This window comes from Schistocerca cancellata, chromosome 1 (genome assembly GCF_023864275.1).
Source record: "Schistocerca cancellata isolate TAMUIC-IGC-003103 chromosome 1, iqSchCanc2.1, whole genome shotgun sequence".
Lineage (NCBI taxonomy): Eukaryota > Metazoa > Arthropoda > Insecta > Orthoptera > Acrididae > Schistocerca > Schistocerca cancellata.
In genome coordinates this window covers 955,953,096-956,241,453 of record NC_064626.1, presented here as the reverse complement: position 1 = coordinate 956,241,453, position 288,358 = coordinate 955,953,096, and positions in this window count along the sequence as shown.

Genomic DNA, 288,358 nt, shown 5'->3' with positions numbered 1-288,358 from the left:
GGTGGTAGGTCATCAGTGGCACTCAGTAACCTTACACATTTGCGAACATAACGCCATCGCAATATTGATCAATTTGTGATTGCATCATGAAGTTATTCTCCATTTAATATGTCAACTTATGAACCAAATTCTAAATATTTGAGGGAAGTTTAATTTTCTACTTTAACCTGGAGAAACATGCGGCTGAGGTTCAGAAAACTCTGGGTTAGACCTATCGTGAGGTGCCTATTGTAGGGAAGCAGCTTACTCACGCCGTATAAAATTCACATCAGTCTTTCCATTGTGTGCCAGCCTAGTCCGCTGTAACTAGCTCTGACGTCATAAATGTTGCGCAATACTTTAAAAATCAAGTAAATAACCTGAAACGTTTGTAGCATGTCAGGAGTAATACTAAATCAATATGTGTTGAATATCAGTTCAATAACTTTAACCATTTTCGAAATTTGGACGTTTTTCTGTAAAAATCATTGGCGCAACAGAAGAGAGCTAGAAACTTAAAAATTTATATTTAGAGTCTTTTTGCATAATAATTTAGTTGAAACAGTATTCTGGATCTCACAAACTAAAATTTTAGTTGAAATTGATGATTTTCTGGTTTTTGTCTTAGAAATTAAGGAAGCAAGATAGATTAGGTAGGCGAATAAATAAGGCTAGGATGTTTAAATTTAAGTAGAAGGGAGATCCGCTATACTCATAAAGATGTGAGAAGTTTCAATTGAATAACTATACAACTATAGCGATAGCGTATCTCCAAAGGGCAAGTTGAGAGCTCGTCTACTGCGTGTAGTGTGATTAAATTAATTCTCTAGCCCAAAATATTTGACTTAGCCATGTCAGACTTTTATTATGATTACTTACCTGTGTGCTGATTGCACATTTAAATTGAGAGCTTCATCGGCCATCAGCAAAGGAAGCAATGATTTATTCGATAACTTAAAGTGGTGCATTACTAGCCCAGCGGCTAGTCGGGAGCGCGGAATTGATCAAGCGTTCCCTTAGCCGTCCGCACCGCGGCTTTATATATAAGAACGCTGCGCGAGGAAAAAAAGCCCCAGTTCTCTCCAGACGCTGAATAGCACACCACCTGTGCCGGGAGTCGTGTCGCGTCGGTATCATTGCTATAAACAGCCTCGGATGCCGTAATAAGTTACTCGGGATACGCGTAACTATGAATTCGTTTTCGAGTGAAGTGTTAATTCTGGGATGACTTTAATGATCTATCTTCAGTTTGCGTATGTCGTATTTTCACGTGCCGCCGCGGGACAGACATTCTACCATTATTTAGCGTGGCGTTTGATGAACATTATCATCAAATTATGGCGAGCATTCACTTAAACAGTTAATTTGAACAGTTCTAGATGCATCAGCGCATTAGACTCTGAACTGCTCTTTTAGTTGGATTGTGTGGATCCTTTTGGTCTGTGACTTTTAGAATATAGTGAACATTTTAGAGAGAATCGTTTTTGATTGTGAATATGTAGTTACGATTCTTTAATGCAGCTCGTTAATATGTGTAACAGAAAGTGACAAATAATACTCGTAGTTTGGGGCCTCCATGTTGTCAACTTTTATGTAACAAGTGTTGCTTGTCTGTTAGTACTGACTATTGTACGCAAACGCTGCTGCTCTCGGCTGGTAAGTGTACGCCATTGGCCACTGCGTTTGTTCTTGGTGAGAGGTACTGCCTGAAATTTGATACCCTCGGCACACTCTTGAGACTGTGAGCCTAGGAATACTGAATTCGCTAACGATTTCCGAAGTGAAATGTCCCATCCATGTAGCCACAACTAACACTCCGCGTTCAAAGTCTGTTAATTCCTCTCATGCGGTCATAATCACGCCGGAAACCTTTTCACACACATCACTGAGCACAAATATCAGCTCTGCGAATGCACTGCCCGTTCATACCATTTATCGAATCGTGCTGCGAACTAAAAACTAAGAGTTCTGCTCAATGGACAAATGTTGATGTACAGTTCTTTCCCAAAATATCTCGGAATCACTCTAGATACAACCCTGAGCTACAAACAGCACATCACGAAGCTTTCTTATAAAGTTTCCGGAAGGAACAACATAATACATAAGCTCAGTGGTACCACCTGGTAAACCTCCGCTTACTGTCTGCCTTTAACTGGCATCAGTCTTGTGTACTCTGCTGCCGAGTACTGTGCACCTGTGTGGTTCGAAAGTGTACTTGTGAAGAAGATAGACACAAAACTGAACGACACAATGCGCTCCATTACTGGTTGCATGCCACTGGTTACCTGTATTGAGTCACATCCCTCCACCTCACTTAAGGCGGAAACAAGCTCTACTGAGGGAGGCCAAGAAAAATCTCTGCATCACACTCTCTACCACTGCACGAGGAATTCTGTCATCCGCCACAGCAACGATTGCGTTCAAGAAGACCAGCAAGTGTTATTGCAGGACAACTCATCGCAGATGGTTTCGATCTAAATGAAAGCTGGAAGCATGAATGGTCAACAAAAACATTGTGAACAAGAGCCCATCACCTTGATACCACAAAGAAAAGTTTTGACCTACCGAGGAACCTCTGGTGCCGACTCCACAGGTTAAGGACTGGGCATGTTTGTTGTAGCTACTTCAGGTACAAATGGGGTGGATCATTTTACCACTGTGTGAATGTTATCAAGAAGAGCAGGCAATTGAACACCTAGTCCAACGCTGCCAACTTCATTCATACCCTGGAATTCCCGACGACTTGTTCACTCTCACACCCAGCTTAATTAATTGGTTGAAAAAGACGAACTTTAAGGTTTAATCTTGCCTTATATCATGTGTATATTGTATAAAATCACTTGTCTTATACCAACTGTATATTGTATAAAATCACCATACGATTTAATAAATTAAATCGCTATCCCATGACTTTCTTCACCTCAGTGCATAGTTTGGCACAGTAATTTCGGTCGAAATGAGCGGTTTCGGTCATCATCGGCCATCCTCAGATGATACAGGAAAAGCCACCCTGGCCAGCCGGAGTAGCCGAACGGTTCTAGGCGCTACAGTCTGGAACCGCGCGACCGCTACGGTCGCAGGTTCGAATCCTGCCTCGGGCATGGATGTGCGAGTTGTCATTAGGTTAGTTAGGTTTAAGTAGTTCTAAGTTCTGACCTCAGAAGTTAAGTCTCATAGTGCGCAGAGCCATTTGAACCAAGCCAAAAGCCACCCTGAATCCCATGTCTGCGGAAACAACGGCAACATTGTGGTTTCTGCAGTGGAGGGAGTGAAATCCGGGAGAAACGGGTCATTTCGTGCGAAACTGATGTGTTATTGCCCCTCGTCTAAGTAGGATGACAGACGATTATAGAAATAACTCTGAATTTCAAAATGAATAAAATGTCTAGATTCCAGATTCTGTGGGAAGGCAGCTATCCTTTATTAAGCCCCCTCCTGCACACAACGAAATGCGCCTACCGCTTATGAAGAGAATCAGGCAAAACTGATTATTAATTTCCCATTTTAAAAGCAATTAGAAAGCCGTAGAATAGACTCTATGTGTTTTGTATTGAAAAATTTTCTGCACTCGTAAACAGTACGCGATGATACCGGGAGCGACGTGACAGATGACGTGAATCCAGCGCGTATCTCTGCGCTCTGTGGGCGGGCGCACCTGCCGCCGGCGCTGCAGCCGCGTGTGCCGCCGGTGCCGCTCCCGGCCCCTGCCGGGACTTGTTTCAGAGGCGGCCATCCATCATCCGGAGGCGACGGCGACGGCGACGGTGACGCAGCGGCGACGGCCGCCCAGCACAATGGCAGCCTTTTTCCTGCCTGCCGACTGACAGCCCAGCGCAGCTCAGCTCAGCTGCTGAAAGCCGGCTGCCGCGCCGCGCCAAGGATACAGCTATCGGGCAACGGCTCCAAGTCAAGACGTGAAAATTCCAACCGATGGACGCCGTAATTTTTCGTGTATCTCAACTTTTCTTTATGCGGGCTCAGCCATTTCCAGTTCAGATCAACATGTCTTACGGAACACAGAAAGCAAGAGAGTAATGTACTCTTAAGATGAAATTTGACCTCCATGTCCTCCACTCCTCGCTCTGCCCTCCCCTACAATCTATTTTCTCTCCAAATCACCTACCCACGTTTCACCTCCTTTCCGCTTCTTAAGCGACGTTCCTTCCTTCCTCCTCTCCCCTTCGACTTTATTTCTTCGAAATGGGTTCAGGATACGAAACAGCCAATTAAGTTAAACACACACATTTAGTTCTCACAATAACAGCTCAGTATTTACTGTCATAAAAATGAAACTCCCAATTAGACGACTTCCTGCGGCAAGGGTGGGTGGAGAGTGTTGTTCAAAATGGTCCAAATGGCTCTGAGCACTATGGGACATAACATCTGAGCTCATCAGTCCCCTAGAACTTAGAACTATTTAAACCTAACTAACCTAAGGACATCACACACATCCATGCCCGAGGCAGGATTCGAACCTGCGACCGTAGCGGTCGCGCGGTTCCAGACTGAAGCGCCTACAACCTCTGGGCCAAACCGGCCGGCGGAGAATGTTGTCATTCCATGTAGTGGTGATGGCTGTTATAAGGCAGTTGCATATATCTGCACTTGTCTGAATACTTTTCCTCGGACTGTCCACCACGCAGAGTGGATCTGACGCTCTTCGCTTGTACGCATACAGCCAAGACTTTATAACATGTGGAACGCACTCACTTACAAACATTGCCGTTTTGCGAAAGCTATCACGTTATATGCACTGAGGTGACAAAGTCATGCAACAGCGATATGCACATACACAAATTGCGGTAATATCGTGTACACAAGGTATAAAAGGGCGGTGTGTTGGTGGAGCTGTCATTTGTCCTCAGGCGGCTCATGTGAAAATGGATCCGACGTGATTATGGCGCACGACCGGAATTAACAGACTATGAACACGGAATTATCGTTGGAGCTACACACATAGGACATTCCATTTCGGAAACAGTCACGAAATTCAATTTTCGAGATCCACAGTTGTGTGTCGAGAACAACAAATTTCAGGCATTTCCTCTCACCACAGAAGACAGCGCAGTGGCCGTCGACCCTCCAAATATGTAACAAATGTTCCTGAAAAGCATTACGGTAAATGACAACATCATTAGGATCATTTTATACACTCTTATACTTAAGGACTTCCAGTACAAAATCCAACAAATGGCTGCTCCAGAGGCAAGACCAAACGGGACACGATTATATTCGAATAAATTCCAGTCCATTGTAAAATCTGTGACTGCATTAGATTCTTCGGCCAGCGGTATTTGGTGGAATGCTAGGTTACGATCGAGAATGGAAAAATACTTCGCACAGGAAAACCAGGCACAGCAACTGTGGAGGTCAAATAGCTGCACGGCTTCAAGAACTAACTTTTCGTTAAGTGACAGGTAATCTACCACTGGTCGATACCCCGTCCTTCCAGTTTCGCCACCGAATATATCTGGAAGGCGTAGGGCGAAACCGATGGCATAATTATCACCTCAGTAAGTGTTTTATCAAACCATTTTATTAATTCTTTCTTTTTTTTCTGGGGATAGACGATAAGGGGACTGACCCACCGGCACATTATCGGTTAACTGCATGGCACACTGAATTTTACCAGTCACTCCTAAATGGTCAGTAAGCACTTTTGGGAACAAGGTCCTGCTCTGCCCGGTTTCAGGCGTGAAAAATCAATCCGGGAACAACTAGACTGAATAGCACTTGCTTAGGTCCGACACCGGTACTGGCTCAAGGGATACTTTATTTGTAACTGGAATTTAAACCCAATGACCTTATATACATAAACAAAAATAGAACCGGATTTTTCAAGACAATCGCATCTGAGAACCACTTTCATAGCCAACAAATTTACTACCGTAAGTCCCACAGGCCAAGATATTTCCTGAATCTTTAGACACCAGTGCCTCTTCCCGCCACTTGGATAACTCCACTGTTAACATAATGGCAAACTAAGTCGGCTTCTTGTACCTCCAAAGTCTTAGAAAGACGAGAAAGGTGCTGGTACCAATACTCTTCAATGATTGAAAAATCACTCTCGGAATCTAGTAGAGAACGAATGAGGTTCACCATGGAGGCTGGCGCAAATAAATGCTAGAGTGGTGCGCGCGACTCTTTCACTTTCTGTATCTTCTTAAGTAACCTGTTCACATTGCTACAACACCGCACGTTCTTCTGACATCAGCTCTGCCTCACTCCAATCCGATCTTTACCACGATCACGGGTCAAAGCTCCCTTTTCATTGCAAAAGAAGCAAAAAAACTTTAACAGAATTGAAACTGAGACGAGCCTGCCCGCTTTCCATCCCTACTATCTGCTTACTGTTAGTGCCACCTTCGCTTGCCTTGCCCCGGAAGTTCTCGACGTCGGAGAAGAGCTGATCTAGTCCTTCAAATGTCTGAAGTTTCATGAAAAACGACACCCGCGGCCTGTCTTCAAGCCGAATCCCTTCCATTATATCTGTCACTACATCAACTTAGGAGGTCTCTAATCACAGAGCTACACGTACGTCTTCAATATATTGAGCTACTATCTTCGAAACCCCTTGTGCACAGTAAACGTAGCGGTTCACAAGTTCGTACGGAGATTGGTCAGACAAATCCCCTTTCAGAAACATTTTCTGAAAATCACTCAGAGATAAATTCTCACAGAGAAACTCCATGATTATTCTTCTCAGTTTCCCGATGCCTAGATGGTACACAACTTTGAAATACAGCTGTGTCCAAAACCCGTAAAACGGCACTCTGATTTTGCAACCGCACTGTCAAGCACAATAAGTCAACCATTTGTCGATTGGTGTCTATTTCTAAACTGGAAACATCTTACAATAGTGACAGACAAGAGGATTAGGTAACTTGTTATACATCTCCCGACCTTCTACATAACTTGTACCAATTCTCTGCCTTTTTAGACTGCTCAGAGATCTGAAGGGGATATGATGTGCTTCGTGGATGTTATGGAGGGCCTCCTTTGTGGTGGTAAGGCGTGGTCGGCCGGAACCTTGACGACTGCCCTCACATTTCCCAACAGTCCAACATCAAGCTACAGGCACATCTGTGTAGCTCACGAAGATGGATATTGCTCTGTTCGACCAGTCGGCCAAAGCAAAGATGACCCACAATGAGACCCTTTTCGAAATCTGCCAAGTGCAGCTAACTCTGTTTCCCACGAGTACGCAGCATCTCTGTGTTCTTCGCAATGATTATTTGGCTGTTCTACAAGTCACAGAGAATTGTAACTTAAATCATACCCGCCTACGTTGTGCGCGACTACGGAATTACATTGACATCCGAGCGCATCCTCTGGGTACTTCACTTTTTTGTCTAGCACTGTATTTAAATATCCAGTTGCTACAAATCTACGCACGCAAAAAGGTTTTATGCATCTTCTTGGCTTCATTAATAGAAAGTGGGGTGAAGCTGGAAGTAGTACGGACTGCATCACTTCCTGGGCAAATATTAACTGTGTTGGTAAAAGTATTTGCAGACTAGTTTTAATCTTAGGTTATAAATGAAATTCATAATACTACAGCATATTGTGTCGTGACGTCTTAAATACATAGGGTCGCGTGGGACGACTCGTCTTGTTGCGACAAACGTGGACGCATTGTATGATATCCAACGTTCTCAACGCTGAAATATATCATTACTGTGTAGTTCGTTAGAGACAATGTGAAAAAAAAAAAAAAAAACGGGGCAAGCAGTCAAATAGCTGAGCCTGGTCGTTGTGGAATCTGACGTCTCTACGAGGCAGCAAATATGACACAAACCACCGGCGAATGCAGCCAATGCCTTGAAACGTCCCCTCTTGAAAAATTATACACGACTGTGCTTAAACTGACACACAATATTTTTAGCGCTACGCAATCTGACTTTCAAAAATCCCTACAAAAGAATGGCCCTGACTAACATTAACCTATACCTTTCACAAATCACTTACCTCACAAAAATCTTCATTACTCGAACTACTGCAATACAGCGAGCGCCACTACTGCCAGCTAAATAAAAGGTTCAAACTACGGAAGGCACTAACTACTGATAGGCATAGTTAGCAATTGAAAGATTTTAATAGAGAACAAACAATGTATTTACCTTAATAGTCATAATATATATAGCAGTTCATGACATCCAGTCTTACAAATTTCAAAACTCCGCCATTTCTCTCCCCACATCCACCACTGCTGGCGGCTCACCTCCAACTGCGCAACGCTACGCGCTGTTAACAGCCAACAGCCCAACACTACAATGGCAGACAACAATGTAAACTAGCCACAGACTGCACACAGCACAGCCAGTGATTTTCATACAGAGCTCTACGTAACGTTGCCAATAAAAAAAACCTATACAGTCTACTTACATAGCCCCCATGCTCCCCACAAAAAATTTTACAAATTGATTTGGGCAGTGGCCAATAATGATTTGATAAAATTTTTCATAATTACGATAACAAAGATATCAAATGCACACAGTTATTGATACAATGTTGGTCTAAAGCTAAAATTTTCTCACAGTCCATAAAGACAGTCCTGGTCATTCATCACAGCAAAATTGCAGTGTTTTTCTCAAAGTCTGAGCAGTAAAAGAAAATGCACACAGAAGTAGCAGATTTCCATGCAGTCTTGAAGAAGTGGTGTTGTCCTTCCAACAGAAAGACAGTGCTAACTCTCGACATGCAGACAGGTAATGGGCCACAACAGAGGAAACCCACAGCAGAGTCATTCGACGTTTTGAAGAATATTGGTAGGTAGGTCATCACAGAGTAGACCCACTGTCGTCCTGGTAGAGATTACGGTATTGGTGGGCCACCAGAGGTGCAGACCCACGCCAGTCCTTGTAGAAATAATGGTATTGGTGGGCCATCAAAGCTGCAGATCCACTGTAGTCTATGTAGAGATAATGGTATTGGTGGATCATCAAAGATGCAGACACACTGTAGTCCTTGTAGAGATGGCCAGCAGCCATCTGTTTGACAGTGCAGGTGCACAATCACCATTGAAGAGTCTTGCGGATAATATAGCAAGTCCATAAACCACCACTTGCGCACTCACGAAGTTTTTTTTCTAATTGTCCTTAGAACCAGCAATGCTGTTAACCAGTCCCTTGCTGAATTATTAACACACGTGCAAACACTATCAGTCCCTACTTCTCAAATGTTGTCCATATACTATGACCAACAGAAACGTGTGCAGTGAAATGTAACTTACAAGTTACTTAATTTGATGAACTGGTGTCAATTACAATTTTATAACATAAGAATACAATAATAATGGTACAAAACACATCATTAAAAACATAACAGTACAGATAACATTTGCAGTAACATGGACTTTACAAAAAAAATAGAAATAAATATATACATCAGCGTTACAAGAATTATAACATAAGTAAATAAATGAAATAATGAGAATAGTTTTCGAAACATTAATTTCACACATGAGAATTGAAACAGAACAGAATTAATAATGTGTAAACATCTTTACAAAGAAAATGACATATTATAAATGCAAATTATATTTGAGGATAACAGTATTCCTCGTCATTAGTGAATGTAGCTTAGTACCAGAAAAATTCTACAACATAAATCATATTAGCTAAACATATAAAGACAGGAAGAACATAAATACACAAGAGTACACAAACATATAGCGGAATAATACAAGGAAAGGACAGGGTTTGTTTTACTGCAGTATTTTGCAAACAAAACTTTCTTTACTTCTCAGAGATCTCCCTTCGTTCTTCATTATTTCCAAAAGTCCTATCTATACCTGCTTTATGTACTTTTCTCGTATAGCCTCTCAGTGCATTTCTTCAAATTCATCGCAACTCATTCTCTTATAGGCTACCCCCTCTTAAGCTAACTTAAATCTACTGAGCTCAGATGCTAAACTAAGGGACGAGGCAATGCAGCAGCACAAAACAATTAACACAAACAGCAATGACCAAAAAAATGGAAAATTGCAAAGCAAGCTACAGTAAATCTAAATTACCAAGCAATGCAACATTACAACTAATATGAGCCAATGTGCAGCAACAAGAAAAATAAATCAGTAGTAAAACTAGCTTAACAGAGTAACACAAAGTGAAATTTAGTAGCACTATACCTGGCAAACAGCAGCAGCAAATGCAATAACTTATATCTGAACATGACATAGCTCAAGCAGAAAAAATATTACATTAAAGACAACAATGCAGACAAGGGAAATGTATATTCACATCTTAATGTCTATGTAATTAAAGTGGTGCACCACAAGAAGTTATTCTACCAAAAAAATTACCAAGTGGTTGAAAAGAAAATTCCGTATGCAATTCCTGTGAAGGGAAATGTCTTTTTATGCTCCTTCGTTTTTTTCAATCGATCATAAAATTATTTACTGGATCTGTAGGCATAAAATATTTATATTAGTACATCTATTAAATTTTACTTTAACCAATGCTGCTGCAGCTAGAAACTCGATATTAAACAAAATGAGTAAATAAATACATAAAGCAAGCCATATGGCATTTCTCTCAACTAGCAAGACAATAGCCGTGAAATGTTTCTCATCGTTTCATTAGGCATTTTAGTAAACATCCTAAATTAAGAGCTCCACAGTATAATCATACGTTTTCAAGTTTGAGCGTGTTGTATTTGCGATGCTTTCTACAAAGGAATGTCAATAGCGAGGATAATGGCCTCCCTTTTTTTTTCTACCTGTGCCTCGGAAAAGGCACACACTAATGGCTTTTTCTCCAGGCATCTGACACAGCTGGGTGCCCACGATGCATTACGTGCAGTTGGTCACTTAACTTTCTAACAGAAATATTTACGACAGCAGTTTCCGCTACAGTGACAGTCTCATATAAAAATATTTCACAGGTCAAGAATTTGCGTTACAAATCTGTAGAAACAAAATCCTATTGATATAACAGTGTACACAAAATTTTCGTCGGAATTGTGATACATTCAAGCATTTACATACATTTCATAACTCTTAAAGTACGATTCTTGGTTTCCAGCAACCTTTTTCACAAATCAGCGTCCCTAACCACTACTCATTATTCCTTACCTTATTACACATATACATATTTGTAGACATTCTTGAATATTTCATCATAATAAATATGTAGCATAATCAAATTCCTCATATAGCATCATCTCATTGATCATAAACATACCTCAACAGCATAATACACATCGTCATCATAATAATAACATCATAACAGATCAATCACATCTCAAAATCGTCGTAGCTTTCTGAATATTTAAAACCTACAAAAAATTCTCTGCTCGTTTCAAAAGTGTCATCTACCTCAGACATACTTTAAAAATCATGATCCCATACCAAATACATTATTCAAAGCTCTCATAGTATCACAATGGTTCGAAAAAATATGAACAGTTCACAAAGTACAGACAAAATACAGTTTCATAAATGTGAAGTTATCCAACTGTGTAATTGTGTAAACATATGTCACTGACATAGTAAAAAATGTTTGTGTCTCTCAGTTAAATGATCAGATAGCTGTGTATTTTATGTGTTAGAGAAATATGGTACCGATGTGTAAAGTTGTATAAGCAAATACCATGTTGGCTAGGGCTCCCTGTGCTCGCCAAACACATGGTACACAAAGTAAGCGTGTACCCTCCTGAGGATTCATGTAATTGTACCCTCAGGTGTTACAGATTATAGCAATGGAATGAAATGTATCACAGAAAACCTTTGTATCATTGTACTTCAAATATCTTTAAAAATAAATGATTGAAGTACAAAATTAATCACTCAAATGCGTGTCCTGTAGCGCTAAATGTGCGTCTTGCTGTAAGATAATTCTGTGGAAGTGTAGTTATCGTCCTCTGTAAGCAAAGTTCTGCTGAAGTCAATGTACTTACCTCATCATAAACGAAAGTGAAATGCTTTGCGAATAGATATCGTAGTTATTACATACCTTACCGTGATCAAGAAAGTACTATAATGTAAAGTTTTGTTGTGCTACGAAAGAGGCTGTCTCATTGTAGCTATACCACAAAAGTTACTACTAAAACATGTTTTACTTTCCAGAATAATTCAGAAAAACTGTGCAGATATAAAACAGAAACACCGCAAAAGCAACATTGTAAATTGTCACTCATTAGTAGCATCGTGATAAAATCGTGTAGCTGTCACATAAACTAACCACTGTGTCATCTGGTATCTCACAGAAAGTACTTTAAATCCAGAATGTATTTTCAAGTAAACCAAAATGTTGCATTAAAATCTCATTAGCAGTACTGGTAAATGTTCTAAGTATGTGAGCCTTATAGTCATTACGTAATCGTGCAACTAACAAGTAAGAATGCACACACACAATAACACTGTGATATCTGTTCACTATAACAATGCATTCGTAATTTCTGTTTAAATAAGTTCTCTTGGTTCTTGATTGGATATATAACTTCAAACATTGTTGTATGTTAACAGATTCTAAGTCTGACAAAGCATACTAGCGATGTAAAGTGAAAAGTTATATGGCAAAGACAAAGTTAAAAAGCAGATTATCTTCCAATAAACGGTTTTACATGTCCAATGTGGTGTAAACCTTTACTCTTGCTAATACGCAGAGTTTCAACTTCAGCGCAATTATCATGTGGTATACGTCGGATTCTGTAAGGTCCATTGTAAACTAGAAAGAATTTGTGACTCAAGTGTTTCTTCTTATGTGATAATGAATGAGCTTTAATGAGAACTTTCTGACCAATGTATAATTTCTTTGCATTTGCTTTACCGTGTAGTTTTCTCCTTTTGTTTGCTGCAGACTTTATATTTTTAATAGCCAAATCAATTATGTCCTTGTGTCGAAGTTAACGTGTATTCGGGAAAGGTACAAGCTCTCTGATTCTGTTCGGTGGTTCTTCATTCTTCAGTACAAGAGTAGGTGGTAAAGCAGTGGAATCATGAGGCATTTCATTCAGCACATTTTGAAATAAGTGTAAATATCTGCCCCAATGCTGATGCTTTCTGTGACAATAAAGTCTGCAAAGCTTATTGATTTCTTTCATAATCCTTTCAGACGGGTTACAATGTGGTGAGTACACTGAAATAAAAACAGGTTTGATTTTATGATTCAGATGCATGCGTGACCAAACAGCAGATCTGAATTGCGGTCCGTTATTTGAAATGACTTTACTAACGTGTCCAACTTCACGTAAGAAATTTTTAATAAAGGCGTTGGATACAGACCGTCCAGTGGCTTTACGTAATGGAGTGAAAGAAACAAATTTTGAAGTAAGTTCAGCAGCGACTAGAACGTACGAAAATACATTCGATGTTCTGACAAGGGGTCCCAAGAGATCAACAACAGCAAATTCTTTTAATTTAGAAGGAATAATAGGAAACAACGGAGCACGATGTGAGATAGTAGATGGTTTCGCCTTTTGACAAAGTTTACAAATAGACAAGACTCTTCGAATACTCTTTACCGTATTGTTAAAATAACAAGTCGTCCGAAGAATATGATAACAAATTCGTGGACCAAAATGTGCGTAGCTGAGATGAATGTACCAAATAAGCTTATTAACAAAATCGTCTGGAATACAAAGTACCCATAGCTTGTCATCAACAGTGCAGCGTTTGAACAGTATGTTGTTTCTAACCAGATAATAATGCCGAATCTGAGTGTGCGGCTTTTCATGCCATTTACTTTTGATGTCTTTCCAAATCGGATCTTTATCTTGTTCATGAGCAATGTCCTTTAAAGATGTGGTGATGAAGTTTTCAAAGGCGACTTTCTGAATGTAAAGAATACTGAAATTTTTCTCGAGGTTGCCTCCTGTGTTACTTTTCTCAAGCCCAGCCGGTGCGCGTGACAGTGCGTCCGCGACAATGTTCTCCTTGCCGGGAATGTAGACTATTTTGAAGTGGAATTCTTGCAGAAACAATGCCCAACGTTTTAACCTGTCATGATTTAATTTTGAAGACATAAGAAATTGTAATGCACGATGATCACTGTATACTTTTTCGTGCTTACCAGAAAGAAAGAAACGGAATTTGTTAAATGCCCAAACGGTAGCTAAAGCTTCTATTTCAGTAACGGAATAATTTTTTTCAGATTTTGTTAGCACTCGGCTAGCAAAAGCAATGGTTTTCTGAACAGTAGTGTCATTTTCTGTGGCTTCTTGAAATAAATGGGCACCAAGACCGACTTTAGAAGAATCCGTGCTAAGGCAGAAATCTTGTGACAGATGTGGATGATCTAGTATTGGCGCGTTAAGTAGCGATTCTTTCAAAGAATTGAATTCCAACTGTGCTTGTTCGTCCCAGTTCCAAATAGTATTTTTTTCCAGTGAGAGAACAAAGTTTTGGTGTAACTAGAATTTGCATACTCAGAAAACGATGGTAAAAATTTACGAGACCTAGAAAACTGCGGACTTGTCTTTTTGTGGATGCAACTGGAATGGCTCTGATTGCTTCTAACTTTTCAGGATCCGGCTGAATGTCTTCAGAACAAATAATGTCCCAAAAACCTCACCTTTGACCTACCGAATTCAGACTTTTCCAAGTTAACTGTAATTCCAGATTCTGCAAAAATACGTAACAAACTGTTGAGGATGCGATCATGTTGTTCCCATGAAGCTTCTGCTATTAGAATATCGTCCACATATAAGGTGATGTGACGTTTTAACAACTCAGGTAATATGGAATTTAGCCTGCGAATGAATGCTGCCGAAGAAATGTTCAAACCAAAAGGAAGTTTCCGAAACTGATAACAAACGCCGAAACAAAGGAAAGCTGTGTATTTTCTACATTCTGGATTAAGTTCGATCTGATAAAAGCTGGATCTGAGATCAATGGAAGACAACACTTTTACACCATTAAAATTTTGAAGAAGTTCTTCCAACGTTTGCGGCCTGTCTGTTTCAAGAATGATGGTAGTATTGATTTGTCTCGAATCTAAGACAAGCCTGATCGATCCATTTTTCCTCTCAACAACATGTAATGGATTGTTGTATGAGCTTACTGCAGGCTCAATAATGCCCTTGTCAAGCATAGATTGTACTTCTGTTCTAACACGGTCCCTATAATGCGCCGGAATTACGTATGGTCTAACACAAAATTTAGTATGCTCACGAACACGAAATTGGTAATGAAATCCCTAGATTGTTCCTGTTTTGTGAGTAAAAACTGTGGAATGTGCTTGTAAAATCTCAAAAAGGTCCTCCCTATCAGTGTCATTACAATTCTCAGTTGTTTGAATTTTATTCTGAATTAACCCATTAGTATCAAATGCGCCGTCGATATCATCCCTGTCAGTACTTGCAGAGTGATTGTTAGTGTCATGTTCCGTTGAAAATTCCGAACTGTTGTCTAACAGGAGGTAGAGCCGATTAATTTCTTCGTCATGGTTTGAGAGCCAATCTTCAAATTTCAAAGCTACTGACTTACCTTCTTTTTCTAAACTTATTTCAGCATCGTAAAAGCTTAAGATTGCTTTGTATTCATTCAAGAAGTCTACTCCCAGTATAATTTCCGTCGACAATACTGGAACAATAAGAAAGTTCATAGAGAAGCTGTGGCTTTGACAAAAGAATTCTAGGTTGGTTTGTTGGCGTACATCTACACGTTTTTCCAAAGATTGCACCTTGTAATTTAATCTTACGTAACGGAAGTGTGGGGCAATTGTTCGATTTGTTGCATTTTCTAAAGGCTGTTTCACAAATTACTGAAATGGGACTGCCAGAGTCAAGTACTGCCGTAAATTTTACGTCATTTACTGTAATATGAATCACAGGATATGCAATGTTTTACGTCGTGTTCTTGGAGTAAGATGTCCCTAATGTCTTCCATTTTTACGTAATTACTAGCTACGGCAGCTGCATCGTTAGTTTCATACGTACGTTTTGTGGCTGCCAGCGGTATGAGTCACTGCCTATTGTCTCTTTGTTGGCGCGCGTCGTTATTGGGGTTTGGAGACCTAACTTCTACAAATTCACCTTGTCGAGAGGGCCCTGCCCTGTTTAAATCCCGCCAGTTCTGATGCAGTTCAGGTCTGTCGTTACGATCATATCGTCTGTCGTCATGTCGGTAGTTCCTGTAGTTTGTTTCTTGTCGGTTAAGTGGTGGAGAATTTCTCCCTGAATCGTAACTGCGCGCTGGACCGTTGCATCTAAAGTTATTCTGTCTCCCGTAGTAATAATTGTTTTGGTTTCTATATTGTCTGTTTCTCTGATTGTCTCTGTGATAGTCATTACCGCGGAGCGGTGATCTTTCCCTGTAATTATTACTACTCTGCCAACGGTTGTCATACGGATGGTATCTGTTTTGGTCACGATTTGTGTTGTGAGAATAGCCTTGTCGCGTCCAGTTATTATTTCTGTCATCGCGGAATTGTGACGGATGTGACCTGTAATTGTTGTGCTTCTGTTTTCGCGTTCCGCGATTGTCAGTGTCAATTTCTAGTTCTTGTAAGAGCCCCTGAAAAGGTTCAATGTCGTCTTTGCAACGTCCTGCCAAAATAATATGTCATAAATGTTCAGGTAATTTGATTAAGCAAATGCAGATGAGTTCTGAGGGGCTGTATGGGTTTGACAGGTACTGATTCTTGTGCAACATGTCTTCAAAATACAGTATTTGACAAGACTGGAAAATTCAGATTGTTCAAAGTGTTTTATCATCATGATGCTATGTTTTACTCGGTCTTGTGTAGCTTGAGACCAATATGCTGAGAGGAAGGCATGGTAAAATTCTCCTTCACTGTGACAATCGTGAATGACCGATCGCATTCTTTCAGCTGGTTCATTCTCTAAGTAGCCACACATAAATTCTAATCTGTGCTCTAATGACCAGTTGGGAGGAAAACAATGAGAGAATTGATGGAGCCATGCTTGTAGATGAATGTCGTTGCCAGAATTCTTAAATGTTTTGAATTTACGTGTAGTAATGAACAGCTTATAGTCAAAATCATCATGTCGGCGAGTCACATGTCGGTCATTGTTACGTCGTTTCTGCGGTTCCATCTCAAAATTCGGTGTGCCTTGCCAATTTCTTTCATAATTTCCGAAGTGTCCTGTGTTATTATTTTGTGGTTGTTCCGTATTTCTAAGTCTCTCTTCCCCGTGATGGAGCGCGAGTGTCCTGTGAAATATGTAATTTTTGTATTACTTGTGCCAACTGATCTTGTACTTCCCGGATTTCTCTTTTGTGTTGCGTATTAATTTGATTCTGATTTTGTTTGAATTTCTTAATTTGTTCATACTCTTGTGTGTCAGTGATGGCTACAGGTCTTGTGTCATTCAGATCATCATCTACCTTTGTAGATAAGTTAGTGAACTGATCTGAAAGTTCGGCTACTTTATCCGTTAGTGAAATTATTTCCTCTGTGTGTTTTTCTGAACCAAGTTTCAGAGTGTCCATTTGTATTGAAATCGTATCTACTGGGTCCTTTAAGTTTTCCTGAGATTTTGCAAGTTGTATAACCGAATCGGTAGATGCAACTGAGTCAATTTTAGCTTGCAAGGTGTCGTGATTTTCATGAACAATAGTTTGCAGTTCTTTTATGGCTGCTTCGTGATTCTGTAATGCATTTTCATGACGCGAAAAAATAGGTTGGAAATGCTCACAAATTTGTGTTTTTACGTCATTACAGACTTTTTGACATTTCGATTCGATTTTATGTAACTCTGTAGTTAAATCTTCCCATGTTTGTTCAAGTGTGGTATCTAACTTTTGAAGATTTTGTTCCATTGCGTCTAACTGTTGCTGTGTTTGTCTCTGGTGTTGTTCCATTGTGTCTAACTTTTGAAGATTTTGTTCCTTTGTGTCTAACTTTTGAAGCTTTTGCTGTGTTTGTCTCTGGTGTTGTTCCATTGTGTCTAACTTTTGAAGCTTTTGCTGTGTTTGTCTCTGATTTTGTTCCATTTGTTGCATTAGCTGTAATAACAATGCATTAGTGTCTGGAATCTGTTCCTCTGCGCTTTTCGGCAAGCAGAAAATGTGTCTTGACTTATTTGAGAAAACGGTGAGGACGCAAAACCTGCATCTACAGTATTTGCAAAAGTGTGTCCTGTCATTTCTGATTCCTGAGGCGAGCTGTTGCCGAGCGATCGATCGATAATGCTTCCCTGTTCACTAATTGTTTCACTGCCTACGCCATTGTTTGCCACCTGCTCCATTTCCCTATGCACAATTACCAAATTACTATGTTGAACATTAGTTAATTCATTACACGGTGGCGCTAACACACTGCTTTCGACTTCACTGTCATTTCTCAGTTTACTTTGGAGCCTAGTATTACGTTTTTCACACGCCGTTATTGTCACAATATTTCACACGACAACACAGAAAAACACAATTTGAAGAACAAAAATAAGGGAACACATTAACATAGCACTGAAAATAATATCTAGTTAATTGCAAGCGCAGCTGCGAAATACTTTCTGCAAATCTACATGCATGCCACAACTGTTTTACTGTACAACAATGAAAAACTACAACTAAAAAGGAAATTCTCTCTATAATTACGCGCTAGCAATAAACAAATGCTACACTAATTACACAAACTACAAGAAAAAATCAGTAGATTCCAGTGAGGTATCCTCGGCTAAGGGTCGACACATGAAACGTCCCCTTTAGAAAAATTATACACGATTGTGCTTAAACTGACACGCAATATTTTTAGCGCAACGCAATCTGACTTTCAAAAATTCCTACAAAAGAATGGCCCTGACTAACATTAACATATACCTTTCACAAATCACTTACCTCACAAAAATCTTCATTACTCGAACTACTGCAATACAGCGAGCGCCACTACTGCCAGCTAAATAAAAGGTTCAAACTACGGAAGGCACTAACTACTGATAGGCATAGTTAGCAATTGAAAGATTTTAATAGAGAACAAACAATGTATTTACCTTAATAGTCATAATATATATAGCAGTTCATGACATCCAGTCTTACAAATTTCAAAACTCCGCCATTTCTCTCCCCACATCCACCATTGCTGGCGGCTCACCTCCAACTGCGCAACGCTACGCGCTGTTCACGTCCAGCTGCCCAAGACTACAATGGCTGACAACAATGCAAACTAGCCACAGACTGCACACAGCACAGCCAATGATTTTCATACAGAGCTCTACGTAACGTTGCCAATAAAAAAAACCTATACAGTCTACTTACAGCCTACCTCGTAACCACATTGGTGATGGATGGTGTCGTAGTACAAGCTTCCGTAGCGCCGAACAGCTCCTCGGTGTGCTGCTACGTTTTTCTCTCCCTCTCACTGTGTGTGTGTGTGTGTGTGTGTTTTAGTGTAAGGGGAGAGGCGTAAACGAGCGAGAAAAATACGTAGAGGACAGGGGAGTTGATGCAGTGAATGGGGAGAGAGATAAGGCACCATCCTCCTAACAGCAATCCGAGTACATTATTACACATATCTCCCATTTCGTCGTTGTAGCTCCCATCCCAGAAAGATCAGGTGGGACTGAGATGTACTAATGTGCCTGCACACATCCCCTGCTCTCCGAAGCACTTCTTTATGGCTAACATGTTAGTATTAGTGTATAAAGGTCAAACTTAAAAAATTATTGCTTAAAAACTTGTTCAAAGAGGGCTAACTGTAGTTGCCTCAGCTTCTTTAAAAGGGATTCAATTGGCTGTAATTACTTTCAATTTAGACTTGTTCTATTCATCAGAACCTTTCGCGCTCTAGAGTTTAACTTACATCTCCCTACTTCGACACAGTTCCAATCACAGCTAACAAAATTACTAGTTTCAGCTTATTTTAGCCACTTGTTAGTCGTGCAGCAGTGAATAATTAACTGTAACAGTGAGGAATGTACGATGATTAACTGAATATACTGACGGAGTTATGAGCGGAAATGAATAGAGCGCAACTGGTAAACCCAGAAAGTTACTGATACCGAGAGTGTGTAAAAAATGTTGTGAACGGTCCTATCACTGACATTGGGAAAAATGTGTGTTCATCCGCGACTCTCCAGTTTCTTTCAGTTTCGTACGTCGAAAGAATGCATCCTGTGCGTTAGCTAAACTGACTCACGACCAATCGGAACTGTGGAACTGTAACAATCCCTGCACTCTTCTGCCCATCTGGTACAGTATTTAACCCTGAATTAAATGACCAACTCCCTGACTGACGGGTCGTCAGTAGGCATTTCACTGCCTGCGCAAGCGCGATCACCGGCAGCTTTGGCTTAACTTATATCACAGTATGTGCTGCAACGAAACGTCGAAGTTGTTAAGCAATTACCGGAAGGCAAGCATTTAGAAACGAGGTAGTTAGTCGAGCCGTGTCTTTCTAATGGAAATTAACGTGAATAGTAAAACTATTGCAGTAAATAATGTTTGAAGTTCTACAACTTAAAAGACAAACAGAAACACTAATACAGTCAAGTACAATTAAACAGCAAAATAATATCCATGGGAAAATATTATACGTATGTAATTAGTGTAGATTTACGCTTACAATATTATTATGTGGCCAGTTTATTACATTAAAAACTTTTGTTGCACGCAGGGCTGAATTAACCATAGAAAAAGTAACGAACAGAATGTTTTTAATTTATAACTTTTTCATAGTCATTGAAATAAAAACTAGCTCGTGTATCAGAGTTCTAGATAAATTTCTGCATATCTTCATATGTATGCCCTGTGCTAGCTGATATCGACACCAAGAGATGCGGCATGTATACGGTACGCATTGCTGGAGTCTAAATTCACGCATGGATTCTGCAGTTAAGTAGCGAAAGAGCTGGTGTTATTCAGAAACAAAATACTAATCAGATTCATAAACAATAACTATTTTCACCTATTATGTAGGTAGTCTCTGAAGGAACTCACGATTTTATTCTTCGTAACTTTGTTCGAGATCTATCATGTATTAGTGGTTACTTTCCACTACATATCTAATAAAGTTATTTTATTGTTAGAAAACGCAACCATTAATATTAGTTGTGTATCCTGTGTACTTCCTACTCTTTCTTCTTTACGTATCATCAATCCTATATTTTTAGTTCCACTTTTAATGAGGCATTTTTGAAGATTGCATGTTAGTTACTCACACAAAGCAGGCATCAGGCAATACATGTCGTCAGTGCATTAGTGGTATATCACAAAGTGAATGAGAACTATCACTAGTGTCGTACTATGTTTTATGATTATAGCTACTTGATGCCCAGTACAAAATACGTTCTCGAATGCTAAATAGTATATTAAAAGGAGACGAAATCTTTAGAGGAAGAACAAAACGCATTGATTAAAGGAAGATCAACAACAAATACTGCTCTATCAAATGAAACTATATGGTTCCATACGCATTTTCAAGTTTCAAACATCTCTAGTGCATGTATGTGAATGTATGCAGAATAAAGTGAAGAATGAAACTTTGAATCAAGGCCAAGATTCAAAGCCATGTCTGCTGCTCACTAGGCAGATGGGCTAACAACAATGTCAGCATGACACAGTTGCTTTACGTATACACCCAGTGATGAGTAGATCTGAGTTCCATTCCAGACCTTGGTACAAAATTTTATTCATCGTTTCAATCTGCATAAATACGCCATAGACATTTGACACTTGAAAAGATCTCTGGATCTGCACGGTTTTTTTTTTTTTTTTTTTTTTTGATTAAAGCACCTTTGCCTGTGTTTCAGGAAGGAAACCCCATTTAATTTTGCAGATTCCTGCGTTACAAAATTTGTCCTGTGTCATATCTAGACTATGACATAGTAGCTTCCCTAGTTTGTTATTTGTTCTAAAACCAACCTGAATCTTATTTTTTAAAGGCATCTACTATTTTTTCTGAAACAGGTTCCATATAAATCATTGAAATATGTTAGCAAAAGGTTTTGCAGAAATATTAATAAGGAACTTAGGGAAAAAATATTTTAAAAAGTAGAAAGAAAAACAGATGAATATCAAATAGCCTTCAAACATATGTCACTACCGTATACTGGCCTTGTTTACGAAAAATTAGAGGACGCCTTTAAAAAATTTAAGATTTAGGTTGTTTTCGAACAAATAACAAACTAGGAAAGCTAGTATGTCATAGTCTAGATGTGCCACAGGACAAATTTTGTAACGCTGGAGTCTACAAAATTAAATGCGGATCTTGCGATAACTTCTACTTTGGGCAAACTTGGAGACAGTTTAAGACAAGATTCAAAGAACAAGGCTTTGAGAGTGACCGCAGTGCGTTGGCCTGTCATTTGAAAGAGCTGAACCATTAACTCACGTCTATTGAAAATAACCTTTCCATATTACATTCTGAACAACAAGAGAATATTTTCGATATTCTGTAGGGACTTGAAATCTATACCAACAGACAGCTAGCACCCAACTTTATAGTGAATGAGAAACCTCTAGTAGTCCGAAGTGGTTTTTTAGAATATTTCACGAACTGCTTGTGAATAAAAGAGAAATAGATATACAAACTGCGTTATTGAGCATCTACTGCTCTAATTCTCCATGAATTCGTCCGCTAAACAAAAGAAAACAAATATTTGTACCTGCCTAACCTACGTATTTCATTATTTTGGTCTTATGGGATTGTAAGCGTCCATAATTATAGAGAAATACTTGTCCAGCTATTTTGTATTAATCATTTTGCATGTAGTTTTCTTCGGCTATCCATTTCATATAAAAATTATGCTGTATATATAAAAAATAATTTCCTACTATACACTGTTTCTTGCCTAATAATTTGGCATGAATAACTCTTAAGATTTGTAAATACGTATTTTAGTTCACATAACATTTTAACACTAATTTTTGTTGTAGACAAATATGTGACTAATGAGACAAAGTCCTTGCCACAGCGGTAACACCGGTTCCTTTCAGATCACAGAAGTTAAGCACTGCCATGCTGGGCTAGTACTAGAATGGGCGACCAACCGGTCTGCCGAGCGCTGTTGGCAAGCAGGGTGCACTCTGGCAAACTGAGGAGCTACTTGATTGAGAAGTAGCGGCTCTGGTCTCCTACACTGATATATGGCCAGGAGAGCGGTGTGCTGGCCATATCCGCATCCAGTGACACCTGTCGGCTGAGGATGAGACGACGGCTGGTCGGTACTGTTGGGCCTTCATGGCTTGTCCGGGCAGAGTTTAATTTTTATGTAACTAATGATAATGATGAAATGATGTTGTAAGGCAGCGCCGCTATAGTCTTGCCATCTGTTGGTTGATTGTTTACCTAGAAGGCTCAGAAGACTGTTCCTATCATTCCACTGTAAATTTTGTCCTGTGTTAGCTTATCGTATCAATTAATGCTACTGTTTTGTTTAACTTCATGGTTTTCCTGGCGAATTTTGACTTACACATCAAAGTTATATTTAACACTTATTAAAAATGGTATGCATTCGTCTATCAAAAACAATTGTTGTACAAACACATTACAATGACGGTACTTTTTAAGACACCATACTTTATGTACACCATATAACTTTATGTATGTTAATATAATTTTATCAGGTCATCTGAATGTGGGCTGACACAGAAACGTGATGGGAGGAATAAAATAAACGAGTATAAAAATCAGCTCGTATCTGTTTAGTGTGATCATCCAGCTTTTTAAAATTCCTTTTAATTTTTGTGATTAAAAGATCGGTGATACAGTTTCATAAAATAATGAAAGTGTGCAAATGGAAAACATAATTCGAACTAGTGATAGTAATAGTAACTAAATACATATACCATATTAAATACAATTTTCGGAAGAAACTAAAAGAAGTGCATTACGAGAAGGAGTAGTGGCATACTATCTACCAAAATTTAAAGGAGATGAAAACCAGTATATCAGAAAATCAATGACCATATTCATTACCTAGGGAAGATGATAGAGATCATGCACTTCGGACATTAAACGAATTACAATTGTGATGACTGAAGTAAGTGCTCACTTTGAAAAGCATTTAGATATGCATCAAAATTTCCAATTTAGAAAATTATTAATTAACTGGCGAAGGTTCATGTACCATTATTAATTAAACAGTCTCAAAAATTGCGTTGTAAAAAGACATTGTTACACTGATATACTCATCTGATATTGATCCCAAATCAAATTAGCACTCTTTTCGTGGAAAAGGCGGCACAGTTTAAAGTCTTTTCAATGATAATACCCATTTGTTGTTGTTTATGTTCGTTTAATAGTATGTATGATCGTATTTTTAGAATAAATAATACATAATACAGAATTTCTGCGTGGTATACATATGTTCACTTTTGCTGAACAAAGTGGGGATGAATTCCAAAGGCAAACTGAGATCTCTCTGCTGCTCGAACAAAAATGTACTTCATCTGGTAGTACTACATTATTTCCATCAAGAAACCATTGCTGTTACGAGACTGTATTCTTACCAAGAGTGGCTAAGATTGTTATATGTAGCACTAGCTATGATTTATCGTCTACAAAACATGTTGCGTTTATAAATGCGGAATTACTGCTGAGAGGTTGCCTTATTGCATATTCATGAAGCAAAGCTTGTTTTCACTGTAAATACACCGCATTTTCATTTAGTCGTAGAGTGTGTATGATTGGTGATAGGAGGATTAAAAAGAAAAGAGTATAAACGACCACTGCACTGGAGATAGCATGTTTGAATGTGTGACACCCGACAGCTGCAATTTTCAGTTTAAAATCAGAGGCTTACGGCTTTCAGGCATTGAATGAATCAATGTTTGTTAGGTAGGTGGAAAATACCATGTCATACACGATTTAACGTAAGTTATCAGAGAAAACCATAACTGCCTAGAAAAATGATAAACTGTTACAATATTAAAACATGATAGCACATTGGCGCAAGGACAAAATATATTTCACAGCAATACAAGTCAAAAACTTCAAAGTCAAAGATGACAGCCTTAACAGAATCCACAGAAGTTGCCATTAAATACTTCTGTGATAACCAGATAACAAAATGAAGTACAAGGTATCAACAGTTGTACACTTGTTTGATGTTACTCGTACATAAAAATGTCAATAAAATAAAATATAAAGTATCAGATAAATAGGACTGATGAATGTAAGAATACACAGTCTTTCATAATCAAGTCAAAAATATAAGTATGTAAAAAATGAGCTACACAGCAGTCCATGAAATTAAAATCAGTCAAGCTATATCTGACAGAAATACACATTAAATTAAATTAATACGAAGAAAATACAATTTTAGGAGTCAAGGAAAATACAAAAGGAATGTAGGATATGTAGCTGCACAACATCTAAAATTTTATGCATATGCCACAATCCAACCAATCTTTTTTTTAAGGAACATGGTACAAATCTAAAATGTTACACATTGGTTAGAAAAATATGTCATCTAAGTGTCTACACAATCCAAAATGAAATTGAAATTCCATTTCTCCTACACATAAAAACTGATAAAGAGATATGATATGTACCTGCACTTTAACACACTGGTTAAAAATATTGCATCAGCATTACTACGTTGTCATAAGGCAAAATAAAAGAGGGAAATTAACATACAGACAAAAATCAATAAACAGAAAACAATACTCAGTTGTAAAACCAAAATACAGAGAAATAATCATATCATATGACAATTTGTTTTTCTTTTTTCAGTGTCAAAACCAGGGATACAATCGGAAATAAAATGATTGGCCTTTTAACCCTGACCTTAAACATATTGTGAATATAATAAAATGTTGTAGGGCTGTGGGGGTTTTTATACCAAGGGGTAAGGGAAAGGAATTAAATGTCTGATATAACTTACAGTCATGATACCAAAAATTAATAGTCATAAAAAGTTATAAAAGTACAGAACTGAGGGACATTGCCCATATGAAGCTACAGAAATGGCAGAAATGTGAAAAACAGAAACCACAATAATTATAGCCAGGCATTTCTTCGCCCCTCTTCCTTCCTCTTCAACCCTCCTGCCTGAAGAAGGAGCCACTGGCTCCGAAAGATTGCCTAATTACAACCATCATTTACACAGGTGTTCTGCCACCACTTGGTGAATAGATTTTTTTATCTCTCCAATTAAATTATTTCATTAATTTTTGTTATACTTAATGGGGTTAATAATGTGTGAATTGGTTTACATGTAATTCATGTATACACTGTCAGTTTTTACATTTCTATTACACTTCTCATCACTGCAAACCAAAAATTATGGTTGTTTAATCCACAGCCTGTGACGCACAAATATTACATTTTCCTTTTAACTCTTCACTCCTTTATTCAACACCCACATCTCCTTAATTTTGTTTTCATTGTTACACTTCACTTCTATTCACCGAATTTCTAAACTGATATATTATTAATATTGTCCTTCTTTGTAATTGACCTTTATTAACCATATTCCCAACTTGTGGTAGTATCGTGATTGAATGTAAATTGCTTTTTGATATGAAATACCATGTTTCTTACGAGCTATAATTATTATGGTATCTGTTGTAAACATTTCTGCAAGTTCCATGGCTTCATAGGGGCAATGTCTCCCAGTTCTGTACGTTCGTAACTTTTGGTGAATAGTTTTTTCATCTCATTATTTCACATCATGACTCTGTAAATGCAACAACATTTTCTTATTTTCACAATTTTTTTAAGGTCAGGGTTAAAAGCCTCCTTTTTTTCACATTGTATCCCTGGTTTTGTGACTGAAAAAATAAAAACAAAACTATTGTCAAATGTTATCCTTGTGTCAGTGTGTCATTATGTTTTAATCTTGTAACAGTTTATGACTTTTCTCAGCAGTCATGGTTTCCTGTGATAACTTACGTTAAAGTATGTATGAGAAGTTATATATCTGTGATAATTTTCGTGAGTATTCTGATCGATTTAACGGTTTTCCCATTTTTTTCTTATTTCGTTTTGTATTGTCACTTTGTCCACTTTCGTATGTTGTACAGCGGTTATTGTTGATAGTTCAGAACCGAAACAAGGAAAAAAATAAAAAATAACATTATTACAGACAGCACAGTGTTATACTTTTTTAATTTGTACATGTTATTGACCACTGTCTAAGTAGATGCTCAATTTATTGGTTATGAACTATAGATTAAAATTGAAGAAATTGCAGAAAGGTAGGAAATTAAGGAGGTGGGACCTGGATAAACTGAAAGAATCAGAGGTTGTTGAGAGTTTCAGAGGGATCGTTAGGGAAAGATTGACAAGAACAGAGGAAAGAAATACAATAGAAGAAGAGTGCGTAGCTCTGAGAGATGAAATAGTGAAGGCAGCAGAGAATAAAATAGGTAAAAAGACAAGGCTTGGTGGAAATCCTTAGATAACACAAGAGATAATGAATTTAATTGATAAAAGGAGAAAATATAAAAATGCAGCAAATGAAGCAGGCGAAATTAAATACAAACGTCTAAAAAATGAGACTGACAGGAAGTGCAGAATGGCTGAGCAGGAATGGCTAGAGGCCAAATGTAAGCATATATCACTAGAGGAAAGATAGATACAGCCTATAGGAAAGTGAAAGAGACCTTTGACGAATATCAAGAGCTCAGATGGAAAATCAGTCCTAACCAAAGAAGTGAGAGCTGAAAGATGGAAGGAGTACATAGGCAGTCTATGCAAGGAAGATGTATTTGAGGACAGTATTATACAAATGGAAGAGATCTTAGATGAACAAATGGGAGATACGATACTGCGTGAAGAAATTGTCAGAGCACTGAAAGACCTAAGTCGAAACAAAGCCCAGGGAGTAGATGACATTCCGTTACAACTACTGACAGACTCAGCCATGACCAAACTCTTCCATCTCGTCAGCAAGATGTATGGAAGAGGCGAAATATTCTCAGATTTCAAAAAGAATACAATAACTCCAATTCCACAAAGAAGCAGATGATGGCAGGTGTGAATATTATCGAGCAATCAGTTTAATAAGTCATGATTGCAAAATACTAACACGAATTCTTTACAGGAGAACGGAGAAACCGGTAGAAACAGACCTCGGGGAAGATCCGTTTGGATTCTGGAGAAATGTAACAACACGTGAGGAAATACTGACACTACGACTTTTCATTGAATATTCTTTAAGGAAAGGCAAACCTACGTCTGTAGTATTAGTAAACGTAGAGAAAACTTTTGACAATGTTGACTGGAATACTCTCTTTGAAATTCTGAAGGTAGCAGCAGGAAAATACAGGGAGCGAACGGTCATTTACAACTTTTAGAGAAACAAGTCGGTGGTTATGAGTCGAGTGGCATGAAAGGCAAGCAGAGGTTGAGAGGGAAGTAGAACAGGGTTGTAGCCTATCTTCGACTTTATCCGTCTGTACACTGCACAAGCAGTAAACGAAGCAAAAGAAAAATCTGGAGTAGGAATTAAAGTCCAGGGAGAAGAAACAAAATCTTTGATGTTTGAGGATGACAGTGAAGGATTTGGAAGAGCAGTTGAACGGAATGGACGGAGTCTTGAAGGGACGATGTAAGATGAACATCAACAAAAGTAAAACGAGGATAATGGAACGAAGTCGAATTAAATCAGCTGATGCTGAGGGAATTAAACTAGGAAACGAGGCACTTAAAGTAGTACATGTTTTTTTTTATTTGGCCAGCAAAATCACTGACGTTGGCAGAAGTGGAGAGGATGTAAACTGTAGACTGGCAATGGAAGGAAAGCGTTTTTGAATAAAAAAGTTTGTTAACATCGAATATAGATTTTAGTGTTATAAAGTCTTTTCCGAATGTATTTGTGTGGAGTGGAGCCACGTATGGAAGCGAAGCACCTCTTATTTTCAATGAAACGTTATAATCTAGAGCTGAAATCATTCTTGGAAAATTCCACAGATCTTTGGAAGATACTTAGAGCCTTATGCCTCTTCGGATACCACTGTTATTGCTCATATTGAAAAGTCGTATTATGATTTTCACGCGAAGGGAAGATTACGTATACTTTCCCAAGACAATAACGACCATCAGCCACGGTGGTGTTAGTATTCCAACAGAAATGTTATCAGAATGATACACAGTACACATACAGGGGCCACAGCTATTTATGCTGTGAAGCTTATTTAGCTACTGTCGCCACTGGTGCCTATTTGCTGTGACACAACCGTAATTAAGACCTCAGAAAACTGGGTTCAGATACCAATCGAACCTGTTCACGTCGTTAATACGTTTATGAGGCGTCGTACTGTAGGTTATGTTGCTTTTAGGATATTCCTTATTCCAAGTGGTCTTTGACTGCAATATTATTATTATTCTAGTATCCCAAAGAATATCTTTTCTTTCATAATATTATTTGATTTTTGTCAGTTAATTCTACAAGTCCTGAAACGTCCCATTGCTTTAACATTAATAATATGTTTTATTATGTGTTGATTTTATTTATTGTGCTTGTTAACGCAATTGGGTCAACTTCATCTTTTCAATTTCTCTGCCCAAATTACAGTTGAGAAGTAGGAGTTCATATGCCATGCCAGCAGAGCTGAAGCTCCTGCGTCCACGCTAAAACCCCAAGCTCGTTCTATCTGCCTTGGAATCGATCATGAAAATTTTCCTTGTAGCCTCCCTGGAAGGATAGTCACTCCATCTGTTCTTAGTCATTTTCCGTGACATATCAGCTCCCTCCAAAACGTCTTCTGTAGCACCTTCCGGTCATATGTATTTAGAAACTAAAAAAAATTTACTCCAGAGAGTGTGAAATTCTTTTGTAGTGCCTCCATCTACCTAGGCCCTTTATAACTAAATTAATGCCCTTATTTGTTGAAATGTTCCTGTCTGGGCTCCCAGTTCACAGCTTTGCTGCTCTGTACAAATCCTCACAATGAAAAAGATGAGAGAAAACACTGGAAAATTGAAATCACAAATTAGATATCATAAGGCACTACTTACAAGAGCGTATAAAGGAAATACGTACTAACTCCTGTAATAAGCTGCAGGTGACGCTTTCCAAATTGTCTTTAAGGTAATGTTCGCTCTATGTGGCGGCTGGATGTGCTTCAGGTTCCTGGCAACTACTAAGGCTTACAGTTATCGTTTAATGTGGCGCTCTGTTGATAGGCGTCGGCTGTATCATGTTGGAAAGGATAATGATTTTTACCTTCCTTATTAAATACTGTCGTTTATGTGTACTTAAGGTAATTTGGTGTAAAAGTTTAAATGCTGACTTTGTGTTTCTAACTCCTCAGATCCTTCTGGCTTCAATTAGTTTGATAATTTGCCTCGTTGCTGGTATTATTTTTAGCCCCACACAAATAGGTAGATGATAGTCTTAACGTAAGCATCTGTTTCATGTGGTTTTATTTGCCGTACTAATATGAGCCACTGGAGTCATTCTATTTTACAGTACATGTGGGCTAAAACATTTTTTTCAAAAAAAGGTTTTATGAACTTGACTTATGTCACGAGTAATTGATTCCGCTTACGTAATTCGTTTGAATGAGTTCTGCCAGCATGCTTAGGTCATATGTATTAGGTTATGTGTATAAATTTGCATTGGTAGTTTTATATTTTTACTTATAAACTTAATTCGGACTCTAAGCACGTGCAGATGAAATTCCAGAATTTGTGACCAGTCATATTTGGTAGTTGTATTTCTAAAGTGTTACACTAATACAATTCAGCATTCCAGTTCAAGCTAAAAAATAATTATTAGAAACTGAGCTGTAATTTACTAGTTAATAACACTGACTAAATTATACTGGAGTGACGCAGTACTAAACAACCACAGTTAGTTCCTTGAAGGTAGTGTGAACTGATGTCTGTTTCGATAACAGTAATTGATTCAACGTATTTTAACGCTTCTAGAGTTCTCCTTTATGCATGAGTGTAATTACACAGGTTTTCGAGTAAAGTTTGGAGTAATGGGACCGTGCTGTGAGAGTCAGAGGCTGTGTACTGCGCATGAGGCCGATCTTGAATTTTCTGTAAGATTGTTGAGGTTGATGCTTTATTTTGAGGCTGTTTACGGAATTAAGAATCCACGTAAACTCAGTTTTCTGTTAGTACTGTACTTATATCCTTGAGACAGATTGTATGTAAACTTTGAATTTCTGCTTTAGTGGTGAGTGTTATCCCGTTTAAGCCAAAACAAAAAACATACCGGGTGGCTATAATTAAACTTTCCTTGTTTATAACACGGAAACAAGATACATATTGTACAGCAGCTTGCACCACAAGACGCACAACGACTTGTTGACTTTCTCGCAAGGACCTATGCAAGGACGAAGCTCATTTCTCTCTGACGGGTGAGGTGAACACACAGAATTGCCGATTGTGGGGATCTTCACTTCCAGTCATTGTGCATGAAGTTCGTCATTATGGTGAACGTGTCACCGTATGGTGTGGCTTCACGGCTACGTTCATCATTGGCCCATTCTTTTCTGAACAGGTTAGCGCTCAAGGACCAAAGACTTGCAGTGTGACTGGCCAGCGTTACTGCGATATGCTTCGCCAGCATGTCATACCGGCACTGTAGGAGAGAGACACATTAAACCCCACAGTTTCCATGCAAGATGGGGCCCAATCGCACATAGTTCGTGAAGTTCCCCTGCTTCTCCGAAACACATTAAGAAACGACCGAATTATCGGCCGATCGTTTCCATATGCCTGGCCGGCACAATTACCTGATCTCACTCCCTGTGGTTTCTGGTTGTGGGCTACCTGAAGGGTAGGGTTTACCAGGGAAACATTCACACATGTGCTTATCTGAAGTGCAGCATATCAAGAGAGGTAGCCAGCATACCTATGGACATGCTTCATTCTGCTGTGCAGAATGCAAGCCTGCGCTTTCGTAGTATTCTGGACACTGATGGGCGCCGTACTACCAAAGGGTAGCAGTAATGGTACCGGTAAGTAATTGTATGATGTAGCGTAGTAGCACATTAAAATCGATACCGTATATATATATATATATATATATGTGTGTGTGTGTGTGTGTGTGTGTGTGTGTGTGTGTGTGTGTGTGTGTGTGTGTGTGTGCACTGTACTTTCTAATTGATAGTTTCTAATTATGAGTAAGTTTGTAACAAAGAAGACGAGGAAAATCGATTTTGATTTCACCAGCTAGCGTTATGTTAAATTAAAATTATGCTCGCACTGCTAACAAATCCTAATTACCCACCTGTAGCAGTTGAATGTTAGCACTTGATTCGTTATTTAGTGGCTGGTAGAAATTTGAGGTCGCAATATTTAAGTATTTCACAAGGGAGTGGAGCGATAAATATAACTACAAATAACACAAATTAAAATCAATGCACAAAAAAACACTTGGATTTGTCTGTGTCGCACAAAAATAGCGTTGATCAACAAAAACATCTCTCAAACAATGATCGTTGCATTTCTTTAAAAAATTTGTCCCGTATCCTTTCATTAGTATCCCAAATGGTAACATATCGCCTGATCAGGTCACCTGGTCGCTACTTTGTTATGAAAACAATATCCGGTACGGGACGAAGGTCAGGGTAGAGTGGAAGGGGTACGGGATGAGAGCATATTCTGTAGTTCGTTCGTTTCTAAAAGATATTTTCGTCGGACTACTTGAATTCGCCCGAGTCGGCTATGGTTTGCATCCCTCTCTCCCCCTTGCATCGGTAATCTATTTACGCACTTATAATACTGTAATAACTGAAGCTAGCAATTCCATGCACAATTAAATCTTAAAATATACATGCATTCATGGAGTATCAAACTACTAATCATGCACAATTAAAGGAAAATCATGCTATCTCAGAATTCAATCTTTTGTTGTGATACATTTTATTTTATTTTTAAAAACATGGACAACAACCAGTTTTTCCAAATTCTCCACTGACTTGGGATAGCTCTGCGTGTTGGGCCGCTGAGCTAGCAATCCCTGGATTTGGCAGGTGGGTGGTTTGAATCCACCCACCAGCAACCTTAAACGTGCTTTTCTGTGGTTTCCCATTTTCTGTTATAGGCCACACCCAATTCCTTCAGAACATCTTTCTTTCCTGAAAATGCCGATTCTCTTAAAGACACAGCCTCTCTGATTAAATGAATAGAGCTACTTTGAAGGCAAGCCGAGCGTCTCATTGGAAACTCCCAGCACTAAAAGCCATATGATAAATACTAAATCCAAAATTATCCTCATTTAGGCTCAAGCATTTGTCTCCCGGAACATTCATTAACGCAGAAAATTATCTTACTTACATTGCAAGAAGTGAGATATGCATACTTAAATGAGAAAATTTGGGAAAGTGTAATATTGAATAATTCCGTGTACTTTGCATTTACGCCACCAAAAATTGTTCTAGCTTCTGTGTGGAACATAGACCTCTTTATTGCAAAAGTCCTGTCGGTTATTATCACGGTGTCCCAAAAAATCAACGATCGTTCCTTCCTGATCACTCCCTGAGTTCACATCCAGATTAAAAGAATAAGAGTGCAAAATAACCTTCAAGAGTGAAGGAAGATTAGAGTATGACTGCTTCCTAGTGGTTTACAGAGTCCTCCTAAGTACGAAGATTATATCTCCGGTTGGTGAAAAGTCCGAGATCATTGTCGAGTAAAATGTGTTATCATTCTTCATGGAAATTTTAAGACTAAATGATAAACATATGTCTTTTTAAGGTCCTCTTTAACAAAGCGAACCTCCTCTTTGACAAAATCCTGGTTACATCTTTGTGTATACTTTGAAGCATTGTCGTTGACGTTGCACTGCTAGCGTTTCTTATGATAGCAACAATATCACTGTACTGTTTCTGGTAACTCAATCTCTGTTCTATATTCATATTCGTAACAAATCGTGTATCTGTTACACAGTTTTCTGCTGCTGTTGACATGACCTTACACGTGTCTGACCACAAATCATTATCTTCTTTCCATATAGCTTGACTGACCGTCTCTGTATGTAGATGGAGCCATTACATCGAGGTGAAAAAAGTCACAGAATACCTCCTAATATCGCGTCGGAGCTCCTTTTGCGTGGTGTAGGGCAGCAACACGGCGTCGCATGGACTCATTAAGTCGTTGGAAGCCCCCTGCAGAAATATTAAGACATGCTTCGTCAACAGCAGTCCACAATTGGAATGTGATACAGGTACAGGATTTTGTACACCCAAATGGCCTCTCGATTATGTCTCATAAATGTTCCATGGGTTTCATGTCGGGCGATCTGGGTGGCCAAATCATTGGCTCGAATTGTCCAGAATGTTCTTCAAACCAAACGTGAATAACTGTAGCCCGGTGGCATGGCGCATTGTCACCCATAAAAATTCCATCGCTATTTGGGAACATTATGAATGGCTGCAAATGGTCTCCAAGTAGCCGATTCCAGTCAACGATCGGTTCAGTTTGCTCAGAGGACGCAATACATTCTATGCAAACACGGTCCACACTATTGTGGATCCATCACCAGCTTGCACAGTGCCTTGTTGACAACTTGGGTCCATGGCTTCGTAGGTTCTGCGCCACACTAGAAAAATACCATCGGCTCTTACGAACTGAAATTAGGATTAACCTTACCAGACCATGGCTTTTCCAGTCATCTACCGTCCAACCGATATGGTCAGGAGCCCAGGAAAGACGCTGCAGGCGAGGTCATGCTGTTAGCAACCCCACCCGCGTGGGTCGTCTGCTGCTACAGCACAATAACGCCAAATTTTGCCTCTCTGTCCTAACGGATACGTTCGTCGTATGTCCCACATTTACTTCTGCTGTTATTTCACGCAGTGCTGCTTGTCTATTAGCACTGACAACCTTACGAAAACGCCGCTGCTGTGGGTCATTAAGTGAAGGCTGTCGGCCACTGCATTGTGCGTGGTGAGAGGTAATGCCTTAGATTTGGTAGTGTCGGCACACTCTTGACATTGTGGATCTCTGAATTCTGAATTCCCTAACGATTCGGGAGGACAACGTTCCAAATCGCATCCGGCCATCTAGATTTACGTTTTCAGTTATTTCCCTAAATCGCTCCAATCAAATGCCGGGATGGTTCCTTTGAAAGGGTACGGCTCATTTCCTTCAACATCCTTGACACAATCTGAATTGTGCTCCGTCTCTAATGACTTCGATGGCCATGGGAAACCAAACATAATCTTCCTTCCTTCCTTCCTTCCCTAACGATTGCTGAAACGATGTCCCATGCGTCTAGCTCCAACTACTATTTCGTGTTCAAAGCTTGTTAATTCCCATGCTACAACAATAACCACGTCGGGAACCTTTTCATGTGAATCGCCTGAGTACGAATGACAGCTCCGGCAATGCACTGCCCTTTCATACCTTGAGTACGCAATACTACTGCCATCTGTTTATGTACATATTCCTCAGCGTACATTTCCCGTTTCCGATTTTCTAGCGTCCCTACCATGTTCAAACTTCTAACATTTCACGCTCCGACTCGTCGACTGCTACATTTGCGTCGGGTATTCAGTCTTTTTCTACATGTTATCTTCGCACTGGCAGTGCCTTCCCACAGATCCTAATGGAGACATCTTAAAGACACCTTTTCAGTTAAAGGTCATATACCCTGTGGATACATGTGTATCTTAAATTTTGCAGCCCACATTGCTTCCTGCTACCTTATGCCATTGACCACTGCTTTTTTTCCGCCTTTTAGGGATATTTCTTACACAAGGGTAAGAGTGTATCCTGAACCACTGTTCGCTCCTTGGCACTTTTTGACAATACCGTTGGCAGTACGAGGGTCACTTCTTATTCTCGAAGTCTTCGGTTGCCATTGTTTGATGATTTTGAGTTAAAACTTAAGCAGTGGGTGACTTGAAACTTGGGCCCAGGATGATTAGTTTACTAAGCAAACATAATAGCCCTACATCACTGTTTCCAGAACTTAAATAACCATTACAAGATGACCTTTTCTCTATAACATGATACAAAAATTTAAAGAATTTGACTTAACTTCATTCCTCTCTTAGTTAAAAGATTCTATTGCAATGACAGTGTGAATCGACGAAAATTTTGAAATATTTTGTTGTACTTATGTTTAAGCTTAATTCTTATCTTCCTTTGCTGCTGCAGAAGGTAGTCCTAAAAGCCTTGTTCGTCTGGTTTGGGTGTGCATAATACATGTGTTACCGATGAATCAGATGTAGCTGTTTGGTTTAGATTTCAGAAACTGTTTCCAGTATGGTAGCAAAACCTCTGTTATAGAAATCGATACAAATGATGTCCTATTTATCATTGTCATCCTTTTGCGAGTCCAGTTCCAGATGCGGAAGGAGTTTCTGCATAAGAACCGGTGGGCTATGGAAGCTATGACTTGGTACAGAATGTATTATGCATAGTGCCAGTCGTAATTATGATCAGCATTGCTTTTATCCCCGTACCGTATTGGTTATTTTTAGAATCTGCAGATAAAATATTTCTTTCAAATTCCTTAAAAGATTCTCTCATTGTTCTTCCGACAGCTGCTTTCATTTCGCATAGTTTCTGTTTGTCAGCGGAGCAGTGACTACGTCTAAAACGACTGTGCAAAATTCTCTGCTTTCTCAGCAACTTCCTATTACGTTTGTTGTACCAAAAAATGGTAAAAATGGCTCTGACCACTATGGGACCTAACATCTGATGTCATGGGTCCCTTAGAACTTAGAACTACTTACACCTAAGTAACCTAAGGACATCACACACATCCATGCCGGAGGCAGGATTCGAACCTGCGACCGTAGCAGTCGCGCGGTCCCAGACTTCGCGCCTGGAACCACTCGGCCACCGCGGTCGGCTGTTGTACCAAGGTGGATACTTCCCTCCCCTATATTTTTACTAGGCACATGCTTCTCTAGCACATGGTGGAAAACACCTTTAAATTCCGACCAAAGGTGCTCAATATCTTTGTGTTCCGCGGTGAATGCTTGGAGCTGACTCTGAAGATATTCATTAATGACACTTATTTGCTTTCCCAAACAAGAAAACTCTGCACTGTTTCTTTGTTTTTTCTGCACCTTCCACTGACATAGAAGCCACAACGACATTATGATCGCTAATACCTTCTTCTAGATTAACTTCCTCAAAAAGATCAGGTCTGTTTGTCGCCAAGATATCTAATATGTTCCCATCTCGAGTTGGTTTTCTAACCAATTGCTCAAGGTTGTACCTTGAGAGCGCTCCTAGAATAACTTCACACGAATCTTTGCTTCTGCTCCCTGTGATAAACGTGTCATTTTCCCAGTCAATGGATTCCAGATTAAAGTCTCCACCTTATAATTTGGATATTTATTTCCTATGTACTCAAGACGTTTGTTGCTGATGCTGGTGGTCTATAAAAACTTTCTAATACAATGGGCAATCCTCGTCTGAGTGACAGCTTTATCCAAACTCCTTCACAGTCCGACCCAGTATCGATCTCAACTGCGTTTAAACAGCTTTTAACTGCAATGAACTAACCACCACCCATATCATCATTCCTATCATTCCTAAGCATTGTCCAATACGAGTTCAAAATTTCACTGCCTTTTATGTCTAAGCTCCAAATTAACAAAGCTGCTGCTGCTAAGATTTGCACTGCACATGGTTAAAATAGCATTTAGGTTGTGTAAGTTGACCAGACTGTAGGTGTTAAGGTAGTGCCTTTTGGACACGGCCTAAATTACTTAATTATTGTTCTCGTAGGACTGTCTGCGTTACTCAGGTCTGGTGGTACCACTTTTGGGAAACCATTTCCTAGGAAATAAATGTTTTACACACTCCTAAATGTGTCTTATTGGTGTCATTAGGTAACCAGGTTCGACGAAAGTTACATCCATCCGCTCCCTGAGTTTGGTTACCCTATTTAGTTTTACTTAATTTTGCTCCAACGTCCCACTGTGTTTCATATACGCGGACTAAAGCTCCTGCTAATTCTGCATCTTATTCATTGGATATTACCTCACTTATATCATGTGCGTGGGCGAGTACCACTGTTTTGATGTTGAATACATTGATGTAATGTCGCCTTCAACGTAACCGTCATACCAGGGGCTTCGTTACAATAAAGTGGGCGACAGTGGCCAACCATGATCGAACGCCTATTGAAAGTGGATGTAAGCTATTAACGGGATATTTATTTTTATCGTGGTCCGAGTGTCTTGCATGTATTGTCTTAGAATATCTACAAACTTGGTGTCGAAACCAAGGTTCGTCATTGTTGTAAAGACATATCCGTACTCTATTCTATCAAAAGACTTCTCAAAATCTAAAAGGGATATAGAGAGGTGTTTGAACTAAAATATGAGTCATAGAACGCCCCTGTGTAATACTCACCTTACAGGGACCTAGAATAAAGGATAATACAGGCTTTATTCGTGCATTGATGGATGAAAACCACTTTAGCAGGATAGACTGAAGCAGAACTTGGAGCCGAGAACAGCACGCCAGGAAACGGACATCGGCTGCCACCGGCGGTCATCCTTGCTTGATCAGCTTTCCTCAGCGGCGCAACGTGTGACACCACTCCAGGTGTCAGTGCCCTGGACCCACCCGTCTCAAAAGCTAGATTCGATTGCCTGACTTCCGTGTCATCGACATGCACTGCCCATTGCGACACACTTGGGGGGGCCTTCCCGCTGGAGGTTTGAGTCCTCCATCGGGTATGACTGTGTGTGATGTTCTTAGCATAAGTTAGTTTAAGCTAGTTTAACTAGTGTGTAAGTCTAGGGACCGATGACCTCAGCAGTTTGGTCCCTTAGGAACTCACACGCATTTGAACATACACTCATGCTCATAAATTAAGGATAATGCTGATACATGGTGAAACAACGCTCTGGTGGGAGGTTTGCGGGTTTAAATCACCTCAGGATATGACCGTGCAGTGCATTTGACCTGCGGTCGTCGCAAGGTGGCGCTGGCAGCAGTCCACATACGCAGAGGTGTGTTGGTGCATGTCACAGTATAGTGCAGCGAGTAAGTGTGCAGACGTTTTCAGACGTGCTAATGGTGAAAATGGCTCAAAGAACACATATTGAAGACGTTATGAGGGCTAGAATACTAGGACGACTGGTAAAACACAGCAGGTCGTAGCATGGGCACTCCGTTTACCACAAAGTGTGATCTGACGATTATGGCAACGATTCCAGCAGACAGGAAACGTGTCCAGGCGCTACAGTACTCGACGTCCACAGCGTACAACACCACAAGAAGACTGATATCTCATCATCAGTGCCCGCAGACGGCCACGGAGTATTGCCATTGGAACAGTTGTCTCCAGACACACAGTCTACAGACGACTGAACAGACATGTAAACGTATGCTTCCGCGGCCGTTGTCACAGTCAATAAAATTCTTCTGGGTTTAAGGCCGCATTGTCATCTGTAAATTAGCGAAGTTTCGGCGACTGTTGCAAGGCGTATTGTTAGCAATACACCCTGAGGAAGGCGTCTTGCAACAGTCACCGAAACGTTGGAATTTTACAGATGACAATGCGACCTCAAGCTCAGAAGACTTTTATTGACTAAACAGGCATGGTTTATTCGCCTGGAGACCTGCAAGGCGCATTTCACTGACCCCTGGTCACAGGAGAACCCATAAAGCCTGATGTCAAGAAGACAGTACATGGTCATTGCAATAGTTTTCCCAGGTTATGTTCACGGACAAGTCCAGGTATAGTCTGAACAGTGATTCTCGCCAGGTTTCATCTGGCGGGATTATGATGGGTGCACATACACCCCTGCATGTCTTTGACAGAGGAACTGTAACAGGTCAGGTGTATCGGGACATCATTTTGCACCAGTATATCCGCCTTTTCAGGGGTGCAGTGGGTCCCACCTTCCCTCTGTGGATGATAACGCACGGCCACAACGAGCTGCCATCGTGGAGGAGTACCTTGAAATAGAAGATATCAGGCGAATGGAGTGGCCTGCCTGTTCTCTAGACCTAAACCCCATCGAGCACGTCTGGGATGCTCTCGGTCAACGTACCGCTGCCGTCTTCAAACCCCTACGACACTTCAGGAGCTTGACAGGCACTGGTGCAAGAAATGGAGGCTATACCCCAGCAGATGCTCGACCACCTGATCCAGAGTATGCCAACCCGTTGTGCGGCCTGTGTACGTGTGCATGGTGATCGTATCTCATATTGACGTCGGGTTACATGCGCAGGAAACAGTGGCGTTTTAAAGCACATGTGTTTCGGAACGGTTTTCTCAACTTACCAATACCGTGGACTTACAGATCTCTGTCGTGTGTGTTCCAAATGCGCCTATGCTATTAAAGCCAGTTTTGTGTAGTGCCACGTTGTGTGGCACCACATTCTGCAATTATCCTTAATTTATGAGCATGAGTGTAGAAAGACGCTTTTGCGTAGTCAGCAAGGAGCTGCAGCATTTAAACCCGACCGAACCATCTCGTCATCATCAAATAGCTGGGGCATTTATGTGACATCTGGCATGTGACAGTGTGTTACACAGCAGTAAGTACAGCTGATGGGCCTCTTATCTCTGCCAACCGCCTGAGCACTTAAACGCTCGAGCAATTCAGCATGTTGCCGCCATCTCGGTAGTATGACACAAGGGCATCATTTTTACAACATTTAGTACGGGGGGATATTGGCCTTCGATTGTTTGCTGACATTTTCTTACTTATGTTGTGCACTAGCACTGTGATTGTCTCCATGCATCTGGATGTCTGTTGAGTGCCTTGTTAGAGTTTGTCGTAAATATGCACGAATTGTTTTCCTAATATGTGCCAATATTTCACGTAAAATTCAGCTGACAAGCCATGTGATTCTACTGATGTCTTTCGCAGCATATATTTGTTTTCAACTCATCGATTGTTATGGATGTTAACAAATTCTGGTTCCGCTCCCGCCGAAATTTCATTCACGGTTTCAGAAATGGCATTTGAAGGAGTCTTATCAATTGGCCCAATACGTGTGCTTGCATAAAATGAAGTGAAATGCTTCTTTAATGCTTATTTTATTTCTATCTGGATTTTATGTCGGGCCCCATTTGTGTCTTGAAAATAACATATTATGTGAAGTCTCGTTGTGCATTGCTCCTGTGTTATGTGATGTACTCAAGTTTTTTGTTGCATTGCGTTTGTAAAATCATGAGCTCGAATTTTGTATTTTTCAGAGTATTTTCTATTTATGTTAGTGATTGTAGTCTTGATCATTTTACAGTTAATTTTCATTTAAATGGGTTTGGTCTAAGTGTAGCTGTCTTAAAAACTGTGAAACAAAATTCATGAGTCTGTAACTGACAAAATGCAGTCTCTATCACATAACTTTTGATATATAAAATTAATTTATGATTGGCTTATTTAGTAAACCATTTAACTCTGTGCACATTGTGCGTGTAATAAGAGCCTTTTGCCACACCAATAGGATATCTTTTTCTAGCTGTTAGTCGTGTAGCAAGGAGCAGTTTAGAATGCACGTACAACGTCCTCTGTATACGTGTTACGATGTATTTTTGAAAGCATTGTGAGAGGCTGTGTGATCCGAAAAGTTCACAGGTCACATTTCACACGTACGCACGTTGTCTTGGAAGACTATCTGGGCTTAAGTTCTATCTTATCTGCTAGCTGATGTACCAGTCACATAGATATCAGTGATGGTATTCCGATGGCTGTTTCCATATATCCGTCAGTTATAATTCGATAATTAAGGTTCGCAATTCGCTAAATTGTTGAACTTTATGTATGACGCATATGAAGTCTCCATCAAATACAGTGAGTTGTGCAGACCTATTAAATGCTCAGATATTTTTTCTGAGTGAAATTTTCGCAGCTCGATGTTACCACTGGTGCCTGAACATGCGTAGATGTTAACAAACTGGACACCTGCAAATCTCATATCTATACTTCGCCTCAAAACTAGGATGTGCTGCGGTTCGCATTTCATTCCTGCTTCATATAATGTTACGATACCCCTTTCTCCTATGTTTACGGTAGCATTATGGCCTGCATTTTTTGCTAAATGAGTCGAAACTACATCTTTAATAGTATATCTCTCGAAGAACTAGAGCAGTTTGACCTTCAAATGAGTGGCTAAGGTCATGAAGATGATCGTGCGCACAGCACATGCTCCACACCCAAGACCTCACAAGCCACACTCTCCTTATCTACCACATCACAAGCCACAGCCCCATTCGTTTTACCCCTCCCCCTCCTACTCCCCAGTTTTCTCTTCCCCATTTCCCCCTCTCTAGTTAATCTTAGTATCGCATTAAAAGAAGGCAGATAATTACCTGAAACGAATAAAAGTTTTGCCAGATTCGAATATATGCAGTATTTCTGAAAAATAGTTACGTAAGCGTCCCCTGAATTGGCGTAATGTTCAAACATATTTGCACCTAATGGTGTCACTTTTAAAGACATTAGCATCTGAAATACGTTCACACATAAACATATACTCTCTCTTCCTCACACACACACACACATACATGCACACGGACACCTACCCGCGTAGAATGCTTTATTTCCTTGCCTTTTCTTTATTCTCTCTCTCTCTCTCTCTCTCTCTCTCTCTCTCTCTCACACACACACACACACACATACACTGTGCATGATATTTCACCTCTGTAAATACTGTACCATCTCGTAATTAAATTTCGTCTTATACGTTTACACAAAATATTTCCACATGTGTCTCATAATAATATCTTACAGAGGGAGAGAAAGGAAAACTCGCCGCACACAAAATACTAAACATACAAATTTTATTACAAAAATTTTTCATACAAAAGTCTCACAGAACTTTGGCTTCTTCAAGAAATCGTTTGATATTTTATGCTATCACACCTAGTGGAAACATAAGAATTTGATACATAAAGGACAATCAAGAAGTTTCCATTTGAGGGCGTTGCTACAGCGTATATGCAACGTAGCGTTACTCTTATGTGAGTATATAGCATCAACATGTACGCAAGCAATTAGTGTGGCATTTGTGTCTTTCTGACTAGCGTGCAGTAAATACAGAAACACGAACTATGGCGATATCATTACCAAATGCATCCAAACAGGACCGATGTTCTGTTATTCTCTTCTTGGCTGCCGAGGTGACAACGTCGGTAGACATCCAATGGAGAATGAAGGATGTGTATGAGGCAGCATGTTTGTCAAAGTCCACCACTGTGAAATGCTATGCAAAGTTCCATTCTAGTCACGACTCAACACGAGATGCTGGTCGATCTGGGAAGCAGAACACTCGACGATGGAACGCGCTCGCAAGCGCCTTATTAATCCTAATCTCTCTTCATGTGATTATCAAGCCTTTGGTCGGTTTAAGAAAGCACTTGAAGAGTCGATGAATTCTGTCGGATGAGGATATGCTGCAGGCAGTTACAGACTCATTCACGCAGCAGGACATGGTGTTTTACTAAAAGGGTATCTTCAGCCTGTTCCACAAGTGGCGATATTGCCTGGTTAGCATACCGATTCTGTACAGCCTTCGAACAGAAACTATTTGATTGTCCTTTATTCATTTTACGTCATACTTTTTTAAGTATCATCTATGCTGTACAGTACGCGGTTAAAATTTGAATAAATATTTGTGACATCTCTATTAGATAGCCACGTTTTGACTGCTGTATCTGCCTTAATAAAATCGAAATTTATAGGCAGACTTTATACCCTATGAATAATGTACTTTTAATGTATCAATCAACCAGTATGTTATACTGAAACAGTTCAGTGTAATAAATATATTCACACCTATTTTACACTTCAAACACAGGAAGTTGTGCAGATTCAGTAAGCCTCTCTCTTTGAAAGGATGTATTACTTTCTCATTTAGTTCTGAAAAAGACACTCTTCCTAATTAAACAAGGAGTCACACCAATCATCTTCTAGAGTTCCAATGTTAACTGCCTGAATGTTCGTGAAATGGAACTAATACTTTTATACACATTGTTTTTTTTTTCTACTAGGCACATATTGGAGCTGTAGAGAGTATAAACTGTAGAGCAAGATGGAGAATGGATTGTTGTTGTTGGTTGTTGTTATTATTTCTGTTGTGATCTTCAGTCCGAAGAATGGTTTGATGCAACTTTCCATACTATTCTGTCCGGTGCAAGCATCTTCATCTTCGAATGACTGCAGGAACTTACATCCCTCTGAATTTGCTTACTCTATTCATCTCTTGGTCTTCCTCTATGATTTTTACCCCCCTTCCCCTCCACACTTCCCTCCAATACTAAACTGGTGATCCCTTAATGTTCCAGAACGTGTGCCATCAACCGATCCCTTCTTCTAGTCAAGTTATGTCAGCAATTTCTCTTCTCTTCGGTTCTATTGATTAACTGCTCATTAGTTACGTGGTGTACCCATCTAATCTTCATCATTCTTCTGTAGCAGCACATTCCAAAAGCTTCTGTTCTTTTCCTATCTGAACTTTTTATTATCCACGATTTACTTAAAAAAATGGTTCAAATGGCTCTGAGCACTATGGGACTTAACTTCTGAGGTCATCAGTCCCCTAGAACTTACACCTACTTAAACCTAACTAACCTAAGGACATCACACACATCCATGCCCGAGACAGGCTTGGAACCTGCGACCGTAGCGGTCACGCGGTTCCAGACTGAAGTGCCTAGAACCGCACGGCCACACCGGCCGGCCGATTTACTTCCATACAGAACTACACTCCATACAAATACCTTCAGAAAAGATTTTCTAACACTTAAATCTATATTCGTTGTTAACAAATTTCTCTTCTTTTCTACAGAAACGCTTTTCTTGCCATCGCCACCCTACATTTTACATCGTCTCCACTTCGTCCATCGTCAGTTAGTTTGCTGGCTAAATAAAAAGAAACTCATCTGCTATTTTAAGTGTCTCATTTCCTAATCTAACTCCCTCAGCATTACCTGATTTAATTCGACTACATTCCATTACCCTCATTTTGCTTTTGTTGATGTTCATCTTATATCCTCATTTCTATACTTCGTCCATTTCTTTGAACTGCTCTTCCAAGTCCTTTGCTTCTTTGATAGATTTACAACGACATCTTCAAAGTTTTTATTTCTTCTCTAGAACTTAAATTCCGACCCGAAATTTTTCTTTGGTTTCGTTTACTACTTGCACAATGTAGAGATTGAATAGCATTATGGATCGGCTACAACCGTCTTACGCCCTTCCCCACTGCTTCCCTTTCACGACCATCGACTCATAACTGCCGTCTACTCTTTGTCGAGTTATAAATAGCCTTTCGCTCCCTGTATTTTCCCCCTACTACCTTCAGACCTCAAAGAAAGTAAATATTGTCAAAAGCCTAATCCGGGTCTTTAGGTTTGCCTTTCCTTAACCTATCTTCTAAGACAAGTCATAGGGTCAGAACTGCATCGCATGTTGCTACATTTCTCCGGAATCCAAACTGATCTTCCCCAAGGTCGGCTTTTACCAGTTTTTCCATTCTTCTGTAAAGAATTCGTGTTAGTGTTTTGCAGCCATAACTTATTAAACTGATAATTCAGTAATATTCACACCTGTCAGCATCGACTTTCTTTGAAATTGGAAATATTGTATTATTGTTGAGGTCTGAGGGTAATTCGCCTGTCTCATACATATTGCACGCCAGATGGAATACTTTTGTCGTGGCAGGCTCTCCCGGGGCTATCAGCAGTTCCGACGGAATGCCGTCTACTCCAGAGACCTTGTTTCGACGAAGATCTGTCAGTGCTCTGTCAAATTCTTCTCGCAGTATCGTATCTCCCACGTCATTTTCGTCTGTCCTCTTTCATTTCTACAATACTGCCTTCAAGTTCATCTCTCTTGTATAGGCCCTCTATATATTCTATTCACCTTCAGCTCATGATATTCATATAGCTGCTTCTCTTTCCTGCAAAGATCTCTTTCATTTTCCTATAGGCGGTATCCATCTTGCCCTAGTAAAATATGGTTCTGAATCCTTACATTTCTCCTCTAGTCATTCCTTCTTTGCCATTTTGGACTTCCTGTCAGTCTCATGTTTTGGGTGTTTGTATTCCCTTTTGCCTGCTTCATTTGCTGCCTTTTTATATTTTCTCCTTTCTTCAATTAAATTAAATATCTCCTGTGATGTCCAAGGATTTCTACCAGGCCTTGTCCTTTTACATATTTAATCCTCTGCTGCATTCACCATTTCATCTCTATAAGCTACCCACTAGTCTTTTTCTGTATTCTTTTCCTCTATTCTTGTCAATCGTTTCATAACGCTACCGTCCGAAACTTCCAACAACCTCGGGTTTTTCAACGTATCCAGGTCCCATCCCTTTAATTCCCCACTTTTTTGCAATTTCTTGTTTTGATCTACAGTTTATAACTATTAAATTGTGGTCAGTGTTCACATCTGCCCCGAAAATGTCTTACTATTTAAAATCTGGCAATGCTGTTTTACCTTTATGTAACGAATCTGAAACTTTCCGGTGGTTCAGGTCTCTCCCACATACTGATTCTTAAATCAAGGTTTTTTTTTTTTGAAAACGTTGTAAAAGTCCATAATGCTATTCTGCCTAGAATTTTTGTATGTTTCCTCTAATCGTCTTTCGTCATATTTTCGTTTCCCTGTTCGAATAGGCGCTTCAGTCTGGAACCGCGTGACCGCTACGGTCGCAGGTTCGAATCCTGCCTCGGGCATGGATGTGTGTGATGTCCTTAGGTCATTTAGGTTTAAGTAGTTCTAAGTTCTAGGGGACTGATGACCACAGATGTTAAGTCCCATAGCGCTCAGAGCCATTTGAACCAACCCTGTTCGAATAACTTTTGCTATCTGCTTTTTGGTCTCAGTGAATGTGTTGCAGACTCTTTCGTCTTTTCCGGAGGTCCACTTTTTCCAGGCTGTAAGTCTGTGCTTTATAGCTTCGTCACACATCGGACAAACAAACCGTGAGTTTAAATTCATCCACAATTTGAGATTACTGGTATTTGACTAATGTCATTTATGGGTTGTTAAGGAATTTGAGACTTTTCAAGAGAGAGATTCGGGCTGTATATTGAAAGAAATGGTTCAAGTGCATGTTAATGTAAATGAAAATAAGGGACTTTATACAGGACTTTACACGAAACTGACGAAAGTGGCACCAATCAAAATGTTAAATCAAATGACAGTGCATGTCTAAGTGGTCAGTTGTAACTGGATTGTATACTTAAAAAAGGCTGCACAGGTACTGAGAATATAGAAACAAAATAAATCTTTCCAACATGCCCTTTCCTGATTAGCTCAAAAATGTTCACATTTTCGAAAAACAGAACAAAAGGAATGGCATCCCATACGATCACTCTTGTTGTCGGGCCGTACGCCGTGCGACAGTAAGGTTCCTACCCTACCGCTGTCTGGGGCGTCGCCAGACTCGTCTTCGGCCTGGAATCTCATTGGCTGGACTAGAGCTTTCTGTAGTGATGAGTCCCGCTTTGAACGGAGCCCCAATGACCAGAAAAGACGTATCTGGAGACGCCCTAGATAGAGGTGGGATACCAACCGAACTGTCGCCTGCCACATGCCCTGACAACCAGGAGTGATGGTCGTTTCATTGCAGGACCCCTTTGATTGTCCTTCATCGGGCAACCTTACAGCACAGCGGATCGTCAGCGATATTCTACGCCCCGTCTTTTTTTTTTCTTTTTTTTCCCCTTCATGGCAAGCCATCCTGAGTTTCCATTTCAGGGAGATAATATCTGTTCGCACACAACGAGAGTTTTCTTCGTGCTAAACAAACCCTACGTTTGCCAGCAGGGTTACCGGATCTCTCCCCAGTTGAGAAGCTTTGGAGCACTATCGGCAGGGCACTCCAATCTGCTCGCGATTCTGATAATCTAAAGCACCAATTGGACAGAATTTGACACGATATCTCTCAGGAGGACACACAACAACTATGTGAACCAATACCAAGGCGAATAACTGCTTGCGTAAGGGCCACAGGCGGACGAAAGCATTATTGACCTGCTCAATTTGTGAAGCTCTTTCTCTTGAATATATATCCAATTTTTCTGGAATTGTACTCATTTGTTTGTCTGTACACGTACATCACATCTACTGTTTTCCGTCCCATTCGGACAATTCTTTTGTGGTGCGTTATGTTTTGGGCCGCGGAGCTGTTTCAAATGAAAGAAAAATTTAATTTTTATTTCACGTAAAACCCCCGAAAGAGTATTCCATCAAGCAAGCATCTTTCGTATCATATCCAATAACAATAGGAATATCTCAATTCACTGATTCAACTATCGTTAGATTTTATTATGTATTCCTGTTTGAAAAAACTCACTGTCCTGGATTTATTCTCAAAAGCCTGCGCACCATCTTAATGAAAAAATAGTTCGCCTTAGCGATATGCAAACAACAATCAGCGATAGTATGGATTTCGCAACTGGATACGTTTGTTGCGCTGCGCGAGTGAGATGAGTGCCAGACATAGCCAATACATTCCATACTTAATTTTACTGCAAACTCACAGCACTATCGGCCGTAAATTTGGGGCTCTTCATGTGTATACGTGGTGCACATTTGATGGCGGTAGACCTATCATCATTTCGTGTACGTAAAGACAGCTTTTATCTTTTTACAATTAATATGAGACGCATGTCCTTAATTTTAGTAAGATTGCATTTATTTTAGGCGTTCAGCTATGGTGAGAAGGTACATCAGTCCACATTAGCAATGGTTTCTGCCTCAATAACTTCTTTTAATTTTAATAGTACAAAACAAATAAATACTTAATTGTAATAATGTGGTTTTACTAATGGCGTTTAAAGTTTCCGCAATACAAAAATAAAAAAGGGACCCTCCTAGTGCAACTTCATCCACCTGTCATTCTCTCTTATTTACAGCAACTAATAATGCTATCGACTTGAAATCTAGAATAGTTTTAAGAAACAATCGTAACAAAAGAAGTCGAAATGGAGGTCGAAATTTTAAAGTAAGACTGCTAGGTTAGATGAAGCATATGTAATGTTTTATATTTACGATACATGACGTTGAGAACTAAAACATCAGTTTCCTAAAGCAGTTGAATACTACTCTAAAAATTCTCGAACAAACTATGAAGTTTTCGAAGTGCGTATAATACATCTGTGGGTACCGCCAGTGTTCGATTCCCAGGGGGGTTGAATTTTTAAACATAGGTGCATAGTTGATATATAGTGTGAAACACAGTCACATGTTCTGCAAGCATTGGTAATTACTTGATTTCTGGTTCGAGTCTAGTTTCGGTCATTACTTTTTTAATTTTTCTGTTCAGTTCGAATACCTACGTCATATAAATACATGCTGATTAGCACCTATTTGTCATTTTTATGAGAAATGCACGTCTTCCTATTTCTGTTTACATATCCCACACAAAAATCCAGTTTTCATTTCAGGCATAAATCCCTAATCACCTATCCTTTGCATATATGGTTGTTTTAAAAAAAGAAAAACACTTTAAATCCATTTTTTTTCTTCTTCAAGTACCCTACGCTTCACGGAAATGCCCGTGGAACATGAACCTTTGTTTAAAAAATTTACCACAACTGGATAACGAAGGCCACTCATGTAGGATTTGGGCATCCTACCATAGAGCCACACAGCCCATCAAAACGATCAGCTTGCTTTACGGTGCGATGTTGGACAACTTCGGGGAATTTTCAAATAGATTTTGTAGGGAATTTTTAAGAGTTGCAACGAACTACCTCAGGTAACTGATATTTTATAAAGAACTTTATGTATATATATACTCCGGTTACCTTGTGGTCATTTTGTCAGTTTTCCGACTTAGTACGGTAAAAAAGAAGTCTGTTTCTGTTCAAGAAGTAAATTTGGTATGGCGTCAACTAGTAAACAAATAGCACCTAAGAAGAGGAAAGTTACAGAAGAGTTGAGAGCTTTTCAAGATAAGTGGACTGTGAACTACTTTTTGGGGAATATAAAACAAAACCCACATGTCTGATACGCAATGAACGTGTCTCGGCTCCAAAAGAATATAACATTAAACGGTATTACGAGACTAAACGTGCAATCATGTTTGATAAGTGTAAGGTACAGATTGGACCAGACCAGGTAAACGACTTCAAAAAGGAAACTTTCTGTTCAACAGCAGATATTTACAAGGGTGAATTCAGAGTCAACATGCTACGTGAAAGCGAGTTACGCAGTATCTCCGATACCTGAGAAAAAATCAAAGCCATTTTCAGATGGAAAAATGGTTAAGAAAAGATTAGAGACCGTCGTTGAAATTGTGTGTCCAAAAAAGAGAAAGGATTTCTCAACAATAAATCTGTCTTTTCAAACTATTACTAGACGTGTGGACGACATTGGAAGACAAACTGAAGATAACTCAGAAAATCGTGCATCTGAGTTTATATTTTATTCTCTATCTTCAGATGAATGCACAGACATGGAGGATACAGCCCAAGTGTCGATTTATGTCGCAGGTGTTGATGCACATTTTAATAAAGCAGAAGAATTAGCGGCACTGTATCCACTTAAGGACACCACGAACTCACGAGATTTGTTGGAAGCAGTTATGTCGCTTTTCGGTAAAACTTAACAACCTATCTGTACTAACGACGGATGGTGGTCCAGCAATAGCTGGGAAACACAAAGGTTTAGTTCAGCTTATTGAAAACGAGGCCCGCAAAGTCGTCAATATCTCGAAAATAAACTTTCATTGCATTATCCATCAAGACAATTAATCAGTGAACTTCATTACGTCGAAAGGACTGAGTCACCATCAGTTCCAAGAATTTCTGATGACTTTAGATTCAGAGTATGATAACATTTCGTGTTATACAGAAGTGAGATGGCTAACGTGTGCGATGATGTTGAAAAGGGTGTTTGATTTGCAGCAATAAATACAGTCATTCTTTGAAAGCAAGTAAAAGGGACTCCTAGAGTTCGAAAATAAAGAATGGTTTTCCGACTTTCCGTTCTTTATCAATATAATTAGCGACCTAAATGATGTTAACTGTCGACTCCAAGGAAAAGATCAGCTGATTAATGTCATGCATTATCTTATTTCCGCTTCCAAATGAAACTTGGGCTTTGGAAACAACAGTTACGAACAAAACACTGCACGCGTTTTCCTACACTGTCTAAGCAATCGGACGTCACACAGGCGGCAGCGATTAAATACGCTTCTTTGATATCTGACTTGAAATACGAATTCGAAAACCGCTTTCAGGATTTTAAGAGACATCATGTGCTTTTTTTATGTATATGCTACGCCGTTCTCCGTGGACGTGAGTTCACTACCGGGACATTTACAAACGAAATGCTGCTAAGCGCAATGTAAAGCACAGTTGAACGAAAAATTTAATCAGGATGATTTGGAAGAGTTGTATAAAACGTATTTGGACAAGAGGAAATATCCAACGTTTTACAAACATGCTTTGAAAAATGATTTTATTATTTGGAAACACGTGGGTGAACAGCTTTTTAGGCGTATAAATTACGTAGAATCACAAATGAGAACACAAATTATTGCTGTTCGTCTGGAAAACTCTGCGTGTAACAAAAACTTCAGTTGACATCAACATTGACTCACTTAGTTCAGTCTAACAAACCCAGAGATCCCACTAACATTGTATTTCATTAAATTGTATAATATTCATTCTCTCCTCAGAGTTGTTTTTTTTTCTTTGAAAAAATAAATTAATATATCATGTTTTGGTTCAAAAAACATAAATTTGTGAGTCGGCCCACTGTAAAAAATTTGGCCCGCTTGTCGAAAATATTGGCCACGCCCGTTTTAGAGTGTAATTCGCTTTTTTGACTATCTTGTTGATTTCACTAACAAAAGGAATACTTCCAGTAGGATAAATATGGTAAAGAGACACCATAGACAGTGGACTGTACGTATGAAGACCGAATGGTGTTGGAGGGTGTAAGAGACGGTATAGATGGCACTCGAAGACGATCTAGGAAGAGGAATTTTGAAGGTGTTTCCAGTGGTCTTTAAACCGCCTGCTGCGCTGCTCCCCCAGTCAGGCGGCGCTGGCGAGCTAGGAAGAGGGCGCTGCCTGTTCCTTGAGGAGAGAACAGCGATGCGCTGGCCAGACGACCGGTGTGTTTCTGGTTGGAGCAACAACATTTTGAGGTGGACGTCTCACTTGGTCTGGGCCAAGTAAGCAGCTACGACGCAGTGGACGCTTGGGGCACGCTGTGCGCCTGCAAGTGGGCGGCCGTGCGGAGTAAATTTGAGAGGTTCCCAGTCCTGACAGTGTATTCGGATCGTCGCTTATAGTAAATTTCTGTGGTGGCCGTATAGTGTGACTGATACTGGCCGATATTCGCGCAGTGCTGCTGTAATTGATTTTGACGTCTTTTTATTGCTCAGTTTGCGGTGTTCTTTCAAGATCCTTTCTGGCGCCAGTTAACTTTATCGCCACTCCAAGTGTTCCAAAGCTCAAAATTTGGCAGAGATTGACACACATTCATTTAAAAATACGTCACGTTTGATTTATTAGTTTTCATGAAGTCAGTTTTAAATTGTTTGGTTTTCTAAATTGTTGCCATTCTGTTTGTAAGGTTTGTCTTGTAAAAAAAAAAAGTCTAATGTTTCACCAAATACGCTTGGTCACAACCGAGACAACCTTCCACTCCCCATCCAACTGATTACCCCGGTAAATACTGTCAGATATTCTGATACTCGTGTGGGTCTGTTACAATAGTCATACGTTGCGAACGTTGCCAGGTGACTATGTAAGTAATAATGTTCTTCAACATTCACTATTCGTTAAGTGTGCGAAAATCTAACACATACGAAGTTTTTAGTTTCATTTTCCGATTCTATGGAAAAAATCAATTCCGACACCACCTCGCATAGTGCGATAATCATTTACTCTCCGGAAAAGGAATGCAACAGACTAAGATCAAAGGTTCTATGGCCGTATGGAGGATCTGACAGTTAATGTCAAACACTCATCGCCTGATAGCAGAAAGTTTGGAAGGTAGGAGAGGTAGTGCTAGCGGAAGTAAAGCTGTGACGGCGGGTTGTAAGACATGCTTGGATAGCGCATTCGGCAGAGTACTTACCTGCAAAAGACAAAGTTCTCAGGCTCGAGTCCCTGTCCAACACACAGTTTTAGCCACCCAGGAAGGTTAAAAGATAATTAGGATTTAACGTCTCGTCGAAAACGTCATTATATATATCGTCACATGATTGAACTGTGAAGTTCTGAGCAGTTGTAAGTAGGCTGTTTAGGTTTTCTTATTGGCAACGTTACGTAGCGCTCTGTATGAAAATCACTGGCTGTGCTGTGTGCAGTCTGTGGCTAGTTTGCATTGTTGTCTGCCATTGTAGTGTTGGGCAGCTGGATGTGAACAGAGCGTAGCGTTGCGCAGTTGGAGGTGAGCCGCCAGCAGTGGTGGATGTGAGGAGAGAGATGACGGAGTTTTGAAATTTGTAATACTGGATATCATGAACTGCTATATACATTATGACTTTTGAACACTATTAAGGTAAATACATTGTTTATTCTCTATTAAAATCTTTCAATTGCTAACTATGCCTATCAGTAGCTAGTGCCTTCCGTAGTTTGAATCTCTTATTTAGCTGGCAGTAGTGGCGCTCGCTGTATTGCAGTAGTTCGAGTAACGAAGCTTTTTGTGAGGTAAGTGATTTCTGAAAGGTATAGTTTAATGTTACTCAGGGCCATTCTTTTGCAGGGATCTTTGATAGTCAAATTGCGTTGCGCTAAGAATATTGTGTGTCAGGTTCAAGCACAGTCATGTATAATTTGTTCTAAGGAGACGTTTCACAGTGTATATAAATGATTCCGCCACCAAGGGGAGCTTCAAAATTTCTCTGACTGGTAGGTCCCATACTGTTGCAACATAATAGATAAAATACAGTGGGAGGCGGAAGGAAGCTGCGGCAACGAGATCATTATAGGCGGAACGTAAGTTCGAATTGGGAAAGAACTGGGAAGTAAACTGGTCTTCGGTGTTTAATGGAACTCTCACAGCATTCGCATATAGCGATGTAGCGAAATCAATGAAAATTTTGATTTGGATGGTCTAAAGGGTATTTGAACCGCCATTCTCCTGCATAGGAGTCCAGTGTCCTGTCAGTCTTCCCCTTCGCCCTCTGGGAGAGGTCCATAGCGCTACATACGCTGTTGCCAGTCTCATTAGAAACACAGTGCCTATAGTATTTTTTTTTCTTTTGAACTCAAAATGAATTCGGGGACGAAGCTGCAGGAAATTGCTTGAAGTGCAGTACGCTATTTACGCAGAAGGTAGCGTTTCAGTATAGTGGAACTTACTGATATACAGTGATTATGCTTTACATTTGTAGCTTATAGGAGCCAGCTCTGCACGTCTCTGCACGAAGTCGAAATCGACAGTAACATGTTATGGTGTGATAAAATTGAAAAAAAAAGTTGATCGTCGATTGTCTCCAACAAATATTATGTCATGGTTCGTCACAGTTTCTACTTTTAGTCAAGTATTAAAAATCTGTTTTTTTAATCGTAACCGAGCGAGGTGGCACCGCCGTTAGCACGTTTGAGTGGCATTCGACAGGACGACGATTCAAATCCTAATGCGACCATCCTGATCGAGGCTTTCTGTAATTTTCCTAAATCGCACCGGGCGAAAGCTAGAATCTTTCCTTTGAAACTGGAACGGTTGATTTCCTTCCTCCTACTTTCGTAATCCGAACTTGTATTCCGTCTCCACACTGTTGATTGGACGTTATCTCTGATCTTCACTCCTCCTTTTTTGTATTCGTGATACCGGTTACAGAAGATAGTGTAGCCTTATTTTGCATACACTGAGGTGATAAAAGTCATGGGATAGTGATATGCACATATACATATAGCGGCAATATCGCGTACACACGGTACAAAAGGGCAGTACATTGGCGGAGCTGTCATTTGTACTCAGGAGAGTCATGTGATGCGGTGTCCGAAGTAATTACGACCGCAAGATGGGAATTATAAAACTTTGAACGCAGAATGGAATTCGGAGCTAGACACACGAGACGTTTCTTTTCGGAAATTGTTAGGGAATTCAGCATTCCAAGATCCACAGTGTCAAGAGCGTGTCGATAATATCAAATTACCACGGACAACACAGCGACCTGGGCGCTGATGACCACTGTAGTTGTGCGCCCTAAAACCACAAAAAAAAAAAAAGAAACAGTGGCCGACGGTCTCCTCTTAACGACTGACAGCGGTGAAGTCTGCGTAGTGTTGTCAGTGCTAACAGTCATGCTACACTGCAATAAAAAAACTGCAGAAATCAATGTGGGACGTACGACAAACAAATCCGTTAGGATAGAGAGGGGAAATTTGGCGTTAATAGTCTATGGCAGCAGTCTATCGAAGCGAGTGCCGTTGCTAATAGCACGACATCGCCTGCAGAGCCTCTCCTGGGCTCGTGACCATAGCAGTTGGATCCTAGACGATTGAAAAACCGTGGCCTACTAAGATGAGGTCCGATTTCAGTTAGTAAGAACTGACTGTAGGGTTCGAGAGTGCCGCAGACTCCAAGAAGCCATGGACTCAAGTTGTCAAAAAGCCACTGTGCAAGTTGGTGATGGCTCCTTAATGGTGAGGGCCGGGTTTTCATGGAATGGACTGGGTTCTCTGGTCTAACGGAACCGATTATTGACTGGAAATTGTTATCTTCGGCTACTCGGAGATCATTTGCAGCCATTCATAGGCTTCATGTCGCCAAACAACGATCGAATTGTCACCTGGCCACAGTTGTTTGCAGTTGGTTTGAAGAAAATTCTGCACAACTCTAACGAACGATTTGGCCATCCAGATAGTCCAGCATGAATCCCATCCAACATTTATGACACATAATCGAGAGGTCAGTTGTGCACAAAATCTTCACCGGCAATACTTTCGCAATTATGGGCTGCTATAGAGTTAGCATGGCTCAGTAATTCTGCAGCGGACTTCCATCAACTTGTTGAGTCCACCCTACGTCGAGTTGCTATATTACACCGGGAAAAACGAGGCTCGACACGATATTATGAGGATTCCATGACTTGCAATCACGGTGTAAATTAATCTCATCACAACAAGAGCCTTGTATGTCTTCTCTGCTCTTGGAATCACCCCAGTGAAGTTGAAATTAAGCGAGGTAAAATAAGATATTAATTAATTCTTTCAGGCCACTGAGCTCACAACTCCTAACAGATAAATGCTGTTGATTAACAATTTGCGTCTTTCCCACTCCGAAAAGAAAATAGATCGAATTTGATGCGATTATATAATATTGGAATCGATGAAATGGCTAATTTACATCGATAGAAAATTTCTCTAAAGTCGAAAATAGGTGAAGTGCTTATCGATGATGGAAGGACAATTTTTGGAAATCGAAGTCATAAGGCTGGAATTATGGACACTGGATACGTTTTCAAAACAGCGATATCATTGTTACGTATGGGACACAGAGCTACATTACAAATCGCTGATAATGAGGGCACACAAAGGTATCTGGCAGATGTAACAGTGCACAATCTTTCCGTCGCGGCGTGTTTGATGTTGCCAGTGCTTGGGGAAGATAGGCGCCGCGTTGGCCGGTTTAATTAAATGTCCTTTGCAGCGCGGGCTTTATTTTCGCGCTGCGAGCCCCGGCGCGCTGCGCATAGGGCGTCCCCGCGGGGCCCGGGCTCGGCCCTCCCTACAGGGCCGCTGAAAGGGCGGTAATTAATTAGGGCCGGCCACCTTGTGTACCGGCAATCAGCGGGGCGGCCAGCCCCCATCAGCCGTGAGATTACCGCCGCGATCGGCATTCCGCGCTCACACCGGCCGACCGCTTTTTCCCCACTAAAACGTTCCCCGCGCTCCAAGTTTAACTGCTGCAAATGGCCGTCTAAAACGAGCGTTTGTTCTGCGCTTGCCTTAACTAGTTTCATGGTAATCAATTGGAGGTGCGATAATGGCGGAGGCGCCCCCGATAATTGTGCCATTCAGAGTCGGCACGATGTCCTGCACCATTTATATTTCTGTTACTCTCCAATCCTTCTAAGCCAATGTCCATCCGAGTGACTGCCATTATTTTTTCCCTCTGCATCTAAAACTGAACTTCGTGAAGATTTACTTCCATATTCGACAAACGACTATGAATGGCATAAAGACTTCCATTGCACTGTCCTGTTAATCGTTTTCTCCAAGAGCTTGTGAGGTGCCTCATTGATTGGAAGGATAGCTGCTCGTTACCCTCCCTTCTTTCTCTAATTCATTCATGGTGTCGTTCCGAATCAATATCTGTGAAGTATTAAGATGAGATCAGGATACTTGTGCCATTCAGAGTCGACACGATGTTCTGCACCATTTATATTTCTGTTACTCTCCAATCCTTCTAAGCCAATGTCCATCCGAGTGACTGCCATTATTTTTTCCCTCTGCATCTAAAACTGAACTTCGTGAAGATTTACTTCCATATTCGACAAACGACTATGAATGGCATAAAGACTTCCATTGCACTGTCCTGTTAATCGTTTTCTCCAAGAGCTTGTGAGGTGCCTCATTGATTGGAAGGATAGCTGCTCGTTACCCTCCCTTCTTTCTCTAATTCATTCATGGTGTCGTTCCGAATCAATATCTGTGAAGTATTAAGATGAGATCAGGATACTTACGCATTCATTTTCTGACACTTTTGATAGATTAATAGTGAAGTCTTTTTTTTTACGAGTACGATGAATCCCATTTTTCGACATTTATAAGGTTTATTTTCGACATTTATAAGGTTTATTCGGAATGTAACATCCTCTTGGCTGCGAGAAGGAAACCACAGTGAATATCAAAACTGTTCTATTTACAGTATTTAGCTACACCTCTCAGCTACTTCTCTACACAGTCGCCGCTCCGACTTTGACATTTCTCGTAGCGTGGTACCAACTTTCCAATACCCTCGTCACAGCGGGTGTCGCCTGTGCTTTCCGCCAGTTCTCAATGCTGTCCTGTAGCTCACTGTCTGTGCCAAAAGTGTTGTCTTAATAGCGAGAGGTTCATCTAAGCACAGAGGGAAATCAGAGGGAGCAAGTCCGGGCTGTATGGTAGTGGGGGAGGGGGGGGGGTGATCAAACACTTCCCATCTCAAACATTGCAGAAAAATCTACAATGCTCCTGAAGTGTGCGACCGAGAATTTTCATGAAGAAGGAACTACATGACCAATACGTTATGTGGGGTTGCAGGAAGTCAGGAAAAATCTTTCAGGAGGCACCCTTACTTGGTGGGAGGCATTGTTTTCTTCGCATTTAACGTGCTCACCATTCGCTCAGAACTGAAAGGAACGACGTGATGCGATCGGCGGGCATGCTGGAGACACTGCCCAGCTTCTTCGGATTTTCTCTGTGGTTTCGGTTTCGCGACCGATCGGTCCTTATTTGCCGAATAACCCGCGTACATAAAGGGTGTCCCACGTAACTCTTCCTCCTAGTATATTTACGAAACGAAACAAAATGTGGCCAGGTATGCATCTACGTCAGGAGCTCACATAACGGGCAGGACTGCACTATCCATAAATATAAACAAACATCGCTTTCCAAACAAAATTACGCTCTTTAAAATAGCACATGTATGTTTTTTATGGGAATGAAAATTCAGGCAATCCGCATTACGGCATTACAGTAAAAAGCAAGTATTCCGGAGCGTATAAGGTTTAGAGCAGTGAAGCCAAGTCTGCCATCACTAATTGTACCAGTAGTTTCCATTTCAGCAGCACAAACACAAATGTGCATTTTAAAAAAACGTTGTGTTGAAAGTGACTTTTGTTTACTTAAAGGGATTATGCATTCCTGCCCATTGTGTGAGCCGCTAACATAGGTGCATCTCTATTCAATTGCAATTTTCACATTTTGGTTCATTTCGGAATTATATGAAGTGAATTAGGTTTGCGTATGGGGAGGGGGGAGGGGAGATGATGGTGGGGTACATACAGACTAACAGTAAATCAGTAGCCACCCTCGAGTTGCACTATTATAGTCATTCCCAAATGTGTAGGTTATGATGGACGTCTTGTCATCCGGGCCAACACCGACGAAGTTGTATAAGGGGAGCGAGGGGCTCTGTTGTTGTAGCCACTATCATTACTACGTTTATTGGAAATTTGTGGTAAGATCTTATGGGACCAGACTGCTGAGGTCATCGGTCCCTAAGCTTACACACTATTTAATCTAACTTAAACTGACTTCCGCTAAGGACGACACACACACCCAGGCCCGAGGGAAGACTAGAACCTCCGACTCTCCGACGGGGGGAGCCCCACGGACCGTGACAAGACGCCTGAGACCGCGCGGCACTCCGTGTATGTTTTAGTGGCGAATTGTCCGCACGAAACAATATTGTCGGTAATGCTCCATATGGTCATCGTGCAAGAGATATATGTGACGAAATAATACGTGTGGAGTGTTCTAGTAACGCAAGAGCTCACAGATCTAAGAATTTCCCCGCACTGCATTCAATAACTATTTGTGATCGTTCAACTTTAATCCGCTCCTGTACCATTCTCGAAGTTATTTAACGATTGCTGATGGTCCTAATTACTGATCGTCAATCATGTGATCATACGAAGATGGGTCATTCCTCCGACGAATCTACTGGACTTTTCACACGATCATAGTTGAAGCCAACTGCCAGACTGTAAACCTATCGTCGATCCTCTTCAACTTTTTTTCTCTTCAACTTTTTTTTACACTTCTCTACAGTTTTCTGGTGTTGTGTGTTCTTTATAAAAGAAGATCGTCTACGAACAGCCTACGGACTTTTCCATGTTATTCATCGCGTCATAAGTGTGTATTCTGAACAGCAACGAACCTGTAATACTTCCTTGAAGTAAGCCTAAAGGTACTTTAATTCTGACGATTTCTTGTAGTTAAAAACAACGTACCGACGTCTGTCTATCAGGAAGTCCTTGGTCCAACAAGAAAACAGGTCCAATATTCCGTAAACTTGTATTTTGTTTACTCGGCGACAGTGCAGAACTGTATCCAAAACGTTCCGGAAATAAATGAACAGGATCAATTTGGGTACCTTATTCAATGCTTCTGGATCATATGGAAAACCAGAGTTATCTGATTCCCACAAGTTCCAATGTGAGCGAAGCTGATTGAAAGAAAATTGCACAAAACATGTTCCATAATGCTACAATACCATTTTGTTAGCGATGTGGGTGCTTAGTTACATAACTGGATATAAACTGACGACCCTATTGTTGAAAAACAGCGAACTGCCCCGTTTCGCATTCAGTTGGAAAGCTTAGATGTTCTGATGAACTACGTTAACCGTCTGCTAGAAAGAGAACCATTTCTTTTGCATAACCTAAATAAAATTGTACATGGATCCCATCAAATCCAGATGTTTTTCATATGTTAAGAAATTTGTATTGCTCGATGCGTAATTTCTACGGTCATGAAATGATTGAAAGGAGAAACTGTAGTGTAGTTTTACTCAGCGAAATAATTTCGGAAGATATACTGTACGAAGAGAAAAGTTATCTTGCGTATCGAATACGAAAAGAGGAAGATCGTCGAATAGAAATCGAAACGAGCGCACAAGGCAACAGATTCTCCTCTAAAACCTAGTTCCGTGTACACATTAAGTGTAACAGACTAACATTACCTAATGACAGAGTATTACATGATAATAAAATATCTGTCCGAATATTTAGACGCTATAAACTCCAACCAGGAGAAAGTGAGATGTGGAAAAGGCGCGGAATTTCTGACAGAGAATAAAATACAAGAATTATACCACAGATGCGACCAATCAGACGGCGGTACATCATCCACAGGTGAGCTAGTTAAAAAACATCTACACGAACTGGAAAAGCACCTCACATCTTTACAAAGCGAACAGTTACGCTGGACCGGAAGAGGATATTATAATTCAGTATAACGAGCTCAACAGTTAAAGACAGACCACGCAACAAAGTTCAGACCCGGTGTACCAAACGACCAGTAAAGGAAGAACCATACGGAAGTGGATTAAACAAGCTCTGCAGAAGAGATGGAGATGCGCGGCAACCTTACGAGTAATCACATCAGGAGCTCGTAAAGGAAATAGTTAGAGAAGAAATACAGCACTATACATCCCTAAGAGCCAGTACAACGAACATGGTCGAGAGCATGCAGAACTTCTAAGTAATAGGAGGTGAATATAGCTAGGGAAAAGTAAAAATCCACAGAAAATCAGTGAACGATGTGAAGATGCACTCCAGCTGCGCACCGCATGCTAACGGTACTGAGATATATAGTATGATCGTGAACAAAACAGCTTAATAGGAAATCCATGACGTTTCTTCTACCTGAGTTTTCGACAGTAATTAAATGGTACCGAAAAAATTGGTTAATCAACTTTAGCTTCTCGAGAACCTATTGCTTAAAATTTTCAACAGAACGACACATTGTTACATCGCATGGTAGAATAGCAGCGACAACCAAGCTACTACATTCACATATATTATCCATAGATCAACACTATGAGGAAAAATAGCCTAATTAAAATGTTTGACTACATATGAAGCCATGCGTCGAATTTGCAAATTGACATTGGAAATGAAGATCGACATTACAGATTCCGTGCAGAAAATCCCCCAAAAACCGTGGCATGAGAACTGTAGCGAAGGTCGTCGCCAATGATAATAAACCGATGAGCCGAATATTCATAATTAAGACGACCATGTATTCTATAAAAACAGTACAGTACTATAATTGTCACGTAACTTGTGTGAAGCTTCAAGAGTCATGGAAATTTGGATTCTCATCCAAACAAATTTCCAGTTCTGCAACAAGATAGAACGGGAACTACAGCGATTTCAGGCCATTAATTATTTTTTCCCAAATGAAGACATTCGTCTGTAACGTGAGTGCGAATGATACGTCATCAGCGTGTCACATTTCATTGCAAGGTTGATGAGGAGGTTTATATTACCAGAATCGCTACCGAAGCAGGCAATGATTTATCATGATTCTCAGTTACGGGTGTCCTAAGTGCCAAATCTTGTGCATTATCAAAAACAGTAATGGAACAAGATATAGAAGTAATAAACAAAAACAGAATGCCTCGTACGTGTGAAGAGATGTCCAGTGCAGAGTCACTGACAAACAAGCGAAGCAGCCAGAAGACGTTGTTTGATGTTAATGACTCTTCGTGTACATAAACGCCGTCGCCAAGTAGAGCCGCAATTATCTGTGACAGGTAGAGCAGTCACCAGAGAGTGAATTAATTTTGTTCGTGTTTAGGATAGGGTATGTAAGGGTCGTGAAAAGCTTTAGCTGTTGAGTGATCCCTGTGAAAAAATGGAGATACCACATACTCATGTGGGACAGCGTTATCAACACCTGATACAGACTGATCGGGGCCTCATTGTGGGTCTCCATTTGGCCGGCTGTTCAAATCGTGTAACATACACTTTTTTGAGGCGTTCGAATGTGACAGTGGCCGATGACCACCTACGTGGGAACGTTGTCAGATGGAGGTAAATCATTCACTACGCCGACCACCTTAAGTGAGGACTGAAATATTGTGCACCAATAACATCGTAACCCCTACACACCCACGTCTGCCACTCGAGAACAAGACGTAATGGACTCCGTGTAACATTCTGTCGTCCCGCACCAATGGTCAGAGACCAACAGCAGCCAGACTAGAAAATTAGTGTCCCGTGCGGGGGCTGCCGTTAACACCGCAACACAAACGCCAGCGTTTCAAGCCGTGACTGTGAAGCATGGGCTGCAGGTTAATGGCGATGATTATGCTCAGCGATGAATTTCTGCTCTGTTCTACCCTGGATGACGATCCTCGGCGAGTATTGAGGCGACCTGGTGTGAGGTCCCAGTCTTCCAATGTCTGGAGACGCACATCACTGTTATTTGTGGCTTCATTGTATGGGAGCGCCATCGGGTATGACGGCAGGTCACAGCTGGTAGTGATTTAAGGAACTCTGGCGGCAGAACGGTACGGACGGACGTCCTGCGTCCTCATGTGTTACTTCTAATCCGACAGTCTCATGGTGAAATTTTTCAAAAGGGCTCTTTTCTTTTGTCAGGCAGTGTAGACGCTTCTCATAGTTAAATTGCAATAAAAGACGTACAGAGTGATTTCCTCATGATGTTACAAATTTTCAGGGAGGATAGGTAATTGTATCAGTTTGAGGTAAGGGACCCTGGTCAGGAAACGACCAGGTCGAAGTCTGCCTTAGCCTCGCGAAACGCTAAGTGCCCCAACTGCAGCTCTGATCATGAAGTACAAAATTCCCGCTGTATACTCGCCAACACCCTCAGATAATTGCCCCTCTTGGTGAAACAGTAACGACGCGCGTAACTTATTGTCAGACAGACCGAAAATCCTAAGTCTACGGTACATGTACAAGTTTCACAATCTGCTACCTTTACAACATTTCTTCAAAATGGCGTTTCCCAGTGTCAGTGCAGGCATGGCATCGTCGCACAAAGTTCTGTCGAACCCGTTATAATGTCTCCAGTATCGTTTGAACAGAGCAACAGACAGCGAGAATTCTTGCAACGAGATTTTCTTCAGTCTCAACATGATCAAGGGGGGTCAGATCAGGTGAAGGTGCGGGCAACGAAACAGTAAGTCGTATCTGTCCACTTTTCAGGAATGTCTGATCCACTTGTTCAAGAACCCCTCAGTCCAATGTGAGGTGGGGCTCCATCATGCTGGAACCACATCCGCTGACGAATAACAAGTTGCGTCTGTTCCAAAAACCCAGGTAGTATGTATCTGATAAGTCCTATCTGTCCACTTTTCAGGAATGTCTGATCCACGTGTTCAAGAACCCCTCAGTCCAATGTGAGGTGGGGCTCCATCATGCTGGAACCACATCTGCTGACGAATAACAAGTTGCGTCTGTTCCAAAAACCCAGATAGTATGTATCTGATAAGTCCTATCTGTCCACTTTTCAGGAATGTCTGATCCACGTGTTCAAGAACCCCTCAGTCCAATGTGAGGTGGGGCTCCATCAAGCTGGAACCACATCCGCTGACGAATAACAAGTTGGGTCTGTTCCAAAAACCCTGGTAGTATGTATCTGATAATCACTGTGTACGCAGGTACATTTAGGAGGGGAGGAAGAAGAAACGGACATAGTGCATAATCAGTGACTATGCCTGCCCACACGTGTAGCGTGGACACTCCTATCGGCCCAAACATGACTACAGCGAATATTTAGTTTCCCGTCTCTGTGAAACAAGCTTCATCCGTGAAACGTACATACACAGAAAATATCAGCTGTAAAGCGCTGCAACAACCATTGTATGAAGGCGACATTAGTCAAAGTATGCACTTTCTATGAGTGGTAGGAGTGTAGCTGAATTTCCTGCAGTGCTTCGCACACAGTACACTGCGAAACATTCATTTCACTTGCAACTGATAGAGTGCTGATCGCAGGCGCCTCATCCTCTCGAGCAAGAGCTGCACATTCTAACTCGGGAGTCCATGTAGTTAGTCGTCCTCCTCGGTCCCTGTTCTGTGGTACCAATTCCCCATATCACTTAATCGTTGGAACAATCTTCGAAACATGTTGTGAGCTGGATGTCTTTCTGTACAACCTTCGTGCTTCCGCTGCAAATACGTCACAGGGTGCAAATTCATTTGGTTAGGGTTGATAGACTTCCGTACTCCAAGTTGTAAACACAGACTGCAGTCTATTACAGTACAGAAATTATACACTATGACTGCTCATGTCTGTACAAAGTATAAGCCCTCTCCATTGGATTAGTAAAGTTATTATCCCAACCTCTACACCAAACTGCTTGTCAGATTGCTTACCTTCCAATATTACCAACAACCGTATCGGTACCTATACCCCACTCTCAGAAGTATCAGATGATTTTCACTTATAAGTTTTGACTCGGTTGTTTCCGAACCAGGATTGCTTACCTCAAAATCGATGTTACTACTCTTTTCCATTATTCCTGAATTTTGTAACATCATCACAGAATCGTACTGAATATTTGTCTTGATAACATACTGATTTGGGTTTTGGGGCCGGGTCTCGCTCGGAAAAGTACAGCAACCAGGGTTGAGTCTGCAACTTGTTGTATGAACAGGATTTCTAGATTCTTTTCTGCTATTTCCCTCAGGATGTCCGTTACTCACTTAACGTAGTAACTCCTAATTATCCCTCCTTTTATTTATAGTTCCTGTGCTGGCACACATATAAACATAGCAATTATCAGTACCTCGTATCAATGTTAAGATGTAAATGGACATTTTAACCAAAATCGAAACCAAGATAACGGCATCAACTATAATTTAGCTAAAAATGCCATCACAAGCCTAAAAAATGGCTCTGAGCACTATGGGACTTAACTTCTAAGGTCATCAGTCCCCTCGAACTTAGAACTACTTAAACCTAACTAACCTAAGGACATCACACACATCCATGCCCGAGGTAGGATTCGAACCTGCGACCGTAGCGGCCACGCGGTTCCAGACTGTAGCGCCTTTAACCGCTTGGCCACACCGGCCGGCTCGAAAGCCTAAAATGGAGAAACCGAATATATAAGGGATTTTTAGGAATAACACCGCTTGCAACGGGAGATGGAAATCTAATAACTATAGAGATTGCAACGCTGTAGTAGAGTTAACTACAGGAGGTAAAATTATGCGAGAATACGGAGTGCAAAAAGGAGTGACAGAACGACTAATTGAGCGCTGCAATAAATTTCAACTAGTAATTACAAATACATCTTTCAAATATCACAAGAGCATTAGATACTTGGAATCGGCCAAGAAGCACAGGTGAAGATCAACCGGTTCATAATATGTTGAGTCAGAGATTTAGAAATCGTACATCGATTTTAGGGCATACCCAGGAGCAGATACAGATTCAGATTACAGCGTAGTAAAGATGAGAAATAGATTGAAGTTTAAGAGAATCCTTAGGAAGGTAAAGAAGTGGAATACCTAAGTACCGAGGAATGATGAGGTGCATTTGAAATTTTTTGAGGTAGTGGAAAAGAAGAAAATCGAAGCATCTGAGATACGGTGCTACAGAAGGTTGTTGAAAATATCTGTATTGTTAACATAAGAAATTAGGAGGTTCTCCACGGAGTCGGTGAGGAGAAAAACGTATCTGCAAAACACTGACAGCAAGAAGGAACATAAACATGCAACGTGTTCTAAGACCTAGGGAAATAGTTTCCATGGTACTAGAGGAAGCCGCAGGTAAGACAGAGACCGTAGTATTCTCCAAACATACTTCCCATGTAAATGTTTTGTTAAACATGCTGGGCAAATGTACCGTCCGAAATATGTTAGCTAATTTCACATTAGGATGCGGGGGTGAGGGGTGAATGTGTGTGTCTGCGAATGTTTGTGTGTGTGTTTTCGTAATGTTTTGTTTGTTTTGTATGTGGGTGTGTGATTTTTGTTGATGTCTTTCTAGGCAAGCTTCGGTTCTTTTAAGAAGTTCCCGTGTGATAAGTTCAGTTTCCCATTTTCTTCTTTTACTGCGTTTGACTATTTTGACGTATTTCATTGTTCTATTACACCATTGCGTATGTTTTCGTGTACTCCAGTACGTAATAGAAATTTCGCAGCTGTCGTTCTTCTTTCGTTTCCCAGCACTAGTATCAGTGCGATTTTTTCGAATCTGTACTAGCAATATTAAAGGTGAAACGCTCGACACAACTAAAATTTGTATCCCGTCCTTCAGTTGACCTTCACGCTGACACTACCTATTCGAAAACAACGACATATGTAACATTGATGAGACCTGCCTATATATGTCAACTGGAGAGCAGGATACAAATGTTGTGTATAGCCATACAGCTCAACTAAAGAATGAGATACTATTGTCACTGCTGTGATCAAAACTATAACTTTCAGTCGATACTATTAGCATTGAAGGCAAAAAAAACTGTACCCATAGTGAAGTACGGGATACAAATTGTATATGTGTCGTCTTATTGCCTCTTCGCGTAGTTCAATTGAGGTACAGGTTGCAAATGTAACGTACGACCATTTCCACGTTTTCGTTAGCAGTGTACATATATATAGGTCAACGGAAGTATGGGATACAAATATTATGTACGTAGCTCCTTCTGTCATCGGTAGTAGCCTACTACTGTCTACGTACGAACAGACTATTAGTGGTAGCGGAGGCGAAAGAAACAACACATGTAAAATTTGTATCCCGTGCTTTAGTTGACCTATATAGTTCAGCTGAACAACAGGATATTAATGCTTACGAAAACGAAGAAATCGACATACGCTAAACTTTTATCCCGTACTGCAGTTAACCAATACAATTCGAATGAGGTTCGAGATACAACCCACATACATGTGACGTGAGGTATTCTATACTACCAATATTTCCATCTATTTTTCCTCTTCATTTTCCACAGAAATAATATGATACAAACACGCGTTATCCTTAACGTGGAAATACTACTTGCCTTGATATATGTCAACTGAATTTTTCGTCTCTAGTATTCCTTTGTTTCTGAAGTCGTGTCAGCTCTTTCATCTGTGTAATAAATTCTCTCTGGCCAATTCTGACGTCATTGGTCAAAGCCGACGGTTTGTATCCTTTGCTTCACTGGACCTCATTAATGAGCCACTTACTGGTAAAAACCCTAAGTAGTTCTCAATTGAATACAGTATTCAAGAATAAATCCACAATTCTGCCTTGGCGCTGCATTGATTAGTACGTGACGAAGTCCAACATAGCACAGCGTTTTTAAATGTTATTTTATATTTTATGTTAGTGCAATCTTCGGTCGTCGAGATTATTTGCTCTTTGATACCTGCCACGATCTCACCTGGCCGTCGGATATCAGCTGTTGGTGGCGAGTTGCCGGTTGCAGGACTGTGAGCGTACCCAGTGATTCACGTCGTGACCTTCGCAACGATTAAATACACAATTTTCCAAATTTTAGACCATGGTTGTACCCTCGCAGAGATCCGCCGCAAGAGCGAACTATAGCTTCACTGATTGGGGAAATCACAGTGGTTGGTCCCTGATAGCTGGTCGCATTGAAATCCCAGGCAATCTGATGGATCGCATGCGATTCGTGCACGCAATATGGCTGCCTGGCTGGTTAGCAGCGGCCTGCGGCAATACGACTGTGACTCGATTCTCCAGTTTTGATTTATATTTCGATTAATATAAAATACACCCTCCAATTTTGCGCCAATTAGCATTTTAAAGCTTGTGCTATAGAAGTAAAATTGATGGGAAGTCCATAGTAATAGTTGTGATACAATGGGCTCCCTCTTATGATTTTGAGTTGTGTTTGAAATAATTGTACACATTATTTAAGTTTTTAACTTTTAAACGGAATGGCATAACGGTACGTATCCACCTGCAACGCGAACAGCACATTTTAATTTAAATGTTCAGCGCAAATCTATTATAAAGTTATATACTGCCGTCCCTTGTCATTTCATATCTAACTCGCTTTCGTATAAAGTTACAACAATAGTTACAGTAACGAATAGGGCTGCTATTGACAACATCTATATAGATTCATCGACTAAATTGTGTAAATACATGAAGTGAAATTACAAGAATAATGAATAAGAAAGGAACTGAGGACTAATAAACGTGAAACGAATTGTAATGGCACACAGAAAAGATGCAAACAACCCTTTTGGCTTCAGTGAAAAATGTAATATATTCTGTAAAATACCACAACACACAGTTCCCACGAAAAGCTTTCGAAAACAAGTTTAATAAATTATAATTCCGATTTATTTTCAATGTATGTTTTGCAAATACTCCTGAGCAGTTCATCCTCCACAGCATAACTTTGCGGCACAGTGTCGCTCATAATATTGACTGAAATTACTTGGCAAATCGCTCATGTTGGCGAGCGATCTATTGCTCGTGTGTGCGACCCGTTTATGCAGGTCCTTTAAAGTCGCTGGCGCACATGGCGACAGCCCGAAGGCTGGCGACTGGAGCCAACTTAGCGTGTAGCTGTTTCCGGTCAGCGGCTAATTTCTTTGATACTGTGCATAACAAGCACAATTTCCACTTTGTCCACCATGTGTAGCACAAGAGAATACGCTAACTTTAACTGAAAACTTCAGAGAGATAAGAACAACAAGATATTAAAATACATAACTGTGGCGCTGCAAGTAACAAGAAACCTATACCACTAAAATTTACGAGTATCAAAGAATGAAAAAAGGAATTGAAGAAGAAATCTAGTGTCTTTTCGTCAGTGACAATACTGAACTTTTTCATGAAAACAGCCGGCCGCGGTGACCGAGCGGTTCTAGCCTCTTCAGTCCGGAACCGCGCGACTGCTTCGCAGGTTCGAATCCTCCCTTGGGCATGGATGTGTGTGATGTCCTTAGGTTAATTATGTTTAAGCAGTTTCAAGTTCTAGGGGACTAATGACCTCAGATGTTAAATCCCCTGGTGCTCAGAGCCATTTGAACCATTTTTTTTTTCATGAAAACAGAAACGCAAGCTGCTGGATAAGAAATTCATTGGACGCTATGGCACACAGATTGAAATCTACCCCGACATTCGTTCAAAATAGTGAGTGAAGTAACCTATAGAACACGCCTATTTCGCCTGAATACATGAACGGTAGTTGAGGAGAATTGTATCCACGACCCGCTCAGGTACCAGTCTTGCAAGCTATCCTCCTGCACGCTCTGCTCTGCGAAAATTTGATATTTGGTACATGAAACACTGAGTTTGCGTTCTAACTCAACAAAAGGGCTGTCACTCTGTGTATCACAGGAAAGCAAGCATAAAGAAAACGTAGAACGTTCTCCTGTACGCCGCAGAGGCTTAAAAATGCTAACACGGCAGACAAGCAGAGAGCCATTCAGAAAGGTTCTGACAGGAAAACGTTTTCGCAGAAGACCACATCTCTCGTCACGCGCTGAGTTCTGTATGAGATCAACGTAGCTGGCACGGCGTCCTTGTCGGTACTCCGCTCTCGTGACTACACACACATGCTCACTCAGCTGGCTACTTTACAGTAAGCTGCAGAGGGCAACGTATACCTTTCCTATTCTGTTGCAAAAAGTGATGGGTGAAACTAAAAGCTTCGCATTCTGTGACGTCCTTCCTTTCGGAAAAATATGCTGGAGATACGTAAATTTTTTAGGGTGTGTAAATCTGCAGGCTCTCGAAATTCTGTCATTCCACTTTTTATGAGAAGTATGCAGTCCCTTTCCCAGTGTATCCTGTTTGAGGTTTCCAAATTAAGATATACCTCAAAACTAATAAAACTATCCCATTACAAATTTACGAATACTTTCTTTAACGCTAGATTCTCGATAAATTATGACCAGATATTTGAGAGATGTAGCTATGAGTTACAAATATTGTTACTGATGCTGCAACTTCAGTTCTCGTATATGTAAAGCAAAGAAGTAACATATTACAGATATCAAATATAGAAGATAGGAAGGAAGGAAAATTAATGTCCCTTGGACGAGGAGTACACACTCGAATTTGGGATGCAGGAGGAAGTCTGCTGTGTACTTTTTAAAAGGACCATCCGGGCATTTGTCTTGAGTGATTAAGAAAGCAATTTAAAACATAAATTTAGATTGCTGCGAGGGTATTTGAACCATTCGTCCTCCAAAACGCGAGTCCAAAGTTTTACCAGTGCGCCACCTCGTTCGTTTCCGAGTATAGAATATTTGCCATGGTTTATGTTTCCAACAACTTCAGATTACTCCACTTGAATATTTCCACTTTTCCTTCAACAAGTCTCATTCAGACTCTTTTCTCCATTTAATACTTCTTCTACAATGGTAAAATTACTCAAAGAGGAACAACTTAATCCTTGCTTTTCTACCTCTAAAATCGAGTAAATGAATGTTAGCGGAAGTGCGTTGGAATTTTTATACCATTAGTACTTCTGCACCGACGACAAGTTTGATGCTGTTCCTTCTACTTTCAGATCGTTAAAATCTATCTACGTGCTGATCTAGTCTATACTTTCTGTCCCATCTAATCTCCTTAGAAACAAGTATATGCCTTCTCATGACCTGAGAGAATTAGATGTTCGAATTTATTCCATAGGTGTTTTATTGGCTTGAGGTTGGGACTCTCGGAAGGCCGACCCATTTCAGGAATGTTATTGCCCATAGGCCATTACCTCACAGCTGTTTTATAACAGACACTTATACTGACACATTGACGAGTACTAACTTTGGAATATCAGTTTATCTCTGCCTGGAGCGGACAAATCCAGAGTAGCTTTACCGTAATGATAATTTAGGATTTCGTGCTATTATCAACTCCACTCACTGGTTATCACGAAGTAATAAAATATGCTACCACACCTATCTACCACTTATTCTTACTCTGTCGTTGGTATGTGACGTATGCTGATTTCATGAAGAGAAACGTATGCCATGTAGCTAATGTAATAGAGTGTTCGTCGACAGTATTCATTGTGTTATATTACTTAGTTCCTTAATCTTGATCGATGAAATGCTTAAGAGACTTTATACAAAGAGTCAATACCTAACATTGACTTACAAAGTTAATATTTATAGTGTGATGTCTATTGGTATCACACGTATAGTTAGCTAGCTTTCTCGATCCTTAAGTATTCTTTCATTTAGTGGCAGCTGAACCTGCACTTCGGATTCTGGTCCAATACAAAGATTAAAGCGAATTTCAGCATCATTAAAATTCAGATCTATTAATGTTTAGTTACAATAGATCGGACGAACAGCATATACCACAACATATATTCTGTTGGTTTAATACATGGTTTTTACATCTGGTCCCTTCCCAGAACGCTTTAAAAGTTATGTGTCGCTATTTCATGTATATTAACACAACTGTGCTCTGTTTGGTGTGAATGACTCAATATTAAACTGGGTGGCGAGAAAAACAACATAGAAGCTCGAGAAGTCCACACGCTTGTCAAATGAGAATCCCGTTGGTGGGGTGGTTAATGCAAGTAGATTTATACTTTTTTGGCAAAGCTTGCTTGTGTTTAGTTTACTAGCATCTCTCACAATTATATAGCGTAATACAGGAAATTTTGTTCATAGACATGCTCTGGATGTTTACATTTCTGTCGTAGCATAGGGCAACAATCACTCAAGCGCTCATGCATAGTTTTTATTACAAAACGAACTGTGGCGTATTTATTATTGCTTGAATACGATGGATAACACTCTCAGTGTAGTAATAAACTGTTTAACTGAAATTGAGTGGGGATATTGAGAATTTTAACATAATTTGGTAATGGCTGAGACCTGATCGCAGATGGGTAATACAGATCCGAGTGCTGATCGAATAGAGGAGTTAAAGCTTGAGACAGAAGGAAATATATACCATTGGCAAGTCGCCATGCAATCCCCTAGCTGCTTTATTTCAAAGATTAGAATCAGTATTCGCAATCCTGTCCCTTGTGCTCAGTGGCCTGGGGAATTTACTATGAAACACGGTAACTTAGCAGCAAAATTCGCTAGTGAACATAATGAAATATCAGGTAAACAAGTCGCTATTGCATCTGAAGTCAATGAAATTTCAATTGAGTACGATGCACTAGCGAAAGAACTATCTGATGTGTAGCTGCTACGAAGCTCGCATAAGCTGGTATCCCCGAAACAGCGGCAAAACTGTCCACCAAAGTAGATAACGTCTGGCAGTCACAGACCGCGGTGTCGTAAACCGTTCAGAATTTGACATCAACTGTAGTGTTGCGGCAGAGCGATAACAGATGATCTGCAACTAATTACCAATTGGGGAGGGGGGAGGGAGACAGTGCCATATATTTGACTAGTATGATAAGGGAAGAAAACCTGACAGGACACCGACATTTTCAATTTTTCACGCGAGATAGAAAAGGTATGAGTCACCTAACGTTACCGCTGGATATATTTCGTAAACCACATCAAATACTGACGAACCGATTCCACAGACCTAACGTGAGGAGAGGGGCTAGTGTAATTGTTTAATACAAACCATACAAAAATGCACGGAAGTATGTTTTTTTTTAACACAAACCTACGTTTTTTTAAATGGAATCACGTTAGTATTGTTAGCACATCTGAACATATAAACAAATAGGTAATCAGTGCCGTTTGTTGCATTGTAAAATATTAATTACATCCGGAGATTTTGTAACCTAAAGTTGACGCTTGAGTACCACTCCTCCGCTGTTCGATCGTGTGTATCGGAGAGCACTGCAACATACATCGCGTTTCTACAGAATGATCTGCCAACGTTGCTCGAAAATGTCCCACTGGAAACGCGTCGACGTATGTGGTATCAGCATGATGGTGCACCTGCACATTCCGCAATTAACACTAGGTTGACCCTTGACAGGATGTTCGACGGGCGTTTCATAGGACGTGGAGGACGCATAAATTGACCAGCCCGTTCTCCTGATCTTACACCTCTGGACTTCTTTCTGTGGGGTACGTTAAAGGAGAATGTGTACCGTGATGTGCCTACAACCCCAGAGGATATGAAAAAACGTATTGTGGCAGCCTGCGTTGACATTACACCAGATGTACTGCGGCGTGTACGACATTCATTACGCCAGAGATTGCAATTGTGTGCAGCAAATGATGGCCACCACATTGAACATCTATTGGCCTGACATGTCGGGACACACTCTATTCCAATCCGTAATTGAAAACGGAAACCACGTGTGTACGTGTACCTCACCCCTCATGGTTATGTACATGTGCGTCAGTGAAAAAGACCAATAAAAAGGTGTTAGCATGTGGACGTAATGTGCTGTTCCAGTCTCTTCTGTACCTAAGGTCCATCACCATTCCCTTTGGATCCCTACGTAGTTCGGTGCTCTCCGATACACACGATCGAACAGCGGAGGAGTGGTACTCAAGCGTCAACTTTAGGTTACAATATCTCCGGATGTAATTAACATTTTATAATGCAACAAACGACACTGATTACGTATTTGTTTATATGTTCAGATGTGCTAACAAAACTAATGGGGTTCCATTTAGAAAAAACGTAGGTTTAGGTTAAAAAACACACTTCCGTGCTTTTTGTATGGTTTGTATTAAACAATTACACTAGCCCCTCTCCTCACGTTCGGTCTGTGGAATCGGTTCGTCAGTATTTGATGTGGTTTACGAAATATATCCAGCGGTAACGTTAGGTGACTCACCCTATATATATATATTTCGTCGAGCGAAGCCATATTCTTGGTCAGACACACTATGACTTGCTGTTGTGACACCATTTCTTCATGGTCATGCTGCCTTGTGGACGACGGACGTTGCTGAGTGCTGTCGAACCTATGATGAATTTTAATGGGCGTTCTTGGCCAAGTACTCTTTAACGGCCCACGAGAAAGCTTGCGAGCTCTTCCAAAGCCAAAAAGGGAGCCTGCGGTAATACTTTTAAAAATAATTGAATAAGACCAGATAATCCGCTTCCATAGCATGATGTTGTGAGGATATTAAACGCAAAACTACCCATTCACATTCAGGGGAAATTAGTTAATGTACCCAAATCTAACGTAGAAGAATTTATGTCCTCGATTTAATAAACAAAGGTGCAAAACTATCTTCCTAGGAGGGCAAATACACTAATAATAATCATCATAATCACAATGGAACGTATGGAAAGCGTGCAAAAATTAATGGCCAACAGAATATGAATGGTGAAAATAATTTCAAAAATAACAATAATAACAATGCTAACGGGAATACTAATCGTAATTAATGCAATCGTAAGAAATCAAAGGAGACAGGATTACAGTCAATTATGGTTATCCGAAGGCAGAGCAATTCGCAGTGGCACAACCAACCAGCCACAACAGAAAACCTAACTGCCGTAGAGCGAATTCGGATGAAAACAGTACGAACGAAGGTAACTTGTAATGCCGGCAATGCATATCCTCCTGTTTCCATCTATTGTACTATAAATTGTTTCCTTCTTTTGTTACCTAAAGATCTGACATTTCTGTGTCTTTATATATTGTAATTGTTTTACTATTTGTATATGTATATATATGCTTTTATGTCCATGTATAATTGGTTTGTTTTGTAAATATTATTTGTAATTTTACGCTGGGTCTTGCCTAGGGAAAACTATGCTATCGAACGACTACATCGATAGGTCGTGTGGAGAACCAAAGTGATTAGGATATCTCTGGTAGTGTTAACTCTGCCGCGTGGAGCGCGGGCAGAGGGAGTCTGGCTGGAGTAGCGCGGTTGAGCAGGTGTGTTTTGTGACGCTCCCGCGAGTTGCCGCGCTTTCGGGGTTTGGCAGCATGTAATTGCGCTCGACTTGCTATAATAGTTTCTGACACGGTGTCGCGGACGGGAAGCATTAGCTGGCGCACATCAAGAGCCCGTTTCGCCTGGTGACAGTGTCGAGAAGAAGGCGCGCCAACATCCAGCTTCTGCAACAGCGACGGCCGACAATGAGTGACTGTCGCCACCTCCTCGATCGACGGCTTCAAACCTTCAATCAACCAACAAGGAAGACTGGAAGCACGTAAAGTTTTAGAACTGTATGGCAGACCTCAGCTTTTCAAACTGTTCCATTTCCGTAACTGTAATTACAGCAACTTAGCATGAACATTTGTTGCTCATTGTCCCAATTGCATTACCAAGCAGGGTCACTTCCTTTTCCGGAATGAACCCGAGTGTCGTTGAAATTCAAACGCCAGCATTAAAGTAATATTATTCCATTTCACTGCTTTAATTTCAAAGTTCAGTTAAAGTATTCATAACTGGCTACAATATTTACATTACACAAGCACAAATTAAGAGTGCGAGTTTTGTTAGCATATTTTAGCTAACCTGTGACTGCAGCTCAGCTTGGTACGTACTAAATGTTACTATTGTTAATTGTCCAGAATCATTTAATTCAAGTTCAAATTTAAATCTCTTATTTCTAAATTGCGTAGATTCAAGTAGCTTTTGAAATGATTGTTAAGGTAGCCCAAGACTAACCTTATTTTACTGAATTTCGTAGTGCTTCAGAAACAAATCTCACTATTAATTTCAGTCACTAAATTAACTTTCAATTTTCCGGTTTTATTAATTCTTTTGCTAAATTAAGTCAGAGAGTAGCGAAATTTATTACTTCTGACAGACATTCAATCTTCACACAACACGTGTCAACCTTCAATTGCCACGCTTTTACTGCTAAATATAAGTGCATTAATCTTTCATTTTCAGCTATTATAGTAGTTGTCCATGGGACTGGCGACCGTAATTTTTCCCAGATCTCAAATATCAATTAACGCCAATTAATTGTTAACGTGACGATCGCACATTTACTTCCGTTATTAACTTTACCCCTTTTCAAAATTAATTTCCACCAATTTCATTTGCATTTTTCCTTTCATTTAGATGTAACCCTTTCCTCCCTCTTTACCGACAAATTAACTTTGGTGACGATTGCTTTTCCCAAATTTCCATTAGGTGCACGTGGTTTAATTTTTCACTGTCATTAAGGTCGATAAGTGAGGGGGAGGTTACAAACTGACTGTCCGTTTCTGAGCCAATAAATTGGCTTTGACTACTAGAAGCCCCGAACTATTAGTCGAAGAATGGGGTAGGAGCAACTAGAAAGAAATTAAGCATATAAAGTACGACAGTGTTGGTGATATGTTAGAGGAATTACTCGTATGCGCTAATACCTTAAATTGTAAGACTCAGTCAAATATTGTCACATCTCTCTACGTGTATGTAGGAAGTATTCGGACGGTAGTGATTTTGACTGCTGGTGCTGCAGCAAGCGTGATTCCCCACAGCCTTTATGAAAAACTGTGCAAACTGACAGACGAACCCACCTTGCTGATTAGTAATTGCAGGACTGCGGGTCTGCTGGCACCTGTAACGTGGCCGGAGAAAAAATGTGGTATGTATGTTCTGCACAAATACTCCCTAAACATAAACAAGGGGGCTGGATATTTAACGACCGCGTGCCTCAAACCGACGTTCCTAGTTTTTCCGCGGCGGCTACTTTCTCTCCTTGCACTTCCTCCTACGATGAGTCCAGTAATACTTATTATCTAACAGGATTCGAAGGTACTCACACGAACAGTGCCAAGAACTCAATATAATCTGTTAGACACACACATAGGGTAGGGGTGCACTGTTTACAATTTACATTATTCCACAATTGACGTAGTCGCTATTTGCATTCCGACCGCGTAATCCGTTGTATGTACTAAGGCTATTATTGAAGTAATATTCTCTAATTCATGAACTTGCAACACAGAACATACATGAATTTTACTTTTCAAATAAGAAAACCACAGTTCTTCCAGTCATTACTAATCAGTTCCTTCTTTATTACCGAGCGTGCGCCGTAACCAAACCGTGACGCGGATGTTTCAAAATGTCGGTGTGCGATATCCGAAATAAGCTAGTATCTACGCTCGTGATATTCAAACAGTCCAACAATACATGTTTCTTTCATTTGGAACGTGTAATTAGAGTCAACCTAGACCACGTTATCTCCCCGTAACCGTTCCGATGCGGTTTATTACGGATGTCCCGACACGCCAGGCGAGACGCGCGAGTTTTGTGCTCTCGTTCAGATCAGTGGTTTAGACTGAAATAAAATTTAGTTTAATACTGAAAATTAATCAAATACGTGTATTAGTATGTCTTCAAGCTTATCCTGAAAATTTTGGCATTACGGTGGATGTAATTAAAGAAAACTCGGAAAGATCGTAAAGTAGGGATACACATACATTTCTGTTTACGTTGTGGCGAAGTGAGCTTATATAATAACATTTAATTGTTCTTTTTTTCTGCAAGTTAATTACAGCATACCCCATCATTTTTAAAATTCTTATCTGCGAAATTCAGGGTAAATTTTAATTTATTTAATCTAGAAACTTCGCATATAGTAACTCTGCTTACGTAAAGTTGCGAGTATGCCTAATTTTCATAAACATGTTATGTTGTTTTTCAGTAATTTAATTCACTTATTCCCACTAAAGTAATATTTTTACTATGAGTGAAAACTGTCTGACTTTGTGTAGAACTGTTAGTGTAGAATTATAAGCACCAGTGTTTGGTTTGATGGATGCAGTATTTTTTTTAATTGGTTGACTATAGTGACGTGGGAATTCAGGAAGTGAATCTGACTCATCAGTGGTTATGTAGGATATGTAGTAGAGATAGAAAGATAGTTGAACAAGAGGGGAAAATCGCTGCCTTTCAAGCTGAGTTAGATCAGGCTAGGAAAGATTTGGTCAGGTTAAGAAGGAAGAAAGGTAAAGAGAGGTGGGAAGTGACAACAGGTACCAACAGGAACAGACTTACAGCTTCGTCAGTTAGAAACTGATGACGTTCAGGCGCAAGAAGGTGTAGACAGGGCAGAGAAAACTTTCAGTAGAAAAGTCAGCAAAGAGAAAGCACGTTTTATTGTTGGGTAGTTCTCATGCCAGAGGTGTAGGCCAACTTCTGTAGGATGAATTAGGATTGAAACACCAGATCATCAATTTTTTTAAACCTATTGCTGGTCTAGATCGTGTGACAGAGGATTTAGGTTCACTCTATAAAGACTTTACCAAGGAAGACACCGTGGTTATTGTGGGTGGGTCGGGCAACGGTACTGACAGAGATCCCGGGTGCAATATAGTGTGATTTAGTGAAGATTGCGTCACCATCGAGACATACCAGTGGGGAGTTTGTGTCTGTTCTGAGACGCCATGGCCAACCTCATATGAACTCTTCCATAAGGAGAGTTAATTTTTAGTTGGAACAACTGCTTGGGTTAGATGGGAATCACATATTTGTTACGTTCCTGATGATTCTATCAGTAAATGCGGCTGTACTAGGCCCGGCCTACAGCTCAACAGGAAAGGAAGAGTAAATTGGCTGGCCTAATAGCAGGAATTTTAGGGGTGAGGGGGCAGGCACTGCCATTAATGGTAAAATACGAATGGTTGCAGGGGTTGGAGCAGCACATTTTTTTGGGAGAGGAAGGCCCAGGGTCAGGACTGAAACGAACCTTAAGCTTGAGAAAGAAATTAGAAACATACTTCTGGCACATTGGACCAGCAAACACAGCTGTTGGTTAAAAATTTTCACCAATCATTGGAAATTTTATTTCCACCCAGTTTTATCTCAGTCAAGGGAAGTGTCAACTATCTTTAGTGCATCAAAATATTCGAGGGCAAGTAGTAAAATTAAGGTATTACTTATCTCATTGATGAACTAGAACCCATCTGACATAATTTGCCTCCCTTAACATCATGTGACCAATGGTATATATGTGTTAAGTGTTGCAGGATTTAGGTTAGCTTCTCACTTTTGTAAGGCAGAAATGGAGGATGAAGGAGTTGCCACATTAGTCAGGATCTGTCATAAATTTAATAACATAGACTGTCATAAATTTTGGCCACAGTTGCATATGGAACCAAGTGCAACGAAGTAGAATTTCATAATAAATCACTCATAATAGTAAGTGTAGATGTAAAACTGTCCATAAATCCCTTTGAACCTCTACTGGCGCATATAACAAAAAAAAAAAGGAATTAGTGATTGCTATTGATTTTCATGTAGATTTTCTTGAAAACTCTTCCAGTAAGAACTTGTTATGTTCATCACCTATCAAATATCCACGTGCCAACTGACTGTACAGTTGTGAATCCTGCAGTGTTAGAACATATGGGCATTCTCATTCAAGGTGATTAGTAGAGATGGGGGATCCGCTCTTGAACTGATTCATAGAGTTGAATCTTTCAAAGGAGTGAAGAATCAGTGATTCAGAAAAAAAGAACGGTAGCTCCAAACGTTTCCCACAGCAGAGAGAGAGAGAGAGAGAGAGAGAGAGAGACGGAGCATATCAGCAGTGCCTCTGCTGGTCACAGCACAGTGCACGCCACACAACACAGCCAGCGCCGGCCTCTGCCCTGCTTCTACCTCGGCTGCCTGCATTGTGCAGTGCCCCATTGGATTTTGTGTTTCACATATGCCGTGCCGTCTCTGTGCGTCGTCTGCCGCGTGCATTGTCTGGCGCAGCTTAACTTCGCATCGCACTCTGTCGGCGATCATTTCAGTCGCACGTCCTGCCCTCTGGGCAGTTGATGCAAGCAACAGGACAGAGAGCCACCTAGCGGATAACATAGGAACTACTTGCAACAACCTGCTCGCAAGGGAACGGACAATTTGTCTCGGAGCGGGTGAGTTCACCGCTCCCCCCACCCTCGGAACTCGCCCGCTCAACGCTCACCCCACCGTTCTCGACTCTAGCCAGAGCGTTGAGCAAAGCAACTCAGGTGTCACTCTGGTCTCTGCGGTCTTAGCTCACGCAGTAATACAGCTCGTGGCTCGACCTGCTCGACTCAGTGCTTCTGCTTCGGAGTTCGTCTCTACTGGATATTGTTCTTCGTAGTAATACCGCTATGTATATTACATTATTATGTTATGTATACATCATTTGTTTTTATTTTATTTTTATTTGTTTAAATTGATCAGATTAGGTTCCTGACGACTCCTCTTACTATAGGATTTTTATTATGGGCACTCGAATTTACGCTTTAATTACGAGCGAACCGATAAACGTATCGCAAAATGTGATACACCAATATTTTCCTTGTTTTATTCTGCATAAGGCTATATGCAGCACTTTCGTTTTACAGTCAAATTTATATTTTTTTTCTTATTCTGGTACGGATTTTGCGATTTTAGGCGTCTTCGGAAGGAAACGTTCACTTTAAAAATATATGGCTTGCGATGTATTTGTATGAGGGTAATGAAATTTTAATACATTATAGCCAAATATATTGTTAATGTAAATCTCAAGTTACAACATTTTCCGATCACCCAAAAAACCACGATAGTGCAAAATAAATCAATAATCAAAAACTTTGTCATATCGTGGAAATTTCAATAAACAATACAAAATTCTTACTCATTATCTGTGTTACTTCAAAATAGGATCAAATAAGATCAAAATACAGGTATAGTACTGGAATAAACCAAGTTTAAAGGGCAATGTGCCTTCCATTTATTTTCTATTGTAAATGAGTGGTGAGTCATGAAAAAGAGCTAATTCATTTCAGGGAGTGAACAGTTCTGATCCGATCTCTGAAAAGAACAGTTTTGCCCATCTCTAGTGATTAGTGGTTCACAGTCGAATACCTCGCTGCTCAATTGGGCATCTATGTTGGTAGTGCTGACACACCATCGAGCAGTTGGGGTACTCAAAGGCTAATGCCCATTAGATTCCTCGCCGCCAAACGGAAGGCCATAAAAAGCAGTGAAGGACCACCTGTGCAGAGTTGCTTGGCATTACAAGGCTGACTAACAATTTTTTGTCGAAAATCGTCACAGACGATGAAACATGAGTTCATCACTTCTCGCTGGAAACAAAACGGCAATTCATGGAGTGCCACCACACCATGTGTCCTCTAAAGGAAAAGTTCAAAGCCGCAACCTCAGCTGATAAGGTCATGGCGACGATTTTCTGGGATTCTGAAGAGGTTATTCTCTCTGATCTCCTCCCTAATAGTGCAGTTATCAAGTCCGAAGTGTGTTGTGTCACATTCAAGACATTTAAGACATGACTTCAGCAGCCACAAAAACGCTAGCAAGTTTTTCCCTCTCCACAACAATGCAAGGCCTCACAGAAGTTTGCGCACCCAAAAGTAGCCCACAAAGCTTCATTTGACTGTCCTTTCTCATCCACCCTGCAGCCTGAATCTCGCCCCTTCCGACTTCCATCTGTCTGTCCCAATGAAGGATGCGCTCTATAGTATATGGGTGAGGGAAGAACCTATTACTGCGTCAAGATGTTGGCTCTGATGTAGACAAGTAGAGTGGTTGCATAAGGGCATACAAGCCCTCTCAATAACACCTCGTAAGGCCTTCATGTTGAATGGAGACTATCTTGAAAAATAGGGTTTTGTAGCGAAAAGAGTCGGAAGTAATATGATGTATCAGGAACCTGACTAAAGCCAATGTGCTTTCAGAAAAAAGTGTTACATTATTTATTGAACGTCCCTTGTTTATGTTATTTTATATGTCTTTTTTTCTATTTATTACAACTACCATCTGTTATGTTATTCGAGTTGCTTACAGTTCCTCTGCTCTCTCATAACTCATGAAACAAATCTACCAGAATAGATAGGATTCATTACTGACACTAATTTGCTTCACTCAAAATTTAGTAGACGTTTCCTTTCAGTTCAGGCATTTGTCTCTGTCATTTTGGCACTACAATTTCCACAATCTGCTGATATTAATGATGGATTCTTTAATATCTCAATTGCTACTTTAACATTGACGTCATATTACAAGGGGCGATCAAAAAGTTTCCATTTGAGAATGTTGTGCAGCGTATATGTTACGTAGCGCGACTCCAATGCGAGTGTGTAATTACTAACATGTTGGGAACGGATTAGTGTAGCATTCGCATCTTTCCGACGTACACATGGTAAATGTGGAAGTGTGAATTTTTACCAAATTCATCCAAACAGGACCAATGTGCTGCTGTCTTTCTCTTGGCTGCCGAAGGACAAACACTGTAGACATCCATCGGAGAATGAAGAATGTGTATGGAGCAGTATGTCCGCCGAAAACCAGTGTTATTGAATGGTGCGCCCAGCTCTGTGCTCATCGACGTGCAACACAAGTCGTCAGCTGATCTGGGAGGCTAGCCTCACCCATTACGGTTTCTCCGTCACTGGAGGACGGCACTGCACAATCCTTGCAGAAATTTCAGTGCGGGACAGCTTTGATCAGGGGTGCTGCTGCTTTATGATCTTGAACGTCCGCATTGCAAATGCCATAACACAGAAGTTACGTTACGCAAGTGGCAGACACTCGATTACCTGTACTATAGTCCTAATCTTACCCCATATCACATCTTAGGTCCCTAAAAAAAGGCCTTGGAAGGTTCACGATTACAGTCGGACGAGGATGCGTAGCAGGCAGTTACGGACTTCTGGACACAAGAACATGGTGTTTTACCAAACAGGTATCTTCAATCTGTTGCATAAGTGAGATGATTTCCTCAATGTTTATGTCGAGTCTGACTGATTTGCATACTGATTGAGGACTGTACACCAATCAGAAACCTTTTGATCATCCCTTATACGCTAAAGCGCTGAAGAAACTGGTATAGGCATGTGTATTCAAATACAGACATATGTAAACAGGAAGAATACGGCGCTGCGGTTGGCAACGATTATATAAAACAAGTGTCTGACGCAGTTGTTAGATTTGTTATTACTGCTACAATGGCTGGTTGTCGAGATTAATGAGAGTTTGAACGTGGTATTACAGTCGACGCACGAGCGATGGGACATAGCATCTCCAAGGTAGCGATGAAGTGTGGATTTTCCCGTATGACCACTGTACGTGTGTACCGTGAATATCGGGAATCCAGTAAATCATCAAATCTCCGTCATTACTGCGGCTGGAAAATATAATGCAGGAACAGGACCAACGACAACTGAAGAAAATCGTTCAAAGTGACAAAAGTGCAACTCCTCTGCAAATTGCTGCAGATTTGAATGCTGGACCTTCAACAAGTGTCAACGTTCGAACCATTCAACGAAACATTATCGATATGGGCTTTACGAGCCTAAGGTCCACTCACGTACCCTTGATAACTGCATGACTCAAAAATTTATGCCTCGCCTGGGCCCATCAACACCAACATTGGACTGTTGGTGACCGGAAACATGTTGTCTGGTCGGACGAGCCTCATTTCGAATTGTTTTGAGCGGATAGATGTATACGGTTATGGAGACAACCTCGTGAATCCACGTCAGCAGTGGACTGTTTAAAATGGCGGAGGTTCTAAAATGGTGTAGGGCTTGTGCAGTTGGAGTGATATGGGTCCCCTGATACGTCTAGATACGACTCTGACAGGTGGCACGTACATAAGCATCCTGTCTGATGGCCTGCACCCATTCATGTCCATTGTGCATTCTGACGGGCTTGGGAAATTTCAACAGGACAATACGACAACCCACACGACCAGAATTGCTACATAGTGTCACCAGGAACACTGTTCTTAGTTTAAAAACTTCCGATGGCCACCAAACTCTCCAGACGTGAACATTATTGATCATATCTGGGATGATTTGCAACATGCTGTTCAGAAAAGATCTCCACACCTTCTCTTACGGATTTATGGACAGCCCTGCAGGATTCATGGTGTCAGTTCCCTTCAGCACTACTTCAGACATAAGTGGAGCCCATGCCACGTAGTGCTGCGACACTTCTGTGTTCTCACAGGATCGCTACATGATATTAAGCAGAAGTACCAGTTTCTTTGGTTCTTCAGTGTATTATTACGAATATATCACAGTTATTGTACTCTTCACATTTTGAACTGCTCAGGCAACTGCTGCTTAAACTAGTTAATAATTTCTACAGTTCTTTCAGTCTATGCATAAGGAAGATGGGATAGGAAGGAAACTTAAAACAGGAAGTAAATTCTTACTCAGCTGGGAGCATACCAGTCGCCAGTTGGTATAGTAGCAACAGGGCTGCTAGTATTCTTTATTTCTTTTCTATCATCTAGATTATCCCTACATATATTAAGAAATCTGCATTGTAGTAAATTGTCTATTGTTGCATCTTGATAACTCTTTGGCCAGCATTTCTTTAGAAATTTGATTTCAAATTGATTGTGATCACTACAACCTTCTTTCGTCGTGACTCACCAGGTGAAAACTTCATTTTTGTCTACTGAAAATATATTATAATGGGCCAGCCGCTGTGGCCAAGCGGTTCTAGGCGCTTGAGTCCGGAATCGCACTGCTGCTACAGTCGCAGGTTCGAATCCTGCCTCGGGCATAGATATGTGTGCTGTCCTTAGGTTAGTTAGGTTTAAGTAGTTCTAAGTCTAGGGGACTGATGACCTCAGATGTTAAGTCCCATAGTGCTTAGAGCCATTTGACCATTTTGTCTACTGCGAATTCGATTTTGCCTGCATTTTTAAAATATATAGCGAAAACTCCTATTAACCATTCAGTAAACATCACATGGTGCACTTCTCATTCAGATTTATACATCTTCTCTGTATTAGCCTGTATGTACTTATTTTCACTACTCATTACTGTAATAACACTGTCTTCCCTTACTGTCAAAGTTTCATTACTAATTTCCTCAGTTTTATTTTCGTGTTCTTATATCTCTTCTTGCAAATAGTTGATCCTTACCTGATTTACTGTTTATCACCTAGTCTCTGTATTGCTATTTCTTCTTTTTAAATTCACAGTTATTTCAGAGTCCCCAATTTCCAGGGACATCTGTTATATTTGTAATATGTTGGTCACAACATGTCTCATCTTCTTGAAACTTCTCTCGTAGCTCGATTTCAACTTCTGTAACATCTTCCTCAGTTTTTCCTGCCTGTTATCTCCACACTCGTCTTTCCAGGTTTTGCTGCAGTTTAGTATCCTCTTGTCGGAGTCTGACTTCATTCCTTGAGCTCCTGTAACTCTGTCTTCAAGTGTTCCTTATTTTCTCTGTTTAATATCTCCAAGCTTTCTTGGAATGTCTCCTTCATACTCTCTTGTGTTTTTTGAGATCTTTCTTCGTTTTCTTGGGATATTCTTACGTTTTCTTGGAATATGTAGTCTAGTCTATCTTTGTAGTCTGGCCTATCTTTCACTGTTTTTACTAGTGTCCAGGCTATCTGGCTGAATGACCTAAAGGGCTCTCAGCTGACATTCCACAGTCACGGACTCTGAATCACTGACTGAATCATCTTTATCTTCCTGCACTGTCTTCATGTTTTTTAGATACTTTACCCGCCACCCCCTCCCAAGACATCTTACCTATTCACAATCCACTGGCTATTACTAGTAAACAACCCATTGGTAACTCAAACACTTCTCCTAATTAACTAATAATTAAGATTCACAGTTCCACTTCTATTAACCCTAATCAACAAAATATCTATCACCACTGAACACAGTAATGCTCACGAGTCCACCAATATCAAACACTAACATCAACATTCACAATGTTGTAGAAAACATTTCAATGAGGTATACATTAAAATTAATAAACATATTAACCTGTAATGCATAATAAATAGCGCATCTGAATTTCTGTTGCTTGCTACAGTCACTGCTTGGTTGTGTAACACTTAGCACACAACATGTCAGAGCAAAATTTCGAAAAATATTCGGGAACACTGTTTATAGTCCTCTGTATTATTACGAAATACCATTTGAAGCTATATATATCCTCTGAAGACTGGATTACATTGTTTTCTATAGTGTCAGTAGATCGTTTTCACTTACCCATGGATGGTAGGGTAAGTCACGATATTCGATGTCTGTGCGGACGCTAGTTACACTGCTTGTTTTGGCTGTCTGCATTATGCTGAAGGGCCATCTTGTCAGTGTGCTGACATTGTCGTTGTCCAGCATGGTGGTCGTAGTCTGCTAGTCGGCCACTTGGTAGAGCTATGATCGCTAGTAGTTAGCAGGTCTGCTGCCAGTTGTCGTTGCTGCTGTATTAATTTGGAGTTTCACCACTAGATGTCGAGGTCGGCGCTTAGTGTTAACAATTTCTCTACTTGAAGTAGCTACTATCGCAAGGAGCAGTTTATTTTGTCTATATGTCCAAAATTCTTGATCAGGTATTACCCCTATTTTTTTGGATCGACTTCTCCGAACATGTGCGAACTATGTGATATCATTCAACAATCGTTGTTGGAACTCGCGTACACATTTCAGTTTATGTTTCCACGTAAAATCAACTGATGTTAGCCATTCAGGCATAAAATCACACAACAACATTTCTCTAATATGTTCGTGACAAACATTTGGCCCGTTTAGATGCGGTTATGTCCACGTCTGTCTTTCTTCAGCACTTTTCACAGCTTCTCATGCAACTTAACATCTGCATGTTTAACATTCTGGTCATTAACACTGCTTCTGTTGTGTGATGTTGCGAAGACAGTCATTACTCACGATATACATTATTACACTGTATAGTCTAAACGATACTATTTCTTCTTGCAATTTTTGACTTTGAAAATTATGTTAAATTGCTCTCTATAGTTCCATACTCGTTATGGTTCGATCCTAAGAACAGGTCCTAGGCCTGGGAGCTAAGATGAAATCCTACCGTCCCTGTCTCGGCTACAAGATACAACGCCCCTGATTAGATTTGTAGTATTGTTAGCGGTCGAATAATGAAGCAGTCTGCCCCTTTTATTTAACTGACCATAAACTAATGGATAAGTGCTAATCGGGTTCGACCATAATAGGAGCTGTTTCATTGGGGATTTTACTGCTCAATGGTGCTATATTCAGAGAATAGAAGCTTTGCGTTAATTAAGGTCGCGAAACGTTTGCACAAGATAAAGTTGTATGTTCTTATTAAACACAAATGGAGACAATCATTACTATTACGAAACAAACATCCATTCATGTTTAATCTCGACACAGGTCGAATGCATCGATATATTGTTACACAATGTTGTAACAATCGGCACACGTTAACCTTCACTGTAATCCATTGGCTGACGTGGTAGACTCTGATACATGATATTGGCACTTTGTATTTGTGATCATTTCTTGGTGAAAACACTTGTCACAATTTGTTACATTTTTTTATGTTTGAACTCACTCTCAGACGGTACGATATTCCTCCTCCCGTTACGTCGTTACAGCACCATGCTCTCACTAACTCAGTCGGCTACATATCACAGCTCTATCATTCGCTGGGCGCACTCGGCGCTGGACTATCGATTCTTTGGCTACCCTCAACCTGTACGAGTAAAATATACTTATCTTTGAGTAAGTGACAGTGGATCCCTTACAGATGTAACGGGAATTTTAGTTCCGTTTTGGTAGGAAGCGAGTTCATAAATTTTGAGAGCATCTTGTGAGGTACCGGCGCAGATCAACGGCGTCAGATAAACAGATAAAGAAGGACTCGATCACTTTAGCCTCTAGTTCCCGAGTAGGCTGCGCCGTTTATGTCACTCACATTTTGTTGCGCTTACCAGTGTTTTGGGTATCGCTAAATGTGGCGAGTACAGGATGACCTTGCTGATAACAATACGGTCAGCAACCACTATACTGACTTTCTCCCACAAGGATGAAACAACTCGAGTTTGCCATTGATGAAGTGCTTAAGGATGGAATCATCAGACTCCCCACTCTCCTCAGTTTTCACCCACATTTTCGTTTCACCCACATTTTCAGTTCCAAAAGAAGATGGAGGATTTCGGCCTGCCATAGATTATCGTGCATTGAATAAAACGATAATTTCACAGTTCATTCAATTGACCTATCTACATTTCTGCTTCTCCTGGTTTTGTAAGGCTAAATTCTTCACTACTCTGGATCTCAACTACGCCTACGGTCAGATTTCACTGTCTGAAAATTCGAAGCCGATCAGTCTTAGTAACCAATTGGAACTTAACTGTGTTCCATTCGGGTTCTTAACTGGAGCAGCGTTACTGATCCGGCTGCTTAATAATATTTTTTCAGGTATCAAATTTAGTCTATCGTTACCTGATTCGCCGAGCGGTTTAACCACTGAAACGTGTTAAGCTGCAGCCATTTTCAAGTGTCATCACATATAACTCCTTTATATGATAGGCACAATTAATTAATAAAATCAGATGAATGCCCAAAAGTGCGTTATTATCCGTGAGAGTGCCTGATGATTATAGAGGATTTCCTGTAATTTCCTTTTCCTTTAATTTCCTTGTAACCTCCCAACAGATTTAATCCCGTAACCTCGCAATAAAAATGGTGACTAACCTCTCAATAGCCCGCATCTCGTGGTCGTGCGGTAGCGTTCTCGCTTCCCACGCCCGGGTTCCCGGGTTCGATTCCCGGCGGGGTCAGGGATTTTCCCTGCCTCGTGATGGCTGGGTGTTGTGTGCTGTCCTTAGGTTAGTTAGGTTTAAGTAGTTCTGAGTTCTAGGGGACTGATGACCATAGATGTTAAGTCCCATAGTGCTCAGAGCCATTTTTTGAACCTCTCAATAAAATTGTGACTCATATATACCTGCCAATAATTAACTGACTGTGAATCTAAACTGGTAAATCTAGACGTCAGAAATGCTGCGTCATGGACCTGAAAAGTCATACCTTAATGAAGTCGCCAGAGAACGCGTATATATCTGCTGTTATAAGACATTTTTCTGGCGCAGCCCAGTGCAATGCTGGCCACTAGATTTTGTAATATATGAAAAAAAAACTGATTTTATTTACGATAGTTGGCTTGACTATGGATAGGGCAAATTAGTAAAAACTTTAAGTTCAGAAGTTATCTTTCTTATAAAGATAATTACTGAATAATTATTGAAAAATATTTACACGTGATTTTGATATAACAATAGTACAAAATGAGTTGTTGCAACTTATATATGCACGCGGGAAATAAATAAAACTAATTTTTGCTTTTACCTTATACTACATCGCTCAGGCACCGCCATCGTTCTCCACGACCGGCCTTGGTAATTCCATATAGGACATAAGTGCTCTCTGTGAGCTATACAACTAGACAACTGCTCTCTAAGAGCGACCTGACCCAACCGCCCGACTGCGAGCTACTACTACTGCTGCTGCTGCCGACACTGCTCTCTGGTCTGCTATTCTATTGTAGCATACATATCGCAGGCAGCGTGTGAGTAATCCATCGAAGCTACATCTGCTCGAGTTTGCTAGCAATAAATTCCTTAGTCATGGACCTCTTACATCCTTTTAATTCTAAAATACACCTTGAATTCATTCTTCTGGATTTTCAGTATCCACTCACTTCGCCTTACCTTCAGTGAGTGAGGCAAGTGACGAGAAGCACGTGCTGGGAAGTAAACACCGCCCGCCCGGGTACTTTGGAGCAGCCGCCCGCTGTCGCATTCGCTGTGGCAGAGGGTAGCGTGAGTCTTTGATGGGATTAGCAACACTCGACGGAAGGAAACACTTGTGTACTGAGTTGAGTAAACTCACACAGCCCTCGCCAGTGGCGGAAGCTGCAGACTACCCAGCAAACGGCGTGTTCTCTACGATAATATCCCACAGTTATGAAGTAGCTAAGGGACAACTCCTAACGCGTGTTTTTTGTCCCGTGCTGACGGGCCACCGGTGTATAGAGCACAAACACTGAGAGGGTAAGGTTACAGAAAGTTCTAGTGGACCACCGCATGACATGTCGGAGCTCGCAATATTTGGAAGCAGCGATTTGCCATAGGGCGGCACTCGCTAGTTTTTGGAATGAGGAGTTGTGTTAGATTGCCGTTCACCATCTTCCTAAAAATGCCGCCGAACCTTCCGAAACGAAGTTTTCAGATTGGTGAAATAAAGTACGCAGTCTCGGGTCGGTCAAAATGGCAACTTTGGCGAGCTCATACCATGAATTTCAATGAGAACGAAGTACAAGGCACACTTCTTCGCCGGCAGGCATAAGAGCACTTCTTTACCGGGTGGAACAGAGACGGGGTACTTCTTCGCCGCCGGGAGTAGAGTATAAGTCTGCACTTGGAGAGAAACAGTCAACTCACGAGCAGATGGACTACGCCGTGTCAGCGTCCGTCTCTGCCTCTAACGTCAACATGAGTGTAGGTACTCATTCTCCCGTAATGAGTGTTTGATCACCGTTTGTTCTGAACACTCATTAAATTCGTAACCATTAAATGTACGTAACTTCTAACCATTATTTCATTACAGTAGTTGGTAGTCCCTATCACTAATTAGTAACTGATGAATGTAATCATGGCACACAAATACGGTACACCAGTTAGGGCTAACCCTTCCCTTCCGTTCCCTCGCACACAATTCCTTAACATATAGCTGAACTGTAATAGCGGATTTGCACTTTGAGGAGGGATAGTCTACGCATGTCAGTGGAAAATTAGATTGATTAGAGCCTTAACCCGAGTGGCGCCTTGCACCGCAATTAGCGCTTTGCCCTCGTAGCCTATCCTCCACAGCCGAGATCATTCTAGGCAGGACCACTCTGTCATTGGTTAGCTTTTGCCTCTAACCACACGGTACATGAAACTCACAACTAACATCTACATCTACATTTATACTCCGCAAGCCACCGAACGGTGTATGGCGGAGGGCACTTTACGTGCTACTGTCATTGCCTCCCTTTCCTGTTCCAGTCGCGTATGGTTCGCGGGAAGAACCGTGCGCGGCTCTAATCTCTCTAATTTTACATTCCTGATCTCCGCGGGAGGTATAGGTAGGGGGAAGCAATATATTCGATACCTCATCCAGAAACGCACCCTCTCGAAACCTGGACAGCAAGCTAGACCGCGGTGCAGAGCGCCTCTCTTGCAGAGTCTGCCACTTGAGTTTGCTAAATATCTCCGTAACGCTATTACGCTTACCAAATAACCCTGTGACGAAACGCTCGGCTCTTCTTTGGATCTTCTCTATCTCCTCTGTCAACCCGACCCGGTACGGGTCCCACACTGATGAGCAATACTCAAGTATAGGTCGAACGAGTGTTTTGTAAGCCACCTCCTTTGTTGATGGACTACATTTTCTAGAACTCTCGCAATGAATCTCAACCTGGCACCCACCTTACCAACAATTTTATATGATCATTACACTTCAAATCGTTGCATACGTATACTCCCAGATATTTTACGGAAGTAACTGCTACCAGTGTTTGTTCCGCTATCATATAATCATACAATAAAGGATCCTTCTTTCTATGTACTCACAATACATTACATTTGTCTGTTAAGGGTCAGTTGCCACACCCTGCACCAAGTGCCTATCCGCTCCCACTAGCCTTATGTTTGCATATAAACCCAACTCGCGCTAGCGAATCTGTGGTCGATGAACTAATTGTTGCCCGAAAAAAATTGACGCAAAGCAAATTCGCTACAACTGGATATTGGCGAGAGCTAATCCGAAGTGTAGTTTTGACAGAAAAGCCCAAAGGTATAACAGGGGGAGGCATTGGACCTAAACCTGGGTGACAGGATCTGGCTGTGGAACATGCGGCCTGCAAGGAGAAAGGTAAAACGATGGGACGCTGCTGCCCAGTTTGTGGAGCCTATACAATTTCTTCAATCACCTCACTGGTCAAAAACACACAGAGCAGAAAAAATTCCGTGTTTACCTAACCACAAATTAAATCTTGCATTATTTGTGTGAGAGAATCTAGGAATTAATTTACACTGATTTTAAGGTTAAGTAAGAAAAAAAAAATTCGATAACCTTATAGTGTGCCTAGTTGACCTGGCGCAAATTTATGGACACATATGAGTTGTTGCTTTAACGTTATTTATTTATTCAAGTTAGAAGCAAATACAACACACTACTCTAACTATTAAAAACAGAAAAGATAAATAATTTTAAGCTACACTATCGTTTCCCAAATTAATGAGCATCAGTGGCGCTCGAAGTCGTAAGCAGACGTACTGTGGAGGACGCAGAGCGTAGTTGACAGACCAGTAAATGTTCCATGGTGTGCTCTCCTCCGCAGTCATAGCTGGGATAGCCACAGACTTTCGCTATGCCCCCCGTGCATCAACTCACCGTCGTAGTGAATCTCGGATCCGCTAATCCGCTGATGTACCCCTGGAGTAGTGCGTGTGGTTTCGCAGCCTTCCATAATACAGACACGGAGACTCGGAACATCTTGTACTGGGGTCCCATACACAAGAGCTTTCAAATGCTCCCTCCCCCCCCCCCCCCCCCACAAATAGAAGTCCAATAGGTTTAGGTCCATAGAGCGTGGAGGCCAGGCAACTGGTCCATCGCTACTGATCCAACCGCCACCGAATCTGTTATTTAGAAGCCGACGGACATTAACAATAAAGTGAGGTGTTCCATCGTGTTTTGTCGCACAGCTAAAGGCACATCTGCCGACAGATCAGGCAGCACACTCTCTACGAAATTATGATGAGATCGTCCGTTAAACCTAGGAGGAAGAAAGTGTGGCCCTATCATTCACCAACAATGCAAGCCCAAACATTGACAGAAAATCAATGTTAAATGACTTGCTTCAGCAGTTGCGTGAGAACTGATGTCTAACGATTCATGACGATTGTGAAAATTTGCAATCTGATCTCGTTGAAACGACGCCTCATCTGTGAACAGCACCGTTGCACTAAAATTAGGATTGATACATTGTTGAATAAATCACTCGCGAAGAGTACCAGTGCAGGAAAATCAACTGATGATCGTGCCTGCACACGCTGTTAACGGTATGGATACAGGTGGTCCTGGTGTAACACTCGCCAGACAATCATGTGGTCAACATTCAGTGTTGAAGTTACCTGTTTTATACTGAAGAATGAAGAATCGCCACCTCCCGTTATAGCGTCCTCGTCCTTCTAGGCCTCCCCCGCTCGCGAGTATCAGGCTTAAATTCCCAATGTTCCCTAAGACTGCGCATCTTTGTCCTGAAAATCTCTGCCGGTACAAACGTTGCGTGCGTGCGTCTTTGCCGTCAACTAATCCATACGTGAAATGGGCATCTGCCATCTTGGCATCTGAGTACACTGCCATTGCACGAGCCAAGTCTGTGATCAGCTCTACGTAGTAACCAGTGTGCTTGCAACGGTCGTACTGATCGCTGGAACAGTTATTACGTGTAAATAAGCAAGGACCTACGTCGCATGGCAACATGGACATGTCAAACAGAACACTGGCGGTGCACAACATAACCAGACGTCACTGTAATATCACCGTAGAGTAATGACGCTGATATTGTTTTTCTAAATTTCTCTACCCGGGAAGTTCCTACACGTGGAGATGTTTTGGGGGCTGAAGGATGTGCCCTGACGGACACGGCACTGTTCTGCCGATGGCCGCTGGGCAAGTTTGCATTTCGCGGCGACCTCGGGCCGTGGAGCAGGCGGGCACTCCTGCGCCGGTGACTGATGCTTGACAGGGCAATAGCTTCACCTTGGGTGGGACATTTGCAAGTTACGCCGAGAGTGGCGGATGTCCTTCTACACGGTCACCTCAACGGATATCCGGATACAGCTTCCAGTTACTCATGACGAACCTTAAGAAGAGTTTCTTTAATCAAATCAAATGCTGAAGGTAACCTCTGAGTTCGTATAAAGGCAAATAAAATATTTTTGTTTCACTTATTGTGATACTGATGCCATGGCAGCTTCAGTGTGGCTCTCAAATTTTGGCCATCATGCCTAACCAGCGGTATTGTCTGTTAGTGTTATAGTTGGTGACAACGTCGATGCTTCTAATTTCTTGCTATTTACTTCGGCCGTTGCGCCTAACAATCTTTCTTTTTACAAGTGTGCCAACTTGAGGCAACATCTGTGCTGATTGTATGAAAATTATTGTTAAGTATTAAGTACTGTGGTAAGCTGTGAAGAGTAAGCCACTTCCATTCTCCTGTCACTCCGTTAGTGTTCTAAGTGTCTGAGGATGTGTGGAAATTTTTAGGACCTTGTACCAGATGTGAGTGGCAGAAAGTAGCCCGTATAAAGCCATCAGCGATTTGGAGGCAGTGATAAAACCTGGAAGAAGTGGAAACATATCACCCTACATACACTATGTATAATACCCCAAATTCAAACTGCATGTGAGCAAGAACGGCGTCACTACAAAGAACAGAAAGAAAATTACAACCGATGAGGCAGCTGCGTCCATTGACATAAATAACATAATTACTTGACTCATCTAGTTCTTATGCAAGCTGAAATATAAATGCGACTCTACAAAGCAAAGTCACAATACAATATTAAATGACAGGGACGTCTGTACTTCTCGGATTAACTGATAATCGTAACATTATCGATATACCGAGCGAGGTGGCGCAGTGTTTAGTACACTGATTCGCATTCTGGGGAATGATGGTTCAAACCCGCGTACGGCCATCCTGATTTGGATTCTCTGTAATTTCCCTAAATATCTTCAGGTGAATGCCGGGATGGTTCCTTTGGAACAGCACGACAGGCTTCCTTCCCCATCCTTCCCTATTCCGATGGGACCGATGACCTCGCTGCTTGGTCCCCTCCCCCAAATCAACCAAACAGCCAACAGTATCGATATTCAAACTGTGTAAATCACATTTTTGAATAGCGACATATATGAAATGTAGGTGGCTTAAGGAGCACGCATCTTGCTTTCCTAGAATAAACGATGTTTCAAAGTCTTTGCATCAAACGTCTAAGGGTAACAGATTGCGCCCTGGGGAATAACTTCGTTTGAGAGAAAACTTTCACAGTTGTTTTCCGGCGGTATTAGATGTCCTTTGCTATTTGTCTACCCTAGCAGTGCCTCCTACCTAGGTCTATTAATCTATCTGCCCCAGTAAATACACTCCTGGAAATTGAAATAAGAACACCGTGAATTCATTGTCCCAGGAAGGGGAAACTTTATTGACACATTCCTGGGGTCAGATACATCACATGATCACACTGACAGAACCACAGGCACATAGACACAGGCAACAGAGCATGCACAATGCCGGCACTAGTACAGTGTATATCCACCTTTCGCAGCAATGCAGGCTGCTATTCTCCCATGGAGACGATCGTAGAGATGCTGGATGTAGTCCTGTGGAACGGCTTGCCATGCCATTTCCACCTGGCGCCTCAGTTGGACCAGCGTTCGTGCTGGACGTGCAGACCGCGTGAGACGACGCTTCATCCAGTCCCAAACATGCTCAATGGTGGACAGATCCGGAGATCTTGCTGGCCAGGGTAGTTGACTTACACCTTCTAGAGCACGTTGGGTGGCACGGGATACATGCGGACGTGCATTGTCCTGTTGGAACAGCAAGTTCCCTTGCCGGTCTAGGAATGGTAGAACGATGGGTTCGATGACGGTTTGGATGTACCGTGCACTATTCAGTGTCCCCTCGACGATCACCAGTGGTGTACGGCCAGTGTAGGAGATCGCTCCCCACACCATGATGCCGGGTGTTGGCCCTGTGTGCCTCGGTCGTATGCAGTCCTGATTGTGGCGCTCACCTGCACGGCGCCAAACACGCATACGACCATCATTGGCACCAAGGCAGAAGCGACTCTCATCGCTGAAGACGACACGTCTCCATTCGTCCCTCCATTCACGCCTGTCGCGACACCACTGGAGGCGGGCTGCACGATGTTGGGGCGTGAGCGGAAGACGGCCTAACGGTGTGCGGGACCGTAGCCCAGCTTCATGGAGACGGTTGCGAATGGTCCTCGCCGATACCCCAGGAGCAACAGTGTCCCTAATTTGCTGGGAAGTGGCGGTGCGGTCCCCTACGGCACTGCGTAGGATCCTACGGTCTTGGCGTGCATCCGTGCGTCGCTGCGGTCCGGTCCCAGGTCGACGGGCACGTGCACCTTCCGCCGACCACTGGCGACAACATCGATGTACTGTGGAGACCTCACGCCCCACGTGTTGAGCAATTCGGCGGTACGTCCACCCGGCCTCCCGCATGCCCACTATACGCCCTCGCTCAAAGTCCGTCAGCTGCACATACGGTTCACGTCCACGCTGTCGCGGCATGCTACCAGTGTTAAAGACTGCGATGGAGCTCCGTATGCCACGGCAAACTGGCTGACACTGACGGCGGCGGTGTACAAATGCTGCGCAGCTAGCGCCATTCGACGGCCAACACCGTGGTTCCTGGTGTGTCCGCTGTGCCGTGCGTGTGATCATTGCTTTTACAGCCCTCTCGCAGTGTCCGGAGCAAGTATGGTGGTCTGACACACCGGTGTCAATGTGTTCTTTTTTCCATTTCCAGGAGTGTAGATAGAGGGGTTTTCGACTTGAAAACCTTAAAAATGAGCGTCTCTAAGCGGAGAAATGTATTGTAGAAGCGAATCAGGAACTTTAATTGGCGCAGCCTACTCCCTTTGACACCGAGCATACGGCTGGATTCTAGGCAACACACACTGCATATATACGTCAGAGAGAGCTTACACCCAGTTGACTCTCGGAGTTTAACCCATACAAAAGCTCAAACAGCCTCGTGATCACAGTTCTGAATGTTGTTGTCGCCCCATCATGTCTTCCTGATAGATTTGTATATGTATAGATGCTGAACAGTGACGTAACGCTGAAACTATAATAGCAAAAATAAAATCCTTGACAGCCATAAGACGTCCCTTCAACAAATTTTTGAAGCTGGTGTTATGTCTTACATCAACTTTACGTCAGAGGGGAAGAAATGAATTATTGGCACGACACATAATTCTGTCTTTATGGATATCTGAAGACATGAAAATTGACATCAACTGCACCAGACGTCACCGCATGCTCAACAAGCGGACATCTGCACCACGATGTCACGTAGGCGAATCTGTACCCATCTCTATCACGATGCTGTGAGCAGTGAGCACTACACATACTCTGCGCTATGAGTTTTAAACATTTTACCTGAAGTCCAGCTACTGTGACTATCTGCTATCAAGGATTTCATGATCGGGTGATTTTGGACGGGTTATGGCCCGCCCGGGTTTTAATTCATATTCACCTTTATCTTGTGGATGCATCTTAAAAATGCTTCTTACAGAACTCACCCTTATGCTGTTCCTGGATTGTGAAAAGAACGTAAATGACGTGTTGCTGAAATTTTTAAATAAACTTACTACATGTGACATATAGCGCTGTTTTTCAATTATGTTCAAATGGTTCAAATGGCTCTGAGCATTATGAGACTTAACATCTGAGGTCATGAGTCCCTTAGAAGTTAGAACTACTTAAACCTAACTAACCTAACGACATCACACACATCCACGCCCGAGGCAGGATTCGAACCTGCGTCCGTAGCGGTCACGCGGTTCCAGACTGAAGCACCTAGAACTGCTCGGCCACAGCGGCCGGCTTTTAGTTATGTGATTAGCATGATGGAGTCATTTTTTCATGTTCCTTACATTACTCTTTGAACTCGCTGTAAAATACGTTTTTTGAATTTGAGCAGTCTATCAGTTGCTTGCGAAACTGGTGCAGTCAACAGCGATGATTGGATAGCACTAAGAAAGGAACAGCTCCACTGTTGTCACACAGAAAGTCATTAGCTACTTAGCGTTGTATTTAAAGATGTGTGATCAAAGGTTCAGTTTATTACCAGCGCACTTTTCACTGGAAGAAAATCGTCCCACCTCAAAACGTATGTGTAGCAACAGAGACAGTCACGATATGGTAAAAACTCCGTATGAAAAGCAGCAAGGAGCCATCTATGTTGTTTTTAGTGAGCACGGCTATATCTACGTTCGTTTTATGGTTCCTACCTATACTTTCTGTTTAAAAGTACGACGGCGTCCCCGCGTGCTGCAAAATAAACCACTAGGTATTAACGTGAAGCGGACCCGCCGGTATAAAACGCGGCGGGGAGTCCTGCCAGAAGGAAAGCAGTGACAACAGAATTGGTCTGTCAGGAGTGCTCAGTGACTACAACGTGACTCCACATTGGATGTTACCTGACTAGCAAAACCATAAAGGACATTTCAACCCGCGTTAATCTGCCCAAGTAGACTGTTGGCGACATAATTGTGAAGTGGAAATGCGAAGTTATAAGCATACATAAACCAAAACCAGGCTCATGTGCCTTCCTGACGGACAAAGATCGTCGAGCATTGCGGAAAATGACTGTAGGAAATCGTGTGACATCAGCGAAAGGAATCGCTCGCGAATTACACATTGCTACCAGCGTTTCATGTACCACAATGACTGTGCTTTAGGAGTTAAAAAGATTAGGGTACGACGGTTGAGCAGCTCCTCGTTAGCCACATATTTCTATAGCCCATGCTGAGCGACGCTTCAGTGAACTAAAGAGCGACACCAATGGACACTGGATGAGTGCAAATGAGTGATTTGGAATGATGAATCACACCACATCGTGTGGCAATTCGATGGATTTGTTTGCGTTTGGGTAATGTGTTTACAACTTTACCTGCCATCAAATGTTGCGCAAACAGTGACGTATGGAGGAGGTGGTGTTACGGCATGGGGCTCCTTTTGGTGAGGTATACTTATTGAGCCTAAGAACTGCTAAATGGTTACATACATGAAAGTACCTACCTGCCGTAGGGGAACGGTTCGGAGACGATGATTGCATCAGAAAGACAATGCAAAAAAAAAAAAAAAAAAGAATGGTTCAAATGGCTCTGAGCACTATGGGACTTAACATCTGAGGTCATCAGTCCCCTAGAACTTAGAACTAGGTAAACCTAACTAACCTAAGGACATCACACACATCCATGCCCGAGGCAGGATTCGAACCTGCGACCGTAGCGGTCGCGCGGTTCCAGACTGAAGCGCCTAGAACCGCTCGGCCACACCTACCGGCAAAGACAATGCACCTTGTCATAAAACTGCGTCTCTGAGGCAACGGTTTATGAACAACATTACTGAAATGGACAGGCCTGCCCCAGAGTTCCGACCTGAACCCAATGGAGCAGCTCTGAGATAAGTTAGAACGTCTACCTCGCTTCAGACGACAGCTTCCAACATTGCCACCGTCTTTGGTTTCGTCTCTTGAGGAAGAATGGTCTGCCATTCCTCCACAATCATTCAGACACCTCACTGAAAGTGCCTGCAGCAGAGTTCAAGCCGTCATAAAGGGTAAGGGTGGAAACACCCCACATTAATGACCCCTAATAGGTGTCGCGTATTTTTGATCGCGTAATGCATGTCGCCTTGAGAAAGGCCATATTCGGTTTGTAGTCACGCGCTACACTCAGTGACTGTGCAGTACATCCGTAGTTTGCAAGGACTGGCCACTTCAGTCTCTTCAGCCGCGCCAGTGATTTCATAACAGCATCGTGGTTAGTCATCGACATAAATGTGCAGAATACTCTCCAATGACACACACGTACACACTGAACACAAACAAGCAAACCCTTAACAATCATATGAGACCTATGATTTATTTGCTCATACCAGCTCACACAAAACTTCACCAAAATCTGTTGATGATCGTTTATTGCCTACTAAAATTGCCGAAAGGCAACTACACTATCTCACTGTCGGCAGTCTTATATATGGTCCTAACACACACACTACACGCAGAAAATAGCACAGCGGTTCATTATTTACGTACACTGTGTTCATTGTAATTGGCAGTTTTCCCAGTCAGCTCTTGCTGCAGTGTATTATCTGATCGACAGTAATGTTAATAATGACGACAATTTTTAAAGAAGTTTTGAAATTTGGTAATACACTGATCACACTGATCCTGTAGTTCACTGTTTCAAATTCTTTCACACAGAAGACAGTCATCTCGCTTTCATTATTAACGGGCTACAGTTTATTTCTGTTGATATACATGAAATGAGCAAAGCTCGTCGTCTTGGAGTTGTTCTTGATACTGTTTAGAGTATGAGCTCTGCATAGGGATCATTAGAGTGGCGGATAAACACCCTCTCTGCTATGTCCTATTGTGTTACAGACGTTTGGATACAGTGAACATCTAAGTAATACACACTCATTTTTAATTATTTCTTTTATTTCTTTCACTTTAAGCAGCAGAAGCGGCATACACTATGTTTGCTAGGTAAAAACTTCCCAGACCTTTAAAAGACACCACTCTAGTTATCAGACGCATTTTGCCGGTTTTTACGTGACAGTCGGAAGAATTTTACTCGGTATTATCCCGAACCACTATCATCATGCCTGCACGCAATTAACTGGATCACATAAATTAACGTGATATGTGATGCTTGAAATATTGCAATGGTCCAAATCTGTTAGGGCAAAATGGTCCATAAATGAAATTAAAAAGAAACGAACTCATTGTTAACTTCAGAAGTCACACAGGCTGAGTTTACTGGCTATAGTATCTGCAGTTTCTTCAAGCGATAATCCAATACATTATGTCGCGTATTTTTGTAACAAACCGTGAATGGTTTTCTCTACGGCCGCTACGTTTCGGAATACTGTAGCAGTCACGTAGATATTGTGCTTGGACTAGCACATCGACTAAGAAAGAGATGCCATGTGAAGCTTGACTTACCGTAGTAAGCACATCAATTCTGTCTCTAGAAAAATTTGACCGCGAATTTACTAGTTTTAGCTAAGTGCCCAACGAGCCATTCGAGTCAGGCTGGAACGTTATTTTTGCCAATCCCTGAAATATAATTCAAGCTAGGGACACGCAGAAGTTTTCTTCCTCTTGTCCTCTTTTCGGCGTGCCCAGCGACTCCGCTGTACGAGCATAGGATTAAAGCCGGCAAGTTGCCGGAATCTGCTTCCGGGAAACAATAAGGCGCCGTCCCTTGCCCCTGCCCCTGCCGTGCCCGCTACCCCGCACAGCGCCGCCAGCACAGACTGCGAACTTCCGCCGCCTCTCCTCGACTGCTCAGACCCTACCGCACGTGCACTTCTTTTTGTCGACCAGCTTCTCAATATTTTCACTTCTTCATCTGACGACTTTCAGCCAGTGTCATTGGCTTTTGTGAGTGCTGCACGTCAAACAACTTGGAAATTTTACTACTCATTCCTCAGAGACAAAGCTATTTCTTGTTGTTGTCGTTTGTGGTTCTCTGTAAGACACTCGTAGCTCGATTCATTAACGCTCGCAATACCAGTGGGCTGTCGGGAGTTGGGGTTAGGTGTACTTCATACCCATCTTTTGAAAATATCTTAATCCAGAGATGGATTGTACAGGAGGAGGGTGGGTGGGGTGGAAAGGGCATTGAACCGCCCTCTACAGCTCTAACATTCCCAAATCAAATCCGTACTAACATACCGACCCTTCAAAATACGGGATAAAGGCCACCATAAAAATAAGAACCAAGGTCTGGAATACAGGTGCTCTGTGTTTGCACTACAGGTCTTCATGAGAACCATATCTTCTTTCTTTCAAAAATTACAGTGTCAGTTCCCGAGTATTCCTGTTCTACTTTATTGTGGGATAAACCCACTTGTCACCATTCTAGCAATGCTAGTCTATTGGTGCTACAAGGAGCGCTACAATCTGCCTCCATTGTGAATTGTCCTGACGGCGATGCCGTGCTATGCGGGTAGCCTGCTTCACGCCCTTTAGGCGCTAGTTTCCTGCTGTTGCTCATTGCCCGTACTGAAGTTGCTGTTATTCAATGGCAGGCGTTTGTACACTTTCTGCTAAAATTTAACAACCTTCATTCCCCCGACCCCCCGCCCTCCACCCTTGTCCAACAACTAGAGATGTGAACGAAGTTCGGAAATGACGATAATTTATCGGATTGGGGTGAGGTTGCTCAAGTCGTATACTTTAAGAAGAATTGCAGTATTTGATGAACAACCAGCTTCAGCGCAAATACAAAATAATTTTCTCAAAATGAGTATGCAGAATTTTTGAAATCTGTCCCTCGCCACGATTAAGGCACGTGGTTTCCTAATACGTACTCCTATAGCCCGTTTGGTACTTGGTGTAAGAAGTCAGCGACTACATAATAAACCTCTGGAATAATCGAACAAAACGTCACGATACTTATGACAAACTATAATCCTAACGGCACTTCCATAGTTACATTTAGTGAAAATACACATAGGAAACACAATATAAATTCTTAAGAAATTAAATTCCTTAAATTGACATATCGGAAATCAGTTGGTTTACACGCAGATATCACAGAAATATTTATTAGTTTTACTTTCCACTCCAGGGCATAGGTCACGTACCCAACCTTTTCGTTTCATACACTGAATCAAGTCTGACATAACCAGTTCACTCGGTCCTTTATTATTTTATTCTTGTTAAGGTTTTCATCTGTCTGTCTCGTTTTTTATACGTTTGTGCACAGGCTTAGTCTTTTTATTTGTCTTTTCTTTGGCTTCTATTTCCTTGCTGTAAGGACTTGATGTTAATTCCATTGTTGACTTTCGTTGTTTCGTATTTCGGTCGATAACTGTTTTTATACACAGGATACGAGATAAAGCGTTCAAGTAATACTTTTTTTGTTGGCTGTTAATTTCGGCAATTGCTCCAGTATTGTTTCGGATCCATATTCTTGAAACATTGTAGCGGACAATATTCGTAACACTGACGCGAAATTGACCACTGTTAATGGACTGTAGAACTGTCCATAACGAAAAATGCTGGAAACCAAGAATTAGATACATCAATCGATTGCTGTCTCGTTCTGTGCGCGCGTATCTTCCACATGCTCTGTCCGAGTACTTCGCTGCGTCATTACCTGTGACCAAGTGAGAGGAGCAGTCGAGTTTAGTGACGAGTTGAATGCAACACAAAATGCTGCTTACGGTAAAATGATCTCATATCAGATTCCGCAATAGTGCTAAATTTTTCAATGAAACTTAACCCAAAAATTTAAGTTTTAGTAGCAAATGTGACTTTTTACAACGAATGAAATATTCATATTTTCAGGTTCAGGACACTTTTTACCAACCTATATATCTTTCAATGACAGTTGATGGAACTCGAATTTTTTTTTAAATTTTGTTGTGGTGGTCATAAAATACACCTCCCCCAGTATACACATTATGCAAAACGCTTTGATACTGCTGAGACTTTACTAAAAGATATTTTCATGGTTTGGACTCTACTTACAGATCAGCAATTAGCACCTATTTAAAAGCTATGTTGTTAACAAAGTTAACTACAATTAAAGGATTTTTTTAATTTTTGTCGTTGGCCTAAAGTAGCCTTCCCCTCCTTGGTAATTTGTCACGGAAAATACGGTATTGCTAAGGTTAAACCTTCTGTTCGACTTTACTAGTCAAATATTGTTATGTCCAGGAGAAACTACTTTCGTCCTACCACAACTGTGGGTTCGTTAACAGCTCTGTAAGGTGACACATTAAATTAGAACACATGAAATATTAGTATACTTTACTACATAAATGAACAAAAGGTTTACTTATCTTTGACATACTTCTTTACCACAGAATTACAGGGTAATTTACAACTGTCATGGACTAGCAATGAATCAACTGATGCACAAATTAACAGAGTGTTATCTTGAGGTACAGTGTACATCATGAACAACACTGTGACTTCATATGAAACATCAACTGTTAGTGTTCTGCTCGATAATATTGACTGCTGTCGCTGAGGTCTCGATCTGCAGCTGAGCTCTTCCTAGATCGACACTATATTGACATCAGTGTGAGGGCGCTGCTATGTTGAGAGGAGAGGTGTGGTCATCGGGAGCGTCTCTCACATGTCGTTGTGGCCTGCAGCTAGCCCTCTCTAATTTCTGTGGTATTGACTCGCATTGACAACTTTCGTGTGGTCATGCGATCACTGTAAGATACCAGAAATATGTTCTTCCAGTCAATGTGAGTCAGTCCTTTATAGTTGGGCACAAACTGAAATAAAAATCCTAAACATTCAGTAAATGAAGTATAGGAGAATCAGTAATCTTTGTGTTCAGCGACACAATTTTTTTTTGATAGTAAAGTGTCATTATTATTATTATTATTATTATTATTATTATTATTATTATTTATAGGGTTTTGAAATGCCTTTGTATTGAAATACAGGACAATGATACAGACATACATGTATATAAGTTCTAACACTATTTTTCAATTCATTGCTTACAGCTTCGACAGTAGTAGGTGACGAACATTTACCTGCTACAGCGTCCACATGACAATTTCGTTGTACTGAGTGTCTAAATAACACAGTCACATCAGAAGTTTCATTATATTTACGATAACCAGTTCCATCGAGTATATGCCATTTTCAAATCTACAAATGAATGTTAGGAGATCAAAATTAGCTATGTGTAATACAAAACAGCTATACGAGGCCTATTCGGAAGTAAGGCCCGATCGGTCGTGATAGATCATAAACTTTGTATAGATGTGTTGGGCAGTGTCCCTAGTATGCTCGTTAATCATGTCAAGTTCCTCTTTCCAGTTCCGAGTTTATGGTGAGCACGTGAAGATAGTTAGAAAATAGTGCCTCCCACCAAGTATGGGTGCCTACCGAGAGATTTGGACTGATTTCATGTAACCCCACCTAACGTGTCACATATTTCCTTCTTCATGAAAGTTCTCACCCGCACACTGCAGGGGCAATGAAGACACACTTGCAGCGTTTTCCATGGGAAGTGTTTGATCGCCACCACACAATCCAGACTTGGCTTCCTCTAATATTCAACTTTGCCCGCATGAACTGTTGCTATAAAGAAAACATATTGGCACAGACAACGAACTGCAGACTCACGTAGAGTAGAGGCGGAACGCACAGGGGCTGCCTTCTATGAAGAGGATATTGGAAAGTTGGTAGAACGCTACGACAAATGTCTAAGTCGGACCAACGACTATGTAGAGACGTAGCTGTGAAAGGTATAGCAAACTGTTGCAAACGAAACATTTTTGATTTTTACTGTGGTTTCCATTCTGCGACCGATTGGGCCTTACTTTCCTTATAGCCTTCATATTAGATAGAAAAACAAATATATAGTTTATTAGTGAATGTGTATGGTTACCTAAATATATATATATTTTGTGTGTGTCTTTACTGAAAAGTACTTCTTTGTCCCAGGCACTTTCATTAAAATATAAAACTACGACACACATGACCTAAAAACTCTCAAATTTGTACACATGCAAAAAAAGTTATAGTACTTGGGATGATATGTATTGTCACCTATAATCTTCAAATTATTAACCCTCGCGATACCAAGGGGGGGGGAGGGGTAGTACTTTGTGCCCACCTTTTGAAAACACTGTAAACCAGTCAGTTACTTTATATTTTATATTTTTTAAAATATTTACTGTTGATAATGAAGGCTTCTACCTGATTCCATAAATGTTATAAACTTGTCAGTTAAAAGTAACCCAAAAATTTAAGTCTCAGTAGTAAATGTCACTTCCCCAGTGAATGTCGTATCGAATATTTCCGGGTTCAAAACCTTTCTTACACATGAAAATATCTTTAAAAGGTATGTTGCGAGTAAAAGTCAACAATAGTTAATGAAATTTGCAGGTTTTAAATTTTTAGGATGGGCGCAAAGTACACCCCATGACCTTGGTGTACAGGTTACTAAAATGCTACCGATGTCGATAAGAGTGTGCTTAAAGATACTTCATGTTCTAGACTGTACTAACACATCAGCACCGTCTTAAAAAGCACAGGGTGATAAGTATGCAAGATAATGTCGTCATAACTTATGACCGGTATGCATTAGGACGTTCAAACTGCTTGGTTGGCCGCGGGGCATGATGGGAATTAGGATGCGCATCCATAGTTTGGTTTTGCGACGAAGCCCACTTTCATTTGGATGGGTTCGTCAGTAAGCAAAACTGGCGCATTTGGGGGACTAATAGTCCGCATTTCCTGATCGAGATGTCTCTTAACCCTCACAGGAACGAAGACTCTTTGCCTCTTGTACCGGTGTTCCGCACACAAGAGCTGTCAAATGTCCAGAAAAAGATGAGTTTAGTAGGTTTAGATCCCGAGAGAGTGGAAGCCAAGGAATTGTTCCACAGCTACCTGTCAATCTGTCACAGGATCTGTTATTTAGAATTCATATATGCCGTACACACATACGATGAAATGAAATAAATTCTGAAATCGGCTGCAATTGGCCACTGAAACAAATCCAGCGGTGAAAAGTGAAAATCTGTGCCGGACTAGGACTCAAACCCTGATTTCCCGCTTTACACTAGTGGTCGCCTTGAATGCTTCAGCTATCAGAGCACGCCTTCCGGCGACACAAATTCCCACTTTGCTACACGATACTTACGTGGCCCCCACTGCAAACCATAAAGTGCCTAACTGCGACACATGTCAAAATATATTTCATTTCATTACGTATACGTACGGCTTTGGAATCGAGAAAATATAAGCATAGATGATGTCATTATTATCATTTCTGTGTGGATGCACTCTCTTTCCTGAACTCTTGCTGGAATCCAGCGAATTGCGGCGAGAAGTGAGTGCCCAATTGTGGTCGCTGTCAGAATTTACTTCATTTCGTCGCGTCATTCAGAATCCTACAACTTTAAAACTGTTTTCTGGAAGAGCTCCATAGCCCAAAAAGTACATGTTTTGTCGCACTTGTAAAGGCACATGATCTAGCAAAACAGGTGAAGTACTCTCTACCAAAGCATGCCAAATTTCTCCGTTGAGCCTGGGTGGAAGAACATGAGGCCATAACAGTCACCAACAATGCCCGCCCATAATTAGACAGAAAATCTTCACTGGTGACGTGACTGCACAGTTTTGTAAAGATTTTTGAAATCACGCACGTGCTCAGTCTGAAAATTTTCAGCCTGATCACGTTGAAACGCAATCTCTTCCGTGAGCAGCACATTTGCATTGAACTGATGGGTTGACACATTGTTGAATGAACCATTTTCAGAAGTGTGCCCTTGCAGGAATATTAGCTGCTGGTAGTGCAACCACACGGTGTACATGGTACGGATACAGCAGGTTCTCATTTAGCACTCTCCAGTCATGTGGTCAACATAACTAGTTGGCCACTGTCGTTCAGGAAATCTCTCCCGATACAAACGTTATGCACCACGGCCATTACCATCTGCTAATCCGTACAGGAAATTGGCATCTGCATACTCTGCATTTGAGAACGCTTCCATTGCACTGCCTTGGAGAAGGCCGTGTTGAACACTAAACAGCTGATTCCCGCACGGTCGGTGATCTACACTTAACCGTCGATGCTACGTGCTTGATACTAGTAGAGCAATGTGTTTAGTCGTCTGTCAACACAAGCAGTGAAGTGAGTTACATCTTAACATTACGTTCGTTCCATTGACACAACAAACACAGGTGGTGAGCCTAAGAATTACAACTTATTCTAATGTATTTTAACATTTCACGTAAGAACACGTTACATGTAATGCTCTTTCTGTTTCGGTGTATTTGTCATGATTAATTTGATTGTGAAGAGAAGTAGCAAATGAGTTCTAACACGGAAATTAGGCGTTTCTGGACTCATGTTCATGTAATACATATTTCTATGTATGAGGAACGTTCGATTAAAGTTTGACCATACCTTTTTTTCATACCTTGTGATACCTGCTGATACACTGCCTGGCAAAAATGTGAAACACGGGCTGCCTTCGTGTTTTGTGTGACACAACGAGTTAGGTTACAGATCCCGACCATCGTGATTGTTACTTACGTCACATAACTGGAGTTCATTCTCGTCACTGTAGATAAGAAGGCTTCCATAAGATCTGCGACCATGCTTGGCTCTAATGATTATACTTGTCTTGGTCGACAATATATATATATATATATATATATATATATATATATATATATATATATATATATATTATTTTTCGTTTCTCGTGACGCGCTTTGACAATACCATCATCAGGTCTTACTTCGATATATAGTATCGTGTCATTTTATAAACATTCCTTCATAACGTCAGCACGCAATCTGAGTTTGTTATCCATAGTGACGGCAGACGCTCAGTCGGATACCAAACCTACTGCTGCCGCATTGCTTGAGGAAAGTGTATCGCTTACCACTCTAGGGCAGTGCATGAGTTGTACTGGACGGAACTTCCTACTTGCACTCCTTGTAAACCACTCTGTCGTTTCCAGAAACAAAACTACAGACTACAAATGATGCACACTAAATATAAGGCATGTGTTTAATTCTCTGTTGAAAGTAAGCAATAGCAATCTATCTTCAAATTCTTCAAAAGAGATTTACCACCACGTTTGTGAAGTGATGTAATATGCAAATATTTCTTTAAAATTAAATTATCACAGACCCGAAACTCTTATTACAGTAGTTCTGGAGGAATTTGTGTTATTTCGCCTATTTTCGAAAGATCCATATTTAATAGACTGTATCAGTTCCGAAACAATGAAAAGACATTCGACACAAATGTCATACCATAGAATTACAAAATGTCTCACAATATTTACAAATGTTACAATTACTTGAGACGGTTTTTCTGATCGAAGTGTACGTCGTCTGTGTGATCCACAAACGGCGACAAACATAACGCGATGGTACATTAGTTCCCAAGGTACAGCAGTAACCAACGAACAGCGAGTTTTCAGAGTCAATGCCTACCGTGTACCTCTGGATTGCGTGAGTAGTTCTTTCTCTTTATAGTTTTTTCCTTTCTGCACACGGGGCGAGATTTTCAATATAGATGGCAGCGCTTAAACATCTGATTTTCGTCATAACTGCAATGACACCTTGACTGGATTGTAGAACGAAACTTCCTGACTTGCAAATAAAGTATGCAATATTCATTCAAACGCCGTGTCAACGATACTACCATTAGTTCAGTGATCAATTATGGAAAGCGAAGAACTCAACCTACCGTGCAGTATTGCTGCTACCCAGACGATCCGTGACAGAACGAGAACGGTAAATCATTCCTCGAGGAAATAAATGACATCCATACAGAAGCTGTCCAGGAAGCCAATATTTTAAGAAGGCACCAGAGTCCTAATACTATCGTCCATCCTAAGGGATGCTTACGATCGATGGCTGGTTGATCATACTCCTCTCTGTCTCTATGAACTGTGTAAGATATAACAGGGTTACATGACGACGTAGTAGTCACAGATTGTTAGACCAAATAAGAAAAATAATTTCTCACTTTTGAGTGGGACAAAGTGACGCTAAGGCGTTAATCATTGGCACGCCACTCTAGCGCGTCACAAACCAAACTGTGTTTCTCATGTTTTTATCAAGTTTTTTTTTTTTGTACAGGAGTCACGAAAATCAAATATCCAATACTTTAACAATTTATTTAATTAAAATTGCGATATATTTTATGAAGGCGGTGCCCCACAGCTTATAAGTTCTTAAAAGCGCCACAGTTCCACCACGAGAGCTGTTAATAAATACTTCATTATTCACAATCTATTCCAATTTCTATAAATTATCACGTATCTTAAAGTCATTTATAATACGTACTCTACACAGCAATATTAAAATTATGACATCAAATAGCATAAAATTCATCACGTCACTGTTATCAAGAAGTAAAATATATTACATTGTCACTTTAAAATAAACCAACACTCTTAACCTTCCTCTACATGTTACAATTGGGTTCCAACATTTCGTTTGGTCCACTATATTATCTTTGGTTCCATATGTAACCATAAATCACTTGTTTAGTGCCAGTATGCAGAATGCTCCCACATAAAGTGTTGGAACCCGACTGTAACACGTAGATAAAGATTGCTTGTTTAGTAAAATTTGTTATTGTCAGTTTAATGTATTTTACTACAATCACGGACCATGAAGATCGTGGGTCGACGTTACAATGTTTCTCCGCAGAGGGCGATCTTGTGTACTTTGGATCCAGTTCTCGTGGACACCCATCGGCCGAAAATCTTCCTGAGCTCAAGGTTCCATCGCTTCCCTGTTCTGCCAACTGGACGAGTTCCGTCAGGTTTTCATGTGGGTCACATGTCTGGTCTCCTGGCAATATGCCCTACCAGGTTTATTCTCCACGCATTCATTTTCTGCACTATCATCAGTTGTTTCATCAGGTCGGACAATTCCTGGTTCTTTGTACGCCTCCAGACGTCCTCTTCACGGATTGGCCCAAAGATCTTTTTATACTTTTCCGTTCGAAGATCAATATGTTCTCTTGGCCTTTTTCGTGCTGCTTAAGGTTTCTGTCCCATGTAACAACACCGGTACTGTCATTGCATTATAGGCTTTAAATTTTTTCTCAACTGATAGGTTGTTTGATGGTATTATCTGCTTCGTACTGAAATATGTTTTAGAATAATTGACAATACGTTGATCAGTTTCTTGTTTTAGGTTATTATGCCTGTTGAACCAGGTGCAAAGGTATTTAAAATTTTCCGCTCTGGGCATTTTCCTACTTGCAATGGGGCATTATTAGGGTCTTCTCTGGATGCTTCTACAACGGAGATCAGGATTTTTTCTCATTTTCTATCGCCTTTCTCCAAGTGCAAGACTATGCCAAACACAATATAATTGTGACCTTGGGAATTTCATGTATGTGAATACAAGAATACAATATGCATTGCATGTCCTACAAGAACGGAAATAGTGGTTTCGGGCGAGCGATACCCAAGTAACGTAATGCGACAAGCTACAGCTTTCTACCTCAAATATATCCTCCTCATCACAAACGATTGACCCGAAAACTAGCTCCATCTCACATGTAGAAGTAGTGTGATAATGGCAGCTCTGGGAGGTTTGCAGAGAGGATGTGGGGCCGGTGGAGTGTCACAGCTCTTTAAAAACGAGATGGAGTCGGCGCCAGTGCAACATTCTTTTTCCACTGGATAACCAGCATCGTTCGCATCGCGTTGAAAGAAAAGAAAAATTAGGAGCTCCAATAAGTGATCGGTCATTCTGTCCAATGAGAACTGATGATACCATTTGGAGAAATGCCAGAAACGAATTACGAAAGGTGCCATTATGTATTTGGCGACTCATTCAAAAAACTGAAGACTGTCACGCTACTCACTAAGAACTCAGGCTGCAGTGGATTGCAGTTTCTGATCTGCAGCTGAACAAAGAGTACCTATTGCTTCTCCTCTTTAGAAATTTCCTCCTTCCACATTGGTTCCTTTTGACAGTGAATTAAGAAACATAGGGACCTTTCTAAAACTCGTAGAACGGTTGTTGGTCTCCATCAGGAGATTGTAATGCGCGTAAGTTTATCACTTCAGTTTCTCTGGTGCTTGGCAAAGCTGATGGAGATCAGCATTTTACATAGCTATTCGACGAAGTACCTCAATGTGCACCACCTAGAACTTAGTGACACTACGTCATAAAGGTGTTTGACTTTCCATTGACTACATTTGAGAAACTTTTTATCGTCGGTCCCATAGAGTGAGCTATTAACACTGCACAGTGAATAAAATGTCTTTTTGTTTTGCTTATTTCCAAACACTTCAAAAATTAGGCACAGTTTTCGAGAACAGTTTCTCTAAATCTCTTGATCAAGAAAGCACATGATCGGAGAAGAACTGGAACGTCACGATCATTTCTTTGAGAAAGACACAAATAATTTCCACCCACCTTAAGTGATCCATTAAAATCACAGTAAACGTAAATCTACATATCCGGAAGGAGGTACTGAACAAGCAATTTCACGAATAAAGATATATCCCGACCAGTTCGTTAATACAGCTTACAGAGTAATTCTGTGCTGCAGGCAGTAGGCTGATTGCTACAGCGCCGATAGCGGCGAACCTGCATTTGAACCCCATGACGGACACTAGCGCCGCCGTCCGGTCCAGGTGACTTGCAATAGCGGCCTATGTGACTAGCTCCACGTAGCTTACAGGGCAGCAACGAGAGATTATTTCAGGAGAACCAAATGTGGTGCGAATCACGTGCTGACTGCATAACCAGTCAGTTCCCAGTGCATTATCATCGAACCTTCCAGAAGTGTCCGTGGGAAAAAGACGCAGCATAAATAGAGCTCTCTTACCCTAGAGAAGGGGAGTGCAATGCCAGCAGTGAGCGGGTGATGCCGTCTCCACGACACTCGTCTGTAGGATCCTGACTTAGTAATTTTCACTAGCCTCGGCCAACGTAGGACACTTAGCAGACATTGTTTGTATTCTGGTAACACAAGAAGCTGAGGTTTTGTCTCATTCACGTGTTGGTCTTTTCAAAGCAACTGAAGAAGATTGTCAGAAAAAGAACTTTAGTATCTTATACATTCAGAAGGTTGCATCTGATAATTACAATTCACTAACACTTCTTGACATCGCCAAGGAACCAGATAAGGATCCTCTATCCAAGGAAATCAAAGAGACATGGTATGACAGGGACAATATAGCTGTGGGACAATTTTGTCTGATACAGAACAATATTCTTTTCAAATTTAGGAGTCCTAATAGTGAACTATAGGTGGTATATATTCCTGATGACTCGTGAACAAACATGTGCGGTACATACATCTTAGTTATGCCCACTTCTGCGCCCAAAAATGTTTTTACTGGTTTTTTGACAGATGTTGTTTTCACAATACAGAAATAAGAACTCGCATGGTGCTTTAAAACCGTAAACTATATCAAAAGGCAAAACCTCCTACTATATCTAACTCTGCTCCACTGTTTCCCATAATCCGTACTAAATGAAGACAACTCACAGCTGTTCATATATTTGGACCCCTTCCCAGAATGAACAACAGTTACTGTTTTTTTGCAGTACAACTTAAGTCGAAATTTGTGTCATTTACGTAGAGCAACAGAAAAATCTTTTTGAAAGAAGTTGGTCACATAGACAAAGTAATATCTGACAACGGACCTCCGTTCCGAGCCCAACATTGGTTGTATACATTATGTTATAGGAAAATGAAACCTGTCTTCATCTCCTAGTATCATGCATCTTCAAACCCTTGTGAACGACTAATGGAAGAGCTTGGGAACCATGCAGATTGTATTGTCACCACAAACACACCACTTGGGATAGATATCTTCCTTTGTTTCAGAATGTATTGAACGAATTACCAAATGACTCTACATCCTCACTCCCCCCCCCCCTCCTTCTTCTGGTGTTAAAGAATAAACAGTCACCTGACCAAGTCAGAGAAACTGTAGCATTACCGAACAGAGACACCTATGCCATCATGAAGTCACTGATTTAGCCTTACCCAACATTAAGAGCTGATGAAAACAGGAAGGAGTTGCAATGATATATATATATATATATATATAGGCCAATAGGTCTTGGTGAAATCTCGCCATCTTTCTCACAAGGGAAAATCACTCAATCATAAATTCTTTCTTCTATACAATGGACGATTTTACAAATATCACAGTGTTCATGAAAATGCTTTGGAAGTGGAAACATTGAGCGCACATATATCGCAAGATGTTTATTATATAACTGATGTCAAGGTTTTTAATGAGTTAAGTAGGTGGAGGATCCACCTCTCTATGATGGATACACCTGCTGGCGACTGATGCCTGCTCGAGCAGGGTCTTACTATTTCTTCTCATATTTCATGGTGTACACCACTTGTTTTACTGTCTTGTTCTGCTAATAAGAGTAAAAAGCTCTCTCCTACTATCCTAATGTAACCCAATGAAGTAACTGGTGATAAATATAACTTGCTATGAACTTCTGGTAATTTGTGAATAATGTTTCAGAAGTCTGCTGTATTGACGTCATTTTTGAGATGTTTGAAAATAGCTACTGACTACTGGTGAAACACAGATGTGAATTGCAAATTCCAGCTGAATATGTATACTGTAAGAAACTGGACACAATGTAAAGAATGACAGAAAAAATGACATTTATGTAAAAAAAGGATACTGAGAACAAAAGGTACGAAATGATGTAGCTGTATTTGTGTGGTGAAATATGTTGATATTCTGCAATAATGTAAATGGTACTTACGCTAAGCAGTAATGAAGGAATAATGTATTGAATTATTATACGTATAAAGATGAAGAGATGTTTTTAAAAACATTTCAGGCATCCAATGAGGAGTCAAAGATGTCCTTTCAGTAGTGATAATGTATGTGGATGTTTTATGGATTATTATTTTAGATAGCCTGTGAGGGGCAGGGAAGGTTTCTTTTGTCTCAGTAACGATATTGTATGTGGTTTAATAGTAACAGTACAGGTACGCTGTGCAGCACTGGAAATAAGAAACAAAATAGATTTAACATTAACATTTGTTGTTCATTCACTCAGCGATAGGGCTACTTTGTATTTGACACCTGATCTTTGAATTTTCGTGGACTTTTAATTAACATGTTACTCTCTTATCACCATGAGTGACAACAGTTTTGTTGTCATAATGATACCAGTGAATTTGGCTAATGCTAAATTGATGTTACACCTAAGATTTTTGTTCCAATAGTAACTGACTAACATGCGACTGACATTAATAGAACATTAATAAGGTTTTGTATTCCAAGAGTGTGTACATAAAAACTATCTATTTTAATTATAACCATACTTACTCCTGATGTAATTGTACATGAGACATATGGTAGTTGCCATTCAGGCCAGATAGATAAATGTATGTAATTTAAAAAACTGAATCCAAGTCTTTTCATTTATATGAGGTACTTTAAAAATGGATGTACATATTCAATTTTGACAATTGATACCAAAATGATGATCAGCTGTGTGCTTGTTTATGCAATGTGGTTAAAATTACATAAAAATTTTACTGACATGTCTTATATACAATTCATATAATACCCAAGGTATAGGATAATCACACTTATTGTACATGTTACATGAGGATTTTGATAACACACTTATGCATAGAATTATATATTTTTCAGGACAATTAGATATGACATTAAGATGGATGTAACTAGTTATCTAATTCCTCTGAAAATTTGTTTCATGTATTCTGGACATGCGCAGGAGCTGATTTTGGTTAACACACACACGTGCACACACACACACACACACACACACACACACACACACACACACACACACGAAGCATTATGGAAACATTATGCTGAACTGCTTCATACAATTTACTGTGGCACTAAGTTGAGTGTCACTGTCTCAGATTATGAGATCAATGTTAACCCTGCTCATTATGATAATTCTTTACCAATGACTGTAGCTCTTCAAATTCTCCATTGTCACTGGAGGTTATGACAAGACACCTCATCTTCCCTGAGCTGCCTAGATAACACACTTATTTGAAGCCCTTTGGTTTCTCAGTGGGAAAACAGAAGGCAAAATACTATGCTCCCTGAGGCTGCCTCAGGAATATGCTAATGGTACTATTTTGGTGTAGCTACGATAGATGTGTGTGTGTGTGTGTGTGTGTGTGTGTGTGTGACAAAACACTAATGCCTGTGACATTTTGCTGTGATATTCCTTTCCTCCCACTGCATGACATTGTCCTCATAGGTTTTCTCCATAATTCTAAACAGACAATTCAAAGCAGTTTTGTACCATGCTGTATATGTGTGTATCTTTCTTGGTTTATCTGAATAGACATGGATATTCACATACCTTCACAGGATTTATTTAAATATTTGAACAGACAAATGCAGGTACTTTATAAAGTTTTGAACCATAGTGCAAAGGTTGCAACTTTTATTACTTTGTTCAGACTGACTAGTATACTCACTTGCCTTCATAAGATTTTCTTAAACATTTCAAAGAACTGTTGTAACTGCTTTGAAAAGTTTTGTGCCATGTTGCATAAAACATATGTATCTTTCTTACTTTATTTCAATTGACAGGAATTCTTATCTGTCGTTATAGATTCCTTTTAAACATTTGTACAGCTAATTGTAGAGACTATATAATGCTTTGTCTTTTATTGTAAAAACTGTATATATTTATGCCACTGTATCTGACTGAACTAGATTACTGATTTACTAAACCAAGCATCTTGTTATGTCATGTCATGTTTATCATGACAAAATATGTAAAATTACTTATTACTGGATGATTGTACACTTGTTTGCATGTATGTTCTGTTATTTGCATTAAAATTATGTACTGTATTAGTATCACTTTGTACCTCAAAAATGGTTCAAATGGCTCTGAGCACTATGGGACTCAACTGCTGTGGTCATAAGTCCCCTAGAACTTAGAACTACTTAAACCTAACTAATCTAAGGACAGCACACAACACCCAGCCATCACGAGGCAGAGAAAATCCCTGACCCCGCCGGGAGTCGAACCCGGGAACCCGGGTGTGGGAAGCGAGAACGCTACCGCACGACCACGAGATGCGGGCTCACTTTGTACCTCCCCAATGATATTTTACATACATTGTCATCCAACACAGGTATTTGTAACCACGCGTCATGTACCTTGTTTTTGTGACTATTTCTTTTGTGAGAATTTTTTGAGTGCTTCCTGCTATTGTATCACCAGAAACCACTCTGCAAAATTCTTGTTTAATGGGGAAGGAGTGATGAAAGTGCGCTGTTTTGTTTACTGTGAAAATTTTCATGTACTTTTGGCCATAAATGTGAATAAAACAGTGATTCTGATGTACTCATTTTGTGTAATATAGATATAACTATAATCTTTGTCAGTCTGTTCTTGATATCACAGATGTTGTTGAGGAAATAAAATGAAATTATATTAATGGAAGAATGTCAAAAGGCTCATTTTTAAGGTAATTCAGTTTTTTAAAAAAATTTTGTTACTGTACAAAAAAATGGCTCTGAGTACTATGGGACTCAACATCTTAGGTCATAAGTCCCCTAGAACTTAGAACTACCGGCCGGCTTGTTACTGTACAGTTTCATATTGTTAGAACATTGTGTATGGCTGAAGTTTGCAGTAGAAGTTTTGTTTTATAGTTGAAACAAGTGTCAAGTAATTGTTCACAGGAAAGTAATGAAGAAATATTTTGCTAACTTGTCTAGGTACGTGAATTTTATGAAAATGTGTATTATTGTCGTGGCTTACTTACGCATAGTTCAACTTTGAGTCTTGTTGTCATTTATCAGTCGTTAAGGTTAGTTCCCTTTTTCATTTACTTTCATGCCTGTGTTTTCTTGCTCGCATTGTACATCACGAATTGTTTACTGAGAAGCATTTTGTGAAAACTGGAAAGATGCCGTCTTGCTGTGCTCATCACAAGTACGGTAAATGAAATATTCCTAATAGTAACAGCTTGGAGAACAAACAAGCGTTCCGTGCGCACAGGTAGGCCAGTAAAATTGCCATCAAAATTTGTGTCCATTGTAAGGCACAGTGACTGCCAGAGTGTGTTTGTGAAAATATCAGTATCAGTTCAGCAGCTTAATACTAATAAAAGATCTCAGTAAAGTGCTATCTTGTGAGTTTCAAGCAGTTCGATCAGAAAGGCATATTGGTTACCACTGTTAGCATTCAACCGCGGTTCTTATACATAACGACAACTGCTACCTCGACTCCATAATGGATTATATTAAACAGAAAGGCATATGCTTTAGATTTTACGTTCATTTGCTGTATAATTATGATTTAAGGTGAAGATTAGCAATAATCAGGGCCAACATTTTGATCTGAATTGTGTTGTGTTGCAGTTAGATGGCGTAAGTAAATTTCATTGAAAACGGCTTGCTCTCTCGCACGAATTGCTTGAGGTACCAGCTAGACTGGCTTCCCATATTTCCGCTCAAAATTAAATTTCGCTTAGTTCTGTTGCCCTGCACCGACGTTTACTCATTTCGATATCAAAATAAGTTTTGTACAATTCTCAGATACAACTTGACACTTAAACACGAGTTTAGAATTAAAATATGTTAATTTCAAGTGTTGTATAATGAAATTTAAACATTCGGTATACAGGTCACGTGCAGAAGGATAACACACACACACTGCAAATAATCAGCTCCCCCACACAACGAAAAATGACCATAGTCAGAAGCTATCGGTAGTCAATATTAATTACCAAAGGATGAAAAAGTAGGCTGAACACTATTATTCTGTTGTTGACCAAGGAGATAGCAGGATTCCAAGCTGATTTAAGCAGAAACATCCGTCTGTATCTAATATGGAGCCGCTTGCTAATTTAATCTCAGCAGATTCCTTAATAAGAAAATTCCAACAGCGCACCAGAATCTCAGTGCAGTGTCTTACACCGGATGACTGATGATGATGATGATGATGATGATGATGTTTGGTTTGTGGGGCGCGCAACTGCGTGGTTATCAGCGCCCGTACAATTACCCAATCTTTGCTCAGCCCAATTTCGCCACTTTCCTGGATGATGATGAAATGATGAGGACAACACAAACACCCAGTCATCTCGAGGCAGGTGAAAATCCCTGACCCCGCCGGGAATCGAACCCGGGACCCCGTGCTCGGCGGATGACTGATGCCCAGGCAGGGGGCTTATATGCTCGGCTGTTATAAGCATGGGTGATGCTTACGATCAATACACCACACCTCTGAGGTTCTGATGGTCTGACCAATGTATAACATGCCACAACTGCAATACATTTGGTAGACCCTCGCCTTACACAAACCAAGAAAATCCTTTACCGACCCTAAAAGGGCTCTGAAGTTAGACGGTTCTCAAAAATCACGATCACGCCTTGTTTGCAACGAACAAGACCAATCCTAATGCAAATGCTTCCTCTACCAGGCAAAAACTCCGACGAAATAGGGCAACATTCACCCGATGCATGATTTGTCGATAGCACAACACGGGTCTGTTCTGTTTCTAACCATTTTGCCAAATGGTGACTTCAATTTGACCTAACTCAGCTGACAAATGTTTTGGGTCTGAGCTGACGAGTGCCTTGAATTTAACTCTCTCAAAAGCTGCCAAAATTTCACTATCATGAGACTAAGCAATAAACGTTGTGAAATATCGGTTGAGTAATTTAGTGCTAGTGAATCTACAGCTAGTGAGTTATCGTCATAGGTAACTTCCCTAAGATTATGTGAATTAAAAGAAATTTAGGTCGCACAAAGAATAATGACTTGTCTGATTAAAATATCAAGGGTGGCCTAATAAGCACGAATATATTGGTACCACACCTCACACTGATATATTGATAATAGGATCCATCAAACTATGAAAAGAAACTGTATGTCACTATAAAAATTGTGGCCGAGTGGTTCTAGGCGCTACAGTCTGGAACCGCGCGACCGCTAAGGGTCGCAGGTTCGAATCCTGCCTGGGGCATGGATGTGTGTGATGTCCTTAGGTTAAGTAGGTTTAAGTAGTTCTAAGTTCTAGGGGACTGATGACCTCAGCAGTTAAGTCCCATAGTGCTCAAAGCAATTTGAACCATTTTGAACTATAATAATTTGATGTCTTGATAAAGGAAATCGAAAATGTTTTATCCACTGAATCAAGAATATCACCAATTATCAGTGGAAGAAGGGACTGGAAACGTGTACGATAACCTTTTCGCAGTTGGATGCATTCGTAATAGAAACAATGTAAAACCATGTTCGCAAAAATCACTAATGAGTTAACGAAAAGTCCCAGAAAACGATGAACAACCACTATTACCCTCACCTAGGTGCACAGTTGGTGCAGCTAGCTGGCTGCGAAAATTAGCTCAGCAGAATGCAACTACAATGCAAGTTAAATGACTTCACGCTTGTCTCATCTTGGTGAAAGAAAATATGGCCCATGTCTACCACTCTCATTATGTATGAGAGCACAAGACTGCTGTAGTAATCGCTAAGAATTCTAAGTTCAGCCCAGTCATCTGAGTTCTGCTCCAAATTACGGGCGTCTCGGTGTTTAGCTCTGACGAAGTATACTGTACTCGGTGATGCCTCTGATGCAATTCCTTGCTACAATGCCCCCATAGCAAATGCTTTCTTCTACCAAACTTAGCTGGCTCTGCCAGGATCGGACTCTTGCTAAACGACGGAAACAGATCTAGTGAGTTCTGGCTAATCATAATTTAATATGCATCCGAACAGATTCCCTGCTCTCGTGGATTCTGCTGTGGTTAACCAATGAAGTGTATTTCTCCCCTGGAGTGGTACACAAGGAAGAAATCTCCCCCACAGATTTGTAGTAGCATCCAATGAGAAGGTATCCACACACAAACTAATGGGAACTCTTCCTCACTACCAAAATAATTGCTATGAGCCAGTCAGAGACATGCCTACTAAATTTTGAATACAAATACCAGCCAGCGTCCTTTGCGCCTAACAGCTGGGCCCCACACAAAGAGGATCATGTTTTCTCCATCCTTCAGATCTTATCTTTGCTGAAAGGGATTCTGTTTGCTTCGTGCACAATGAAGGTTTATAATGTGACAGGCTACACTCGCTAGTCACTCCTGCTGTATTTGGTCTGCAGAGTGCTCTTTCCTGCATCTACATAGTCGACATTTTGGTGTTCAGCAGAGAAACGTTTATGGTCCATGTGGTTTTCCTAACTACTCTTACCTTTCACCAGAAAGCTAAAAGCCCCCAGGCTGCAGCACATTACAAGACCCTTTCATCATACCAAAAGGAAAAGAATTAATCACAATTATAGCCACTGACATTTGTTATTATTGCTACCAGGTTGCAGACCCACTAATGATTTCATTTTATTTACTGATCAGATTTGACTATTAGATTATGAAACAGGTTATGGGACGTTTTTTGGAAAAAACTGACATAAAAGAATGTCCTCTACCTGTCTAAAATAAAATGCAGGTCTCAATGACGTCGACTCTAGGGCATGTTCCGCGAAATCTTTACATGAACAGCTTGACAACGACAGGTGACAAAGGTTTCCCCATAGTAATCCCATCTGTTCATTCATAAAGCTGATCATTTAATAAGAAGTAAATGGATGTCAACACATGTAGGAAAATGTTCGTTAGTTCAGCAGCAGATCCTAACCTCAGTTAACTGTAATGTATCAGGCAGAGGAATGCAAGTGAAGAGAGAGACAACATCAAAACTTAGTAACATTTTAGTCATTAATACTTAATCCCTCAAATCGTCATAAGAAATTCTGAGTTTCTTAATGTGACGTCCACACCGAATTACTAGTGGGCTCAACAGTAGCAAGGTGTCAGGGTGTTTTGCTACGTGGTATGTCCTAGCATCAAAGTTACTGACAGAGGCCTAAGTGGAACACATACTTTGTAGATCTTCGGAGGGACGTGTAATCTAGGGGGATAGCACAATAAGAGTTCCTCTTGATAATCGCTTGTGACAAGCAACATTTCTTCGAGAAGTTGTTAGTCTTCTTCCCAACCCTTTTCGTTGGACCAGCAATGATTCTGGTATACGCTGGATCATATAGCTGTGGATAGATGGATGATGTACAGCTAGTAATTACGTTTGCTCAGAGTAATGGGATCTCGTCTACGCAAAGTGTTATGAAGGTTATTAATATATCTGTATCGATGTTTTAATTAATAAATAGTAATTTAAATGTCTTCTTTTAAGTGAAACTACTTTTCTGAAGCGGTGTATATTGATCCCCCGCTTTAACTGAAATTCATCAATTGCTTCAAAAAGACGTTTTCAAAAAAGTGTCAACGGTAAGATGAACAGTTTTCTTATGTCGGGCTTTGATAGAAGCTATCCCCCAGAAACGCTACTACGTCCCGCAGGAAAAGAGGTGCTTCAGATAGTGTAGCTGGAGATAATTTCTAACAGAAAAACCACACACAAAAGCTTTAATCACACAAAAAAGCTGATAAAGTAATTATAAGTACCAGGATCAACATTGAGAGGACTGTAGGATTTCAAGTAATTTTGTGTAATGACCAGTACTGTCTGTTATATTACATCAGTACCCACCTTTATTTCGCACAAATTAGGATATAACGAACAAAGCAGTTTCCATCTGAAGCAATCAATTTGGAATAGACCGATTGGTCGCTATCGAGCACAGATTTATGAAATGTGAGTTGAATAGAGTTATATCATAATCTGCTTTCAGGTTTGTCGTTTATAGTATCCCCTTTCCTTATCGGAAATGACAATTCAGCATATGTATGAGGTTTTGTCAATTGTGATAATTATGTGTATTGGCCGAAAGTAGTCAACCAACGATTGTTTACCTGTTGTAAATATACTAGGCGCTCTGTGCACTTGGGTTACTCCATGAATGTTGTGTCGGACTGTGTACTTGTATGGAATGTGGCCGATACTAAATAATGAAGAGAAAGAGCAATAAAATTATAAGATGTCACCACGAATCACTTGTGGGACTCCGATTCAATTACATCATCTACTCATTTTATTAATCACGATGTCAATTTTCAGATGGTATGGATTCTGTAGGAAGCTGGATGCTTCGGACGAGCCTGCAGCATGGTCAACGCTGTTTCACACCTCCACTAGTCAGCTATCCAGATTCACTATTTACAACCGCAATGCACATTGCGGATTCCCTCCGACCATAAATTAGTCTTTGTTTACGTGTTCTGCTGACGTACGTGGAAATTCTGTGCGGTGTTGTTGACTGGATTAGAAGCTAAAACTAATATCCACAATAACAGGCAACATACTAAGAGATAATTCATTCTGACGACACAAAGAAGGTAAGACGTGCTGTGAAACTGGAACATATGGAATTAATATTAGACATTTACTCCACTACATTTAATGTTCTTTTCTTTTTAATATAGTATGCTAATAGTAGTGTTTTAGTGGGTCTTGTACAGTCTGACTGAAATGAGATCGTTGATTTGTTTCTTATAAGAATATAATTTGGACTTGAAAGGAACGATATCAGGAGCTTTGGACAAATGATAGCAAGGGCTGCTTTGCAGGACGACTTCAGTAAGTGTGCACAGTCAGTCCCTTTCACGCTTCACTTGTATTAGAATTATTTAAGGGTATGAAACAGTCTGTAAATCGGCTATTTCGATTTATGTAGTTAGTTTTACTTAATTTTATTAAAGAGTGTAGCGCGTGATTGCCATTGAGTTAGTGTTGAATCGTTTGTTTTTGAAGATACACGGGTCCACAGCAATAAACTTTACAGGAGAGACGAAAAACTGAATACACTTCGCATACAATTATTTTTATATTTTATTTTATTTTTTCTGTTTAGTTTGTGGTACAGAATTTTGTTCACAGTATTATGTATATAGATATAAATCTGTTCTTCCAAATAAGAGGCGTTTAAGTCCGCAGACATGTGTCCTTTTAAAAATAAACGAAGTTATTTTTCTATATAGAATAATAAAGAGCTGCTACTTAGGAGGATCAATATTCATCATGTTCACAATCAGTTGTTGGCCATGCCAGAATGTACTAAAATTTTTCATTCTTGTGAGGTATATATTGCATCATCTTGATGATGCCTTGCAATTTCTCTGGATTGACAAATATTTTTTGAGTGTAAACTTTCGAAGTTGGTTAATTAATCTTATCAGTACCTCGTTCAGAGGTTTTTAGCAGTTTTAATGTGTTCCTTAGAAGTCCATCAATGTATATGTATGACACTACAGTTCCTGATGCTTTCTGGCTGTAGATGAAGTGTGAAAATTGACTGACTGCAAAAGATTGTTTTTGTTCTTTAGGAGTATTTTTTCCGAAAGACTCTACAGAAATTGCACCTTTTTTTATAATATTTTGTCCACCAGCATTTATAATTTTTGATGTCTTTAGTTTTCATCAATGTTACCATGAATTAAGCAGATTTATTTGATTCCGCAATCTTTCTAGCATACTCGACTGATTTTTCGCTATTCTCTTTTTATAACCCCAAAATCTCAATCATATTGAAGAAAAATGTGTCCCCTAATATAAAAAAACTGATTCACAGATTCGAATCTGCCAATAATTGTTTGAACAGAAAAGAAACGATTGATGTCCTAATTATGGTTTGGGTCAGAACTCCCATCTAAAAACGTAGATATGTCTTATTCTGTCGGAATATAATCGTTTATGTACTGTTGAACGAAGGTACATACTTCACTTGGGTCTATGTTACACAAATACTGCAGTCTTTCCTGCCTTTAGGTTATGTAATCCAAATACATTCACCCACAGCTGCTGATAATAAAATAATTGTTGAATTGGAATATATGATAATGGCAAGTTTTGCCTATAAGCCACAACTATTTCACACACATCATCAGTATTAGAACAAAGTTCCTTAACTTCTTTGGTTTTGACATGGAACTTTTGAAAATGCTGAATATGAACTTGTTCAGCCGTAATAGTCACCCTAGCCTTTCCATTTAGTGAAGTATTTCTCAGTCTTACACTTGTTTCTTCACATTTCAAACAAACGTCGACATTGACATTTGCGATCAAGGGAGTCACAATTACACTCAACCTGCTGGCATATAAATACATCCATGGGATATACTGTCAAGGATTGGTCATTAAATGGTTTAGTCAAGTAACTGCAGATAGGTCTAAACCAATGCCTGTGGCTGTAGAGCCATTGTCAATACATGAGCAGATGAAAGCCAGTATTGATGATTGAACAGTTTTATTACCTTCCAAGCAGGGAGAATTACTAGAACTTTTACAGAACTATGCCCAATCCTTTGAGAAGCAAGGCATGGTTAGTGGATATGTTTGCCATCTAAATGTGAATCCTCAGCGTATACTACAGACTCTATGAAATTTCATGAGCATTGAGACCGACCACTGACCACAAGATCAGATGATGCTAGATTGGGGAATTACTGGGCTGTCAGATATTCCATATTGTAGTCCTCTGCTGGTTGTGCCCAAAGCAGGAGGCAGTGTTTGCTTAGTATTGGACACATGGGAAATCAACAAAATAATTGTACCCATATACACACCACCACACAGCATTGAGGCACTGATACAAAACTTCCATAGTGTTAAGTACCCACCCAGTGCAGATCTTAGGCCCACTTAGGTACCAATAGATATTCAACCTCGCAGATGTACTACAGCCATATAATCTGGAAGAAGTCATTAATTTTCTGTCTTACCATGCTGACTGAATGTGATCTCTGGGATGTTCATATCAGCTTTGGATACTGTATGAGGCCCAGAAGTGCATGAACAAGTTACCTTACTTCTTTATGACTTGTTAACAGTATCATGAACCTGGGAAGAACATGTTACCATTTTGCGTAAAGTTTTGGACAAGTTCTATCATTCTGGTATACTGCTAGCCTTAAGAAGCAAAACTATGGCTTGCTGTAAGGAAAATTTTTAGGTCACTTAACTTCTTCTGCCAGTACATTACATGATACTAAGAAGATTGGAAAGATTAGTGGAATTCAGACTGCACCTGTACCGAATAATTGTAAACAATTATAGGTTTCTTAGGACTGGCCTCATTTTATCGTTGTTTTCTCTCATATCAAGTTATGAATGTGGAACCCCTGTAGAATTTGCTCAGAAAGAATGGCACACGGCAGTGGACAAGTGAGTGTCTACCAGCGTTTGAGAGGGTCAAAACAGCTTTACTCAACTCACCATTATTGCACCATCTGAACATTAATATCGACTTTGGACAAATGACAGCTGCTTTGTCCTATAGAATAGGTTCCTATCTATTTCAGGCACAAAAAGTAAATGGAATTCCAATCCTCTGTGAAACTGCCTTTGCTAATTGCTTTTTAACTGGTTGTGTATAGACTTGTTCCATTACTGAATCAGAGGCTCTAGCAGTTGTCAAGTCATTTAGAAAGTTCCATTACTATCTCGCTAGTACTCATACAATTGTGTATTGTGATCACCAGGCAGTAAGCTTTTTACAAACATGTCAATTACTTTATTCTTCTCCAGCTAGGTGGCTGATAATTCCTCAAGAATATGAACTGGTGATTTTTCATGTGAAAGTTCGTGACAATCTAGCTGCTGATGCACTTTCTCATTTACCAGAAGGTTTAAGTGAGAACAAAGAGGTAGATGAGCATACATCTGAGTTTTGGATTCTTCTAACGGAAGATCCAACCTACAGGATGTACGACTTAGAATTGTGTGGCAATACGTCTGCTCTACAGAAACAAGATGCATGTTGGCTCTGAGTGATGGATGAGCTGGAATCAGAGCAGAATGCCAGGATTAATTCCTTGTACAATATTTATAATGGAATATTATATCATAGATGACATAACGAATCAATAAATTGATGTGTGTGTATTCCTGCAATGTATGAAGATGAATTAATTTTATATACACACCATACTTTACATCATTGTGGAGTCATTAGATGTGCTGCGAATATAGGAGGATGTTGTCATGTTTCCAATCTTAGAACTAAAGTTCAGAAGATGTTAAAGCTAAGTATCACAAAATCTGTTACATTCTGTAGTAACTGAAAACCAATTGGAGATTTTCTGTGTGGATTTGATGGGACCACTACCTCAAGCGAGGCTTTTATGACTTATTTTCAAACTGCACCAAGCTCTATGACTTAAAAATGGCAACTTGTCAGCCAATAATTAAAAGACTCACTGGAGGCTGCAGTCTGAACATAGGCAAATCTGAGAAATTGTTGTCTGGTCATGCAACCAGTTTCACGTTATATTGTTGACAAAATTTCCTATGGGGTATTGGGATCAAGTAAATCATCACATCATGTTACCATACCGAATCGAATCCAATTTCCCCCTTTTTCATGAATTGAACCATTTTATGAGAACCTACTGTCATCATCTTCAAACAGTTTGACTCGACTACTTTCGATCCTTTGAAGCGATATAAAGTAGTTTGGTACACACTTCTACCAATGCAGATCTGTCTGAGTTGTTTTGAGAAGGTTGGAGAAAATTAACAGATTGCTAATAAGTCATAGGAAGAAAAATTCAGAGAGACAACAATCACTCTGACCTCCAGAATACGTCATAGAAGGCTAATATGTGACAAAGGTATCCAAAAAATACAACAATATGAAGTTGGTATGAAAGTACTTAACCAGAATCATCCCAAGTCTTCGTTCCTAAAAAAGCAGAACAAGAAATTGTAATTACTTTATATTGCACCATTCAAAATAATACCCATGCCACATCCTGGTGCTTATCGTTTGGAATACCTGATGAGTGACCGAATTAAAGGACATTGGCCCCACAAGGACTTAAAGGTACTGCACTAGAGCATTGGCTCGTGATCTTCTCTAAGATAAATGTATTTAGTAATCAGGTTTAGCTTAAGTCGTCAGATTCAGTTTTCTCTCCAAGTATAAAGAGTCTATTCCCTCAGTATATGTCTAACTATGTATAGGTGCAAGTTCCCAATTAATTTTTTGGAGTAAGACACAGAAATGAAATGAGCAATTTAAAGGAGAAAAATATTCTGTGTTACCTTGCCAGGTTCATGCAGTATACTACCCATAATGAAGTTTTATTAATTAATCTCTAAATGTTTTAGTGACTAGAAACTGTTTTCAAGCAGTTACCTCACCAGTGATCTCTGTATCAATTGAAACAGTTACAATGATGAATTACTGGCTACAACATTAGAAATATGAGGGTGTTAACAGGGATTTCTGGTTGTATAGTTATGAATTTTTCGTAATTAGGCTTCAGAACCCAACCTTTGGTAATAGTGAACACTCATGACCTGTGTGTGTACATATGTTTGTCTTTGCACTCTAGCAATAAAGCATGTATTGCTTAGGTTATCAACCAGTTCTTAAATATATATACCCTTAATATCGAGAAGATGAATGAATGGTTGTGAACTGAGTTGTAAACAACTTCAGAATGAGAATATGATGTGATTTGCAATTATCTGGATCATTAGTATGATATATCCATGGATTCATTTTTTAAGTATTTAGATGTGACATTTGATTGAACAGTCATCTGAAAATTTGCTGAGTTGAGTGATTAACATTAGATGAGCAAGGCAAAGTATATATCGAATATCAAATGTATCGAAGACTCATCATGAATGCTGTTTGTTATAGTGTCTTGTGACGAATAAACACCTGAATCCTCGGACAGATAACTGCCTTCATGGTGGACGGAAGACGTTTCATAGCAATTGTACAAGTACCTGATGAAGCTACACCAATGCGTATGGACCTCTGTCATATCCTGGGTACTATATTATCTATGCTCATAAAATAGTTGTATAACAATGACTATAACATGGTAGGATGGGAAAATGGCTACAGGGATGATTAAATGCCAGATCCTTCAAGGCACACTTTAAATTCTTATAATTTGTGATGTAAACTTCCGCTCTGTATGTAAACTTTCTGCCATACCAAGCTTACTGAACTAACTGTTATGATCAGCAACAAATGGAGACATAACATTTCATGCTTCATGGGTATATTCCCATTGGGGGAGGGGGAGGGCTGTTTAGTATCCCGTCTTGCTATTGAATATAACCATTGTATTGTAGACTGGATTAGAAACAAAATCTAATATTCATAATAAAAGGCAACATACTAAGAGATAATTCACGTGGATTCCCTAAATGGATTAGAGGAAACGCTGGTCGATTAAGATTTAAAGGTTTTTGTACTGAGCACCAACAGGTAAGGGATATAATCAAATTTGTGTGTAGGTCAGTCTCACAGAGCATAAAAATGCCCGATTTCGAATGCTTTGACATCTCAGTGTCTCCTTGTGCTTTAGAAGAAGGTTCACTCGATGGGAAGTAATACGATTCGGAGAGTTACAGCGGGCGCAGTAAAGCAAACAGCAGGCGTGTAATATGAGCCCGTTAGCACTGCGAAATGGGGCCGCCGTCCTGAATTTTTACAACCCTCCGAGGGCCTCTTATCGAGGCAACGGTTCTAATTCCTCTTTTTCTAATTTATATTCTCATTTTCCGTAACTGCTCCCATTTCGCTCAGGCAGTTTCACAAACATCATTCTGTATGCTGATAGGTACAAGGCAGGAGTGGTCCATCAAGCGCTTCTATCAAAGTTTGTCACATTTTAAGTTGACAGTTTCTTTGTTTTCAGTTTTAACAGTGAGCAGCGTTTATCTTAATTCCTTTGGAGAACTGTGTTGTAGAGTCAGGGTGTCCAATATTACAGTTATGACTATCCCTCGTGCAAGATTAACATTCTGCATACCAAGCGAAGTACTGCAGCATCACAACATAACTATTTTATTATTTGTAGCCCTTTTAAATACTTTATATTTTTCAGACTATGTGTCATTATTAAATCAACCTGACTAAACACTATCATTGTTGAATTTTTTAAGTAAATTCATTTATATAATAAATAATAATTGAAATAAGTTCGTAGGCGTCCACAGCCAGTGTCATCTTGGATAAAGTAATTTTGGGTATTGTGCCACGTCATTTTAAACTATTAAAACAGCTAAATTGATGCGATCCTCTTCAGCAGTGAACCTCCGTGCAGACAACCGCAGAAATTTTGTCGAAACATCGGCAGTTTAGCTGTTTTAGTGGTTTACAACGACACGGCCCAATATCCAAAATTATTTTATCCAAAATAATTGAAATGTTTATTGGAGTCATTTGGAGCCTCACTTGGGATTCAGTGTGACAAGAAGGCACACGTGTATAAATGTACATTGTAGCAAACCATGTTGACTCAAGTGTGAGCAAGATGTTTTAATTTTGAAACAATGTTAGACATTTTTCTCTGTTAGTCATTTACTTGAGTTCTGTTGCTACTATACTTTTATGTTGTGAAACGAACGTACCGAAATGGCTAAAGTTACAGAAAAAAAATTGTATACGCAATGAAGGAGATCTAGAAGAGGCAATGCAGATACCAGAAGCAGAATCAGAATCAAGAAATAGCTATGTGGAGTCTATGTATTCAGAAACAGAAGGCAATGTGGAAACAATGGACGTGGTTGAAGATGTTACTGAATAAAGCTATTGATGAGGGTTAAATGCCGGAGAGACCTACATATGCCACTAAAAATGGAATGATATGGCAATCAATGTGCAAACACCAAGCTGGCGTCAGAAACAGAAAATTTTATCTAAATCTGGCGGTCTCACGATGACTTCTAGGAGTGTGTCTTCGATTATGAAGATTCTGATATTGTTGGTTACTCCTAAAATAGTGAATAAAGTTTTAAAATAAATAAACAAAAAAGTAGATACAGTTTATAATGTATGTAATACGACCCATCCTTCTAACAAACGTAAGTGGATCCAGACAAGTACAACAGAAATGTTCGGTTTCATAGGGTTCCTTTAACGATGGGAGCGCTAAAACATAAAAGAGAGTCACTTCCTGTGTTATGTTTCACAGACTCCATGTACCAAAGGAAAATGTTCCCGGTTTCATTTTCGAGATATAGGTTTTCTGATTTTCTTTCCTATATCAGATTCGACGACATGACCGCTAGAGAGGAACGAGGACAAATTATGTGCATTTAGAAAAATATTTACAACTTTTACACAGGAATTCTGCGTACATTGTTATTCAAGCAGTCATTTGACAGTGGTTGGACAATTAGTAGATTTCATTGGGAAGGCCCGTTTAGGATTTACACTAAGTCCGAACTAGCTAAATACGACATAAAAATTTTGGTCCTCTGCGATGTTGAATCTTCCTATGTTTTCAACTTACATGTATACAGAGGGAAAGAAGAATCCATGGAAAAGAATCAAGGTGGTAGAGTTGTAAAGGACCTCACATCTTCTTTAGGAAATGGACATACTGTTACAAAGGTCAACTTTTTACGAGTATTCTATTGCACAGGAGCTCTTGAAACAAATGCTAACTTTGTCCTGAAACCCCACCTGAATTTACACCACTGCCATTGAAACCATACTTCTCATCTACGTTTGGATTCAATAAAATTCTAAGCCTAATATGATGCGTGCGTAACAAGAAAAGGGTTGTAATCCTTCTGAGTTGTGAACATCGTGACGACAACTGCGCCAGAGAAAAGGAGTGCAAACCCGATATTATTCTATACGACTATAACACCAAAGGTTTTGGTGATGAAATGGACAAAATGATAAATGAGTATTCTTGCAAAAGGACTACGAAGTGGCGGCCATTTGTGCTGATCTTGAACGTAATTGATACAGCAGCCATAAATCCCTACGTTAATTGGAAGACAAAAACTCCTACCTGGAAGGCTCTTGCACACGACAGAAGGAGAAAAGTTTTGTTACATCTAGGACTAGAACTCCTGAAGCCTCACGTGAAGCAAACAATGTAGGAGCTGAGTGCAATGCCCGCAGACACGAGAACAGCAATGAAGGAATTATTGTTTGATGCGGATGCCAGCCGAGTGACACAGTAGCAAAGTGCAGTGGAGCCTCTGCGAGGGCCTGCTAGTGTTGGAAGTTGCAAACTTCGTCCTAGGAGAAAAGGCCGGAAATGAAAAACAAAATGTGGTAAGTGTTGTTCTTTTGTGTGTAGTGAACATGCAGCTACGAAAACAGATAAAGTATGCAAAAATTGCATTGATTCGAACTGAAATTTGTTTAATTACCCGAAAACATTACATCTGAAGCAAAAAAGTATCCACACAATGTGTTACCAACACATTTGAAGTAAGATATTTTTTCATTGCAGTATTATTGTAAACGAGTATTCTTTTTCCGTTACTATATTATTGTTGGATTACTTTTATAGGCGTACACGTATCATGTCCAACAATACATTTTGCTTGAAAGTCTCTTCGGGTTTGCTGCCGGATCCTAAAACCAACTTGACTCGATATTTCGGCGATCCAACTGTTAGCCATCTTCAGGAAATGCTGCTTCTGCTGATGAGTCCCGCTGAGAACTGACGCAAGATTGCAATTCGACGTCCTATATACGCCACCGTTCAGTACACGGCGCATGCGCCGCCCATCACGGTTTCTGGCTTCCAAAACAGGGAGGTGGCGCCGCCCTTAGTGAAACACTGCTGGCAACGATATATCGCAATCAAGGCCGCATCGAAGAACGTTCAGTTTTGATGCGAGATAATACAGGATTCCACGTTTTGCTAAGAGGAAACCCATTGTCCCTGTTGATTAAATTATCAGCCAATCTAATTTCAATCGCCTCTTTATACACACTATTCCAAAAACCGGAAATGTTGGCAATTACAACAGTTTCCTCAAATTTCATTTTGCGTCCCTCATTTAGGCAGTGTTCTGCTACGGCCGATTTTTCCGGCTGTTGTAGCCTCGTGTGACGGCGATGTTCCACACACCTGTCATTCACTGTGCGAATAGAACGGCCAATGTAAGCTTTCCCACATTGACACGGGACTTTGTACAGCCCGGGTTTCCTAAGTTCCAAATCATCCTTCACAGAGCCGAGCAGAGCCCTAATCTTAGAGGGTGGACGGAACACACTCTTGATGTTAAAACTCCTTAAAATTCGTCCAATCTTAAACGATAAGCCTCCATCATAAGGAAGAAAGGCCACAGATCTATGTTCCTCTTCGAACACCTCAAGAGACGGTCCAAATTCCATAGCCCGACGAATCTGTTTCTCGGTGTATCCATTTTCCTTAAAAACAGTCATCAAATACTCAAGTTCTTGGGTTAAGCTGTCTGCGTCGGAAATGGCATATGCTCTCCGTACCAAAGTCCTAAGGACTTATCTGATAACATAGCCGGAATTCGAACTTCATCACAGAATCAAAAGGTCATCAGCGCGGGCCGAAGCTAAGCAACATTGAAAAATATAAATACGAAACAATGGATTAATAGGTCTTACGTATTGTCGGTATGGCGGTTATTAGAGGCGGAGCACAAGCTCGAGCTGTTTCAGTGGGGTGGAAGGAAATTAGCCCTGATCTTTCAAAGGAACCATCTCGGAATTCGACTGGAACTATTTAGATAAATCACGAGATACTTCAGTGTGGATGGTCGAACGCGGATTTGAACCGTCGTCCTCGTGAATGCGAGTCCACTGTGCTAACAACTACGCCGCCCCGCTCGGTAAATACAAAGCTATCATTTACCCATCTCTCACTACCTGCATCGCGACTGTAGAACAGAAACAGCCATCGTTTTGAATATTGGCGGATTAAAAATTATACTTCTTTATCACACAAAAGTCACCGCCTGAAGGGTGTATATGCGGGTCTAAATCCTGATAATCCGAACCGGTTCGGAACGCAGCATGGCGTCAAAAGTTCATTCGTCTGCATACTATGTAATCTCACCATCGAGTGCCGACTGCCTGAGTGAGCCAAAAACTTCAGTAGCCGTTCCTACTCCCGTAAAGATGCACGTAGACTTATCCAATTCGACCTCTTTATAGCCTCTGTGCCGCAGACTGCTCTGCCGAGGTCCAATTGGTAGGCCAATCACGTGCCTCCGGAAGAGAAGACACGGCCGGTGCGGTGCGGGGCGGTGGATGGAGTTCGGCGTCGAGTCCTGGTGCTGCCTGTCTACTCCGTCCGCTACCTCCGCAGCTGTCACATCACAGCGCTCGTATTTTTCCTGACGCCACATCCCAGGCGGAGCTCAGTGGCAAATTGCAATCCCAGTCGATAATATCAAGCGGCTCTTTAATGATAGAGTCCCACACACGAGTCATAGCATCCTTCTCTATTCAAAAAAAGAAAAAGAAAAAAAAGAAATCACGTGTCTCGTGCTCTTTCACTACAGACTTGTTGGCCAAGACGAACGTTCCTCACATGCTTCAAACAGCGCTATGAGATGCACCGCTGCGTCTGGCCTATGTACTTCACGCCACACTTGCAACTAATGCTGTAGATGCCAGGTGCCTGTAGCCTTAGTTAGCCTCTGACTGAACCAAGATATTCTTTATTTCAACCGTTTAGCGGAAAATGGTTTTTGTTTTGTTGTTTTGTGTTTTTCCATTATCCAGAATACCTTGACTGTGGGCGGCCCTACGTACAGAAGGAACAGCAGGAACTTGGTTTCTTCTTCTGGACCATCTATTTTCTTCTCCTACTTGTTCGGCTGGATGGCTCCTCTTCTTTGCGTAGCCATTCTTGCCAGAGGTGTCGCGCAGCCACTGCAGCAAACTTTTCTTGTCGCGTGTGGGTCGCGCAGTATGTACCAAGGTGAAGAGCACCGATTGCGTTGCGTTGTATGGTGGCGCCTATTGGCGTTTAGCTATAGGTGCGTGTGTGTTGTCTTCCTGTAGATGATACGCCCAGCGCGTCATCATGGTTTTTCTTTCTCACAATATCCAGGAACAGTAGGCCTCTCTATTCTCTAGCCTTCGTGCTGAAACTGACGTTGTCGTACGCCTTTGATTTCAGGTACGTACATTCAAGGGCTCCTTCATCAGAATACTTTGTAACCTCCCCCCAAAAATATAATAAATAATATGAGTATGATTATAATTTAGTGTAACCTCCCCACAAAATTCTTTCTCATTTGTAACCTTCCTACAAAATTCTTTCTCATTTAATCTAAGCTCAAACTTCATTCACATTTAGCGTAACCTCAAAACAGAAAAATTCCTAAAACTCTCAACAGTAAAAATTATAATTATGTCGTTCACATTCAGTATAACATCCCAACAAAAAAATAAATTCAGTAACCTGGTAATAAAACAATGTAACTAACCTCTCAATTAAATTGTCGCTCACTTATGACTTTTCAATAATTCACTGTGAATTTAACCTGGTAAATTTTGGACGACAGCAGTGCTGCGTCATGGCCCTGAAAGATCATTCCGAATAAAAAAAGGAAAAATTCTTACCTCAATGAAGTCGCCGGATATATCTGCTCTTACAATAAATTTTTCCGGCACAGCTCTGTGCAATGCTGGCCGACCTATCTGTCATTTATGAAAGGAAGCAACTGATTTTTCTATTGCAATAATCGGGATGATCATGGATGGCAGAAATTAGTAAATTCTTTAAATTGAAATGAATGGTTGTTAAAAGTTACTTTTTATGAGGAACATTATTATTACGAGAGTTTTAAAACATTTACATGGGACTTGAGATAACATTCCTACATATGCGCGAGGCTGCTTTTTTTTAGCTTATACATTAATACTCAGGCCCCGACATCGCTGCACCGCGACCGGGCCAGCCAACACGATACACCAGACCAGACAGGGCACACTCCAGACTAGCAACAACTTACTGCTACAGCTACACAGTTCCTACTGTAGTCAACACTGCTCTCTGGTCAGAGACCTTGCATATCGCAGGCAGCGCATGAGCAATATATCGAAATTAATCGAAATTACATCTGCTCGGACCTCTTACAACTTCACATTTAGTTGTCTGTTGCGAAGCCACCGAACGACTGTTTCTCGAATCAATACAGAGAACGTTACGCAAAGTTATCAAACGTGTGGAATATTAATCACATGTTTCGGAACTACGTTTCCACCTCGAATTCTTCATACACTCTAAGTATATCGTCAAAATATCTTCTGCAAGTATGTATTTTCTCATAGTACTTAACACTTCCCTTTCAAAATGAATGTAAAGAACAATTTAACGAATAGAAAATTGATAAGCCGTCACCAACTTAATCCAATTAGCGACGTTATTTGTTATGTTTTGTGTTGGTTATCCTATATGAGAGCACACTTTGCAATATAGGTGTGGTATTGATTAAGAATTTTCCAGGAGTCGATATAGAGCGTTAAAAAATTGTACGACAGACAGTAGTATCGTTGAGGACTGTGATACATATTATTTAGAATAGTACTATTTTAGGTGGGCGAAGGTAGCTGCTTTTAGTTGACAGCTGAGACTTCTGAGCGTATCATACCCCACATGAGAAGTGTTAGGAAAAGTTTTATGATTAACAGTGTATGTTCTATGCTGGCTTTCTACTTTCGACGGTTCCTAGTGGTACAGAAGTACTAAGGTATGTTATACTACAGGATGATATAAATATTTACATAGTCGCCAGTTGTGTATTATTATGATGTTTTGAGTTATTTCCTTGTTTTGTGGCGTTTGAGAATGGGATAACGTAGCCCGAACAATGTCATTATAAATGTTTCACACGTTTGACAACACGTACGTAACATTCATTGTACTACTTCAGATATTGGTTAGCAGTTAGTGGCGCTCAGGTGGTCCGTAAGCTCTGGTTCGTTTCGGTATTTGCCAACGATGTACACTCTTTGACATAAAACTCGACCGGCGGTCGGCCGCTGCAGAGGCTAAGTCCGCGCCGATCGCGACATGGGACAAATAAATTGGCCAACTCGATAATTCTCTAAGTCCGGCTATCAGCATAATCTAGCAACACTGTAGACTGCGGCACTTCCTGGCGGACATCTTGTCCCATATAAGATAAACCGTACACTGTTTACGCCCGTGGTATAGCGGTATCGTGCGTTGTTTCTGTCTACAATGTCTGTGGATCGAAACTAGCTGGCGCAAAAAAATTTTATAGCCTCTTCCAAATGAATGCTGAAGACGTGAATGTAATGGTAATGCAGATTCAATCTATTTCACTTTCTATCACACCGATAACAAACTTTTATCCAGTAGCCATTTTGCGGCAGATTTCTTGCAGTGTGTCCTCCTCTGGACGCCGCATGCGGTAAAGCTCCGAGATCCACTTGCTGGCTACTGGCAGCGGCCGTGGCGACAGCAGCGGCGCTGCACTCCCCCGTTCTTTATCGAAAGCGCCTGCTACAGCTCATCGCTTTTGATAATTTAAAACGCTTTATTATTATTAAATGTTGCTCCATAGAAGATTTCTACGATTTCCATTCTCGCTCGAAAGCAACCGAGACTGACGCCCTGATTAGTAGATGGGTACTGTATTACATTAATCGGCAAGGGGTGCGTATGGTCAGAAATTAATTTTATAGACTTAGACGAAATTAAACCACCTCGCTACATTCGATGAATTTATAAATGCTTCACACCTCTTTCTTTTCCTTTCAAAGTCAATTATTTGTGCAACTTTTGGTCAATATTCGGATGTTTTCGTCAAGCCAGAGTGAGCGTCTGTGGTGTAAAGTGTATTATAGTTTTTGTTTCATTCCTTATGGTAAGTCTGTGCGATAGATTGTGTGAATACCTTCCAATGCATGCTGTGTAGATGTGCAGGAACGCTGCACATTTGGAGTTCCATGTATGGATTCATGAAGTACACTCCTGGAAATGGAAAAAAGAACACATTGACACCGGTGTGTCAGACCCACCATACTTGCTCCGGACACTGCGAGAGGGCTGTACAGGCAATGATCACACGCACGGCACAGCGGACACACCAGGATCCGCGGTGTTGGCCGTGGAATGGCGCTAGCTGCGCAGCATTTGTGCACCGCCGCCGTCAGTGTCAGCCAGTTTGCCGTGGCATACGGAGCTCCATCGCAGTCTTTAACACTGGTAGCATGCCGCGACAGCGTGGACGTGAACCGTATGTGCAGCTGACGGACTTTGAGCGAGGGCGTATAGTGGGCATGCGGGAGGCCGGGTGGACGTACCGCCGAATTGCTCAACACGTGGGACGTGAGGTCTCCACAGTACATCGATGTTGTCGCCAGTGGTCGGCGGAAGGTGCACGTGCCCGTCGACCTGGGACCGAACCGCAGCGACGCACGGATGCACGCCAAGGCCGTAGGATAATACGCAGTGCCGTAGGGGGCCGCACCGCCACTTCCCAGCAAATTAGGGACACTGTTGCTCCTGGGGTATCGGCGAGGACCATTCGCAACCGTCTCCATGAAGCTGGGCTACGGTCCCGCACACCGTTAGGCCGTCTTCCGCTCACGCGCCAACATCGTGCAGCCCGCCTCCAGTGGTGTCGCGACAGGCGTGAATGGAGGGACGAATGGAGACGTGTCGTCTTCAGCGATGAGAGTCGCTTCTGCCTTGGTGCCAATGATGGTCGTATGCGTGTTTGGCGCCGTGCAGGTGAGCGCCACAATCAGGACTGCATACGACCGAGGCACACAGGGCCAACACCCGGCATCATGGTGTGGGGAGCGATCTCCTACACTGGCCGTACACCACTGGTGATCGTCGAGGGGACACTGAATAGTGCACGGTACATCCAAACCGTCATCGAACCCATCGTTCTACCATTCCTAGACCGGCAAGGGAACTTGCTGTTCCAACAGGACAATGCACGTCCGCATGTATCTCGTGCTACCCAACGTGCTCTAGAAGGTGTAAGTCAACTACCCTGGCCAGCAAGATCTCCGGATCTGTCCACCATTGAGCATGTTTGGGACTGGATGAAGCGTCGTCTCACGCGTCTGCACGTCCAGCACGAACGCTGGTCCAACTGAGGCGCCAGGTGGAAATGGCATGGCAAGCCGTTCCACAGGACTACATCCAGCATCTCTACGATCGTCTCCATGGGAGAATAGCAGCCTGCATTGCTGCGAAAGGTGGATATACACTGTACTAGTGCCGACATTGTGCATGCTCTGTTGCCTGTGTCTATGTGCCTGTGGTTCTGTCAGTGTGATCATGTGATGTATCTGACCCCAGGAATGTGTCAATAAAGTTTCCCCTTCCTGAGACAATGAATTCACGGTGTTCTTATTTCAATTTCCAGGAGTGTATTTAACGTTGGTCGGAAGTGATAGTTAAGGTCATCAGATTTAAACCAGAAAAAGTTATCGATTTTGAGGTTTCATAGAATGGAAAGGAACTGCTAACGCCGGTGTCAGCAAACGTCTACAGTTAAATGCTATTGCAAAATTTAGAAGAGAGGAACTATATTTATCAACATGTTCACTTCATGAACAACCTCCTGAAATGTTAGACCTATATGACGAACAAAGCTCAAATTCGAATCGTTGGCAGTAGGTTTGAATCTTTTCAGAAACTATTTTGCAGTGAAGCACCTTGGCATTTGCAAAGCAGACATCCATGATATCAACATAATTTACTAAGTCGAAATTGTAAGAAGATCTTTGTGTAAAGGCATTCTTCAGATTTAGCCGTTTGCAACCCCATTAGTTAAAATGGAAAATAAAACGTTGTGTTCAGCGGCCTTCACCGAGATTGGAACTGCCATTTCATATAGCACCAGCATCGCAACGCATAAGGGAATCGCTGAGCTAACGACACACTGGCGGCAACAGGCGGTCTATAGTCATTGCGATATTGCCTGAGCCTCAAAACGCAACATTAAACACACAAACAGGTGTTACTTATGTGAAGAATGCCGCTCTTGGAGTCCAGAAATTAAATATACTGTCTAAGTGTGTCATCTTACAGTGGGTTATATCGTATGAGTCTTCGATGTGAAAAACGAATTCCAAGTGAATTCAGCGACGTAATGCCGGGCTACAACCGGAAGTAAATGCGCTCTCACAGTGTTGACAAATAATTGCTACGACGCTGCCAATTCTCAGCTCTCCTACGAGACAGCTCTTTCGCGAAATGCTTGTCGTGATTGTCCGATACAGTTCTTCAGAGGGGAGACGCGCGCGCACGTTTGTTTTTTATGCGGCGTTCTCCCCTGATAGTTTCTGAGGTCACCTTGTGGGCTATGTATACATTTGAGGCATTCAATTATCATTAATCCAGAATGAATTAAGTTCCAGCTTCCGGCGTGGAAGAAGGCTGTTGACGCTGACATTATATCATTACAACGCAGGGAATGCAAAACGGATGATTCAGTGTTTCTTACTCAGCACAAAGCATGTGAGATAATTCTCCGTAACGTTCATAATCATCTCAAAATACAAACGAAGTAAAAATACATCGAAAGCTTGTTTTAATTGAATATAATGGAAGATATCAAACACTTTGCACCTCGATGTCGAATGTGTCCACGTGCAATCTTTTGCAGCATACATGCAGAATGTCATGATTACCACGAGAATGAAGAAATATGTTATTATGGATCGAAGCAAGAAGATAAGCAATCAACAAATATTCGATTCCACATGGCATTCATTTCATTTGAGATTTAAGAAGAGGTAAAGCGCGATATTACTTTCGTTAACACGAAAGATATGCCGCACATACGGACAACGAGGAAGTCTGTGTCTTCATAAGTTTCCTCCTTGAAATGTGTATGCTCTATTATATACTAAGTAGCCTGATCATTGTTTCCGTGATGTTATCCTCTCGTTTGGCCCCTAAACGATGAACAGATTCCAAATGCATGAAAGTAGTTGTTCGAACCCTTCTTGAGTTATTTTTTGTGTATTTGCTTGGAATTCATGATGCAGACCGCTGTACCCCCACTCCCCTCTCTCGAGGGTTAGGTCTCCAAACTAAACCGTGTTTTATCCACTGGCATAATTTATTCAGACAGCATCAGCACAAAACTATCAAACAAAGCATTCGTTTAATATCTTGCCTAATGACTGGCGTTTCTTTCTTAATAGTGATCCGTGAGAAAGCATTTTAACGAAGTTTATATTTGTGTGTGACAGATAACTGAAAAAAGATATTCTTTTATTTTGTCAGTCTTCGCTTCTCCACTGAGTTGTAAATGGCTCTCTTTATAAAACGCGTACTAGCGTCACAAGGGCAACTGTCGCAATGCAGTCGCAGTGGAATCGAGAGAGTAGGGTGCATGTGTTTGTACTGATTGAGCATGGCAGCTACTCGGCATCAGAACCTGGAGAAAAGTGTGCAGTACCGGCAAGAACAGCTAGACGCTGGTGGAAAGGATACAAGGAAAAGAGGGCGGAAAAGAGGAAGTGGACGGCTCCGTCTGTCTACCGCAGCAGGTGATCAACGTGTTTTGGCGAATATACGTGCTAATCCATTCCTCAGTAGTGTGCCCTGAAAGAGCTATCTCAGTTTCCCGGCAGCGGAAAGACTGTTACGAGGAGACTGAAAGACGCAGGATTATATTGTCGGAGAGCTGCTATAAAGCAGCAATTAACCAATTATCAGAGGGCTGACCGCAAGGCTTTTTCAGCAGAATATATCGACGTTGACTGGAGTAGAGTAATCTTTTCGCATGATAAAACATTTTCTTCATGTAGCGACGCCCCTGTCCAAGTGAGACACGAAATTTTCTCCATAAAGTTATCAGTTTATGCTGTTAGTGGCTTTACATTTGTAGTAGGCAGAAAATAATAAATACAAACAGTTCCCTATATCAAGATTTTAATAGTTCATCCCTCATCTGATAAATAAATGTGTCCCTTGATTTTGTGAATATTTGCATTAACACGCAAATGTTTTTAGCGTTTGGTATACCGCCCCGAGGACAATGATTACAGCCATTACATTTTCTCTTCTTAGTCTTCTCTCCACAGTTAATTCTTATACGACTCTGCGATTCATTTCTATCTCCTTCTACCTTGTTTTGGTCATTTTCCGCTACATTCAGTATCCTGTGACCTGTGGGTGGACTATGTTTTTTCAGATCCCATCTTTCAAAGAAAAGAGTACTCCACATCATACATTTTGCAGTGTGTTTCTATATTTCTGTCACTTGTATGTTTACTTCAAAGAATATTATTCGTAGACATAAATGGTTTGCTATCGCTGTTCTTCGCTTTACTGTTGTTAAGCATCTATTTCTCTCTCATTGTGGTCCTGAAGTGCTGTACTTTTAATGCCATCAGTTTTTATTGCTGTGTTCATATGTTTATTACTTTTTCTCATTGCCATTACCATTTGTTGTTGTTCTCACATTCCAGTGTTATTCTTTTCTCGATTTTCGGATAATACCTGCAAAATGTTGTTCATTCTGTTTCTAAATCTGGAACTATTAGGAAATTGTTAACAAATGTGATGCAGCGTATCTTTTCACAATTGAATTTAAGTGTTAATGTTTCCTGTTCCGTTGCTTGTATTGCTTCCGTAATTATTATTATTATTGGTGTTTTGCCCTTAAAGAGCGCATTTGGACTAAACTACATGGCCAGTTCCTTTTACTGCCTTCCTTGCTGCCCAAACTTCCCTCATTCGCTCGCTGTGTTTCTGTTTCCGGTCCTCTGTCCATGCTTCTTGTCGGCTTTGTGTCTTCGGCTTCATCTTGATTGCCTTTTTGGTTGCCCATATTTCTTTCATCTTCTGGCTGTGATCTTGCTTGCGTTCTTCGGTCCATTTTATGCCTGTTAGTTTGTCACATTGTATCTCATGTAGTTTACTTTTCTTAATGATGTTTCTGAATTTTATTCTGTCGTTTATTGTGTCTGCTGTTATGTTGAGTTGGTTCAGGTCGTTTTCTACCTCTGCCACCCATTTGTTGTTTCTAGTGGTTACCCAGTCAAAGATCTGTTTGGTCAGCTTGTGGCATTCTGTATAGGTGTCCATAGAATTGTAGTCTGCGTTTTCTAATCTTTTCTGTGATTGTCTCCGTATGTTTGTACAGTTCCTCTGTAGGTTTCTTGATCCATATTCCATTTTTGTTAGTTGCGCCAAATATTTTCCTATATATTTTCCGTTCTACTTTTTCTAATTGTCTGATACGTGTATGCCCTAGGATTAGTGTGGTCTCTGCTGCATATAGTGCCTCGGGGAGCACCACCGTGTCGTAATGGCGTAATTTGGCTTTTTGTGAGATAGACTTCTTGTTGTAATGATTCCACACTACTTTGTATGCCTTGTCCAGTTTAGTCTTTCTTTCTTCGTTTGAGTCTTTGTTATGTCCACTCATTTGTAGTGTTTCACCGAGGTATTTGAAGTTTGTCGTTTTGTAAATCGTGCCATACTTTGTGTTCAGAGATGAGAGTTTCTTTGTGCTCATAAACTGTGTCTTTTCGTAAGAGATCTGTAGTCCAGTTTTGGAAGCGATTTCGTGCAGTTTTTCAATAGCGTCTTTTGTTTCCTTTATACCTTTCGTGACAATCGCCAAATCGTCTGCAAAAGTCAGGCATTTAATCTGTAGGTTTCCTAAGGTTATCCCCTGTTGTGATGTTTCCCATTCTTTTATGACCTTATCTAACACCAGATTGAAAAGGAGAGGTGAGAGGCCATCGCCTTGTCGGACACCTGTGCGAATTTCAAAGGGCTCTGATAGTTCCCCACAGAACTTTACTTTGGATGTCATGTTGGTTAAAGTTTTCTCTATGATAGCCCGTGTTTTGTTGTCTACTTTGTATTCTGCTAGAATTTTGAAGAGAGTTTTCCGGTCGATAGAGTCGTACGCCTTTTTGAAGTCAACAAAGGTAATGATCAGGTTCTGTTTGTGTTGTAAAATCATTTTCAGGTTCCAAATTTGTTCCGCACAAGACCACCCTTTACGGAAGCCTGCTTGGTATTCCCCAGTCAAGTGGTCGGTCTGGCATTCTAGTCTGTTCAGTAAAGCTTTGGAGAGGATCTTGTATGTGACCGGTAGTAGGGATATTCCTCTGTAGTTGTTCGGGTCAGTCTTGTCACCTTTTTTGTGTAGTGGGTGTATTAGGGCAGTTTTCCAGTCGTCAGGTATTTTCATGGTCTTCCAGATGTCTTCCAAGATCCTGTGGATGTCTTTGGTGAGTTCTGGGTCTTGTAACTTCCAGATTTCCGCGATGATGCCATCTTCTCCTGGTGGTCTACGATTCTTGAGTGACTTGATTATTTCTTTAACTTCTTCTAAAGTTGGAGGTTCACTATCTGAATTGTATGTGCTCGTTTCTGTCATCATTTCTTCCATAGGGGGGTCCGTGTTGAGCAGTTTTTCAAAGTACTTTGCCAGAATGTCACAATTGTTTTTGGTATTGGTTTCTAGGGTTCCATCCGGTCTTCTGAAGTACAAGTTGGGTGGTTGATATCCAGTCATATTTTCTCTGAACGTTCTGTAGAAGTTTCTTGTATTGTTCTTCATGATGTCCGATTCGATCTCTGTCAGTCGCCGTTTGTCATACAGTCGTTTTTCACTGCGAATGATTTTGCTTGATTGCTTCTGTGTTTTCAAGAAGTTCATCCAATTCTCTTGGGATTTATGGCTACTAAATTTTTTCCATGCACTGATTCGTTGGTCAATAGCTTGGTCACATGTGTGGTTCCACCAACGGTGTTTCCGTGCGCGTGGTGCTTGTGCTAGTTTCATGGCCTCTCGGATTCTTCGTGAAAGTTGTGTCCAGTCTGTCGTTTTCTCCATTAATTTTGTGTAATATTTGTGTCTGGTTTAAAGTAACGTATTCTGTATCTGGTCTTACAATTTTGTTCTTCTGGAGCTTTTTCTTGGGCAAAAGACAAATCCTGATCTGTAGTAGGTGGTGGTCTGAGTAGAAGTAGCCTTTACGGGTGTCTATGTTCAAAATTTCTTTTTGTGAGTCTTTCTGGACTACTACGTGGTCGATTTGTAGTTCATGCTTTCCGCTGGGGAATTTCTATGTGATAAGTTTTCGTGTTGGTTTCTTGAATTTTGTTGACATAATGGCGAGGTCGTGGCTTTTGCAAAAGTCTATCAGATGTTTTCCGTTTTTGTTGGTGTCCTTGTGTGGAGTATGTTTTCCTGTGATATGTCTGTATATCTTTTCTTTTCCGAGTTTAGCGTTGAAGTCTCCCAGTATTATTTTGACTCTATGTGTAGGAATTTTTCTGATAGTTTCTTCCATTGTCGTCCAGAAGTCATCAATTTCGTCCGGGTTTTTCCTGTTGTAGTCATTAGTCGGTGCATGTGCGTTGATTATTGTGTAGGATTTATTGGCTGATTTCACTGTGATGGTGCTGATTCTTTCGTTTGGTGACTAAAAGTCGATTATGCTGTCCGTGATGGACCTGTGTCTTCTGTAATATATATATATATATATATATATATATATATATATATATGTATGTATATATTTACGGTGTTAAGGAAAGTGGTATTCCATACTTTGCGAGTCGGTAGTATGGACTAGAAGAAAACAACCTGCATATTGTAAGAGCTACACGCACTTCTTCAGTACAAGAGAAGTGTTTTAAGTAGAACAACAAATGTGTTTCACAGTAGTAAAGGTGAAGAAGTGCTCAATGTTCTTAAGATATTGATTCCAGACTTACTTCTCTTGTTTAGTGGATATGTTTGTCTTGTTTCTGTCCATCCTATCAGCTCTCGAAATGTTGATTACTTGTTTTTAATACCCTGTATCCGAAGCAGATATGTAGACAAAGGACGTCCATACTCATTTCCAGACTTTATATCCCTATTTTATTCCATTTGTATTTGTTATTGGGCTCTAATGTATTCAAAAATTGGAACCAACCAACTCAGTCCAGGACAATTTTTTATAATAGTAAAATTATACCTTCGATTTCAGCCGGCCGCGGTGGTCTCGCGGTTCTAGGCGCTCAGTCCGGAACCGCGCGACTGCTACGGTCGCAGGTTCGAATCCTGCCTCGGGCATGGATGTGTGTGATGTCCTTAGGTTAGTTAGGTTTAAATAGTTCTTAAGTTCTATAAGTTCTAGGGGACTGATGACCTAAGATGTTAAGTCCCATAGTGCTCAGAACCATTTGAACCTTCCATTTCGAACCATTCCTATATCAATGAAGGAATTATTTCTTTATCGGTTCATTTCTTCTCTTTTACCTAGCAGCACATACAAACCGGTAACTGATTTAGTTATTCTTATTTTGTTCCCGAATAGGCCTGCCCCAGTAAACCGAGCTATATTTCCTTTTATTAAAATTGTACGATATTCATATGTTTCTTGGAGGCATGCTGTACTTTTCACTGTTGAATGCCTTGGCTGATTTTCTTTTAAAGTTAAGCATAAGATAAAATATACTTTACAGTACTTTACTAACATTACAGTCGTGATCTATAACATATCCCCCAAGGTATACACTCTTTTTCTCCAGATCACTTCTCGCAACTTAGAATATAATGTAAAATTGAAATGTGTTCAACGTTTTGTAAGTGTTATTTCCTCGCCTCCTGGCATGGGTGAATGATAACACATCTGTCAAACAAGAGAGGCGAGGTCTGTATCACCTAATCCCAGGTCGTTCGCGCTCGTTTATGCCAGCCACTTTGACATGGGAAGGGCCTGATGACGGTGTTAGGAATCGGAGAGTGAACGTACTGGTGACGTAGTTTGTGGTTGCTGGTGTCTCAACCTAAAGCCGTTCACCCTATTGTGCTTTCTGTCAGGAAATATCGTCCTCGGAAAGTGGAAAGGATGGTTTTTCTCTTTCTTTGAAATTGTGAGATAGCCGCATCAGCACGTTTCCAAGATAGTACACAGTTGTTCACGAGATTTGTTTTCCGTAAAACTTTTTCTTTGTTCCTCCTTTAGATTCAATTTTGATATCAGCTAACAACTGCCTGCATTGCCTTGATTAAAAATTATATGACAAAGAAACAAATTGTTTTCATGTTTAATATTCCGTAGGCGCCTTCAAATATATGAATTGTGTTACGATTTACAGATTTTATGATCTTAGTCATAACAGCAACGCTGCATACATGAATTGTTTTTGAGCAATGAGCATTACATAAAGTTATGTACTCGTAGTGGTATTTAGTTCTCACTAATATGAAGGGATGACTTATGTCACTAACATTCATGAAATCAGCTGAGCCAGCCGTGGTGGCCGAGCGGTCCTAGGCGCTACAGTCTGGAACGGCGCGACCGCTACGGTCGCAGGTTGGAATCGTGCTTCGGGCATGGATGTGTGTGATGTCCTTAGGTTAGTTAGGTTTAATTAGTTCTAAGTTCTAAGGGACTGATGACCTTAGAAGTTAAGTCCCATAGTGCTCAGAGCCAGAGCCAAATCAGCTGTTTATCTCAACTGTAGGCGTTTACTCCTAGCGCAGGCCGCGTTCACACGAGATGTGAACAGGCGACGTCAGCGGCCACGGTCTCCTTCAGTAAATGCAACAAATTGAGCGAACGAGCACGTGTAAAGTCCGTAGAGAATATCTCGCTATAAAACAGATTTCTTTCTTCTATATATCTTTCTTAGTGGAATGATAGAAAAAAGGATTGTATAGTGAAGGCTAGCAATCGTTTTGAATAAGCGAAGCAGATTAGCTTGACAATCAACAGAGTCCAACAGTTAAACAAACTGCTGCACTGTATTGAACAACTTACACCCCACCTCATCATTATCAAATCATAGGAGGACGGCATATTCTGAAAGAAGTCCTACCTGCGTCTTATAACTGACGCCTTAAACTATATTCTGATCCCCGTCCCAGCACACTCCCCTTGCCAATGTAGGTTTTTGTCAACAGCTATCAGCAAAGGATTTTTCAATGTGGAATCCTCCGAATAATTTATAAACCTGCAGCTTAGACTGCACAGCCAATACAGTTGTCGATTTTTTTCACAGTATGGAAATTCATAGTATTAGTCAGAAGTATTTAATTTGTAAGTTAATGGATGATCATTTCTTTACAGGACCATAGCCCGATTCATAATAGCAGAGCTGTCCAGAACTGGTTCCAAGGTCAGCAGAGAATAAAACTTCTTTCTTTCGTGCCAGAATCACCAGACCTCAACCCCAATGAAAATATGTGGTTCAAAAATGGCTCTGAGCACTATGGGGCTTAACATCTGAGGGCATCAATCCCCTAGAACTTAGAACTACTTAAATCTAACTAACCTAAGGACATCACAAACATCCATGCCCGAGGCAGGATTTGAACCTGCGACCGTAGCGGTTGTGCGGTTCCAGACTGAAGTGCCTCGAACCGCTCGGCCACAACGGCCGGCGGAAATATGTGGGCGGAGGTTACGAGGTCGTTACCACCTGGGACAAGGAATTCAGAACTCTGTGGGAAAATATAGAGAATACATGGTGGGAGATAAACGATCATCACAATCTCTCGATGAATTTAGCCTTATCATTTCCCCGACGCCTTCGAGCAATCATAGACAACGAGGGAGGATGGGTAGCGTACTGAAAGAAAAATAAAAGCCAAACCAGTTGCGAGGTCCTAACGTGTTCCGGAAACCTACTAATGCTAAATGGTCCATGTGTATTCTCATTAAATGTGTCACTGCGTGATTCTTACACATAACAACTACTAATTAAATTCTTTACTCAAAGAAATGAATAAACAAATGTGCGCGCAACGGATAAATGGTTAATTTTTTGTATTTACCCCAAATTTGGTACACTGCTAATCACCCGACTGTGTTTAAAGAAAATACGTAAGTAACAGGAATCGTAAGTGGGCCTGCATAATAACTCCTCTGTTCTGTAAGCTATTTCTTTTCATTCTGTCTTACTTTCATCTCTCAAAACATAATAACGGTATTACCAGTAACATACAGGATAAAATTTCCTAACAGCTGATCTTGTAAAAGCACATATAAAGATATTTCACTTGCTATGGTTCCTCACCCACGGGAAGGAATGGAGGATAGCCCAGAATGCTTGATTCATAACGTCACAGCAACACACTATCACTCTTATTACCATTGGGCAAAGCAATGGTCGTATCTCCACGCGGACCAGTACTAGAAAAATTCTAACTTCTTCAATCACACCTCTCATTTATTGACGTGCCTCGATGTTAACTAAGTCTTGCGTGGCTGGAAAGTTCACGCGGTCGCGATTCCGAAATTTACGTTCCCCTCATATTCGTGCGCGGCACGTTATTTCAACTGAAAAAATGCCCTCCACAAGTTACCTAGACAGATTTCCTAATTATAAGTCGGCACCATTAAATAATATACCATCCAAAGCCTCCCCTCCAAAAGATACATAAAAAAACATACAGAACTTTTCACAGTACTTACAGTTCGTGTATAGCGTGGATAACATGGCAACACGAATTACTATTATGCTGTTTCCCCATTTTTTAATTCAGGAAAGCTATCTAAGTGATTCCTACGTATCTTTCAAATCCCGTGGTTCTAAAAATCAGCTTCACACGTAAATTTCTACTGACTTATTCCACAGAAGGTGATTTCTTATTCTTTCATATTAAATTAGCAATCTTGCCTTTATCCATGAATTTCAGAAACTGCTCAAATTACAAATTAAAACACACACAAGCTACAAATGGCTTCTTTGAAAACTAATTCTTTCAGATTAAAATTAAGAACATTAGTTTTTACCATGAATTTCTGTTAGCAGGTTGATCAGTTAAAGCCACGAGATAATATTTTCCTACACTTGCAGATCAGATTTTGAAACAAACTAACCAGAATCATCAATTTAAATTGACCATTACTAATAAGAATTATGGTAAGTGAACACATTCCTACTTATAAACTAATGGTTCCCAGCACTCAGTCATCCACTCTTCATTATTTTCTTCATCAGCCCCATGTGGTGAGTGCCAGGTCTTTAGACTATAATAACTCGTCACATGTATCCTATTTGTGTCGTACCTGCTTCACAATTGAATTCTAACACTTTACTGTTCACCGAATTGCTCAATCTAAATATCAAATTCCATTAACTTTCAAGTTATTCTTCGCGGTCGCGACATAGTATTCTCACATTTGCCTATCTTTTACCTGTCTATCACAATTTGGTTCACTCAAAAATATTATATTAAATTACATATACTCCAAAAGAGAATGTTACCACGTAAGGTGGAACATTAGAGCCTTAAATAACTCATTTCCTTTCCCTTTGCGGAGAGCATTTTGCTCCGCCACTTCCTCAGTCCATCCGGCTGCTTCAGTCGTCCCCAGGCAAGTGCCTTTCTCTTAGCACGCTACCGCTCTCTCCCTGCCTACGGCGAGGGTGGTGTGCACCCTGGCCAATCAAGGCTCCAGAATTTCAAGCATTTGAAACTCCCCGCTGTCTTCTTCCCAGCACACAATGAAATCTGTCCGCGCTTTTCTACTCAATGAGCTTAACGTAAGAATACAGAGAAACCTAGCCCCTTCTCTCCAATGTCAGAGACAGACCTTTACTTCAGAAAACTCCCATGTCACTGCATATCGATACATCATTGCCTTCTCATAATTCTAATAATTTCGTTTCAATATTCACTCCCATTCTATCCACAATGCATACTATTTACCTTGCTCTCAACCCAATCGTGGACTATTTAGGATAAGATAAGTGGAAGAAGTGGGTTTTCATACATTATACCAAAATAACAAACTCATCCAGTTGGTCTGATCAATTTCCTAAACACAGCAGGTTGGTTCAATAAAAATCAACAGCTCAGATCGAGCGTCTGATAATAGATACCTGATACCTGACGTAGCAAGATATTCTAGCAATTCCCGTGCGAATAGGCTGATATTTTTGAAGTACAGCGCCTTTGGGCTATCAGGAAGTAAATTCGGACGAATATGACCAAATTCACGGCGCTGCGTTGACGGTGCCCACGCTCGATATGATGATCCTTCTGCTCTTACTGTTATTTTGTTTCTTTCGTTCTGAGGTGTACCACGAAATAAAGTTCTCATCCGCTAAACGATTTTCGCTTCTATTCGAAAAGCTTCTTGAGTAGTCCCGCAGTGAACATTACCTAGAGATGCTACTTGTAGGTTTTGAAGCAAAGGCATATGTTTAAGGATAACGAACTGTAGTCGAAGTTAAACCAGATGGTACTGAAGAAATTAGGTTATGACATGCGACAGTGAGAGTGGTAGCCATTGTTTGCTATGTAGGAAGCAAGAAACCTGAGGCCTTCAGTAGTAAAATGTATGTAAAATTCAATAACAAGAAATCCTGTTTGATGGGGTAAGGATGCTAATATCATATATATCTGACGCTCAGGAAACCTTATCTGAAAGTATATGACAGGCTTCCTGCTATTATGTTATGTCGCTTGCTTTCAGTAGTCATATAGATAACCCATGGTAGAGCTTTCTCGTCATCCGAATCACATAAATGAGAATAACAGTCAGAGGGTTACTACTAAATTGTAGGCACATGGCCACACCACATATCTAAAATTTGGAGAGCAGACTCTCTCGCGATAGATTGGATGTCTGGATCCTATCATGAAATATTTAGGCTACGAAAACACGTTCTTCTTGCTGTCAGCGTGGTCCAGACTGCAATGTTTTAGGAATCCTTTGGCAACGCTGTTGGCATAACAATGATTTGCAGCTGTGGGAATGATTTATCCAGCTAAATTCGCCTGACATTTTCTTGTCATCTGTATGAAATACTGTGAATATTCCCTCTGGTGATATCTTATTGAGTTAGTAATATTTTGTGAGCACAAGGTCATTTCATGCAGAAGCTATCCCTTGTCTCATCCTTCACGTTGTGAATTATCAGTTATCTACTGCAGCCGCGATTACGGCAATGAAAGAGTTTATGCAGGAATTCCTTGGCATCATAGTTGCAAAGTAGTGACTTTATAAAACGGTAGTTGCCTCATAAAGTAGTTCCAGGTTTGCTGCAAAAGATGTGTCTTATCAATTCCTTTCTGTAAGTTTTAAATCAGGTGCTACCTGTCACATGTAAGTGTGCCCTAGCAAACTGGCAGGAGTTGCCATGATCGTAGACCTCGCTAATCTTAAGTCACATCAAAATTACTGTTAAAATTACTGAACAGATTCGTAGCATCTATAAGAGTCACGAATTTTACTATGTTCATCAACTCGGTCTGAAATAAGATTGCAAAAAATTACAGGGGCAATGGCGAAGTTTGTTAGTATGCATTATCTATGGTAGATCTGGAGGTGAAACCTTACGAATATGCACAACTGCACTTTTGCGAACTTGTATTTTATTTTTGCATCAATATTGTTGTGAACCCACCATCTGGTATCCGCGCTTTACATTAGCATCCATGATATCTAATCATTTTGATAGTACACCTGATAATACAGATGAGTAGGACACAAGACAGAACGTAGATAATGTCCGTTTGACGTCAACAGTGTAACATTTTACTTTTTTTGAATAGGACAATCATTTGAGGTATAGTTAAAATAAACATACGCTGCAAGAGAATTCTCTTGTATTTTTCAATGTGTGGCCTGTTGTCGGTTTGAAGGTCTTCAATTACATCGGCAACTTAGTGCAGCTCCACCGAAGGCTGTCTGGAGTGGGGTGGAGATAGCAATGTGAAATTGGCGAGCTGTCGAAGACTATCTTCAAATGATTAGTGTGATTGGGACTTCGTATATTCTTGACGACGTTTAGCACCTTCGCGGTCAGTCACCCAATTTCAGAATTCATGTTAAGTAATCCTGCTAAATTGTCATAATATTGTCTTTTTATATTGATGAGTCATCTGGTTAGTCGCCACATTCAAGTGCCATCTACAATGCAAATTTAATATTTCGATCGTAGAAACGAATCTGCAATATGTTTTGTATTTCATAATCAGAACTATCTACATTAACCATCATCAGAACAATGTCAGGGAGCAGAAAGCAGCAGTACCTTGGTAACTACTTGGGGACCTGCTTGAGTCGTGTTCTAAGGAGAGGGTAGTTGCTGGTTCACATAATATTACACTTGCGAGAAGTAGCGAATTTTCCTTTTTCTCTGCTAACATCCAGAACTAAATTCAGTAACAGAATCCTACGAAGATATTTGTATTGTGCCAGCTCAACGATCATCCTATTTTTATAGATTTTTATTTTACAGCTATTCTCGTTCTGCATTGAAATAAACTTCATTCATTACTTGCTTGTTCTTGTTACGATTACTATTGTCATTCTCTCATTCGCAAGAGTTTTCACATCCCTATTTGGTATCGATGCACATCGAGAGTGGCTATGAGAGAAGGGAATAATGAATGTTACGTCATTCAGGATACACTCATTTACTTCGACGTCTCGTGATCAACGCTTCAGGAGAAGTGAGAAACGTGAAGATGTCAATAGGAGGTCAGATACGCTGGCGCAACTCTGCAAATACTCCTGTTGATTTAACAGTGCTACAAGATAAACGGGTGCTGCGAAATCAAAAATGTAGTACAGACTATGCCACAGTAGCAGAGAGCTGCTAATTTCGAACCATGACCGTGAATTGCCCTTGGGTCAGCTGCTTGTTAGAGTGTTGCATCTGCAAATGGAAGGCTTCGTTTGATGTCTTGTGCTGATGCTGTCTGAATAAATTGTGCCAGTGGATAAAAAACCGTTTAGTTTCGAGACCTAACCCTCGAAGGGGGAGGGGAGGGGGGAGGGAAAACAGCGGTCTGCATCATGAATTCCAAGCAAATACACAAAAAAATAACTCAGGAAGGGTTCGAACAACTACTTTCATGCATTTTGAATCTGTTCATCGTTTAGGGGCCAAACAAGAGGATAACATCACGGAAACAGTGATCAGGCTACTTAGTGTATAATAGAGCATACACATTTCAAGGAGGAAACTTATGAAGACACAGACTTCCTCGTTGTCCGAATGTGCGGCATATCTTTCGTGTTAACGAAAGTAATATCCCGCTTTACCTCTTCTTAAATCTCAAATGAAATGAATGCCATGTGGAATCGAATATTTGTTGATTGCTTATCTTCTTGCTTCGATCCATACTAACATATTTCTTCATTCTCGTGGTAATCATGACATTCTGCATGCATGCTGCAAAAGATTGCATGTGGACACATTCGACATCGAGGTGCAAAGTGTTTGATATCTTACATTATATTCCATTAAAACAAGCTTTCGATGTATTTTTACTTCGTTCGTATTTTGAGATGATTATGAAAGTTACGGAGAATTATCTCACATGCTTTATGCTGAATGAGAAACACTGAATCATCCGTTTTGCATTCCCTGCGTTGTAATGATATAATATCGGCGTCAACAGCCTTCTTCCACGCCGGAAACTGAAACTTAATTAATTCTGGATTAATGATAACTGAATGCCTCAAATGTATACATAGCCCCAAGGCGACGTCAGAAACTATCAGGGGAGAACGCCGCATAAAAACCAATCGTGCGCGCGCGTCTCCCCTCTGAAGAACTGTATCGGACAATCACGACAAGCATTTTGCGAAAGAGCTGTCTCGTAAGAGAGCTGAGAATCGGCACCGTCGTAGCAATTATTTGTCAACACCGTGAGAGCGCATTTACTTCCGGTTGTAGCCCGGCATTACGTCGCTGAATTCACTTGGAATTCGTTTTTCACATCGAAGACTCATACGATATAACCCCTGTAAGATGACACACTTAGATAGTATATTTAATTTCTGGACTCCAAGAGCGGCATTCTTCACATAAGTAACACCTGTTTGTGTGTTTAATGTTGCGTTTTGAGGCTCAGGCAATATCGCAATGACTATAGTCCGCCTGTTGCCGCCAGTGTGTCGTTAGCTCAGCGATTCCCTTATGCGTTGCGATGCTGGTGCTATATGAAATGGCAGTTCCAATCTCGGTGAAGGCCGCTGAACACAACGTTTTATTTTCCATTTTAACTAATGGGGTTGCAAACGGCTAAATCTGAAGAATGCCTTTACACAAAGATCTTCTTACAATTTCGACTTAGTAAATTATGTTGATATCATGGATGTCTGCTTTGCAAATGGGTTCGTGCTTACGCCGACGACGTCGGAGTGTTACTGCGCAACGACGGAGACGTATCAACCCTCAAGACCGCGGTAGACGAGTACTGTCGTGCTTCCGGTGCTAAAATCAACGCCGGTAAATGCACCTTTGTCAACATTCGAGGATTCGACGCAGTTATTATACCTTGGGCGAAGCGTGTCGAAAACCACACCACTCTGGGGATGATTATCGACAAATGCCCGCTAAAAATGAATGCAAAAAATTGGAAGCAGGTCACCAATAAAATGCAAGGTGCCATCTATGAAAACAATTGGCGGTCCGTTAACATTCTCCAACGCATACGACTCCTCAGCAGTTATATATTCAGTAAAGCGTACTATATGGCCCAACTATTTCCAGTCCCCAACCCGAGCACGGGGTCCCGGGTTCGATTCCCGGCGGGGTCAGGGATTTTCACCTGCCTCGAGATGACTGGGTGTTTGTGTTGTCCTCATCATTTCATCATCATCCCGGAAAGTGGCGAAATTGGACTGAGCAAAGATTGGGTAATTGCACGGGCGCTGATAACCACGCAGTTGAGCGCCCCACAAACCAAACATCATCATCATCATCATCCAGTCCCCAAGATGCAGGCCAAACACGTGATGAAACTCTCTAATAGATTTATCTGGCAAGGGCATCTGTTCAAAGAGAAATACACCACGCTGACGTCTCCCAGACAGGCCGGCGGACTAAACATGCCTGACATTAACCGAAAGTGTACTGCGTTATATATTAAACGAATCACCCATTTGTTGGACAAGGAACCTCTCAGAGTAACCAGTTGGCTCTTCCGAACCTTACAACTCACCGATACGCATCCACCCATTGATGTAGGTAAAATACATTACAAACTACGACATGTCAAGCAGTTTTTTCTTGAAGTAAGCTATATTGATGGACATTATTTCACACAGGATTTACCGACGACGCACCTGTTATTAAAAAGATGGACATCTCCAATAGTCCGAAATCCTATTGAACTTAAATACCCGAGTGTTCATTGGAAGGCAGTTTGGGACAACATAAGTTTAACCGTCCACACTGCTGAAGTGGCGTCCACATGGTATAAAGTGGTAAACGATGTTATACCCACAAATGAAAGGTTGCATAGAATCGGTTTAAGTGACAGTGATAAATGCATCCGCTGTGGCCTGGTCGACACCTTACGCCATCGCTTCACTTGTGGCGGTCATCTCATTAACTGGAAATGGGTGCAGCAGAGGCTGGGCCTGATTACCCGCAGCAGCCCAGCCAGCCACTGCACCGACATCCTGCTCTGGCCGGGCGCGAAACATTTTCCCGCTACCAAGAACAACACCGTGATGTGGATGTTAGAACAGTTTGTGACATATATCATCATCCACAATAGTGAAGATAATCTCATTAGTTTCGAGGCTTACATGAGAACGGCACGCTGGAAGATGAAACGTTACCCAATTTTCAGGAAGATGTTTGCTAACATGTTGGACATAATTTTTGAAAAACAAGGCGTAGGGTAATTCTCGATGCCGGTAATGGCACAAATCACATGCAAGACTATGTAGCGAACAAAATACACAACGAGTAAGGGGTTATACCAGTTCCTAGGACTACTCCCGACTTCTCAATGGTGTAATTAACTTCATTATGACGTTTTCATTAATTTATGTACCTGTGCATCTCTTGTTATCCGTTTGTGTGCTCCAAATGACTTTGAGTTTGGACGGTTATGAATCAAATGACAGAACTATCATTCCAGTTAAGACAATCAATTATATATATGTTTGCGTTTCGGATCTATGTCTCTGTCTGGACTGAAGAGGCTACTATTTATGTTCTATTTTGTAAGCTTACAAATGGCACTATATTGGAATGTGTTCTTCAGTCTATTGTAGGATACAATTCGTGTTGAATCAGTTCCAGCACTTCAATATTTTGTTTTTGTACTTATGTACATATATGGTTATTTTAATAAAGAAAAAAAAAGTGGTTAAAAAAAAAAAGCGTGTTCGGTCGGAGGGTTATGTGCCCTCTGTAATAAAAAAAACTGAGTTAATCGATCAACAACGAACTTCAATGGATGTCTTACGACGTCCGCCCCGAGCAGATGCAACGAACAAAAGCGAACAAAATGAGATCCGAGGAAAAAAAAAAAAAAAAAAAAAGCGATTCCCTTACGCGTTGCGATGCAGCTGCTATATGAAATGGCAGTTCCAATCTCGGTGAAGGCAGCTGAACACAACGTTTTATTTTCCATTTTAACTAATGGGTTTGCAAACTGCTAAATCTGAAGAATGCCTTTACACAAAGATCTTCTTACAATTTCGACTTAGTAAATTATGTTGATATCATGGATGTCTGCTTTGCAAATGGCAAGGTGCTTCACTGCAAAATAGTTTCTGAAAAGATTCAAACCTACTGTCAACGATTCGAATTTGAGCTTTGTTCGTCATATGGGTCTAACATTTCAGGAGGTTGTTCATGAAGTGAACATGTTGATAAATATAGTTCCTCTCTTCTAAATTTTGCAATAGCATTTAACTGTAGACGTTTGTTGACACCGTCGTTAGCAGTTCCTTTCCATTCTATAAAACCTCAAAATCGATAACTTTTTCTGGTTTAAATCTGATGACCTTAACTATCACTTCCGACCAACGTTAAATACTTCATGAATCCATACATGGAACTCCAAATGTGCAGCGTTCCTGCACATCTACACAGTATGCATTGGAAGGTATTCACACAGTCTATCGCACAGACTTACCATAAGGAATGAAACAAAAACTATAATACACTTTACACCACAGACGCTCACTCTGGCTTGACGAAAACATCCGAATATTGACCAAAAGTGGCACATATAATTGATTTTGAAAGGAAAACAAAGAGGTATGAAGCATTTATAAATTCATCGAATGTAGTGAGGTGGTTTAATTTCGTCTAAGTCTATAAAATTAATTTCGGACCATACGCACCCCTTGCCGATTAATGTAATACAGTACCCATCTACTATAGCTCAATTCTTTTATCTTGGCGGCTCTCGCATTCCCGCCCAGACGCGGGAGATTGCTGCGTTGCCAGTTGCACACGACGCACGCGCCAATAGAAGCAGCGCCATAGTATAGCATAGTTCGCAACCTTACGTTAGGGGGGAGCGCGCAGTTCATGAAGTAAAGGAACCACGGCCGCATTAACCCTTTCGCTGCTACAAAGACGTGCTCCCTGCATTCCGCGCTGTGCGCGATTTTGTCACTGCGCTGCTCGCCTGTGCAGACACATCGTGTTCCGACTGCTTTGACACTCTTATCAATCGATTCCACAAAAACTATTTGGCCCAAAAATTAGATTTTCACACATCTTCTTGACTGATACCTTCCCCCCCATAAATGACTTAATTTTGTTTCGATGTTCAACGCAGTTATTATGCAGCATTAAATATAGTAAACCATTGCACGAAATTTTGAAGAGTCTGCAGAGGTACAAGTACATAGAGTATACTTTCCGTATGGTCGACTTTAGTTGCCACAATGTTGAGAATGAAATGTGGACAAGATACCTAAATGTCATATAAAATTTACTGTATAACAATAGCTCATTTAAGTACCACATAGGTGTCGTTTGTAATATTGAGAAATATTCCGTCTTTCGCGACTGTAACAAAAGTTTTATTTACACTGAGCACGTTTGGCTTTATTTTAAAGCACTTCAATCAATCAAAAGGAAGTAGACAAAATGCATTTAACAAAACTGTGGACTTACAAAAACATTAGGACTTGAATATACCGCCTACCAGTGAAGTGCTCTGAGCTATGTCCAATATAATTTTTGTGTGTGGCACACACAAACATTATTTATTTGCTAAAACACTGATCTGCCAACACAAACGTTGAATATTGTGTTACCGTAGCACAAAACTACGAAAGGTGATTTGGCAATGGAGGAGACGAAATACTGTCCACTGAAGATGCTTCAAAAGAGAGAAACACGTCTGGTCTAAATAAGCCCCTTATTACAGTTGCAGAAGAGGAATATATTTCAGTACCATTGGTAAAACTGCGACTGTGGAACAAAAACAAGAAAGAGAACATGAGTACCATTGTGTATGTGCCATACCTTTCCTTGATTGAAGTGCTTTAAAATGAAGCTGAACGCGTCTGGTGTAAATAATACTTTTATTACAGTCGCGAAAGACGGAATATTTCTCAATATTACATACGACACCTATGTCGTACTTAAATTAAATGAGATATTGTTATACAGTAAATTTTATATGAAATTTAGGTATCTTGTCCACATTTCATTCTCAACATTGTGGCAACTAAAATCGACCATACGGAAAGTATACGCTATGGACTTCTACCTCTGCAAACTCTTCGAAATTTCGTGCAATGGTTTACTACATTTAATGCTGCATAATAACTGCGTTGAACATCGAAACAAAATTAAGTCATTTATGGGGGGAAGGTATCAGTCAAGAAGACGTGTAAAAATCAAATTTTTGAGCCAAACAGTTTTTGTGAAATCGAATGATAAGTGTGTCAAAGCAGTGGGAACACCATGTGTCTGCACAGGCGAGCAGTGCAGTGATGACAAAATCGCACACAGCGCGGAATGCAGCGAGCACGTGTCTGCAGCAGCGAAAGGGTTAATGAAGAGACAAAGCACTAGAAATTTCAAAAAATTGCATTCAAACAAATATAATTCGTGAAGTAAGGCACTTCGATATTGTTTTTAAATAAGGAACCACACAAGGTTTGAACTCATAACCTTTCGCGTAGCAGCACAACACTTTAACCGTTACGCTAACGCACCTCGTCTGATTACATGACGCCATGAGAAGTATAACACGTCACGCAAAATACTGACAAACACTGTTGGTATGACTATGAATTACTCACGCTTCGTTGAAGTACAATAGGAAATAAACAGTTACCGCTGTTCTTTATTGCTTGTTTGGTTTAATTAATTAATAGAATATGAAGCAATTGGTATAAAGAATGCTTTTTCCAAACTTTCTATAAAAGAAAGTCTGCTATCAAGACATTGCTTTTGTTCTATTACTTTATTTATGACTGAACGTTTCTAAAACTGAAGATACTCGTCCATGCTCTGCTCTGCAGTCGAGATGTGGCAACGTTGTTCTCTGTTCATTGGCTGACTGTGTTTTGTGACGTCAGATGCGCAGGACGAACCTAAACTCGGCCGCCAACATAAATGACGCGCACTTTAATCAGGGCGTCAGTCTCTGTTGCTTTCGAGCGAGAATGGATATCGTAGAAATCTTCTATGGAGCAACATTTAATAAATTATCAAAAGCGATGAGCTGTAGCAGGCGATTTCGATAAAGAACGGGGGAGTGCAGCGCCGCTGCTGTCGCCACGGCCGCTGCCAGTAGCCAGCAAGTGGATCTCGGAGCTTTACCGCATGCGGCGTCCAGAGGAGGACACTCTGCAAGAAATCTGCCGCAAAATGGCTACTGGATAAAAGTTTGTTATCGGTGTGATAGAAAGTGAAATAGATTGAATCTGCATTACCATTACATTCACGTCTTCAGCATTCATTTGGAAGAGGCTATAAAATTTTTTGCGCCAGCTAGTTTCGATCCACAGGCATTGTAGACAGAAACAACGCACGGTACCGCTATACCACGGGTGTAAACAGTGTATGGTTTATCTTATATGGGACAAGATGTCCTCCAGGAAGTGCCGCAGTCTACAGTGTTGCCAGATTGTGCAGATAGCCGGACTTGGAGAATTAGCGAGTTGGCCAATTTATTTGTCCCATGTCGCGATCGGCGCGGACTTAGCCTCTGCAGCGGCCGGCCGCCGGTCGAGTTTTATGTCAAAGAGTGTACATAGATCAGGCATCGATTGATTCTCAGGGCCTCGCGGTGCCATTTATTTGATTAGTACCGTTTTAAAAATTTCCTTAATTTATTTGTTTGCTTGATTCGCGAGTATGGTTTACTCTAGTCAATCTTTTCGCGAGATCCCTAATTGCAGTGCCAAGTTGGGAACATTAGCTCCCTTGGATGTCTGATTAGTACCGCCTGTCACAGAATGTCCCATGCAATTATCTCTGCTGGCGGTAAAAGTACTCGTAGATTCGAACGCAATCTATCGAGATAGTCTCTTTCGTTTCGTTTCCCTATGGTCCACGTCTAGGTGACTAACGTACGATCGGTGTAACGTAATATTTCCACATATATTGACAATCCTGGTAGGAGGCTGTAATTCCCGCTTCGTTAAGTACACCTGACTGCCGCGTGCTTGTGAGCACGAGCGAACTTGGCCAAAGTCTGATTGCGCCAATACATGAAATCTCAAAAAGTCAACGAAAATACTAAAATCAGTTCGAGACTAGCTACAGAAAATCCTATTACAGCTTAAAATTCGTTGTAAATAAACGATTATAATAAAATTATCAACACATTTGTACCACCAGTATCAGCAATGTTACTAACGTTTATACGTAAAATCGTTGATAACAAAAGCAACAAATTCTCCAGTTACGTACATATAAATATGATACGCCATTTAAAATAGCATGAAATCAGCTATAAAATTAACATTTTTAAGACACCAATAAACGAAATAGACAGTATTTGTAAGTAAAGTACTGTGTGTTGTCTATACAAACGAAACAACGAGTTCTCCACAGTAACAGGTTAGATTAGATTAGATTAGATTAGATTAATCCTAGTTCCATGGATCATGAATACGATATTTCGTAATGATGTGGAACGAGTCGAATTTTCCAATACATGACATAATTAGGTTAATTTAACAACATACTTAAGTTAATATAACAACTTTATTCTTTTGTGTGTTTTTTTATTTTTCTTTATTTTTTATTTTTATTTTTTTATTTTTATTTTTATTTTTTTTATTTATTTTTTTTATTTTTTAATATTTTTTTCTTAATTTATATCTAAAAATTCCTCTATGGAGTAGAAGGAGTTGTCATTCAGAAATTCTTTTAATTTCTTCTTAAATACTTGTTGGTTATCTGTCAGACTTTTGATACTATTTGGTAAGTGACCGAAGACTTTGGTGCCAGTATAATTCACCCCTTTCTGTGCCAAAGTTAGATTTAATCTTGAATAGTGAAGATCGTCCTTTCTCCTAGTATTGTAGTTATGCACACTGCTATTACTTTTGAATTGGGTTTGGTTGTTAATCACAAATTTCATAAGAGAGTATATATACTGAGAAGCCACTGTGAATATCCCTAGATCCTTAAATAAATGTCTGCAGGATGATCTTGGGTGGACTCCAGCTATTATTCTGATTACACGCTTTTGTGCAATAAATACTTTATTCCTCAGTGATGAATTACCCCAAAATATGATGCCATATGAAAGCAATGAGTGAAAATAGGCGTAGTAAGCTAATTTACTAAGATGTTTATCACCAAAATTTGCAATGACCCTTATTGCATAAGTAGCTGAACTCAAACGTTTCAGCAGATCATCAATGTGTTTCTTCCAGTTTAATCTCTCATCAATGGACATACCTAAAAATTTGGAATATTCTACCTTAGCTATATGCTTCTGATTAAGGTCTATATTTATTAATGGCGTCATACCATTCACTGTACGGAACTGTATGTACTGTGTCTTATCAAAATTCAGTGAGAGTCCGTTTACAAGGAACCACTTAGTAATTTTCTGAAAGACAGTATTGACAATTTCATCAGATAATTCTTGTTTCTCAGGTGTGATTACTATACTTGTATCATCAGCAAAGAGAACTAACTTTGCCTCTTCATGAATATAGAATGGCAAGTCATTAATATATAATAAGAACAATAAAGGACCCAAGACTGACCCTTGTGGAACCCCATTCTTGATAGTTCCCCAGTTTGAGGAATGTGCTGATCTTTGCATGTTACGAGAACTACTTATTTCAACTTTCTGCACTCTTCCAGTTAGGTACGAATTAAACCATTTGTGCACTGTCCCACTCATGCCACAATACTTGAGCTTGTCTAGCAGAATTTCATGATTTACACAATCAAAAGCCTTTGAGAGATCACAAAAAATCCCAATGGGTGGTTTTCGGTTATTCAGATCATTCAAAATTTGACTGGTGAAAGCATATATGGCATTTTCTGTTGAAAAACCTTTCTGGAAACCAAACTGACATTTTGTTAGTACTTCATTTTTACAGATATGTGAAGCTACTCTTGAATACATTACTTTCTCAAAAATTTTGGATAAAGCTGTTAGAAGGGAGATTGGACGGTAATTGTTGACATCAGATCTATCCCCCTTTTTATGCAAAGGTATAACAATAGCATATTTCAGTCTATCAGGGAAAATGCCCTGTTCCAGAGAGCTATTACACAGGTGGCTGAGAATCTTACTTATCTGTTGAGAACAAGCTTTTAGTATTTTGCTGGAAATGCCATCAATTCCATGTGAGTTTTTGCTTTTAAGCAAGTTTATTATTTTCTTAATTTCAGAGGGAGAAGTGGGTGAGATTTCAATTGTATCAAATTGCATAGGTATGGCCTCTTCCATTAACAGCCTAGCATCTTCTAATGAACACCTGGATCCTACTATATCCACAACATTTAGAAAATGATTATTAAAAATATTTTCAACTTCTGACTTTTTGTTCGTAAAGCTTTCATTCAATTTGATGGTAATACTGTCTTCCTCTGCTCTTGGTTGACCTGTTTCTCTTTTAATAATATTCCAAATTGTTTTAATTTTATTATCAGAGTTGCTGATTTCAGACATGATACACATACTCCTGGATTTTTTAATAACTTTTCTTAATATAACACAGTAGTTTTTATAATTTTTGATAGTTTCTGGGTCACTACTCTTTCTTGCTGTCAGATACATTTCCCTTTTCCGGTTACAAGATATTTTTATACCCTTAGTAAGCCATGGTTTGTTACAAGGTTTCTTACGAGTATATTTAACTATTTTCTTGGGGAAGCAGTTTTCAAATGCATTTACAAAAATGTCATGAAATAAATTATATTTTAAATTGGCATCAGGTTCATGGTACACCTCATCCCAGTCTAACTGCTGTAGGCTTTCCCTGAAATTTGCAATTGTTAAATCGTTGACTGAACGTACTACTTTGGAGGACTGTTTAGTATTGCTGAATGGAGCTATGTCATATATTGTAACTAGCTGTGCACCATGATCAGAAAGACCATTCTCAACAGGCTGAGCATTTATCTGGTTAAACTTATCTTGGTCTACAAAGAAGTTATCTATCAGTGAGCTGCTATCCTTTACCACCCGAGTAGGAAAATCAATAACGGGTGTCAAATTGAAAGAACCGAGTAATACTTCAAGGTCATTTTTCCTATTACCCTCTTTCAGAGAATCTACATTGAAGTCCCCACAAATAATAATTTGCTTCCCCCTGTCTGACAGATAGCACAACAAGGAGTCCAAATTTTTCAGAAATAGATGAAAATTTCCTGATGGGGACCTATATACAGTTACAATTATAAATGTGCCTTTATTTAATTTAAGCTCACAGGCACATGCTTCTATATGTTTCTCTACACAAAACTTTTTTGTTTCTATACTTTTCGCACAATGATAACTTTTGACATATATGGCAACTCCTCCTTTCTCCATATTTTCTCTCATTACATGTGCAGAGAGCTTATAACCACTTACATCTACCTTATCTATATCAGTAACAATGTGATGCTCAGACAGGCATAGTATATCTATTTCATTCTCAGCTTCTAAATCTTCTAAACAAACCAGAAGCTCATCTACTTTATTCTTTAAACTCCCAATATTTTGATGAAATATACTTACATTATTTTTAATTATACTTTTATGAGACCCTTTCCTTATTCTAACATTTGCAGTACTCTCCTGTCTGAGTTTCTCATTGTGCTTAGGCCTAGTTCCTATACCAGTGGTCACATGGTGTTCAGAGAGGCAGATTATGTCAACTGGGTTGGGTGACTTTAATTCATCAATGCAATTACCTAGGACTGAGATACAACTTGGTGGAGATAAAATTTCTGGTGATTGGTGAAAATTTATAATTGGTAGCTGTGATTGGTGATCTAATGTGCTAGAATTGTGCTGTTTAATTTCTTTCCTAAACTGAAGATTTGTTTCAATCCTGACCTCTCGTAGAACTTGACATCTTTCTGTCTTACCTATCCTAAAAAAGGTGCTGCTCCAACACCTGTAACCACTGGTATTTTACCATTCATGGCAGTGCCTCCCCCCCTTAAATTTCCTGCTATTACCCCAGCCAGTTTCCCCTTCCCTTTCCTGTTGAGATGTAGGCCGTGCCTGGTATAGTCCCACCTACTGAGATAATCAACAGGAACCACACCAATATGAGCCCCCGCACCTGACCCAAGCAGCCGTTCCAACTCCAAATTAACTCTCCCAACAGAAGAGTCCAAATGAGGCCGGTCATGGCGTCTCAGGACAGATACAAATTCAACATTGGTGTGTCTCGATGCCGACGCAATCTTTACCAGGTCGCACTCTATACTGTATCCAGGATCTCTGTCGATGCTGTTCCCTGGCCCTCCCACAATAACCACGGTGTCTTCCCTGGTAAATCCTTTACAGAGTGAACCTAAATCCTCTGTCACCTGATCCAGACTAGCACTTGGTTTGAAAAAATTTGTGACCTGGTATTCTGGTCCTAATTCCTCCTGCAGAAGTTGGCCTACACCTCTGGCATGAGAACTGCCTAACAACAAAACTTTCTTCCTTTTCGATGACTTTCCTACATTCTTTTTCAATTTCCTATTGAAAGTTTGTTGTGTCCTGTCTACACCTACCTCTGCTTGAGGCTCATTAGTTTCTAACTGAAGCAAAAGGAAAAGATTAACTTCTGGATGGAAGATTTATACTACTATTTCTAATTGTTTACATATATTTAGCAAGAACTTTGTGAATCAGTGTTAGTAAACTATCAACTTCGCTGACGTAGTGGGGGACCGGCGAAAAGAATGAAGATCCTAATTTGACTTGCAGTTGCAGTTCCGGTTTGTGCAAATTATAAAAACATAATTCAAAGTTAGTTATTTGCCCATGTGTAACTAAACAGAAATGATACTGAGTTGCAGTTGTCGAAATGTATATATCGTGCATATTTTGAAAATTTAAAACTTGTAAACAGTTATATTCACGAAATGGTGTTCAGGCTTGCAGTTACTCTTTTGACTAAAGCTGTCAGTCACATGACAGAGGTTTTGAATAAGCGGACAGAGCATTTATGACGGTACTTTCTTTTCATCTGCTCGTTTCATTAGGTAAGGAGGTAACGTCTAGTGCAGCAGTGAGCATTGTATGCTTAAATGATAGCGTGATGTACAGTTAGTTCGGACTTCATTCATTTGTCAGTGCAACAGACTGCAATTTCGGGAGCGGGTTATGACCAAGTGCCAGTAGAGACATTTGTTACTTGATGTATGTTAAAGAGTGGGTTTTCCAAACGTAGTTGAGTGAACTAGTTGAATTAGGAAATTTTTCAGTTTAACTACTTGGAGCTCTGCACAATGCCTTTGGCACTAATTAATCCTCGCCTGTGTTCGCCTTGCTTACTCTACAAGGTCAGCGTTTTCAGATCTTATTTGTTTCACTATGTACAATATTAGTCTGTGTAAGGCCGCCTTTCAGTATAACTTGTTTTCTTATGCTGCCTTTCAGTATAACTTGTTTTCTTATGCTAAATAAAACTGAGAGTGGCCCTTATACTTTTGTAGGGGTACGTTCTTGTCCGGGCAGACTTTTCCTATATCATCTTGTTTAATATTACACTTGCACTTTCTCATTGATTGTTCGTTTGACTGCAGATGCACATTGTCAGAAATAAGTAATTCCGACAGCAGACTTAAGCCTATTACTCCAGTCAACGAAGGAAAATTAGGGGTACAAATCATGTAGTCACAAATTTCTGTTCAGTACTAGGAGGGAGTGGCATGTACAATAATACTAAAACTCCCCAACGGTGGGGATGTGGCGGGGGACGTTTGAATGTCAAAATGGTTCAAATGGCTCTAAGCACTACGGGACTTAACATCTAGGGTCATCAGTCCCCTAGACTTAGAACTACTTAGACCTAACTAACCTAAGGACATCACACACATCCATGCCCGAGGCAGGATTCGAACCTGTGACCGTAGAAGCAGCGCAGTTCCGGACTGAAGCACCTAGAACCACTCGGCTACAGCGGCCGGCGTTTGAATGTCATTTCTTTCTATTTTCTTGAATAACTCGAAAATCGCGACTTATAGCGAAAGTGTTTCCCAGTACAAAATTAAACTGCATTACATTTCATACAATATAGATCCTATTTTTTTCTCTATGAGTAATAGTTTCTGTGTTGCGGGGTACGAATATGTAATTATCAATAGTTTTATAATAGTACTGGTTTACTGCCACATTAAGCAGGTTAAAAACAAATATTAAAGCTACCAAGCGTGGTAATAGCGTACTAAGGGATAAACTGTGTTCAGGGGGTGTAATAGGTTGAGTGGATGGGGGTGGAGGAGAGGGGCGCGAAGGAAGGTAGGTCGCCGGATTGTGGTCATGCAGTTCCCTCCCTCATTCGTCTGCAAACTCAACAGCGAGAATGTGATTCCCCACACAGTTTACCCACCACGTCAGAAGGAGCAACTGTAGGTTGTTTCATAAAATTATGAATCACTGGTGCAGACATGAACAGGAGATGTTTATTTTCCACAAAATGTATTAACACTACATGGAATACAGATACAAGTTACAAATATTACTAGTGCATGAAAAGTATATGGGCAGAATCCACGTAAAGCTTTGCACACTATTCTACAGTTCTTGTCATCCCGTACGACATCTGTAGCATTCTTCCAGGAAAGGCAACTTCCTCCACCACGAGCTTTGCATATTGCAGACAGTCTACTCCTCCTCACCACTTCCTGTTCAGTTCTCTCATGTGAGTAGAGAAAATAATTTCACTGAGCTGATGTTTATACATGGTGTTTCCGCAAGAGAGTACAGATATTTAACAGGACATAAGGAATACTCCACTGAACAGTTTGAGGTAAGGAACCTCGGGTCGGAGAAGCCGGTTTAACGAGATAATAAGAATAAAATCACGTTACTGTGTACTTTATTGTTTACATTAGTTAACTGCAAATATCATCACTGACACAATGAAAGTACAAATTGTACTGTACCTTACAAAATGTGCTGAAACTGACGGCCGTCAGCCTCAATGCAAACATGACATCGGCGAACAAGATTCTGACGCACCCAAACAAACATCCCTGGTATGTTCCGAATCACATCACATGCAGCTACAGTTCTGCCAAACTAATTCTATCCACGTATCCACTGGTGTCTCATACACAACTGGCTTTAGATCTACCCATAGAAAATAATCAAGGAGATTCGGGACAGAACCGCGCGACTGCTACGGTCGCAGGTTCGAATCCTGCCTCGGGCATGGATGTGTGTGATGTCCTTAGGTTAGTTAGGTTTAAGTAGTTCTAAGTTCTAGGGGACTGATGACCACAGCTGTTAAGTCCCATAGTGCTCAGAGCCATTTGAACCTTCCCTAAATCACTCCAGGCAAATGCCGGGATGGTTCCTCTGAAAGGGCACGGCCGACTTCCTTCCCCATCCTTCCCTAATTCGATGAGACCGATGACCACGCTGTCTGGTCTCCTTCCCCAAACAACCAACCAACCAACCATTTGAGCCATTATTTTGATTCGGGACAGGTGACCTCGCAGGCCATGGAATAGAACCTCCCCTTCCAACTCAGCGACCGGAAATATTGTACCGGTACTGCTCCGTCGTATTGTACTGTACGTCTCTGGATAGCACTGAGTAATCAATGGGTCTGTCGTTGTATCGTGAGACAATGTAAATTTGATACAACATATCCACCTTACGGACAAGAAAAGTACACAAAACCTACATCATGACTTCCTGGTAATCAGGCTCGACCTCCTTGTTTCCTTGCAGAAAATAAAGTATGTACATGTAAATAACAGCACAGTACGTGTAAACGTGTTCGCATGTTAGTAGTAAGTAAAGCGGGAAACTGTAATGTTAGATAAACCGGTAGACAAGTTTACTTCCATATCTCCTTACGCTGGCTTCTCCGACCCCAGACTCCCTATCTCAAATTGTTCAATGGGGCATCTCTATGACCTATTACATTTTTGCACGTTCTTACGGGAACACCCTGTATAGTGGAGAGAAGCAAAAGCTAGCGTCCATTGTCATAAGTGTCTGCTGTGATATGTTCGTGCCTTTCCGCTAAGACGCTTCTGGTAAGCCACCGATGAAGACTATATTATGGACGAATTCTAGACCTGCAACAAAGTAACAGACTTCTGCGAGTAACTGTCGTCCCTGCTTTACATTTGAATAATTTGAACGTTTCACTCTGGAGCAAGGTGTACACTGTTTTGAAGCTGTGTAATGAACCAGGACTCGAAGTTTTGGAAGTAAGAGAAATGGCAGAACTGAAGCTATGAGGCAGTGCTGTGAATCCTACCTGGATAGCTCTGTCGATATGTTTATTGCTGACGCAATGCGATGTTGTGACTTCCAGTCCAGGGCTGCCAAATAGTATCGACCTGCTTATAAGAATCAGTAATAACAGCAATTGTTCGGGTGCCGGCTTCAACAAAGCACTCCATTTCTCCCCGATCCGTTGCTGTATTGTACCAGTGCAAAGTGGGGAAAATTGTAGTGGAGTACTCTGTTGTCCACTGACTCCCTGGTAGCACAGAACGCCCCCCCCCCTTTTTTTCTGTTCCGGGATAACGCTGTTGTAGCGGATGAAGGGGATGGGGGTAGGCACCCCTGTGTAAATTCGAGGGAAGTTAGGGTGGCTTTTCCACGTCATACTGAAAGTTAATTTCGTTACACTTCATCCATGTTGCATAAGTCAGCAACAATACGCGAGGGCAAACATCCATGGAGGCCTCTGATTGGTCAGACCCCAAAACAGACGTTAAACAGAAATACTGGTAATAATAAATGACTAAATATTAAGAAATTTTTGATGATATATGTTTTACGTTTTACAGTCGTCAGCCTATGTTTACTGGTATGTCCTTTATGTTGTCGACTTTACAGTTATATAACTACATTTTAAGTCTTTCAGATGGCTGTTCAACAAATCGATCGTCATATACAGTAAGTAAATCGGTTGCACGTAAAAACAACAAAAATGAAGCATCTGAATGTAACATGCCAGTATGCGTTATTAATATACACAGATGAACGGCCGAAAAATCCGTTTGACGAAATGGATAACAAAAAAGACAAAACAAATTTTTGTCCATTACTTTAGTGGAGAAACAAATGTACAAAATATTTTACAACTTAGAGTTGTAATTATAATAATTTTTCAGTCCAGTAGCACCGTAGGGAATTCATAAATTTAAAAATAGTTACGCACAGTGAGACCCAACAGAAATGCCAGCTGTTGACTCTGTTCTTCTTACCAAACAAGGAACCTTCGCATAGTCGGAGAAGAAACCACCACAACAGAGAGTACCAGCAAGGATCTCGTGATGCATCGTCGAGGCGCTGAATGGAGATGGCGAAGACTACTGTAACGGCTCTGTCCTAGATGTGTTGGTCCAGTTGTGTAGGTGCTAGAGATTCGTGCCCAGCAAGTGCAACTCAGAGTTATAAAACGTACTCTTTATTATTACAACATCGGCATTAGTCGTTGCAACCAACAAAAAGATGATGATGACGTCGCCATATTACGTCACGTTGACATCTTTTGCTTGATAGTATGGGCAACAGGGATTTCGAGCTGAGTAAAAGGTTTATCTTCAGTGGTTCTTGGACTATCGTGTATCCATTGGCAAAATGAAGTAATACAGCCAAATTCTTTCTTTGAAATCAGTTTTTACATGAAGTAACTATCTCCTTCGATTCCAACAGATTATGGCTGTGAAATCCTGTGTCTCCTGGTTTCACCTATCTATACCACAGCTGAGACTTTTCCTAGATGTTTCAACACCTATAGAGAGGCCTTAACGAACGAAGTATTTCAACTCATATAAAATACACTCAGAACTGTACAAAATGCTAAAATGCAAATCCAGTGATCGCAATAACGGGTCTATTGTGTACATATTATATGAGTAGAAAACCTTAACATGCATATTTCTCATATAAAATTAATTTTGCCCTGGATTCTGGACCCATCGATGTTTTGCTGAGGTATAGAACTATCAGATGATAAGAACAGAAGCTACACTTCAGAATGGACAACCAAAGAAAGTGGAAGTCGCCCCTATCTGGTAACATAAAAAACAGCATGGAAGGTCAGAGAACCTCCCCTGCAACGTAGGTTGGCGGGGAATATGTTTCCCTGGTGGAGGCACATCGTTTGGGCAATACAAAACACTAAAGGAGACACACTCTCTGACCCATACTGACGCAGGCTCTCGTCGATGCCCTTTGGTTTTGGATCGTTCGTGAAAATTGAGGTAGAACTCTAGGACCATCTTAGCCAGATGCATGTTCTGACCTCCATCTCCTTGGAGTCTGATATGCATGGATATTGATTTTCCTACTCAGGTGGTAGGAAAGCAGCACATGATAAATAATGTTTTTATAGACCAAGATAAATTTAATCAAGTAATAACTTTTCCTGTTAAGAATGGTCGCCTGGTCATGATAAGCACTAGTTGAGGTATATGACATAGCTCCATACATTAATGCTAAATAGTGCACTCAGTTAACGATTTAACAACTGCAAATTTTATGGAAAGCTTGCAACCGTTAGACTGGGATAAGTTGTACAGGGACCTGATGCTAATGTAAGATTTAACTTATTTGATGATACCTTTGTGAGTATATCTGAAAACAGTTTCCCTAACAAAAATGTGAAACATAGTTGTAAGAAACCATTTCAAATCATGGCTTACTAAAGGGATAAAAATTACTTGTAAGCAAAAAAGGGAAATGTATCTTATAGCTAGAAGGAGTAATGATCCAGACATAGTCAAACATTATAAAAACTACTGCAGTGTATTAAGAAAAGTTTGTAAAAAGTTCAGGAGTATGTGCATTATATCTAAGATTAGCACCTCTGATAATTAAATTTTAAACAATTTGGAATATTTTTAAAAGGAAACAGAGCAACTGAGAGCACAGGAAGACAGCATTTCTATCAAGCTCAATGAAAAGCTTGTTAACAAATATTCAGAAGTAGAAAATACTTTTAATAATTATTTTTAATTGTTGTAGAGGAAATAGGATCCAGCTATTCATTACAACATGCAAGGCTGTATGTGGAAAGGCAATAATTCTGAAGTTTGATAAAATTCAACCCACCTCTTTTACTGAAATTAGGAAAATAATAAATTCACTGAAAAGTACAAAAAAAATGGTTCAAATGGCTCTGAGCGCTATGGGACTTAACTTCTGAGGTCATCAGTCCCCTAGAACTTAGAACTACTTAAACCTAACTAACCTAAGGACATCATACACATCCATGCCCGAGGCAGGATTCGAACCTGCGACCGTAGCGGTCGCGCAGTTCCAGACTGTAGCGCCTAGAACCGCTCGGCCACTCCGGCCGGCTTGAAAAGTACAAGTTCACATAGAATTGCGGATATTTCCATCAGATTACTAAAAGCTTATTCACAACAGATAGGTAGGATTGTCAGCCACATATGTAGTAGCTCACAGAATCAGGGTATTTTTCCAGATAGACTGAAATATGCTATTGTTAAACCACTGCACAAAAAGGGGAATAGGTCTGATGCTAACAACTACCACCCAATCTCACTTCTGACAGTCTGATCCAAAACTCTTAAAAAAGTAGTTAATGTAATAGCTTCACATATTTGTAAAAATTAAGTATTAACAAAATGTCAGTTCAGTTTTCAGAAAGGCTTTTTAACAGAAAATGCTATATATGCTTTAACTGATCAAATTTGAAATGCTCTGAATAACTGAACATGACCAAAGGGATTTTGTGATCTTTCAAACGTTTTTGACTGTGTGAATCATAAAATTCTTCTAGGTAAGTTTAAGTATTGTTGTATGAGTGGGACAGTGCACAAATGGTTTATTTCACATTGAACTAGAAGAATGAAGAAATTGAAATTAACACAACAGATAGTCTGTAAAAATCAGCAGGGTCCTTTAACTTGGGAAATATCAAGAATGGTGTCCCACTGGGTTCAGTCCCTTTCAGTCCCTTATTGTTCTTCATATGTATTAATGAGTTGTCACTCTATATTCATAGAGATGCAGAGCTAGTTCGTTTTGCTGATGGTACACATTTAGTAATCACACCCAATAAACAAGAATTTACTAAGGAAATTGTCTTTGACAAAATTATTAAATGGCTCTCTGCAAGTGGACACTCACTATTTTTTTATAAAACACAGTATATACCATTCTGTACAGTAAATGGCATAGCAACATTGATAAATGTGTAAACTTTAAACAGAATTCTGTTGCTAAGGCAGCATATTCAAACTTTCTGGGTGTGTGCATTGATGGGAAACTGAATTGGAAGAAACACATTGATGATCCGCTGAAATGGTTAGATTCAGCTACTTATGCTACTAGGGTTATTGAAAATTTTGGTGATAAACATATCAGTTAATTAGCCTACTATTCCTATTTTCATTCACTGTCTTCATATGGCATCATATTTTGAGCTAATTCATCATTAAAAGAAAAAAGTATTCATTCCACAAAAGCGTGTAATCAGAATAATAGCTGTAGCCCACCTAAAATCACATTGCAGACATTTATTTAAGGAACTCGGAATATTCACAGTACCTTCGCAATACATATTTTCACTTATGAAATTTTATTATTAAAAACCCATTCCAGTTCAAAAATAATAGCGAAGTGCATAGCTATAAACTGGAAGGCGATCTTCACTATTCTGGGTTAATTCTGACTTGGTACAGAAGGTGGTAAATAATGCTTTCGCAGAAATCTTTGGTCCTTTACCAAATAGCATTAAACACCTGCCAGATAGCCAACCAACATTTAAAAACAAATTAAAAGAATTTTTGAATGACAACTCCTTCTACTGAATAGATGAATTTTCATCTTTACGAAATGTCATATTCATGATCTATGGAACAAGTATTGATGCAATGTAATGTAATGTTAGATAAAGTTTTTGACAGTTTCGACTGGACTACACCCTTGGAAACTTTAAGGGTTGAAAGGTTATTTATAAGTTGTACAGAAACGAGGTTGCATTCATAAGAGTTAAAGAGCATGAAAGGGAATCGATAGCAGAGAAGGGAGTGTGAGAGAGTTGTAGCCTATTCCCATTTTATTCCGTCTGTACACGGAACGAGCTTTGAAGGAAACCAAGGAGAAATTTGATTCAAATGGTTCAAATGGCTCTGAGCACTATGGGACTCAACTGCTGTGGTCATAAGTCCCCTAGAACTTAGAACTACTTAAACCTAACTAACCTAAGGACAGCACACAACACCCAGCCATCACGAGGCAGAGAAAATCCCTGACCCCGCCGGGAATCGAACCCGGGAACCCGGGCGTGGGAAGCGAGAACGCTACCGCACGACCACGAGATGCGGGCGGAGAAATTTGAAAATGGAATTAAAGTTAAGGGAGAAGAAGAAAAAACTTTGCAGTTTGTGAGTGATATTGTTATTCTGTCATTAACGATAAAAGATGTGGAAGATTTGTTGAGCGGAATAAATAATGTCGGGAAAAGAGGGTATAAACGAACATTAACACAATTAGAACAAGGGTAATGGAATAAGGGTGAGTTTTTGTATTTAAGCAACAAAATAGGTGAAAATGGCCAGAATGGGAATGAAACGGAGAGTGGCAATAGCAAGAGACGTTGGTGAAATAAATAAACTTGCTAAGATCTAATATAAATTTAGGAGTTATAAAGTCCTTTCGGAAGTATTTATTTTTAGTGTAGCCTTGTATGGAAGTGAAACGTGGACGATTAGCAGTTCAGACGGAAAGAGAATAGAAGCTTTTGAAATGTCATGCAGCAGATGAACGTTGAAGATCTGATGGATAGGTCGGGTTTACTGAATCTAACTGGAAAGAGAATGAATTTATTTCACAAGTAACAAAAAGAAGTGATCGTTTGAAAGGATATATACTATGTGATCAAAGTATCCGGACACCTGGCTGAAAATTATTATAACTTAGTGACGCCCTCCATTGCTAATGTTGGAATTCAATATGGTGTTGGCCCAGCCTTAGTCTTTATGACAGCTTCCACTTTCGCAGGCATACGTTCAGCACCTGTGCTGGAAGGTTTCTTGGGGTATGGCAGCCCATCCTACACGGAGTTCTGCACTGAAGAGAGGTATCGATGTCGATCGATGAGGCCTACCACGAAGTCGGCGTTCCAAAACATCCCAAAGGTGCTCTATAGGATTCCGGTCAGGACTGTGTACAGGCCAGTCCATTACAGGGGTGTTATTGTCGTGTAAACACTCTACCACAGGCCGTGCTTTATGAACAGATGCTCAATCGTGTTGAAAGATGCAATCGCCATCCCCGAATTGCTCTTCAACAGTGGGAAGCAAGCAGGTGCTTAAAACTTCATTGTAGGGCTGTGCTGTGGCAGCGCCACCAGAACAACAAGGGGTGCATGAAAACCACGACCACACCATAACACTACCGCCTCCGAATTTTACTCTTGGCAGTACACACGTTGGCAGATGACGTTCACCGGGCATTCGCCATACCCACACCCTGCCATCGGATCGCCTCATTGTGTACCGTGATTCGGTACTCCACACAACGTTTTTCCACTGTTCAATCGTTCAATGCTTACGCTCCTTACACCAAGCGAGGCATCGGTTGGCATTTACCGGCTTGATGTGTGGCTTATGAGCAGCCGTTCGACCACGAAATCCACATTTTTTCACCTCCCGCCTAACCTACATAGTATTTGCAGTGAATCCTGATGCAGTTTGGAATTCCTGTGTGATGGTCTGGCTAGATGTCTACCTTTTACACATTTCGACCCTCTTCAACTGTCGCCGGTCTCTGTCAGTCAACAGACGAGGTCAGCCTGTGTGCTTTTGCGCTGTACATGTCCCTTCACGTTTCCACTTCACTATAACATCGGAAACAATGGACCTACCTAGGAATGTTTAGGAGTGTGGAAATCTCGCATTCAGACTTATGACACAAGTGACACCCAATCATTTGACCTCAGCAGAAGTGCGTAAGTTCCGCGGAGCGCCCCATTCTGCTCTGTCCCGATGTCTAATGACTAATGAGGTCGCTGATAGGGAGTACCTGGCAATAGGTGGCAGCACACTGCACCTAATATGTTTTTGGTGGTGTCCGGTTAATTTTGATCACATAGTGTATCATGAGGCAACAAATAAACACAGATCTGGTAACGTAAGAATATGTTGGTCTAAAAACAGATGAAGAAGACCGACGGCTGAATATGGTAAGCAGGTCCAAATGGATGCAGTAGTTATGTAGAAAAGAGAATGGACAGGGTGCACTAGAGTGGAGAGCTGCATCAGACGAGTTGTAGGACTGATGACCACAACAACAGCACTATATGCACGATTTTGTAATAAAGGTTTGACTTCTACTCCAGTCTTTTGACTGATTTGATGCAGCAGCCCGTCGCGTCTTCTTCTACTGTGCCATCTCCTTCGTCATATACAGGGTTATTACAAATGATTGAAGCGATTTCACAGCTCTACAATAACTTTAATATTTGAGATATTTTCACAATGCTTTGCACACACATACAAAAACTCAAAAAGTTTTTTTAGGCATTCACAAATGTTCGATATGTGCCCCCTTAGTGATTCGGCAGACATCAAGCCGATAATCAAGTTCCTCCCACACTCGGCGCAGCATGTCCCCATCAATGAGTTCGAAAGCATCGTTGATGCGAGCTCGCAGTTCTGGCACGTTTCTTGGTAGAGGAGGTTTAAACACTGAATCTCTCACATAATCCCACAGAAAGACATCGCATGGGGTTAAGTCGGGAGAGCGTGGAGGCCATGTAAAGCCTTACACCCCATTGTGCTATTCTTGCTTTGACTCCTGACAGGTAGATCTTGTCTTCTCCCACTTCCTGGCCTGGCGGCAGAAACCTGAAGTGTGGCTTCAGCCGAACAAAACTTTATGAGTTTTTCTACGTATCTGTAGTGTGTCGTGATCATATGTCAATGAATGGAGCTATAGTGAATTTATGAAATCGCTTCAATCATTTGTAATAGCCCTGTACTAATCCTACACTCAAAGTCTTCGATTATTTGCTATAGATATTACAGTCTCTGTCTTCTCCAACAGTTTTGGCCCTCTATGACTCCCTCTATAATCGCTGAAGTTATTTCCTAATGTCTTAACACGTGTCCTGTCGTCCTGCATCTTTATCTAATTAACATTTTCCACGTACTTCTATCGCCACAGTTTCTGCAAATAACTTTCTGATTTCTTATCTTTTCAGTCACTTAAGTTCTTTCGGAATTTTTTCCTGAGATATTTAAATCGTCCAAGTCTTTCATACCGTTCCGAGTTTTCCAAATTAATTATTCTAAATACTGCTGGAACAAACTTGGTCCGCAGGATAATCCGAATGGTAAGCTTTTGTAAACGTATAGACTAACTGGAGTATCTATCACCATAAATCTCTGGTGTCATCCTCAAAATGACTTTGTAAATAAGCCTCTTTAAGATCCAGTTTGGTGAAGAACACAACAACGTTAATTTTGACTTAAGTTCTACCATCTTGGGAATTGAATGAGAATCAATAATGGATTGAGCATTAACCATAACATTCGTTTTCTGTACAACTGCAACTGGCGTTGCCCGCTGGCTACTATGACTGCTGTAACCTCATTGTGTTCAAAACAGTCGACCTCCTGTTTCACTGTGTCTTTCAAGGCAAAGGGAATTTGCGTGCTTTGCATTATATTGGTATCACATTCAACTTCAGCGTAATGTGGGCCTTGTAGTTTTCAGTATTACTTGTTGCCTCTGAAGAAATATCTTTTTTGAAACATTTTTGGAAGGTGGCTGTTAGGAGCCGTCAAATAACGCATGAAATGCATATGTGACCATCAGCTGCATTTTATTTAAAACCCAAATATCGACCGGTTTCAGTCACAGGTCATCTTCATGGATTACGTTTAAAACAATTTAAACCACAACATCACATCTGTCATTACTTCAATAATGGCCACGTCTCATATGTAGGGCATGTCATGAATTCTAGTATCGTATCATAGTATTTTTGCAACTGTTGGGTTAACGCTCAAATCGGAACCTGAGTCTGAATCTGATTTGCTACTCCGTGAATTGTGAAGCCTAAACCGTGGGAAAGATTCAATACCACGAAATTTTTTGCTGTAATTGAATTGACAATTACCAAGCTGACCTGTTTATAAAACTCTTTATACGCAATAACCGTTGAAAATAGACTCTGTTTTTTAAGATTTTATCATTTTATTGGGATCTGCTGGTTGCTGTAACTGAACAGCGAACTTTGACTGTCTTAGCTTCGGTAGTCCTAAATCTCCTTACGCCTATAGATTAATATCTGAAATTGACGCCCCCGGTGTCAATTTGAAACTTCAGTGACACTTTTTTTTAATCTTAAGAGCTACAAATAAATTTATTAATAGACAACATTGCATTCGTGTGATGTTGTGTCCATTGAAGTCTGTTAATTTGTGCATGTGCGTTTTGAACACCACTTGAACTTTTATTATTAACCACTTGAGATTATCTGAGTGTCTGATTTGGTCTGACGAGCGCGTGATGAGTATAACTCGGAGAATTTGTATAATACATTGTACACTGGTCATTTTCGCAATGAAATTTATACTATCTAGTTACGTCCTATAATTCTGAAATCTATTCTTTAAAGCTCTGATTGGGTATTTTGAATCATCAAAAACATCTTTGAGTGTCAGAAATAACATGAAGTCGTAACTCGAAATACCTCTCCACCTTATCTTTAACGACAGAAGAGAAGTGAGTCACTGATTCGATCAGGGCAGAGTTTTTTGGTTAACCTATAAACTTCAGTCCCTGAATATGCACACAGGAAAGCTTTGCGTCCAACATTCCAGGCGTCAAGTTATCAGAAAAGATGGTGGTGATACCTTAAAATTTTGTTGTTGCTGGCAATGTTCTCTGCTTCCTTCAATTCTTGTCAAGCGCACCACCATCACCTGCAGAGTTGTTGATAGTTGCTGCGACAAATGCGCAGTGGGCAGTAGAACTGTGTGTTCCGTTTCTCTCAAAGATAAACTCAGAACGGTTTACAAAATCTTATGAGTACTTCATGGAAAGGAAACGGATTAGCAGTCCTATAATCTACGACGCACTTTATGCTAAGTACAAGCCACGTGAGAGAGAGTGGTTGCCAGAAGTCATAGAAAATAAACACTCCTATCAGACTGTAATTAAGAATGCGAGCTTATGTTCCCTGATGTTGGGGCCTTTCCTGTATCCAGTGTTGACTCTTTTTTGCTTCGTTCCAGTGTTGCGACTGGCCAAATTTTTCATAAATCTTTACTTTCTTTCGTCGTCATTGTTGGTAGCTTTCTGTAACCTCGTCGCCAATGCTGTACCTGGTGAAACTTTACCTTAAACTTGCCTTGTTCCTCGTCGCCACTGTTGGGATATTGTAACTAAATGTTTCTGTTAATCTAGCCTGAGAATCACGATGGCAGGGAGCAGACTTTCTGCTCTATACAGTGGCAATGTACGCCCGCTTAGAAATACGTATACATACACGTTCTCACAGGGCGGCACTAGGAGTAATGTGGCAACACAATATAAAACAGTAAATCGTTTAATTTTACGCAACATTCAATGAATGTGTTTAACTGTTGTGGTATCTTGATGTGTGTTACTTGAAGTACTATACCTAACGTAATTGATAAGAACTGGCTAAAGTGTGGTATAGACTACTCTGTCTCTGGAATTTTATAATTAAGTCACGATAACTGTAGCCGGACTTCTCACTTGACATCTAATTGTTCCACTGCCACTCCGTAAATGTCGGCTATTACGACAGTAATTATTTACGGGCGTCAGCGGCTGTGTCTGGTGTAGGCGACGAGCGCACGATCTTGGAAGACTGCACGCACCTGTAGAAACAGAGGGACTCATGCTGCAGGAATTGCTGGGTCTGACGGAACTGCGACAGAACTGGACGGCTGTCGGGGATGCGTCTGCTTACATCTGCGACTGGCGGAAAGATTTCAAACTTAGCCCTACTTTGCGGAAGCGATGTAGTCCCGGTTGACAGCGTCCCCGTGGCAGCTGATACCACTATCGGCGGAGGGATATGACGTGTTAATAGGCTCTTGACAGAAGCAGAATGTAGTTGGGTAACAGTTCACAAGACTTCATGCACATGTGACGCCATTTTGACGGCACGCTGTATCGAAGCCCACACAAATTGCTGATCAATTTCGTTAGCGTTCGTTGCTGGTTACTTGGGAAACACTATACTGGATTTCGTAGTTGAAAATTTTCGTATCATAACTTGCGTCGTATGAAAGTATACCTTCTCAAGGCAAGCTCTATAACGAAGACTTATGAAAACACGAAGTTCTTTGTACCATTTGTTATAATTAAACGTCACATAGTGGCATATCGAGGAGTTAAAGCCTTCATTAGATCTAAGATGCAGCACAAGCGCTGAAATAGAGAAAGATCATAGTGGTATAGTGGTATAGTGGTTATAGGTTAATTTAACAGAAGTAATGTTCTGCGAATACATTGAAAGACAGATCCCTTATCATTTAGCTACAAAATAGCAGGTTAGCAACTGCAAGTAGTTAATTCCATAAATTAACTGGGAGTACGTATTAGGAGTGATTTAAAATGGAATGATCATTTAAAGTTGGTCGTCGGTAAAGCGACGCCAGACTGAGATTCATCGGAAGAATCCTAAGGAAATGCAATCCGAAAACAAAGGAAGTAGGTTACAGTACGCTTGTTCGCCCACTGCTTGAATACTGCTCAGCAGTATGGGATCCGTACCTGATAGGGTTGATAGATAACATAGAGAACATCCAACGCAGAGCAGCGCGCTTCGTTACAGGATCATTTAGTAATCGCGAAAGCGTTACGGAGATGATAAACTCCAGTGGCAGACTGCAAGAGAGACGCCCAGTAGCTCGGTACGGGCTTTTGTTAAAGTTTCGAGAACATACCTTCACCGAAGAGTCAAGCAGTATATTGCTCCCTCCTACGTATATCTCGCGAAGAGACCATGAGGATAAAATCAGAGAGATTAGAGCCCACACAGAAGCATACCGACAATCCTTCTTTCCACGAACAATACGAGACTGGAATAGAAGGGAGAACCGATAGAGGTACTCAGGGTACCCTCCGCCACACACCGTCAGGTGGCTTGCGGAGTATGGATGTAGATGTAGATGTAGATGTAGATGTAGATGTAGATGTACGTTCTGTAATATTAGGCGTTATGTGCACGTAAGAGTGCTCTGTCTCTCTCAGGAATGAGTTGTCAATGTCAATAACTTACAAATTAAGTGTGAAACACGCAAATGTAAATAACTATTCAAAGTCTGCCGTCTAACGCACTGCTTTCCGGGCGGGAAGGCGTGCCGGTCCCCGGCACGAATCCGCCCGGGGAATTAGTGTCGAGGTCCGGTATGCTGGCCAGTCTGTGGATGGTTTCGAAGGCGGTTTTCCATCTGCCTCGGCGAATGCGGGCTGGTTCTCCTTATTCCACCTCAGTTACACTATGTCGGCGATTGATGAGCAAACACTTTCTCCATGTACGTGTACCACACAAACATTGTCGTTAGACTCGTTGTCTGGTTCGAGAAGTTCCCTGGTTCACGAGAGGTGGGGGGTGGGGGGGACCGGGGGCGGGAGGAGGGGGGGCACTGGGGGCCGTACCGCACAATAACGCTGGGTTCTGTGTGGGGCGGCGGTGGGGTGATTGGACTGCTGTTGCCTATTGTGGGGTTGTGAACCACTAAGGGTTACGGTGGGGAGGACGCCTCTCCGTCGTTTCTAGGTCTCCAGTTCCATACGGTACAATACAACTATTCAAAACAAGTTCATGTGGTAAAGCGAACTACCATTTAGAATAAAATGCATAGAATACATTGATATATATGCAAAAGAATTAAAAGTTAACGTAGTCTCAGCGATCTTTTAAGTAGAAAATACAATTTACGAGCTAGTCCTATCAGGACATTTGCATTCCAAACAAGAACTTCTTCAGTTAAAGTACATCTTCAACAACCAGTACGACGTTTTTCGTCATTTTATGAGAACTAATTTTACCAATACAGTCGTGTATTCGAGAGATCCTCAAGGTCTTGGTGTCTTGAAACGTCATTTATTCATTGGACATAAGAAAAATGAGCTGTTGCTTTATTAAGTTCGTCTGCTACTCGAAGAATGAATGCACAGCCTTTACAATTCAGACCAACTCTTTAAATTAGTTTTCGGACTTCTAAAAACGAACTTTTGTAGCTGAGACACTTTTATGAACACTGTTGAATATATACGTTATTGTATTCACTGCTGGCTGGCTTCGAATTTTTTTTGCTTCTAAATCAGTGATTTGTCTTAATTTCGGGGTTGATGGTGGCGCTAAAGAAAAAAAGTAGTATGTAAATTTTCCAGCTAATCTCTCCATTATCCAAAGCCCGGACCACGTGAATGCTGAACTTTACATTTTCATAAAAACGTAAAGTCGACGTTACAGCACCCTGCAGTAAAAAGAAATAAAAAAGAAAAAGCGTGACGTCCAGTTGACTCAACTAGAGGCGAATTTTATTTTTTTGAACGTCATGTTCGCCTCATCTGTTGGCAGCTCTTTTCATCTTCGGGACAGCGTGTCAAAATGACGTCACATGTCCATAAATTCTTGAGTACAAAATGTTACCCAATTGAGATCCGTAATTTAAGCGTGAACTGAAGGCACCTGGTGTGCAGTGAGCATGGACGGAGTTCCCTCGTCATGTTGCTGTGTACACTGGCTACGTAAACAGCGATATTAGAACTAAAACTAAAATACGTAAAAAAATACGCTGTCCAGGATCCACATCACGACATGGTTCCTCATGACCACTATGGAGTTTTACACACACACACACACACAGAGAGAGAGAGAGAGAGAGAGACGGACGTATGCACGCACACTCACACATTTGTCTGAAAGGAAATAGTTCTGTAACTTACTAACAACTCTATTTTAATTTTACTCTTTACTTCAGAAGCAATAGCATAATTTCATCTCCTTTGTCTACTGGATATCCCTTTGGCTTACAGTGATAGTAATTACATTTCAGAATGCACAGGATATATTATTTTTCATTCAGCTGTGTTCGTCGTCTACGTTTTTCGTAATAGGTATCGAAGCCTATTATGGCTTCAGCTTCAAGCACGCAAGAACAGTTATCGAAATGAAATACGCACGTAAGTATACCTTGGTGCTCTGTCAGAGCGTCTTATAATGTAGTAAATGTAAGAGTATTAAACGCACTACACTGAATGATACTGTATTTCAGTAAGGAGATATACTTTCATTTCTATAACTTTGGCGTTGTGCCCGAATATTCAACCACAAAAGGCTTCGAAATCGACTACAAATAAAGTAAACGACAAACACAGCTGAGAAAACGCAGATATCGTTTGCTGGAGCCACAGCGACCGTTGTACACTGCTGGAAAAAAATTATACACCATTTTAGAAGTTCCCAATTCACTCAAGATTCATTGTTGCAACAGTGCACATGCAGTATATGAAAGTTTACAGACCAACAGCACAAGCATTTCTGAGGTACCAGGTATTGAGTCATGCTGAAATACTCGTATTAGTACGTGGTGTGGCCTCCACGGGCGGCAATGCAGGCGCTGAATGTGGCTTCTACTCGATCGTACAGATGGCGAATACTGTCCTCGAAACCGTTATGCCACGCCTGTTCGACATGTTCACGTCGTTTTGTAAGAGATGCTGGTTGACGAGTCGCACGAGTCACTCCTCTTTCCCTCACATCTCACAGGTGCTCCATTGGAGACAAGTCCGGAGACTGTGCTGGCCAGGGAAGTTGCTGATCGTCTTTCAGAGCACACTGAGATTCACGGGCAGTTTCACTGGCAATGTGTGGGCGAACATTGTCCTGTTGGAACAACACATCACCTTCCTATTGCAAGACGGTAAAACAACTGGTCTAACAACACTGTGCACGTACCGAGCGCTGGTCAGCGTTCCCTCCAGAAGCGCCGTAGGTGAACGAGAGTTGTAGCTTATCGCACCCCAGACTACAAGGCCTGGGTGGGACAAGTGTGTCTTGAAAGAATGCTCTCTACGAGACAGCGCTCACCAGGTCTGCGCCGTACGCACAGACGACCGTCACTTGCCTGCAGGCAGTATCTGCTTTCATCGCTGAAGACCACGTTGCACCATTCCTTCTTCCAGGTGATCCTCTGACGGCACCAGTCGAGCCGTGCACGTCGATACTGTGACGTGGTTGGAAGACAGGCTAGAGATGTACATGCCCGTAGTCCCAATGCTAATAACAGGTTCACAACATTTCACGTTGACGTGTCTCAGCTCAAAAACCTTATTCTTTATGGTGTGGCAACCGTACGATCTGCCCTTACAATACGACAATCCTAGCGGACTACTGTGCTACGTGGACGTCCAGAATCTTATCTACTGGTGTGAGAACGCTCACGCGACCACCTATACAAGCAACGTTGCACAGCTGAAGCAGCACATCCAACTTCTGTGGCAGTTCTCTGAAAAGACCATCCAGTCACTGGGAAGTCCTTTCAAACACGCTCAGTTGGCTGTAGGAAGCACAAGTGCGACTCCATGGGACATGGTTGCCTGATTGCTCCTCACATTGGCACCACACTGAGCCTTCTGACCATTAGCATCCCCTATTAAAGGGTAGAAACAGATGGCGCTCTGATAGCTATACTACTGTACTACACTCCTGAAAATTGAAATAAGAACACCGTGAATTCATTGTCCCAGGAAGGGGAAACTTTATTGACACATTCCTGGGGTCAGATACATCACATGATCACACTGACAGAACCACAGGCACATAGACACAGGCAACAGAGCATGCACAATGTCGGCACTAGTACAGTGTATATCCACCTTTCGCAGCAATGCAGGCTGCTATTCTCCCATGGAGACGATCGTAGAGATGCTGGATGTAGTCCTGTGGAACGGCTTGCCATGCCATTTCCACCTGGCGCCTCAGTTGGACCAGAGTTCGTGCTGGACGTGCAGACCGCGTGAGACGACGCTTCATCCAGTCCCAAACATGCTCAATGGTGGACAGATCCGGAGATCTTGCTGGCCAGGGTAGTTGACTTACACCTTCTAGAGCACGTTGGGTGGCACGGGATACATGCGGACGTGCATTGTCCAGTTGGAACAGCAAGTTCCCTTGCCGGTCTAGGAATGGTAGAACGATGGGTTCAATGACGGTTTGGATGTACCGTGCACTATTCAGTGTCCCCTCGACGATCACCAGTGGTGTACGGCCAGTGTAGGAGATCGCTCCCCACACCATGATGCCGGGTGTTGGCCCTGTGTGCCTCGGTCGTATGCAGTCCTGATTGTGGCGCTCACCTGCACGGCGCCAAACACGCATACGACCATCAGTGGCACCAAGGCAGAAGCGACTCTCATCGCTGAAGACGACACGTCTCCATTCGTCCCTCCATTCACGCCTGTCGCGACACCACTGGAGGCGGGCTGCACGATGTTGGGGCGTGAGCGGAAGACGGCCTAACGGTGTGCGGGACCGTAGCCCAGCTTCATGGAGACGGTTGCGAATGGTCCTCGCCGATACCCCAGGAGCAACAGTGTCCCTAATTTGCTGGGAAGTGGCGGCACTGCGTAGGATCCTACGGTCTTGGCATGCATCCGTGCGTCGCTGCGGTCCGGTCCCAGGTCGACGGGCACGTGCACCTTCCGCCGACCACTGGCGACAACATTGATGTACTGTGGAGACCTCACGCCCCACGTGTTGAGCAATTTGGCGGTACGTCCACCCGGCCTCCCGCATGCCCACTATACGCCCTCGCTCAAAGTCCGTCAACTGCACATACGGTTCACGTCCACGCTGTCGCGGCATGCTACCAGTGTTAAAGACTGCGATGGAGCTCCGTATGCCACGGCAAACTGGCTGACACTGACGGCGGCGGTGCACAAATGCTGCGCAGCTAGCGCCATTCGACGGCCAACACCGCGGTTCCTGGTGTGTCCGCTGTGCCGTGCGTGTGATCATTGCTTGTACAGCCCTCTCGCAGTGTCCGGAGCAAGTATGGTGGGTCTGACACACCGGTGTCAATGTGTTCTTTTTTCCATTTCCAGGAGTGTATATGACGATGAAAACATTAACAGTACATCTACAATCCCCCAGGTGGCACACACTGTCAGCGGATCAGATGTACTACTTTTCTTTCCGGCCGTGAAATTGATATTCAGACGATACAGCCACAGTTCGCCTACCATCTGATTCAGTATCGATTCCACTCGTCAGGTGCGAGTATTGTGAAATAATCATCGCCCCGGTTGCAACACGCTCGGTATCACAGTAAAACACGAAACGAGCATCTGGTGATTCTCGCGTCCAACGAGTGAAATCGCTTATAATAAAATCAATTCCAGGAACCTATGGATGTTTCATCTGAATATTAAACACAACCGAAAACAAAATTAGTATGTAAATAGCTCCAAAACATAATAAACTTCTAGATTAAGTCATCATATCCTGTGTCGCGGAAGCATCAAGAGTGAGAGTTTCGTGCTTGGAAACGCTGTGATACGAGCTTTGAAGCAGTTTCAATGAAGTAACGAACAGTTTTGGGTGAAGTGTGTTCCTAGGATATCGCTTTAACGGGAGCACCCTCACCGCTCTCATGCTGAGCCCTGTGGCGGATAGTGTGCTCATGTGCCGGATCCTGGCTGGCGGAAGCGCGGCGGTCTGCCATTGGAGCAGGGAGTCACTTCCTGTGGGCCGTGGCAGGTCAGATATAAGCCGACCGCATTGTTCTCGCCGCCCATTGTCAGCTCTGCGCCGTCCTGCAGAGCCGCTAATAATGACGGCGACGCCTGCGCCCACGCTGGGGAGTTAACGCAGCGGGCTGCTGACAGTTTCCTCGAAATTCTTACATCCGCTACAAAACACGCTGTGTTTTTCAGGTCCTGTCACAAAAGGAATTTAATTTAGTTTCTCAGCTACCTCTTTTCTCGACCGCTACTGATCGATGAGCTGCACCGTGAATGCTTCTGTTTTGCAACGTAATGCAGGGGCTGATGGCAGGAGGAGATTATCCACGGAAAAAAGCAAGCATTATAAAGTTATTTCTATTTCGTGATGTAGATAGTTCGAAATGCGCTATGCCGCTGCTTAACATGTAATTTTTCGCCCTTGGCGTAACTTTATGACCACTTGTGCGCACACAATTTAGCACTGTTTAGGAGTTACTGATTAGACGATCCTCACAGCCGCGCTCTGCCACCACAAGCTGTCCACCATCTTCATGTATTCAATCGTTTATATCACTCCTTCCTCTGGACTTATGGCTGCAATACACTCACACGCCACAGGCCAGTACAGCCACACATCGGAAATTTACTCAATGCCAAAAAACTTCGGGACTGGTGCCAGACATGCACCAACGTCAGTGCTACACTCATCCGAGTACTGGAAAGCATTCCATCGACTTACTGGCATACATACCCTCCCTCACAAGCCGATCCTTTACAACAACCTTCACTTACTGGAGGATCAGAGCAAAGCCAGTCACTTTACATCTTGTCTCTCCAACATCTTCTCTATCCCTGACGAGCCCCACTTTGACTACTCCCAATTTCCTACTGTCCATGAATGCACAGATATCACATTCCCACTCCTGGCTCCCAGCATCCACTACTTGAACAACATACCAGAAACAGAATACGACACTCCAATCACAGCATAAGACAAAAATCATGTAGTGTACAGAAATGCAACAAATCTCCTGGTCACGACTGTATTACCTATCCCCTTTTTCAACACCCTTGCAACTGTGTATAACACTATCCTCTCCACTGGCTACCTTCCCAGCCTGTGGAAAACCTCCAAAACCCCGCTTTTCCTCAAACCTAACAAACTTCCCACTGATACCACATCGTACTGCCCCATCTGCCTCATCTCTGTGTTTATCAAGGTCTTTGAATCCATCCTCTCATTCATCATCCACCGCCATCTGCACCACCATCATCTGCTTCCTATTACCAAGTGTGCCTTCTGTTCCTCCTTCTCTACTGACGATCAACTCCTGAACTTCCCAACAGCTCAACAACCATAAACCCACCAACTTTGTCTCCCTTGACCTAGAGAAAGTATACAACATTTTATGGCATTCTGGTCCCCTTTTCAAACTACAGACGTATGCACTTCCTGTCAACTACGTCCATCTTATTTCGTTCTTCCTCTCCAATTTCCTGTCCTATGTAACTGCTAACAACACCAGATCCTGTCCCTTCCACCCTACTGAAGAAGTGCCTCAAGATTCCATTCTCTCGCGCCTCCTTTACCTCTTGTACACTAATAATATGCCCAAACCAACTCCTCCGATCCACCTCCTGTATGCTGATGACACCACTTTCCTTGCCCCCTATCTCTCCAAATCTATCTCAATCAGTTAACCTCCTGGTGTAACCACTGACGTCTTAAGATTAACCCCCCCCCCCAAAAAATCCAGGCAATAATTACACGATGCACTGCCCACACCTTCTGTCTCCATGACTTCTATATCACAATTTATGACCATCCCATTCAGCAAACTAACCCACTAAAATACCCTGGGCATCTAACGTGGAAACCTCACCTATTAACCGTCCAACAGAAAGCCCACAATAGACTAAAACTACTAACTGGTCAAATGTGGAGACTATGCCCCTCCACTGCCCTTCACACATACACACCCTGATATGCCGCAACCTTTGCTATGCAAATGATGCATGGATCTCCACCCCTCCTAAGTTCTAGAAGTCCCTCCAGATCCTTGGACACCTTTCTGCATCCGCTTACCTTCCCTCACAAGAATCCTTTACCAACTCAGCAAATCCCCAGCTCTCCTTACTCACACTGAACACCTTTGAATAGCCAACACCATTCATAAACTCGACTCCGACTATCCTAAAGTGTCCCCTCTCCTTCCCAATCCTAATATGCTGCCACACCTCTGCCTATACATCCACCAACCCTTCACCTGCAACCCTCCACTTCCACTCCGAAAGAAATTTCAGCTGTCTTCCTCACGTGGACCACGAACTCCTCCCCGACATATACTTGTTCTACGAACTCTACACACACCCTATTCTACCCACCCGAGAGCGTTCCCTTTTCCTCCTCTTTCTCTGCCATACTTCACCCTTTTCCCCTTCCCTACCGCTCCCAACCCCTCTTACTCTCCAATCTACAGCTCCCAGTACCAGTTGCCCCCTCTGTTTGTCCCTCACAGCCACCCCAGGCTATATCGCCACCTTTTCCCAGTTCACCATCCTTATCACCACGACTCCCCTATCTCCTTCGATCACTCCCCCATTCTTTTCCTCTACAATCCACCGTCTCAGAGCAAGTCCTTTTCCAGTTATAGTGAAAGCGCATGTTGCTCCGTTTTTAACGGTCAGTGTCTCTTCTGTCATCTTCAGTGTTTTTTCAATTGTTTTCGTGTTCAAGTGTTTTGTTTTTATCTGTACTATTGTCCACAATTTTTTCATTGTTTTAAAAACGATTCTCAAAGAAATCATTTTATTATTTATATTTTCTCCCAGTCATGTCACGTCTTCAATTATTTTTGAATAGACAGTACATGTGTCTTTTCGTTTTTCGGTTTTTAACATTTATGTTAGTACATATTACCTTCCACTGGCTGAAAAGGCGGGTTATCTACACCGCTGCCAGCCCCTCCCCTCCCCCCCCCCTCACCTGCCTAAATCGGGTGAGGGGGGAATGAAAAAATAAAAAAGAAAAAAATCCACATCTTTAATGTAAAACAAAGCATTCACAATTACAGCACGTGACAAACATGGAGAAACGACGTTAGCAATTAGTTGTCTTGGCCGAGTGGTTCTAGGCGCTACAGTCTGGAACCGGTCGCAGGTTCGAATCCTACCTCGGACATGGATGTGTGTGTGATGTCCTTAGGTTACTTAGGTTTAAGTAGTTCTAAGTTCTAGGGGACTGATGACCTCAGAGGTTAAGTCCCATGGTGCTCAGAGCCATTTGAATTAGTTGTGGGGAAAACAAACGTGTTAGGTGTCACAAATAACCGTGCCCATACAGAGAATAATGAAGGTAAAATAGTAACAGTATATGTAAGGTATAGACGAATAATATTAAAATGCCGGTCTGTATACTACGTCATTCATGAAATACGCCTTTTACTGCACAGCGTACGTCAATGGACTTGTGTGCAACCGAGCGAGGTGGCGCAGTGGTTAGACACTGGACTCGCATTCGGGAGGACGCCGGTTCAATCCCGCGTCCGGCCATCCTGATTTAGGTTTTCCGTGATTTTCCTAAATCGCTCCAGGCAAATTCCGGGATGGTTCCTTTCAAAGGGCACGGCCGACTTCCTTCCCCGTCCTTCCCTAATCCGATGAGACCGATGACCTCGCTGTCTGGTCTCCTTCCCCGAACCAACCAACCAACCAACTTGTGTGCAATTGTCACAGTTACTGATGGCACACCACAGCCGTCTCTTATAGTATAGCCATTATTTAAAAAAATGAAGCAGCTGAGGTAATTGACAGAGATAATTGAGATAATTAACAGAGGTAATCCTTACCATAACATGAACTTATACATTTTTTAAGAAATTCACTCAACTGGCAAATACATTTTATATGAGACAAACGAAATTTGTAGCGTACAGTGTTGTAAAATTGTTCTGATATAAAAATGAAACTGTAAAATAACATACTGTTACAGCGTAGTAAGATAGTATTTGCATAAAATGGAAGGATAAAATGAAACACTATGGCAGGATAGAACTTAAAAGACGTAAGTAACGCTGCTTACGCATATTGACTCCGAACATATTATTAGTATAGGGTATGATGGATCAAAATAAAATACTGTATTATGACATCACAGAGTGAATATAAAATACAGTCCTTGAGCAACAGGTCAAGTTCAGAGAAACTGTTCAAAGATTTCTGTTTGCTCACTGAACTCCCGTCAGGATGCTTATGTAACTGTCTATATATCTTTCATAAGTATATTCATTACTCTGCCCTTACTTTGTGTAAAAGCTCAAGTGTGCTGTCAGTGTCCAGAGAAGCACTATTTTCAGTGCGTAAATAAACGATGAAAGCAGATGTGTTGTCCTCACAAGGCAAAGTGTGTTCCTTATATCGTACCTCGAGGTCTTGTCCCGTTTGTCCTATGTAGAACTTATTACAGTCACTGCAATGAATTTAGTACCTCCCTGACTGCGATTGGCGAACAAGTATTAGTAGTGTGTGTGATATTTTTCTGCAGATGATTATTGGCCATAGGGCTTATCTGAACCCTTGTGTTCTTAAATATTTTCGCTACTCTGTCTGACATTGGTCCTATAAAAAAATTAAAAGAATAAACAAATTTGTACACAGTCATTCTTGAAGTTTTTTGACACATTTTGGTAACTACACTCTTGGAATTTTGTGACTGTCTTTCTTATAGCATACCCCACGACAGTTCGTTCAGCATTTCAGTAACGCTATCACTCTGACAATATCACTCTGACCAAACCCCTCAGGAGTCACAAACCACTTGTCTGAAAACTTTCTACCTCTTTCGCTCATTCAACTTGGAAAGAATTACAGATTGACGAATGATACCAAGAATATTCTAAACTACCAATTTTGTGCATGAATTAAAGCTATTCCTTTTTCAAACTGAAACGTCTTATTCCTGCTGCAATCTATTTTTTCCACCTTTTACAGTAAGGCATCTGGAACAATGCAGTTTTGTTTTTATCTGGTAGACTTGCAGATATTGAAACAATTTACGCCATAATACATTAAGAAATTATTATTACAGTAATTCATTCTGTGGCCGAAATCTACGCTTACTTTCATCTCTTCACACGTTAGACGTCTCACTGCCACTTCACTTAAAAACACAGACACATTTTCACTCCACAATCTTTCGATTTTGTACTTTTCACATTTCGATAGCTATGTTCTGTAGAACAGCACCATTGGTCTGCTACTAGTTGCAAATTTTTCTTAGGGTAACTGTGAGCTACTTCTGTCGTGAATCGTTTCTTATTTTTTTACTCTAGTGTTGCCAACCCAATGGTTGTTTCCATACTGTTCTCTCTCTCTCTCTCTCTCTCTCTCTCTCTCCCTCTCTCTCTCTCTCTCTCTCTCTCTCTCTCTCTCTGTGTGTGTGTGTGTGTGTGTGTGTTCTTTCAACAAACATGAAAATCAGTCGTCAGCTGCACACAAATTTTGTTAGATGCGCTTTACATACTGATGGTCAGCATGTTGGTTGATGTACATCGCATATATTACTTACGGGTTGAGATTTGGCAGCCAAGAGGCTACTTATCGCACATATTATACATTCTTTTGCGATTTGACTCTTTTTGTCGATTCTGTAATAAAGGACACTATCACACGATCTTTATTTGACGTCGTCTTATCTGTGATTTGAGCCTATTTCAAAATTCTGAAGATGACAGTTTAAACTATTGAAACTGGTAAAGTGAATCTAATAATATTTTCGTGCAGCTGATGACTATAGCTACCAACAAAATCCTGTATATTTGTGTTGATGTGTTTCTTCATATCTACTTATCATTGATACTGGCATTAATTCGAGTCCCATTAATAATCGAAATTCCCAGCCCCACAACTTCTGTGAATGTACTTAGTCTGCAGTCGTTTGTTGTCTGGGCTGCAGGTCCACGGCTTCATATGTATGTCTGAGGCGAGTAATAAACAAACACTTACAATAAGCTTAATTTTTTACAGTTCTGCCCATAGACGACATGACACTGATGCACTGAACGACTGAAGTACCATATATTATTGCCCCTGTGAGGCAGTTTTGTCACCTTCGTCCTAGACAAAAACGATACAGCGCCATCTTCTGAACGAACCCCCATCTGTCGTCTGCAAGATAAGCCAAGGTCCTCACCACAACAACCGCCCATGCAAATGCTGTTGCCAAAAAACACCTCGCTTCATCTGAGGCTGATACTTTTATTCTAGCGGCTAGTGACGTCATTTCCATCACGTCAGACGAACCATTCGCGAGGATTAAAATGTGTCTACTCATGAAAATTAAATGTTGTCTTAGTGGGTAACAATGCAAATAGTTCTGTGCATCCAAATGATATTGAGATGAGACTTGCCATAACAAAAAGAAAAAAAAAACATGTCGGGATAACTATGTCACAATGGGAGTCAAGATAATACAGACAATTGTAGCTGCTATAAATCAAAATAACAGAAAACAACTATAATGCGAAAAATGCTGAAAATAAAAGATACAGGAATTATGTTCAGTTTTAGAGTGCCCGTGAAATTAACAAAATGTTTGCGTCACAAGGAACACAAAGAGGTTTCACTATACTTAGCTCCCACTGAGCACGTTTTCAATCCATATATTCGCGCAGACACGTTGTGTGACGTATATTTTTCAGCATATGAAACAGAGGAATGCACCCACAGAATATTAACAACAGTAAGGTGAGTTGCGGATGTATTGTGGCATACAAGAAACGTGATAAATGGATTTAGGAGCGTGCAAGCAATAGAACGCTCGTACGAGGCTTTGAGGAGGTTGATATTTTAAATGTAAAGCTCCAACAAATCAGAAGTTAGCGGGATATGAGAACAGATATGTAAAACGGATTTTTTTTTATCTCATGGCTGTCCAGTGAAATAGTATCTTAAAGAAACTTATTAATTTCGGTGAGTCAGTAATCTGGGACTGCGTGTGTTTATTTTGTTTACCTTTAATGTACAGACTGTGTGTATCCTAATAAATACTTGAGTTTGGTGCGCCGTAAGAAAGAGTTGTTTTGAAGAGGCCGTCTGGGAAGATAGACTCTAAGCCGTTGGTAGGTCATTTGGTAAGAATTGGAAGAGTAGACTGCTAACTATAGGCATCACATCTGTACAATGCAAATGAGTTGTATTTATTTATACGGATTCGAGAACAGAATGTGATAGTGCAGGATTGTAGAAATTGGACGTGTAAATTCCTGCATTCATTCATCCATTTTAACATGAACACTTAGGTACAAATAGTTTAAAATTTCTCTTGTCTTTCGTCTGTTATGTTGCTGAATTATTGTCATTCTCTTTTATTTCATAATAAACTTATTTGCTATTGCAATAATTATCTCAAGTGTAAACAGTTGATTTATAGTAGGTATCGTATAGCAAACTTTTTAACTCATGGAGTGATGTAATCAATCTAAGTGCCACACATCAGGAGCGCCTTTTGAAGTCCTTTAAAATGCCTGCTCTAACAACATTACTTCTCTGTGTCAGGCCTAACTTTCAGTGTATAAGTACCTTCGTAATTACTAATATTACCTTTTGTTTTGTTTAGGAGTGTGTTGAATGAATGTACTGAAAAGACATGTGTCTCTTGCAACATTCTTGTCTTGCAGGTTACTCCAAGTTAAATTGACGTCTTTTCTTTTTTTGCGTTGAACGCTGCTGTAAGTCGATCTATGAGGAAAACGTGCATACTATAAAAATGAACGGATGTATGTGTGTATGTTCCACATCTTCTCCTTAACCACTGAACAGCAGTCAACCAAACTTGGTACTCATATTCCTTACTGTTAGGTTACGTATCATAGTTCAAGGATATGACGTCATAAACTATAAAATATGTGAAACATTGCCGTAACACGCATTATGTTTAAATTTATTACCTCCATGCTATTAACTCAATACGCTATAAGTTTTACGGACAATATCCAAATACGCCGTTAAATACACCTGCAAAATACTACCATGGTGCGACAAATAACTAGCAGATATGATGTCATAAACACTGAGATGTGTGAAAAACTGCAGCATTGTGCAGGACATTTAAATTTGTTACTTCTTTGCTTCTAACTCTGTTCGTCGTAGTTCCAGGACATGTGAAACTTCCCCTTTAAAAATTAAGAATCACAGTGCTAGAAAAACTCTTACGTTATCTGATTTTCAAACAGCTGAGCAAAACTGAACGTACTCATTTCTCTCTTTACTCATTCTAATCATCACTAAACTGATACACAATATTTTTTTTAGCGCAACGCAATCTGATTTTCAATAATCCCTTCAAAAGGATGGCCCTGACTAACAATAACTTATACCTTTCATGAATATCTTACCTCACAAAAATCTTCGTTACTCGAACTACTGCAATACAGCGAGCGCCAATACTGCCAGCTAAATAAAAGATTCTATCTACTGAAGTCTCTAACTACTGATAGGCATAGTTAGAAAATGAAAGATTTTGATACAGAACAAGCAATGTATTTACCTTAATAATGTTCAGTTCATGACATCCAGTCTTACAAATTTCCTTTTTCTGACGAACATGCGACCAGATCGTCCGCTCTCAAAACTCTCCCCACATCCACCACTGGTGGCGGTTCACCTCCAACTGACCAACGCTACGCGTTGTTCACATCCAACCGCCCATCACTACACTAGCGAATATTCCAACAATGAGACCAACCAACCACAGGCTGCACACAGCGCAGTCAACGATTATCATACAGAGCACTACGTGGCGTTACCAACATAAAACCTAAACACCCTCCTTACATAGCCCCCATGCTCCCCTAAAAAAATTTTACATATTGTTTTGGACAGTGGCCAATACTCATTTGCTAAAATTTTTTATATTAACGCTAATAAATATATCAAATGCACACAATTATTGACGCACTGTTGGTCAGACGCAAAAATTGTTCACACAGTCCATAAAGACAGTCCTGATCATTCACCACAGTAGTAATTACAGTTTTTGCACAAAGTCTGAGCAGTAAAAGAAAAAGCACACGGAAGTAGTGGCTTTCCATGCAGTCTTCAAGGAATAGTGTTGTCCTTCCAACAAAAGATTGTGCTGACTCTTGACATGCAGACAGGTAATGGGCCACAATAGAGCGAACCCACAGTGGAGTCAGTCGAAGTTTTGAATAATATTGGTAGGTAGGTCATCACAGAGCAGACCCACTGTAGTCCTGGTAGAGATTATGGTATATGTGGGCCGCCAAAGGTGCAGATCCACTGTAGTCCTTGTAGAGATGGCCAGCAGCCATCTGTTGCGACTGTGCAGGTGCACAATCACCATTGAAGAGTCTAGCAGACAATACAGAAAGTCCATAAACCACCACTTGAGCACTCGAAAACGCCTTGGAATGTCCTAGGAACCATCAGTGCTGTTAATCAGTGCATTGCTGAATTATCAAACATGTGTGACCTCTAACAGTCCCTTTCTTTTAACTTCTCACATATTGTGCGTATACTATGACCAACAGAAACGTGTGCAGTGAAATGAAACCCTACTATACACATATTTTGAAGAACTGGTGTCTAAACAATTACAAATTTACAGCAGAAGAATACAGTTATAAAGGTACAGAAAACATCATTAAAGAACATAACATACAGATAACATTTGTAGTAATACAGGCTTTACAAAAGAATAGAAATAAACATACACATCAGTGTTACAGGAATTATGACATAAGTAAATAAATAAAAGACGAGAATATCTTTTGAAACATTAACTTCACACATGAGCATTGAAAACAGAAGAGAATAAATAATGTTTAAACATCTTTACAGTAAAGAACATATTATTAATGCAAATTGTATTTGAGGATAATAGTATTCCTCATCATAGTGAATGTTGCTTAGTATTAGAAAATTCTACCACATAACACTTATCAGCTAAACACATAATGACAGGAAGAATATAGACACACAAGGATACACATAAACACATAGCGAAATCACACAAAAGCAAAGGACAGGGTTTGTTTTCAGTATAGCATTTGCTACTGCAGTACTTATATTATTTGATTTGCAAACAAAACTTTCTTTACTTCTCGGATATCACCCATTAGTTCATCATTATTCCCAAAAAGTCCTGTCTATGCCTGCTTTCTGTATTCTGTTCATATCCTCTTTCAAAGTAATTATTCTTCATTGTACACTGCAGTTTTTTTGGCCAAACTTTTTCATATAACTTCCAATGCATTCTTTTCCTGTTCTTCATACTTAGTTTTTATATAGTATCCCCCCCTTAAGCTAACTTAAGTCTACTGAGCTCAGATACAAAATATAAGGGATGAGGCAATGTCGCAGCACAAACATTAACAGAAACAAAAATGAGAAAAAATGCAAAGTGGCACAGCAAGCAGCACTAAATATAAGTTAGAAAAGCAAATGCGACATTACAGCTAATATGAGCCAATGTGCAGCAACAAGAAAAATAAATAGGCAGTAAAAGTGGGTTAGCAGAGTAATACAAAGTGAAAATCAGTAGGACTTTTGAAACGTCCCCTTACAAAAATTATACATGACTGTGTTTAAACTGACACACAATATGTTTTAGCGCAACGCAATCTGACTTTCAATAATCGCTACAAAAGAATGGCCCTGACTAACATTAACCTATACCTTTCACAGATCACTTACCTCACAAAAATCTTCGTTACTCGAACTACTGCAATACAGCGAGCGCCACTACTGCCAGCTAAATAAAAGATACAAACTACTGAAGGCACTAACTACTGATAGGCATAGTTAACAAATGAAAGATTTTGATAGAGAACAAACAATGTATTTACCTTAATAGTGTTCCAAAGTCATAATATATATCAATTCATGATATCCAGTCTTACAAATTTACTGTCTCTCTTGGACACACGTCCAGATCGTCCACTCTCAAAATTCCACCATCTCTCTCCCCACATCTACCACTGCTGGCGGCTCACCTCCAACTGCGCAACGCTACATGCTGTTAACATCCAGCTGCCCAACACTACAATAGCAAACAACAATGCAAACCAGCCACAGACTTCACACAGCACAGCCAGTGATTTTCATACAGAGCGCTATGTGGCGTTACCAATAAAAAAACCTGAACAGCCTACTTACATAGCCCCCATGCTCCCCACAAAAGTTTTACAAATTGTTTTGGGCACTGGCCAATACATATTTGTTAAAATTTTTTCACAGTTACAATAACAAAGAAGTCAAATGCACACACTTATCGATACAGTGTTGGTCAAAAGCTGAAATTTTCTCACAGTCCATAAAGCCAGTCCTTATCATTCATCACAGTAAAATTGCAGTGTTTTTCTCAAAGTCTGAGCAGTAAAAGAAAATGCACACGGAAGTAGTGGATTTCCATGCAGTCTTGAAGAAGTAGTGTTGTCCTTCCAACGGAAAGACAGTGCTGACTCTTGACATGCAGACAGGTAATGGGCCACAACAGAGCATACCCACAGCAGAGTCAGTCAGAGTTGAAGAATATTGGTAGGTAGGTCATCACAGAGTAGACCCACTGTAGTCCTGGTAGAGAGTTTGGTATTGATGGGCCACCAGAGGTGCAGACCCACTGCAGTCCTCGTATAAATAATGGTATTGGTGAGAGGTGCAGACCCACTGCAGTCCTTGTATAAATAATGGTATTGGTGAGTCATCAAAGGTGTAGACCCACTGTAGTCCTTGTAGAGATGAGCTCAGATGCTAAACTAAGAGATGAGGCAATGCAGCACCACAAAACAATTAACACAAACAGCAATGACAAAAAAATGTAAATTGGCAAAGCAAGCAGCAGTATATCTAAATTAGCAGAGCAAATGCAACATTACAACGAATATGAGCCAATTTGCAGCAACAAGAAAGATGAATCAATAGTAAAACTGGCTTAACAGAGTAATACAAAGTGAAATTCAGTAGCACTATGCCTGGCACACAGCAGCAGCAAATGCAATAACTTATACCTAAACATGACAAAGCTCAAGCAGAAAAAATATTACAGTAAAAATGGCCATGCTTAATACCTATGTCACTTCTTAATACTAGAGTGATGCATCACAATTTATTCTACAAAAGAAATTACCAAGTACTTGAAAAGAAAATTATGTATGCAGTTACTGTTACTAGTCCCTTCATATTGTTCTTTCCTTTCCAAGTGCTCCTTTTTTGGAAGAATGTGAATCATAACATTATTATCTAACAGATCTGTTGACAGAAAGTGTTCACATTAGTAAATGCATTTAATTTTATTTTATAAAACCAATGATGCAACACACCTGGAAAACAGATATCAAATAAAATAAGTAACTATGTACAAAGTAAAGCATAAAAATATCGTTCAGTAGTCATGAGGCATTTCATAAGTTAGTAGAAATTCTCTCAATTCTCATAAAAAGACACTTGTCATAATCAGGTGCGCAGATGTACGAATATTTCCCATCAATTCATAAGCATTTCAGTAAGTAGCACAAAGTACATGCTCCACAGTATAATCATATGTTTCCAAGTAATAGCGTGTCATATTTGTGATGCTTTCTACAAAGGAATGTCAATAGCGAGGTTAATGGCCTCTTTTTTCTCCACCTGTGCCTCTGAAAGGCAGACACTAATGGCTTTTTTCCAGGTGACTGTCGCAGAGTTGGGTTCTTACAGTGAATTACGTCAAGGTGACCTACCTTCCTTACCGAAATATTTGCGACATCAGTTTCCGCTACAGTGACAGTTTCATACAAATAAAATTTCACAGGTCGAAATATTTGCGTTACAAATCTGTAGAAACGAAATCCTATAAATATAACAGTGTCCAAAAAATTTTCACCAGCATTGTGATACATTCACACATGTACATACATTTCATAACTCTTAAAGTACGATTCTTGGTTTCCAACATCCTTTTTCACAAGTCAGAGTCCCTAACCACTACTCATTATTCCATACCTTTTTACACATATACATATTCGTCGACACTTCTTCAATATTTCATCGTAATAAATATGTAGCATAATCAAATTCTTCATATATCATCAGCTTACTGATCATAAACATACCTCAACAGCATAATACACATCGTCGTCGTAATAATATCATAACATCTCAGTCAATTCTCAAAATCGTTGTAGCTTCCTCCAATAATTTCAAAACCTAAAAAATATTTTCTGCTCATTTCAATAGTGTCATCTACCTCAAACGTACTTTAAAAATCATGATCCCATACCAAATACATCATTCAGAGCTCTCATAGTATCACAATGGTTCTGAAAAAGTGTGAACAGTTCACTCAGTACAGACAAAATACAATTTCATAAGTGTGAAGTTATCCAACTGTATAATTGCATATACATGTGTCACTGACATAGTAAAAAAGTTTTTGTTTCTCTGTTAAATAATCAGATAGCTGTGTAATTCAGTGTCAGAGAAATATGGTACCGATGCCATATGAAACGTCCCCTTAGAAAAATTATACATAACTGTGTTTAAACTGACACACAATATTTTTTAGCGCAATGCAATCTGACTTTCAATAATCCCTACAAAAGAATGGCCCTGACTAACATTAACCTATACCTTTCACAAATCACTTACCTCACAAAAATCTTTGTTACTTGAATTACTGCAATACAGCGAGCGCCACTACTGCCAGCTAAATAAAAGATACAAACTACTCAAGGCACTAACTACTGGTAGGCATAGTTAACAAATGAAAGATTTTGATAGAGAACAAACAATGTATTTACCTTAATAGTGTTCAAAAGTCATAATATATATCAGTTCATGATATCCAGTCTTACAAATTTACTGTCTCTCTTGGACACACGTCCAGATGGTCCGCTCTCAAAATTCCGCCATCTCTCTCCCCACGTCCACCACTGCTGGCGGCTCACCTCCAACTGCGCAACGCTATGCACTGTTAACATCCAGCTGCCCAACACTACAATAGCAAGCAACAATTCAAACCAGCCACAGACTGCACACAGCACAGCCAGTGATTTTTATACAGCGCACTACGTGGCATTACCAATAAAAAAACCTAAACAGCCTACTTACACTATGCCTGGCAAACAGTAGCAGCAAAAGCAATAACTTATACCTAAACATGACAAAGCTCAAGCAGAAAAAATGTTACAGTAAAGATAGGAAATGTCTAATACCTATGTCACATCTTAACACTAGAGTGATGCATCACAATAACCTACTCTACCAAACAACTTACCAAATCTTTGAAAAATTTATGTGCACAATTCCTGTGAAGGGAAATGTCTATTTACATCCTAATGTTTATATCAGTTCTCTTCCTGTAGTTCTTTCGCTTCCCAGTGCTCCTTTTTTTTAAGAAAGTAGATCATAAAATTATTATTTAATGGATCTGCAGGCCGAAAATATTTACATTAATACATCTACTAAATTTTATTTTAATCAATGCTGCAGCACAGCTAGAAGCTAGATATTAAACAAAATGAGCAAATATATACATAAAGAAAGGCATTAAATGTCATTTAGTAGCAATATGGCATCTCCTAAGGCAGTAAAAAATCTGTCAACTAGAAAGACAGTAGTCACAATCAGGTGTGTAGACGTAAAATATTTCTCATTTCATTAGGCATTTCAGAAAATATCAGAAAATACAAACTCCAATGTGGTATCATATGTCTTCAAGTATGGATGTGTCGTATTTGCGATACTTCCTACAAGGAAATGTCAACAGCGAGGCTAATGGCCTCTTCTCTCCAACTGTACCTCTGAAAGGCACACACTAATGGCTTTTTTCCAGGCGACTGTCGTGCAGCTGGGCACCCACAGTGCATTATGTCAAGGTCACCTACCTTCCTTACTGAAATATTTATGACAGCATTTTCTACTACAGTGATGGTCTCATATACATAAAAAAATTAACAGGTTGAAAATTTACATTACAAATGTGTAGAAACAAAATCCCATAAGCATAAGTGTTCAAAAATTACTGTCAGCGTAGTAGTACTCACATTCACGCATGTCCACACATTTCATAACTCTTAAAGTACGATTCTTGGTATCCAACATCTTGTTTCACAAACCAGAGTCCCTAACTCCTACTCATCATTTATATACATATAAACAAGTAATCACATTCCTCATATAGCATCATCTTATTGATAATAAACATACCCCAACAGCATAATACAAATCGTCATCGTAATAACATCATCATAACAGATCAATCATATCTCAAAATTGTCGCAGCTTCTTGCAATAATTTAAAAACCTAAAAATAATTCTCTGCTCGTGTAATGTACCTCAAACGTACTTCAAAGATGATGATCCCATACAAAATACATCATTCAAAGCTCACATAGTATCACAAGGGTTCTGAAAAAATATGAACAGTTCACAAAGTACAGACAAAATACAATTTTGTAAGTGTGAATTCACTGACGTAGTAAAAAAAAAAATGATCTTTTCTCTTAAATGATCAGATAGCTGTGTAATTCTGTGTTAGAGAAACATGGTAGCGATGTGTAAAGTTGTATAAGCAAATACCATATTAGCCAGGGCTTCTAGCGCTTGCCACACGCTTAGTACACAAAGCAGGCGTGTACGCCCTGAGGATTAATGTAATTATAATCTCGGGTGTTAGAGATTATAGCAACTGAATGAAATGTCTCACCGACAACCTTGTAAGTCAAGAATCTTTCTAAAAATGTTCCAAGTACAAAAATTAATCACTCAAATGCGTTTCCTGTGGTTCTAAACTGTGCATCTTGCTGTAAGATAATTTCTGTCATCACTTAACGGTAAAAATGTGCCAAGTGTCGTAGTTATCATCGTCCATAAGCAAAGTTCTCCAGAAGTCAATGAACTCACCTCGTCATAAACAAAAGCAAAATGCTATGTGTATAGCTGTCGTAATTATTACTCTCATTGCCGTGATCAAGAAAATACTGTACTGTAATGTATTGTTGTGTTATGAAAAATCTCTCTCTCATTGTAGCTATGCCACAAAGGTTACTACTAAAACATGTTTTACATTCCAGAAGAATGTAGAAAAACTGTGCAGACACAAAACAAATACAGTGCAAAAGCAATAATGTAAATTGTGTTACTCATTAGTAACATAATGATATAATCGTGTAGCTGTCAAATAAACTAACCACTGTGTCATCTTAGAAAGTACTTTAAATCCAGAATGTCTTTTCAAGTAAACCAAAATATTGCATTGAAATCTCATTAGCAGAATATATTGCAAGTATGTAATCATTAAAGTCGTTACATATTCGTGCAACCAACAAACAAGAATGTACACATAATAACACTGTGTCGTCTGTTCCTATATAAATGCACTCGTAATTACTGTCTAAATAAGTTCCCTAGGATCTTGACTGGATAGTTAACTTCAAAACATTGTTGCATGTTAACAGTTTCTAAGTGCGACAAAGTATACTAGTAACATGAAGCAGAAATCTTATAGCAACGACTAATTCAGAAATCAAATTATCTCTAAATAAATGGTTTTACATGAGAAATGTGGTGTAGTTCTTTACTTTTCTTAGTACACAGAGTGTCATCTTCAAAGCTATTATCATGCCGTATAAGTCGGTAAAGAATACTGGAATTTTTCTCAAGGTTAGCTTATGTTATTTTTCACAAGCCCAGCTGGTGGACGAGACAGTGTGTCCACAAGAATGTACTCCTTGCCGGGAATAAAGACTATTCTGAAGTGGAATTCTTGTAGAACAATGCCCAATGTTTTAACCTGTCATGATTTAATTTTGAAGACATAAGAAATTGTAATGCACGATGATCATTGTATACTTTTACATGTATACCAGAAAGAAAGAAACTGAATTTGTTAAATTCCCAAATGTTAGCTAAAGCTTCCAATTCAGCGACGGAATAATTCTTTTCAGATTTTGATAGCACGTGGCTAGCAAATGCAATGGTTTTCTGAACAGTAGTGTCATTTTTTGTGGCTTCTTGAAATAAGTGGGCACCAAGACCAACTTTAGAAGAATTCGTGCTAAGACAGAAATCTTGTGACAGATTTGAGTCAGCTAGTATTGGCGCATTAAATAGTGCTTCTATCAAAGAATTGAATTCCAACTGTGCCTGTTCGTCCCAGTTCCAAATAGTATTTCTTCCAGTGAGAGAACAAAGTTTTGATGTTACTACTAGAATTTACATTTTCAGAAAACGATGGTAAAAATTTACAAGACCTAGAAAACTGTAGACTTGTTTTTTTGTAGATGGAACTGGAATGGCTCTGATTTCTTCTAAATTTTCAGGATCCGGTTGAATGCCTTCAGAAGAAATTATGTGTCACAAAAACTTCACATTTCTCCTACCGAATTCAGACTTTTCCAACTTAACTGTAATTCCAGATTCTGAAAAAATGCGTAACACACTGTTGAGGATGCGATTATGGTGTTCCCATGAGGCTTCTGCTATTAGAATATCGTCCACATATAAGGTGATATGACGTTTTAAGAACTCAGGTAATACGGAATTTAGTCCATGAATGAATGCTGCCAAAGAAATGTTCAAACCAAAAAGAAGTTTCCGAAATTGATAAGAAACACCGAAACAAAGAAAAGCTATGTATTTTCTACATTCTGGATGAAGTTCGATCTGAGTGAAGCTGGATCTGAGCTCAATAGAAGACAACACTTTTACACCATTAAAATTTTGAAGTTCTTCCAACATTTGCGGTCTGTCTGTTTCAGGAATGATGATAGTATTTATTTGTCTCGAATCTAAGACAAGCCTGATCGATCCATTTTTCTTCTCAACAACATGTAAAGGACTGTTGTATGAGCTTACTGCATACTCAATAATGCCCTTGTTGAGCATAGATTGTATTTCCGTTCTGACACGGTCCCTATAATGTGCTGCAATTACGTATGGTCTGACGAAAAATTTAACATGCTCACTAACACGAGACTGGTATTGAAACCCCTTGATTGTTCCTGTTTTGTGAGTAAAAACTGTGGAATGTGCTTGTAAAATGTCAAAAAGGTCCTGCCTATCAGTGTTATTACAGTTCTCAATTGTTTGAATTTTATTCTGAATTAAGTCATTAGTATCAAATACATCATCGATATCATCCCTGTCAATACTTGCAGAGTGATTATTAGTGTCAAGTTCCGTCGAAAGTTCCGAACTGTTGTCTAACAAGAGGTAAAGCCAACTAATTTCCTCGTCATGGTTTGAGAGCCAAACTTCAAATTTCAAAGCTATTGACTCACCTTCTTTCTCTAAACTTATTTCAGCATCGTGAAAGCCCAAGACTGCTTTGTATTCATTCAAAAAGTCTACTCCCAATATAATTTCCGTCGACAATAATGGAACAATAAGAAAGTTCATAAAGAATCTCTGGCTTTGACAAAAAATTTCTCAGCTAGTTTGCTGGCGTACATCTACACTTTTTCCAAAATGTGCACCTTCTAATTTAATCTTACGTAATGGAAATGTGGGGCAATTGTGCGATTTGTTGTATTTGTTAAAAGCTGTTTCACTAATTAATGAAATGGGACTGCCGTAGTGCCGTAAATTTTACGTCATTTATTATAATGTGAATTACAGGATATGCAATGTTGTTCTGTTTTACGTCGTGTTCGTGGAGTAAGATGTCCCCAATGTCTTCCATTTTTACGTAATTAATAGCTACGGCAGCTACGTCGTCAGTTTCATAAGTACATTTTGTGGCTGCCAACAGTGTGAGTCATTGTCTACTGTATCTTTGTTGTCGCACGTCGTTATTGGGATTTGGAGATCTAACCTCTACAATTTCAACTTATCGAGAGGGCCGTGCTCTGTTTGAATCACGTTAATTTTGGTTAAATTCTGGTCTATTGTTAAGATTATATCGTCTGTCGTCTTGTCGATAGTTTCCATAGTTTCTTTCTTGTTGGTCACGTGGTGGAGAATTTCTCCCAGAATCGTAAATGCGCGGTGGACCGTTGCGTCTGAAGTTATTCTGTCTCCCTCGATAATAATTATTTTGGTTCCCATATTGTCTCCTTCTCTGACTGTCTGTCATAGTCATTCCCACGGAGAGGTGATCTTTTTCTGTAATTATTATTACTCTGCCAATTGTTGTTATACGGGTGGTGTCTGTTTTGATCACGATTTGCACTGTAAGAATAGCCTTGACGTGTCACGTTATTATTTCTGTCGTCACGAAATTGTGACAGATGTGACCTGTGATTGTTGTTTTCCTGGTTTCGCGGCCCGCGATTGTCAGTGTCAATTTCCAATTCTTGTAACAGTCCATGAAAAGCTTCGATGTCGTCTTTGCAACGTCCTGCCAAAATAATATGTCTCAAATGTTCGGGTAATTTGATTAAGCAAATGCGGATTAGTTTGAGAGGCTGTATGGGTTTGACAGGTACTGATGCTTGTGCAACAACTCTTCAAAATGTTTGATGAGTCTGGAAAATTCAGATTGTTCAAAGTGTTTCATCACTATAATTCTACGTTTTACTTGGTCTTGAGTAGCTTGAGACCAGTATGCTGAGAGGAAGGCATGATAAAATTCTCCTTCACTGTGACAGTGGCGAGTGATCGAACGCATTCTTAGAGCAGGTTCATTTTCCAAATAGCCACACATAAATTCCAGTCTGTGCTCTAATGACCAGTTGGGAGGAAAACAATGAGAGAATTGATGAAGCCACGCTTGTGGATGAATATCGTTGCCAGAATTCTTAAATGTTTTGAATTTACATGTAGTAATACACAGCTTATAGTCAAAATCATCATATCGGCGAGTCGCATATCGGTCATTGTTACATCGTGTCGGCGGTTCCATCTCAAAATTCGGTGCACCTTACCAATTTCTTTCATAATTTCCGAAATGCCCTGTGTTATTATTTTGTGGCTTTTCCATATCTCTTAAGTCCCTCTTCCCGTATTGGAGCGCGAGTGTGCTCTGAAATATGTAATTCTTGTATTATTTGTGCCAACTGATCTTGTACTTCCCAGATTTCACTTTTGTGTTGCGTATTAATTTTGTTTGAATTTTCTAATTTGTTCGTACACTTCTGTGTCAGTAAAGGCTACTGGTTTTGTGTCATCCAGATCATCATCTACCTTTGTAGATAACTTAGTGACCTGATCCGAAAGTTCGGCTGCTTTCTCCGATAATGAACTGATTTCCTCAGTGTGTTTTTATGAACCAAGGTCCGGAGTGTCCATTTGTGTTGAAAGCGTATCTACTACGTCCTTTAAGTTTCCTTGAGCTTTTGCAAGATGCGTAACCGAATCGGTAGATACAACTGCGTCAATTTTAGCTTACAAGGTGTCGTGATTTTCACGAAGAGTAGTTCGCAAATCTATTATGGCTGCTTCGTGATTCCGTAATGCATTTTCATGACGCGAAAAAATAGGTTGAAAATGCTCACAAATTTGTGTTTTTACGTCATTACAGACCTTTTGACATTTAGATTCGGTTTTAAGTAAATCTGCAGTTAAATCCTCACGTGCTTGTTCAAGCATTTGTTCCATTGAGTCTAACTTTTGAAGCTGTTACTGTGTTTGTCTCTGATTTTGTTCCATTGTGTCTAGGTTTTGAAGCTGTTGCTGTGCCTGTCTCGGATTTTGTTCCATTGTGTCTAACTTTCAAAGCTGTTGTCTCATTTGTTGCATTAATTGTAATAACAATGCACTGAATGCACTGAAACATGTTCCTCTGTGCTTTTTGGCAGTGCATTTGCACCGGAAACATTCGCATTTTGAAAAGCAGAAAATGTGTCTTGACTTAATTGAGGAAAGGGTAATGACGCAAAACCTGAATCTACAGTATTTGCAAGATTGCGTCCTGTTATTTCGGATTCCTGAGAGGAGCTGTTGCCGACCGATCGATCGACAGTACATCACTCTTCACTGATTGTTTCACTGTCTACGCCATTATTTATTTCCTGGTCCATTTCCCTATGCACAATTACCAAATTACTATTCTGAGCCGGCCGCGGTGGCCGAGCGGTTCTAGGCGCTTCAGTCTGGGACCGCGCTGCTGCAACGGTCACAGGTTCGAATCCTGCCTCGGGCATGGATGTGTGTGATGTCCTTGGGTTAGTTGGGTTTAATTAGTTCTAAGTCTAGGGGACTGATGACCTCAGATGTTAAGTCCCATAGTGCTCAGAGTCATTTGAACTATTCAGAATATTTGTTAATTAATTACACGGTGGCGCTAACAAACTATTCTCGTCTTCACTGTCATTTCTCAGTTTACTTTGGAGCCAAGTATTACGTTTTTCACACGCCATAATTGTCACAATATTTCACACGACAACACAGAAAAGCACAATTTGAAGATCGAAAATAAGAAAACACATTAACGTAGCACTGAAAATAATAGCTAATTAATTGCAAGCACGGTGGCGAAATGCTTGGTGCAGATCTACTTGCATGCCACAACTGTTTTACTGTACAACAATGAAAAACTACAGCTACAAAGAAATTTTGAATACAATTACGCTCTAGCAATAAACAATAACTACACTCATTACACAAACTACAAGAAAAAATTAGAAGATTCCAGGTTCAAGTCCTGGCAGGGTCACACTACGTGGCGTTACCAACATAAAACCTAAACAGCCTACTATTGTTTATAATCAAGTTCTGATTTAGATAAACATTTCAGAGAATTTGTATTTCATGTACTGTGTTTCTTAATTTGGCTACTGCCTTATACATTTGTACGTTGTGCATATTTCTTTCTACGACTGTTTCATAATTTCAAAGGTGTTTTCACGAATACATGGAAAAGAAATCTTTTGTTTAGTACAATACAAACATGTTTCATTTTTTTGTTTCTGTAGTACCCACCACTGTTAAATCTCCGCACGGAGCAGCAGCACGCTCCATTACGCGAGACAGAGAAACGCTCGTTGGCCGCACTTCGGGTGCGCGGCTCGCTGCTAACATCACAGACCGCCTTCGCGGGCGCGCTCTTCCGAACACGGCGATTGGCCGTCCATAAAACTCAGCGACTGGCCGTCCAAAACATACAGCGACCACAGCCGCCGGCTCCATCAACTATGGAGACTTATTTATTGCCGCTCCTGACATCTACAAGCCAGTTCCTATCGTGCTATGTTCTTTACTCCACAACTCGAAGTGCTACGCTGCAGTGGACCTGCTGTTCGATGTTGATTTCCGCCGAAACTGTGCTTTTCACTTGCACTTCCTGGACATTAGTAAACCACCATTAATCTATATAATTTTCCATAAAGCGTTGATCTACAACTTGTTGCTTACTAACGGAATTATTTGTATCAGTTTTTTGTCAATAAACCGTAGAACGGTGATATATTTACTGTGTTATTCCTAGTTATAACACAATAAAAATGGCGACGAGTCAGCAACCATATACATTGGAAGCTCTACTCACACATCTTATTCATTAGCAGGACGAGAACCAGAAGCTGTTACGGAACATCCTCCAACCGCTTCTTGAAAGCTTAATGCAGACGCAAGCAACACAGCAAGTTCCGGATTTCCTTTCCTTTGATGAGGCTTTAGAGGACTGGAAAGCCTACGAATCAAGATTATTGGAGCATTTCCAAGCATTCACGATAACTGTCGCCAGCCTCACGAAATCTTTGTTTTTGTCATGGTCAAAACCTGAGATTTACCGGCTACTGTGCAAATTGGACCCCTACTCTAAGCCTTCAGAGCTCACCTTTACAAGTGTTCGTTCGTTGTTGACTAAATATTACCAGCTTCATACCGATGTTATTTCCTCCTGGGTAGTATTTTTCCAATGCAAAAAACGGCCAAACCAGACTCATAAAGACTGGGCACAGAGTTGCAAGGTTTAGGGCGAAAATATAATTTTGTTACCCCTAAAAGTAAGGTGTGATATGCAGAAGACATGATCAGCGACATGATCATCCAGGCTACTCCAGACAGGGATTTCCAGCACGAGGCACTTCAGCTCGAAGACCCATCATTAAACAAAGTTTTGGACTTAATACAAAGTTTCGAAGCTTGCCGAACAGCAGGCAACAAACTGGAGTCGTTGATCAACATAACAGCCGTTGATGTAAACATATCCGAGCCAGCAGTCAATGGTCACAGTAATGGCGATTTGGACATAGCAACTATACAGGCGGGACGCCGTACCATTAACCAACAACGTCCTCCACCCCACAAAAAAATGGCTCTGAGCACTATGGGACTTAACATCTGAGGTCATCAGTCCCCTAGAACTTAGAACTACTTAAACCTAACTAACCTAAGGACATCACACACATCCATGCCCGAGGCAGGATTCGAACCTGCGACCGTAGCAGTCACGCGGTTCCGGACTGAAGTGCCTAGAACCGCACGGCCACCGCGGCCGGCTCTCCACCCCACTCAAGCCGATCAAACTGGTCTAGGATATCGAAACGTTGCTGTCATGTTCAGATAGTTTTAAAAACATCAGCATGTAAACTGCTCTGACAGATGGTATTCTTGCCCAAACTGTTCTGCCAACAGCCATTTAACTTCTGTATGTCTTAAGTCCCGTCAGGCAAGACAGCCTCCTGCCCAACAGAAGGATGTTTATCTGGTAGCCACTATAGGCTATCAAGCTTTTGATGGAAGTGTAAATTGTAGAGGAACCAGTTCAATTACAATTAGACACCGGTGTAGCCGTGAACATTCTGATTTACGATACCTGTTCCAAACTTTGAGCTCCTCCCTTGCAAGGAAACAAAGAGACGTCTTATGGCGAATAATAAACATACCATCCCAGTACGTCGTCAAGACGATCTGTCAACGATATATCGTAATATCACCCGTCGCATTACCTTCTTACTCGTTAACAGTGATTCCGCTGAGAGATTATTTAGACTTGACACTTTTCAGAAATTTGCATTTTCAATAGACGATTCTGTAAATTTGGTATCCGAAGATGAGCCGAATTCGGACGTAGAGACACTTTGCCAGGGTTATGAGGATTTGTTCATACCGGAACTCGGCACTGCAAAGATTTTGAAGCGTACATCGCACTGAATCGTAATGCGCGGCCTCGGTACTTTCGAGCACGCGAGTTCGTTAGCTCTCAGACACCAAGTAAAGGAAGATTCGGATCGCCTAACTGCAACTGGAGTTCTCGAACCTATTCTTTCTAGTCAATGGGCTACCCCATTAGCCATCGGGGAACATCTGACTGTACGACGATTTTAAAGTAACCGTCAACTCCCAATCAGAAATTGAGACATATCCTATTCCGAAGCCGGAAGCGTTACTCTCAAAATTAAAATATGGAAACTTCTTCTCTAAAATAGCTAGCGGATGCATACTTCCAACTTCCCATTGATGCACAATCTCAACAGTTTCTTGCGCTTAACACTCCGCATGGACTTTATCGTTTGAAACGCCAAATATTTGGTACATCAAGTGCTCACGCTGTTTTTCAGTGGTATTTGGAAAGATTAGTACTCAAAGTGGATGGATGCATTAACCATATGGATGACAACATTGTAATAGGGAGGACCACAGAGGAACAGCTTCGCAATCTGAAATCTTTATTCAGCGTCTTAAGGGAGGCTGGCCTAAAATGCAGAAAATAAAAATTTTGCTTTTTCCAGCCTGAGATTCAGTATCTCGGCCACATAATTTCCAGATCGGGCATTCATTCTCTGGACAAACATGTCGAAGCCATAGACAACCTTCCCAGACTTACAAGGCTTAAGCAACTTCGTTCCTTTATGGGGAAAATAGCATGTTACCGAAAGTTCTTACCCACGGCAGCAATAGAAACCTCCCCCTGGTCCCAGTTATGCAAAAAAAGCGATGCTTTTCCAGCGGACACCAGCTTGCGAGCGCCCCTTCCACTGGCTGAAATCCCAATTGTTGACTGCTCTGTGGCTCGCACGTTTTGATCCAACAAAACAGATAGTTATTGCAACGTACGCATCTGATGCAGGCTTCGGAGCGGTCCTGGCACACAGGGAGGCGTATGGTTCTGAGCACCCTGTGGCCTATGCATCGAAAACATTGACTGACACCCAACGCAGGAACTCCCAAATAGAAAAAGAAGCGCTGGCCATCATCTTTGCATTAAACAAATGCCACGTTTTTGTTTATGATACAAAGTTTCGCCTCGTTACAGACCACAAATCGCTGATCTCCTAATTCAATCCGGCAGTCAAGATTCCTGACAGGACAGCTCATCGCCTTCAGCACTGGGCTTTATTTTTCGCGCTCTACGAGTATGAGAATCATGTCTACGCTGATGTCCTCTCCCGCCTTCCATGGGGACCCAATCTAGAGTTCGACAATTCTGTGTTTTCACATCGATGAAGAAGCAGAAGCTACCGCAGATTCTTTTACCATTAACAGTTCCTGGAGTCACATACTTCATGGATGGACCGAACGACAACCTCCTAAGGCTTCCAGGATATTCCGTCAGTTCTTTGATGCCCGCCATCAGCTCGTGTTAATCGGTGGAGTAATTCTATTCGTTTTCGACGAGGGATACACATGAGTAGTCACTCCTTATTACTCTTTACGTCGGTGCGTACTGCAAATATTGCACCAAGGTCACTGGGGGGCAATCCCAAACTAGACTCCTGGCTCGCAGGTTCACTTACTGGCTGGGCATGAACAAGGAGATTGAACGACTCACCCAAACATGTCCATCATGCCAAAGTCAGCAGGCAGCCACACAACATTCATTTGCTTCTTGGCCACCATGTGCTCCCCACTGGGAATGCGTACACTTTGATTTTGCCGGCCCAGTGTTTAACGCCATGTTCTTGATAGTGGTTGATGCTTACTCCCGATTTCCGTACATTGTGCAAAGAAATGACACGTCAACCACCAACACCATCACAGCCTTAGAAAAAAAATTTGCGATTGAAACTCTGCCAGTAGTGCTCGTAACTGACAATGGTCAGTTACGAGTGAGAAGTTTCATGGTTTCCGTGCGCAGCATGGCAACACAACTGAGCAAGCCAACGTTGATGCCCTCTCCCGCCTTCTATGGGGACCCGATCCAGAGTTCGACAAAGAAGAAGTTGTATGTTTCCACATCGATGAAGAAGCAGAAGCCGCCGTAGACTGTTTTACCATTACCAGCTCCCCGGTCGCAGACGCAGCCGGTAGCGACAAGGTACTCAAACAAGCCCTTACTCACATACTTCAAGGATGGCCTGAACGACAACCTCCCAAGGCTCCCACAACATTCCATCATTTCTTTAATGGCCGCCATCAGCTCATGTTAATCGATGGAGTAATTCTACTCGTTTCTGACGGGGGACACACACGATAGAAGTCCTGCCAGAAGTGCTCGTGACTGACAACGGTCCACAATTCTGTAGTGAGAAATTTCATAGTTTCGTTTCATGGTTTCTGTGTCCAGCACGGCATTCGCCACATTCCAACGCCCCCCCCCCCCCTCCTCTTCCGTCCACAATCGAATGGAAAAGCTTAGAGGATGGTCCCCACTTCCAAAACTCAGATGAAGAAATACCTCCAGGATCACTCCACCAATGGATCACTAATTTTCTTTTAGCAGCTACAGGTCCAAAACCATCGGAGACAAAAGTCCTGCAGAAGTTCTTCATGAACGGCAGACCGGGACCCTCTTGAAAAGAACTTGGCCGCCTTCCAGCCTGGATTTCGGGAATAATCGTCCAGTACTGGGGCAGGAAGGTCTTTGGGGTGCAGCTTCCAGACTGGGAGGTTCTGCGACATGCCAATCAACTTCTTCATCGACTAGTTTCCCAATAGTTTTTTCCGTCTCCTTCTCCACACTACTATTATGGCACCTAGTTCTCATCTTATCCCAAGCCACCCACCCAAAGTAACACCAAACTTATATATGTCTTTTGCCCACAGCCAGCTGATCAGAACCACACCCCAACAAGAGCAACATACCCCAGATGTCGCCAAGCCCCAGAGGTTGCCCTTCCTACACCAGATGTCGCCAAGTCATCAACCACGAGTAATTCCGGATGAAGATGAAGACATGCTCCACCGGCCCCGTTGCCGAGGTCCACACCATACAACCTTCGCCCCCAGCTGGGGAGTTTTCGTCCGTATGCTCCTGTGCCCCGAGTCACCGCCGCCGCCGCTGAGGACTTGGAGGAGGACCCGATGGATGTGGTTCCATTCGCATCAGTTGCTTCTCCGCTTCCCCAATGGGAAAGGGGTATGGTGTTCACCACTATTAAATCTCTGCAGCGAGCAGCGGAGGGCTCCATTTCGGGCGGCCCAGAAACCCATCATTGGCCGCATTTCTCTGGGCCCGGCCCGTTGCTAACATAGCAGACCGCCTTCGCGCGCGCTCTTCAAAACGCAGCGATTGGCCACTAAAATGATGACGGCGATTGGCCGCCCAGAATATACAGCGACTCCAGCGCCCGGCTCCATCAACTGTGAAGACTTTAACGCCAAACCTGATGTCTACAAGCTAGTTCTCATTGTGCTATGTCTTCTACTCCACAACTCGGAAGTGTTACGCTGCGGTGGACCTGCTGTTCGACGTTGATTCGGCTGCGCTCTGGACTTACAAGCCGAATGCTGAACTGAAACTTGGAATTCAACGTTCACTAGGCTTAGTATGTCAACGGACTTGTGATTTCGGCCGGAATTCTGCATTTCACTTGCACTTCCTGGACGTTGGTATAACCACAATCAGTTTACATAATTTTCCACAAAGTGTTCATCTACAGCTTGGAGCTTGCTAACAGAATTATTTCTATCAGTTCTGTGTCAATAAACCGTAGAACGGTGATATATTTATTGTGTTACTCCTAGTTATAACATTTTCGTTTCTAATAGAAGACTGGCAAAATGTACACCTGGCCAATGCCGAGTTTGTCAGCTAGTAACTTAGTATAATACTATCATTTGCTAAATACCAATATATCAGATAACATAAATTCACAAATTCCGATCTGAATCTCAGGGATTCAACGTATTGCCTATAGGCTTTTGTCTCAAGATATTCGGCTGACGCTTGTTTAAAAAAGATCCGGCAACAAAATCCTACGACAATACGTCAACAAGCGACCACGAAAGCCCCAACAATTGCCATAGATTTGTTGCACAGAGGCCAAACTCTGCGAACCACTGTTTGTAAAATCGGGGTAATTATTTCACACTAATGCAATAATCTAAAGCAATGCAGTGTCCGATTGCGCTGTTTTGAAAACTCGGTAGCGCAATTTGGACTGACCAAAAGTCAGCAGATAATTCGACAGTTTGAGTCCGCACTGGATACGGTGGCTGATGAGCAGTGACCAACTGTTCGTCCAAAGCGGAGGGTGATTTCATGCAATTGTTCGTAAGGAAAGGCCGACGTTGGTTTCCCACTTTCGGCCGGTCGGCGACGCGCTGCGATGACAGAATCGAGGCGCGCGCCCTGTTTTCTTTGTCAAACGATTTTACAGAACTATTCGGTGAAAAAAAAATTGCGTTACCTATAGCTTTATATTACAGCTTCATGACGACGCGGCCACCGTCCCGTTATTCGTCATAGTTATTGTAATATTTCCATTTAATTAAGACACTGTGGAAAATGCGATAAAGTTTGAAATGAAAAATAGTGGTCGCTATGAGTTTGCCTGTGGTGCGTGTTACGTAATACGTTGCTGCATATGAAATTTAGCTAAGATATCGAATATTTATTAGACGTGGGTGGAAGTCTATCTGTTAGCAATATGGAGAAAACTGATCTGATATGGCACACTCATTTGTGATCGCGCGCGCCAGCGATAAGACCAGAATGAAATATCTACAAGATTATTTATGTTTCATAAACTATTTGAGATATCGAAATGAAATTTTGGCAAATGATTGCGCGCTAAGAGGAGAGTATTTTGTCGTATGGTTATTACACACAACTTCATTATTTACCATGTTATTCCACTAAATACAGACTTTTTCGATGAAATAATCTAATTTTTAAGTGCCATCTTTTGCTGATGAAACTAGAAATGCTGCGGGTTTTGGAACAGCATAAGTGAAGACATTACACGTTTATTTCTGTTCCGAGCATAAGCCTTTTTCATAAGCCATTGACCTTACTTCTTTTCAGTTCCTCATTTATAAACTTAATATACCACTTCCAGATTTTCTCGCAGTTGCGTCCGTGAGATGAGAATGTGTAAAGTCCGCTGTGCTTTGGCAAAAGCAGCAAATTATAACATAGTAACAAGAGAAATGTAAGTTTTACTCAACGTGGGCCATTCATGACGCTTTTCTGAACGTTACAAATAGTTGAACCGCCAGGCGAAAATAAATCGCTGTTTTTGGTGTATTTTCAGCAGAATTCTTTCTAGATACTAGTCGGAGCGGAGGAGACAGTAGAGCTTTATGAATGGTCGCCATGCAAGTGTCGACTTGGATGGCCTCCACTTAACATTCACAAAATATGTGAGCTTGGGCTTCAGCTTAGAAAGGCACTTTCCCTCCAGCACTCGGCATTGGCCCTACAGCCCTGCCAGCAACCTCCACCACTACCACTGTTCCCAAGTGTGCCCTGCCGATTGTACATCTACCGGGCAGGTTATTCTTCACGGACTGTACGTGTGAACTGGTTTCTCTGCAAGGCAGTTGATTCAGAGTAGGCATCTCGTCCAACATTGCTTGTCCTCCGTAAGGTAAAAAAATTACTAGTGTAGATGTGAATTAAAATGTCGCATTGCTAGTCACACCCTCACGAGAACCAAGAAGCACCGTCCATTGCAGATGGACACGGTGCCAAAGTAAATGAGACATCAGAAAGTGTTTTAGATATCACTGATGGTGGATGGACATGTACAGTGAGCGATTATTTCTCTACGCATGTCTGGAAGCCTACTAAAGCCATGCGTCACTAGAAACTGTGAAGAAAAGAAACACAACCTTCTTGTGATTAACTAGCAAAATTTCGAAAGTCATATAACTGCTTACATGACGGTCGAGAGCTGTAGAGAAGCGATATAAAAATTAGAATGGTTGGAAAGCAAGTAGGAAACTAACTTTCCCACACTCTGTCAGTCTAAAGGAAGGTATTACATTTAACATCAGCATTGCGACTACTAGACTCTATCAAACACTGAAAGAAAAGTATGGCAGTGTACGATAATTTCGCCATCCTGCATAATCCAGTGGGGAGGAAAATTGCCATCACTTACCATCTGACACAAGGATCACTGAAGCAGGACAGATGAGTTTGCCGGACGCGTTGTGATGACGTCTGCGAGCTTCGCGGGTTCCGACTTCACGCTCAGACCTAGAAGAATGACGCTTATATCGTAACTGAATCCACAACGCTATCGCGACGCCCCATCCACTCCCCCCCCCCCCCCACCCTTTCACTTTCTCGTTGTGTTTGTTGAAATATGAAAGCTGTAATGCAAATTTGCTTCTGCACTATTTATCATTTTCTGTTTCACAGAGTGTGCGCACGTAAAACGAAACTGGCACTTAATTTTAATGTACTTATAGTTTCAATAACACAATAGTGGAAATCAGTATAAAGGCGTATATGCTTGTAGGAAAATTAATATTGTCGGTTGGAGTAGTTGTGCACAGTGTACATGCAATGGTATGAGATCCAGTATACTGTCAAATGCAATTTGATTTCAGTGAACAGTGTATAACAAGACATCAGAGACAATGGTGTTGAATGGTAGGACCCGGCGTAAAGGCAGTCAGTCGGTTCTGAGCGATGTTAGTGTGTTCGTGTGTGCCTTTACTGCAGGTAGGAAACGGATACTATTAGTGACAGTGCGTGTTGCGTACGTAAACCACGAGTGTGACAGTGCCATGCTAAAAATAGTTGTCGTGTGATGAAAAAGCAGAAAAGGTGCGTACAAGAAAATGGTACACTCTAATCGCCAAGAAGTTGATCCGTTCAAGTACAGTTATTGATAATTTTTTTAGATTGGGCACATGATTTGGTCAGAATGGAAAATATGGGCAAAACTGAAAATTATCTGAGGCATCAAAACGGTTACTTTTGCGCAAAGCAAGGTCCACAAACCATTATTCTTCTCAACTTGTTGCTGATTCACTGTTGCTAGAAACTGCCCGACATGTACGACAGATTTTGACAAATGACAAAAGATGTTGCATTCAAGAAACGACTGCACCAAACCGCTCTAAAACCAAAATATAAGCAGGTTGGATTGCAATTTGCTGAAAAAGGTATGTCGTGAATTTCAGAATGGGATAAAGTGAGCTTCAGTGATGAGAAGAAGCTTAATATAGACGGGCCGGATGGATTTCATCATTGCTGGCATGATCTCAGAACACAGCAGCAGGTAAAAATGAGCAGAAATTTTGTTGGTGGGAGTATGTGTTATATGAATGCGTAGTGTCCGAAAGAACAGACACCACGCAGAATGCGCAGCTGTTATATGTATGGAGAGGGGAAGAAAGGAAAACAAATGGAGGGAATCATTGCTGTCAGTTGCATCGGATAATCACGCAGAATCATCGGCGACGAGTGAAAATGTGCATCGAACCGGATTCGAACCCGGGATCGCCTGCAGTTGCGTTATCGCAACTATGCTATCTCAACAGTGATGTGATTTGGTCAACCTTCTGCGCTAAAGGTAAATCACGCATTACTTGGCTGAACGCTAGAATGAACTCTTACATGTACACGGAGATGCTAGAGATAGAACTGATTAGAATATATGAGGACCTAGTGGGCGAAGCCTAATGTTTCTATAAGATATTTCTGTCACAACCAAAAAGTGATTTGAAAATAAAGATAGCGATGTTTTGCCTTGGCCTGCACACAACCCACATTTGGACCCAATGGAAAACTCTGGGGAATACTTGGAAGGCAATTTGAGGCCGTATGTGAGCTGAAAACAGCGAGACGAGAAGATTGGGCGACAGTTTCAGTGCAAGAACTACAGTCCCTAAGAAAACCAATGCAGAAGAGAGTTTTTGAGATAATTAGGAAGAACGAACGTTGGACAAACTACTAACAATGCAATAACACTACAGGACAATGAGTGCCTTTGTACCAATTCTCATCCAGGAAATATAAACGCTCTGTTTTGCTAATTGTGTTGTGAAAAGAACTACGTAACTCGGCTATGATTGTTTGTGTATTATATGTATCTACTATTTTCATAATAAATTCGGTACATATGTGCTTCAGACATTGTATACAACTTTCGTAGGAACCCTGCCTGCATACTAATTTCGCTACTGTAATAAATTGTTAGGCTATAATTCGTATACTACCAATTTCAGCATTAATATCCGATTTATGTTGAATACAAATCGGTTATTCCTATGCTCGTGAATATCTACATCATTTTATACAATTAAGTTCTTTTATGTTTGTGTGTACGTCAGTTAGTTAGTTAGTTAGTTAGTTACGTGTTCCATTGATCAATAGCACGGAAAACCATTATGATGTGGAACGTGTCAAATGCACAAGAAATGCGCACAGGAAACAAGTTTTTCTTTTACATTATAGTGTTATACCTAAATATGTCTGTTATCTATTCCATTCTCTTAAATGGCACAAAATGCATATATTATATCTCCAGATTTATTTACTCATATTCAAGAATTCATCTGTGGTATAGAAAGAGTTGTCAAGGAGGTATGATTTCAATTTGTTTTTGAAACTATTACTGCTGTCTGTCAGGCATTTTATTTCATCTGGTAATTGATCAAAAAGTTTTATAGCAGCATATTTTACCCCTTTCTCTGCCAAAGATAGGGTAAGTAAAGGATAGTGTAGGTCTTTCTTTTTTCTGTTATTGTAATCATGAATGTCGCTGTTGATTTTAAACTGGTCCATGTTGTTGAGAAAAAATTTCATTACTGAGTAAATGTACTGTGAAGCAGTTGTAAGAATTCCTAACCTTTTAAACAGATTCCTACAAGATGTGCGACTATGAACCCCACACGTTATTCTAACTTCTTTCTTTTGAGCAGTGAATACCTTTTGCCTAAGTGTTGAGTTGCCCCAGAACATTATTCTGTATAACATCAGAGAGTGGAAGTATGCAAAGTATGTTAGCTTACAAATTTCTACATCCTCAAAACTGGCAATTATTCTGGTTGCAAAATTTGCTGAACCTAGTCACTGTAGGATCCTAAATATGAATTTTTCAGTTAAGATTCTCATCTATATGTACACCCAAAAACTTAGTATGCTCTACCCTGGCTACTGACTTCTTTTGATGTGTTATTTTTATTGAAAGAATTATACTTTTTGCAGCAGAAAATAGGATGTACTGTGTTTTTCCAAAGTTCAGAGCAAGCCCATTCGCAGAAAACCAATTAATAACTTTTCCAAAGACCTTATTTATATCATTTTCTATCGGACTTTCTTTTACTCACTCATATGCTGTTCCATTTATACCATAGAATTGTAATTTCTCTAACATAATGTCATGGTTCACACAATCAAATGCTTTGGATAAGTCACAGAATATTCCTACTGGTGACATTTTACTATTTAAAGACTCTATTATGTGGACAGTGAAATTGTATATTGCTGTCTTAGTGGAACAGCATTTCTGAAATCCGAACTGTGATTTACTAAGTATCCCACTACTGTTGAGATGTCTAACCACTCTTGAGTACATCTTGAGTACATCTCAAAGATTTTTGAAAATGCTGTAAGCAAGGATACTGGCTGGTAATTATTGACATCTGTGATTTCCCCCTTCTTGCAGCAAGAACTGACAATGGCATATTTTAACCTGTCTGGAAAAATATCCTGAGTCAGTGATGCATTACATATGTGACTCAAAACATCAACTGTAACTGCTCCACCTTGTTTGAATAACTTGTTAGAGATGTCATCTACTCCAACAGAACATTTATTTTTCAAAGATTTAATAATTTTCCTTATTTCACAAGAGGTTGTTAGATGAAATTTAATCTGACTAAAATTTTTCAAAACTGCCTCTTCCATGTACTGCCTGGCTTTTTCTTTTGAACTATTCTCACCAATTTTTTCTCCTACACTTAAGAAGTGATTGTTAAATACATTGGCTAGCTGTGTACTGTTGGTTAAGATGGTCTCATTCTCTTTAATAGTAATACTACTTACCCCAGTGGTTACTTTTCCTGTCTCCCTTCTAACAACATTCCATATTGACTTGATTTTATTGCTGGAGTTGTTAATTTCTTCTCTAACACACATATTTCTTGATTTCCTTAAAACTTTTCTCAGTATGTTACAATAATTTTTATACTGTAAAACTACTTCTGGATCTTTACTGGTTCTTGCTGTCTCATATAGTTTTCCTTTTCTTTCTGAAGACACTTTAACACCTGCAGTAATCCAAGGTTTCTTTGAAAAGTTTGTGGTGTTACATTTAGTAATTTTCTTTGGAAAATAATGTTCAAAAAGGGATATAAATTTATCAAGAAATATGCTGCATTTATCAAAAATATGAGAAGCACAACTAAATCCACTGTAGTTCTTTATGTATCTGTACGTTGAAAATTGTAGGAGTAGCTAGCTGTTCCTAAATAAGCCTCTCTATAATCTGCTCAACACCATAGGTGAGAAAAGCTTGTCCGTAATTACGCGTTTGTAGAGTTAATAATCGCTTTTAGAGACCATAAGCAGATTATTTACTGTGTAGATGCGGTATTGTATTTGTTGTGCGAACAGGGCGTCTCTTCAGCTGAGCTGCACCGCACAGAGGCCGGATGAAATCGACGCGCTGTATAACTGTGGCTGGCAAGCGCACCTCTTGCAAAATGTATTGCATGCCTCATTGCCCTGGCAGCGTCGTTTAGTAACATGTACAGTGTGCTTGTGTCAACCGCTGCAACTACATTAGGAAGCTACAACAAAGGATGGGTGGGTGGCTTACATTTGTGGGGAGGTTGTATCTCGTTAGCGTTAATAGAGCATTTGCTACTTGTTTTGTCCGAAATGTGCTCGTCCGTGTGTCTCCGTAAAACGACGTACTCACTGCTCTCAGCGCCGTGCAGTGTACGATGACTCAGCAGCTGATCTTTTAAGAACAGCTGGAAGTAGCTAGAAGAGAGAAATATGTGCTAAATGAACATAGATGCATAGGGCAGGGCTATGTCTCCACTGTAGAAAATCCCACTTTAGAAAATTCCACTGTAGAAAATTCCATTGTAGAAAATTCAAGGACATCTCTTTGTTCAAGAGATGGCACTTACCTGTCACTGAGGTAAAAGTACCGTTTATACTAATAGGTGTAGTGGTATCATTCATCCTGCAGTTTCCTACGTTCCTCTGAAAGATTTTCTTTCATTTTATTGTTTCCTTTACTGCACCACGTTCGTAAATAAAATACGAGAAACTTTGAAACCTTAAAAATCCGGTTTACGATGAATACTTTAATTTAGAGCGGAAGTAGAGGATTACTTGGTTAATACCTTAATCTTCAGTTCATTGTCTACGTTTCCTGTTTTATTTACTCCGATTATGTCGCCATGGAGCGAGTGGCTTCATTAACTGAGACATTGTTTTCAGCGGCAAGCTCAAATCGAAGCCACCAGATTTGCGTGTTTGAGGTCGCACTTTATTTCCTGCTGTCTTTTCGCCCGTTCCTGTACCAGAGATCGTGTCGTTGGTCGCAGCTACTGTAACAGCCGTGCACTGTGGAAATATTCGTAACCTTTCCTACCCGACCAGACATTATTGCACCTGGTCTCCCGTGACCGTCATCGAAAACGCGCAGTGACATTACAGTAAACATGTACATTGGTGACTAAGGAAAACACGTTGCACTGTGAATGATTTCAATTCAGGTGGTTCAGAGCGTCCTCGTGAAATATCACGATAAAAACTCACGATAAGCCGATCGAATTTCCCACACTCCCCTGTGCCGATTTGGATTATGATCCGGCAACTGAAAGATGTTTAATTATGCTGCATGAATGTGTTCCCTACAACATCTTCAATGCTTCATATTGTGATTTTCTAGCACTGCTGTAGCGTCTCTTTGTGGTTTAGTGTCCACAACATTTAATAAAATCTTTTCGGAGTTTTCGCGGCACTAAGGCACTGAATTTCCACGAGTTTATGCCAGTATACTCCCAAGTACGAGGGAAACCAAATTTTTATCACCACAGAAAAATAAAGTTACGTACTCCTTTTTCTTTGTTTGGAGTCAAAATTTTTCACCGTTATACACTTTGAACTCCCTGCGTCTCGGTACCGTAAAAAGCCGCTAGAAGAAAACTAAATGCTACATGCCATTAATAAAGTGTAGGTGGGCTGCACCAATTTGTTTGCCCCCTCTAGCGGTGTGAAGCGGTACTGTGGTGGGTGCAGGGATTCAGTATGTACCTTTAGAGGAGAGCCGGATAAAGTGGCCAGACTAAGGAATTTCTGTTTTAAAGCTGAGTAGCAATGGATGGAAATGCATAGAAATCATTGAGTGCAATCTACAACTATCGAAATCTAGAAAAGCTTAATCGTCTTAGGTTCAAGTTAAGTACTTCAAACAATTCAATTTTCACGGCCACTTTACCCAACATGAGATGGCGAAGTAGACACTTGGCTTTAAACTCAAAAATAAGGAAAAACTGCTGCATCACAAAACTAAATACGTTGTATTGTGAATCATGATTCAAATTACACTTTTCACAAATAACAGTAAAACAGTGTTACTCAGCTCTTCTACAGAGTTCGTGAGCCCAAAGGGAGCACAGTTGGTACGTAATCCACTGCTTTTCTGGCCTTGCATTTGAAGTGTTTTCCTCTCGGTACATGCTCTCATCTCCTCATTGTTATCCTCAAAAGAAAACCTTCTAGGATCGGGTTTTCTGATCTCCGCAATTTTCTTTCTACTACTTTTCTTCTCTTCGGCTGCTCTTCGTTTTTTCTTTCTTTTTATTTTCTTTTCCTTCTCTCTTTATTCGTCCCTTGTATGTCACTGTTAGGAGAACTTGCTGTAAGTATCGCCGCGAAGCCCTTCTTTCGGCCTCTGTTCCACGTTTTCCCCCTACACAAAGTGGCCAGAACCACCGCCGAGACGGCCTCTTTGACTATACTGGCGCCATTACGCAATACACGCTCTAAGAGTATGACCGAACTTTCAATAACTGAAGTAGAATTGTGGTGTCAAGACGTGACACTTTTAACACAATTTCGTTAAAAAGACGTAAATAACAGTAGCTCCCAATAATAAATGCACAAAATGACCACTTACCTTGCACCAGCATTTCTAAAATCTACAAAAATTATCATAATTCCGAAGAGCGGCACTGAACACAGGTTAGGCTTCGCGGAGTGACTGGACCTTCCAGGGAGAACAAACTGTGGCGTTTGACGCGCGATGCCGGCACCTCATAGCTTCCGGGACTCCAATAGCCACTTTGCCCGCCGGCCACTTTGCCCGCCTCTCTCGTATTGCACACAAATACTTGTACCCAAAAGCGGCGAGCTACGCAACTAAGGTACAGAGATTTTAGTTTGTACCAGGACTGTAGACACGTACCTGCAAAAAAGTTTTTTGGACATGAAAATAAGAGCTTTAAGGTTACCTCCAGCATATTCTAAGCAAGGTAATCTCTTCACGTATACAAAACAGGGGACTATACGAAGCATAGAATTACAGGATTTACAGGATTTGGTGGACACCATTGCAACTAACGGAAAAAAATATGGAATGAAAATTAACACAAATAAAACAAAAGTATAGGAGGAAATAAGGAAATAAAAATTGTGCTGAATGGAGAAACACTAGAACAGGTGCAAAATTTTAAGTATCTTGGAAGCAGGACAGACACCGACTGGAAGTGCACCACAGAAATCAAAACAAGGATAGCAATGGCAAAAGAGGCGTTTTATAAGAAAAGGAGAATCTTCTGCAGTGGTCTGGACAGAGAACTCAGAAAGAGATTCATAAAATGTCTTGTACAGAGTGTTCTTCTGTATGGCGCTGAAACATGGACTATGAGGAAAAAAGACAGAGAAAGGCTGGAGGCTTTTGAGATCTGGACATGGCGGAAGATGGAAAGAATAAGTTGGATGGACAGAGTAAAAAATGAAGAGGTACTGAGAAGAGTGGGTGAGAAAAGACAGTTACTAGATGTAATAAAGAGAAGAAAAAGAAATTGGATTGGGCATATATTAAGAAAGAATGACGAACTGATAAAAACAGTTTTAGAAGGTTATGTAGAAGGGAAAAGGAAGCGAGGAAGAAAGAGATTCCAGATACTGGATGACATGATGGACGGTACAACATACAGCAGCCTTAAGAAGGAAGCAATGGATCGCAGAAAATGGAGAGGCAAAGGACCTGCTAATACAGCAGATAACAGATGATGATGATACGAAGCATGCTACTTTCAAAAATTGTTTTACAACCACCGTCTGCTCCTTAGTTTCAGGTGCGCTGCTCAGTTAACGTATCAATTGAGGTTATTTATTTTCACAACTAACGCAGCTTACTGTGTTTCTCTGCCTGTTACAGAAATCCATCATGTATGTTTCGTTAGTGTGTGCCTTGCTTTTGTATACTTATTCTTGCGTAGTAGGGCCTATACACAAGTTCTTTCTATTGTTCATTGCGTTCTTAAAATGGGTAGCTATACTAAACATTCTCATACAATTTCATATGTTACTTAATTACTTTAGTTCGTTCTCACCGTCTTCTGTAATACAGAGAGTGATGAAATCTCTAAACTTTTCTTGCCCTTCAGATGCCACGTCTTCTGTTTCCAACGCATTTCTGCTTTCAATAGAAAGAGAAAAACTGTCTGGGTTTCTCCATTATGGTAAACGGCGTTCTAAGCTCTTTTAAGTCTGTTAATGACATCTTCAAGTTGTATAAGTTGAATATGGAATTATTTTCTCACTGAATGATGCTGAAGTTGACTAACGATATGACACAACATCAAGTTGCATAGATCAACAGCTCTGTCTTCATATTAAGGAAACGCTCAACAGACTTCCACAAAGATGTATCTGTTACCTCGGTGATCATCTTCCAGATAAATATGAGGATGAGCAACTAAATACTACGAGAAGAGGTATCATATCATCCAACGCTAACCCGATATATTTGGGCACATTTCTACTATACAATATACTATACTATGAGAACTTTCTCATTGTTGCAACTGGTTTAATATTACAAAATACGTCCTAGCGAAACTCTCTGACACCAACTGGATAGCTTCAGCATCAACAATACTCATACATACATTCCCAACAACAAATATAGTACCTTTAAATGATTATGCACTAAGTACAATGACCTTATCAGCAACAACAGACCATGAGGTCAGTAAAACTGTACAAAACGTTAAAAATAAAAGAGTTAACGGGCTTACGTGAATGACTAATCTATGTGCTGAAACAATGTGTACAGAGCATACGAGGTCCCTCAACAAACATAATAAATGAGTTATTTGCTTCTAGGAACTTTCCAGAGTATTTCAGTTATGTGATAGTAGTGCCTCTGCAAAAGAAAGGCCCGTTCCCTGCTACTACCGTTCTCCAAAAAAGTAGAATCCATTATGACAGTCAGATTCATGAATTACTTGAACAATTAAAACATTCTAATGGAATCACGTTTTCGTCCCATAAGTGGTAGAAGCACAAATGAGCAATAGTACAGTTCACAAAAGTCGTACTTGATGCTCTTAATAAGGATGAGTGTAAGTCTTACATCACAGACGGATTACAAAGATCTCACCTATGACTAAATGTTTAGTGAAACACTTATTACATACATAAGAAACATTAATATCACAGTTCGTCAGAGTAGCTGCTGGGACCAATACTGTTATTGATACATACCAGTTACTTTTCTAATTGTGTCAGTCATGAGAAAAAACGGTGACAGTAATTCTGAAGTCACTAACAAAACAAGAAAATTTATTTGAAAATTTGTGCTAAGTTCCTATGGGACCAAACTGCGCAGCCCTCATCGGTCCCTAGGCTTACACACTACTTACTCTAACTAACTTTCGCTAAGGATAACACTCACACCCATGCCCGTGGGAGGACTCGAGCCTCCGACAGGGATATCCCCGCGAACCGCGGCAAGACGCTTAAGATCGCACGGCTACCCGGCGCGGAAACCAAACAAGGGAACGTATTGTAGAAGAAGCAAATGAAACTCACAAGGAAGTATACAAATTGTCATTGTGCAAATTATTTACATGGCACATAAAGAAAAAATGCCATGATATTCATACTCAAGACAGAAAATGAAACTGTTAAATGCAGACGGTAATTCTATAGGCTGTGCAACCAACACAAAATTTCTAGGAATGTGTATGAAGTGGTGCGAACACACAAAGATACCTGCAAGCAGAATGTCATCTTCTTGGAACGCCCTTAGAGTCCTGTCATCAGCGTATAACGGGCGGAGAAATGCAGTTACGTACTGTTTCTAAGTACGCTCAATTTGTAATTATTTTTCAAATTACAGAAAAGTTCATAAGACTAATAATCAAAGTTGTAATTTGGCTCGTTGTAAGGATATGTTCAGAACGTTGGGAATTTTACATACACCATGTGAGTATATTAGTCAGCAATCAGTTACGCACATCAAAAACAACATTGACGATTGCTGCACGAGCAGCTCTGCCCGCGGCCGTGTAACAAGACCTTCACTTAACTTACATTTACCAACAAAGAAAAACATACAACTTAAACATAATTTTCTGCCAAAGAAAAATTGTACAGTGAATTTCCCAAGGATATTAGCTTACAAAAGAAACTTATTTAAAACGACAGTTAAAAAGTACCTTATAAGCAATACATTTAAAACAGTGAAGGATTAGTTTGATACTAGCACTGTTTCGGTGCTGAAACGACATTACGAACCTTTTCACAGGAATGATCAACACAGGGAGTACGTTAGTAATTTTTGTACCATTTACTGTCAAAGTGAACATGTGGGAGAAACAGTGTGTTATTATTTTATTTATTTATTTATGTATTTATTGTTCCATGGGACCAAATTAAGGAGAAATCTTCATGGTCATGGAACGAGTCAATACATGAAATTATAACACGATAGTAGAAACAGATAAAATTAAATATAAAAAACATATTCAGACGACAAGTCGTAAGTTTAAATAAAGAAAATCAACAATGTAGCACTGGAATTTGCTTAATTTTTTAGCTCATCCAGGAGATCCTCGACAGAATAGAACGAGTGAGCCATGAGGAAACTCTTCAGTTTAGACTTAAAAGAGTTTGGGCTACTGCTAAGATTTTTGAGTTCTTGTGGTAGATTATTGAAAACGGATGCAGCAGAATACTGCACTCCTTTCTGCACAAGAGTCAGGGAACGGCATTCCACATGCAGATTTGATTTCTGCGTAGTATTAATTGAGTGAAAGCTGCTAACTCTTGGGAATAGGCTAATATTGCTAACAACAAACGACATTAAAGAAAATATATTCTGTGAGGACAATGTCAGAATTCCCAGACTATTGAATAGGGTCAGAATTCCCAGACTATTGAATAGGGGTCGACAAGAGGTTCTCGATCTTACACCACATATAGCTCGAACAGCCCGTTTTTGAGCCATAAATACCCTTTTTGAATCAGAAGAATTACCTCAAAAAATAGTACCATACGACATTATGTTTTATTCTGAACGCTGTTTCTACTCTTTTATCATATTTGTACGGTATCCGCCCCCCCCCCCCCCCCATGAACCATGGACCTTGCCGTTGATGGGGAGGCTTGTGTGCCTCAACGATACAGATAGCCGTACCGTGGGTGCAACCACAACGGAGGGGTATCTCTTGAGAGGCGAGACAAACGTGTGGTTCCAGATGAGGGGCAGCCGCCTTTTCAGAAGTTGCAGGGGCAACAGTCTGGATGATTGACTGATCTGGCCTTGTAACACTACCCAAAATGGCCTTGCTGTTCTGGTACTGCGAACGGCTTAAAGCAAGGGGAAACTACAGCCGTAATTTTTCCCAAGGGCATTCAGCTTCACTGTATGATTAAATGATGATGGCATTCTCTTTGGTAAAATATTCCGGAGGTAAAACAGTCCCCCATTCGGATCTCCGGGCGGGGACTACTCAGGAGGACGTCGTTATCAGGAGAAAGAAAACTGGCATTCTGCGGATCGGAGCGGGGACTGTCAGATCCCTTAATCGGGCAGGTAGGTTAGAAAATTTAAAAAGGGAAATGCAATATGGCTAAGCAGGGATGGCTAGAGGACAAATGTAAGGATGTAGAGGCTTATCTCACTAGGGGTAAGATAGATACTGCCTACAGGAAAATTAAAGAGACCTTTGGAGAACGGAGAACCACTTGCATGAATATCAAGAGTTCAGATGGAAACCCAGTTCTAAGCAAAGAAGGGAAAGCAGAGAGGTGGAAGGAGTATACAGAGGGTCTATACAAGGGCGATGTACTTGAGGACAATATTACGGAAATGGAAGAGGATGTAGATGAAGATGAAATGGGAGATATGATACTGCGTGAAGAGTTTGACAGAGCACGAAAGACCTGAGTCGAAACAAGTCCCCAGGAGTAGACAACATTCCATTAGAACTACTGACAGCCTTGGGAGATCCAGTCCTGACAAAACCCTGCCATCTGGTGAGCAACATGTATGAAACAGGTGAAATACCCTCATACTTCAAGAAGAATATAATAATTCCAATCCCAAAGAAAGCAGGTGTTGTCAGATGTGAAAATTACCGAACTATCAGTTTAATAAGTCACAGCTGCAAAGTACTAACACCAATTCTTTACAGACGAATGGAAAAACTGATAGAAACCGACCTTGGGGAATATCAGTTTGGATTCCGGAGAAATGTTGGAACACGTGAGGCAATACTGACCCTACGACTTATCTTAGAAGAAAGATTAAGGAAAGGCAAACCTACGTTTCTAGCACTTGTAGACTTAGAGAAAGCTTTTGACAATGTTGACTGGAATACTCTCTTTCAAATTCTGAAGGTGGCATGGGTAAAATACAGGGAGCGAAAGGCTACTTACAATTTGTACATAAACCAGATGGCAGTTATAAGAGTCGAGCGGTATGAAAGGGAAGCAGTGGTTGGGAAGGGAGTGAGACAGGGTTGTAGCCTATCCCCGATGTTATTCATTCTGTATATTGAGCAAGCAGTAAAGGAAACAAAAGAAAAATTCGGAGTAGGAATTAAAATCCATGGAGAAGAAATTAAAACATTGAGGTTCGCCGATGACATTCTAATTCTGTCAGAGACAGCAAAGGACCTGGTAGAGCAGTTGAACGGAATGGACAGTGTCTTGAAAGGAGGGTATAAAATGAACATCAACAACAGCAAAACGCGGATAATGGAAGGTAGTCGAATTAAGTCGGGTGACGCTGAGGGAATTAGATTACGAAATGAGACACTTAAAGTAGTAAAGGAGTTCTGCTGTTTGGGGAGCAAAATAACTGATGATGGTCGAAGTAAAGAGGATATAAAATGTAGACTGGCAATGGCAAGTAAAGCGTTCCTTAAGAAGAGAAATTTGTTAACATCGAGTATAGATTTAAATGTCAGGAAGACGTTTCTGAAAGTATTTGTATGGAGTGTAGCCATGTATGGAAGTGAAAGTGGACGATAAACAGTTTAGACAAGAAGAGAATAGAAAATTTCGATATGTGGTGCTACAGAAGAATGCTGACGATTAGATGGCTAGATCACATAACTAATGAGGAGGTATTGAATAGAATTGGGGAGAAGAGGAGCTTGTGGCACAACTTGACTAGAAGAAGCGATCGGTTGGCAGGACATGTTCTCAGACATCGACGGATCACCAATTTAGTATTGGAGGGCAGCGTGGAGGGTAAAAATCGTAGAGGGCGACCAAGAGATGAATACACTAAGCAGATTCAGAAGGATGTAGGCTGCAGTAGGTACTGGGAGATGAAGAAGCTTGCACAGGATAGAGTAGCATGGAGAGCTGCATCAAATCAGTCTCAGGACTGAAGATCACAACAACAACAACACCGGTATCCGCCTCTATTCCTTTTTTTCGTCACAGACCATTGAAGACTTGCTCCAGATGTACTCATCTGCTTGTGATTCTGACGTGTCATAGACACCAAGAGTGGCAATTTGTTTCTGTCACCGCAAATATAGCTATTAAATGTACGCGGCATAGTTAGTTCAAAAATTTCTGATTCACCCGACGTTATCTTTGAAAATTCGTTAATACGGTGTTGCGTTGCATCCTCATAAAACATGTTCATGAAAAGATCCGTTAAACTGAAACAAAAATACATAGAGGGACTATGTTTTGTTTCTAACTCGGACTATGCTATTCTTCAAAGATTCCATTGCAATACTGATACATTGATAATTAAAAATGGTTCAAATGGCTCTGAGCACAATGGAACATAACATCTGAGGTCATCAGCCCCCTAGAACTTAGAATTACGTAGTCTTAACTAATCTGAGGACATCACATACATCCTTGCCCGAGGCAGGATTCGAACCTGCGACCGTAGCGGTCGCGCGGTTCCAGTCTGAAGTAGCTAGAACCGCTGGGCCACAGCGGCCGGTCATTGATAATTATAACTCGCTAATATATAAATTTTATGGCCGTCGTACATTCCTGGTAGATGCCTAGTTCCGTCTAAGGTTCCTTGTTTTTAAGAAAAAATGCCGAAAATGACTATCCCCTCTCACATATTCTCAATCGGGAAATGCAAAGTAACCAAGGTCCGAGTCTCAGAGAGCTACACTCGGCCAGAGAATGAAGTGATGTAAATAAACAGTTACATTTTTCTAGTCTATTACACGCACGCACACACACACACACACACACACACACACACACACACACACACACACACACACACATACACTAAGCCTTCATAATTTTGTACCACACACACGTACACACACAAGGCCTTCATATTCTTGTCTAAGATGAAATATAACAAACAGCACCAGTTAAAACCTACAGCCAACTTTCAGCCTTGGTCAGGTAGGTGCTTGGCAGTTAGTTTTGCCTTCCATTCAGGAATGGTGTTTGTTGTTTTCTTGGTGAGAAAAATGTGTTGTTAGACTCAAAATATCTCTGCTAAGTTATAAGGTATAATTTTGTGATTCAGCAGTTAATGAGTCATATTAAGGAAGGAACCTCTTACCTATGAAGATTAATCTTGACATCCAGTTGACGTACATTAGAGGGAGATGTGACGCTGCAATAAACACTGAGGCTTACGATGCTCTTTGGATTGTGACCGTACGCCGATTGGGAAGACTCCGCTTGCTCATCGCTGGAGCATTGTTTGATTTAACGGTAAAATCAACAGAAATACGTCCACAGTCTGGGAGAGATGTTAATTCATACATGTTATTTAACGCTCTTATTGTTAGAGTATTTACATAGCTCACTGTATCGAAGTTGCGTTAGAAAGTGCTGCTATAAGGTAAATAAATAATGAACCTGTGTGTTTCAATACGTTCTATGGTAACTGAGTATCCGTGGAGTTTGGATACTGCTCAATAGGCTTACTACAAACAATGTTCTAATGAATGCAGTTTCAGAAACTAACGGTTTAGATTGCACACAAGTATGCTGGAGTTCCTAGTCGATATGTGAAATTACAAAACTTTGGCTATGTATGAATCGCACTCTATTGCAATAACAACAAATGACAAAAAATGTGTATGCTGACTAAAATAAATTTTGTTAAGTCTAGAGCAATAACTATGCTCAATTTCAAGAAGTCATTTACGGAAAGCAGGTTTTTAGTTGTGGGAACAGTTCCATATATATTTCAAGCATACATAGCAATTTACGTTTAAACGAAGTACATCACTTTTTCTCATCACCTACATTATCTACATGTTTTAGGGGAGGATGTTGTAGCTTGATACACTTATCAGACTGTCGCCTGTCGCCAGTACGATAATATGAATTCAGTATATTTTCTTATTCCATTTTTAAATTATGGCAATCAATTTTTATGTGCGCGCACTTGCACAATACACACATGTAGTATTACAAAATTGTAAGGGAGCATGTTGTGGATAAACAAACAGAGTGAAACGAGTTATTTTTGTCAGTACTGTATTTAACACTCTATCTCTTAAATTATTACTCTACTTATTACCAGTAATCAGTAAATGAAATCAAAGTAAGCGGAGGTATTGTCAAAAAGTCAGTTACAAGTCAAACACAGTTTTAAATAGAAGTTATTTACAGTTAACAAAAATTTCCATTTTCAAGACAGGTCCGAAAGAACAGACACCATATCCACATAAGTGGCACAGGTGGACGTTCTCTGAGGGACGACAGGTGGCCTTTTCAAATGAATCACGTTTCATATTCTGTCGGACAGACGGGGCCGATGGCGTAAGCGGCGTTAAACGTCTGAAAGGAAACATCCTGAAGCAATAATGAGAAGGGGTGAGCGATATGGTCTGGGGAATATTTTCGTGGCATTTTCTGGGTGATCTCGTATTCAAGGGTGGATCACCATAAGTATACATCTCATAAGTATACATCCATCCTTGGGAACCATATCGACTACTATATGCAGTTAGTTTTTCCTCCGAACGATGGAACCTACCAGAAGGATTCGAAGAGTACAAGGATGATTTTACCGTACTCCTCTGACTACCAAACTCACTTGATATAAACAGAGTCGAGAATGTCTGGGACCAACTCGATCGGGCTGTTCGCGCCATTGATTCTCAGCGGAGACAACCAGTGCATCTGGGCACGGCACTGGAGTGATAATGGCTACACATCCCTGTCGATACGTTCCAGAACCTCACTGGCTCTCTTCCTAATTGTCTCGCAGCTGTTCTCGTTGCGAAATATGGTTATTCAGGCTTCTGACAGGTGATCACATTAATGCGACTGGACTGTGTATTACACATCACCCGGCTGCGGCGTAACTCTTTCTGTTTAGCTTTGTAGAGTTAGATATCTCTTTCGTGTTAATTTTTTACTCGTGAAGTATTTCTTTATCACTGATAGCGCTCACTCGAATAATTTGCGTCCCTACTACCGGGTCATTTTCGTTTGTTGTGAAATAAATGACAGGGGTAAGCAACTGTATCTTGTCTTCTCCCGGTATCCGTGGACGAGAGCGGTCGCATGTTTTTGTATCATTATTGTTAATAAACAGGCGAGTTTTAAAATACGATAGTGTCGATTACAGTACTAAACTCTTCTGAATAATCATTTTGCATAAATTTTTAAATAACTCAAGCAGCAACCGCGACAGCAGTATCAGAAGGGATGGAAAGATGTATTAGACCTGTCACTGAGTGCGTTCTAGCATAGGCATACACTTCCTTCTTTCAAGCACAATTACGAGGGTCACTCCAAAAGAAATGCACACTATTTTTGTAAAAATACAGTTTTCATTCTGCATGTGTGAAAGTTTTACAGTGTGTAAATACGTCCTTCCCGCTTGTTTTCAAACTTAAATCAACCTGTTCCCGTGATTGGCGCCGTCACAGCATGTCTTCAAGATGGCTGCTACATTTGACGTTCGTCAGAAGCAACCTGCTGTCATAGAATTCCTTGCTGTGAAAACGAGACAGTGGGAAACATCCACAATAGGTTGAAAAAGGTGTATGCAGGTGCTGCTGTCGATCGCAGTACACTTAGTCGGTGGGCAAGCAGGTTACGTGATGAAAGCGGGCACGGCAATATTAGGGATTGGCCTCGCAGCGGCAGGCCTCGTACTGCACACACTCCAGACAATGTGCAGAGAGTTAACGAATTGGTGACTGCTGACAGACACATCACAGTGAACGAATTGTCACGCAACGTTGCGATAGGGGAAGAAAGTGTTTGCAGAATACTCAAAGTGTTGGCGTTAAAAAAGGTATATGACAGGTGGGTTCCCAGGATGTTGACAGTGGCTCACAAAGAAACAAGAAAAACGATATGCAGCGGACTTTTGGAACAGTACGAGAATGGTGGAGATGAATTTCTTGGAAGAATTGTGACAGATGATGAAACATGGCTCGATCATTTTTCACCAGAGACGAAGAGGCAATCAATGGAGTGGCATCATGCAAATTCACCCAAGAAAAAAAATTCAAAACCACACCTTCTGCCGGCAAAGTTATGGCTACGGTGTTTTTGGATTCTGGAGGACTCTTGCTTGTGGAAATCATGCTCAGTGTAACGACCATAAATTCTGATGCATATGTGACGACACTGAAGAAACTTCAAGTTCAACTGAGTCGTGTTCTACCACATCGGCAAAAGCAGAATGTTTTGCTGTTGCACGACAATGCACGGCCACATGCCAGTCAAAAAACCATGGAAGCGATCACAAAACTCGGATGGACAACACTGAAACACCCGCTTTACAGTTCTGACCTGTCTCCATGTGACTATCATCTCTTTGGGAAACTGAAAGACTCTCTTCGTGGAACAAGATTTGAAGATGATGACTCCCTTGTGCACGCTGCCAACAGTGGCTCCAACAGGTTGGTCCAGAATTTTACCGTTCGGGTATACAGGCGCTGGTTCCAAGATGGCATAAGGCACTTGAGAGGGATGGAAATAATGTGGAGAAATCAAAATATTGTTCCTAAAGGATGTATCTACACACTGTAAAACTTTCGAACATGTAGAATAAAAGATGGATTTTTTAAAAAAAGTGTGCATTTCTTTTGGAGTGAACAGCGTAATTAAAATTAATGGATACTGAAAGGCGTACAGTCTTTTTCAAGCTACTTTCATCATCTTATACATCTTTGTGTGTGTGACTAGACTTACATACTACTTAAACTAACTTGTGCTACGAACGACACACATACCCATAACTGAGGGAGGAATCGAACCTCCGACAAGGAAGGGGGGTCGGGGGGGCGCACAGTCCGTGACATGGGGCCTCAAACCACGCGGCCACTCCTCGCGGCACATCTTTAAAATACGCATGTACTAATGCTTTATGGGTATTCTTGATGCGTTAGGTGCAAATATGGTCGTTAACCAGTTTGAGGTGTGAGTGTCGCGAGTAATCTTGGGATGCGCATTATCTGCGTCGGGTAAATGGGTAAGCCACATTCACTTTCATTCGCGTTCTGAGGTCTGGTTGAATTCACATCGCCAGACGTGTAGAACTGCTGAGTGCTACAGAGTTACAAGTATTATGTACAAAGCTGGTTTACTTTCTTCATTTGTTGTTTCTTATAGGTCACAGGAGCCACTAATGTTTATTCGTTTGCATTCTTTTTCCAGAATTTATTAATTAGAACAATGAGCTATTATATATGTGTTAATTAGCGAATAATTAGGGACGCATGGAGTCAGAGAGAGAGAAATCCATGTGCATCAACACATCCAGCGGTTAAGGACACTCTTATTTAATTTGTGTGATGTGTGACGAACTTATCTACTTGCTTCTCGCTACTCTTTTCATGTTGTCGTTTTGTTGATACTTAATCCTTCAGGAAGAAAGAACACATGGCCTGACTCCAGGCTTAGCGTTGTGATTCGTACAGAAGTATTTCTGTTACTCCAATGCCGACCGGTACTACAAGTAACTTGTGTTGCGACAGCGTGGGTCACATGTTAAGCATACTTGCATAAGTGTGATTCTATAGCTCTCGCTACTCTTATTTGTAATCACTTAACATGCCTCATATATTCTTTGACCGACCACTGTTTGTATACGCATTCAGTATCCCAGTTCATCCACGGTGAAAAAGACTGGAACAACTCCGGTAAGTATACGGCCTCCATAATAGCATTATGTTCAATCTATAAAATAATTGTTGACGGAGATGACAATGTACTTCAATGTGTGAAAATAAAATTCTGTCATCATACGCTTCCAAAATATGTATGCTGTTTGACACCATCTTTGTATTACTACGTTAATTATTACACTACTTAAGATCAAATAAATAAATTTCAAAATTAAGTTATTAGCAATTAACAATTTCAAGTTCAAGTGTAATTCGTAGCAAATCAGTTCCCACGGTTTTTACGACCACTATATCCTGGAGTACATTTTATTTCCTTACATTGTTTGTAATCTTTGATAAGCAGTGTGGCAAGTGCAGTTTTAACCAACCTATTAACGTGTAAGCCACTGTATCACAAATTAATCTCTTGCACTACACCTAAACCAATGTTATGCTGCCTTTCTTAGTTGTACAGTATGTGACAAGTTTAGTTGGTATAAACATCATTAATTAAATACTGACATACTACATCAATAAATTCCAAGTTCTGAGCAGCTTCAGGTCTAATTGTGAAAAAGGAAGGATGAAGTCAACATTCACTGGAGCACATACGGAGTGATGCATAATAAATTGCGGGATTGTTTCTTCATATGTTGCAATGGATGCAATTGACCCCACAGTGAGTATAGAAAGTGCCAGCTACAAAAAGTTAGTTCAATTTTAATTGAAGAATAAATCACTACCAGTACACCACTGATAGACGCTACTGGCATGGCTCCAAACCAAATCCTGGTAACGCGGTTTGTGTGTTGTATTAAAGTCAGCGATAACAAAAATTGGAGAATACCTTTGTGCAGTTGTATTATAAACCTAACAGCACAGCCATCCAATGTAGCGGAAAAGGAAAACGTAAAGAAACGACTTGACTGAAAAACGGTGAAGCCAAATACAGCTAAGAAGTACATTTATTTGCGAAGGAAGTAATATTAACAAGGATAAAATTTCGCCAGAAAAATTTTATAAAATTTTCAGTTAACTTGGGTATCATACAACAGCTATCACATTTCCACATGCAAAAATGAGGTATAGAATAACAGGAACGCTTAAATCAGACTAACACTTTATGAATGTGCTTGGACAATCTGTCAGATTAAGCTAACTGCTGGTGTCCAGTCGAGTCGAATCTGCACAACGCCTTAAATTTTAGCAATCCTTACACGGGCTTAATGGATCTGTTGTTTCCTTACATAGTAAAACAGCCTCAAGTAACAAACTCTTTGAGGTGTTATGAACTCCAGAATTATGGATAAACTGCTTTGGCAAGTAAGGGCCAAGCGACATCTAAAAAACCATTATCACCATTATACGTTAGCTGCATGTAGTATGGAGTCAAGATTGCCTCATTTACTTGGAGGAAAAGAGTATTGAAGGAATTAATGTAACCAGACTATTTCATTGAAGAAAGTAGCGCAAAAAGTCATCATATCAACAAGAAAACAGGCTAGCGATAAGAGACTGGAACATATAGAACAAATAATTGAGAGCGTTGTGTTAAGATAAAGGGACGGGAGACGAATTCATAGCGACTCGCATAAAACTAATCAGTAGCCTGATGGGCTAAAAAAAAGAAAACCACCTAAAAAGCAAATCAGACAAATGTGAGGATTAAACCCCAGGACAACTGCATGTACCTACACGTACACATACCCTCATGTGTCCTATCTTGTATGTGTCCTATGTTGCATTGGTGTTCGCCTTTCTCAGGTTTTACCACCCCATCCAAATCCTTGATGTCATGCACCCTAACTCGCTTTCCATAACAGGACAAACTCTCCTCCCATATCTCACAACAGCTGATCATATTCACTCAAGTCCTCAAACACCTGGAATATCTGCACTAGTCCTGCGTTTGGGATAACCATGTTCTGGCGCACTCTGCATTGTTGCCAGATGTATCCAAGGTGGCAGCATGCAGACTTGGCAACAGTGCATGACGTCATCAAGATGGCGGAAGTAACGTCATTCAAGATGGCGGATTTTGGTGGGGAGACAGGACAATTGGGCAACCTCCACTAACCTAAGCCCCCAGAAAAATGGAGGTAAGTTCAAATTCCAACAGGACAATGCATCACACTACGGTTATCTCTACTAACCTAAGAAAATTGCGAGAAGATAGGTCACTTTGGCTACCCCACTAACCCAAGTCAAACGACCATCACTTTGTCCTAGGAACTGGCGCCAAGTTTGAATTTTTGTGGTAAAGAAAAGTCAATTGGGCTATCTCTACCAACCTAAGAAAATGGCGGGAAAATAAGACCGCTTGTTATGGTAACATACAGTAGTTGTTGGGATCAAGTGTCTTTCTAGGACATGGTGGTAGCACTCGTAAGAAAAACTTATGAGACATGTCCACCCATGGTTGATTTTCTCTCAGTATTATTTCATATCGCCGGCGATCAGTTATTGACAAAGTATTACACTTAGTAGTAAAGGATGCATGATATGTTGAGCTTCAGGTTTATAAAGTACATGTTCAAAGGAAATGACTATGTCCAGTCATAAGGAAGGTGTGAATTTGACTTGGAGTACTGTGGTAGCATGGGAACAGTATGTCAAGTCATAAGAATCATACTGATATTTCTATTTCCAGAGCCACAGCCATTAACTGAGTGTAATTCCGATACTTCGCTAATTGAAGAGTGTCATTCAACTGTGACCGCAATGCTAACATTTAGTTGTAAGTACAGGGATAAAATATATATGCAAACGTATTCATAGGATCATTCTGTCTATGCGTGCTTGGCCTGCAGCGCCAGTGAGCTGTGTGGGAATGATTCACATTTCCCATTAATGGCAACAGCCATCTGAATGCAAAGGCCTGTTGGACTGCAGGAATGTATCTGAGTTCACTTTGCCGTCCTCTAGAGGGCTGAATAGTGAATTAATACTTAATATGTGTTAGGCAGCTTTCGTATTCGCGTGGAAATTTGAGAAGATTAAACATGGAGGAGTGTTGGCGCTGGACCATTATTCCCTTCCATGTAAATTGTTCAGTTGACTGCTTCTTCACATTTCGTGCCTTTATTTAGTTGAGAGAAGATCGATTGAGGTGTGTGGATCTAGCAGGTGAAAGAGATGTTTGCTTGTTCTCTAGACATGAAAACACCTCAGTTGACTTTGTAAATTATAGGGATGATTTGGAAATATCACCGACTTCGGTATTCGTGAGTACAAATATAATTTTCCCCTATTTGTTTCTTCACAGACAGGATGAGCACTGAAGTTTCGGGTTTGTAGAGAAATAATTTCCAGTCTATATCTTCAGTATTATGATGCGTGAGTGATGGGTTGGCTACTGCTGTGTGCTTGATATCGATATCGAGAAGTACCGCGAAAATGGTATAATATTATGGCAAACCATGCGAAAATACATGTTTTCTTGTAATCCCAGAATCTGGAGAAGGGTGTAGAAAAGCAAGTAAGCAAGCAGGTCCAAAGCAGATCCAGTCGAGGAACAGTAACGCGTTTGTGCCAAGGGAAAGCGAGCTCGAATTTGTAGAACAGTTCTGAGAGTGACTTCAGTCCACTGAGGGTGCTGTGGCCACATGTCAGGAATGGATGCCCTAGTGCTGTGAGTATATGTACTTTGCTGTCTATCTTTGCAGTATATGTATGAATGATGTAAAAGAGGCAATTTTGTTTGTTTACTATGTCAACACAGTATGTGGGGGGTTGGAGTTCGGTTTCATGCTCTAATATTCAAGCTCCTGTCCTCAGTGGGAGAGCAGTGTAATTGAGTAAGAGTCTTTCCATATTTGACGATACATAGGGGCATTTTTCAGAGTTTAATTGTCGATGCAATATGCCTGTCTGTGAAAAATAGTTTTTTTCAAGCTGGAAGTCTCATCTGCAGAAAGAAAGAAAAGGTGGATGGTGCTTCCACACTGGTCATATCAGTAATTTGGAGGATAAATTCGATAACAGCCAATCATAATGCTCAATTCATTCATAAGACATTCTTTTGTGCTGGGATATAGGAGTCTCTACATATCGGAGGGAACGTTTGTGTGTGTTGAAAGCAGGAAGGGTAACACATGATGGACAGGGTACCACATTAGCCCTGTGAGGAAGACTGCATTCGATGTTATTCTGCGCTATTTTCGTAAACAGGTCCTGTTAGGATAAGAATTTCCGTGCATACAAGCTGAGACATCAAGAAGGCGAGCGTTAACTATTTCTGGGACACTATGCAGTTTCCTAGAGGTTGATTCGGTTCTGATTTTACATAGCCATGTGATATCAGTATAAGATTGAGAACCTTGTTAGATGCGCTTCCGATGCTTTGTAGCTACAAGTGCGCACTTCGCGGTGATGCGTCAGACACACTGGGCATTTAACCATGGTTAGACACAGCTCGCATGTCCAGATAGGAACAATGCACATTGTGCTACTCTGCCATCAATGGTAAACACATATGCTGCACAGAGGTGTCTCACGTATGAGACTGGTGTGAGCACAGCTTGGGGTTCTGTGGCGTCAGTATAACACTGACTGTATACTCTAAAATAGAAGCAACTTTCGCCGGGTCACTGTAGGCAGCAGTGGTGGCTTGCATCCAGCGGTGGCTCGCAGTGGTATCATCTCACTCAGCAAATAGATCTTCGCTCCCATCCTATCGCTTCAGCAACAGTGCCTAGGTGAACACATGTTTTGAGAGGAATTTCTCAGGTTACAAGTATGAAGGGGATGTCACCACCTCATGCTTGTGGGACCGGAATGGGCACTTGTGCATGGTTTGACACTGATGGCTGCGTCACTTAGTGGGGGCTACCTTAGTCTCCTGTGCAGTCTAGTAGAGAGGGGCTGGCAGACAGTGCTTGCACATGTTGATTGCGTGTCTGTTGCATTATTTTGTGAGCAGGTCTGTAGGCTGTGCTATGCGCTATTTGAGGTACTGAGCGAATTTACACATCACTGTGCTGCATTATTTAGGAGCAGTATGTAGGTCTGTATTGAAATTATTTCGGTGTAGTAGTATGCATGTGTGTAGGCTGTGGAATGCATTATTTTGACAGTCTACAATTAGCAAGTGTGTCTGTTGCATTATTTACGAGTAATTCGCAGGTCTGCAGACTGTGTATTGTGACCCCATGCACATCAGGGCACGTGTTTTGTGTAGTGTGATAAATATACTCCATCCCTAAATAAATTGCTGCAAAATAAGTAAAGTACACTCCTTCCTCTCTTCAGCAGCCCAGCACAGGCTGAGTCATTTTCCCCTCCAGACAGTTGTCTTGGGTTATGTCACAGAATGGATGACAGAGCCCTCTGGTGACAGTATTGTGTACTAGGTCCATACCTGGTGGCGATCACACTGTTTCCCGTCATTTCCCCCACCATCTTGGGTTATTTGACGGAACGGATGACAGTGCTCTCTGGTAGCAGTGCTGTGTACTAGGTCAGTTAGACTCTAGATCTCATGTTGGAGACACTGCCTACAAAATAAAGACTTATGTCCAGTACAGGCTGAGTCCTTTTCCCACCATTTCCCCCACCCTGGACTATCATCTTGGATTACATCACAGAATGGAAGACAGTGCCCTCTGGTGGTGGTACTGTGTACAAGACCCAGACATCGTGGCAAACACAATGTTTCCTGCCTCCTTGGATAATGGTACTTGCGTCATCAGCTGACATCATGGTGGTCATCTTTGATTACGTTACAGATGAGAGTGCACTCTGTTGGTGGTACTGTCTACTAGGTCAGTTGTAGACTACATCTCTTGGCAACCACTCTGGATGGTGGTTGTGCCTTTGATTGTTTAAATAAAATATTGCATGCATTATAATGAAGAGTTATATCAAGCACAGGTCAAGTCCTTTCTCCATAAAGCGCTAGGAGGAGGTGGCGGTCAGATGACTTACTTAGTGGAGGTGACCTTCCCCGCGATTTTCTTAGGTTGGTAGAGATAGCCCAATTCACTTTTCTTTACCACAAAAATTCAAACTTGGCGCCAGTTCCTAGGCTGAAGTGGCGGTCGGATGACAGGTTAGTGGGGGTAGCCCAAGTGACCTACCTTCTAGCGAATTTCTTAGGTTAGTAGAGATAACCCTGGTGTGATGCATTTTCCTGGTGGAATTTGAACTTCCCACCATTTGTCTTGGGGAGGGGTGGGACCTTAGGTTAATGGAGGTTGTCCAAGTGTCCTGTATTCCCACCAAAATCTGCCAACTTGAATGATGTCACTGCCGCCATCTTGATGATGGCATGCACTGTTGCCAAGTCTACACACTGCCATCATGGATACATCTGGCAACAATGCAGAGTGTGCCAGAACATAGGTTGTCCCAGTAATGTTCTGCACCAGACCCTAAATTGAATACCAACACCTTATTCGATCCCCTGTCCATGAGAACTGTTGCTTGCTGTGACACCATTATCATTACATCTCACCTTCCACTTTCTTTACTTCTACACATGTTCCATGTCCTTTCCCAGGATAATATCAAACTCCTTCCGCTCAGAGACCATGAAATCATTCATGAGAGTTACCTGTCCTATCAACAACGTATAATCTGCTATATGTCGTCCATTTCCCTTTATAACTGCAGTCCTACCCACCTTCTAGCACCTCTTGTCCCTTCTCAATACAGAGGTTGTTAGTTACGTGTTCCACAGATAATTTTTTTTTAATCGAAATGATGTGTAACGAGTCAGTTTACAGGATATGTATATATGATTAGTGTTAACATCAATTATCATGTTACGGTAAAATTACTTCTCATAAAACTACACTTTAAAACAAGTTTTCTTACTACCTACCAGCTACTAAGTAGAAATTCGTTAATGAAATAGAAGGAGCTGTCCAGGAGAAATATTTAAAATTAGATTTAAGCCTTCCTTCGCTACCTGTCAGACAGACATCTTAAATTACTGGCCAAATAATAACAAATGTTTATCACTGCATATTGAACTCCGTGTAAGTTCTCCTTTGCTCCTGCTAACTTTTATCGTTGTAAACTTCTTTCAGTCGTCGTGGCAATTTGGAAACAGAAAGCTTTCTGACAAATCGCGTAATAACCTCCGCCGTAAAATGGCGGTGCGACTAAGATATGGAACAAAAGTTACTAAAATATAGTGCCAGACTGGCTCTAAGAATAATATATAACGTACATTCGCGATAAAATGAGACCACAAATATAAAAAAAATCCTATGTTTCTCAAATATTTATACTGGCTAGTTACGTGTCCCTATGTGAAACTCGCGAAAGTACATTTCATTCAGAGGCACACACGGCCTGTCTCTTGTGGCCTATGTAAGTAAAAGCTGGGGGATAAATACAGTTATTTTATGTTTGAAGAAATAGACTGGATCGGCCTTCGTGAAAGGAAAATAGTTAAAGGTTCCTGGTCATGGCTTCCCATGACCCAAGAACAAAATTAAATATGATGGCCTCAAAAGGAAGTAGATAAGTGCATTCACATCATCATCATCACCATTTTCTTGGGGCCTTTGTCCCACTTCTACGCGGGATCAGCCTTGTTTTTATGAATTTGGCGATGTTAGTGCCTGAGGGTGGCCTGATGCATTTCCTGTCGCCACCCCGTACCCCCCAGGACAGAATTAGTGTACCCCAATTGTCTGCATCTAGTGTAAGCCATAAAATAGTGCTAACGTTTTCAAATGCTTGCGAGGTGTGACTGGGGCGGACGTGGGGACCAGTACAGTATTCACCTAGTGGGATGTGTAAAACCGCCTGATAACCACATCCAGGTTGGCCGGCACACTGCCCTTGTCGTTAATCTGCCGCGCGCATTCGATCTGGGCCCGCCGCGTCTGCCCGAGTCCGGGAAACAGAAAATTAGCACCCTCGGCTAACCTGGTGTGTACAGATAAGTGCAGTGTCCAGTGGAAGATCGGCGCCCAATCTTATGTGAGATTCTGAAAAAGAAAATTTCCAAGAAATTTCATTGGATTCGAAGGTTATGGATTGGTTGGACTGTCAATGAAAAACAGTGTCGATACGTTTTTATATAGTAACTATTCAGCATTTTGCGCACAACACGTTCTCATACATCTTTACAATTTGACTCACTGATAACGAAAGACGTCTCATCGTCGAGAAAAACAATAAAGGTGGAGCAGTTGTTTGTTTTTCCGTGTTATCTCTTCCTAGAGCTTACATACATCTTTGAAAATAAATCTGTTTGAAAGTTATTCTAATATTTCCAGAAAAGAGGAAATACAATAAATAAAAATAAAAAATGAATATTTAAATAGTTTTTCTTCACCGCCACCTTGGGCGTATTGCCTGCAAGAAAAATACTTTTTTTTGTCTTCGAGCAGTGAGCCCTACAAATACACACACACAAAAAATACAGAAACTTACATACTATTTGCTAACATTTAGACATCATGACCTGTACAAAATATGTCCGTACATACATCACATTATACACCAAAAGAAACTGTGTTATATGACCATTTGTCAAGTCTTTGGTTGAGATACAATTACAGTTTACGTTATTCAAGACATAAGAAAACTTCCATATGTAAATTGTTTGTGATGTTCGCTTTGACGATCCAGGCTGAATGTTAGGTCGGCATGCCTGGAGTCGTAGCAACTCTACAAATCGTCTATCCAGCGTATATTCTCCAAGACTCTCTTCCTGTCTACCCAGATCAGTTCACTATTTCTCATTACTCCTTTATTTTCTACTGGGTTTCACATCATCGTCTCATCGTAGACATACTTACTTGAAACAGATAATTGTTTTATTAATACTTAAGCTAACTTAATTCTGATATAAGTATATACATAGGTACAAGGATAATGTCCATGGATAGGTTCATTGAAGTTGAGTGTCGTGTTTAATTCGGGACGTGGGCCAGATACCATGAGCTGTAGTTGTGCTGGTTTCTTTCGGGGTTCTAATATTCACTTTTCCTCTTTTATTTGCTTTAGTGAGTGTCCATTTAATATTGTCTTTGACTTTTGAATTTAAATTGCCTGTTACAATACGTCGTCAGTCAATAATACGTCAGTAGTGGGGCGGGACGCCTACGCAACAGTCACCATGAGCGCAACGCACTCGTCGTTTGCAATCCAGTAAAGCGGCCGTTCGCCGGTTACCTGGCACGTGCGCTCTAGAGTTTTGTGCGGCGCTTACAGTATATGCTAGGCCACTAAACCTGTTTCCAGTTTTCAAACAGGCTGCAGGACGGAGCCACAGGCTCCTCCCAGATTCGCTGCACTAGCGTAAGTAGTGCATTTTTCTCTTTAAGCACGGGTACTGCACACTGCGACTGTGCACAAACACACATGACGTAGCAAGCTTCGTTGATTCACCATGTCTTTCTCCGTTCGGAGTAAGTGGTTCATGATACGAAAACTGTTCTCACTAACACTTATCCCTAGAGTTCACTTATCAATGAATATGACATTGTCACACGCGAAAATGTTCACTTTTCTAATCACAATCCTGTCAGCTCACGTATGTGAGTTTATGCCCACGTTCATCATTGATTTCCGATAATCACTTACAAAATTTCGTTTGTAATGACACTGCCATATATAATTCAAAATACAAATTATTAGTAGGTGAATGCACTCTCAGGATATGCGTCCCTCTTGCATTTAATTCGCGGTCGCGACTATAATCCTACTACACCTGATGGGCACAAAGAATGCGAAATTTGCAGATAACAGCATCCCTCTAATATACTATCGTGGTGCAAATACGCAAGACCTCCGAAATGACTCTAGCACATAGTGACTGCACGAAGAGTACCCACGGAGATTGTCTCCAAATGTGGCAAAAATCTGTGCATTAACTACCCGCGAGTTACTGGGGAGGGGGGGGAGGGGGTGGCGGAATTACATCTTAACGCCACCCAACGTTGTAACAACGCATGGTATACAGATCAAATGGCTCTGAGCACTATGCGACTTAACTTCTGAGGTCATCAGTCGCCTAGAACTTAGAACTAATTAAACCTAACTAACCTAAGGACATCACACACATCCATGCCCGAGGCAGGATTCGAACCTGCGACCGTAGCGGTCGTTCGGTTCCAGACTTTAGCGCCTAGAACCGCACGGTCACTCCGGCCTGCGTTTACAGATCAAAAACAAGTATAATTCAATAAAAAGTCATAAATAAACAAATCACAGTACTTATATTCACACATAAATAGAAAATTAAAATGCTAGGTAATACGAACAATAGGTCGATAGTGAAGCTTGGCTGCTGTACGCTATACTGCTTCCTAAGTCTGTCTGTATTTATACATGTTTTCATGTTCGTGTGTTCATCATTGGTATGTGCATGGTTTTCTTTGTATTGAACATGACCTTGTATTGTATTGAGCTGGGGACCTAGAGACGACGGAGAGGCCTCGTCCCCGCCGTAGCCCTCAGTGGTTCACAACCCCACAACAGACTACAGCAGTCCAGTCATCCCACCGCCGCCCCACACTGAACCCAGGGTTATTGTGTAGTTTGGCCCCCAGTGAAACCCCCCTCCCGGGAACGTCTCACACCAGACGAGTGTAACCCCAATGTTTGCGTAGTAGAGTAATTATGGTGTACACGTACGTGGAGAAAGTGTTCGCGCAGCAATCGCCGGCATAGTGTAACTGAGGCAGAATAAGGAGAACCATACCGCATTCGCCGAGGCATATGGCACACCGGACTTCACACAAATCCACCGGGTGGATTTATGCCGGGGATATTATTATTTGGATATTAAAATTTGTTTCAACTGCTGGTCTTTCAGAAATTGTTTCCAAGCATGACATGCAAAATTGGTTGTATTGTCTGATCAGATCGCCTGAGGTTTCCCAACAGACGGAAAGTAGTTATTTAGCATACGTCGAATAAAAGGCTTAGCTGCGGCTGTTTTTGTGACATACAGTTTCACATATTTTGAAAATACATCATATACACCAGTTATACATTTCACACCTCATGCAGAGGGTAAAGGTCCTGTAACATCTATACACACCAGCTCTAGGGGTTTTTAAGGGAAAATAGGATCTAACTCAGTCTCGCAGTTTAGTTTGACAGGCTTAGCCTTCTGAGAAACAATACAAGTTTTGAAAATTTGTTGCGTGCGTCGAAGCATATTGGGAAAATAGCAGTATATATTCAACTTCTTACAGCACTTGCCGGCACAGTAGTGTCCTCAAGTGAAATGCGTATGCCAAATCAAACTTTTCTCACATGCTTAGGGTATACAAACATATCATATATCGCCTCTTGCGTTTCCCCTTAGAAAATACATCTTTATACAACTGGTAATGTTGTCGTACAGGTGAAGGTGGGTTATTGTTTAATTGGATTCTGACTTTCCTCCATCGTTCAACTTCTGCCCGCAATTTCGTCGTGTTATTACACATATAAAAAAAATATTTTCTAAATTTAGTAACCTTAATGAGCATAACCTTAAATTCTGTGCTTTGTTCTATCAACTCTTCAAACTCAGGCAAACCTTGGGGTAATGGTAACTGTGCATCAGCGATTACGTTGTCTTTGCCATACACATATACGTGGGTAAGTCAAGTATTATCCGCATAGTAGTTATAAAATTTTATTGTAATCAGATAGGAAACTTACAACAACATCATTTTTCGACATAGTCTCCTTGCGTTGCAGCGCACGTGGCCCATCGTTGTACAAGCTTCCTGATGCCGTCATGCAGGAAGGTTCTCGGTTGAGCTGCGAGTCAAGAATGCACCGCTTCTTTCGCTGTTTCGTCCGAGGCAAATCGACGGCCCCTTAATGCCTGTTTGAATGGACCAAAGAAGTGATAGTCAGAAGGGGCAAGTTCGGGACAATGTGGGGGATGATCCAGTACTTCAAATTTGAGTTTCTGGAGCGTTTCAGCAGTGTGGACAGCAGTATGCGGACGGGCATTGTCGTGTAACAACACCTTTTGACAGCAATCCTCGGCGTTTGCTTCGAATTTGCAGACTTGAGCCTGGCAGTAAGCATCTCACTGCAACGTACACTGTTTATTGTTGTGCCCCTTTCTCCATAATGTTCCAGTACTGGACCTTGAGCGTCCCAAAAAACCGTAAGCATCAGTTTTCCTGCGGACGGTTGAGTCTTGAACTATTTCTTGCGCGGCGAATTTGGATGTTTCCATTCCATACTATGCCGTTTACTCTCCGGCTCGTAATGATGGATCCATGTTTCGTCACCCCAAGTCTGTTGTGGATGAATTCGTAGGCAGAACCGTGACTAATTTGCAGATGATGTGCCACTTCGTCAGTAGTTAAAGAGAATAATTTCACGTGAACGCTCAATAGTTTCTTCATTTGTGGCGGTAAACGGTCGTCCGGCTCCTTCATCGTGCTTAACACTTGTGCTACCATTTAGGAATTTTTCAATCCATTCGTAGACACCACGTTGTGGCAAAACACTGTTGCCGTACTGTACCGAAAGTCTTCGATGAATTTCGGCCCCTGACACACCTTCCGACCACAAAAAGCGGATCACTGAACGTTGCTCTTCTTTGGTGCAAGTAGGCAGCGGAGCAGCCATGATTAACAGCACGGCAACGATAACGAAACTAACCTAGCAGCTTGAAAATTGCAAAGATATAACAACAAATAAACAAAGCATGCGTCATCAACGTAAAACGACAGTACTACCAAAACAAACAAAAATATAACTAAACTGTGGATAATAATTGAGTTTCTCTCGTATAATTTCAAATTTACAGGGCTTCAAAAACAAAGTCCACCGTGCAAGGCGATTATGCAACAACCTACAAGTAAGTAAAAACTTTAATGCCTCATGGTCACTGTAGATTCGTACATGACTGCCAAATAGATAACAATTAAATTACTTAAATGGCCACATAATAGAAAAGGCTTCTAACTCTGTTGTGGAATACCAGCGTTCACATTCCGATAGTGTGCGGCTAGCAAAACTAAGTACTTTAACATTGTCGGTGCCCCCACCTTCCTCCAGCTGAAACAGATGGGCTCCCAATCCCGAAAACTAAACATCTGCTGCTATACAAAAACCTTTGCTCATGTCAGGATGTCCTACAATATTGGAATTTACCAGAGCATGTTTCATATCATCAAAATCAGCTTGGCACTATTGCGTCCAGATCCACTGTCTGCCCTTCTTTAATAGACCTAATAATGCAGGGCTATTGAGTAGAAAATAGATTAAGGAAAGGCAAACCTGCGTTTCTAGCACTTGTAGACTTAGAGAAAGCTTTTGACAATGTTGACTGGAATACTCTCTTTCAAATTCTGAAGGTGGCAGGGGTAAAATACAGGGAGCGAAAGGCTATTTACAATTTGTACAGAAACCAGATGGGAGTTATAAGAGTCGAGGGGCATGAAAGGGAAGCAGTGGTTGGCAAGAGAGTAAGACAGGTTTGTAGCCTATCCCCGATGTTATTCAATCTATAGATTGAACAAGCAGTAAAGGAAACAAAAGAAAAATTCGGAGTAGAAATTAAAATCCATGGAGAAGAAATTAAAACTTTGAGGTTCGCCGATGATATTGTAATTGTGTCAGAGACAGCAAAGAACCTGGAAGAGCAGCTGAACGGAATGGACAGTGTCTTGAAAGGAGGGTATAAGATGAACATCAACAAAAGCAAAACGAGGATAATGGAATGTAGTCGAATTAAATCGGGTGATGCTGAGGGTATTAGACTAGGAAATGGGACGCTTAAAGTAGTAAATGAGTTTTGCTATTTGAGGAGCAAAATAACTCATGATGGTCGAAGTAGAGAGGGTATAAAATGTAGACTGTTCAATGGCAAGGAAAGCGTTTCTGAAGAAGAGAAATTCATTAGCATCGAGTACAGATTGAAGTGTCAGGAAGTCTTTTCTGAAAGTGTTTGTATGGAGTGTAGCCATGTATGGAAGTGAAACGTGGACGATAAATAGTTTGGACAAGAAGAGAACAGAAGCTTTCGAAATGTGGTGCTACAGAAGAATGCTGAAGGTTAGCTGGGTAGATCATATAACTAATGAGGAGGTATTGAATAGAACTGGCGAGAAGAGAAATTTGTGGCACAACTTAACTAGAAGAAGGGATCGATTGGTAGGACACAATCTGAGGCATCAAGGAATCACCAATTTAGTATTGTAGGGCAGCGTGGAGGGTAAAAATCGTAGAGGGAGACCAAGAGATGAATACACTAAATAGATTCAGAAGGATGTAGGTTGCAGTAGGTAATGGGAGATGAAGAAGATTGCACAGGATAGAATAGCATGGAGAGCTGCATCAAACCAGTCTCTGGACTGAAGACCACAACAACAATATTGAGTAACTGGTTCGCTACGAACCGACGTAAAAATAAACGCAAACCTACGAATCCCTTTAGCTGTCGTTTTGTGCAAGGTGCTGGAAAATTCTTTATCGCCAACAGTTTCTCAGGCTCAGGTTATACACCTGCGGGCGAAATTATGTGACCGAGAAATTTGATGTCTTTTCCTACAAATTTAGATTTCTCAAGATTCGCTGTGATACCAGCTGCTGAAAACCTCTGTAGCATCCTATCTAAAAGCTCTAGACAATCATTCCAAGTAGGTACTGCTATTAAGGTGTCGTCTATATATACTGTGAGTTTGTCTAGGAGGTCAGGCCCTAACACAGTGTCGAGAGCAGTAATGAAAACCCCAGCACCTACGTTTAACCCGAAAGGCAAAACGCAATACTTGTAGGATCTACCTGCAAATGTGATTGCTTTGTATTTGCTACTTGCAGTTGATACAGCAACCCTTGTTAAATATTGTACTCCATGAAACTGCTGTGTTGTTCTTCTAGGTTTTCAGGTGGGGTGGTTACTGGGACAATAATTTTATTGATTCCCTGGCATCGAGAACAAGTCTCACCGAATTATTTGCTTTCTTTACTGCAAGTAGCAGACTGCAATATGGCGATAATGAGGTCTCTATAACATTCCATACGAGCATCCTTTTAACTCCTGGGCTACCCCTTCTCTTTGCAACAATGGTATGGAATAAGTGTTTTTAGAGAACATGTGGAGTCGAACATCCATGCGGTATTGATACGTTCTAATAACTCCAGGTTTCTTGTCGAACACGCGTACATAACGTAACCATACCCTTCTGAGTTCGTTCTTTTGTTGCTGAGGGATTTCTGTGCATTCCGATATTTTATTTTCAAATTCAACCTGCTCTACTTGTTGATGCCTCAGTTCCTTCGAATCATGGCATCGAAATGTATTGACTTTTAAGACTTGAATGTGTATAGCTTGACAAGGCTTTCCAGTCGTACTTTTGGCTTTTCTCTAATCTACAGTACAGTTATTCCCATTAATAAACAGATGACACTCCCCAGTTTCTAGCTCAATTTATGCAAATTTTTCCTTAAGAAATCCATCCTGAAAACACACCGTTCCGTCAGCCCTTCTACTTCTAAAAAAACAACTGAAAAAAGTCTTCAATTTGTATTCCGACCATGGTTTGTACCTTACTTAGTTTAGGTTTTCCACATATGGCTCCTAATATCCTGCAATTCTGCACTGCATAGGTTGGCAAAGCTGTGTGGCTGTAAATCTCTTTAAACAATGCTTTCGACATCACACTAATTTTTGCACCAGTATCCACAAGGATATGAGTGGGTATTTTTCCTACATAGCCTGTAAACTAGCTTGCACTGTACCATCCTCTTCATACAGTTGTGGTTCTTCCTCATTGGTCAACAAATCACGCATGTCCGCTTCGTCTTCATACCTTAGCAAATTACTGCCATGGTAGTGTCGATTGCCCCCACGACCATTCATTGCCAACATTGGGGAGCATAATGAGGACGCGTTTAGTTTAACGCCCTTTATTACTGTTTGTAGGTGTTTCATTTGTTATTGCTGTTGTGGTCTTCAGTCCAGAGATTGGTTTGATGCAGGTCTCCATACTACTCTATCCTGTGCAAGTTTCTTCATCTCCGAATAACTACTGCATCTGAATCTGCTTAGTACATTCATCTCTTGGACTCGCCTACGATTTTTACCCCCCACGCTTCCCTCCAGTACTAAATAGGTGATCCTTGATGCCTCAGAACAGTCCTACCAACCGATCCCTTCTTCTAGTCAACATGTGCCACAAATTCCTTTTCTCCCCAGTGATTGAGGCTATTCACAATAAAGTGCCTGGCATTCTTCTGTAGCACAACATTTCAAAAGCTTCTATTCTCTTCTTGTCTAAACTATTTATCTTCCATGTCTCACTTCCATACGTGGCTACACCATCATCATTTACTTTGCTCCCCAAATAGCAAAGTCATCTACTACTTTAAGTGTCTGATTTTCTAATCTAATTTCATCAGCATCACCTGATTTAATTCTACTACATTCCATTATCGTCGCTTTACTCTTGCTGATGTTCATCTTATATCCTCCTTTCAAGACACTGTCCATTCCGTTCAACTGCTCTTCCAAGTCCTTTGCTGTCTCTGACAGAATTACAATGTCGTCGGCAAACCTCAAAGATTTTATGTCTTCTCCCTGGATTTTAATTCCTACTCCAAATTTTTCTTTTCTTCCTTTATTACTTGCTCAATATACAGATTGATAACATCGGTGATAGGCTACAACCCTGTCTCACTCCCTTCCCAACCACTGGTTCCATTTCATACCCATCAACTCTTATAACTGCCATCTGCTTTTTGCACAAATTGTAAATAGCCTTTCGCTTCCTGTATTTTACCCCTACCACCTTCAGAATTTGAATTTGCGTGTTCCAGTCAACACTGTCAAAAGCTTTCTCTAAGTCTACAAACGCTAGAAACGTGTTTTCCACTCCTTAATAGATCTTCTAAGATAAGTCGTAGGGTCAGTATTGCCTCGCGTGTCCCAACATTCTACGGAATCCAAACTGATTTACCCCTAGGTCGGCTTCTACCAGTTTTTCCATTCGTCTGTAAAGAATTCGTGTTAGTATTTTGCATCCATGACTTATTAAACTGATAGCTCGGTAATTTTCACACCTATCAGCACCAGCTTTCTTTGGGATTGGAATTACACTCCTGGAAATGGAAAAAAGAACACATTGACACCGGTGTGTCAGACCCACCATACTTGCTCCGGACACTGCGAGAGGGCTGTACAAGCAATGATCACACGCACGGCTCAGCGGACACACCAGGAACCGCGGTGTTGGCCGTCGAATGGCGCTAGCTGCGCAGCATTTGTGCACCGCCGCCGTCAGTGTCAGCCAGTTTGCCGTGGCATACGGAGCTCCATTGCAGTCTTTAACACTGGTAGCATGCCGCGACAGCGTGGACGTGAACCGTATGTGCAGTTGACGGACTTTGAGCGAGGGCGTATACTGGGCATGCGGGAGGCCGGGTGGACGTACCGCCGAATTGCTCAACACGTGGGGCGTGAGGTCTCCACAGTACATCGATGTTGTCGCCAGTGGTCGGCGGAAGGTGCACGTGCCCGTCGACCTGGGACCGGACCGCAGCGACGCACGGATGCACGCCAAGACCGTAGGATCCTACGCAGTGCCGTAGGGGACCGCACCGCCACTTCCCAGCAAATTAGGGACACTGTTGCTCCTGGGGTATCGGCGAGGACCATTCGCAACCGTCTCCATGAAGCTGGGCTACGGTCCCGCATACCGTTAGGCCGTCTTCCGCTCACGCCCCAACATCGTGCAGCCCGCCTCCAGTGGTGTCGCGACAGGCGTGAATGGAGGGACGAATGGAGACGTGTCGTCTTCAGCGATGAGAGTCGCTTCTGCCTTGGTGCCAATGATGGTCGTATGCGTGTTTGGCGCCGTGCAGGTGAGCGCCACAATCAGGACTGCATACGACCGAGGCACACAGGGCCAACACCCGGCATCATGGTGTGGGGAGCGATCTCCTACACTGGCCGTACACCACTGGTGATCGTCGAGGGGACACTGAATAGTGCACGGTACATCCAAACCGTCATCGAACCCATCGTTCTACCATTCCTAGACCGGCAAGGGAACTTGCTGTTCCAACAGGACAATGCACGTCCGCATGTATCCCGTGCCACCCAACGTGCTCTAGAAGGTGTAAGTCAACTACCCTAGCCAGCAAGGTCTCCGGATCTGTCCCCCATTGAGCATGTTTGGGACTGGATGAAGCGTCGTCTCACGCGGTCTGCACGTCCAGCACGAACGCTGGTCCAACTGAGGCGCCAGGTGGAAATGGCATGGCAAGCCGTTCCACAGGACTACATCCAGCATCTCTACGATCGTCTCCATGGGAGAATAGCAGCCTGCATTGCTGCGAAAGGTGGATATACACTGTACTAGTGCCGACATTGTCCATGCTCTGTTGCCTGTGTCTATGTGCCTGTGGTTCTGTCAGTGTGATCATGTGATGTATCTGACCCCAGGAATGTGTCAATAAAGTTTCCCCTTCCTGGGACAATGAATTCACGGTGTTCTTATTTCAATTTCCAGGAGTGTATTATATTCTTTTTTAAGTCTAAGGGTATTTCACCTGTCTCATACAACTTGCTCACCAGATGGTACAGCTTAATCATGGGTGGTTCTCCCGAGGCTATCAGTAGTTCTAATGGAATGTTGTCTACTCCTGGGACCTTGTTTCGATTTAGGTCTTTCAGAGCTCTGTCAAATTCTTCATGCAGTATCATATATCCCATTTCATCTTCATCTACATCCTCTTCAATTTCCATACTATTGCCCTCAAGTACATTGCCCTTGTACAGACCGTCTGTATACTCCTTCCATCTTTCTGCTTTCCCTTCTTTGCTTAGAACTGGTTTTACATCTGAGCTCTTGATTTTCACACAGGTTGTTCTCTTTTATCCGAAGGTCTCTTTAATTTTCCTGTAGGCAGTATCTAACTTACCCCTAGTGATATATGCCTCTACATCCTTGCATTTGTCCTCTAGCTATCCCTGCTTAACTGTTGTGCACTTTCCATCGATCTCACTTCTGAGATGTTTGTATTCCTTTTCGCCTGCTTCATTTACTGCATTTTTTATATTTTCTCCTTTCATCAATTAAAGTCAATATCTTTTCTGTTGCCCAAGGATTTCTACAGTCCTCGACTTTTTACCTACTGTGCTGCCTTCACTATTTCATCTCTCAAAGCTACCCATTATTTTCTATTGTATTTCTTTCCCCTGTTCTTGTCAATCATTCCCTAATGCTCTCTCTGAAACTCGCGTCAACTTCTGGTTCTTTCAGGTTATCCAGGTCCCATCTCCTTAAATTACTACCTTTTTGCAGCTTCTTCAGTATTAATCTGCAGTTCTTAACCAATAAATTGTGGTCAGTCCACATCTGCCCGTTCCTTACTTCTATAATATTCATTCCCGGCGTGTTGTTGCGCATTCCAGTCATGATTCTACCCTGAGTTTATAGGCGTAATGTCACTTGCTTTGGATTGATAGGGTTGATTACTAATTGGGTGCTGCCACTGCAAATTTCGTGTGTCAGCCGTGTTGTTGTTGCTAAATTGAGACTGAAAATTACTGTAAGCGTTACCCCACCGATTCCCATTATCGTTTCTGTTCCAATTTCGATTCTGGTTACCGGTGTAGCCACAATAGTTTTTGTCACCGTTTGTGTTTTCCTTTTATACCCAGGGTTAAAATTTTGGTTACAGTTATTACTAAAACTGCCTCCCGAACTCGGGCCTGGCATATGCGCGAGCGGCGGCGGGATCTACAAACGTCGGTCGAGACTTAGCCGCGCACACTACATCATTGACGCAGTACTGTGGCTGGCGCTGCGGAGGCTGGTCGCCACCACTACTACGGAAATTATTTTGGTTGGTGTGCCTCTGCCTTGCATCTTCATTAATTAAGTCAACAGAGTCCAAGACAGAAAATCAAATTGCTTTCAGGTACTTGCACTAGCCTTTCTCGAATATTAACCGCTAGTTTAGCTTTCAGAATGCATAGGACGTCAGTCTGTGTCACTGGCTCGTCCCACAACCTCGCCTTATTAAATATTTCTCAAAATACTTTCGCAAAGATACAAATTTTGGATTATGTTGTTCAGGGTTGGAAAGGGCTTTTCTTAATATCTCTTGAACGCCGTGTGACCAATACTTTGAAAGAAATGCGTTTTCAAACTGTTCTAATGTCTGACAAGTTTCTGATGTTTCCATCACCCTTAACGCTCCCGCCTTGCATGTAACCCATAACATATTGAATCCGTTGCTGTTCCAACCAAGTTTTAGGCAATAAATTTATGAACGGTTTTATAAAAATTACCAGATGCACAGACTCCTTTTCAGGGATAAACAGTTGAAATGCAGGTGTTTTATAAGACTCTTCTACCTGCTGTTACTTTCTTTCATCACGGAGTCATTGGTTACCGTACATCTCAGAATTTGGTGAATACACATGTACATTCGTGGTAGGATAGTCACTAACTGCACTATCGCAATTACCCGCAGGTATGTTGTCAAGCTCTTCTTTTGCATCTTGGTGTCATTCTTTCATTGTACTGAGCTTCCTGTTAAATTGCTCGACTAGTTGATTCTGCCAACCTGTTAAGTCTTGTGTCAAAGTTTTCTGTATCTGGCCTACGTTAGTTTGCAGTTTAACCACAGAACTGTTTTCTGTAGTGTATACTTGTTCAATTGTGTTACTTATTGCTTTTGTAACTCTGTTTCTAGAGTGTGGCTTATGTGCGTGTCCTTTTCTTCTAGAAAATCCTCAAACTGCTGTTTTTGCTGTTCTGTCATGTCCTCAACTTGATTTACAGCTTCCTGAATTTTTGCATTGAACTCTGTTTGTTGTACTCTCATAGCATTGAAATTTTCAGTTAACTTACGTATCTGATATGACACATCCTTAACTGTGATTTTCAAGTCCTGATTCATGGAATTAAATTATCAAGTACCACTTCCATTACCTGATCCGCTACCTCTCTTTTTAGTTGTGTCAGTTGTGTTGTCAGGTTATTGCGCGTATCAGTAAGGATTTTTACATCACTGTCTAGCTTGTTCATTTGAGTGGTTACACTCCCTATCTGTGTTGTGACATTGTCTACTTGTGTTGTGACATTGCTTATCTGAGTTGTTACAATCCCTATCTGTGTAGTGACATTGTCTACATGTGTAGTGACATTCCTTATCTGTGTTGTGACATTTCCTATCTGTGTATTAATTTGGGCTGTTATCTGATTTACAGGTTGTGATATCAAATCTGTCTACATTACTCTAAACAGCTGCATAATGTCTGGCTCTGCTGGACCTTGTACCTTAGAGGAATCTGGTACAGTTTCCAAAGTTGACATATTATCGTATGTCGCTTGTGATATATCTTCAGGTAATAAAACGTAGCGCTCTATATGAAAATCACTGACTGTGCGGTGTGAAGGCTGTAGTTGGTTTGCATTGTTGGAGTATATGCTACTGTAGTGTTGGGCAGTAGCAGTAGCGTTGCGCAGTTGGAGGTGAGCCGCCAGCAGTGGTGGATGTGGGGAGAGAGATGGCGGAGTTTTGAGAGCGGATGATCTCGACGTGTGTCCATCAGAGACAGTAAATTTGTAAGACTGGATGTCATGAACTGATATATATATTATGACTTTTGAACTCTATTAAGGTAAATATATTGTTTGTTCTCTATCAAACTCTTTCATTTGCTAACTATGCCTATCAGTAGTTAGTTAGTGACTTCAGTAGTTAGAATGTTTTACTTAGCTGGCAGTATTGGCGCTCGCTGTATTGCAGTAGTTTGAGTAACGAAGATTTTTGTGAGGTAAGTGATTCATGAAAGGTATAGGTTATTGTTAGTCAGGGCCATTCTTTTGTAGGGATTATTAAAAGTCAGATTGCGTTGCGCAAAGAAATTTGTGTGTCAGTTTAGTGTTGATCAGAATAGGTAAAGAGAGAAATGTCTGAGTACGTTCAGTTTTGCTCAACTGTTTGAAAATCAAATAATTTAAGAGGTTTATCAGCACAGTAATTCATTAATTTTTCCAAGGGGACGTTTCAAAACTACTAAATTGTACACAAATTCAAATCAAATTAATTTGGAAAAATGAACGCGTTCTACGCAGTGGATGTCGGAAAAATGAAAAATTAGCCCACATTTATTGCCAACAAAAGCGTAATAGTGCTGTTATCCGTACCTTACGATCTCTCCTGCATCGGTTAGCTCTTTTGGTTGGTAAAAGTTAAATAAAATTTCCATGTCCCAAAATTTTTTTCTGTTTAGCTTCCTTTTAAATTTGGACAGCGTACACGGGATTAGTTAGAGATGGTTGGCGTAACATGCAACAAGCACATTTATTATCGCCACAACAAAGGTTGAACAATAATTACTTAAATACTTCAGTCGAATAATTATTTATGAACTCTGTAATAACAGTGGTAATGGATTTTGGACGCCATTGTAAGTTCTTCCTTTGCTTCTCTGGAGAGAGAAAGCTTTCCGACGAATCGCGTAATAAATTCCGCCGTAAGACGACGGTGCGACTAAGACATGGAACAAAAGTTACTAAAATATGGCACCCGACTGGCTGTAAGAATAAGAGAGAACGTACATTCGCGATAAAATGAGATCACAAATAAAAAATAGCCCTATGTTTCTCAAATATTTATACTCTTTAGTTACGTGCCCTTGTGTGAAACTCGCAAACGTACACTTCGTTCAGAGGTGCGCACGGCCTGTCCCTTATGGCCTATGTAAAGAAAAGTTGGGGGGGGGGGGGGGGGGAAATGCATTTATTTCATCTTTAAAGAAACAGACTGGATCGGACTTCGTGAAAGGAAAATAGTTACAGGTTCCTGGTCGCTGGTTACCATGACCTAAAAACAAAATTAAATATGGTGGCCGCAAAAGAAGTAAATAAGTGCATTCATGTACCTCAGTTATTATGCAGCGTCGTATCGAAGATGGCGCCAAATCTTATACAAGTTTTTGAAAAGAAAATTTCGAAGAAATAGCTTCGTGAGATTCGAAGGTTATGGATTCGTTGGACCGTCAATGAAAAACAGTGTCGATACGTTTTTATGTGGTAATTATTCAGCATTTTGCACACAACACATTCTCACGCGTCTTTACAGTTCGGCCTACAGATAACGAAAGACGACTCTTCGTCGAGGAAAAAACTGTGGGTGTAACGCTTCTTTGTTTTTTCGCGTTATCCCTTCCTACAGCTTACATACATCTTAGAAAATAAATCTGTTTGAAAATTATTCTAATATTTGCAGAAATGAGGAAAGACAATAAATAAAAATAAAAAATGAATATTTAAGTTGTTCTTGTTCATCCTCTCTGAGCCATTGGTCAATAAAGGTCATTTTCCCCTCTAGTGTTGTAGACCTGCACAGTTCTTCTCAATGTATTAGATCTCATTACATATCAGTCCCTGTCCATGTTATCTTCATCCCAAAGAGCCTGCAACTCCAATAGTCTGATAGTATTCAAGACCACGCAGAACACCATCATCTAATCAAGTTTCAGATCATCATATATTTTTATTTCATTCAAACACTAAAGAGCGGCAACGTGACTGCCGACTGCTGTACGCTTACTGGAGGAATATAAGCAACAGACGATGAAAAAGTAAAGAAGTAAAATTAATTCTCGTTGACCGCAAAGCTTCACATTGTGAGAGTGGAAATATTAAACATAGGATGAGGTACTCTCGATTGAAACTATATTCGCAAAGGACAAACTGAAACATACAGTAACCTTTCGAACACTAGCTGCGATACATATTTTTTCAGTGTCATTGGTCTGTATATGAGATTTTTAGGACATTGCTTCTAGTTTTCAATTTTAGAGAATAGTATTTTTTTTCTCAATTTGCGTGCGTCGTGCCAGTGCGACTTCCTTTCACTGGAGCATGTTTCACGTTACTGGCTAAATGCCTAGCACGCCAGCCAGCACTTGGATTCTGGCAGCGCTCAGCTTCTTGTGTGATTATATCCGCATTACATCAGAAATATAAAAGCAACCACTCGTGTTTTTACGTCGCATTTACTAATAACCTCTAGTGAGGATGCGCATTAACGCAACATTAATCAGTGCCGACGCATTCATCTCTGTTATTAATTTTTTATTTCCTTTGTGCGGCAGAGGTTCCGATTCTGTAACTGTTAGAATTCTTTTCTTCCGAAATATATTATACGTTTTTACCAAAAAGCTTGCAGAGCTTGTAGTTGTTCTAAGAGAGTTCTCGGACAGTGTGTGTCATTGATGATGTCATCGATGACATCATCAGTGAGTCATGTCTGCTTGCTCTGCTGTAAGTGTCTACCAGTCTTCAACTTCTTGGTAGCAGGGGGAGTCAAACTGACGAACACTTTACTCAAATGCGTGTCATGCCGTTAACAGCTATCTGCATGGAAAATTTCTCAAGTTCATCTCTGTCAAGGCTGTGAAACCATGTCCCTTACATGGGGATGACAGTGTGATTGCGGTAGGAAAAGTAGATAAAATCAGCAGGAAAGCATCTGAAGACCTGCGATCATACCATATAATGTGGAATTGGCTGACATTAAAATTACTGTTCTGATGGGACAGCTGTCTCGAATATCGCAGTAGCTGTCGGTTATTACAAGGCTTTTTCCTATAGTTTATGCTTATTTTCTTAGTATTCCAGACATCTATTCAACACCTCATCGGAAATATGTCTTCCTGGCAATGAATGTACCACGGATTTTTCCCAGTGCTGTACGAATGTGATAGGTAGATACTTGATAACGTTCGCATGTTGGAAGAAACTGTGAAAAGCTGTACCAGAAAATATAGCTTAGATATTTCAGGGTAACGGTGTATAGGTATGGATGTAGGCCAGAAATAGCATGCTCCGTCTAAGTGGTCCACTGTGTTGGAATGTTGCATGTGAATAGCATGCTAGAAAAAGTAATAACTCTATCTGCCATTGTAACAGCCGAACGGTTAAATTTCTCCTCATTTCAAATGTCCTAAGTCTCTCGGACATAGCAGCGACTGGACTGCAAAGTCTCTCTCTTCCTCCGATACTCTGATACTGCAATTGTATGAACCACTAAGGCTCTCTCTCTCTCTCTCTCTCTCTCTCTCTCTCTCTCTCTCTCTCTCTCCTACACCTGAACTGATAAATCTCTTGGGATGCATGTATGCTGGAATAAAACACATTGAAACTTGTAAACAAACTTTATTATATGCAAGTTTTATACATTATTAATATACATTTGGTACTTCATGCAAATGAGGAAAATAGATTATTATCGTTAAAAACAACGTTGTCGTTATGTTCTTTCTACATCAGTCATATTCATTACTGTACAATATTTCCAACTAAATGTTATTTATGTGCTTTAAATTCAGCATTATCTCACACAGTCCAATTGGAATACCGATAGACATAGGAATGGCATCTCTAAGTTCTCCTTGTACGGAATTTCTGTCTCTAGGATTAATATTAGCAGACTTAGGTGTATCACACATACACACACACACACATACGCGCAGCTAACTCATCCTCTTCATCATGAATTTCACGTACCAATACATACTTGACAATATCATCGAAGAGTGGTTTACCATAACTTCACCTTAGACTGAATCTCTTCATGGTCATCCTTATTGCATTGCACAGCCCACGCAGGTTTTTGACACTTGGATGCTTTAAATATACTCATTGCATTCCGTCTTGAAATGTTAAACTCATTGTATCACCATCAAATGTGTCAATGATGGGTACGCTGCTGCCACCGACGACTCTGACGTCTCGAAGGAATGAATTATAATTGGTTGTCATGCAGTCCTTGGTGCATTTCAGCTTTCTGCTCAATTTATCCCACTCTATATCACCGAAATGCACCTTTGCAGCCAGGTGGATATTCTCTTTTTCCACTATAACTTCAAGGTCTATGTTAGGTGCTAAACCATCATTAACATGCTCTGATCTGTTGGCAGTCAGTTAATAACTGATGTTAAAAAACAGCACTGCGTAACGGCTTATCTGAGGCTTGATGAGCATTGCACGTATTGAACATGGTGGGAGCTCAAAGTCTGAAAACAGCTGTGTGTCCTGCTCTGATATATCTGGCCTACATCATAGAACTTGTTTACATGTTAACTTTGTGGTCTAGGTGATGGATATAGTGGAACCTCAAAGACTGGAAACAGTTCTGCATGCTGACTTAATTTCTGCTTATGCTGCTGCTCAAATGTACTTGATTTCGACTCCAACGTTTTGGGAGCTGCATCAGGTAGTGTGCCTGCATGCTGGTTTGATATTTCCTGCTACTGCCTCCTCCTCAAATGTATCATTTACATCAGGGAGCTGTTGAACCGAGGGGAAATAAAAAAAGATAAGGAAAAACACATATGTACACACATACACAAGACACATACAAAAATGGTTCAAATGGCTCTGAGCACTATAGGACTTAACATCTATGGTCATCAGTCCCCTAGAACCTAGAACTACTTAAACTTAACTAACCTAAGGACATCACACAACACCCAGTCATCACGAGGGAGAGAAAATCCCTGACCCCGCCGGGAAACGAACCCGGGAACCCGGGCGTGGGAAGCGAGAACGCTACCGCACGACCACGAGCTGCGCACACAGACACATACATAACAAGCAATAAGGACTGAGAGAGAAGAATGGTTTAATACTTACAATGTAGTGTGTGAGTTAGTTTCTGCTGTATGGAGGTGGTTGATCGCTGATGACAATCCGTGATGATGAGTATCGGCCTTTCGTTATTGAGTACAGAGCAGAGGTGGTGGGTTCGCTTGGTGATTAGCAAGCCTGGCCTGAGGATAAGTGGTAGGGTGTTAGACTGCAACGCCACGAGCATTGGAACAACTATTTTGGACTGCGTTCATACCCCTGGGTCAGCCATTATGGATTCTAATGTCGTCGAAGACGTCATGGATCGTCCTCTTTGATTCTGAACCTAGAACCATACAGGTTAGTACCTGCAGGGTGACGACATACAATGCTACTGTTAATAGTGCATAGAAATCGGCTGGAAATCTTATATGTCCTATGTACAGCAAAAACTCTTATAATTTGTGTGAGGGATCAGGTAAACATGCAGTGCCAGCCCACACATTGGATCACATTATGCCTGTACGAAGGATAGTTCGAATTTAATATTTCGCCGAATTCTATATCAAATATCCATCGCAGTGAAAATCGGTATTGGTTAAAAATGTTATACCGCCACCAATCAAAAGAGTGTATAGGTCGCTATGGTACATTTGGCTGAGAATACTACAGTTAGTTGGCAACCTTTGCAATCTGAATTCGCTGTGCGGTCTACAGTTTTAATCTATTAAATCTGCTACTACTATTATAACTAATGCTAGTATGGTACTATATCAACTGTGCCACAACGAAATGTTGTAAACAAGGAGGAAATGGCCCGCCATCAGGAGGATGGACTGATGCGGATCTCTTGATTTTTTCGACATGCACATTGAAAGAGAGAGAGACCCCTTCTTTCCACATACATATGGAGCAGTGGGAGAACGAAAATGCAACTCTTTAAGGGTGCCTCTTTAAGCGTTTAGCTGCTTTGAACCTGTGCGACTTGTACTCTGCAGTAAGGATTGTTATAGGAGACCCAGTCTATGGTGAACGTATGTTAACAAATCTTCGATTATGTTGTCAAGTATGTGTTGAACACAAAATTTGCGTTGCTGACTTTTGATTGATGTTGAATACATGGTGTGCTGTGGTCTGGTGACTGTTTTTCGAGTTGAAATGCGATTTTGTCTAGCACTGGTGACTGTTTCCCGTGTTGAAATCTCATGGGTAAGAAGGGAACAGACTATTACTCTCGGAAGACGTCGCTGTTTCTTCACATAGTTTACCATCGCTCACGATCATTTCATAGGAGATGATATAAACATACCACAATTTCCTAAGTGTTCAGTTAGATATGAATTTCGTAAACAGTTGCTCTTATTCGCCGTTTGTAAACCTATAAATGGAGTGTGTCAGACAGAATCAATGTTGTATTTGTGGTCCAAGGTAGTAATTACACCCTCGTAAAGTTTGCTACCGCAGTGTGTGGAACTTGCTAGCTAGGTGTCTATTTAAGGACTACTGGTTGGTATTAAACCAGCGTCATCATTTTCGCATTGTGTGTGTTCTGTATTGCCACCTTGTGTTCATAAGTCTGATTCCCAAGAAAGATGAAAAAAAGGGGTATCAACTCAGGAATTGCGTTGCTTGTCAGAAATGTGTATGGAATTTTCAGCTTCCAAGTTGTGGTGGTTGTGGGTCTGCGCTAGAAATGCGAATAACTTAACATACGTCAAAACTACTCCCATTCTGTGAGTATTAAGTTATAGTAGAAATGTAAAACCCACAGGTCGATGTTGATGGTGCTAGTCGGCTGTTCAATTTTGGAGAACATCTTATGCCTTTTCCACACTAACGCAAGTAGCGGGACAAGGGGTCATGGACCCATCGCACTATTGCCAAATTTACTCAAGATGGCGGATCCAAGACAGCAGCCATAGATGTGGCAACGTTGCTGTGATATCATGGCAGGAACTTCAAATGTTGGTGGGAACATACGTTAATTTGGCTACCTCTACTAATCTAACCCCCTCCCCTCGCCTCTCCCCGCCCCTTCCTATATGGAAATTGGTGGGAAAAGGACTCAGTCTGTGCTGGACTGGCGGATAGGATGGATGTAAGTCTTTATTTTCTATGCATCGCTCCCCTCTCCCATGTGGAAATTGGTGGGAAAAGGTTTCAATCTGTGCTGGGCTGAGAGATAGGAGAGACAAACGTATTTATTTTGTATGCATTGTTTATTTAAACAATTTGAGTTGTTATAGACAGTAGCTCCATCCAGTGTGTTCCTCATGAGGTCCAAAGTCCAACTGACCTAGTTAACAACACCACCACCAGAGGGCGCTGTTGGCTCTCTCCCCTCATGAGATATAATCCAAGATGGCGGTCTGGGGAAAAACGACAGGAAAAAGACTCAGTCTGTGTCTAGCTGTTGGACTGGGAGGACAGATGTAATTGTTTTCTGTGTTCAATGGATGAGATGTCTGAGCTGGAGGAGGAGGATTATATGAGCTGTAGCCATGCACCTGAGGACTGTGTCGATAGCAATGATGTTTGGTGAAGATGAAGACGCTTCATGAAATAATATGAAATAATGAAGATGAGGCCAAGTTATCCTTCAACTCATACTGGTAATGCATGTGCTGTAACCGTAGATCGTAGTCCAACCAGTCTTCTGAAGCGCAAGAGGGAAGACGTTCACCCCAGAGCCTCCATGCCCTGCTGGAAGAGAGGTAACGCGCAGAGCTCCCCGCCCCAAATCTCCGCGCCGGCTGACAGCACGGCCATGCGGTAGCCGCGTTGGAAATAAGCGCGGTCTTCCTCCTTCCCATCTCCGGCGCACAGGTACCCTTTGTTGTTGAGCACAAACTGCTTCAAGAGTTATTACGTCTGGTGTCGCGGAATACTGTCACATTCATAACTTGAAGATATCACAGGAACTAAATGTACCACTGCACAAAGAGAGAGAGAGAGAGAGAGAGAGAGAGAAAGGGGGGGGGGGCTTGCAGGTGACGCGAGAATATTTAAACAATTACACGTTTTATTCCGAGGAATATCACCACCGCCACACTGAACACAGACTCTAAAAAGATTAGGACACACTTGTGAAACCATCCCTGAGGCACTTGCGTGCTTTTGTGGAAAATACTCTTGTCTTTGAACACGAAATGCTTCAGGAATTACTAAATCCAATTGAATATATCTTTAAATGCACTTTCAAAAGGATTGCTGTACAGTAGTTTGCTTCAATTTTGCGATGTATACCGCCACACTGGAACATGGACTCTAATAAAAAGGTCGCTGCATAGTTGTGGAAGGCTTAGTTTTATATTTGCTGCTGCTGGGGTCCGGGACGTTATTTTCCTCATTTCTCGAAACGCATGCTGGTGTCCAAGCACACACGAGAAAATCCGAAAAATTACACAAACAGAATTCGAAGCACTGTCCTACAGACGAGAAAAATGGTAGAGCTGCTGGTCTGGAGATGCTCTAAAGCTACAATGGCAGGTGAGGGGCAGCATCCCGCCAGAGAGGGATGGTCTGCTTGGACTTGTCTCTGAGCACTCGAACAAGGAGGACGTCACTTGACTCTCAGAACTTTCCATAGATACCATTCCTCCATCTTGTTCGAACCACTCTCTAGAGACTCCTATGCACCACACAGAGGTCTTGTGAATGGAGCGTTCTGATTGGTTCTTACTGATTTTACCTGTCAGAGTGCTGTTGCTATCAGTGTGGAAGTGCTGTCTGCCGTTTAATGCAGACAGACAAATTACGAGACTTTCAGCGGAAAAACTGTTGTTTACAGATCGATAAAAACGTACAGCGGTCATATGGCAAAGGCAGTTAAGCCCTGCAGTACTGGTTTATAGACCATTAAACACGGAAATTATCGCCAAAGACACTTCCTCAGTTACACTGCTCTGCTACTGTCGAGAAAACCTTGAATTTGTCTGTGTGAAACCCGCCAAACTGCTGCTGCTGCTGCTGCCAGTGTGGCAGCACTGTCCGCCATTTTTTCTGCAGACGGACAAATTGCGAGGACTTTCAGCGGTAAAACTATTTTGGACAAATCGCAAAAAAACGTACACCACTCACATGGCACTGACAGTTAAACCCTGCAAAAGCGGTCTACAGATCGTGAAATATGGAAATTACCACTAAAGACACTTCATCAATTACACTGCTCTGCTACTGTCGAGGAAAACTTGAATTTTTCAACTTGAAATCGATCTCCAACCGAGCTATATCACTACATACCATACTGATGTAGTAAACGCAATTTGTATCATGCACCATACAAAATCATTACTTCTGCGTGCTGCATATAGCTATCAACCACCAGAAACTCGTTCATATATCACGAATCCAGACAGATGCTGAAAAAAAAATAAAAATGCACTGTATGTTGTCATCATAGCACTAGATATTCCCTGCGAAGTCAGTTGGTCATCCACAGTGGCCAATGGTCATAGGTCAACTGCCCCCACACACATGCTGGCCCGCCGTACGACCAGAGCACCTTCAGTGGACCGTGGTCGCTCTCTGAACCGGTGCACAAAGGCTGGGCTGGTTCCCCCCTCCCGCCCCCCTCCTCCCCCAGCACAAAGACGTTACTGTTTCCGGCCCCGACTTGCTTGCATGGTTGCTGCCATGCTGTCTATAGCCATCTCCAGACTCCTGGAGTACAAGAACGTATGTATTTTCACATGGTTTGCCAGAAATCATAGCATTTACCCGATAGTTCTCGATATCAACCATATAGCGGTTAGGTACCGATCGCTTGCACAGTATAATTCTGAAGGTAAATGGTGGAAATTATTTCTCTAGAAAACTTAAACTTTAGCGAGGTGCGGAGAGGTGGAACAGGCTGCAAACCACTGAGTAACTAGAAACTTATCTTGTCTGCGAAGATCTTTACATGAAAACTCGAAAAAATAGAGGAAACTGGTTGTTCCACTCGTGAATACAGATGTCGGTGATATAACAGTTTCCAAATCATCCTTCTACTTAACAAAGTCAACTAAGGAGTTTCTCACGTCTAGAGAACCAGCAAACGTGCCTTCCACCTGTCTACCCGTCTTTCACCAACTAGATGCTCTATAGGCAAACCACAATCTATGTTCTCTCAACCGGCTAATGATGGGAAATGTGTAGAAGCAGTCAATTGGACAGGTTGTATGGGAGGGAATAATGAATCAGCACAAACACACGTCCATGTTGAACCTTCTCTAATTTTCAAGGAGAACATACACGATCACGAAGGCCGCCCAACATATGCTGAGTATTAGTTCGCTATTCAGCCTCCTAGAGGGCGACACAGTTACGTCAGGTATATCTCTGTAGGCCAGCCAGCTTTTCCAGTCTGGACGGCTCTCGCCGTAAGCCGGAAACGTCAGTCGTTCCGGCCACAGGCTACCGTCGCCAAACGCCTCACACCCCAGGCAGAATCGTCCAAGGAAACTAACCACATATATTTCATCTCTCTACCTACAATTAAGTATTACGATTGCAGTCTCAGTTTTACAACATTCGACAAAGAGAAAAGTACCGAAAATACCCCTCCTGTGGCTCTGGAAATATAAATATCTATACCATTTATATGACTGGAATTAATTTTCCACGTAAAAAAATCTTCCATTCCCATTATGGCTATTACTGTTTTCCATGTCATATCCATACCTTCACTTATGACAGGACATAGTCGTTTTCTTTCCACATGTCAGAACACACACATACTTTATAACCCAGCTGATCATGGCGAATCTATTACGCATCCCGTAACTCTAATACTTCACCACTAAGTGAGTGCCAGCGAAGCCAAACAATACTGAGCGAAAATCCGTGATGCATGGATATGTCTCATTTGTTTTTTATTGCAAGTGGTACCAGTATGTCTTAGGATGAGAGATGTAATCGTCTTACAAGCGACCAGCTATTAAGAAAACGCGATTGCAGTGGCTGTTACTATCACAAGCAGTCTTGGTTCTACAGACGCACACAAGTATCACTAACGATATCCATATTAAAAGCTATACAAGCATTATAAATCGAGGTATGGTATTGCTTCTGAATGAAGTGGCTTTCCACACAAACACCACGACGTTGAATATAGATGGTGATCATGGGGTGTGTATTAACAGACCGAAAGTGCGGGTACACGTCGCCAGCGGAGTAAGCTCGTAATAAAATCACCGAATTTAGAAAATGATTTGGCTAAGGAATGTGGTATTCAGCCGGTATTTAAAACTCCCTCACGCTTCTACTAGATATTTCTCCAGCATTTGTAATGCGTTCTATCCCGATGCCATGTCACAGGTTCTGCGATATATCCAGTTGGTTATAGACGATGGTTGATTGAGAATGATCACATACAGTAGATGGTGTACTATGTGACAAATCACTTAAAAATGCAATGCTAGATTGAGGCTGTGAGAATTATACACTGGCTTTTCAGATCTATCATGTTATGCTTTAAGGTAGAAATGGTGCTTGCGCTTTGGAATCAAGCCTCTCCATTCAGCCACATACTTGCATTGGATCCTATAGATATGTCTTTTAATGACTGCGACCACTGGTGAATCATATTTGTGCCGCTCTTATATCCTGAAACTGGTCACCTTTTTCGAACGTAACTGCTACAGCAAAACTCCAATGTGGCTTTAGCCAGTTCCTCTGCATCTTATTTCTGTTCCTCAGTCTCTGCAGCTTTGTGCATGTGATCATTCCAGTTTAAGTCAGAACTGAACACAAGTCATTATGCGCTATATCTTCCACCTTCTGCACCCCATGGAGAAACAGGTTGAGCTGAGTTAATGTGACAGGACCATCTTTATAGCCACTTGGTTGAAATCAACATGTAGTAGCTCCATCTATGATTTACAACGAGTAATGTCAGTGCCAAAACGAAGCCTTCTCTTGCAAAATAATGTGATATGAAAGACAGAATGGTAACTGGAAGAAGGATGAGGATTTTGCTTCTGCTTATTTGAGCATCACCAAACTACATACAGATACTGCGTTTTGGCCCCTAAGGGTGCATTCACGTCTGTCACCTAAAAATTGTCTCGTTCATCGTTAGGGTTTGTACCATCCAAAAGAGAAAAACTATGATTTATAAAAGCTCCGCTAACGCTATCTGACAGGGAACTTAATAAGATTTTTTCCATATTCCTGTCTTATATACATAAACAAATACCGTATGTGTGCTGGCATCGGGCATATGTGCTAACCCCATTAAATATACAGGTATTGATCCATACAATGATCGAAGTCGCCTGCACAGAGCAGTGTACAGTTTCATTACCTGTACTTTAGGAGGACCATATCCCACAAACTACCAGTCTCAAGAGAGGGTCTCTGTTTTGTTGTCTGATAATTTTTTTTTTCCTGCTGTAACATGTCCAAGCACTGTATTACTCCAGCTTTATACGCAGCCATACATTTTGTTTTTCCTACCACGACTTCAAAGTCTGTGTCAGGTTCTAAACTGAGACAGATGGCTCAGTGTTTTGTTTCGACTGATTCTTCATACTGCTGCCATGTACGTGATCACTGTTTTAGTGCTGGCCATCCCCGGAAGATGTTGTTCACACCAAGACTCTTTCTCTATCTCAAACAAGTTATATCAGTCAATCATTATGTGGTAATCAACAGCATACCGTTGGGTAGACGGGATGGAAAGGACACCAACACAATTGATAGTGTGATCAGCATTAACAATTTTACCAGTTTTTCAATGCCAGCCAGTGACACGGCAGCATGCTTCACAGTTTCTGTATCATCGCTAAACCACCCCTCCACCACTTTACGAATACCATATACTAGATTGCGAACGTAGACGGATAACTGTGCAATATGTCCATTCATGTTAATTACACACAAATATACACCAAATTATACCAGACAGTGATCTACATAGTTCTAGCACTTAGATCATCGGGCGTGATTTACGATTACGATTGCCCATCCTTCCCTATACAGATGGGAGTCACGGAGCATTTTCGCATTCTTAGGAAAATCGCCGATTTCATTTGCGGCTAATCAGAAGTAGACCACTACACTCCACGTCTCGAGCAGGAGCAGAGCCAATCGAGTCTGTAAATGCTGTTCCGCGCCAATCACACTCAAGGCGCCCCTCCAAGTGTACAGTCATGGACAAAACGAACGAGACCCCTCGCCTTTTCGTTATGTTGATCCGCACAGCTTTAAAGTCTGCTACACAGCATAACAGGCAAGGCGACGAAGTTGGGTTGGGTTGGGTTGTTTTGGAGGAAGAGACCAAACAACGAAGTCATCGGTCTCATCTGGTAAGGAAGGACGGGGAAGCGAGTCGGCCGTGCCCTTTCAAAGGAATCATCCCGGTATTTGCCTGGAGCGATTTAGGGAAATCACAGAAAACCTAAATTAGGATGGCCGGACGCGTGATTGAACCGTCGTCCTCACGAATGCGAGTCCAGTGTGCTAACCACTGCGCTGCCTCGCTCGATGGCGATGAAGTGCTACCAACATTCTATGCACAGGGGTGAAGTTGAAAAACTATCCGAACTTTGTCAGACTGTTTTCAATCGTGTGTAAGACTAAATTAATGCTGATTAGTGTGTTAAACACAACACGTAAATATAAGATAAAAATGAAAGAAGAAACGCAAATTAGTATGAACTGTACTAATAAAAATGAATTTTAGCTTATAGAGATAACAACTGTCTTAGTAAGACAAAATACCACAGACCGTTACGAATCAGCAAAATATTATGCGCATTCGGACGCGAAACGGTCTGTGTCAACGTTCAGACCAGGCATACTGGATTACCGTCGCTGACCTACCATGAAAGTGTGCAAATTTAGCAATGCGTGAAGATTCATAACGAAATTCTGTTAAAATCAGTCAGTGCCACACTAAAGTAAATTCAACTATTGACAGAAGCGGAAAAAGTAGGCAGTAACAAGTATGAAACTCTACAATAGTTTCACATTGACATCCACAAGGCGCCGACACAGAATAAAGGTAGCAATAAAACTTATAGGGGCGCGAGAATTTCTTAAAATTGCTTTACTGATGGTCTATCTGCCTCCATCGAGACTAGAACCGAAAACAAACCAGACCTCCCTTGCAGTAGCAAACACCTTTCACTAAGCTAACAGACAACCCAGGCAAACAGCCCTCTATAAAAAATAAAATCCTCTATAAAAATAAAATCCATTTGCCCATACACGTAGTAATTCAGAACCCAGTATTAATGCCAACGCGTTTTGGAAGTGCGAGCATTCCCATTGATAGCTAAACACTTCGGCTAATGAACGTTTTCTGGCTGTGGCGAGTCTAATGGAGAATTCGAAACATTGTAGAATACGTTTGGCAGATGATTGAAAACAGTCTGACAAAGTTCGGATAGTTTTTCAATTTAACGCCTGTGCATAGTATGCTGGTAGCACTTCGTCGCCTTGCCTGTTATGCTGTGTAGCAGACTTTAAGGCTGTGCGGATCAGCATAATGAAAAGGCGAGGGGTCTCTCGTTTTATCCACGACTGTACATCTGACGATAAATGAATTCTGATAGCTGGAATACAAGGTTTTTGTTTATCATGCCTTTAGCATTCTTGTGTTGATATTTCCATAGAAAATTTTGTCCCCTGACGCCTATTTCAATATATCTAACCGAGAAGTTGAATACTATTGTAGTTTTCAAAGATTTAGCTTTCAAATTTTTTTTAATACAACGAAATATTATCTTAAAAATATGCATCCGCTGTTTCAGCCCCTTAGGGGTTGAATTTCCAAAATCAGTGCAGCCTGTATTTTATTATTTCTAATCGAGAAATCGAATACAAATTTTTATAGATGTAGCTTTAAAAATGCTTTAGTAGTTCTTTAATAATGATTTATTTTGAAAAAAACTTTCGCCCACCATTTTATCTTCATAGAGATTGTATTTTCAAAAATTCTGAAACACGTATCTTTTTATTTCTAACTGAGAAACCAATACCTGTTTCCCATCATCTAGCTTCAAAAATATCTTAATAGCGACACTATTCAAAAAGCCTTTCATCCACTATATCGCTCCCACTGGAGTGGAATTTCGAACAGTCCCTTCTTAAACGATGCCTACAGTTGAAGACGACCTCTCTAAATATGAAGTTTCTATCCTTAGAGGTTCGTGCTAGGCGATTATAAGTCAGTGGATTAGTCTACCCTATTTCAACCCCCTTAGGGCCTGAATTTCCAAAAAAATAATGAAACATATATTTTTTTATTTCCAGCCAAGAAACAAAAAACGAATTCCCAAAGATAAAACATTAAAAATGTTTTTACAATGAAATTTTTTCGTAAATTATTTAGCCTCTATTTTACTCCTTTAGGAGTTTAATTTCCAAAAACACTGAAATGCATATTTTTTTATTTCTAATAAAAAAGCCAAACATATATTTTCATGGATTTAACTTCAAAGATGCTTGCATAGTGGAGTATTTCCATAAGAACTTTCATCCCCTATGTCACCGGCATAACGGTTGAATTTCCAAAAACAGTGGAACACGTGTTTCTTTATATGTAACCGAGAGGCCAAATTCTAATTTTCAAAGATTTATCTTTAAAAATGCTTTCATAGTGAAATATTTTCATAAAACATTTCATCCCATATTTGACTATCCTAGGGGTTAAATTTCCAAACACACTAAAACACTCTTTTTTAATTGTTTCTAGCCGAGAAGTCATTTACCAATTTTCATGGGTATAGCTTTAAAAGTGTTGTAATACTTTAGTAATGATTTATTTTCAGAAAAACTTTCACCCACTATTTTTCAATTACAGGAGTCAAATTTCCAAAAATGCTGCAACGCCTATTTGTTTCTGACCGCGAAATCAAATAGCAATTTACGTAAGTCTAGCTTGAAAATTGCCATAATAGTGACATATTTTCATGCAGCCTTTCATCTCGTATTTCATCCCCTTAGGGGTGTAATATCGAAAAATCGCTTCGCAAAGGACGCCTGCAGTATAAGATCGACACACTCTGCAAATTTAAAGTTTCTGTCCTTAGTGGTTTCGGTTGGGCGATGATGAGTTAGTGAGCCAGTCAGTCGGGACATCGTCGTTTACGTTTAGGGAACATTAATTCTTTGCCATAGAGTCCATTTACACCTTCCACAATTTGAACTGAGCGCCTCTGTAACTTACGAGGCATGTATTTGTAAAACGTAAATATTGAAATTCGTACGCCAGCGCAAACTCGGCACGTTGTCAGTAGCAGCGCAAGTGGTGCTGGGAATTCGGTGAAAGCTGTCGGGCCGCGCCTCTGGGCCGTCTAGCGGTTGGCGGCGGCAGGCGCGAGATGCTGATGGAGCGGCGGGACGGAGCGCCGGTGCCAGCCAGGCAGGGGCCAGGTAATAAAGTTGAGTGCCGCTGATCCGCTGCCGCCGCCTCCATGCGCGCTAACTCTGAGTTACGGCTGGCGCCCCGCGGCTTCACCCAAAAGCGTATTTGGTGTCGCGGCAACGAATCAGCGCGCGCTCCATTTCTCACTCGCGCATCGGCCGTGTGAAGCTCTTTGCGAGGAGATACTGCTCGGGCGGATTCCCTCGCTGCCTCTGATTTCCGTTATCCCTGTTAAATTAAGGCGCGCGCAGCTATAATGGCTTAAGTCCGATAAGTTTCGAGTAAAAACCTCTCAAAGTTTAAGGACCATGTAGATATTATACTTGTTTTCTACGGACTTACGACACTTAGAACCCTTTTCTTCGTTTTCGTATGTGGTACGAGATATTTTTGTTTATTGCGAACATACACTACTGGTCATTAAAATTGCTACACCACGAAGATACGTGCTACAGACGTGAAATTTAATAGACAGGAAGAAGATGCTGTGATATGCAAATGATTAGCTTTTCAAAGCATTCACACAAGGTTGGCGCCGGTGGCGACACCCACAACGTGCTGACATGAGGAAAGTTTCCAACCGATTTCTCATACACAAACAGCAGTTGACCGGCGTTGCCTGGTGAAACGTCGTTGTGATGTCTCGTGTAAGGAGGACAGATGCGTACCATCACGTTTCCGACTTTGATAAAGGTCGAATTGCAGCCTATCGCGATTGCGGTTTATCGTATCGTGACATTGCTGCTCGCGTTGGTCGAGATCCAAAGACTGTTAGCAGTATATGGAATCGGTGGGTTCAGGAGGGTAATATGGGACGCGGTGCTGGATCCCTACGGCCTCGTATCACTAGCAGTCGAGATGAAAGGCATCTTACCTTCATGGCTGTAATGGATCGTGCAGCCACGTCTCGATCCCTGAGTCAACAGATGGGGACGTTTACAAGACAACAACCATCTGCACGAACAGTTAGACGACGTTTGCAGCAGCATGGACTATCAGCTCGGAGACCATGGCTGCGGTTACCCTTGACGCAGCATCACAGACAGGAGCGCCTGCGATGGTGTACTCAACGACGAACCTGGGTGCACGAATGGCAAACCGTCATTTTTTCGGATGAATCCAGATTCTGTTTACAGCATCATGATGGTCGCATCCGTGTTTGGCGACATCGCGGTGAACGCACATTGGAAGCGTGTATTCGTCATCACCATACTGGCGTATCACCCGGCGTGATGGTATGGGGTGCCATTGGTTACACGTCTCGGTCACCTCGTGTTCGCATTGACGGCACTTTGAACAGTGGACGTTACATTTCAGATGTGTTACGACCCGTGGCTCTACCCCTCATTCGATCCCTGCGAAACCCTACATTTCAGCACGATAATGCACGACCACTTGTTGCAGGTCCTGTACGGGCCTTTCTGGATACAGAAAATGTTCGACTGCTGCCCTGACCAGCACGTTCTCCAGATGTTTCACCAATTGAAAACGTCTGGTCAATGGTGGCCGAGCAACTGGGTCGTCGCAATACGCCAGTCACTACTCTTGATGAACTGTGGTATCTTGTTGAAGGTGCATGGGCAGCTGTACCTGTACACGCCATCCAAGCTCTGTTTGACTCAATGCCCAGGCGTATCAAGGCCGTTATTACAGCCAGAGGTGGTTGTTCTGGGTACTCATTTCTCAGGATCTATGCACCCAAATTGCGTGAAAATGTAATCATATGTCAGTTCTTGTATAATATATTTGTCCAATTAATACCCGTTTATCATCTGCATTTCTTGTTGATGTAGCAATTTTAATGGTCAGTAGTGTATTCAGATACCGCCGAATGTGTTCGTTTATTACTTCACCGTCAGTTCAAAAGTATATGGATACCCCTATGTAACGCAGAACTGGCCAGTAGATGTCATGAGAGGCAGCCGCGCCTTTTTAAAAGTAGAGGGAGAGGTGCTGCGTTGTCAGCTGAGACGTAAAACAGCAGACCTCGAACGTAGACTAGTTGTTGGATGTCACCTGAGTAACAAATTCATCAGGGTCATTTCAACCAATCTAAAGCTGCCGGAGTCGACTGATCGTGAGGTCACTGGGAAGTGGAAACTGAGACCAGGGAGACCTCATATACCAACTGATAGGGACCGCCGAGCATTGCGTTGGCTGGTTAATAAAACAAAACAAAAAAGGAGACACTCTGTTACTCTTGTCTTCCAAAGTGCTAGCAGTAGTGCAGGTAGTACAAAAACTGTGTGTAGTGAGTTAAAAGACTGAGATACGGCGGCCGAGTAGCACCTCAAAAGTCACACACACTTCTGTACTCAGTTCTAAGTGGCTTTTAAGGCGGGGTAAATAACGACGCCACTGGACAGTGGACGAGTGAAAACGAGTGAGACCGCGCGGAGTGACCACGCTGTTAGAGGCACCATGTCACGAACCGGCGGCCACTCCAGCCGGGGATTCGAGTCCTCCCTCGGGCATGGGTGTGTGTGTTGTCTTTAGCGTAAGTTAGTCTAAGTAGTGTGTAAGTCTAGGGACCGATGACCTCAGCAGTTTGGTCCCATAGGAATTCATACACATTTGAACATTTGAAAACGAATGATTTAGAGTAATGACTCACGAATCACGCCATACTCTATGGCAATCCGATAGAAAGGTTTGGGATTAGCGAACGCCTGCGGAACTTTAGGCCATCACGTGTAGCGCCAACAGTCCAATATGGAGGAGGTACTGTTAGGGTATTGGTGTGTTTTTCACGATTACAGTCTAGCCCCCTTACTGCACTCGAGAAAACGCTAAATGCAGAACGGTGTGAACAAATTTTACAGCATTATGTACTACGTTCAGAACTCCTCGGAGACGCATGACAATGCACCTTGCCATTAAAGAGCATCGGTGGGACACTGATTTGTGGACAATAACATTCCTGAAATATACCGGCCTACCCAGATTTTCGTTCTGCACTAAACAGAACACCTTTGGGATGAGTTAGACAGTCGACTTCTGATCATACCTCAGCGTCCAACATTGCTACCTTGTCTAGTTCCAGTTCTTGGGGAATAATGGGCTGCCATTTCTCCACAGACTTTCAGACACCTCACTGAAAGCGTCCCCAGAAACTTTCAAGACATCATAAAGGCGAAGGGTCGCTACATCCCGTATTAATGTTCGTTAATAGATGTCCGTATACTTTTGATCTATGTTTCATAGGGAGTGCAAAGGTAACGGATTCCCACAGTCCAAAAGTAGTCACGCTAACAACACATTTTGATTACCAGATGCCATCTCGTAATTCTAAAACTAGTTCTTATAAGACGGAAATTTATCACAGGCCAAGTCACTTTTATCAAAGAATTCCGAACTGTGTAAGTGCCTATTACGAACAACTTCGTGCAGTACCAACGAATTTGATTTTCGTCACTATCTGTAAATCACTCAGTGCACTAACTGAGGTAACTGATGAGCTGTTACTTGCTGTAAACATTCGTGTGACCATAATATTGACGTGCTATGCTTCAGCAAAGCATTTTAGACTTTCAATTTTGACCCCCTGCTCATAAAAGCGCAAGAGCTGAACACTTTTACTCGTATAAGAAGCACAGCGAATTAGGCGTTCACCTGAGAACGTAAGATTGTTGATCTTGTCGTCTTTTAAACAAACCTGCCACACCCAATATAAATAGAAAACAAACGAACAGAAACGTAGAAATGCACTGCTGATTTGTCGTTAATGGTCCAATAGCTTCTTGAAGCCTTGCAATAAACATTATCGCACGAATGAGACTGTTTGGACCCAGGGACACATCCTGTCACTAGCCCGTTTCCATATAACAGTAATTATTGCAATAGCGATTGTGTGTGTGTGTGTGTGTGTGTGTGTTTTTTTTGTGTAAGTGAGTGAGTTGTGTGTTTGCATGCGCGTGTGTGATTTGTTGGATGACTGCGATAGATAGCCTTGCGTACGTCTAGATAGCAGACATCAGAGCACATATTTCATTTAATTTCTTTTATTGGGTATGATGAAGAAAAAATGAAAGTCCACAAGAAAGCTGCTTTGAATTCTCCGTTAATTCTACGCAGAGAAATGAACTCGTGCACCGCTAAAAAATAGATATCTTTTTTACCTCTCCGTAATCTGTAAGACATAGCGACAGCGCTGTATTAGATATAGATTTTCTGGTGACAGCGTTTGTGAAATCAGTATACTGTTAATCAGTTCAATGTACTGTTAATCAATTGTGTAAATTACTCAGGTTCTGCTTTGGGACCAAAGTGTTAAAGAATTGGTAGCTTCTCAATATATTATTGAGTAGCTATCTTTTCGAAATGCCGAAGAATACGTGTATCAAACATAAAAGGATCTTGTAAATAACAGATTTCAGCTATCAGTCGTCCTTTTTAAATTTTATTGGCTGATCTAGATTTCAGCTAGAAACTAGCCATTCTCAATGCACTATCATTTTTTATCAATACATGTAATGCCTGTTGGTCGGGCTACATCCGCAGTTCACTGTAGTATTCAATGAACTGTGGATGAAACCCAGCCAACAGGCATTACATGCATTGATATAAAATGATAGCGATATGAGAATGGCTAGTTTATAGCTGAAATCTAGATCTGCCAATAAAATTTAAAAAGCACGACTGATAGCTGAAATCTATTATTTACAAGTCAATATAACAGTCGCTGCGTGCAACAGCCGTCTGAATGGAAGGTAACCTGATAAAAGGATCTGTTTGCCTCGGTGTTTTACAAAGCCAAGATATATTGAACACCTGTATCAGCAACCGAAGTTTTTATTCCTTTAAGAGCATGCCAATCAAAATTAATTTGCTGACGAATAGCATCTGGTTGAATTTTAGTTGGAAGAAACATGTGCAGTACCAGAGCGGCAGTCGTCGTGGTTTGATCACAGAAAGCACCTTTAGCAGAGACGGAAGGAATTAGTTGATAAGTTCAGCCATTGTGTAGCTGCTATAACATAACAACAGAAAAAGGAATACTGCACAATGTTTTCAGCATTACATTAGCTACATTAGTGCTGTAATATTTAAACGGATGCACAGAATAAATAACAGTGCGTTCGCTTCTGCTGGTTACCATTTGCATTTTAGTAACAAGAAACCTCCTCGATACTTAATGAACATATCAAGAGAAACGAAAAATGCCAGAATAGCGTCTCATTTAGGCAGGATATACTGCCACTACATGTAGAAAGATTTCTGCTTGTCTCTATGTCCTCCAAAAATTTCGAAACATAATTTCACCAGATGTGTAACAGACATTTTACAGTCACACATATTACAGAACCCCCTGCTATTATACGGTAATAGATGCAGCAAAACCAGTGTAAGCTATAGCTAGCTGGAACGAGCTATGAACACTTGTACGCACTGCATGTGAAATATTTGCAGTTTTTTATGTCAGCAATTGTTTATGAGGATAAGTTACATGTTAAGTAACTAACATAAATTACGTACATTTCCCACTGTGAGCGCCCGCACAATCCAAAAATGGCTCTGAGCACTATGGAACTCAACTTCTGAGGTCATTAGTCCCCTAGAATTTAGAACTAGTTAAACCTAACTAACCTAAGGACGTCACACACATCCATGCCCGAGGCAGTATTCGAACCTGCGACCGTAGCGGTCTCGCGGTTCCAGACTGCACGCACAATTCAAATAACTCTCATGACATAGTAGTAGCACGTGATCTGACTTACCTACCATCCTGGCAGTACATACAGTTCATCAAAAAGATCAAATTTCTTCTCCAGTTCTGCCTAGCCTCTTGAATAAGCTATACCATCATCTACGCAGCAACAAATTGCACTTAAGATAGGCTAAAGTACTTGCTTTGGCCATATTAGTAATTTCTCCGTGAAATATTGTTACAATGGGCATTATTCATTACTTAACAGTGAGGTAAAAGTTCATATCTTCTTCCAGTACTCTTATTTTCTTTCTCACTGGCTTACCTGAACTTGTTTTCTCTTTCTCTCAACTGCTTGTAATCCCCTTCTTTACGGTCTTCTTCTGTTTCTCCCTTTCTCAGCTCTTACGCCCACTGCTATCGCAGTTCGCTGTTTAAATCTACATAGATGTGTAATTGTTGTTATTATTTACTCTTCACCAACAGATGTAAACTGTGGTAACTTCTATTGCTACTATAACTATTAATAACTCCTTCTGTTATTACTCCCCCTAGATATTATATTCCGTGCAAACACGACATAGTGTAACACAGCATACGTAATGTATGAAATAATTAATACATTAATAAAATATAAAGAATACCTATTCATATATAGTGAAGAGCTAAAGAAAAACTCGTACACCTGCCTAATATCGTGTACGGCCCCCGCGAGCATACAGAAGTGCCCCAACACAACGTGGCATGGACTCGACTAATGTCTGAAGAAGTGCTGGAAGGAAATGACACCATGAATCTTGCAGGGCTATCCATAAATCCGTAAGAAGGGGTGGAGATCTCTTCTGAGCAGCACGTTGCAAGACATCCCAGATATGTTCAATAATGTTCATGTCTGGGGAGTTTGGTGGCCAGCGGAAGTGTTTACTCAGACGAGTCTTCCTGGAGGCACTCTGTAGGAATTCTGGACGTCTGGGGTGTCGCATTGTCACGCTGTAATTGGCCAAGTCCGTCGGAATGCACAATGGACATTAATGGATACAGGTGATCAGACAGGATGCTTAAGTACCTGACAGAGTCGTATCTAGATGTATCAGGGGTCCCATATCACTCCAGCTGCACATGCCCCACACCATTACAGAGCCTCCACCAGCTTGAACAGTCCCCTATTGGCATGCAAGATCCATGGATTCATGAGGTTGTCTCCATACCCGTACACGTCCATCCGCTTGACACAATTCGCAACGAGAGTCGACCGACCAGGCAACATGTTTCCAGTCATCAACAGTTCATTGTGGGTGCTGACAGGCCTAGGCGAGATGTAAAGCTTTGTGTCGTGCAGTCAAGCCCATATCGATGATGTTTCGTTGAATGGTTCGCATGCTGGCACTTGTTGATGGCCCAGTATTTAAATCTGCAGAAATTAGCGGAAAGGTTGAACTGCCGTCACGTTGAACGATTCTATTCAGTCGTCATTGATGCCTTGCTTGCAAGACCTGTTTTCAGCCACAGCGGTGTCGGAGATTTGATGTTTTACTGTATTCCTGATATACACGGAACACTCGTAAAATGGTAGTAAGGGAAAATCCCCACTTCATCGCTACCTCGGAGATGCTGTGTCCCGTGTCTCGTTTGCCGATTATAATATCATGTTTAAACTCACTTAAATGTTGATAACCTGTCATTGTGGCAGCAGAAACCGATGAAACAACTGTTGTCTCATATAGGCGTTGCCGACCGTAACGCCGGATTCTGCCTGTTTACATATCTCTGTATTTGAACACGCATGCCTACTCCAATCTTTGGCTCTTCAGTGTAAATAAATAAAAGAAAATAGAGACAAACTATTGACGTCGTCCAACGCAACATTTGGAGCGGCATGGGTAACGGTGGGAAACTTATACAATTTGGTGTTCTAAAAGGTACTTGAACTCTATGAGGGAATTTCAAAAAGTAAGTTACATATTATTATTATTATTAATGCAATCCAAGTAAATTTGATTGTATGCTGTACTACACTTCATAGTGTCATATGTGACACTATGTTTCACCATGGTCACCAAGTCTCTCTAAACAACTATCGAAACGTTTTACCTGTCGTTCGATACCTCGACGATATAAAAACGTTTTGTTGTCATGGAGCCATTCGAAACCCTCTGTTTGAACGTTCCCATCAATGGAAAATCGCCCCCCCCCCCCCCAGACCTTCTTTCAGCTTGCCGAAAATATGGAAAATGCACGGTGCAAAAACCTCCTTCCAGATTAGCAACTCACACGTCTGTGCGACCTTTGTCAAACAGTTGGTCTCATTTCGCTACAACTGAACACGACATTCCATTTGGTCCATGCATTGTCAGAATTTCACGTGAATCTGTGTGCAGTTTAGACGTTTTGCACATTAGAATCGTACTGTCTCGCGTACTCAACTTTGGAAAACGTTTCCGGTTGCTGCACCGTCTCAGCTTTAGACTGTGATCCACCCGTTACGCGTACCGCAGCAGAAAAGCCGGAATACGTACTCTTTTCTGACAATACACCACACTTGCTGCGCAATGGTCTTAGCGTTGGATGTTATGTGTAACTTACGTTCTACAGTCCCCATGCAAATCGAACTCTTCGTGAGGAATTCTCTTTTCAGGTCTTGATTTTTAAAAGCTACTGGATATTTTATATGTTGTGAGGTCGTCGTTTGCACCAACAGGAACAGTAGCAGTACCGCCGTAGCTTTTAATGTGAAAAATGATTGCTCACAGTCTGTACTGTCTTCTGATCACTCTGCCGCCCAATTCTCCCCCATTCGCCCCTTTCTCAAGTGCGCGTAATAGCCCTGTGTAATACAGGGGCTCCATAATTTTTTCGACAGATGCAAACCATAACTCGTTTCGGCAACGGTGATTTTAAATATATTCGCCGTCAAATGAAATGGAGTGTTCCCAAGTGACTGAGCGGCGATATTTTTCTGCCTATGATGAACTTCCAATTGAATTAATTTCCATAAATTTCTTTAGTTTCTAATAGACATTTCACAATTTTAATGTCATGGAGTCGCACATTTCAAGACGCATAAACAAGTTGGTTACAGTAAAGATTATTAATTATAGTAACAGAAGAAAACAAAATGTTACCCAAAACAGAAAATATGTCAACTACATAATCTCCATCTTCAGCATAAAGGATTCACCAGTATAATACTTTTGACTAGCTTGGAGGTGCTCGAGGTTCTCGAAGTCCGCACTAACTACACATTTTAAACCATTACTTTTATACCATTCATCATTGTCATTCGTAATCCTCTAGTTTACCAGTCTACACGTGGGTGACTGGTTTTATCCTATAAAAATTGTAATTCTTGTTCACAGCACGTATTAAAATTAACCAAAACACCTTACCCTATAAGAAAGAATTAATATCTAGTGCAGTTCAGAATCGCGTAGTCAGCAAAACCTATGTTTTATTCGAAACGACGGTTGAGCTTCGAAATGACTAACACAACCAATTATGGGAAGGCCTACAGTATAACATGCGCTCTGCACATATTTCACATACACAAACCATTGCCAGAGTTGAAAGCAACAACGCGTGATAGGAGAAATCGTAGCACCCACTGGGGACTGACCCACGGACCTTCAGATTTGCAGCCAGATACCTACTCACTACGCTACCGAGCCCCAGTAGTACTAAATATCCTTCGATTCATATGTTTTGGATATGGCCAACGACAAATTAACAGTTGCATCAAAGATCAAATAAGATCAATGCTGTGCATGTTGTGTCCGCCTTAGTACTTGTGTGGATACTGCATACCCATTTCTCAGTGTTCCTAATGTCCCATTCGTACTGTCACTCGTTCAATTGATATGCTTAATCGCCTTGCCTATGGCACTTCGGTTTTTTCTCCTAAAAATGCGATGGCTGATGCACAAAATACCTATGTTGCTAATTAGAATCTGACCATGTTAAATATTTTGGTTGTCGCGCCATTATATCGAAGCTACGTAAAATTTGATTGCTTCAGTTTATTCGACACGCTAAACGTGGCGACTGTCTCGTGATACGTAAATTACTAATTGATTCAGCTGAACGCCATACGTTTATAATAAGCCTGATTCTATCCAGATATCTGGTTACACCTTGCAACATTCAAACGAAATATTATTGCGACGTCTGCAGCTATCATACGTTAAATTAACTGGAATCAAAACACACTGGCTCAGGCTAATTTAAGACAGTTGAAAGAGCGACTCCTTCCAACAGAAGACTATACAATTCACGAAAGAAAAAATTCAGGCTCAGATATACATTCATCTCAGTACATATCACTCTAATACAGAAACATATTTATGTATTTTCGGTATAATTAAATGAAAAATTTTAGCATAATGTCGTAATAGCGAATAAAGCCTGACTCACTACTTAATGTAGATTAACTGAAAAGATGTACTAGACAAAGGGTGTATTATAACTGCAACAAACGATCGTTGCTTGGTTCAGTAACAGTACATGGGATGATAATACGTGCTTAACATCACACAAGTACGGGGGCAATCTACAGTAGTATCAAATATAGAAGTAAAAACCTCAACAGCGAAAATCGCTAATTATAGCTTAATTTTATTTATGACGACCGGTTTCGGCAAATCTAAGTTTTCATTATTGGATCTTACGCAAATACACTCTCAATACATCTTCATGACTTGACACTACACATTGCATATCTGATTGACACGTATTGCAAGGCATCTGCGTAACATCCGAAGATGGCAAAGTAGATTTGCCGAAACAAGTCATCAGAAATAAAATTATAATTAGCGGTCTTGGCTGTTGAACTTTTATTTCTATATTTCACAGTGAGATAAAAAAAGGGAAACAGAAGAAGATCGACAAGAGGCTAAACCTGACCAGAACAAATCAAGAGTCGTTTGTTGTCATGTGTCAGTCATTCTTGGTGTGTTCCTGTCTATAAAATTCCACGTGGATAATATTTGTTAGAACTGAAAACTGAATTGTGAGGATAACTCCAGTTACCCTCCACGCCAGGATTGAGTTTCAGTGCAGTGGTTTGCGACCTCTACCTGCTTGTTTGTGAATGTTGAGAGATGTTACGAAGTATGCGTGAACCCAAATTTTCATACTTGATGAGGGTGCTACTTTCCATTATTTAACCGGCTCTCCAAATTCAGTGATGAGAATAAAACAATGGTTAAATCGTTCTAAAGAATAACACAAATCTTAATAAAAAAATCTTTAAATGTCAGTTCGATTACTGAGAAGCCGTTCCATAAATTAAAAATATAGCAAAAGGTCTGTAACCCTTGCTGGAGATTAGAACGTACTGAGAGTTTACTCTTTGATGCTGCTTACAATGGTTGTTCATGTAATACCAAAACTTTTCAAAAGTGATATGAATAACTCAGCACTCGATGCTCGGAACAAATGAGGCGCAAAAGAAGCGAATAAATACAGTATTAGTGGGACTCTGAGAGATAGTATGACATTTCATTTGTGAACCACTGTAGCCTAAACATAAGAAACTTTGTTGGTACAGATTTTGTTTTGTTTCATTTGAGAGCAATTTAATGTGTCTGTACAAGGTGAAACTCCAAAGACAAGAGAAAATGTACCTTGCCAGTCCTCAGGTCCCTCCATAAGGTCTGTTGTAGTTTCGGGTGTCATCTCACGTTTGTTCTTTGTCCGTAGTTCAGCAGTAGTGCGTAACGTGCGTCCAAAGATTCGATATAAGGACAAGAAAACTTCATGTCTCTATGAAACATGCTGATTTGTAAAATATGTGTAAGATACTGGAAAACTGAGAGTTAGTCTGCAGTCTCAAAATACGCTTGCTGCTACCTACGAGCAATATTGCTGTTATGTTAATTCACTTAATTATTTGTGTGAGGTGGAATCCTTTTAAACAAAGGTTGGGCTGTTAGAAAGTAATTAAATATAAGTGTTTATTGAGCACCAGGTTGGGCTCTTATCAGCAGCTTTGTGCAAGTCAATTAACTTTTGATAGATTTGTTATGCTATGCAGCTCGGGGAGTTAATTGATGAAAATGTCATTTGTTATTTACAAATTATGTCTTTTAGTGAAGCAAATGGCAGCCAGACAAACTAATTGAATAATGCCCTCAATCGTAGCGATTGCAATGAATATAATTAAAGAATTACATGTACCTTTCTATTCACAGAAAGGTAATTGAAGTACATATGTTGTAATTGCATTTGTTTCCTCATGTATTGTTTAATTTACACAATTCAAATAAATTGATCGGTACTGCCCTCTGCAAAATAATCTAACTTACTCTCAATTAAACCCAAATTTGTAACCTCTTTTCATCACAAACCAAGATTTTAAAAGCACTAATACCCACAAACTATTAAAAATGATGTTAGCGTCGCTTTTCTGGCAGTTGTTAAGGACAGTTAAACAAATGAAGCTTAGGCATTCGGATTTTTACTGTATTACTTTAGTGCATATCATTACCATGTAATTTTCTGTGGATTAAAGATGTTCTATTTGTGTAAGTGTGTGTGTGTGTGTGTGTGTGTGTGTGTGTGTGTGTGTGTGTGCGTGTGTGTGAGAGAGAGAGAGAGAGAAGGGGGTGGAGAGAGAGAGAGAGAGAGAGAGAGAGGGGGGGGGTGGAGAGAGAGAGAGAGAGAGAGAGAGAGAGAGAGAGACTATGTGAGCACCTTGTGGTGAGGTGGTGAGGCTGGAGTGGACCAGGCGTCTAACAGCAATGCATCTGACTAACTGACAGTGCTTATGTTCGCGACCTTACTCTTGAATGGACTTCCACAAGAATTCTCCCATTTCTTCTGCAAAAATTCGCCCTGGGCTTGTAGTTATTGTTGTTTGTTCAGCTCGTCCTTTGAGTTCTGCTAGTCGAATTATTTGTTAACAACGGGCCAGTTCGAAATACCGTCAGTGCTGGAGAAAATACGCGGGGTCGATGCAGACTGCTTCACTCCGCTGGTGTATAAACAAGCAGTCACTATGGTCTCGAGTTTTTCGAAGCTATTAATCACCGAAACTACTGAAAATCCACCGTTTCTTTAAATCCGTTACATTTGTCTCTAATGACAGTGACGATTAAGGATAAAACTACCGAGTACATTAACTACACGTAACACATAAATAGTACACATAATTACTTACGAAAATCGGCAACATCCAAGACCATACACACAGATGGTGTATAAAGCTTAACCGGTGAAGCTTGCGCTTATCTCCACCCGTAAGCGAAGAAATGGGCTGCTTTAAATTGCTTGAACAATCATCTATCGTGACTGATGTTTGAAACCTTGAAGCCCAAGATGAAGTAAGCGCAGAAAAGAATCACAGTATTACCGCACTTGCGTTCGGCTTTCATGTTCCTAAAAATCAATCGATGCAACACCATACCAATCAATTGGTGGTGCATTCCAGCTGTATTGAGTACTGGCAGTGGCGCCATTGCTCCCTTAGCGTGTCGCTTGGAGTATATCCCGTAAATTAAGCTGCTGAAATAAAGGCAGGGAGGCTGAGCTGACCAACTTGTATATGCATACGCCGTTTTTCCGTATGAGAGGCATCCCGACTGCTCCGACCTGTTGTTACTGTACACTAATTGTTCTTTTAGTTTAAGTAGAAATACTTTTCCAAATTTTTAACTGCGTGTATTCCTAAGAAATTAACGGGTGGAAGCTAATTAAATGCACCTAACCCTGGATTACATATGGGATCAGAATTCATTCAAAACTAACAAGACTCTGCTTGTCATCGCGGCAAACAGGCGAAGACAGCATTAAATCACATTACAAACAATATTGTAAAATTCCAAACAAACTCTTTAGAGCATGTAAATGTATGTACTTTCAACAAAAAATAGACTCCTCCACCAACAAAATAAAAATGATTTGGAACACAATAAAAAGTGGGACAGGAAAAACAACTCATGAAAATTAATAAATTTCTTTAAAGGTAGATAATGAACTAATCAAAGGCAGTCCTAAAATTGCAGGAATTTTTAAGAATTTCTCCTGTCAGTGGCAGAAAATTTAAATTTGAACATTTCCTTTGCAGATAGCCTACAGCTACTAATAAAAGCCTTCAGTAAGAAGTTTGATAAAATTCAGCTTTATCCTACATCACCAATTATCGTTAACACGTGTCAGAACAGTGGCAGAGAGCGTAACACAGCGGCACAACTGTGTGAACCACGTGATCTTTGCTTAACCGATGTATTGCCATTTATCAGAGCGGGAAGGTGGATATTTATTGAGCTAAATGCTTAACATGTCCTTGTAACACTTGTTCATAAAAGCCTCTTACAGGTATACATTGCAATAATCCATACCCAGAGTGTAAACATAATCATTTTACAAGCACACGAAATTTTCGTCTCACAACAATGGCGTGTCTGCGATATTATAAAATCGTAATTCATTCATGTGTGGAGACTACGTAAAAGACTTCACACCTGTGCAACAACTTGTACGGCACATGTGAAGTGGCGGGACTGCCATAAAATTAGAAACTGAAAGATCATGAACCAGAACTGCTCGATTCTTCACATTTCTAAAACACGAAATTCCCCACAATAGAGCACAACTGTTCGGTAGAGGGAGCACGAAAGGGGCAGGATGGGGGAGGGGGATGGGAAACGTGACAAGTCGTGGAAGGAGCTGCACTACAGAAAGTCCTTTAATTCAGATTTAAATTCCACTACGTTGCCTACATGGCGTTTAATGTGGCCTTGTAGGTTGTCTGAATTCATGCATTCTCATTATCTGCCTCCTTTCTGTACTAATCTGTTCCCTCGAAAGAAATTTTCAGTGTTACCAACTGTCTCAAAAATAAATGCTCTAGTGGTTATGCTGAAATCAATAGTAAAATAATGAAATGTAATAACGTATCCAGTTAGTAATGAAATGAATTTATTTACAGAGCTAAGTTTCCAGAGAGCTTTAACCACACTGTTGCGAAGCAATTTCACAAAAAAGGAGACCAAACGTTAGTAAAATATTACTGTACCATCTCATTCCTGGACGCTGTTTCCAGAAATGTTCGAGACGATAATGTACAATGCTTTATATACTTGTTTGGATTTCAAAACGACCTGTAAAATGAACCGGCCAGTTTTAGCTTGATAGATTGGGAATATTTTACGATTTGGCTAAGGCTTTTTATTGTGCGAATCACGATGTCCTAGAGCAAAAATTAAAATATTGGGTAATAGAAGCCACAGCAAGATTTTGTGATTTTTATTTTATCTTAATTACAGAAAGCAATGCGTATCAATTCCATGTCAACCACATAATGACAAGTACTCAGAATTTACAGCAGTCAGACACGGTGTACCACAATATTCGATCTTTGGTCCTCTGCTGTTTCTGATATACATAAATGATCTTCCATTTACAGTTACAGTAGATGCAAAATTTATATTTTTTGAAGATTTTTCAGTACATGTTTAAAAACAGCACCAGTTCACTTCCTGAAAATGCAAGTAATGA